We start from the raw sequence: 288,358 nt of genomic DNA, 5'->3' as shown, positions 1-288,358 counted from the left end.
TTGTTTAAGGAATGTGACAACATTAGGGAGTGGATTAGGCTTGGGTTTAGGATTAGATTAGAGATGTTAGAGATGTGCAAGTGGATGGCATTAATGAGGTTGGGTGAGTTAGTGGCTAATCTTGGTTAGTATGGGTGGATGGGGTGGATTAGGCTAAATGGAGGATTAGGGGGATAAGTTAGGGGTTTTTAGATTTGAGGATTTTATTTATCAAATGGATTTATTTAATAAATGGGGATTTTTGGAATTAGATAGAAGAATAGGATTTAATTGATAAATAATAGGTTATTTGATTTATCAATTAGGACTATAGATGATTAATTAAATTAATCAACTAGGGGATAGCAAAGGATTAATTAAATAAGAATTTAATTAATGATGCCTTTAGAGATAACTAAATAGGATTACCAAAGTAGTGTAATCAAATTTAGGTGTCTACATTTTGCCCCTCTTTGACATAGTGTTGAGACAACACTATTTCAAAGAAGTTTGAATGAAGACGACACGAGGAAGATGTTTTTGGCAACAAGGTTGCCCCAGTCTCGGATAAGAAGAAGAGAGACTAGACTTAGATGATGCCCCCTTAAGAAGGCGGCAAAGAGAGAAATGAGGCTTGACGACTTCTTGAAAAGTACAAAAAATCGAGATGAGCAGAGACACAGATTGGCGAAGGGGTTGAATTAGCTCAAACTCTCACTGCGGGAGAATGATCAAAGGCACAATAGTAAAGCAAGCTAAAGACTTTCCAGGATTGGGGGGAGGATGGAGGAGCGGAGCACCATAAAAGGAATCCATGGTAGGGAGATGGATGATGGAATGATAAAGCTGATGCAACAGGATTTCAAGGAGTCAAATTGGCGAAAGATGGGTTTCGGAGATCCCTAGGACTAGGATTGTGGATCTCGAAAGATGAGGCTTGGTGGATTGATTTGGATTGGTGGATCCCTAAGACTAGGATTGTGGATCCCTAAAGCTAAAGGTGATGGTTGATTCTGAGAGATATGGTTGCACAAGCTGGGGTAGGAGAGATGGATGCTGGATATGGATCGGGGATAATGGAGATGAAGGGAATCCATTGAAGTTTTTTGAGCAAGGGGGATACTTCAAAGAGAAGTACCACCATGTAGTTGAGCACTAGATTTGCTATAGGACTGTTGGTTAATTTCCAAGTTTACCAAGAACATCAAGGTCGTGTCACCAACCGTCCAAAGGACTGACAAACTGACTCGAAACAAACATGCAAGGATTGCCCTAGTATCACACATGAATCCCAAAGGAAGCAACGTGGAAACGACACTAGGTAACCCACAAGCAGAAAAAGAAAACAAGCGAAAGACATGATTAAGACCTCACGCTCTGATTGCCCCATTCGCAACATACCATGATATGGAAGATCGTGGCAACCTTGAGGAGGGAACAAGGAGATTGCTTGGAAAAGATATTTCAAGACCCAAAAGGGAAGATCCCAAATCAAAAGAAAGCGAAAATCCAAAAGAGAACCGTTTGCCAACGAGATGGGTAGGATGAGGTACTAAGGGACCAAGATCAGACATGAGGAAAGCTATATCCTACAAGGACCTATCGGAGAGCACCTAAGCTGATGGATCTGGATGAGCGATGTGTCTAGCAAGCTGAACTAAGAAGGATAACACTTTGGTGACAGGAAATCTAGCTAAAGGATGTATTGGAATAGCTAACCAAGGTGTGCAATGTGTGCAAGATGTTGACCAAGGATGAACTGCTATACAATGGTACTAAGCTAAAGAGGATGTACAAGCTGATGGACCAAGATACGTTACAAATGTACAAGTTTGTTCATGTTTTTGGTTTTTGTGAGATGGAAATGTTTGTGAAGGGTGGGATGTCTATAATAGTTGATAGGTGGATAGGTAGATGATTTGCGAAAAGCTTAAGTGAAAATGGGGTTCTTTGTGTGCATGTGATAGGATACAAGCTAGGATACAAGATTATTTACAAGCTAGAATATGGTACAAGCTTTGGACAAGATTCAGATATATACAAGGTATGGTACAAGATTTACAAGGTATAATACAAGCTTTGGTACAAGATTTACAAGCTGAGGTTCAAGATTTGCAAGCTGTACAGGAGGTATTTACAAGCTCCATCAGATTTTGGATATTTGGTTGGAACACCAAGGGAACAAGCAGGTGTTTTATGGGATGGTAGGTGGATGGAGGAGGGATAGGATAGTGATAGATAATGGATTAGTCTTTAGTACACAAGGTGCCTGAATTACCAGATTTTCGCCAAGGTACCTATCCAAGGCGCCTGAATTGCCAAGTTTTCACCATTGGATGCTTATTTCTCTTTACTGTTTTTTTTTTTTTTTTTAAATTTCAAAAGCTGGGTATACCAAGGATCTTCAAGCATAGAACTTCTTGAGATGAATAATGTTAGTAGGATCATTCAAGAGTTCTCCTTCCGGTGTAGATAGCTGATAGGCTCCGGAGCCAAAGGAAGCAGTGACAACATAAGGACCAAGCCATGTAGGTTCAAACTTGCCTTTCTTTTCTCGATCTGCTTGGACTTTCATGTTTTCTTTGAGGACCATGTCACCTGGCTGAAAGTGTCATGGAAGCACCTTCTTGTTGAAATTCCTTTTGAGACGAGTTTGATAGACTATGAGATGATCATAGGCTTGTTGTCGCTTCTCGTCTAAGAGATCTAGCTGGGTGAGTCGAGCTACTCTGTATTCTTCATCTGATATTTTCCCTCGCAAAGATATGCGTAGTGAGGGAAGTTCAACTTCTATAGGTAATACCGCTTCGGCACCATAGACTAGGGAGTATGGAGTTGTGCCTGTGGATGTATGGAAGGAAGTTCGATAGGCCCATAGAGCCGAATTTATTTGTAGGTGCCAATCGCGGCCAGAATCATTGACAACTTTCTTTAAGATTTTGAGGAGGGTTTTGTTAGTTGCCTCTGCCTGGCCGTTACCTTGTGGGAAATATGGGCTAGAAAAGCGGTGATGGATGCGGAGGGAAGTGCATAATTCTTCCATGTTGAGATTTTCAAAGTTACCTCCGTGGTCAGTGAAGATGGTGGATGGGATGCTGAAGTGGAAAACGATGTGGTACAAGATGAACTTGGAGACCTGAACTCCTGTAGCTGAGACTAGGGGGATTGCTTCCACCCATTTAGTGAAATAGTCTGTAGCTGTTGTTATCCATTTATGTCCATCAGATGAGAGAGGTGTGATAGTTCCAACTAGATCAAGGTCCCAACAAGTGAAAGGCCAAGGTGGTGCAATAGGCTGGAGATCCTGTGCTGGAGCGTGCACAAGATTTGCGTGTTGCTGACATGGCAGACACTTTCTGACAAAGTCACAGGAGTCTTCTTCAATGGTAGGCCAATAGTAGCCTTCTCTAAGGATTTGTCACACTAGGACAATACCACTCGTGTGGGCACCGCAAAGTCTGGAGTGTACTTATTTTAACGCCATTGCGGCCTCGTTTTCATCTAAACATCAAGAGAGAGTATCGTGATAACCTCGACGATATAGGGTATTGGCTATGATAACATAGCAGGATGATTTTCAGATGAGGTTCTGGCGTTGGGTACGTGTGAGGTGAGGGGATATGATACCATCGTTAAGGTAAGCATGAATTTCATGGTACCAAGGGGATTGGGGACCAACCAAGATACAAACACGATTTGAATCCTCATTCGCATAGGTAGGTGTGAGGAGCTGCTCAACTAAAAACTCATACTGCGTAGCTTCTTGGGGAATTTTCAAGAGCGAGCCGATAGTGGCCATGGCATCTGCTGCCTTATTCTGCATTCATGGCACTTGTGTAAACTAAAGTTTTGTAAAATGTTGGGTCAGCTAATCAACTAGCTCTTTGTAGGGTAATAGCTTTTCATCTTTGGTTTGATATTCATTTAGGACTTGCTTGATGATGAGTTGAGAATCACCAAAGACTTGTAACTCAGTGATATTCCATTCTACAGCTATCTTTAATCCTGCTACAAGAGCTTCATATTCTGCTATATTGTTGGTGCTAGGGAATTGTAGCTTGAAGGCTTTTGGAATGTAATCTCCTTGAGGTGTAACCAACAATATTCCTGCCCCTGATCCATGAGAGGTCTATGAGCCATCAAAATAAAGTTTCCATGGGGACTGTTCTTCAATTAGACAGATATGCTCATCTGGAAATTCTGTGATCAAAGGACATGCATCTATTAGAGGTGCATCAGCTAGGTGATCTGCTATAGCTTGCCCTTTGATTGCCTTTCTGTCCACATACTGGATGTCAAACTCACTTAGTAGCATAACCCACTTTGCTAGCCGACCTGTGAGTGTTGTTCTAGAGAGCATATACTTGAGAGGATCAATTTTGGAGACTAGTTGGATGGTATGACTTAGCATGTAGTGGCGAAGCTTTTGAGTTGAGAAAACAACTGCCAAACAAGCTTTTTCCATAGGAGTATAATTGAGTTCATAACCAACTAGGGTTCTACTAATATAGTAGATGGCTCTTTCTCTACCGTAGTCATCATGTTGTGCTAGAAGTGCCCCTAGAGCAGTAGGTGTTGCTGATATGTACAAAATCAAGGGACGACTAGGAACTGGTGGAACCAAGATAGGGGGATTAGCTAGATACTGCTTGAGCTGATCAAAGTTGCGTTGACATAAAGGATCCAACTTGAAGTTCTCATTCTTCTTTAGCAAATGTGAAAATGGTGTACACTTATCTGCAAGCTAGGAGATGAAGCGTCCGACAGATTGAAGCTTTCCCTGAAGAGAGTGAAGTTGTCATAGTGTCTGGGGAGGAGGCATGTCTAAGATAGCCTTGACCTTTTTGGGGTCGATCTCTATACCTCGTTTAGAAACTATGAAGTCTAGAAGCTTGCCAGATGTGACCCCAAAGACACACTTCTTGGGATTCAGCATGAGATGATATTGGGCTAACCTATCAAAGACTTTCTCCAGGTCAGCGAGATGATCCATGAAGGTGTGAGATTTGACTAGGATATCATCCACATAATCTTCCAAAATGCTATGGATAAGATCATGGAAAATGGTTGTCATTGCTCTTTGATAGGTAGCCCCAGCATTCTTTAGGCCAAAAGGCATCATGGTGTAGCAAAAGGTTCCCCAGGGGGTAGTGAATGTTGTCTTGTGCTGATCCTCTTCTGCAATCTTGATCTGATTATACTCGGAAAATCCATCCATAAGGGACATAATTTCATGTCTAGCTGTAAGATCTACAATCATATCTTTGTTGGGCAAGGGAAAATCATCCTTTGGACAAGCTTTGTTAAGATCTCTGAAATCAGTGCAGATTCTGATGTCACCGGAAGGCTTAGTAACAAGTACCATGTTGGAGATCCATTCTGAGTAGTCGATAGGTTGGATAACCTTAGCAGCTAACATTCTTTCTAATTCAGCTTTGACCAGTAATGTCACCTTAGGGTGCATTTTTCTAAGCTTTTGTTTGACGGGCTTGATCTTTGGGTCAACCGCAAGATGGTGAACTACAAGCTTTGGATCCAATCTCGGCATGTCCTGATATGACCATGCAAATCGGCCAATATTCTCTCTTAAGACCTCAAAGAGGAGGTCAGCTTGGTCTTGTGATAGGGATGCAGCAATCTGAACAAGTCTAGGGATCTCTAAAGAACTGATGTTGACTTCTCTAGTATCCTCTATTAGAATAGATGAAACCTCTGGTTGATTATCTTGAGGAGGCAATACTAAATCCTCATGTTCTGCTTGTGGCTCTAGATTTTCTTGCTGAGGGGCTTTCTTCGTTGCATTAGCTAGTCCTGGTTTCACCTTAGTTCCAGTTTTGGGTGCATCGGAACTAGGTTGGGGATTTTCTCCAAAATACCCCTTGGGATCTAGCTTATAGATATTGGCAGAATTTGGCTTTGTCTTCTTGTGAGGTGTTTCATCTCCCATGAATCTTAGAAGTGCTTCCTTTGATGCGAATTCATCAATGTGTATGACGCTTGGTTGGTCCCAATCTATGAGTTGTGGATGAGCGAGTGGTAGGTCAATGAGATGGATGGATAGTTCTCAGAGAACAAAGTCTCCTAGGAAGATTTGGTCTGGGATATCATCGTAGGCTCTCTTTTCAACTTCCTCAGGAATGTCTTTGATTTCGACAAGCTCGCAATGGATGTTCAAAAAAGCGTGACCATTCTCGTTGGTTCCCCCAGTTGTGGGTATGCCAAAGCCAAGACCTGACTTCGTTTCCCATTTATGTGCTTCAATGGGACATTGCATGCCCCTTTCTTCTGGTCTTAGTCCACCTCCTTGATAGTTCCATTTTTCAGTGATGAGCTTATGTTCTTGGGGATACTTCTGGCTGAAGTGGTCAAGGCGTTCTTGATTTCTTGGAGGTGCATCCTTATGTAACCAATTGTTGATATCTGGAGTGAGCTCCTCATGAAGAGAGGTCTTTGAGGATACAAAGGTGGTTGGGCCAAAATGTTTGTATCGAGGAGGTGGAATCTCCCTAGCTTTGTGATATGTCGTTCGTCCATGGGTATGTGGATCAAGTGGGATTGCTCCGACAGCAAATGCATCTGATAGACTATATTCTCCACAACCTTTGTTGTTGATCTTTACGGTAGACAGGGTGGAGGCGAGGATGGTTTTTGTGTCATTACAAGTGTGGGATGAGCTGGCGATGGCTGTGCCGATGTCTATTCCAGGGCAATGATTTGTATATGAGGCTTCAACCGCATTGCAGTAAGAAAAGGGTTCTGGATCGGCATGGATGGTCACCTCAGTGCCCTGATGTGGAAATTTGATGCACTGATGGTAGGTGGATGGAACGGCCTTCATAGTGTGAATCCATGGGCGACCGAGGAGGATGTTAAATGGTAGGTTTAGATCAACAACATGGCAAACTGTCTCTTGGATGACCAGCCCAACCTTGATTGGTAGCAAAATAGTCCCTTCTGTGGTCCTTTCCAAGTTGTCATAAGCTTTGATGGTGATAACTTCACTGATCATATCTGCCTTGGTATACCCAGCTTGTTTCATGAATTTTAGGCTGCAAATGTTCAAGGCTGATCCATTATCTATCATTACTCTTTTCACGGCAAAATTGGATACCATGATGGCTATGCGAAGCGGAAGGGTGTGATCTGGCTCGACCGCGGGTATGTCAGTGGGTTTGAATGATAGGGCACATGAGGAGGATAGGTGTCCGACGAGATTACGAAAGTCAGTAGCGTTGATATCAGAAGGGACACAGGATTCTATGAGAGCACTGTCAAGGATGTCTTTCTACACAGGACTAGTGCGGAGAAGGTCTAAAATGGAGATTTGGGCTGGCATGTTTCCAAGGTGTTCCAAGATATTGTACTGGTTTTTTGATGGAGCTGATGGTGTTGGTGAAACTGGTGGGCCTGCGATGTTAAATCGCGCTCTTCGAGTGGTGACTACACACTCATTGTCTGGTCCTCGGATATTGATAACATTGACAGAAGGCTCTTTCTCGGATATACAACCTATAAGGCTACCATAGTCTATATAGGATGAAGTGTGGTCATTGTTCTTCCCATGTTGTTGGTTTGGCTGGCAGTTGTTGGTGTTGTTTTGGATAGGTGCTTTTCCAAGATTTTGGTTGTTGTGTGGAGGAAAAGCATTTTGATAAATTTATAAGCCTTTATTGGGAGAGGTTTGGGCACCAACAGTGATTTCTTTCCGATCAATGAGGTCCTGCACATAATCTTTCAGTTTCATGCATTTGAGGGTGGTGTGACCATTTACCCTATGGAACGTGCAATATTCATTGTCCTTCTACCATGCAGCTTTGGATTGGCTTGGATCAATTTCCTGGGTAGGAGGAAATTTGATGAGGTTTTCCTTAGCCAATTTCTCAAAAATAACATCCAATGGCTCACCAAGGGGTGCATAGTTTCTAGGTGCAGGTTGGAATCTGGGCTTTTGCCCTGCAGCTACATTGATGGCATTAGCTTGATTGTTAGACCCTTGAAAGTTGGGTCTTGTATTGTGGTTTTGATAGCTTTGGTTATTCCGTTGTTGGTAGTTGATAGCTTGTTGATTGTTTGTTTGATATGGTGGGTTAGACTAGTTTTGAGAAGGACCAACAATATTCACATGTCTGGTGTCAGTAACCCCATTTGTTGCAACATGCTTGTTTTTGTTCCAACACCTAGACTTGTCATTGGAATGTGATTGATTTTGGTTTGCCTCTTTGTAAATCTTGACCACACCATCTTTGATGAGTCCTTGCTTAAGGATCATTCCTTTCTCTTTGATATCCTTATAGGTCTGCAAACAGTTCATGGTCATGTGGTGAGCCAAGCTGGGATGTGCATTATCAATAAACATTTTCACCACATGGCGTTCTGGCAAGGTGCAGGATATGCAGGTGGTAAGGGTTTGCCATCTTTGCAGGTATTCGGCAAGGCTTTCTCCACCTTTTTGCTTGGTGTCGACAAGATCAACTATTGATAGCTCGGTTTCAACAAGATGGGCATATTGGGCTACAAATGCCTCAGATAATTCAGCAAAGTTTTTAATTGTGCCATAGGGGATTCTGTAAAACCATTCAAGAGCTGGTCCAGCCAAGCTTTTGGGAAAAAGGCACAAGAGGAAGACATCATTGTATGCCACGTCTTGGCAGTGCATGTAAAATTCTTTGATATGTGTGACAGGGTCTCCTTTTCCTCTGAATTTGTCAAATTTGGGTACCTCAAAGTGTTTGGGAAATGGTGTCATGGTAATGGCTCTGTCAAATGTGTAAGGACACACATTCTCAAACTTGAATGTCTTTGGATCATTCCCTTCTTGGATGGCTTTCAGGGCTGTCTTCATTTGCTCCCATTTTGAATTGATAGGTGATGGCTGGGGTGCCCCCAATGTAGGAGTACCTTGAGGTAGGTATGCGCTAGATGGGGCCACTGAATATGGATGGCTGTGAGGGATTTGTTGATAGGGATTGTACATTGTTTGGGCAGCTGCATGGTGGATGACGGGTTGCTGAGGGGGAGGTGGCGCATATTGTTGCATGTGCTGCGAGGCTTGCTGTTGATGTGGGATTTGAGGTTGGGATTGAGGAACATAAGCTGGCTGTGGGATAAATGGATTGCTTTGTGGAGGTAAGGTATAAGATGGTTGTGAGGTTTGGGGAAAAGATCGGGGGGCTTGTGGGGTTTGACCAATATGTGTGGGTTGTACCCCCATTTGGGATGGTATCTACAAATAATTGGTAGTTGGCTGGGGTGGTGGATTACCTCCTAGAAGTGGCATTGAAAAGTAGTTGGTAATAGGAGGTAATGGATTAGTTGGTGGTGGAGGTGGTGGGAATTGAAAGCTTGGGAATGGAACTGATGGAGTTTGATAGCTTGGTGGCTGGATTTGGAAGCTTGGTAGAGTGGTGGCAGGAGCTGGGGTCACTTGGGAGCTTGGTAGAAGATTGGCAGTAGCTTGTGGGATTTGATAGCTTTGTGGAGTGAAGGTAGTAGCTTGTGGATTTGTGGATGATGCTATTAAGCTCCCAAGACCTAATGGAAATGATGGGATTGTGCTTTAGGCTATGGTGAACAAGCTGGGGGTGATGAAAGGTTGATTACTGAGCCCCATGGGTGGAATCCCTGTTGTATATTGCTGAGGTTGGCCAAAGATGCTAACACTGATTTGGGAAATGGGTGGATTTGGAAGGCTGGGTTGGGGAGCAGCAGCAGTAATAGTGAAGGGGGTAAATGGCGAGGTGTTTTGGGTAAAGGGGGTTTGGAGTGGAGAGGTATGAACCAAGGATGCAGTGGTGGCGGCTGGGTTGGCTTGTGGCAAGGAGATTTCAACTTGGGTGGATGATGGTATGTTTGGGTCTGTTGGATCATATGGATTGGTTGGAGGCTCTTCTTTTGGCATATATTGAGGATAATTTGGATCATAAGAACCTATGAGTGGTGGCAGCTGCCCAAACAATGGGTGAGATGGATCTGATAATGGAGGGGGTCTTCCAAAGTCAAAGGTTCCTACATTGTCCCTTCGAAAATTAGCCATGATTGTCTCTTTGTTCTTGTCTATAATGGCATTTACCAATACTGCATTTCCTGGTTGGTTCATGAAAGCTTCAATGTCAGTAGATGATGGCATAGCTTTCTCTGGGCTGAAGGATGGCTGAGTGCTCAAGGGGGGTGATGTTGTTCAATCCAAATGATAGGGCTCCATTGTTTCTTTCTTCTTGGCTAAGCGAGTGACGGGTGGCATGAAAAATGCTCCTAGGGATGAGATGCAACAAATGCTGGTGGATGCAAAAGGGGGGAAGGCTTTTCTATGCAAATGATTTTCTAGTATGAGGCAAAGCTATATGACAAAACCTAAGGAGGATTGGGTTGGGGATTCTAATTTCAAAGATATGTTGCCAAATCACAAAAGGTCTGCTTTCCTATGTGCAAGCTTGGTGGTGATTGTGTCAACTTAAGGATAGACTGATGATCCTTTAGGAAGAACATGAGATTGACCACTTATGGATCCCAACCTTTAGCTCAAGGTGATGAGGGATAACAAGTGACAAAGCCAAATTACCCTAGACAAAGCTCTGTCAAAGGGATAACCTTGGTGAGATTGGTGGATTTGGAAGATTTTAGGAATGGCAAATTTTTAGCAAGGTGACAACAATTTTGAAGGCTTGGATGCAAATGTTTTTGGATTGCTAGCTAGATGGTTTGATTCTAAATGAGATGGATGAGCTAATAATGCTTAAGGGGATAACCTAAGATGGCTGGATTTTCTAAAAAGATGACTCTAAAGTGAAGCTTATCCAAGAAGATGTGGAGAAACAAGAGTGTCTAATCATAGAAATCATGCCTAGTGGGTAAGGCATAAGCAGGATTGACTCCTGGATGTTGGCTAAATTTGATGGTGCGCTCTAACCAGGCCTCTTGAAGTGCTTCGTCGACAGCTTTGTCCTCTGCTTTGTGGAGTTTGGCAACTCGCGGGCTTGGTGTTATTTCTTTTCTCTTGGCTGAAAGTTCTTGGTATGCTAGAGATGGCTTGAGTTTGACCTTGTGAAACTTCTGTTTGGGTTTGGGTTGTTCTGACATAAATTCCTGAATTTGCTTGGCTTTGAGAGATCTCAGTTGTTTTGCTTCAATTTGTTCAACTTCTAAAATAGGTAGTGACTACGCTAAGTGTGTCCTAAGCTAGGATTGACCAAGTTTGGCAAACATTCATTCAACAAGTAAAATAAAATCAAGCAATAGATAGGAACACCAGATAGAAGTTTGTGGTTCTCAGAATGTGATACTTGTGCCGAGGAGTGTGTATGTTCTACAAATGTTTTGATCGGTCACTCCAAACACATTAACACCCTAAATGGTTTTCTGCAAGGCTAACAGTTGGTTTAGCTAGGGAGTCCTCGATATACGCAAGGTACGTGAGGCCCAAATCCGTAGATGAGACCAAAAAGATGTCACACAGTCGAGACGAGCGGTAACCCACTTCTCCTCTTTCACTTCTCAAGGGTATAAAGTTCCTTGAGGCTTAGCCCGAGTGACAAAATCTTGATCCCAAGAGAGGTGTCTTTCGATTCACCTCCCGATTCTTATACTTCGTCAGAATGCTGGAGTTGAGGTCGTCCAAGGGGTGATGAAATCCCCAAGCAGGCCTCCTAAAAAGAAACAAGGTTTTGGATCCTAATCTTATGCACCCAAGATGGCCTCGAAAGACGACAAGGGGAGAGAAGACTTGGATGACCTTGGGCTAAAAAACACGCTTGTTCTTTTACCAACTGACTCTTATGTGTGCTAATCTAGACTTTGCAAGCACTCATGTTTAAGAGACAATGTTCAATTCCAACTTGAAGCGCCAACAAAAGTAAATCGATCGAAGAATGCAAACAATAAGAAGAGTTAGGGTCAACAAAAGCAAACTCGCGTGCCCGGAGGCCCTCCACGTCAAGTATTGATTAATTTTCTTTAAGGCATTCAAGATTGAGTGTGAGTTTGTTTTAAGCCCAAAATAGAAGTGTGTAAGATTCGATTTCAAGTGAGCACTCGGAGGCTCTCCACGTTAGTTGTTATTCAATTTTAGTGCTCAAACTTGAAGTGTGATCAATTTAATCTAGAGTTTTGGTCATTTAAGAATTTTGATAAAGTTAAAGCAAACGTTCAAATACCAAGTGAGTTAGTTAGATTGTGGAACATTTAACACCTTTTTCAAGTAGACCCATCCCCATAAATGGCACTGAGATTGCAACCAATGGTTGAATTGATGGGTGATTAGAAAAGAGGTGAGTCCAAAAAACTACTCAAATTGATTTTTTTGCAAATTTGCATTTAACTTAACAAAGTTTCTTAATTGTCCAAAAATCAAACTTTGCCCAAATTGCATGCAAAAGAAAAATTTGTTTGTTCTTTTTAATGCACCAAATGAAGTGTTTGATATTGCAATGGTTAATTGATCCTTGGCATTCAAGATTGGATTTTTTTGTTTTAAGCATGCATTCCAAGAAAAATTGATTTTAATCCATGGCATTCAAGAGTGTGTTTTGAGCAACATTCATTCAATGGAAAATGTGTTTAACCATTCAAGTTCATTTTTTAGCAACATGCATTCAAAGACAAATGGTTAAATATTCAAGTTCATTTTTTAGCAACATGAAAACCTGCAAGAAACATGGTTAGTGGTTCCATATGTGCTCCAACTTGCAATGAGACAAAAAAAAGCAATTTAGTTAGTTAGTCAAAATCTTCAAAAATGAGAGCTTAACTATGGGAAATTTTTTTTTAACGTTTTTTGTTGTTTTTCCTATGTGTAAAAATGCTTAAAATGGTCTAAATCCTATGGAACCACTAAAAGTCAAATTTTGATTTATACTTTTTTTTTTTTAGTGATTTTTGGTGTTTTTAAACATACAGGTTCATTTGTTAGAGTTTTGAAAGCATGCAAAGACAATGACTTAGACAAGACAGTCAAAAACTAAGTGACAAATCCTAGAAAACAATACAACAGGCAGAGACGCCAATCTGTGCAGACGCCAATCTGCGCAGACGCTGATCTGCATAGACGCTGATCTGCGCAGACGACAGTTTGATGAAGAAGGTAGCTGGCGGCGTGGGAGACGACAGTTGGCAGATTACGGTGGTAGAGACGACAGTTTGATAAGCGGAGATGCCAAAATTCGTAGACGACAGTCTGGGCTTTCGGAGACGGCGGTTGAGCTCGCGCAGACGACGGTTGTGCAGGCATAGATGACGGTTGAGCTTGCGGAGACGACGGTTGGGTATGCGCAGACAACGGTTGAGATGGCAGAGAGGACGATTGAGTTTGCGCAGACGACATTTTGCGGAGACGACAGGCGAAGACGCTAAATTGCGAAGACGACAGGCAGAGACGACACTGCGCGAAGTGAACCGACGGACGTGAGTTTTTTTTAGAATTTTTTGTTTTCTTGGTTATTTTTGAATTTTTGAGGGTATGTCTTCTTCTCTAGTGCGTCCTTCCACCTGCAAAAACAAGAAAATACACCTTGCAACAACTCAAACAACATAAACCATTAGATTGTTAGTTTGTAAAAGCAAAATATGGATTGAAAAATATTAAGGAATGACCCATAGCGGGGTCCCACCGAGCGTGCCAAAATGTAGAACAAGATTTTAGTGTGCAAGGAACAATAACAATAAGAGAAACATTCACAAACTAAAACTAAATTCACATATAAGCTTAGAAAAAGAAAGCAAACAAGAAATGCAAACCTCAAAAGAGAAAACATTCCATGCTTCCTTGATTTTGTAGATGTGTCCTTTGATGTGGATGTATGCTCAAATGCTCAAAGTTGCTTCAATGGTGGAGATGGATGATAGAAAATTGATAGCTTTGTGAGCTCTCAATTTGGCATTATAAGGGTAAGATTGATGGCTTTGGTTCTCAAAATAGCATGGTAACTTTAGCTCAAAGATTGTTGATGAAATGACTTGGGATGGGATTCAATTTATAGGCCAAGGGGTAGAGGGATGGAGGGCTTAGATGCAAGGATGGGGAGATGGTTAAGGAGGGCTAAGATGCATTCCTTGGCATTCAAGATTGGATTTTTTTGTTTTAAGCATGCATTCCAAGAAAAATTGATTTTAATCCATAGCATTCAAGAGTGTGTTTTGAGCAACATTCATTCAATGGAAAATGTGTTTAACCATTCAAGTTCATTTTTTAGCAACATGCATTCAAAGACAAATGGTTAAACATTCAAGTTCATTTTTTAGCAACATGAAAATCTGCAAGAAACATGGTTAGTGGTTCCATATGTGCTCCAACTTGCAATGAGACAAAAAAAAGCAATTTAGTTAGTTAGTCAAAATCTTCAAAAATTAGAGCTTAACTATGGGAAAAAAAAATTTAACATTTTTTGTTGTTTTTCCTATGTGTAAAAATGCTTAAAATGGTCTATATCTTATGAAACCACTAAAAGTCAAATTTTGATTTATACTCTTTTTTTTTTTAGTGATTTTTGGTGTTTTTAAACATACAGGTTCATTTGTTAGAGTTTTGAAAGCATGCAAAGACAATGACTTAGACAAGATAGTCAAAAACTAGGTGACAAATCCTAGAAAACAATACAACAGGCAGAGACGCCAATCTGCGCAGATGCTGATCTGCATAGACACTGATCTGCGCAGGCGACAGTCTGATGAAGAAGGTAGCTGGCGGCGTCGGAGATGACAGTTGGCAGATTACGGTGGCAGAGACGACAGTTTGATAAGCAGAGACGCCAAAATTCGCAAACGACAGTCTGGGCTTTCGGAGACGGCGGTTGAGCTCGCGCAGACGACAGTTGTGCAGGCGTAGACGACGGTTGAGCTTGCGGAGACGACGGTTGGGTTTGCGTAGACGACGGTTGAGATGGCGGAGATGACGATTGAGTTTGCGCAGACGACATTTTGCGGAGACGACAGGCGGAGACGCTAAATTGCGGAGACGACAGGCAGAGATGACACTGCGCGAAGTGAACCGACGGGCGCGAGTTTTTTTTAGAATTTTTTGTTTTCTTGGTTATTTTTGAATTTTTGAGGGTATGTCTTCTTCTCTAGTGCGTCCTTCCACCTGCAAAAACAAGAAAATACACCTTGCAACAACTCAAACAACATAAACCATTAGATTGTTAGTTTGTAAAAGCAAAATATGGATTGAAAAATATTAAGGAATGACCCATAGCGGGGTCCCACCGGGCGTGCCAAAATGTAGAACAAGATTTTAGTGTGCAAGGAACAATAACAATAAGAGAAACATTCACAAACTAAAACTAAATTCACATATAAGCTTAGACAAAGAAAGCAAACAAGAAATGCAAACCTCAAAAGAGAAAACATTCCATGCTTCCTTGATTTTGTAGATGTGTCCTTTGATGTGGATGTATGCTCAAATGCTCAAAGTTGCTTCAATGGTGGAGATGGATGATAGAAAATTGATAGCTTTGTGAACTCTCAATTTGGCATTATAAGGGTAAGATTGATGGCTTTGGTTCTCAAAATAGCATGGTAACTTTAGCTCAAAGATTGTTGATGAAATGACTTGGGATGGGATTCAATTTATAGGCCAAGGGGTAGAGGGATGGAGGGCTTAGATGCAAGGATGGGGAGATGGTTAAGGAGGGCTAAGATGCACTCAAAGGGGAGCACATGGATTGTGCTTGTTTAGCACCAATGGGAAGGTGACACTTGTCACAAGGAGGATGAGTGCGAGAGGGTAGGGTAAAGGGTTGGTTAAAGGCATGATGAGTGGGGTTGAGTATGTAAGAGAGATGTAAGAGGAATGAGTGTGGAAGAGGGAAGAGTGTGGAAGATGGATGTAAGAGTCATGAGTGGGCTTGTAAGAGTCTTTTATGGTTTGTAAGAGCACTCATGGCTTGGTGGTTGGGATTTTTGAGGGGAGACTTTGGTTTGGATTAGGAAAGTCTTAAACTTGTTTAAGGAATGTGACAACATTAGGGAGTGGATTAGGCTTGGGTTTAGGATTATATTAGAGATATTAGAGATGTGCAAGTGGATGGCATTAATGAGGTTGGGTGAGTTAGTGGCTAAGCTTGGTTAGTATGGGTGAATGGGGTGGATTAGGCTAAATGGAGGATTAGGGATAAGTTAGGGGTTTTTAGATTTGAGGATTTTATTTATCAAATGGATTTATTTAATAAATGGGAATTTTTGGAATTAGATAGAAGAATAGGATTTAATTGATAAATAATAGGTCATTTGATTTATCAATTAGGACTATAGATGATTAATTAAATTAATCAACTAGGTGATGGCAAATGATTAATTAAATAAGAATTTAATTAATGATGCCTTTAGAGATAAATAAATAGGATTACCAAAGTAGTGTAATCAAATTTAGGTGTCTACAGATATAGTAGTTATTTATTAAGTTGCCATATTTTTCATATAGGTAAGGTTTTAAACTATATTGAAACCATAAGATATATATATAACCCAAACAATGTTGTCTCCAAGCTCAAATATGTAAAGAAGACACAAATTTAGATATTGTTAAAGGAATAAATATTGTACGACTCTAAAGTGTTGTATGGTTCATGTAATGTATCTAGGTTTTGAATATTAGAGTGTGGTTATATATTTATGTTTTCCCAATCAAACGACTTATAATATATTGTTCATACTATTATTTTTTAGTTTATTCTTTTGTTATTGACATCTCTTTTATTTATTCTTTTTATATTATATAACAATAAATACATGTTATTTTAATAATAAATAATTTACAATTTATGTCATTAAACAATTTACAAAAGCATTCCTTAATTGAACCTTAATCATATCATTAAAAACATAATTATTATAAAAGAAATATATTAAATTAAAACAATAATCTAATATCCTTTTATAATATATCCAATTTAATTGAAGGCATTAGAACTAGGTTTCAAATTAGTTAGCCGTCAAATTTAAACCTAGTGAAAGTGAACTCAACATATTAATTAAATTGGTTTGGTATTTTTTTAAACGCCCCTTTATAAAATTGAAAACAATACGGCGGTGATTCCCGCACGAAAGCAACATAATATTGTATCGAACTGTGAATAGATTTTTGAATGCGCCCTTTTCTTCAATTATTAATCTAGTTTATTTATTTTATTGTGGGTACCAATTTTTTAAAATTGTGATTGACTTGAGATTTAAGTTTTTTATTATAACCGGTCGAAATGGATAAAATTATTGAAGCATTAAACGCCAAATTTAAGTCCAATCACAAAATTGTTCCCAAGCATTAAACAAGATAATGCTTTGAAGAGGAGGCATTGAAAGTCAAAATTAGAGAGAGAGAGAGAGAGAGATGAGCATCCTGGGTTGCCTTGTAATCCTACTATCATTTTTATTCATTCTAGCAATTTTCACTGAGTTACTGTGTTAACTTGTAGTGTTAAGTGAATTGAAGTGTTAGCCTCACACTTGCAATGTTGACCAAGTTAAGGTGTTAACTTGCAGTATTAACCAAGTTTAGTGTTAACCAACAATGTTAACCAATATGCTAAGTGAACTTGATAGTTATTGATACTCGGAAGTGGTTTTCTAATGCTCAGTCATGTCTTGGTTCCATCTTTGCCCAAGTTGTCTAGGTTCAATTTCTAGTGTGAGGTGACCTTGCCATTTAATTTGGTTGTATATAATTTTTTTTGTAAGTTGACTTGTGGATTAAATGTGCATTTAATGCAAGGGTTTGCTTAATTTGTAACATAGTAGGTTGACTTGTAGTTTAGTTGGGTATAAGTAAAGGGGGTCTTGTAGAGTCTTAATTCATTCACTCAAGAAGTGAGTCATTATAATCCAACTTGGAGAAGAGGATGTGGCAGAGGAGTGAACTTTGAAGAGTTAGTAGTGGAGGCTTGGGAAAAAAGGAGATTGCTTGGTGGGCTTGTGAGCACACGTTTAGATCTTCCTTGGAGGTTTCTACTAGAGTGTGGATTTGGAATGGCTAGTGTTTGGGTTGGATCTCGAGGGATCTTGCAAAAATTTTATTATATTTGGCCATAACCAAGAAGGCCTTAGAGCCTGACATATTGCATGCAATCAATTATCTTATAAGTAAAAAATTCTGTTTGGTATCAGATCTTGTATCTTGTATTGTGATTTTTCTATGTGGTTATTTTTTGGGGGCTAGGACATCTCCTTTGGGGATTCTCCTACCTTGCATTGTGTTAGAGAGAGAGAGAGAGAGAGAGAGAGAGAGAGAGATGAAGTGATGAAGAGATAGAGAGAGGGAGATAGGAGAGAGATTAAGGGATAGGATAGAGAGAGTAAGAGGGGATTGGAAATGGACAAAGAGAGTGAGAAATATGGAGAGAATGAGATAGGATGGAGAGAGAGAGAGAGGGGGGGTGGTGTGTGTGTGTGTGTGTGTGAGAGAGAGAGAGAGAGAGAGAGAGAGAGAGAGAGAGAGAGGTTGAGAGAGAGAGAGAGAGAGAGAGAGAGAGAGAGAGAGAGAGAGAGTGATGAAGAGATAGAGAGAGGGAGATAGGAGAGAGATTAAGGGATAGGATAGAGAGAGTAAGAGGGGATTGGAAATGGACAAAGAGAGTGAGAAATATGGAGAGAATGAGATAGGATGGAGAGAGAGAGAGAGGGGGGGTGGTGTGTGTGTGTGTGTGTGTGTGTGTGTGTGTGTGAGAGAGAGAGAGAGAGAGAGAGAGAGAGAGGTTAAGAGTTAGTTAAAGAATGTGAGAGATTAGGAGTTAATATGAGAGATATCTTAGGTTATTTAGTTAGTGAGTGAGTGTGTGTATGTGTGTTTGAGAGAGAAAGTAATTAAAAAATTGTTAGCATTCATGTTTACCTTATATTGATTACACATTTGGAAAATAATGACTACCTATTTTAGACTATGCTTAATTCAAATCGATGGAAAATACAAATTTGATGATGTAGGATTGATTTATCCACATCATGTTGTAGATCTCTTCAATAGCTTTCCAATGCATTTAGAATGGAATCAATCAGACTTCGGATGTGAAAGTTAAAGCCTATTTTTATTTCTTCAAGAGTAAAGCCTATTTTTATTTCTTCAAAACCTAATTAGGTTTTGAATAACCCGATCAGGTTTTGAAGAGGTTTTTCATCCTTGAAACCTAATTGGGATTTGTTATTAATGTATTTTGGCTAGGCTTGGTAACCAAGCCTAACCGCTTTTTGAAATTTCAAACACCTGATTGGGTTATTCATAACCCAATCGGGTTATTAACATTTTTGGTTTTCTTTTAATGTGGTGCCCACTAAATTGTACAACGTCTTAGTGCACACACCCAATGGATTCCCAATAAATGAAATACAATGTACATGTACCTAAATATATAAGCAATGGATGATAACTAGGAGTGATACAAGTGATAAGCTATCAACTAAACTAGGTGTAACCACATGTCTACCAAAGGTGGATCCTCCTCCATTGTGTGACAAAGTATGTGCAACAATGAAAGGATGATAATGTGATAAGAACACATAGGTGGAGCTCACAAATAGTGGGTTATGAGACAACAACTAAGTGCAAGTGGATTTCTCCTACACCATATGCTAAAATAGAATGCGAACTCCTATATGTCTACATGAGAACTAATATGCAAATGCATTATCCTAAGTAAACTTAAGTAAAAGGTAATTAGTAATTATTAATATTTTACTACACCAACTTTAATTTTTGTAAAATTCAAAATGAAGGAATAGCCTCCAAAAAGACAGTAACGCTACAAGGATGTATGCAACCACTTGATTTCAATCAATAATAAACTATAGAAAGGTTTGTAATTCTTTTGGGAAAAATCAAAGCCCATGTTGTTTTTTGATATTTAAAACCCCCTTTTTGTCAAGCACTCATTCTTGGGTTGTGTTTCATGATGGATTTTGTGATCAATCTTTATTCTTACTACACTCAAATTCAACAATTATCAATGCAAAGTGTGGTACTTATTTAGGCTAACTTTTGTACCTTCCAAATTCATATTTATGTGTAGATATATCAAAATCATGTAGGCCATGATTAGGGTTGTCTCCCCTATAAAGGCACTTTTATACCATTGTAAATTCACATTAATGTGACGAGTGTCCCACCTTATCCTTTCACATGTCTAGCTATGTCTTTCCCCACCATTCATTGAACCTAGATGCCTATCTAAAATCCAACCTAAATTTATACCCTACCTATGTATCTAAGCTTAAACCTCTTAATCTTAGACATTCCTATAAGGATGTTTCCTAACCTCGTCCTTGGTTGTAAATGACATAACTATAGATTTGAGCCTTGCCTTATTTATTAATCAATTTTATCCTTCCATAACCTCTAGCCCTCTGTTATTGACATCTCTTTTATTTATTCTTTTTATATTATATAAAAATAAATGCATGTTATTTTAATAATAAATAATTAACAATTTACAAAAGCATTCCTTAATTGAACCTTAATCATATCATTAAAAACATAATTATTATAAAAGAAATATATTAAATTAAAACAATAATCTAATATCCTTTTATAATATATCCAATTTAATTGAAGGCATTAGATGCTACAACTAGGTTTCAAATTAGTTAGCCGTCAAATTTAAACCTGGGTGAAAGTGAACTCAACATATTAATTAAATTGGTTTGGTATTTTTTTTAAACGCCCCTTTATAAAATTGAAAACAATACGGCGGTGATTCCCGCACGAAAGCAACATAATATTGTGTTGAACTGTGAATAGATTTTTGAATGCGCCCTTTTCTTCAATTATTAATCTAGTTTATTTATTTTATTGTGGGTACCAATTTTTTTAAATTGCGATTGACTTAAGATTTAAGTTTTTTATTATAACCGGCCGAAATGGATAAAATTATTGAAGCATTAAACGCCAAATTTAATCCAATCACAAAATTGTTCCCAAGCATTAAACAAGAAAATGATTTAAGGAGGAGGCATTGGAAGTCACAATCAAGGTTACGATGGGGAACATAATTTTTATTTATTTTGGTGCATCTTTAAAAGATTTTGTAATTAAGGTACGCTCCATTAGGAAACATTTATATAGTGGGGTAGGTATCAATCGCAATTGCACTTATGTGTGGATATGTAAATCTTGTTTAGTGGATTTGAAAGTTACTTTTAAAATTGTTTTAAAGTTATGGTACGTCTAATTTTTATTATTTTATAATAGATATGTTAATAGTGATTTATTGTTTATTGTGACATAAGATGTTGAAATATATGCATAATTTTTAAGTAGATTTTATTATAATATAATTAGAAGATTTTTTTTAAAAAAATTATTTACATTTGAGAAATAAAGTGATAATGGTTTTATTGGAATATATAATTATTTCTAATGAATATTACATATAATTGATTCTATGTTTTGTTTTCTGAATATCACATATGCACATAAATAGTTATTTCTAATATATTTTGCATATAAGTGATTCTATTTTTTGTTTTATACTTATCACATACATAAGTCCTTTCATGTGTGCATTTAGTTTGTAGGTGAAGTTGGGGGAAATGTGAAGATCAAGAAGACACTGATGAATGTGAGGCCTTCAAGATCAATATTCTTAATGTCTATATATCATTGACTCTTATAGTTTATGGATTGTCAAGGTTAGTTGATCCATGTGTATGTAATTCCCACAACTTGTGCTTCTACACATTAACTAAAGATTTAGACATCTCATGTTGTGATATTCCTTTAAATGCAACATTCAAACCAAGATATAGTACATAAGCATGAAGACTTTGGTAGAATGACATCGTGCACATATATGGAAGTGTCAATCCCAACAATAATGTGCAATTAAACACAAGATGCTTGTGGCATGTTCTTTAATCACATCAAACAACTTTGAGGGTCTAGATACTAGTGTCAACATAAGCCTTTGCAAATGATATAACTTTTTACAATGGGTGCAACCTATACATAGGCACACATGCTTTTTCTCAACACAACCAACTCAATAACATATTCATCAAACATGTGTCAACTATAATCATGTGAATGTGATACTTATCACTAAAACATTAACATGCAAAGTGTACCATACACACTAATACATATTTCAACATTAAGCTTGTTGTCTTTGCTAGCAATTTATATATAAATTTCATATTGTACATTGTATTAGTCAATGTACAATTTTTAGATAAGTATAGTTACTCACTAAGACAACTTTAAATTCTATCGAGCTAAAGCTTATTTGGTAGATCAAATGAATGTTTCTTCTTATCTCATTACAAGAGTTTTCTCTTTTTCTATATTCTCTACAACTTGTATAATTTACACCATTAATTGATAAAGGAAAATATTATGTGATCTAGAGAATGATTATTTTTAACATTTCATGCCCCTTTATAGTCCATTAGTAATATCTGATCTAAGAAGTCTTACATGGGACATCTCACATGCATTGTGCTTTTGGTTGTGGCTTCATATTCCTTTTACTTTAATCAATTACTTAAATCCAAGAATCTCATAACTTTGGCTAAACATGAAGGTCATTTGAAGTTTCTATTTTGTAAAAGGCTTGAATTGACACTTCCAGTTTGATTTTGAGAAAATTAGCCTAAAAATGACAAAGCTATGGTTTTGCAATTTTTCCATATTCTACTACATATGTGGAGGTTTTGGTCAGTGTAGACATATCCATCCAAAGGACAAAGCCTCATAAGATGATGTTTTATGGGATTTTCAAGCCTTATTACTTATTGTGAAATATAAATCAAGGTACCAAAAATATCAATTTCTCATTTTTCAAGACCCACTTGCTAATTGTTTTCTGACATATCCACATCTAGGTGAAAGTTTTGTAGATCAACATTAGGGTAAATTTTTTTACATTGCATTATTTCTTTCATTGCGTGATCCCTGAACATTGACATCATCAATTCTTTAATGATGTCAGCCTAACATCATCCATTTTTCACCTCCCTCTTGATGTCATGTTGACATCACACTGCATTCATCCCTCTAATGATGTCATTATGACACAATTGACCCTTTTTGTGTCGAGTTGATGTCATCATCTAATCTTTCTTTGTAAAGTTTTCTATGTTGAACATTTTAAACTTTTGGTGGGTTGTTTTCTTTTATCCCTTTATCCCCTTTAGAACACTTTCATTTCAATGCAAGAGCACCCGTGGTTAAAGGGTAATTTTTGCCCAAGTTGTCTAGGTTCAATTTCTAGTGTGAGACAACCTTTATATTTAATTTGGTTGTACTTAATTTCTGTTATAAGTTGACTTGTGGCTTAAAAGTGTATTTAATGCAAGGGTTTGTTTAATTTGTAACATACTAGGTTGACTTGCGGCTTAGTTGGGTATAAGTAAAGGGGGTCTTGTGGAGTCTTAATTCATTCATTCAGGGAGTGAGTCAATATCATCCATCTTGGAGAAGAGTATGTGGTAGAGGAGTGAACTTTGAAGAGCTAGTAGCCAAGGCTTGGGAAACAAGGAGATTGCTTGGTGGGCTTGTGAGCACAAGTTTAGATCTTCCTTGGAGGTTTCTACTAGAGTGTGGATCTGGATTGACTAGTGTTTGGGTTGGATCTCGAGGGATCTTGCAAAAATTGTATTGTAATTGCTATTGTATTTGGCCATAACCAGGAAGGCCTTAGAGCCTGACATATTGCAGGTAATCAATTATCTTATGAATAAATTGTTGTGTTTGGTATCAAATCTTGTATCTTGTATTGTGATTTTGCTATGTGTTTATTTTTTGGGGGCTAGGACATCTCCTTTGGGGATTCTCCTACCTTGCATTATGTCAAAGAGAGAGAGAGAGAGAGAGAGAGAGAGAGAGAGAGAGAGAGAGAGAGAGAGAGAGAGAGAGATTTTAGGGATAAGTGAGAGAGAGGGGGCTTAGGGATTACTCAGAGAGAGACACCGCTTAAGGGTAACAAGTTAGAGAGAGAGAGAGAGAGAGAGAGAGAGAGAGAGAGAGAGAGAGAGAGAGAGAGAGAGAGAGAGAGAGAGAGAGAGAGGGGTTAAGAGTTAGTTAAAGAATGCGAGAGGTTAGGAGTTAACATGAGAGATATCTTAGGAGTTATTTAGTTAGTGAGTGAGTGTGTGTATGTGTGTTTGAGAGAGAGAGAATTAAAAAATTGTTAGCATTCATGTTTACCTTATATTGATTACACATTTGGAAAACAATAACTACCTATTTTAGACTATGCTTAATTCAAATTAATGGAAAATAAAAATTCAATGACATAGGATTGATTTATCTACATCATGTTGTAGATCTCTTCAATAGCTTTCCAATACATTTCAAACAGAACCAATCAGACTCCGGATGTGAAAGTTATGGCTTCTAGAGTAAAGCCTATTTTTATTTTTTCAAAACCTAATCGGGTTTTGAATAACTTGGTCAAGTTTTGAAGAGGTTTTTGTCCTTGAAACCTGATTGGGATTTTTTATTAATGTATTTTGACCAGGCTTGGTAACCAAGCCTGGCCGTTTTTTGAAATTTCAAACAACTCGATTGGGTTATTAACATTTTTTATTTTTTTTGTGTGGTGCCCACTAAATTGTACACCATCGTAGTGCACACACCCAATGGATTCCCAATAAATGAAATACAATGTAGATGTACCTAAATATATAGGCAATGCATGATAAATAGGAGTGATACAAGTGATAAGCTATCAACTAGACTAGGTGTAACCACGTGTCTGCCAAAGGTGGATCCTCCTCCATTGTGTGACAAAGTATGTGCAATAATGACAGGATGATAATGTGATAAGAACACAAAGGTGGAGCTCACAAATAGTGGGTTGTGAGACAACTAAGTGCAAGTGGATTTCTCCTACACCATATGCTAAAGTGGAATGCAAACTCCTATATGTCTACATGAAAACTAATATGCAAATGCATTATCCTAAGTAAACTTAAGTAAAGTGTAATTAGTAATTAGTAATATTTAATTACACCAACTTTGATTTTTGTAAAAGTCAAAATGAAGGAATAACTCCCAAAAAGACAGTAATGCTACAAGGATGTATGCAACCACTTGGTTTCAATCAATAAGAAACTCTAGAAAGGTTTGTAATTCTTGTTGGGAAAAATCAAAGCCCAAGTTGTATTTTGATATTTAAAACCCCCTTTTTGTCAAGCACTCATTCTTGGGTTGTGTTTCATGATGGATTTTGTGATCAATCTTTATTCTTACTATGCTCAAATTCAACAATTATCAATGCAAAGTGTGGTACTTATTCAGGCTAATTTTTGTACCTCCCAAATTAATATTTATGTGTAGATTTATCAAAATCACGTAGGCCATGATTAGGGTTGTCTCCCCTATAAAGGCACTTTTGTACCATTGTAAATTCACATTAATGTGATGAGTGTCCCACCTTAGTGTCCCACCTTATCCTTTCACTTGTCTAGATATGTCTTTCCCTATCATTCATTGAACCTAGATGCTTATCTAAAATCCAACCTAAATTTATACCGTACCCATGTATCTAAGCTTAAACCTCTTAATCTTAGACATTCCTATAAGGATGTTTCCTAGCCTCGTCCTTTGTTGTAAATGACATAACTATAGATTTGAGCCTTACCTTATTTTTAAATCAATTTTATCCTTCTATAACCTATAGCCCTCTATTATTTGTCATAGTTCGTGGTGAAACATATATAAACCCCATTTTTTCTTTGTAAACCCATCTAGATCCCTTTTGTTATTCTAAATAGTATTTCACCAAGGGTGGAATTGAACATGTCACATAAGACAAGACTCCAAGGTATGAGGTTGATGCAACAAAGGGGCTAACAACTAGGTAATTGATATCATATTTCACAAAAAAGGGTTCACTCCTTCCTCAAGACTCAAAAAGACTATATTAGAATTTTTTCTCCTTTAAAGACAAACCCTTGACATTTTAAGACTTCAAATGGATATGAACTAATCTTAGTTTGAGTTTTAACCAACACTCCACTCTCACCCTTCACAAATTTAAGAGTTTGAGTTTTAACCAACACTCCACTCTCACCCTTTACAAATTTAAGATTCTTCCAAAATGGATTAATGCTCCTATAAGGCCTCAAGACTTTACTAATGCTTTGGTACCTCAATAATTTCATTCACAACTTGGGACACCTTAGATCATGTGGAAATTCAATATACAAACCAACAATGACTCCCAAGACTCGTATTTTTCCAACCTATTTGGCATTTCTCACAAACAAACTTGATTTCCTTGTAGTCTTCCTAGATAACATTTCTTGACATAAATTTTGATGCAGATATAATAGCCACTAATTGATCACAGATTCAAATATCTCTTTGTGCATTCCACAACATATCTAAAGCTTGGGTAAGGTTCTTATGGAGTTGTCATTCATCAATTGACTAGTTATTTGCACATATAGGCCTAATTAGACCACTTTTACAAAACAAGCTTTGGCTTTCTCCACCTAAACTCACAAACTTCACTTGAGGGGTTTGAACAAGTTTTTTATAATCTAAATCAATCATTTACATCAACTAGAAACCTCATTCACTTTCCCATTTATTAAACCCTCAGTCTACATATGTGCAACAAGACCAAAACATGAAGAATTCAAGCTAGGATATCACCATTTTGGCCTCTACCACTCATCACTACCCCTGTACCCTTTTGAAACATAAAATACACACAAGTGCCTTCATTACACTAATTTGTAAATTTTTCCATCTGTGTCCAATGTCTTGCGATTCATGATTTTAACCCCCAAAACCTCACATGGGGCTTTTAGACTAGGTTCTAGTAAAAAGGCTATAGAATACACAAAACTTAATGAAAATATAATATAAAACCAACACTAATAGAAAGGTGATTTAGCCTTCCATCCAACATAATCACTTTCAATGCAAGTTTTGTACACTATCATACAACTAACCTATATAGCCACAAAAATAGCTAAACACAAGAATCAATGTTTTGTTTATTGTTATTATTTTTCAAAAATTACATGTCGACCTCTTGGTTGGTGCCACAAGGTATATTCATGGTTGGCTAACATTTTCCAATGATTACCAACCAACATTTGAAGTATAACTACCACCACAACCAATTTGGCTTGTTAAAGCAACTTTTGCAAGAAAAGTTGCTTGACAACATCTCTTGCATCTTTTACAATTTGTTCAAACACTTACACATTTGACTTTATATGATCTAAAACCTGACAAGTCTTAGTAGACCTTATTCCAACCTTTAACAAACTCAACATAGACCCTAACCCCAATTACATCAATTTGACAATGTGAACAATTTTGTCAATTTTGCACATCATTGAATTCCAATAACTAAATGAGTCAACCTAGATTCCCACTAAGAATAAATGGTCTAATAAGCCCTTCTTAAATCAAATATGACTCAAAACACAAACAAATAAAAAAACAACTCACTCAACATTGGACCATATTTACTAAATGAAGCAAGGTGCCCACAAGTTTACAAGCGAACTCCCGTTATTTTGCAAGGCTTAATTGACGTGCGCCATATCATAAAAATCAGACATGACCAAAAGCTAGGTCTACTAGTATGCTATAGTATGTCTTACACAATAAGAGAAATCTTAGTAAACCATAGATGATCTTACACATTATTTATGGTATAAGTTTAATATAATAATAATAATAATACTAGTAGATAAATGGGCAATTACTGCTCAATCATCAAGCCAATCCAGATTAAAGTTTTCTTCCACCACTTTAATTTTAAGATTTGGGATGGCAAAATTCTTGATGTATATCCATTCTTTTTCAAGCTTGTCATCACATATGACATGCTGTAAAGTTTTCAGACGTTGGAAAGATTTGGGTAGCTTCTTCAAATGAGAACACTCTCTCATGTCCATCTCCTTCAAGTTCCATAAATTCCCCATACATTCTGGAAGTTGTGCCAAACACTCGCACAACGAAATATCAAGATATTCTAGTTTCTTAAGTCTACAGATAGATGCCGGAAGCTCTATCAAACTTGGACATGCAGATAACCTCAACATTCTCAAAGAGCTGAACTTCCCAAAATTATCTGGTAACTTAAGGACAAGATGGCAGTTAGTGATTGAACACTTTTGAATAGCGTCCATGTTGAAATAATCAAGGGGCAGCTCCTCTAAATCACTACAGTGATCCAGGTTAACATCTTGCATTATAGGAAGATTTATGGTAGGCTTAACATTGAACATGGTTAAGTTTCCCAGCCCTTCACATAAACTCAAAGATAACTTCTTCAAGTTTGATGATGTGGCTTTACTGAGCTCTTGAAATGGGGGCAAAATCAACCTCTCCAAGCGTATACTCTTGAGCTTAATGGGCGAAGACAACACAGCTACACCATTTACTGTTGCCCTGTTTGAATTACAATTGATTATCAAGAGAACTTTCAGTTTTCTCATAGTACTCAAAAAACTGGGCAGAAAGTATTTGCTTGCATCAAAGATTAAAACCAACGCTTCTACTTCAGGGAAGTTCATCTTGCCCCACTGGCATTCCTCCATACTACCTGCACACATAAACCACAACAGAGATTACATCTATCAGATTTCTACAATCTATATTCAATCTATTTGTTTTTTCTTCTGGGATTGATTGAGTAACAGTTTTTAGCATTAACATTTCGGATCACCGTATGATCCGTCATCAGAACGCAGTTTTTAGCATCAACATTTCCTATCATATTGCATGATCTATCATCAGGAAGCACCCTGATGATAGATCATACAGTGTGATCCGATATGTGCTAAAAACTGTTACACAATCAATTCCAGGAAAGAAGATAATATGCACAACAAAGATAGCAATAAAATTATTATATTTGTTTTTGAAGGTACTTTGAAATGATTATGCATTATCCTTTGGACCAAGATAAGGGCAGCTACCAAATTGTTGGGAAGATTCTCGTCACTAGACACGCAAGTGATTTTTCACAAGCAGACCCCGAACATTGATGTGGCATACCTGTGTTAATGGATACAATTCGTGCCTTGGATGTTTGATTGCTTAGCTCTTCCCATTTTCCAGGTAAATTATTCTCTCTCCTTGGCATAAACAACCTCTTGCAATTAACAAGACTGTTTTGGCAAGCCAAATAAAGAGCCAAGTCTCGCATTACATCATGCTGAAAGAAGTATAGCTCTGAGGCACTTCCATAAGATATGGCTTGGCTCCTAGAGAAACTCGCCCATGTTAGATCAGAATAGGAAATAGTGACAAATGAAAATCATCTTGAGAACAAGTACAAGAATAGGCACCTACCCGAGATTGCTTGTCAAATTTAAGAGGCTTTTACTAGCAAACTCCAATAAGATGACAAAGGCATCCTGCCACTCCAGCTTTCTCACATAAACCCAAATGTCCAACAATGCATCTGCACATACTTTTTTGCCCTTAGGAAATGCCCCCAGGTCTAGAAAGCATTCCCTTGCTTCTTCATCCAAGAATTCAATGCTAGTTTCCAAACATCTGAGAACTCCATCTTTATGATAATCTGATATTGGTTCTGCTTTAGCTAGCTTGTTCTTTGCTCTTTCCCAAATTGGTTGGGGTTCACCATGCAAAGAGCTCCCAATCACCTTCAAAGCAAGTGGCAGGCCCCTACATTCTGCTTGCACCTGTGATTCATTGGTCAGCAGAAATATGGGAAGAAACTTTGCTATAGTTCCAATCATAGATGTCATGTTAGAAATGCATGACAAGATAAAATACTTATTCACAAAGTTTTGATATTATTTATGAAGACGAATTACTTGTTTTTTTTTTGGTGATCCTATAAAATTACTGTTCCAAGCATATCTAGAATATCTTTTATATTATTGAACTAGTGGTTGTAGAGTTTGTGCATCAATATTTTAAATCACATTCTATGAGAAAACTTAAAAGTAAGGCTTTGTTTTTTTTGATGATAGATGCAAGAAGTGTAATCTAAAATATTGACACAATAATTCTCTGCTAACTCTTATCTTTTATATTCCAGTGAAAAATTAAATGGCATTATACAACATCCAATGATGACCAAACTAAGGGAATAGGACTGCAAAGTGCTAACATGTAAAAACCCTGTTTATAGAAATTTACCTGCTTTACTAAATTTTCATCTCCAGTATGCGGAATTGACGTCTGCCCAAAAGCCCAGAAGCAGAAAAGAGATAGGGCATCACTCTGCTCTAGCAATGGCAATCGATAAAGTCGAGTAGATAATGTTTTTGGAACTATGGAGTAATTCCTGGTTGTCAGAAGGGTTTTGTATCCTTCTGCTTCAAATAGCAATTTGTCCAGCTCTGATCTAGACCAGACATCATCCAACACCACTAGAGTTGACTTACATTGCCTCGAAAGCTGCTGCTTCAGCTGTATATGAGCATCTTCAGCATTCTGAAATTCAGGTTTCCTAGTTTGGATAATTTTATCCCACATTGTCTCTAAAACGCTCTTCAAATTGGGTGATTGTGAAACCGTGATGAAGACCACATTGTTTCCGAAAAACCCTATATTCATAAACAACAAGAGCTCAAATCAGTCTTTCCAGAACATGGAAGGGGGCTTGAAAATCTGGATCCAAAATATTTGACTTAAAAAAATCGTAAAGATCAATTTAAACGATAAGTTTGAGAACAAGAACATAACAAAGCTCTGAAGAAAATGCTTTGGGAAGGCACTGAAAGAGTATTGTAGAAAAAATATATGGCTTCAGAAAATAAATTCTCTTTCCAAAATATAACCCAATATGAACTAAAGATTAACTTTCTTATAAGGGAGAAACTGTTAGCGAAATCAGATATTCCACAATACAATCACCTTTGATATCAGAATCTTCACAAAGAGCCAAGGACAGAGTTGTCTTTCCACCGCCTCCCATGCAGTGCACGCCAACTAGTGACACCTCCTTGTCGAACAGAATTTGCTTCAAATTCCATATCGATTTCTCTAGTCCTACTAAAACTTTAGGATTTTCTGGGCTGCTCTTACAGCTTGGATTACAATTAGCAGTGTAATCAGCATATCCTTGAGACCAATTAAGCATCAGAGTATTCTCATGTGGGTCATTGGTGAGCTTGGATACCTGCTTGAAAATTGCATCATTCATCACCAATCTCAGATCTGTTGCTGATTCCACCAGCTTACTGTGTGCATCCCACGTATCTTTTAGGTTTGCTGCAAGCTTCTTCATATCCAGCAACATAGCTGCCGGAATATAGCTGCTCAAGTAGCCATTAATGTCCTTCTCCAGCTGAAGCATCTGAGAAGCATATCTCCACCTCAGAAAGACATTCAAGGGACTCGCATCCTCACATATTTTCACCAATTCGGCAGCTCTTTTAAGGTCGCCTAAGAACTTTTGGAATGTGGGATCCTTTTGCTGTTTGGGTGCTTCCGCATCAAGCACACAAATCTGCTTAACTACAGGATTGAGATCCTTGACAAGGGCATCCAATCTGTTGCACAAGTCTTTGCAAAATAAACTATCCATCATACTCTCCATGGGTTTCTAAGCTTCTTTGTGTGTCGAGTTTAAAGTTTATACGCACTTATAAAGGCCACAAAAAGATTCAAAATTCAAATGTATAAATGATTTGCTACTTCTCCGCAACTGCAACGAAGATGAGTCTGCCTATCGTTATTGACATATCGTCTGGTACATGCTAGAGCGATGTGATATAATTTAAAGAAAGTTCACAGCGGGAAAATAGAACCGTACATTCACACTTCTTTCCTTGTTCATGTTCCGCTTCCTGGTAGTTTCTACAGTAGAAAAGTACATATTACACAATTTCATGTGATCTGCCCTGTAACTTGCTTGACAACAGAAATTGAATTAATTTTCAGATCACCCATTAATTTCAAAGTAAATTACCCACCTAGAGTTTGTTGGGGGCACTGACCTTTCTCCTGCAATTAAAAACAAACTTCATAGAAATCAGGCGTTACAAATATGACTGCCACAGCTTCTGGGCTGCTTCTTCTGAATACCAAATGTGATAAACAATCAAGAAATGTCAAATATTGCAGCTGGACTTGGCTTGGAGTGGCACAACTTTCCTTTCTCGTGCCTTGTAAACCGCACAAAGTTAAGGCGGTGATGTGACAACTCATAATGGATTCCTGTCGCCACAAGTCAGGAAATGCGGCTAAAGAGGGAAGACATGATTCTTGTTTTTGGTTGGACATGAAAAGATGCATTGTGAGGAAAGCTTTCCGAAATATAATTGCGGGACGGTCACATGCGAAAGAAAGGAGGAAGAAGTTGCTCTCTGGTTGTTTTGGGAATGAATTTGAAGGTCGTATGAACTTATTTGTAATTTCTGTAAAATAGTACAAAAATAGTACTCTTTTTGTATCTTCAAAATATTTCGCCGTTTTTCATCTCAAAGGTACCTAGTGTAATTTGTATTAGTTGAAACGTCCAAGAAAACCACTCATCCAATCATGGGGCGCCTATGCACAAGTTGACCATTTAAAGACTTTCCTCCTCCATTTGGTGGCAGCTCTGCGACCGTAATTACGTAGGAAAGAGGTGAGTGTGAGATAGTTCTCTCCCATCAACTAATACAACTATCTTCTTGTGTGTTGGTTCAACATCTCACATCTCATATGGCTAGAAGACCAACAATATAGTCTCGTTAGTCTCGTTGTCACATATGAGTAGCATAGACCTTGAAAGGAAGATCATTCGAAACTTGTTGAGAGTTATGGTCCACTTGGCAACGGAAATACAAGCGGAATAGGCATATGTAAATTCTTAAAATTTTGAATTATTCATTTAAATGCACCAAATCAGAATTGGAATATGAAGTAAAATAGGAATACATATTCTAATTTTGGCCAAAAAATGGGGTTTTGCAATTCCATCCAAATAGGTGTTATTGGAATACGTATATTCCTATTTCACTTTTATTTATTTTAGAAAACATAAATTTTGGGGTCCGCGAATTCCACATCAAATATTGGCTGAGCCAAACAAAGAACAGGAATATGTAACCCCATTTTCTATTCCAGAATAAGTGTTCCATAATAGCTATTCCTATTCCCCTATTCCTATTCCCCCAGCCAAATGGGCCCTTAGAGAATAAAAGGGTGATTGGGTTAGGAAAGTAGCCACAAAAATGGCAACAAGGTCAAGATGGATTAAGAGTTATGATAATGAAAGACAATATAAAATCGTCTTCCTTGAAAAGCCTTCCTAGTAGTTAGACCAAGTAAACCAATGAGGCATTTGTAGATCCTTTTTACCCAACAACAAATCATGCACACTCAAAGCATTGCGAGCAAGAGTCAAGCATCAAATTCCAATTGAGACAAGTGGTTAGGGTTATCCCAACTAGTACCAAATATGCATTAGGGATTTAGGTTATTTATGAAGGTAAAGGTGCACAAATTTGTGCTCATCTCCAATGGATCAAGGATGGAGACTGAGGCTCCAAAATTATTTTCCAATACTAAAAATGTAAACATAAAAAAATAACATTTTTTTGTTATCAAATCTGTTGATGGAACCCTGCTCACCTGCAAATCAAACATCACACAATTTTTTTAAATTACTATAAACATTTTGTATAGATGAAACAGCGAGTCATCAATTAATTATCATTGTTGAGGAAAGCATGGTAGGTTGTATTCCTTGCAATATTGATGAATAATATTGTAACTTTCTTGATAGACCTCCTTCTATGGAAGAAATTAATGAAGCCCTTTACAGTATGGTTGTTGACAAGAGCCCCAGAATTGATGGACTTCATGTGGAATTCTATTGTGCTTTGTGGACCTACATTTGTGGAGACTTTTACTATGCATATCTTAAAGGATTTGAAACTAGTACTTTAGGACAAGTCATTAATCAAGGCTTAATTAACTCATTCCCAAAGGAAAAGAAGAGGATTTAGTGGTTGGTCAGAGACCCATTACCTTGCTTAACACCTCTTACAAAATTATAGCCAAAGCTTTGGCTTGAAGAATTAAACCCATTACCCTAATGATAGTTCAACCAAAGAAAACGTGGTTTCTAGACATAAGATTTATCAATCTTGTGTTGGCTTGGGAAACTATTGAGTGGGCCCAACAAATGACTCAAGATCCTCTTATTGTTAAGCTAGATTTTGATAGAGCTTAAGGTCGCATGCGATAGCCTTTCATTGTCAATGCATGATGCAACCATTGGGATTTGACCCTAAATTTTGTGCTCATATCAGAATGTTTTCCATGGATGCCAATGTTATATTAGCCAAATGGTTCCCTTTCTCCTCAATTCCCTTTTCAAAGATCTATCTACCAAGGTTTCCCTCTCACTCCATTCCTGCATGTCATGGTTGCAGATGTCCTTGGTTATTTGCTCCTTTTTGTTAAGGCTAATCAACTTATCCATGACATCTCTTTGCCTAATAATGTCATTGCCCTTAACTCCAAATTCACTAATGATAACATGTTTTTTATTCAAAATTCAACTAATGAGGTGGGTAATACTTCAAATACCTTGGATGTATTCTATACCATTTTTTGGATCCAAATTAGCTCTGCATAAGACATAATTTATTATGTCTCTTCCTAACTCCCATCCAACTTGGATTCCTAAGAAATTAAATATGGCATAGTCACCTGACATCTCATTATCCCCTTTGGAGTTGTTAATTCTTTCAAATATATGTGGAATTATTTTTTCAATAAAACCAAAGGTAAACTTCTGGATTGGACAAGCAAATTTCTATCTATGGTTGGTCACATCCAAGTGGAAAACAAGCTGTTGTTCACTAGTCATGTCTATATATCTTCTTTTTTGTTGTCTTCTAATAGTTGCTAGATCACCAGTTTACCCATCTCATATAAAATTTCTTATCGACTAAATGTGGAAACAAAATTGAGTGCCTAGAACTTGGCATCATTGCATTCAACCTAAGGATAAATGAGGGTTAGGAATAATTGATTCACACACACAAGGTATTTGTCTACCTTCTATGTAGATACTCATAGATTTGGAGGATGATGCTCCTTGGAAGGAGTTAATTAGATTTTGCATTCAAACAACATGTGTTGGTAGTTTTTGGGGGACTTTAGTTGGAAAGAAAAGATTCTCTTAGCTCCATTTTTTAAAGTTCAAGGATTTGTACCCTTCAACTCCATATGGAAAACTTGGAATATCACTTATATAAAATTAATCTGGTTTGATCAATCTCTTAGCCATGGGCTAAGTTTCCCTTTTTTCCTATATGGTGGAATAGGTTGGCTTAAGAAGATGGAAAATCGTTAGGCACCATTCAGAGGTTCAAAGAAAAATGACTCTTTTATAAAGGTATTCAAGTTTTCAAGATTAATGAGACCCTTCCACCTTTAATTGGAAACAATGGCCTCTCCTTAATTCTCACTTCCACCTCTCAAAATCTAATAAAAACCTAATTCTTGATATCTAACAACTCACGAAGTCCTCATGAACTTTATAGCTTGTTATCTTTTGATAAAATGCAAACTTTTTGAATGACTAGAGATGGCCTAATGCCCGTGACATTTTCGTCTTCCCCCTTGTAACCATTTACAAACATATCCTTCCCCCTATCATTGCCTTATCCCATCTTAATTGCAAGTGGAAGTGTTCTTTTCTCTTGTCCAAATGGACTAAACTCAACCTCTAAATCTGATGTGTAGTCTCAACTCTTACCATGGAAAGTCATTTATGTTAAGCTTCCTATTGACAACCAACTTAAAATTTTGTATCCTCTTCACACTTGTCCTTCTTGTGTTGAATCAAAAACCATAAAGCATGATTTTTGGTAGTACAATCATGATCACAAGTTATGGAACTCTTTGTTTGTTGCTTTGCTTGCACTATTTCCTTGACCTTGGTCTTGGAAAACAACTGTTCTTGGTGTTGCTTCATCCTTTAACCATGTATTCCACACTTGTAGACAAGTTATTATTAAATAATTTTGGAAATTTTGTTGCAAATGTTGTCTTTGCTAATACCATTCTTCTATTGTAGATAGAAATCCAAATGATACATGAAAGTTTATCTCTCCATTTGGAGAATCTACATACAATTTGGCCTAACATTTTACAAGAAGGTAAAATTCATGTTCTCCTTTAATGGTTGCATGCAATCATTGAAAGAAATGGATATCCAAGCAAATAATATTCATTCTTACAGAGAATGCCAAACATGGAGCATGTTGTTTGCATTGGCCTTAAGGAGTTGCTTGATTGTTTCTTATAATTGTTGCACTAGTTTCCATGTATCTTATTTCACTTGTCTCATGTGTTTCATCTATTGGAAGTTGCATCCTTTATATGCTATCAAATACATATAATTATTGTAGTTTGTCTTGGAAAATTCAAGTACTGTACATTCACGTCTTGGAACATTTTGTGAATATGTTATTTTGGTTTAGGAGTACATTTTGGTTTAGGAGTACATTTTGTGAATATGTTATTTTGTGAACATTCAAGTACTGTACATTCACGTTTTGGAACATTCAAGTACTGTACATTCACGTCTTGGAACCTTTCTATAGTAGCATTCTTCTCTAGTTGAAAACATGGAGAGGCCAATTGTAACATAACATCAGAGTAGAATTGTACCATTTCAACTTCCGGATGCATAATGTGAATAGAAAACATAGGTAAACATCCACTTTTCTGAAAATGTAACAATATGGTTTATAGTAATGAATCAACAATCATTTTTTAATGTAAATCAATACCCAAAAAAACTTATTTTTAGCACAAAACATGACCAAAAATAAAAGGAAACCAATTAAATATTGTCATCTATTTCATTTTATCCCCAAAACAACCCCATAAATTACATTTTATGTAATCAATTTGTTGACACAAAGGGTACTTAATTAATTCAACCTTTAAATAGTCAATTTGTCCCCAGTAGATAGTTTAAAATGTGTGATCTTCCATGTCAGGATTTGAGCATTAACCTTAGCTCTCAACCTCCATATTTCCATTCTTTGACACCCCATTTCTTTTCTTTAAATTCTTAGTCCAATTTGATGCTGGTACTGGTATTTAACTTCATTCTAGGCAAAAGTTTTAAATAAATTTTGTTCAAGGGAATGCTAAAAATGGAGTTTTCTTAAGCCAAGTTTAATCTTTGAACACACTACATTGAAGAGGGGTGCATAACTTCATAAGAAGATACGTAGAACCAATGACTTTATAAAGATACATAAACCTTTTGTAGTCTTATTTAGACTAAAATAGTGGAACTCCAATGAGTTGAAGTCCTATGCATCACTAAATTAATGCACTACTTTCCTAACAAAGTAGTGATATTTCTTGGAAAAGATGACTGGAAGAGGATGTGTTGGAAATGTTTTAGAATAACTGGTGGGGTGAATTAGTTATTCAAGGTCCAAATGTCCTATTCAAACTTTTCACTAAGTATAGTGAACCCATTCAATCATTCATTCATCCAAGCTTTAACTTTTCTAACTAGCAAGTTACTATAAATCAACATGCAAGCATAACACATAAGAAATCAACACATAATGTAGCGATTTATGTGGAAACCCAATTTGGGAAAAACCACTAGTAACATGCTACCCAATTCTCACTCTTCTGAAGTGATGCCCTGTGAAAGGCCTGCCCTATTAAAGGGTTACAACACATTGTTAAATGTGACCTTGTTAGAGGATTTAACCACCCTATTAGAAGTGGGCCTAGTTAGAGGACTTTAGAACATTCACTTGGAATGTCACCCTGTTAAAGGATTTACAAATGGCTATTAAACCAACCTAAGTCCATAGGATTTTCATATCTAATACAATTGCAAGAGAGTATTAGAAAATCTTTGACTTGACTACAGCATACAACTTAACTTGCAGATCTCAGATCACTTCTCAACTCATATCATTGCCTAGCCTTCAATCTCTACAACTCTGATAGCTTGGCCTCCTTTCAAGCTTAGTCTCCTTGAGTCTCCATTCTCAATGTACCAGTGCAGTCATCTCTTCTTGACCACTTATAGAAACAGAGCCTTTGTGCTCTTCCTTCTCCTAGATGTCTTCTCCTTGACACCCTTCTAACTATAGACACCTAAACACCTTTAGAAAATAAAGTATTTTTATTTTCTGAAAAATTCCTGATGACATCATCATTTATTAATTATTTAATTAATTAATTTACTTTTATGCCATTAAATCCCTTTATCTTAATTAAAAATATTTAATTAAGGAATCCCTCCCAAAAATGTTTAAATCTTATTTAAACATTATTTCCTTATTTATTAATCATTTAATTAATAAATTGACCAAAAAATTCAAAATAAATAAAAAATTTATTTTTTGCCCAAAACTTGGCCAATTTCCTTAAGACCACTAACCTCTTCCAAAATCTTCTAATCATTCTTTAATTTTGATTAAAGGCTAATCCCATCATTTCCTACCCCTAATCCCAACTCAAAATATTTAATTATGTTTATTAAAAAAGTTTTAATAAATATCTCCTCAACCCAAACCCTTGAAATAAATAAAACTTTATTTATTTCCTAAAAATCTAATTTATCCTCATCCTAAGAAGTTCTAAACTCTTCTAGAAAGTCTTCATCCTCATCCTAGGAAGTTCTAGACTCTTCTAGAAAGTCTTTATCCTCATCCAAAGTCTAGACTCTTCTAGAAGATGTCTTTAAACCTAATCCTAATCCCCTCCTAACCTTGTCACATTCTCTAAACATGGGTTAAGACTTACTAACCCAAGCCAAAGTTAACAAATATCTCCTCCTTCACCCACCCTCATTAAATGTCATCCACTTGCCTATCCCTAAGCTAATCCTAAACCATCCTAATCCATCCTCTAATCATTTGCACAATCCTAAGCAAGCTTAAAACCTTCCTAATTAAGCCCAAGTCGAAATTTCTCTCATCTCCCTCAAAAATATCCCAACCATAAAACTTTATGAAGCCCACTAGGCCATAAATGACTCTTCCAAATCCCTTTCATTGCTCTTACAAGCCATTATGAGGGTCTTTATGAAGATTTTATCCCTTGAGCCTCCTTTGTTGACTCATCCTTCCCCTTTCCTCCATCCTCTCACCCTGTGACATGTGTCACTCCTTGATTGGCTGTAAACAAGCACAATCCATGTGCTCCCCTTTGAGTGCATCCTAGCCCTCCTTAAGCTTTCATCTCTCCTTGCATCCTAGCCCTCCATCCCTCAAGCCCTTTGCCTATAAATTGAATCCCCTCCCAAGCCATTTCATCACAATTCATTTAGTAAAGTTATCATGCTAGTTTGAGAAACAAAAGCCATCAACCATACCCTCATAATGCCAAATTGAGAGCTCACAAGGCTACCAATTTGCTATTATCCAACTCCATTTGAAGCCCTTTTTGAAGCATAAGCTTGAGCATACATCCTATCTATTTAGACAAAGCCACTCAACAAGAGAGCTTCTCATTGAGAGAGCCCATTAATGACTCATATTCTCAATTGAGAGCTCATCTTAGTCTATCTTGAAGTTTATGAATTTTGTTTAGTTTTTAGAAGCTTTATTTAAATTTGGTTTCTATTAGCATACTAACATTTCTCATATACACTAACTACTTCACAATTTGGCTCTTTGGTAGCAGTAGCATTAGTAGCATTTGCTTCTTGGTCTATGACTCCTTAAATATAAGTATTGGAGTTCTTTTCCCACTTGATTCTTCCTTCCTTTTGATTTCAATTCATATGGATTAGGTAGGATTCATTGTATCTAACTCATATTTTGTTTCCTCTAGAAACTTCTTGAATAATCCTCTTGAGTTTGCCCCAAAAATGGTTTACATAGAATTTTGTTCCACCAACTCATCATCCTTATCCTCCAACTAGTTCACAAAATTCAAGACAACAACTTTGTTGGCTCAGATTTGGAAAATCTTTGTCATTTGAAATAATGCAGTAGCTTGGCACTATTGAAATATTGGTGCTCGGCACATACTATGTTACTCGGCATCAACTGTATTTTTCTTGATGCTCGACACCTGATGATCACTCGAGACCAACTAGGATTTTTTGATGCTCGACACCTAAACTTCACTCAACACATTAAGATCACTCGACACACACTAGAATTTCTTGTTACTTGGCTCCAACTGAGAATTTTCTTGGCTTCAACTAACTTGCTTGGCACCTACTAATGATCCTAGTTTAAGCTTTGCAGTCAACTTTGTTACAAATTCTTCCTCCAATGTTTCTAAGTGTGAACTACCTCTGTATCTTTGAGTATGTTATGAATACATCATTTAAACATTGTCTTAACTGATCCTTACACTTCATTACATCATAACTCAACCTTTCCCTTAGGTGCTCTTGTTACATCTTGTTGATCAAATCCTCTTCATCAATCAACTAAGTGATAGTACTTGGATCTTATAAGAAAATGTCATTCCTACAAATAGCAGGTTTGACATCAATGACAAAACAATGATTGAAAATAACAATCTTCCTTCTTTGCAACAATCTCCCTCTTTGATCTTCAACAATGAGCTTTTCAACCAGATTTCCAACAATCTCCCTCTTTGGCATTGATGGCAAACCAAACTGATCAACCATCAGACTAAATTATTTAACCAAATGCTAACTAGGTTAGAACAGTAAGTCAGATGCCAAAAAGTAATTGTATTACCATCAGTTTTCACATCTCCCTCTACTATCTTGCTTCATTTATGTTTCTCCCTCTTAGTTGTTGTATCCTTGTTCTTTATTTTTCTCCCTCTGTATTGCTCATCTTCTTTTTTTATCAACTTTTGATTATTTCTGTGAACTTCTCCCTCTATCTTCATTTTATCAGATTTTGCATTTTCTTGTGATTTTTCCCTCATACTTTTGATCACCAGATCATCAGCATTTGATCAGTTTCTCACAATTTCTCCCTCTTTGACAACAATGCCAAAAACATATTAGTATCTTAATATGCAAGTGTAGCCATTGTAGGTTCATTTGATTTCTCTCTTTATCAACTTGCTTGTGACTAATTTGGGACTTCAACACTTCTACTACTTTAGGCATGAATCCTAAAGTAAACATCCTCTATATCAATGTGTAAAATCTTCAACAATCAACTCATTTGATGCAGGGCATTCTTGTTTTTGCTTCAAGTAGCCTTGGCTAGGGTTATCACCCCTAACTTACCTCTAAGATATTCAAAAGCATCTTTAGGTAGTGCTTTTGTGAAGATGTCAGCAATCTATTCCTTTGAGCTAATATATTCCATTTTCACTTGTTTGTCTTCCACCAACTTTCTTACATAGTGATACTTGATTGTAATGTGCTTGGTTTTAGCATGCATTACAGGGTTCTTTGATATGTTGATAGCACTTGTATTATCACAATAAAGTATCATAGGCTCATTTACCTCTTCCTTCATACCTTGCAGCAAATGTTTGATCCATACAATATTGGTGCAATTTATAGCAACTACAACATATTCAACTTCAGCAGTGGACTGTGAGGTACAACTTTTCTTTTTGATGGTCCATGTAATCAACCTTTTTCCTAAGAAAAGTGCTCCTCCACTAGTGCTTTTTCTATCATCAATGTTACCTCCCCAATATTCATTGGTGTAGGCTCTCAGTTCAAACTTTTCACTTCCTTGTAGTACAGACCAAAGTCATCAGTTCCTTTTAGGTACCTCAGTATTCTCTTTACTACCATTAAGTGATTTTCTCTTGGATTTGTAGAAAATTTTGCCACTATTCCAACAGCTAATGTAATGTTTAGTCTACTATGTGCAACATATTGCAACTTTCCCATCATTGATCTATACAATGTCTGATTCACTTCAGCTGATTCATCATTCTTGGATGGCTTATGTCTTATTGCCATTAGTCTGCTAACTAGTTTTGACTCTTCTAATCCAGATGTTTTGAGTATCTCCTTGATGTATTTGGATCGGGTCACAAATATTCCATGTTTCAATTGATGTACTTGTAGTCCAACAAAGAATTTGATTTCTCCAAACATTGACATCTCAAATTCATGCTTTATTTGATTAGCAAAATCTTTGCATAGAAAATCTTTTCCTCCAAATATTATATCATCAACAAAGATTTCTGATATCAAAATGTCTTTACCTTTTTCAGCTTTGATGTACAAGTTGTTGTTGTCATCCGTTCTCTCAAATCCTATCTCCACAAGATATTTGTGTAGTCTCTCATACCATGCTCTAGGTGCTTGCTTCAATCCATAAAGTGCCTTGTGTAGTTTTTAGACCATGTTCTTGTTCTTGTCATCTACAAATCCCTCTGGTTGTTCTATGTAGACTTCCTCTTCTATTATACCATTCAGAAAAGTAGACTTCACATCCATTTGGTAGACTTTGAAACCTTTGTATGCAGTATATGCAAGTAATGTTCTTACTCCTTCCATTCTTGCAACAGGGGCAAATGTTTCCCCATAATCCAGTCCTTCTTCTTGTGCATAGCCTTTGCAAACTAATTTGGCATTATTTCTTGTTATCTCACCATTCTCATCAAGTTTGTTTCTAAACACCCATTTGGTACCAATCACATTCTTATCAGCTAGTCTAGGAACTAGGGTCTAGGTTTTGTTCTTCTCCATCTGATCTATCTCTTTTTCCATGGCTTTATACCAGTCATCATCTTGTAGTGCATCTTTCACTGTTTTAGGTTCAACCTTGCTTAACAGACATGATTCATTCCTCAATCTATTCCTTGTCATTGGTTTGGCATCCTTGTCACTAATGATTTGATCAGTAGGATGGTGTCTTCTTACATACTTGGCTAACCTGGGTTCTGTCCTTCTTTCCATGTTTGATCCTTCAGCTTCAGAGTCATTTTGTTCTTCTTCATCTGGTACTTCATCATTTCTCTCATGTGTACTATTTTTAGAATTAGAATGTGCATTTTCTACATTCTGTAGCTTGACTTCTGAATGCAGCTTGACATTCACTGGCTGTGACTCGATTGATACTAAAGTTTTTTGCTAACTCCCAACTTGATTGGCAGTATTGTTTTCAAAAGTCATTCCTTCGTAGAAGTATACAAAGGATCTACAATCCTCTGATATCTTAATTTCATCAACCTGAACTTCTACATGCTCATCAAAATTTACATTTGCACTCTCCACAATCTTGTTAGTGTTAGTATATAAACACTTATATGCCTTACTTCTAGTGGAGTATCCAAGGAATATGCCTTCATCACTTTTTGTGTCAAACTTTCCATTTCTAGTATCTTTAAGAATATAGTATTTACATCCAAAGACTTTGAAATGTTTAACATTAGGTGAGTGATCATACCATAATTCAAAAGGTGTTGTATTTGTACCTTTCTTGACTTGAACTCTATTCAGTGTGTAGACTGTAGTGCTTATAGCTTCTCTCCAGTACTTTAGTGCAACATTTTTCTCCATCATCAAGGTTCTAGCACAGTCAATCACTAACCTATTCCTTCTTTCAACAATACCATTATGTGGTGGAGTTCGTGGTGTTGATGTTTGCCTTTTGATACCTTTGTCATTGTAGAATATTTCAAACTCTTTTGATGTGAGCTCACCTCCTCTATCTGACCTTAGGCATTTCAGGTTCTTTCCTATTTCCTTCTCAACTCTATGTTAGGAATAAGGTGTCTCAACCTTGGATAATTCCTATTCTTATTATTTGTTTTGTAAAATGTATTTCTTGCAAATAATGTTGATGTGTCGGCATCTTGAATTGTGTATAAGGAGATCATGCTGAAAAGGTTATGACAGATTCCTATGACACATAAGAGCTATGTTAGGAAGATTCAATGATAGGTGAGAACATGTGGCAACTGATAAATTTGAGTACTGTATACTCTACCCCAATACAGTTACCTTTGGGAGTAGCCCTAAAGTGAAGCACATGATATAAGCATTTTTAGGGTTGCGAAGAGGAGGTATGCGAAAAAGTGTATTGTTGGTACTGTGAGTTGCTATTGGAGTCTTCTGTTGTCACTGTTGAACTTGCATTGCAAGTGTATTGTAACCTTGTGTTGAAGATAATACATTGTGCAGGTTCTGGAGGGGTGGGGTTGTTTTACCGAAAGGTTTTTCCGCACTGGAAAATCTTTGTGTTATGTATTTCTTTCTCTGTCTCTTTTCTTTATGCTTGCTTGGCCAAAATATTGTTGTTTACATGATATTGAATATGTAAGTGAAAAGATTTTAATAGGATTTGCACCATACTTATCTTAAGAGATTAGTGTAGGAAGCTATTTCCGCACCTGAGTTTCCTTACACTCTAGCCAAATACCACTTAAACATTTGAAATGCATTATATTTTTGCTTAAAAACATAGTAGTCATCATCCTTGAATAGTCATCTACAAGTAACATTATGTATTTGTCTCCTAGGTAGCTTTGCACTTCTATTGGACCACATAAGTCTGTATGGACTAACTCTAGTACTTCTTTGAAAGTGTATGTTTTGCTTTTGAAGCTAGACTTAGTCATCTTCCCTAGTTGACATTGTTTGCACATCGTGTTTTCAAGTTTCTTTAATTTGGGCAACCCTATGACCTTCTTCTTCTTGCTAATGCTAATCAGATTATCAAAGTTAACATGACACAACCTTTTATGCCACAACCACGCATCATCAAGTCTAACAACAAGACAATTTGCATCTTCCATATCTAGATAAAATAGATTACTCCTAGTTTGTTCACCTTTTCCTATCAAATTTCCATCAGTGTCATAGATCTTGGCAATTTTGTTTCCAAATTCAACTTTGCAACCTACATTGCCTAATTGTGATACACTCAACAAGTTGTAGTTCAATCCTTCAACATAGTATGCATTAGCACATGAAATTTTCTCTGTGAGTTTAATAGAGCCTTTTCCTTTGATTTGACATGGGGCATCATTACCAAATCTAACACTATTTCCATCATATTGAGTGAAAGTAATAACTTACTTTTATCTCCTGTCATGTGATGTGAGCATCCGCTGTCTATGATCTACTTGTCATTCATGTTGACACAGGTAACCAATGTTGTTGATTCATCTTCATCTTTATCTAATTCATCCTTCATGGCCACATAGACTGCTTCATCATCATTCTCATCAGAATCTTCTTCAACAATGTAGCATCTTTTGCCTTTCTCCTTGTAGTCTTTCTTATCATCTTTTCTTTTGTTCCTATACTTGTTTTCTTCTTTATAGTTTTTCTTCTGTGTACATCTTGCAGCAATATGACCTACTTCATTGTAATTTAAACATATGATAGGGAGCTTACCTTTGAATTTACCTTTGCCTCTATGGAATCTCCTAGGTAGTAGTGCTTCTAACTGTTCCACATCTTCCTCATCTGCATTGCTATCACTGGATGCATGTTTTCCCTTTCTTCTCTTCTTGACTAATGACTCCTCCTTAGTGTCTTTTATTGTCATCTTGGCCTTGAAAGAAGATTCAAGGTTCTTAGGTCTATAGTTATCAAAATTGGACAATTCGAATGCAGTAAGTCTTTCCACTATTCCTTCAAAGGTTAGTGTGTTTCCTTGTACACACCTTAGCTCTTGAATGGCTCAGACTCTAATAGCATAGATAGGGAGTAGAGTTCTTAAGTATTTGCTGATAATAGTTTCTTCTTCTGATTGACCACCGAGACTTCTTATTGCACTTACCACTTCTTTTATTCTTGTAGCATATTGAGCAACATTTTCAACTTCCTCCATTTTCATGTCATCAAACTTTTCTCTTAGACTTTTTTCATGTCCCCTTTTCAAATAATTAAAAATAATAATCTTTTCTAAGGCAAGCAGGCCCAAAAAGGTGAAGTTTCGGAAAAAGGGGATAATATTTGGAAGCTAATGGACTAATAAATGAAAATTATTATTAAAATATGTTTTATTAACCCCTCTTAGACGTGAGTTAGGGTTATGCCCTCTTTTAAGGAGTTTGGAGGCATTTTGGGCTGATTCCAGAACTTGATTTTTGTGCATTGCTTTGTTGTTCTTCAGAGGCTGCCAAACCTGTGGAGAAGGAGACCCAAGAATGAGAGTTTGCAGGTTTCTAGGAAGGCTAAGGATGGGAGTTTGAATCCATTCCATGTGCATGCTCATGCAGAGTTTGCCTTTGTGCTGAACAGTGCAGATTTGTGGATTTTCGGGTGTTTTTTTTTGTAAGAGTTTGGTGTTTCCGGTTGAATATTTCATATCAGTTTGGGTTGCTGCTATATTTCAAACTTTTAGATGTTAAAATAGAGCTGAATATATGTATTTGATCATGATTATACTTCTATGATAGATTATTAGTGTTTTTGTGGTGTTTCCGGGCTATTCTGTGTTGTTTTCAGGAGCCTGATGAGCATTGTTTTTATCCTTCGTTTGGGAGCTGTTGTGTAAATGTTCTAAAAATTTGGAAATGTCATTTTGTAGGCTGTCATGTTACTGAAATTTCTATAAAAATGTCCACTTTCATATTTATTAATAATATGTGAAGCTGTGAAGTTTTTGGCACTATTTCGAGCATACCCGATTTGGGGTTTATTGAGAAATTCGTAGATCTTTGAAATATTGGTTGTTTGATCTTAAAGATCTGATTAGAGGTTTGAAATATCATACAAAATCTGAAAAGGGACATTTCAGTGGTATCAGAGCTATGATCTGGCTAGACTGAGGGTTTGTAGAAGTTTGCATGTCAGTTTTGAGAACTACCTAAATCTTGCATGTCATAATTTATGGTTGCATGTTGCTTCTAATCAGCTGCATGTCAAAATTTATGGTTGCATGCTACTTCTAATCATTTGCATGTTAGTTCTTGGTGAATTTGGTGGTTGCATGTTGCTTCTAATTAGTTGCATGTCAAAATCTATGGTTGCATGCTACTTCTAATCATTTGCATGTTAGTTCTTGGTGAATTTGGTGGTTGCATGTTGCTTCTAATCAGCTGCATGCCAAAATCTATGGTTGCATGCTACTTCTAATCATTTGCATGTTAGTTCTTGGTGTTTGAAGAAGTTATAACCTATCGGGGTTACACTCTACTTTATCCAGAATGGACAGGTATAGTACAGAGTCTCAGAGGACACGATCTTGGACAATTGATATCCAGAGTCATAATAGTAAGAAGGATGGTTATTTAGACATTCGAGATAAACTTAGGAAAATAAGCCATGACATGTATGAACAGTTGGTTGAGCACCACTGTATGATGAATGACATGTTGTCTGACCCAGCTAAGGTGGATAAGTTGACCAAATTTTTATTTGGCAGATTTTCTCACAAGGCAGGTGACACAATTACCAAGAACTTGCATGAGGAGTTTGAGAAACTAACTTATAGCTAAGTAGAGGTCTCAGATTCTACTCCACCACAGGAGGTAGTGAGAAAGGATACTATGCAGATTGACAGTAATGGTCAACTTGATACTCAAATTGAGACAATTGTATACATGTCATTAAAGGGTGATATCACAGGTATTCAGGATGGTATAGATACAACAGATAGTGACTACAACGTAGTGGGTTCAAATGATGATTATGAGGATGTTGTTGTGCATGATGGTGAGATACCTGGTAGAGATGAGAAAACATTGAGAATTCATGACTTTGCTGAGAAAGAGTACCAAGCACAGTTAGATGGTTTGTCACATGAGGTTGAGGTTGGTAGTACTTCACACGATTTGTCCAGCCAGCTGAAAGTGAACAAAGACAGTATTGTGACTTCATTATCTCATCATGACAGGTATGTGAAGTTAGTTGGTATTGGTCATATTACTCAAGTGAGGATTTTGCTTGAGTTACCAGCTGATTCTAGTTTACAGATATGGACTCGAGATTGTTATATTGGCATTTTGGATTTAGTTGACTGGAGATCTTTAACACTTTTTGGTAGCAGTGTTTTTTTGGGTGCTATCATGGATTTGATTAGCAGATTGCATAGTGTTGTCTTTTCTTGTGCTAGCAGCTTGTCCGATGTTGGTATTAGTTTTTATACATCGATGTTGGGCTTTGTTCATATATCCAGTCGACCATACTTGTTGGAATGTGTTGATGATCTTTCATATTTGGCAGTGTGTACAGATGAGTCCCAAGATCATATTGGCATTGATGACATCCAAGAGGATGCAGCGGGCAGTTTTGAAGACTTAGTTTCCTTGGGTACAAAGGAGTTGGACAGTAGTGCTACAGTTTTTGATACTCCATATGTTGATATGAGCTTTAGAGTTGATTCACAAGATATGGATGGTAATACTCTAGAGACTAGTAACTTTGAGGATACTCCTTTAAACAGTGCATCAGAGAAGGTTTGTAGGAGACAGTCAAGCCAGTGCCATCATGTGTCTAATCAATTGAGAGTTAGTGAGCGAGACATTGCTATCGCTTGCCAACATTTCGATGCTGCTCATCAATTGTTAGCAGTTTATGGATGGGGTTCTCCTACTAGTGATGAGCAGGGAGGCAGTTATCTTTCCTTGATAGAGTTCCACTCTTTATGGGAGGCTATCCAAATTCTAAGATAGGATTATATGTAGTTGGTAGCCGACAGAGATTATCTTATGGAGTGGGGCAGTACAACATATGATGCATTGTTGGCCAAGGAAGATGAGGTGAGTGAGCTTACTGAGCAGCTTGAGGTGACTTCTGAGATTCTTGAGAGTACACAGTTGGCTTTCAAGGAGTCACAGTTTCATTTGGCTAAGGTGACCATGGAGTTAGAGCAACTACAGTCTTTACTAGATTCTGTACAGTCACAAGCTGTGTGTCTGATGATCTGAGGATGTCCATGGTTGAGATTGTCAAAGATAGTGGAGATGGGAATGCATCCATCCTTGATACTAACATTGGCATATCGGGTTCATTCCCACTAGAGTTAGGTTTAGTTGAGTTGGGTGCTATAGCAGATTGTTATGGTATGCCTGACATGGTGGTGACCTCTAGCACTAATGGCATGAAGACTAGAGATGTTGTATCAAAGACCATGTGTGATGTTGGTGAGCCGATAGTTGGCATGGTTCCTGCTAGTAATACTACTCCCTTGGCGATGTCTTTAGAGGTAGTAGTCAGTTCCAACTTGGTTAGTGATCGATTGCGGTTAGTTACATCTGGATTGCAATCTGAGCCATTGATTGAGATTGGCGCATTCTATCAGCATTACATTGTGAGGTATGCTCATCAATTTACCTTTGATGACCATGTGGATGAGATGATGATACATAGATGTACTTTGATTCTTAGTGCTTATCATCAATTATGGGATAGTTTGATAACTCAGGATGAGAGTTGTGATGGGCATGGCATGGCGATAGGTTCTACAGTTGACATCTTGATAATACGTGACTTAGAGCAGGAGTTTCGAAGTGATGCTTCAGCGAGTGTTGTTATTGATTCTACTCCTTTAGCTATGACATCTCCTGACTTAGCTGGTGATCAGTCACAGTGGGTTGTATCACTTGTTCATGGTGAGCTGTTGACTGAGGTTGGTTTTTTTTATCAACATTATATTGCAGGGTATGTACATCAGTTAGCATTTGATCCTTGTGTTGAGGAGTTGATGGCAGGCAAATTTGGTTTGGGTTCCATTTCTTGTTGTTTATCTTGTGATGGCTTTTCACCATCAGGGGTGCATGGGAGTTATGGTTATGAGATAGTGGCCGGTGATCTGCAGAGTTGTGTTGACTACAAGAGTTGTATAGTGTGTGGATTCTCCATACTTGGTACAATTTCATTCAGGAGCATTCACCATTGTTGCAGAGTTGGATTGTATATTCCGTATAGGCTAGTGGGATGCGTTGATGGTATTTACTGTGTTGGTAGTTTGATCTACCACTGTACTTGGGTTTTGATGTTCTAAGAGTTTGTGTCTCGTGGGTTTCTGATTGTGGAAGTTGTGAATTTGGAGTTTGGTTGAGTAGTAATTGTCAGTTTGATTATGGATTCCTCTTGGTTATATTTCAGAGGATATTGCAGAAGCCTATGTTAATTGACAATAGTATAGTTCATGACTACATTTGGGATCCAGGTGGATTGATTGGTTTATTGTTCAGCCATTGCTTGAGGACAAGCAATATTTAGGAGGGGAGGACTTGTCATGTCCCCTTTTCAAATAATTAAAAATAATAATATTTTCTAAGGCAAGCAGGCCCAAAAAGGTGAAGTTTCAGAAAAAGGGGATAATATTTGGAAGCTAATGGACTAATAAATGAAAATTATTATTAAAATATGTTTTATTAACCCCTCTTGGACGTGAGTTAGGGTTATGCCCTCTTTTAAGGAGTTTGGAGGCATTTTGGGCTGATTCCAGAACTTGATTTTTGTGCATTGCTTTGTTGTTCTTCAAAGGCTGCCAAACCTGTGGAGAAGGAGACCCAAGAATGGGAGTTTGTAGGTTTTTAGGAAGGCTAAGGATGGGAGTTTGAAGCCATTCCATGTGCATGCTCATGCAGAGTTTTCCTTTGTGCTGAACAGTGCAGATTTGTGGATTTTTAGGTGTGTTTTTTTTGTAAGAGTTTGGTGTTTCCGGTTGAATATTTCATATCAGTTTGGGTTGCTGCTGTATTTTAAACTTTTAGATGTTAAAATAGATCTGAATATATGTATTTGATCATGATTATACTTCTGTGATAGATTATTAGTGTTTTTGTGGTGTTTCCGGGCTATTCTGTGTTGTTTTCAGGAGCTTGACGAGCATTGTTTTTATCCTTCGTTTGGGAGCTGTTGTGTAAATATTATACAGATTTGGAAATGTCATTTTGTAGGCTTTCATTCTGCTGAAATTTCTATAAAAATTTCCACTTTTAGATTTATTAATAATATGTGAAGCTGTGAAGTTTTTGGCACTATTTCGGGCATACCCGATTTGGGGTTTATTGAGAAATTGGTAGATCTTTGAAATATTGGTTGTTTGATCTTAAAGATCTGATTAGAGGTTTGAAATATCATACAAAATCAGAAAAGGGACATTTCAACTTTCTCTCTTTTCTCTCTAGACATTCTGATCTCCTCCATAGATATCTATTAGGGCTTTCCACATTTTGAATGCAGTGTCACAATCTTTCATATCATCATATTCTGCATAACTGAGTGTAGAGGAAATTTCCAAGATTGCTTGATTGTTCTCCTTCCTCTTGTTCAAATCATCCACAGTAAGAGGTCCAACTAGATTTACATGTTCTATTCCAATTGAGGTTTGTGCATAGTCACCTATTGATCCAAGGTGCAATTTCATCAGACTCTACCATGCAACAAAGTTATCTTTGTTGAGCTTGGGAACTTCTCTCTTGGACATCTTGATCTTCCTACTTCTAGTACCTTGAAACTAAATCAATAGATGGCTCTGATACCAATTGTTAGAAATGTTTTAGAATAATTGAGAGCGGGGGGGTGGTGAATCAGTTATTCAAGGTCCAAATGTCCTATTCAAACTTTTCAGTAAGTATAGTGAGCCCATTCAATCATTCATTCATCCAAGCTTTAACTTTTCTAACCAGCAAGTTACTGTAAATCAACATGCAAACATAACACATAAAAAATCAACAAATAACACATTGATTTACATGGAAACCCAATTTGAGAAAACCCACCAGTAACATGCTACCCAATTCTCACTTTTCTGAAGTGATGCCCTATGAAAGGCCCGCCTTGTTAAATGCTTACAACACACTGTTAAATGTTACCTTGTTAGAGGATTTAACCACCCTATTAGAAGTGGGCCTAGTTAGAGGACTTTAGAACATTCACTTGGAATGTCACCCTATTAAAGGATTTACAAATGGCTATTAAACCAACCTAAGTCCATAGGATTTTCATATCTAATATAATTGCTAGAGAATATTAGAAAATCTTTGACTTGACTACAACATACAACTTAACTTGTAGATCTCAGATCACTTCTCAGCTCATATCGTTGTCTGGCCTTCAATCTTTGCAACTCTGACAGCTTGGCCTCCTTTCAAGCTTAGTCTACTTGAGTCTCCATGCTCAATGTAGTAGTGCAATCATCTCTTCTTGACCACTTGTAGAAACAAAGCCTCTGTGCTCTTCCTTCTCCTAGATGTCTTCTCCTTGACACCCTTCTAACTACTTCACAATTTGGCTCTTTGGTAGCAGCAATATCAATAGCATTTGCTTCTTGGTCTATGTCTCCTTAAATAGAAGTCTTGGAGTTCTTTTCTCACTCGATTCTTCCTTCCTTTTGATTTCAATTCGTATGGATTAGGTAGGATTCATTGTATCTAACCCATATTCTGTTTCCTCTAGAAACTTCTTGAATAATCCTCTTGAATTCGGCCCAAAAATGGTTTACATAGAATTTTGTGCCACCAACTCATCATCTTTATCCTCCAACTAGTTCACAAAATTCAAGACAACAAGTTTGTTGTCTTAGATTTGGAAAATCTTCGTTATTTAAAATAATGCAGCAGCTTGGCACTATTGAAATACTGGTGCTCGACACATACTGTGTTACTTGGCATCAATTGTGTTTTTCTTGATGCTCGACACCTGAAGATCACTCGGCACCAACTAGGATTTTCTGATGCTTGGCATTTGAACTTCACTCGGCACCTTAAGATCACTTAGCACACACTAGAATTTCCTGTTACTCGGCTCCAACTAAGAATTTGTTCGGCTTCAACTAAATTGCTTGGCACCTACTAATGATCTTAATTTAAGCTTTGCAGTCAACTTTGTTACAACTTCTTCCTCCAATGTTTCTAAGTGTGACCAACCTCTGTATCTTGGAGTATGTTACCAATACATCATTTGACCATTATCTTAACTAATCCCTGCACTTCATTACAACACCATAACTCAACCTTTCCCTTAGGTGCTCTTGTTATATCTTGTTGATCAAATCCTCTTCATCAATCAACTAAGTGATAGTACTTGGATCTTATAAGAAAATGTCATTCCTACGAATAATAGGTTTGACATCAATGACAAAACAATGATTGAAAACAACAATCTTCCTTCTTTGCAACAATCTCCCTCTTTGATCTTCAACAATGAGCTTTTCAATCAGATTTCCAATAGGATGCCCATGTTGTTGAGCTTGTTTGTTCCTAAACACACAAATTTGTTAATTATTTTATAAGATGTATTCAACAAAGTCATTGGATGCCATCTAGAGTTAGAATCCTCATTATTTCCTTTGGGAATAAGCTTAGCTAAGTCTTTGTTAAGATTGGGCCTTAAAGAACCTTCTCTCAAGGCTTTCTTGTTGAAATTCAGAGATTGTTGCAAATGTAATTGCATTTCCTGTAAGGTATATGTTTTCCAAAGGTATCTTTCTCTCTTATATTTTTGTAATGAATATAGTTACAAATAGACATGTCGTTGCAATATGTCTATTTGTTAATTAGATAATTAATAACAATAAATTATATATATATATATATATATATATATATATATATATATATATATATATATAAACTTATATCTCATATTTTATCTCATATATAATTATGTCTCATGTATAATTATATGCTAAAGCTATAAACTATCAACACTCCCTCTTAGCTAGGGAGAATAAAAACATGTATTACCTCAATTAAATATCAAGTTAGCAAGATTAAGGATATCTTTGATCACAAGATATCCATCATTTTGATATTACATTTGATATCAAGAGTATTGTTCTGCTAGAATATCAACATATGATATTCACCAAATAGTTAATAAGGTATGATATCACATTTGATATCATGAGTATTGGCCTCCTAGAATATCAATGATATTCACTAAGTACTCAAAATAAGGTTTGATAACACATCCGATATCAAGAGTATTGGCCTCTAATAATATCAATGATATTCACCAAATACTCTTTGAGTAATGACCTTCCAAAATGTTGAGATGCAAGACATTCACCATATGCTTGTTTTGATTGATCTCATAATACAAGTTATTGTAAGCTCATCACCTTAGAGTAACTTCTACAAATACAAGTGATATCATTTGGAAATAAGTTCCTCTCTTGAAAGAATGGATTGAATGCATAGTCATTTCTATTAAAGATGAACTTATGAAATGTTATATGCCATAAATGAGATGTATGCTTGTGCTACTAACTTTGGATTGCAGGACCAAGTCAATCAAGCTCAAGGACAACCAACACCATGGAGATTTCTAGACCTATTCCATAACCTCCAAGAAGAGTGGGGAACTAACTATTATAAATAAGTAAAGTTTAATCATTACTTGTTATGAATATGTCAATAAAGGACTATTATGGTGGAGAGTAAATCTAGTTGTTGAAGACCTATATTTTCTACCATGTATTCAATGAAGAAGACTTATTCTTTCAGTTGAAGAATTATCACAACATAATTCTAATGGAACCAATTTTTGTAACTTATCTAGCTATGGATGTCTATTAGTTTAGGAGCTAGTTAAAAGTTTTGATTATAAATAAGTTGCTAAAAACTTCTCCTAGTAATAGTGAAATAGATAGAAGTCAATATATTATGATTTTCTAGCAACAAAGTTGTGTAGTTTTTAGTTTAATATGTATGATATGAGTTTTAGTTATGAATAAAAAAGATATATTTGAACTCTAGTAGCTTGCATGGTTTATTCTAGTTTTTTTTACTCAAGGGGGTCCACTTGGTGAGAAAATATTCTTATTCCTATCTTTTGTAGAAGTTATTTAGTCCTCTATTGTTCCTACAACCACTAGGTAAGAGAACCTGTGACTGTTCTTGCAACCAAGGTGGGTAGAGTAGATCTCTATCTGAATGTTGAATTATGTTTGGGTAACTTAGAATAGTTTAGGCTTTGACTTCCTAAAGAAGTATGGTTACTTTCTAGTACTTTCTTCTGAAGATTTATTTCTTTACTTTCAATAGAATAGTAATGACAACCATCGTAACTTAGTGCATATACTTTGTTGCACCATTTCAAGACTTCATCCCTACATTGGATATAAAATGAACCCTGAAGTCTAATGAATGACTACTTAAGTATGGGAGAAATCATCCTAGTTATTAGTTTGATTAAGTAGGCAAGCACACATAACAAAAAGCTACTAGGTTTATCATGGATAAAGGAAAAAATCCAAACACAATAGTTGGAAGGATCCTCTCCTTTATCAACAACAAACCGACAGTTCCAAGGAGTCAAACCAATAACACCAATAACATCCTCTCCCTTTTCTTCTCGACAAGATTTATGAAGAAATACAACATTTTCTAGATGTAAGATGAGGAAGAACAAAATTGGGCCCATTTAATTTTTCTTCTTTACTAAAGACAATGCCAAGTTTCAATTTGACAATAACCTCATTAACCTAATTATATGTAATAAAAAGGAAAGATCCTTCTCGCATCCCAAGAAATAAATTTATTTTTCATGACTGAGCAAATTAGAGGCATCTTCATCTTGTGGTAGAATATCAAAATGATTAGTAATTGAAATAGCTTATTCACATGCATCTAACTATGTAGTAGAAGGAGATCATGATCTTTATCTTATAGAAGATGAGGTTCTTTGACTGGTTGCTCAAGAAGGAGACCTTTATCACACATGAGGTGATTAGGACATAGAATTTTGGTTTCTTGGAACCAAGTGCATTAAAGAAGTGGGGCTCTTCTTAATAGATATATGGTTATTATGAGAAATGAAGGACCTTGAAGGTTATTTCCTTTTTTGGGCCATTCTCTAGCCCTTAGACATAATGACATCATCGTAAGAGGACACTTGGTTAATATGCAAGTTTCCATTTGAAGTAACATGTTTCACTTGATATCTTGTAAGCTTAACATCGGTTGAGTATTATTTTGTACATACGATGAACTGGTAAATATATATTTCTCCTTGTAGGTCAATCTCTATTTAGATGGGCTTCTTGTTGACAAAAATATATATGCATAGTCTTGCTTAAGTAAGCATTACAAGTAAAGTCTAAGGAGAAGAGATAAAAACTATTAGAATTCCTTAGTTTCAAGGTTGAATGATCAAAGGAATATAATTATCAACCTATTAGAGTCAACTAAATATTTATTCAAAATGCTAAGGACAATTTTACAAAAACTTAATTCTCTTAAAACCATTCCTTTATATACATAATAAATATAGACAAGCATGTATGTGTTCTTTTTATATGTATACATATTTTTAATGAACATACACACACAAATATAAATACCTTTGAAAAATCATTTATATTATTTTCTACCAAATATAAAAAATAGGTTTACAAACTTTAAATTTGTAATATATAATCAAATGTTTATTAATAAAACCTCTTTAATTAAACTCCATATTATCCCTCTAAAAAGCCATTAGAAGAAATTTCTTTTATAATATATTCGTTTTATGGAAGTAATAATGATATCCAATATCTTCATTTCTAATGAAGACATTAGAGTAATCCAAAAGGTTCAAAATTAACAAAATTTAAAAACCTTTTTAAAAACAGCCGTCACATTTAAGGTCAATTGTATCGCATATTTTAAAACTATAAATTATTATATAAAATCTATAAATTATTATATTAAAGCGGGTTTGTAAAATACAGTAAGAAGTGATCTAAAGGCAACATATTCTATTATTTAAAAAATAATTACCGTGCAGGGCGGAATTTCCCGCATGAAAACATGAAACCGCCAAATAATATTTTATTAAATTTTGGAGTCATTTTATTTAAAAAATCTTTTTCTTTATAAAAATTCTGATTTTCTGATTGGTACAAAGCATTTTTGCTGGGGTTTAAAGGATTTAAAAAATAAAATAAAAAAACAAACGACAAAAATCAATAACTACGAATTTAATGCTCATTTGTAGTGTAGTCAGTGCTCATTTGGAGGTATTGTTAGAGAAATTAACTAGCTATATATACCTCTATATATATTACGCCGAGTGTAATCGTTCTCGAGGCGCCTATTTTTATTTAATCCCAAAGTTATTTTAATTGAAGTTGGGATTAATGAAAATAAAAATAGGCGCCTCGAGAACGATTACACTCGGCGTAATATATATAGAGGTATATATAGCTAGTGGCAGTCGCGGCGCAATAGGAAAAATATTTACTTTTTATTTTTTATTTTGATAAGGTTACTATAAAATTGTTAATTAATTTTTAATTAGAGTTGTATGAAGTTAGTATAAAATTATGCTTCAAAATATTTTTAAAAATTTAATATAAGGAGTTTAATATAGATTAAAAATATATTTTTTATTTTTGGGATATTGTAATGTAAAATGTTATAGTCATACATAGATATATGGTTAGGGACAAAGTTACCATTATAGTTAATGTTAACCTTAGGGATAGAATTAGGGTTAGGGTTAGCATTAGACTTAGGGTTGGAGTTAGGGTTAGGGTTTGAGCTATGGTTAAGGTTAGGGATAGAGTTATGGTTATGGTTATTGTTAGAGTTATAATTATGGTTTAGATTAGAGTTATGTTTATGGTTAAGGTTAGGGTTAATGTTATGGTCATGGTTAAGGTTAGGGTTAGAGGTATGGTTATGGTTATGATTAGGGTTAGTGTTAGGGTTATAGTAAGGCTAATGTTAGAGTTATGCTCATGGTTAAGGCTAGGGTTAGAGTTATGCTTATAGTTAGGGTTAGGGATAGGATTAGAGTCCAATTATGGTAGAGTTAGAATTAGGGTTAGAGTTAGGTGTAGAGTTATGTTTATGGTTAAGGTTAGGGTTAGAGTAATGCTCATGGTTAAGGTTAGGGTTACGGTTAAGGTTTGAGTCAAATATTATTTTAAATTTAATATAAGGAGTTTAATTTAGATAAAAATATATATTTTATTTTTGGGATATTGTAATGTAAAATGTTATAGTCATACGTAGATATATGGTTAGGGACAAAGTTAGGGTAAGGGTTTGAGCTAGGGTTAAGGTTAGGGTTAGGGTTAGATTCTAATTATGGTAGAGTTAGATTTATGGTTAGAGTTAGGGGTAGGGTTAAGGTTAGTGTTAGGATTAGAATTAGGGTTAAGATTAGGATTAGAGTTAGGGTTAGGATTAGGGTTATAGATAGGGTTAGGGTTAGGGTTAGGGTAAGGTTCTAGGTTAGGGTTAGGGCTAGGGTTAGGTTTAGGGTTAGAGTATGAGTTAGGGTTAGAGTTTGAGTTAGGGTTAGGGTTATAGTTTGAGTTAGGGGTAGACAGAGCATTATAATTTGGGTTAGGATTAGGGTTAGGTTTAGGGTTTGAGTTTGAGTTATGGTTAGAGTTAGGGTTAGAGCTAGAGCTAGAGTTAGAGTTAGGGTTAGAATTAGGGTTAGTTTTAGGGTTTGAGTTACCAATAGAGTTAATTTTACAGTTGGGTTAATGTTAGAGTTAGGGTTAGGGTTAGAGTTTTGAGTCAAGGTTAGGGTTAGAGTTAGGGTTAGGGTAAAAATTAAAATCCCATTATGGTAGAGTTAGATTTACAGTTAGAGTTATGGGTAGGGGTAGGGTTACACTTACAGTTAGGGTTAGAGTTAGATTTAGGGTTAGGGTTAGGGTTAGGGTTAGGTTTATATTTAGAGTTAGGGTTATATATAGAGAGAGTTATATCAATGTTAAGGTTAGGGTAAGGGGATTGAGTCAGGGTTAAGGTTAGAGTTAGGGTTAGGGTTAGGGTTAGAGTCTAATTATGGTAGAGTTAGATTTACAGAAAGAGTTAGATTTAGGGTTAGAGTTAGGGGTAGGGTTAGGGTTAGGGTTAGGGTTAGAGATAGGGGTAGAAAAAAGGGTTAGGCTTAGGCTTAAGGTTAGGGTTAGGGTTAGGTTTAGGGTTAGAATATGAGTTATGGTTAGAGTTTGAGGTATAGTTAGGGCTATAGTTTGAGTTAGGGGTAGACAGAGTATTAGAATCCTAGCTACAATTAGGGTTAGGTTTTGGGTTACGGTTATGGTTACGGTTAAGGTTAGAGTTAGGTTTAGGGTTATAGTTATAGTTAGGGTTAAAGTCCAATTATGGTAGAGTTAGATTTAGGGTTACAGTTAGTGGTAGGGATAGGGTTACAATTATAGTTAGGGTTAGGGTTAGGGTTAGAGTTAGAGGAAGGGTTATATTTAGAAGTTTTCTTATGGTCACAGTTATAGTTAGGAGGGGAGTAACAGTTGGGATTTTAGATTATATTTATTATTATATAAGGTGCCCTATATAATAATATGTATATTCCCATGCTCATGGATAAGGTTAGGGAAAGAAGTAGGACTGTGGTTATTAGTGTTACATTTAGAATTTCATTTAGGAGGGCATTGTGTGCTATTTTTTCCCCTTATTCAACCCATCACTGATGTCTGATCTGAGAGACCTTAAATGGGATAGGTTCTTTGGAGAGGGTTAACATCACTAAAGTTGGCGGCTAACATTTTGTGTTGGCTCGGTTTCTTCATTGACCACACTGGATCATTTTTTCTTGGTCGGGTTGATTCATGCTGCGAGATTCGATAACTCTTATTTCTTCACGAGCTATCTTCCCATCTTCCCAAAAGTGCAAGATGTTGCCATGCATTCCCATTCTAACGTTTCTTTATATGCTAGTGTCTTCGAAACACTCTAAAGCCTAGAATTGCACAAGATGCTGCCATGCATCTCCATTCTGATGCAGCGTCATGCTACATTGTTTCTTCAATTCTCTGAAGCCCAAAATTGCATCATGCTACCACGCATTGCCTTTCCAACATTTCCTCACTCCACAATGCTTTCATGAGTCTTTAAGACCCAAAATTGTGCCACATGGAGGGGGTTCACACCTTTTGTGCTATCTGCTTCGTTTGTTGGGAGGAATCTCTTCACTACATCTTAGTCATCCATTGGAAATAAAGCCAATCTTGATCAACGAATGTGACTTAATCCTTCATTGGGAGGAGTTTCCTCGTTGCATCTCAGTCATCCTTTTTGAGGGGAGAATCTACATCGACGGTTGCGACTTAATCCTTCATTAGTGAGGATTCACGATGCATCTATGCCGTCTATTTCGAGAGGAAGACCTTCATCGATGACCATCATTCATTTTTGGGGAAACCAAATTCCCCCTTGGGATCAACCTTGCATTTTTTGTGGGAGGTTAAGACATCATGTTATCTCTTTTCATAGTTTTTTGCCAGCGACATGAATGTCTTTCCTCTTCTTTCCATGAGTCTCCATTCTAGCGCCTCCTTAAGCTGCATTGTTTCTGCAATGCTGTAAAGCCCAAAATTGCATCATGCTACTACATGTCACCTTTATGACATTTCCTCACTCTGTAGTGCTTTCGCAAGGCTCCAAGACCCAGAATTGTGCCATGTAGCGGGGGTCGCCACCTTTCATGCTATGGTTACAATTTAGATTTTAGTGTTATGGTTAGAATCAAGGTCAATTCTAGAGTTTATAGAATATTTAGAGTTAAGATTAGGGATTAAATATACATGAGGGTTAGCATTGGGTTGTATGATAATTACAGTTAGGATTATAGTTAGATATATCATTTAGATTAGGTTTTAGTCAGGGTTTAATTAGACTTAAGATTAGGGTGAGGATCAAGGTGAAGTCTATATTAGGGTTCATATCATGGTAGGATTGAAACTAATGTTAGGGTTAACGTTGAAATTATGATTAGGGGTAAGGTGAAGATTTATATTTGGTCATGATTGTGGTTTGTGCTAGGATTAGGGTCTAAGCTATGATTAATTTTATGATTGTACCTTTAGGGTTAGGGTTTTGTTTAAGTTTATGATTATGGTTACAACTATGGTTTATGGTTCAAGTTTAAAGTTGGGAATGTGATTAGGATCAGGGATTAGTAAATTTTTCAAGAGTTCGGTTATAGGTCTACACCATGGTTAGGACCTTGGGATTGGATTTAGAGTTTAATATCATGGTTATCCATATAGGTAGGTTTAGGATTTTGATCAATATTTTGGAGTTTTTTTTTACATTATGGTTAAGGGTTAGATTTTAGGGTTAGGACTATAACCAATATTAGTGTGTAGGTTTTTGGTTTAGATTATGGTTTGGACTGAGATTTTTGTTATATCAATAGGGATATGTTTTAGTGCTATAATTATAGTTTAATGTTGGATTATAGTTATATTGTACATCATTGTTGGGGCTAGGGCTAAGGTAGGGGTTGTTGTTAGGGTTAACTAAGGATGACAATTAGGATGGTTTATCTTTTCAAGTAGAAAAAAAAAACTCATATTGATTCAAAAACAAAGAAATTATACTTCGAAAATATTTTTCTATGTCATAATAGATTCATTTATTTTAATTATTGTATTAGTTAATTAGTTGTTTGATGTTTCAAAGTAAACATGGCTTATTTTATTTAAATTTAAATAATATTATTGTTTTGAATTGAATTTAGTTTAATTGTTAATGATCATATTTATATTTCTAATATTAACTCCAATTTGATCAAAGACCAAATATATTTTTGGTATTTTTGTAAACGAACTTGCTTAACACTTCCCTATTTCAAAGTTAATAAAATATCATTTCTATTGTCTTAGATTTGAGAGTAAGTATATTAAATAAGTAATAATAAATGAACATTATGATTAATATATTTCTAAAATAAAAATATATTACTTAAAAACTTGTTTACTTTAAATGAATAAAGTACTCATTTACTTGTAAATTTCAAAAATAGAAATTAATCTACATATATATAAAATATTTATTCTTTTTCCTATTTGCATACAAATTAATTAAAATCTAAACTTTAAACTACATAAATATTTTAAAAAAATATATCCATCAATAAATAGTTTAGAATAAAGTAAAATCTAAAAATTAGACACATATAGAATCTTTTTAATTTTTATATACATGTTTTTCTAATTTATTTCTACAAACATGCAACTGATATTTCTATTATCCATTTTTTTCCATTCTAAAAAAATCTAGATGTAAATAGAATTTTTTTAGATGCATGCAATCTTTCTAATTTTTTCTACATACATATATTAACATTTCTATTTTATATTTTGTTTTTACATTATGGTTATTTCAATCAAAATATGTAGATGTAAATAGAATTCTTTTCAAAAAAAATTATTTAAATTTAAATAACATTATTGTTTTGAACTGAATTTAGCTTAATTGCTAATGATCATATTTATATTTCTAATATTAACTCCAATTTGATCAAAGACCAAATATATTTTTGGTATTTTTGTAAACGAACTTGCTTAACACTTCCCTATTTCAAAGTTAATAAAATATCATTTCTATTGTCTTAGATTTGAGAGTAAGTATATTAAATAAGTAATAATAAATGAACATTATGATTAATATATTTCTAAAATAAAAATATATTACTTAAAAACTTGTTTACTTTAAATGAATAAAGTACTCATTTACTTGTAAATTTTAAAAATAGAAATTAATCTACATATATATAAAATATTTATTCTTTTTCCTATTTGCATACAAATTAATTAAAATCTAAACTTTAAACTACATAAATATTTTTAAAATATATATCCATCAATAATTAGTTTAGAATAAAGTAAAATCTAAAAATTAGACACATATAGAATCTTTTTAATTTCTAGATACATGTTTTTCTAATTTATTTCTACAAACACGCAACTGATATTTCTATTATCCATTTTTTTCCATTCTAAAAAAATCTAGATGTAAATAGAATTTTTTTAGATGCATGCAATCTTTCTAATTTTTTCTACATACATATATTAACATTTCTATTTATATTTTATTTTTACATTATGGTTATTTCAATCAAAATATCTAGATGTAAATAGAATTCTTTTCAATAAATCTAGATGTATATAGAATTCTTTTAATTTTTTACATACATAAAATCTTTCTAATTTTTTTCTACATACATAAAAGAATAATTTCTATTTTCTATTTTTAAAAAAAAGCTATCATAAAGATTGATAAAAAAATTGATTGCATATGCATTCTTTAGTTTGTGCACTAAATGCACAAAATAAATTGTATAGATTAAAACTTCCCGTGCTGGGCACGGGAATATACAATAGAAATATTAGTTACCAAGAATAGTCGGCCATAAGCAATCAAATCTTAAACTCTGCAAAATTTCTTGCAAGCAATCTTTGTTCTGTCTTCGGCTGAAAAGGAAAAAAAGAATTTCAGATCTGAGATTGTTTAGATTGCCCTATTCGATTCAAAAAGCCATGGAAGTCACCGCAATTACATCTCCAAGAGGCCTAATGTGCCTTGATTCAGTACCCACATGCTTATCTCCACGAAAAACTCTGCACAGGTCCTCCAGTGGCCTCAATTTCGGTCATATGAACAGAATTCTAAATCTAAATGAATTAATTAAAATTGAAATATAAATCAAAGTAGAATATTATAACTAATTTTTAATTTCAATTTACTTCTACATCTAAATCTAAATGAAAATGTAAATAAAAAATAGAAATCTCACCTGCAAAAATGTTACTCCAAAACTTCAATTTACTCCTATTCAAAAACTCCAATCTAATCCTCCAATAACCTCCACCTCTTCCTTCCTGCAAAAACATAAAATGAAAATGAAATGAGGAGCCTTGGTTTTATAACTTCTGAGAGGCTCCTCATATCCCCCAACAGACATCTCTTCACATTCCACGAATTTGTTTCAAATTTCCCCACTCCCTGCAAAAAAAAAAGCATGAATGTGCATGCAAAATTATATTTAACAAAAAAAAAAATCATATTGAAATTATTTCGCCCCTATTTTTTCGGGCCCTATTTTTTCAGGTCCTACTTTTTCGGGCCCTACTTTTTCGAGCCTATTATTTCGGCCTCCATTTGGCTTCCTATTATTTCGGCCAGCTATTATTTTGGGAATTCTTTTTTAATATTTAATTTGGAAGTTTGTAACTGCTCCCAATTCTTTTTTATTGACAAGAATCTTGGCATATTCTCGTGCTGGGCATTTGTGCTGCCATTGTATAGAACGCCTCTCGGCGTAATTACATGAAAGTCTGATTGTCGGTCGAAATTATAGAAATATGTAGGAACATGTTTTATTGTCATTTTCACACTTGCAAATAAAAAATTATGTAATGTCAATAACTATTGAATTTTTAGGCCATCGGCTAGACATGGCTCTATTTTTTAATGCACTAAATCTGTCCATGTAACTTTTATAATAGTTCATGTAACTTTTATTAGTATTTAATTTATACAAAAGTTTGTATTAATTTTAGTTATTTGTTTGCTTTTCTTCCAATCAATGGATACGATCGAAGGAGCAACAACATTTATATAATCACTTTAAAAATAATTTTAAAAATAACTTTTAATTTTGATAGTAAAATAGTTTAATATTTTTAGTTATAATTTTAACTTTTTTTAATATGTTTTTTAAAACTATTTTTCATATATAATATATTAAAATGATATTAAACAATTCTTAAATTATAATAAATGGTACACAAATTTTAAATATATCTATATTTCATGTTTAGCATTATTAATTGCATTTAATAACACATTAATTTGAGATTTACAAAAGATTTTTTTAAAAATAAACTAAATATTAGAACAATGAAGATGTTTGGCAATTTAAAAGTATTTTACTATTTTAATAGATTTCACTTTATTTGTAAATTCTAAAGTTTTTTTTTTTTTCTATTAGATATAAGAGTTTCAGAACAAAAAGAGCAACCAAAGTACCACCACAAAAATCAACAAGGAGGCCAAGCCTCACTAAGGAAGAACAGATTCAGCTGTACAGCATAACAAAAAGAGGAGAAATACTAGCTAACTAAGAACATCATAATAATTGACCACCCAGGCAGTCCAACCTAAGGGACCCTCCATCCAAACGACGCTTTTACATTCTTGAATTTGCATCAGCCTGAATAAATCATCCTTTCTAGCATTCACTTTCTTACGGATTTCTCTATTTAGCCCAATGCAAGCTTGCTCAAAAGCTTGCAGATCATCCAAGGTTCTACGCCATTGGTATCCATGCTTAAAAGTAACATGCCCATCATGAAGGAACCGTCTCATCTTGTCTCGCTCGATCAACATAGTAGCTTGCACCTGCAAAGAAATTTTAAAATAAGTGAGCTTTCGAAAAAATTCAGTAAGGTCCCTTGGCTTACCTTGGTATCTTTCCTTGTTCCTGCATTTCCAGATCTGCCAGAGAATGTTAGATGACAATATATTCCAAAATAAATTGGTATCTTTAGGAAGACCATTAATATGACCAGTGATAATATCAAGAATATTAACATCAATAGGATAAACAATGCCAAACATTCTCCATATTTCTTTAGCAAAAGTACAATCTAAAAGAATATGTCTACCAGTTTCAGGAACTCTGCATAAATTACAAAAATCAGAATTAGATAAATCTCTCTTAATAGGTAGCTTGTCCAACATGACTAACCATCTGAAGCATCTAATTTTAGGTTCAACAGAATTCTTCCACAAGATATCAAAGTATTTTTTCCGAACATCAGCATCATAAGAAGAGTACCAAACAACATTGACATGATCAATAATATTAGTATTACAATCTAGGATTATGTATATATTCTTGGCCTTAAGCAGATTCGTGACCACTCCACCAGGCCATTTACACTTTAGGTGCCTTTGAGAATCAACATGGAATATAGTGGGAAGACCATTAACAACTTTCACAATCATGTTATAAGTTCTTTTATGGTAATCAGGGATATCATATTTATCTTTAAGCTCATCCCAAGGAGTGATTTGGTTCTGCTCAAAGAGATCTATGAACTGTTTAATACCTTTCTTAGCCCACAATCTGGCAGAACACCCTTGGGTAAGGGCCAAAGGTTTACCATTTAGGTGAAGATTCCACCAAATTGATCTTTCACCATGGAGTTGATCATTACAATGAAAATCCTTGTTAGTGATGAATTTCCGAACATGGTCCCAAGCCTTCCAAATAGATCTAAAAACTATGGAACCTTGGACCATGATAGGAAAGTTACCAATAATGAGGTCGCAAAAGGGGAGATTAGTCCAAGATTTGGCTTTCTTAGGCACACCCCTTTCAATGTTATTTCTAACTAACACTTTCCAAGGACAGTCACCCTCCATGGATTGAAAAATCCATTTGGCAGATAGGGCAATACCTTGAATTCTTAAGTCCTTCAGCCCAAGACCCCCAAGGGCCTTGTCAGTGTGGCACCAAGCCCACCTAACAGAATGAATTTTATTATTACCCTTTCCATCAGACCAAAGAAATTGTCTGATGGACTTCTGAATTTCAGCAATATGATAATTGTTAAAAAACCATGCAGAGGAATAGTAAATGGTGTAGGAGGACAACATCTTCTGGCAAACTTGAATTATGCCTGCCAGAGATAATGCCCTATTATGCCATTTGTTAAGTTTCTTATCAATCTTCTCTTTAACCCATGACCACATGTCCTTGAGGGCAGGATCCACTGAGAAAGGGATACCAAGATATCTAGTGATCTTATTGGGGCCTCCCCAAAGAAAATTGTATTGAGGAAACCAATCCGGGGGTTGCACATCCCACCCCAAACAAACTGATTTGGCTTGAGATATTTTAGCCCCAGATATAGAACAAAAGAAACTAAGTTTATATTGAAAAGCCTTAAAATTGCTTTCTGAAAGCTCAAAGAACAACATGGTATCATCCGCAAACTGGCAATTGATGAGCTCTTCATCATTAGGCAAATATATACCTCTAACATCAGGAGATAAAGAATTATCTCTGAGAATATAGAAGAGAGCCTCCGAAGCAATCACAAAAAGAGATGGTGCCAGAGGGCACCCTTGTCTAATGGATCTCCCTAGAGAAAAAGGAGCAGAAAGAACACCATTAACTTCAACTTGAGCACAAGCATCACTAAGAAGCACCTGCACAGTATTACAAAAGGAGGGAGGGAAAACGAAGGCCTCTAACATCATAAGAATAAACCTCCATTCAACCCTATCATAAGCCTTTTCAAAATCCAAAAGAAGCATGGCCGAGTTTTGGTGTGAGCATTTAGACCACTCCATGGCTTCCCAACTAGTTATGAGATTCTCGAGAATATATCTACCCTTGATGAAACCAGTTTGGGTAGACTTAACAAATTTAGGAAGAATATTGACTAACCTAAGAGCCATAATTTTAGCTAAAATCTTATATGACACATTAAGAAGGGTAATCGGCCTCCAATTCCTAATGAGGGTCTTATCTCCATCCTTGGGGAGGAGCTTAATGATCCCTCTATTAACATCCTATCCCAAGGAGCCAATAGACAAAGCTTCAGAGTATAAGTCATGGATATCCTTACAGATCCAACTGATATTGGATTTATAGAACTCAACAGGAAAACCATCAGGGCCTGGGGCCTTATCATTATTGAGAGCCTTGATAGCTCCCTCAATCTCCTCAATAGAGATATCTTTAGCAAGCACAACAATATCCTCCGAGTCCAACTTTTTAGGAATAAGCATTTTGCATTTATTTCTTGAAGACTCAGCCTCAGAGGGGTCCTCTGAAGTAAAAAGAGTCTTGTAATAATCAGCAAAAGCCTGAATAATAATCTCAGGGTCTGAAATGTCTTGATTATCAATCGAGAGTCTATCAATGGACTCTTTAATATGTTTATGCTTAAGAAGATTGAAGACAAATTTTGAACCCCTGTCCCCATGTTGGAGCCAGTGGGCTCTAGATCTGATCCTGGCTCCACGAATCCTAACTTGTTGATGCTTCCTAAGAGCATCTTTGGCAGCCATAACATGGGAGAGAAGATCCAAATTGGAGGAATCCCTTTGGATGTTGTTCTCAGTTATTTGTAATTGAGAAGATAATTGTTTTTCAACAAACCTGTAATCCTTAGCCTTTTTTTGAACAATGGTTTGAAGAAAAATCCTCCATGAAGAAAGGTTAGTTTTCCATCTATCAAGATGGGAAAGGTGCTGAAGGTTAATTTTATTGATACCTCTAATAATCTGCACAACAGCAAGAACATCCTCATCCATGAGGAGACTAGTGTTTAAGATGAATTTACTACTTCTAGACTTGTGTTGAAGCGGACTACTATTAAAGTTAACCTTAGACAAAATAGGGTGATGATCAGACAAAGTGGTGGCAATAACCCAAACAATATTTCCAGAGATGTCTGGAGGAAAAGAGAAAAAATACTTATTGGCATAAAACCTGTCAAGCCTGGAATAAATCCTAGCATTTCCCTGTTGAAAGTTGCACCAAGTGTGCCATAATCTAGGGTTGGTTTTCAAGTTACCAACAATAGGATCAAAAAGATAGTTAGAATTTAAAAATCTATTCCAATAGAATTTTTCATTATCCTTCCAATGAAAGGGAATGCCCCCCGACTTGTCATCCTAAGATTCAGTCATGTTGAAATCTCCACTGAAAAGCCAAGGCATATCTGGGAGGTCTATAAGCCATTTCCAGAGCTCAATTCTTTCCTTAGGGTCATTTAAATTCTAAAGTTTAGGTTTACATATGACTTTATTTTTAAAATTTCACTCTATTAGATTGAATTATTGTAACCATTATTAATAATTGAGCTTGATTATTGAAAATTTTTATTTTAGTTTTTACATTATATAATTAAAAATTTAACTTAAAATATATCGATAAATATGTAATTATTATACTTAATAATTAAAACATATAAAAAATAATTTATAAATATTTAATCAAATGTATTCGGATTCGAATTCTAATTAATGCATTACCTTGGATACAAGTGCTAAGCATAGAATATCTTCTTATCTACAAAATATAAATATATATTTCATTTCCCACAAAAGGCAGGGCCTCTAGCTCCTCAAGAGCTCTTGTTTAATTTTGAATTAATTTTAGGTAGATGGCACAAAAAAATGTTTCGTTTTCCTCTTCTATTAATAATATTTTTGTTTATTTAGTGGGGGTCCCGACTGTATTTGTCAATATAAATTATTTGAGATTTTATTATTTTGAGGCATTAAAATATACATTTAAATCACATCCATATGTTTGTCCCAACATGCAACAAAGTAATGATTTTTAAAAAGCATTAGAAGTCCCAATCTAGGTAAGTACGTGGAATATAAAATAAATTTACATTTTAAAAAGTTTTTCTCATAAAGGTTTGCTCGATAATGATTCTTTCCTACTCCTAGTGGATTGAAATTGATAGGAAAGTCATTTGTTTTAAAAATTATATTTCATTTCCCACAAAAGGCAGGGACTCTAGCTCCTCAAGAGCTCTTGTTTAATTTTGAATTAATTTTAGGTAGATGGCACAAAAAAATGTTTCGTTTTCCTCTTCTATTAATAATATTTTTGTTTATTTAGTGGGGGTCCCGACTATATTTGTCAATATAAATTATTTGAGATTTTATTATTTTGAGGCATTAAAATATACATTTAAATCACATCCATATGTTTGTCCCAACATGCAACAAAGTAATGATTTTTTAAATGCATTAGAAGTCCCAATCTAGGTAAGTATGTGGAATATAAAATAAATTTACATCTTTTAAAGTTTTTCCCATAAAGGTCTGCTCGATAATGATTCTTTCCTACTCCTAGTGGATTGAAATTGATAGGAAAGTCATTTGTTTTAAAAATTACGGGGTAGGTATTACTCATGATATAAATTTTATGTGTCAACAGTATATTCATGGTAATATGTATATTCAAGGACATTAAGTTTCACAATCCTTTAACATCAATGCAATTGATAGGTTTTATGTAAATTATTTACAAAATACTTTTTATTTAAAAAAAAAGTTGAGTTGATTTTATTAAAAGACAATGACAAGTTTTTTTTAATATTATAAATTAAAAATAGAAAATTTTTTAAAGAGTTTGTTAGAGATCAAATCTTTCTAAGTTCAAGGCTCCAATGTTATAAGGGATGGGGTTAGAATTGTGTCTCGGGCAAATTTGGCAATATGAATACCCCTCAATCCTCAACTCTTATTAGAAAAGACTCAATCTAAGGCTCATGCTCCCATATTAAGTAGCTAAAGTGACTTTGTCAATGAAAAATCCTCCATTAAAATAAATTTATTTTGGTTATATATGTATAATACATATATGTATTATCCTTTATGCGTGCACATGTTTTATGATATATTGTTGAGTCTTTGGACCTATGGATTGCCAAGGCCCTAGCTGTCTCATATGTAGATTCTTGCAACTTGTGTTCCTACTCATCAACTCAACATATATGCATATCATATTGTGACATTGCATACACTATTTGCAATAAGATTTATAATAAAATTATGTAGACTTCGATAGAATGGATTCATGCATTATTATGCAAGCATGGATTCATGCACTTCTGTGCAAGAACAAATTCTAAGAGTTCTATGAAAGTCAATTTATGATGTTTGTGGGCACAATCTTTAGTCACGTCACAAACATTAAGAGTCTAAATATTAGTGTCAACAATATGCTTGCCAACTCCTATTTTTTTCAATGTGTGCAACCTACACATGGCTGCACAGGCATGTGCTCAAAATAACCAATTCAAGAAAAATGCATCTAACACATGTCAACTAGGATCATATAAGTATGATATTTCTCACTCAAAATCTCATATGTTAAGTACACAACATCATCAACATTCTACATTTTATCCTTGTTAACATTTTTCAGATACATATTGTGTTGTACATTGTATAAGAAAAAAATACACAATGTACGAAGCATAGTTACTCTCTAAGCTACTTTTAGGTTTTAACTCTTGGGCTTCTTTAGGAGATTAAATGGATGGCTCTACCTATCTATTAGAAGAGCATACATGTTTTTGTTGAATTCCCTATAATCAGTGAAATTTAGAACATTAATCAATGAAGAAAAATATTAGTTGTTCCTTGAAAAAATGCATGGCCTAGAATTTTGATTGTAATGTCCCATCATAAAATAATTATTAATCAAACCTTTATTAATGGGCTGATTGATTTAGTATATCTCCGACCCATTTTTATTTAATTATTTTCATAGGTATGGTCGTCGACTATCTTTGTAAAGTGTCAAGAAGTTTCTCCAAAGGGTATTTTGAGCATGGCATGTAGGTAGTAGTAGGCATGCAATTTGGATTATTTCTTTATACTACGAAGTCCTATTTGAGTTCTGTATTGTTTTCCATTTCAGAAGTGAAAGATCTTCCCTACTTGGCTAGTGTGGTTTCGGTGGGATTCATCCCTAACCCTATTCTGTCTATTACTTGGCTTAGTTCTAGCAAATCAGAGCACCCCTCTTATGTGCATATATTATTGTTTTTGGAATACATCTATCTTTATTCATGTTCCGTGTGTGGAAGTGTGCGATATGTGTTCTATTAATTCAACCTTTAACAACCATCATTCTGTACACATTTCCTTGTCACCATAAAAACTTGCAATAGCTACTGTAAAGATCACCCTATAGATTGCATAATTAATTGCACACCTTGCTACATCGTATGACTGCACTCATTGACCAGATAACCCCTCCCCTTCTTGTTGCACTCTACAACTACACCCTTTGACTGTACAACCCTCTCTCCTTCCTACATTGTATGACCATGTCTTTTTCTCACAGTACAACCTACCTTGTTTAACCTTATGACCTCCACTCCTCCCTCACCTTATGGATATTGGGACTAACGGAATTTTATTTTGATAGTGCTTTTTTGCATAGGTAAAAGATGCCTTGGGTCATTTCTGGAAAGGAACATTATAGTGGTATCAAAGCCAGTGATTCTGCTAGCATGTGGAAGTGAATGCAAGTTTATACCCAAAACAGAAGGTGAAATAATTTTTTTGGTAGAATGGTAGATCCTCACGATCCTATGACAAAACTCATGAATCTTTTAAGAGAGCTCAGTAGAAACCAAATGCAAATTAATGAAGCCCAAAGGCTTATGCAGGAAACACTACAAAAATTGGCTAAGGGAAAGACAACAGGAGAAAAAAATGGGTATAATGATGACTCAATTACGGGAAGGAAAAACTCTCAACTCTCTCACTCTTGACCCTCGATACCCATCTTCCTTCCAAGGATGGAAGCACCACACAAAGAGAGAGAGCCCACTTTTCAAGAAATGCAAGAATTTTTTTGGGAAGATTGGAGGAATGTGAATATGGATAGTGATATATCTTATAGAGATTATGTTGATCTAAGAATGAGATATTCAGGTGGAGAAAATCATGGTTATTTTAATGACGATCTTAGGAGAAAGATCAAAAAAGTAAACTTATCACCATTTGATGGATCTGGAACCACCATTGCACAAGCATGGGTTCTAAAAGTGACACCTATTTCCAACTCAACCCGATGCTTGAAGAGGAAGCAATCAAGTTCGCAACACTCCATCTAGAAGTAGTGGTGCAAGAGTGGTGGCACCATGGATTGATCACTCTTGGCCACAACCAAGTAACCTCTTATGTCGAGTTTATTGAGAGACTCATTGGCCATTTCAATGGGAAGGATCCTGAGCTGAACTTAAAAGATCTAGCTCAACTAAAGAAAATAGGTATGGTAGATAATTACATCACTAAATTCCAAAGGTTGTCAATACTAGTCACAGACATCTTTGAAAGACGTCAAATCTTGTAATTTATGAATGAACTAAGAGATCCTTTAAGAGGCTGGATCAAAGGGTTCAACCTGTGCACACTCAATGAAGCTATTAAGAAGGCGCATGACATGGATGCACCTTTCAAAACTCACTTTAGCTACACCAACACTGTTCCCACAAGAAGACAAAGAAAAGGAGCCAATTTAGAAAAAAACTCCATCAGATGAAGACTCTTGACAAGCGTTCCAAAGGAAAAAGTTTTGTTCCACATGCAAGGAACCATGGGGACCAGGTCATCACTACCTAGGGAAGGGAAATATTCATTACATTGAGGTATTCCCTGATGGTGATGAAGGACAAGTATCTATAATGACTGATCAAAAAGTTAACCTATAGGAGAGAATAATTGCCCTGGCACAAAAAGGAGGTTCCATTGCTACCCTCACTACAATGGCTGGAAGTAGTATCTTCAGGGTTTGTGGCACACTTTACTAGAAATGAGTCACATTCATGATTGATAGTAGTGCCACACTCAATTTCATCAATTCATCTTTGATCAGTAGTATGCGCTTGCATGCAATAGAGCATAAAGGATTTGAGGCTAAGGTTGTTGGAGGAACCTTGTTACCCTACACTCATGTAATACCGCAGCTAAAAATTTCCATGAAAAAATATACCTTGACAGATGATTTATTTGTCATAGATTTGGTTGATACTAATATCATATTGGGCTTTCAATGGATGGAGACCGTTAATCAGCACACCCAAAGTTTCAAGAGGATGGACTTTTCATTCAAGACAGATGGCAAGAAGGTGTTGCTAAGATGAATTCCAAATAAAGGATCAAGGAAGTCACAATCAAGAAGATGAAGGCTATTTTAAAACATGATATGATCTTAGATGCTACAAGTAAAAATAGGATAGTCAACAGTTTAACCAATTCATTGGATAATTGGTGGGCCCATCTATTGGTCGAGTACTCCAAGAACACTTTTGCATGTCAATTGATGGATGGCTATATACATGATGAAATATACCAAGTTATTGATGATATCATTTACTATGGCAATAAGATCTACTTGATACTTGACTCAAAACTAAAGAAGTTTATTACAAAAGGTTTCCAAGAATCAGATTTCCCTTTGGTTGAGGACAAGCAAAATTTGGGGAGGAAGGACTATAATGTTCTTGTTATAAAAAAATTATTAATCAAACCTTTGTTAATGGGTTTATTGTTTAACTTATATCTTCGACCCATTTTTATTTAATTATTTCCATAGGTATGGCTGTCGGCTATCTTTGTAAACTATTGGGAAGTTTCTCTAAAGGGTATTTAAGAACGACATGTAGGTAGTAGTAGGTATGCAATTTGGATTATTTCTTTATGCTATGAATTCCTATTGGAGTTATATGTTGTTCCCCATTTCGGAAGTGAAAGATCTTCCCTACTTGGGTAGTGCATTTTTGGTGGGATTCATCCCTTACCCTATTTCGTCTATTACTTGGCTCAATTGTAGCAAATTAGAGCATCTCTCTTATGTGTACATATTATTGTTTATGGAATACATCTATCTTTATTCATGTTTCATGTGTGGCAATGTGAGATCTGTGTTCTATGGATTCCTTCATCGACAATTGTATTCTTTTGTACGTATACCCCTATCAACCTTCAACAACCATCATTCTATACACATTTCCCTATCACCATTCAAATTTGTAGCAACTATCATATGGATCACCCTACGAACTACATCATTGACTGTACACCTTGCTACACCGTACAACTGCACTCATTGACCATACAACCCCTCCCCTCCTTGCTACACCATATAACTACATTCCTTGACCATACGAACCTCCCTCCTTGCTACACCATACAACCATGTCTTGTTCTCACTAAACAACTTGCCTTGTTTAACCATACGGTCTCTACTACTCCCTCACACACGGACATTGGGACTGACATAAGTTGATTTTGTCAGTGCATTTTTGCACAGGGGAAAGACACCCTTGGTCATTTCTAGAAAAGAACATTACATTGACATTAGAAAATGTTCCCATTTTAGTGCTCATTCACATACTACGTTTTAAGGATTCCTGTGAGTCCATGCTTAGTCTTAAAGTAGACATAATAGTTATTTTAAATTTAGCTCTTTTTAGACTAAAACACAACTATACATGCATTCCATGCAATTGGAATTTTGTCTTCTCACAATACAGTCATGCAAGCACCATCCCAAACTATGACAAAATTGTGCTAAGCTTTATTTATTGTGATTTCATGCTATTTCAATTTGTATTTTCTTTGATTAATATGATTTCCCTTTCATGTAAATATTACCATGAACATTTAGATTGTTAGGATAGTCCAGCTAGAACATTAAAGATAACATAAATTTTATTTCATAATTTAAATAATTTAATTAATATACATTTTATTTTGTAAATCTAGCATAATTTTCATATAGACTGTCTCCTTGTTGGATCTTAAACTACATCTCTTCTTAATTTACAAGTTTTAGTACACAATTAGATTTGTCTATCCATTTTCATTATAGTTTTTTCCTAACTTATTATAAGTTGCAGGACATATTATTCATTAGATTATGACCTTTCACTTAAAACCTTTGATCCTTCAATTGAGACCAATTCTTGAGAATCACATGCACAAGTAATTTTATGTATCGACCCCTTATGTGTATATCCTATGCTCATTTATAGTGGGGATTTATTTCATCAATTAAGGCTTGGATTTTTAAGGGGAAAATTTTCTCTTTATCTGTTGTCATATTTTGTAAGATTAGAAACAAAATCAAATAAAATTCGCTCTCTATTTAATTCTTTCAAAACAAATCTTAGAACCAAATACAATCTTGAACTACCATTAACATGGTCTTTGTTCTTCAAGGGATTTGTTGGGACAAAGAAATGCAAGAGAATTTTTGAGTGCCATATTTGGAAAATTTTACAAATTACCCCCTATAAATACTTTTTTGTGCATATGTGTCGGGCTGTCATTTTGAGGCATATGATGAGTTGAGGTGTTTATTGTCTATTTTTTGATGTATTCATGCACCTCAAGTCATTAATTTGAAGTTTTGATTCATTTCATGAGGTGTCATTTTGAGCACTTGTCATATTTGCATTTTTGCATTAAGTGTTAAACAATGTTCAGAAGGCTAATTTGCGTTTGGATATCTTGCATCCAGTAAAGTTTCACTACTCTCCACTTTGGGAATGATTAAAGTGCATATCAAAAAAACTATGTTTAAGACTTAAAGTTATTTTCATAAGTTTTGATATAGTTTTGAATTTCCCAAAGTTGGTTGTTAATCTTTGTCATGCTGATGCACTTTGCACATTAATCTGGGAAGCCCTATTTGACAATGAATATTTTGTGACCCATGGAGTATTTTGAAGAAATGGTCATACCATTGTATTGTAATCATAAATGACATCCCATGTTCGCAATTTGAATCCCTGATGAATCCATCTGATATGTTTTCCAAGCTAGTTCCATTTGGAAAAAAACCTAAAACTGTCCAGTTGCCAATTGTGACAGTTACCTAGTAGCCTACTTTGATTAAGCATAACTTTTACCTACTTGACCAAAATGTGAAATTTCCTTTTCTATTGCATTTTAGGGGTCAAAGAAATTTTATGTTTCAAATTTGAGCTCTTGATGAATTTATTTGACTAGTTTTCAAATGTGATCCAATTTGCAATTTCTGAAGTTTTACTAGTAATCAAATTGTTAGAATTATTGGAAGGCATGTTCAGGATGTTATAACTATTGAAAAAGGCTATTACAAGTATGAATATGTGTTTCAATCATTGTTTTTTCACTGATACCAAACCTACTACTTGCTGGTAAGATAATTGCTTATATGGTTTGAGTACTATCATTTGTTTGATTGATGAAGAGGATTTGATCAAATGAGGTAACAATAGCACTAGAGGAAATGTTGAGTTATGCTATGGAAAAGGAGTACAAGGATCAATTAAGATAGTGATATTATAGTGCATTGATAATCTACTTAAGGTTACATTGATTAAGTTCAGAAGAACAAGTTAAACACAATATGTCTGCCAAGCTTAACAATCTGCATAGTAGGTGCCAAGAAAAGTTAGTATAAGTCTAGACGAAAATCATTTGGAGCCAAGTAAAGTCAAAATTTAGTGTATATCAAGTGATAGAGTGTAAGCCAAGTAAAGTCTAGTTGATGTCAAGCACTAGTAAACTTTAGTTCATGTTGAGTGATTTGATAGTAGATGTCAAGAAAAAGCAATTTGTGTTGAGCATCAAAAGCTAGTTAATGCCAAGTGTCTGCATTTTGAGAAAGATTGAGAATTTGATGAATCTAAGTTGATAATTTTGTTTTCTTGGATTGTGCAAATTGTGTGGAAGCTAAGCTTAATGAGCTGGTGGTATAGAATTCAAGATACATTATTTTGAGGCGAATTTAAAGAGGATTGAAGGAGAAGTTTCTAGAAAGGAATGAAATGAAATGAGGGGTAGATTCATTGAATCCTACCTAATCTTACCTAACCCTAACATGGACAATGGAGGATGAATGGAAAAAAGATCTTAATTCTCTATTTATAGAGATGGTTGGTTAGAAGAAAAGGTTGTCATGTGTGAGAACCTAGGGAAGACAAGGATTCTAGGGTATTGCTTCATTCAGTGACCTAAGAGAAGAGACTGCATTAGCAAGCAAAGCAAGAAGGTTTAAGGATATGGATGCTTGAAGGGTGAATAAGCTGTTAGAGCTGAAGTGTGTGAAAGCCAAGAAGAATAGAGGATTGAAACAAAGATTTGTAATTTTCAAGTGTGTTTAAGTTGATATTAGATCAAGCCTTACTATTACTCTTTAATCATTATATCAACCTAGGTTAAATCCTTTGGATTAAAGTTGACCTAACAGTCATTTGTAAATCCTTTAACTAGGTGACATTCCAAGTGAATGATCTAAAGTCCTCTAACAAGGCTCACTCTTAATAGGGTGATTGAAATACTTTAACCAAGTCACATTTAATAGTGTGCATTGTAACCTTTAATAGGGTTGTCCTTTCACAGGGCATCACTTTAGAAGACTAAGAATGAGTAGCATGTTACTGGTGCATTTTCCCAAATTGAGTTTCCATGTTAAATCATTGTGTCAAATGTGTTATTGAATCTATTATGTTTCATATTTACATTTTTGCAAAGTTGATTTGATAGCAACCTACAAGTTTAAGTATATGTATGATCTAATGGATGCATGCATGATAAAAATGTTTTATGAATATGGGTTCACTAAGTTGTGAAAAGTTTTAATTATACATCTAGACCTTAGATAATTGATTCAACCCGCACCCCGTCCCCCCACCCCCCCCTCTTAGTTATTTTAAAGAATTCCAAAAATAACTTTGAATCTGTGATAGATATATCCAAACCAATTACATCACTATGTTCTACACTGAAAATACTCCAAACATGTTAGTTTTCAAGTCTTGATGAATCCATATGTAGACTTTTCTAAAGCCATTCCATATGTAAAACCATTGTTTTTCCATTATACTCACTTTTGCAATTTCTGAAAGCCAACTTTGTGGGCCTGCCAAATGCACCCAATTATTCATTGTGAGCCCACAACCTAGAATTATACTCTCCATATAGGGAAGAACAAGTATTCTAGATTTCAAGTCTGTAAGTGGTCGTTTGGCTAGTTTTCAAAGTCAAATTCAAATGTATTTTTCTACTTTTGACATGTTCTTTGTAGGACAATTTTCAAAGATGTTAGTTTTCAAGTCTTGATGAATCCATATGTAGACTTTTCTAAAGCCATTCCATATGCAAAACCATTGTTTTGCCATTATACTCACTTTTGCGATTTCTGAAAGACAACTTTGTGGGTCTTCCAAATGCACCCAATTATTCATCATGAGCCCACAACCTAGAATTATACTCTCCATATAGGGAAGAACAAGTATTCTAGATTTCAAGTCTATAAGTGGTCATTTGGCTAGTTTTCAAAGTCAAATCCAAATGTATTTTTCTACTTTTGACATGTTCTTTGTAGGACAATTTTCAAAGGGGAATTTCAGAGGTCAATATCTTTTGACTACAATATTGTCATGAGGCAAGATTTTGTAGATAAGATCTCTATGGACCAAAGAATATGTGTGCTAAATGACAGGGTCAAATCAGGTGATTTTATCAGTTTTAAAGTTGATTTTGAGGCCTCTTGACAAAAAAGTGACACTTTGCAAAAGGGGTGAAAAATATCTTTTGATGATAAATCAATGATCAATTTTGGATCTGATCAATATGATGCTATCATTGGATTAGTTTGAGATGTTAGTTGTCTAAATTTGATTTTTTTTTAAAGCTAGGTCCACTTAGGAGCCGACTTGGTGATCAACTTTTGAGATTTAAAAATGTGTGCCCATTTTATGCTCAAGATGCCTATTTGTGTATTCAAAATTATAAATGCCATTTTGTGGTTAATTGAAGTTATCAAAATTTTAAGGCTGATCTAGTTAGTAGTCCAATCAAATGGAAAATGTTTTGTGAAGTAATTATTGGGGAAAATTAAATAATCTGTTAAGGATCAAATGATTTCAACTTGAGCAAAGATACTATTTAGATCATAATCATAATCAAGGGTTGTTTGTGTTATGTTAGTTGGATTTCTAAATTTCAAAAGTTTAAGGGGGTGGCCAACGTATTCATGAGAGTGTTGAACATGCTCAAATTTGCAAATAGGGAAGCTATGTTTTCCAAGAAGCCCACAAATGATTAAGTGTTGAATGGAGTTAGGGGGAATCAATTAAAACATATAAAATACCTAAATCTTTTTCAAGAGGGACACTATAAAATAAAGTGTTGTCTTGATTGTACACCTACCTCATATAACTGTGCCAAACTTAAGAGCTTCCTTCTCTGAATTCTCTAACCAATCGAGTGGCAAAAACTTTGGAAAGCAAATGAATTATTTTACTGCCCCCTATGTTAGGCTAATGAAGCTTTGTGCAAGTGCCAAAATTGCCTCCTTAGCATATGCAAGATGTGGCATGTGAGTTGTTCATGAAGTAACGGCTTAAACATCACACACAAAATTTAATTCCTAAACCAAAAGTATTAAATAGTCAAAGTTGACTTTTTTTTCTCAGGCTTAATTCTACCCTTAGTATGTGATGTTAAAGGGTAGCCATTAATGAATTAGGATGCATCAAATTGAAAGGTCACCGATATTTTACGATATGGGATGTGTGGAGCTACACCAATAAAAAATGAATTCGTACCAGATCTTCCTCATGTGTGGATTCTATGTTAGGATCACTGTTGTCTAAATCCTTTCACATGAGATAATGCACTGAAAGCTATTCATCAGTGGGTGAAAAATTGAATTTAATAGGTAATTGTTCGTCATTTTTATCATGGCAACCATTAGAATCAGTGGAGCATTCCAATGATTTTTGACTTGAGCATCGGTTTGTTGGAGACACATAAATAAAAAATGAATCCTTTTGTAAGTCTGAAATGGATTCCATCAGGCTCGTCACTGCATACATGTGTAAGAAAAGGCATCACCATAGACATGCATTAATCACCGATTTTACCGTGTGATGGATGTGTAAGTTGCAGGCTAGTTTTGGCCAATTAACTGGAACCCTTTAAAACCATGGGGGCTCATTGGTTTTAGTAGGTAAAATGAAAGCCTGGTTTGTGCGATACTAATAGCATTGCATTCTTTGGATATACCGATCTAAGAGTTTAAATAGAGAAATCGATATGGGGCCAATCAATACCCAAAATGACCAAATTGAAAGGGAAGGGCCCCGGAACATTGGGTAATGCATGTGCAAAGTGAAGCTTTGTGTTAACACCAAGCAGAGGATTCCTTGAATACAATGTTGATCTGGGGGCACAACAGTGTGCTAGAGCTTTATGCTTTTTGTCCAAAGTGCAATGTAGATGCTTCCTTCAAACGAGCTTGCACCAAGATTTGAAAGTGCTTCAATGGAACCTGTCCATAAAAAATCATAGTGGCACGATTCTTGCAAAGAAATGCAATATGTGTTTGAAACCCACTCCACAGAGCTCACTGTCAGATTGAGAGGCGATGACAGATGATGAAGGAAATACAGACCTTTAATCCCACATTCGTTTGTTACGGGTTTTTATAATTTTATAATTAAAAGCGTTCAAAAGCATGGGAATTGTTTGACTTATGACAAACGTGTAATTTTTTGTGTGGGGTCAAAACGAATTTTAGTGGTATCTGGACGAATCTTATGAGTCGGGTCTCATGTCTAACCAGAGCTACATTGGCAGAGACAAGAGACCAAAGGTTTGTTACGAGGAACGACATTGGCAGAAATGAGACGAGACCAAACGGCTAGATGGGGCCACTTGGGTTTGACTGAGTTGGAGGGAGAATAAGCAACATTGGCAATGTTGCTGACAGGGATTCGGGGTTGTGATGATGCAGATCTGAGGACCAAACAGCTATATGGGGCCACTTGGGTTTGACCGAGTTGGAGGGAGAATAAGCAACATTGGCAATGTTGCTGACAGGAATTCAAGATTGTGATGATGCAGATCTGAGGACCAAATGACTATGGCTATAGTGGATATGGGGCAACATATATGCACCCCTCCCAAGTGTTAAATAGTCGAAGTTTTTTATACTTCCATTGAATAATAGTGCATATATGTTACCTCATAGACAACGCCATGACTATGTGGGGCCACTGGATGCTGCCATGTGGTGGCTAGTGGATATGGGGCAACATATATGCACCCCTCCCAAGTGTTAAATAGTGGAAGTCTTTTATACTTCCATTGAATAATGGTGCATATATGTTGCCTCATAGACAGCGTCATGACTATGTGGGGCCATCGGATGCTGCCATGTGGTGCCACTTTCTTGGTCGTCAACCCACATTTGACTGAGCCTGGAGGGAGAAGGTAATTTTGGAGTTTCAATTAAGTGGTAAGATGTCTCATCCAAGAGTTCACCAATGAAATAAGGCATGGAAATCTATTTTTATTATATAGTTGAACTATATGATAAAATGAATTAAATTTAAGTGCCTTTAAATAGTTTGTTCATTAATGACTTAAATTTACATGTTTTTAAAGAGTTTGTTCATTCCTCAAATTGCAAATATGGCACCGCCTTGTTGGCAATCAACCTAAGTTTGATTGAGCTTGTAGGGAGAAGGTAATTTTGGAGTTTCAATTAAGTGATAAGATGTCTCATCCAAGAGTTCACCAATGAAATAAGGCATGGAAATATAAAAGTATCATATGCCGTTGGAAAGGTCTCAAAAGGAAGAATCTGATTTTGCAAACTAAATGTGTGGAGGTCATAGTAGATAAAAGATATTCTTGGTTTTGTAAAACATGGACATTCTCAACATATTTTTCTTCTTTCTTTATGGAGCTTCATTTTCAATTTCTAGGCAAACCATCAAGTGGGTTTGTCTCAAATTTGGCAAAGATGTTCGTGTTAGTTTTATTTTTCCATGGAAACCATTTACTGAGCTTTTGGACAATATTTATAGTAGCAATTTTGGATCCTTTCAGACAGTTAGCTTCTTTATCATTTGGGGATATTTTGATGAGTTTGTTAAATCAAATGACGGGGATCTGATTTTTAGTTGAAGAAGGAGAGATGAAAGAAACTTTGCAACAACATTAGATGGAAACTGAATATTAAATTTCACACTAATAGATTAGGTCCAATCCTCTTCATTTTCCTATATCTTCTCTCTTTCTCATTGGACAGGGTTGGTTCCTAGCTGTTTGAGCAAGTTTTGAACTTGGTTTTTCACCATTCTTCAACATTTCTCTTGTTTTGAACATCAGATGTATTTTTTGAGAAAATAATGAAACAATACTTAGAATACTAATATATTTTGTGTTTCTTTTGAGTTAATAATATGCATCCTGAAGTATTTGGTTTCAAAGAAATGAATACAAAGAAACAATTAGAATATTTTCATTATGAATTTTTTCTTCTGTCTTTGAGTTGTGCAATTTTTGGAATTATGTAAGCAAAGAACACATATCTTAGTTACAACTTGTTTTGAGTTGCATGCCATAGTAAGTTTTGTTATTAATTCAAAAAATTATGTAAATGCTTAACATACTTTGACAAAATTGTAGATCTCATGGAAGGATTTTGGTGAATAGAGGATTCATAGTGAAAGCTGATGTCTCATTTATAAAGTAAATGGACAGATCATAAGTATTATAGTGTATTTTTTGGCTTATACAACAATCAGTGGACCACTGATCATAGTTGCAAGATCTACATATTTCTTGTTGTTTGATTCATTGTGTTTGTTGAAATCTTTCAAATATAAAAAATCCATTTCCCTTTTCTATTTGTAGAGTTGAAAGGAACACCCCCACTTAACTTGTGAATTCATAGGTTTTGTAACCAGTTATAAATGCATACCTATATCATTGCATGGGTAAAGAAGAACCAATAGTTATATTGGCTTTGTTTAGATTCAGATATGTGTTTGTGCACTGGTAATATGGATGAATCTAAGGTGTCTACCTACTTAGGTTTTGTAGAGTCTGAAGTGTAGAAGGAATTGTTGCCTTGTTAGTTGGACCAAGTTCCATTCAATTGCATCCTTCATATGAATTAGCTACCCTAAGATGTATTTTGTTTCAACTTCTAAGTTATTTAAACACTATTAAATTAAAAGCCAACATGATTCCAAAAAAATTGTTGCCTATAATTTTTCATAATATATGTATTATTTCTGCATTACCAATAACCCACCCATCATATTGTCACGATCTAACTAATAAGATGTGACATGCATCCTTTCGAATAATCACATAATATTTCATCCTTATAGTTACCAATCTAAAAATTTATCAAATAATGATCTCTTACTCGCCATTGGCACTCCTACAACCATGAAACCTTGTATAAAATGGGGTGTTTAGATCACTTCAACTTCAAATTCCTTACCATCTCTTCAAATGTAATATTATCCATACACGACTATCCAAAATCATTTACAACATCTCCGCCATACTCATATCTAATTCAAAAAAAATTTCTCCTCAAAACTTCTTTAGATTCTATCTTCTCTATATTTAACGAAGTCCATTTGAACATTAAGAATTCTCCATCCCCCATATCCTCTCCCTATCTTGAAGTTTTTGAAACTTAATCCTCTTCTTGGTCCATACAAAAAGTTTCCTCATTTCTATCACCTCCACCCTCCTATATTTGTAGACATTCATAGGCTCTATGTTCAATTTCTCCAAATTAATGGCATGTATGATTGAATTCTCTATCTATTCTTCTTCTAATATTTTTACATCCTCTGAAGGACTCTCCTCTTCCTCTAAAATTCCATCTACCTCTCATTTCTTGAGAGTATGAACTCACCAAAGAGGTATTAGCTTCAACTTATTTGGTAGAATTTCCTCTTTCACCACTATTTTGAATTTTGCCACACATATTTCTATGTCTTCCTCTCTTATTATTTTGATATTTTCACTTAAACTTCTCTTTAGCTTTCAAATCATGTTGACATGCCTCTTCAATACTATGCAACCTTAGCAAACTTAATCTTTTATTGACATTTGTAGATTATTCAAACACCTATAAACTTGCTCAACATCATCTTCAACATAACATGCTCAATATGTACAATTGGTATAATTCTTTTGTGTGTTACTTGACACTTTTTTCTCTTTGTTTCAAATTATGCAAACTTTGAAACTAATTTATATGCGCATCTCCTAGAAAACATTTTTCCTTTAATTTTGTTACCACTCTATCCCATGGTTTTATTGTATCTTTTCCTCTTTGATGTCTATCATTTTAAAAATTATCATACTGTGGGGATGCATGACCTTTCAACTTCACAAATGCATGTACTTCAGCTTTGTAGATTCATCTATACTTTTAGTTTTAAAGCATTTCTTCATTTTAGAGGCCTAGTTCAGTAATCAACATTATAGTTTGGAGGGGCAAAACACAATGTAGGAGCACCTATTCAATTTGATGTCTCATGAAATTTTTTTTTGTAATATTTTTGTGTTGGTTTATTTTCAAGGTTGAATAAAGTCCCAAGGAAAATTTTTAATCAATCAAATAATTTTGTAGGATAGTTGAAGCTATTAAACTCATGTAGCCCTATAAGCTCTTGATAGGGTCAAACTTGGTCAAAATATTAGTAATATACCAGAAAAAAGAAAAAATGGTGTAATTAGGATCATAAAGTCCATTCCAACATGCATTAGGAGTTGACATAAACTTTTCATTCCATTTGATAAGTGTAACAAAAAATTGCATGACAACATTTGCAGCTTTCAAGAACAAAAAATGTAATATTCTAATCCTAATGGCTACCCATTAAAATTTAAGTAGGGGCCATTGAGAAAAGTCTCCATGATGTTCAAAAAGCCTCTTTAGATTTTATAAACAAGTTTTGTTGAATTTGGAGCATTTGGAAACAATAAAATAACTAGTTTCTAGTTCATTTTTTTGATTTTTTTCTCTATAAGATCACTTTGTGTAGTTTTGCAAACTGTTCGACCCATCTATGTAATGCATGGTTGATGAAAGAAGAGTCTTCTTTAATTTGGTGAAGGTTAGAGATATTTTTATTCAATTTGGAGGTAGATCTATGTATTTTTTTTTTCAAAAACATCTATAAACCCTCACCACTTAAGGCTTGTACACTAAAATGTGAAAAGTCAAGATTCCATTGTGGAAAAAATCCCAAACTAGGTGGAATGTTAGGTTTCATTGTAACTCTTTTATATGGTGGTGGCAGCAGAAAATGAAGTCATGTTATTTGAGATAAATTTGATGCACTAGGTTTGGCATCGACTATGTGATAGACTAAAACTAGTGATTATGAATGCAAATCTTGGGTTTAAGAATTTGAAAAGTTTAGGTTTTCCAATTCATGCATCCTTATTTTAAGCACACTGAGAAGAAAATATACCACTCACATGATGGAGAAACACAATTTCAATTTGTACCAAAGGGGGTATTCCAAAGTGTGAATTCATATATACAACATGTTTCTTATGAACTTGGTAAAATTCTCATGATGAGTAGGAATCTACTCAAGGCACACCTACTGCCAAAAAATGCCCCAAAGAAAGGCTCTATGTTGGAGCTTTAGTAAGTCACATGAAAAGCTATGTAAGGTGATTGTAGACTTTGGATCAACTTATAATTTATTATCTTTGGAATTGATTGAGCAATTGAGATTTAAAAGAATCCCTCATCCCACACCCTATAAGGTGTCATGGTTGAGTAAAGGCATATTTTTGTGGTGAATAAGAAGTTGTGGGTGTAGTTTAGCATATGGGATATAATGACAATATTCTATATGACACTATCCATATGGATGCTTGTGGTTTGCTCCTAGGAAGGCCCTAATAGTATTATAAAAGGTCCAAGCATGATGGCACAAGAATGCATATGTATTAGAGAAGAATGATACATCTTTTAGTCTAACACCTCTATAAGATGAAGAGAAAGATAGGTAGATTGGGTCAAGTGTCTTGATGGTAGGAGAGAAATAATTTATAAATACTTTTAAGGAGGATGAGTGTAAGGATTTTTCTTGATTGTTAGACCAACATACATATCATATTTGTATTCTAGTACTTGATAGACACTACATCTAGGGAAATGCAAGCTTTGTTTTAGAAATTAAAGGGTATTTAGTTAATGTGACATAGAATTGATCCATGGTGCCATATTAACTAATAATGATGCTTCATAATGTGTCACCAACCCAAAATAAAGAAATAACCAAAAAAATACAAGATATTTTGGAGAAAGGCTTAGTTAGGGAAATCCTATGCTCTTGTATGTGTTGAAAAGAGATTGTTTTGAAGTGAAGAACCTATAATGGAATAGTCATTATTTTGCCAATGATGTCAAACCTACTACCTATTGGTGAGACAATTAATTTTTGGTCTGAAAGCTATCATTTAGTTGATTGATGAAGAGGAATTGAAAAGAGGAGATAACAAGAGTACCTAGAGAAAGGTTGAGTTATTTAGTGTATAAAAGGAGCACTAAGACCAAGTAAGACATTGATACTGCAATGTATTTTTTATCTACTTAAAGTTTGAAATGAAAGATTACTCAAGCTAAGATTGGAAGAAGATCAAGTAAGAAAAGTGTCTGCCAAGCCTTGCCAAGCAATTAGTGCAAGACGAGTAGAAAATAGTAGAAGCCAAGTTAAAATCAATATGTACCAATCAAACAAGAAAAAAACTGCAAGCCAAGTGAAAGCTAGTATATGCCAAGTAAAGTTTAGTTGTTGTCGAGCATTAGTAAACTTTAGTGTTTTCTAAGTGAACTAGTGTTGGCTGAGTGACATAATAGTATAGATGTTGTGTGGCAACAAACAATGTTAAATCAAAGATTTGACAAATCTAAACCAACTAATTTGATTTCTTGAATTATGTGAAGTGTGTGGAAGATGACTATGATGAGTTGATGCCACAGAATTTGAGGTAAACCATTTTGAGGAAAATTCAAGGAAGATTGTAGACGAAGTTTCTAGAGGAACCAAATGGAAAAGTGGGTAGATTCATTGAATCCTACCTAACCCTAAAATGGAGGATTGTGGTTAAGTGGAAAAATATCTAAATTCTCTATTTATAGAGATAGCTGGTCAAAAGAAAAGGTTATCATGTGCAAGAACCTAAGGAAGATAAAGAGCCTAGGGTATTGCTTCATCTACTGGTCAAACATAAGAGACTATTGTTGGCATATAAATCAAGAAGGCTTAAGAAGATGAATGTTTCAAGGGTGAACAAGTTATCAGAGCTAAAAAATATGAATGCCAAGAAGAATGGAGGACTGAAATAGATATCTGTAATCTACATGTGAGTTGTAAACTTTTATCATATCAAGTTCTACTATTAGTTTCTAATAACTCTACCCATGTGGTTAAAATCCTTTGGATTAAGATTGACGTAACATTCATTTGTAAATCCTTTAATTTGGTGACATTCTAATGGAATGGTCTAAAGTCCTCTAACAAGGCTCACTCCTAATAAGGTAACTAAAATCCTTTAACCAAGTCACATTTAACTATGTGTATTATAGCTTTTAATAGGGTTGGCGTTTCATAGGGAATCACTTTAGAAGAATGAGAAGTAGCAGCATGTTACTGGTTTTTTTTTTTCCCAAATTGGGTTTCCACGTAAAATCCTTGTGTCAAATTGTGTGAATTTTCTTATGGTATTTCATGCTTACATTTTTACAAAGTTATTTCTACCTAGGATAGTAACCTACAAAGTTTAGGTATTGTATGATCTAATGGATGTGTGCATGTTAAGGTTTTATGGATGTGGATCTGATTAGCATTGAAAATTTTTATTTGCACATCTAGACTTTGGATAAATGATTCACCCCCTCTCAGTTATTCTAAAGAATTACAACAATTGGTATCAGAGTCGTAGTGCTTGAGAGGAAATAGTTTGAAGGTACTAAGAGCTAAATATCAAGATGTATAAAAAGAAGGTGCCTAAACTAAACAAGGAAAACTTTGCTGCAAGGAAAATTTTGATGAAGCTACACCTAGGAGGCCTTGACGACCATGCACAATCTACCATCACTACTGAGCATGTTGATCTTGTTGGAGCCCTAACTGTCGATGATCTAAAAAAGAAGAAATAACACGATTAGGAAATGTTGGAGATTGCCTCTGCCTTAAGTTACTCTGAGTTTGATGACATCTCAGATTGTAACACTACGAAGAATATGTGGGATGCTATACAAAAAATTTATGGAGGAGATACAAATGTTTTGAGAGCCAAATTTGAAAGTCTAAGAGGGAAGTTCGATGACATGAGAATGCAAGAATGTGAGAACATTGTTCAATATTGCACTATAGTAAAAGATGTTGTTTGTGCTATTAGAGGAGCTAATGGTATCATTGATGATGAGACTGTAATTAAAAAAATACTAAGAAAAGTTTTGCCTATCTCTGCTATTAGAGTTTCTTCCATACAAAAACTAAGATTTATACTTGGTAGTAATCTAAGACTTGAAGGATTGATGGGTAGGCTCATTGCCTTTGAACTCTGTTATTTTGATAATTTTAAAACTGAAAAATGTTGAATCTTATTCAAAAGCTAAACTATCATTAAAAGAACCTATAGAGAAAAAGAAAAAGGTAAAATATGTTTCTAGCCACAATGATATAGATGAGGAGGATGTAGAATAGCTAGAACCATTGATGGCAAGGAGATTTCATAGAGGCAAAGAGAAATTCAAAGGTAAGCTACCTATCATGTGCACTAATTGTAATGAGGTTGGTCATATTGTTGCTAAATTTCTAGAGAAGAAGAATAATAGAAGTGGAGACAAAAACATAAGTAAGAGAGATGAGAACAAAAATTATTATAAAGATAAAGGAAAGAAGTCTTGATACATTGCTAAGGAGGAAAAAGAGATAAATTTGCTAACCATGATGATGAAGTGGTGTATGCTGCAATGAAGGATGATTTTGTTGAGGATGAGGCAACTACACTAGTATCTTATGCGAACAAGAGTGACAGATGGATCATTGATAGTGAGTGTTCACATCACATGACTAGAGATAAAAGTAAGTACATTACCCTTGATTATTACAATGGAAATAGTGTAAGATTTGGAAATGATGCACCCTATTTTATAAAAGGTAAAGGATCAATCAAATTGATAGAAAAGATCATTTGTGACAAAGCTTATTATGTAAAAGGACTTAACTATATCACTTGTTGAGTGTGTCACAACTGAATAGTCTAGGATGAAAATTTGAGTTTGAGAACAAGAAAGAAAAGATTTATGACAGTGATGAGAAACTAATTGGAAAAGGTGATTAGACTAGAGGTAATCTATTTTATCTTGACATGAATGATGCAACCTATTTTGTTGTAGAATTTGATGATGTGTGGCTATGAAACTATTGGTTAATAGTTTGTTCCCCTATTAGATTTGATAATCTTTACTCTTTGATACCAAATGTTTGGAGAAACAAAAGGATGTTTACCAATAAACGGGTCAGTATATATACTTTATCACTGCCCTCTAAATTTATTAAGTACAACTCCCTATGATTTGCAATCATACAAAAATAATATGTTTTTATGAGATCAAAAGTCTTGACATTATAAGCTCTTAACCTGAGAGCAGTAAAGGATAACCAAATTATTTGCAACCACAAACAATTCACACAAGATGGATATGAATAAACTATCACACTCAATGGAATTACAATGGTAGATTATCTTGATGTTTTATGACTTCTAATTTTATTCTAAATGTAGGCTACTCATATAAATGTAGAAGTAGGAAAGAAATGACTTTACATGTGAAGGCAAGCAGAATTGCTTTATCTATTAGACCTGACTAAAATAGAATTCAACAAGTATCAAATAGATTCAATACATCATTCTTTAATCCCCAATGAAATTATCCAACATGTATGAAACTATCAAGAGAAGAAACACAACTATATATGAAACAACAAATGGAATTACTGAGTTGCAAAAATAAAATAAAAACGGAATCCATCTAATTATTTACAGGATCATAGACAATTTTCTTTCATCTCTAAGTGTAAAACTACCTAATGCATGGACCACAAAACATGTAAAGAAAATACTAAAAATGAAATTATAGAACATTCACCCTTAAGTTTGTTGACCTTTGTAATGTCAAATAAGATTACATGTATAGTCTGCTATTATTTTTTTCTAATTCTGGAAGAGCAATAACCATAATATAAAAGAGAATAAATGTAAAAATATTCAGTCATATGAACACGTGGCATCTTCTTCATAAGTGATTATAGATCCATAGCACTTCTGAAACACTCGATGACCATTGGGCTTGCTGTAATATCATAAAATCATGTAGAAAATCATTGTTTCTTCATTTTCCACTATTTCATGCCAAACTCACACATTTCATATTCCAACAATCATCAGAACTTTGAATTCCAATAATTGATCTCAAATTGATGATCAAGATTAAAAGATTATAACTTTTCTTTATAACTTCCCAAGTGGATCCACCATTCCATGCATCGAATTATCACTTTCTCACATTGTCTAAACTTCATGCAACTTTAGAGAGCAAGAAAGTGTGCACCATAATCAAATAAGATCAGATAGTTAGAATAAAAGATCTTAACCTTTTGTTTTATTCTTCATTTTGGATCCAATTTCTAGCTATTCACACTGTGGCAATACTTTATTGCCTAGAGGATTTGACATTGAATTTTTTTTCTTTGTGGCACCTCATGACTAGATTTTGACTGCGCTTCATGAAAAGTGATGGCCCATTGGACATGTGTCTCATTGTTGCTTGCCCACATTTTTAATTTCTCAAGCACTTCTGGAAAGCAGGGAAGCATCATGCATTGATGCTTCAAGATCTAATGACTAGGAACATGCATGATCTTACATTAAAAAGGGGGCTCAATTGACATGTAAGACTTTAAATTTTCAACTGACCCATGAAATGTATTATTTCACTTGTTTGACTTGTCAATTTTAGTCTTTACCAACTTGGACCACATTCTTCGCCATTTTTGTGTTTCTGAAAATTCATTCTGTATTGATTTAAGCTAATCTTGATTTTTGGTTTGTTCTCATGATCTAAATATTGATCTTCACCTCCAGTGTTTAGTGTTCTCTTCCACATTTTCTCCATATATGTCCATGATCTCTTTAAAGGTTACCTTCTTTTAGATATAAACCTTTAGCCATGAAGTTAGAAACTTTCAGAGATGAAGAAATGCTTTCATAAAGAACTATTTCTCAACATGAATCTTGTATTTAACATGATTACAAACAAAGAATATCAATCATTAGAAACATTTAGACCTTCTTCTCATCAAAAAAATGCATAACAAACCCTTCCCAAAAGCTAATCACCTAGCCAAGAATTAGTGTATAGTCATATTATTCTTGCATCGGGTTATCTCAAAGAGAGGATGAGAAGAAAGGCCATCCTATGGGAAAAATATACTCAAGACTCAATACATTGACACTTGACTTAACTTCAAATCCTAAAGAAAAATGATATGATTGAAACTTGGGCAACAACTAGCTCTATCTGGGAATTTAAGCATGATAATACTTGAAAGAATCCAAGAAATCTATGGTTTTGCATAAAGGGTGACAACTTAGGAAATAAAAGAACAAGCTAAACTAAGAAAGAATCAAGGAACAATCTAAGAAATCAAGCAACTTAAACTACAAAAATTGCATGAAAAGGAAAACCTACCTATCCATCTACTACATAGGGGTTACCTATTTTCAATTTTGCATTTGATACAACTTCAAATCCTACCCATTATAAGAACATGGTAGGGTTTCTCCATTTGGATATTCCTATTTGAAAGAATTATTTTGATTCACCTATATGATCTGAAAAGTTCCTTTCCACAAAGACTGGAACTTTGAATGAATACCCCTTGGCTCATGCCTCTTATCCTATAGTAATACTAGATCACCTTCCATAAATTTCCTAGGCCTTGCTCTTCTATCAAACAACTTCTTTATCCTTCCTTGATGTTTAGTGATCTTATCCACCATCTCTTCTCTTTCTTCTTGCAACTTTGTGAGATATAAGATCCTCTTCTCTAATCCATCTTGGAAAACATCATCTTCAATTTTGGTTTTCAATTTACAAGAAACTAGTTCTAATGGTAGTGGAAAATTAACTTCTACTCCATATACCAATTGAAAAGGTGAGACCCCAAATATCCCTTTAGGTGTGGTCCCATCAACGCATAAAGCATCATGATTTTTCTTATGCCAACCTTTCTGATTGTCTGAGACCAATTTCTTCAAAATAATAATCATATTTTTTATTACTAGATTCAGTTTTCCCATTTCCTTGAGGGAAATAATTAGAAGAATGCCCAACTTGAGTACCATGATCATAAAAAAATTCAGTGATCTCTAAGGAGGAAAAGTAAGATGCATTATCCATTACTAGCTTCATATGGACTCTAAACCTAACTAGAATATGTTCTTTGATAGATTCACATACCACTTGTGAGGAAGTCTTCTTCATTGGCATTGCCTCTACCCATTTTCTGAAATAATTTGTGGAAGTGAGCATCTATGAATGTCCTTGACTAGAGGTAGGATTAATTGGGCCTACAAAATCTAAACCCCATTGATGGAAAGAAGCTTCAATTACTACTGACCTAAGAGGTAAGGCATCAAGCTGAGGTTTGCTAGTAAACATTTTGCATTTTTTCACAATTAGTAACCCATTTATATGCATCTTTAAACATACCAAGCCAGTAATAATATTGTCTCAAAAGTTTGAATGCAGTGACAATGCTAGAGAAATGTCCTCCACATGCAAAAGATGTCAAAAACTTTATCTACTTATCTTTATCTACACATCTTAGAAATGTTCCATCAATGGCTCTTTTATATATGACATAATCATGAATACCATATTTCAAGGATTTTGTTTTGAGATCCCTCTGTTTATCAGTCAGTCCCTTAGGGCAGTCACCATATGTGAAAAAATAGGAAATGTTTGAGAACTAGGGATCTTTAAGACTTACCATGAGAACCTTTGAAGTATCTTCTTCCTTGCATTTCTGATCCTCTACTAAGGCTTTACAAAGTGCATTCCCTCTTACAATTTTAGTTGGCTTAATTTCTATATCATATTCTTGGACCTTTTCTATTTGCAGTCCTCTATTATTACAAATAACTTCTTGTTGTGCCAGAATACTTTTTACTATAGGACCTGGCACATATATTACTAAATGAGAATGTAATACATAAAATCTAAATTTCTTAAGGGCTCTCACCATTGCATATGCATGTTGTTCCATTTGTGAATACCTCAATTCTTGATTCTTCAAGGGTATACTCATGAAAGCAATTGGGGCCTGCATTTTCTCTTTATTTTCTTCGATCAATATAGCTGACATAGTATGTTCTAAGGCATAATAGAAAATGATGAATTCTTTAGTATAGTCAAGATGGAGAAGCACAATTTCTTTCACAATGACATCCTTGATATGTTCAAAAGCCTTTTTTCCAACATCACTCCATTTGAAAGTTTTATTGCCTTTCATCATATCAAATATACATTTACCTATCTTAGAGAAATTAGGTACAAATCTTCTCAAGAAGTTTACTTGGATTTTGAAAGATTTCACTGCAATTTTTCTCAATGGAAAGCTTAATTGTTGAATAACTTTAACCTATCTAGGTCAATCTTTACTCCTTCTTGGGATACAATATGACCAAGTAGCTTGCCTTCTGTCACATAAAATATCGACTTCTCTGGATTTAGAGAAATACAATGCTCTTTGAATCTCTGTAACACCTTTCTAGATCTTTGATATGATCTTTTCTCTTTTTTGGAAAAAGTTGTCAGATCAACAAGATTTATGACAATAATTCTATCTTTCAAACATTCAAAAGCCAAATTCATTCCATGCTAAAAAGTCACTCCTACATTGATTAAGCCAAAAGGTATTGTATTGTATGCAAATGTACCCCATGGTGTGGTAAATGTAGTCTTGAATTGATCTACTTCATTTACCTAAATTTTATTATATCCTAAAAATCCATCTAACATGGACATCATTTCTGATCCTGCAATAGTTTGTAAAATATGGTCCATATTAGGGAGAGCAAAATTATATTTAAGTGAGTCTTGGTTTAGATATATGAAATCTACACAAATCCTTATTTCTCCATTCTTCTTCCTAACTAGCACAATATTAGCAACACAAATGAAATGGTGAATAGGGTATATAATCCTAGGCTATAGCATTTTGTCAATCTCCTTAAAGATTTCTCCTTCAACTATAGGATTATAGTTTCTTTGTTTCTTCCTGAATGACATTGCTTCTAGATTAGGAGGGATTTCATGCTTAAACTTACTACTCATGAAATTATTCAAGTCCTCATAAATACAAGAAAATACATATTGAAATTCAACAAGTAATTTCTTGATCTCTACTCTTTCCTCAGGTGTGCAACATTTTCCTACATTTATCATCTTTGGGCTAACCTTTGTTCCTATGTTAATTCCATCATATTCACCGTAGGTCTTTCCCTTCTTATCTCTTTCTTCCTTTATGTATGCATCATGCCTATCAAAAATTTTTTCTAGAGAGATTAAATGAGATGGAATCTTGTTACCTTTCAACTAAATCACATCAGATCTTGTCTTTCTTGTATCTCCTACCACTAAATCATCACCTTTTTCATTAGTTATTCCTTAAAAATACAAACATTCAAAATGATCTTACCCTCCAACGAATTTGACTATTTTTTTTATCATCCTCAAATACTTGCCATGAGTCTTCATTATCAGGTACATTAGGTCTAAAGAGAACTTCTACCTTATAATTTTGATCTTTGAAATCAAGTTGAGATAAAAGCAATGATGTAGAGACTGCTAAGGAATCAACTCTTTTATTGAAATCTCTGGGTACTAATGTAATTGAGAAGGCATCAAAACCCTCAATTTCATTCCTCACCTTATTATGGTAGTTGTTAAATCTTGAATTCTTAACTACATAGTGATCTCTAACTTGTCTTACTACCAACTCTGCATCTTTTGTGCTTTTCTATATTCCTTCAAACCTTTGTTTCTTGGTATTCCAATTTGTAATACATCCTATAGGTAGATCTTGAAACCAATCTACAATGTTGTTCACCAATGTGTCAATAAAATTTTTGATTGCTACATCCTCATGTTGAGGATTTACTACACCGCATGCCTTGTGGAAAGTGCTCAAGTTCTTTTCTACAAAAGTAGAGTCATCTCCATTGAATCTTGGAAAGTTCTTTCTTGATGCTCTTGGAAGATCATTATTAGCCCTAAGGGAAAGAAACCAATAGAATTTATCCATGTTTGTTCCATAACTGTTGGTACAATGATTTGATTTATTTCAAATTAACAAAGAGGGGAAGTGTTGCACTGATCAATAATGAAGCATCACAAGTAGAAGGAATGGAATTTCTCACAATAGAAGGAGCAAAAGATTGACTTCTCTTCATTCTATTTGGAGGAACAATTGCAAACAATAGAGTATCTTGAAGTTTTTTGGTTACAGATTCCATTACATGTGTTCTTCCTCTTCTACAAAGGTCTTCTAGGATAGGAAAGTTAGCCTTCTTAAGTTCTTTGTATATTGGGTTAATGTTTCCTTTTTCCTTGGCACTCCTAGTATATTTGGAATTGAGAGTGTATGAAATGTTCAAATAAATGGTGTTTTTTGAATTTTCCTCACTAATATTCAACTTTGAATTCGTCCCATTTCTTTGGTAGGTTGAGGCTGTAAATTGGTATCAAGTTCTTATGGAAAACACTTGAATACCACAAGTCCTTTCTTGCAACTCAAATATATATATATATATATATATATATATATATATATATATATAGAGAGAGAGAGAGAGAGAGAGAGAGAGAGAGAGAGAGAGAGAGAAATTGATTTTGAATGGAAATTCTTCAAAAATTTCATTTGAATTATCCCAAGTAGATTCATCAAAAGCTATTGGTTAACAGTTTGTTCCCCTATTAGATTTGGTAATCTTGACTCTTTGATGCCCAATCTTTGGAGAAACAAAAGGATATTTACCAACAAATGGGCTAGTGTATATTTCTCTCTAAATTTATTAGGTATGGCTCCTTATGATTTGCAATGATATGCAATGAATATGTTTTATTGAGATGAAAAATCTCCACATTATAATCTCTTAACCTGAGAGTAGTAAAGGATAACCAAATTATTTGTAGGCACAAACAATTTAGGCAAGATGGATATGAATAACTTATCACACTCAATGGAATGATTATGGTAGATTATCTTGATGTTTTTCAATTTTATTCTAAATGCATGCTACTCATATAAATGTAGAAGTAGGAAAGAAAGGAATTCACATGTGAAGGCAAGTTGAATTGCTTGATCTATTAGAGCTAACTGAAATTCAACAAGTAACAAATAGATTCACATACATTATTCTTTAATCCCCAATGAATTATCTAACATGTATGAAACTATCACAAGAAGAAATAAAACTATATATGGAACAACAAATGAAATTATTGAACTACAAATATCATAATGAAGTGGAATCCATCTAATTATTTATAGGATCATACACAATTGTCTTTCATCTCTAAGTGTAAAACTACCTAGTGCATGGACCATAAAACATGAAAATAAAATACTATAAGTAGAATTATAGAACCATTCACCCTGAAGTTTTCTAAGCTTTGTAATGTCAAATGAGATTACATTTATAGTTTTCTATTATCTTTTTCTAATTTTGGTAGAGAAACAATCATAATATAAAAGAGAATAAATGTGAAAATATTCAGTCATATGAACATGTGACATCTTCTCCATAAGTGATTCAGGATCCATAGTTCTTTTGAAATACTCAATGATCATTTGGCTTCTTACAATATTATAAAATCATGTAGAAAACCATTGTTTCTTTATTTTCTACTATTTCACACAAAACCCATGCATTTCATATTCCAAAAGTCATCATAAATTTGAATTCCAATCGTTGATCTCAAATCGACAATCAAGATTAAAAAATTATATCTTTCCTTTATAAATTCATTAGTGGGTCCACCATTCCACATGATGAATTGTCACTTTCCCGCATTGTCTAAAGTTTGCACAACTTCAAAAAGTGAGAAAAATGCACCGTAGATCAAACAAGATCAGATGATTAGAATAAAATATGTCAACCTTTTGTTTTATTTTGCATTGTGGGTCCAATTTTCAGCTTTACATATCATGACATACATGTGGCGGTACTTTATTACCTGAAGGATCTGTCATTGATTTTTCCTACTTAGTGATGCATCATGACTAGATTCTGACTATGTTTGGTGAAAAGTGATGGCCCACTACACACATGTCTCATTGTTGCTTTCTTGTATTGTTTATTTCTCGAGCACTTTGAGAAAGTGGGGAAGTGTGTATTGATCCTTCAAGATCTGATGTCTAGGAACATGCATGGTCTTACATTAAAAAAGGGGGCCCAACTAACATGTAAGACTTTAAATTTTCAACTGACCAATGAAATGTATTATTTCTCTTGTTAGACTTGTCAATTTTAGCCTTTCCCACTTTGATCGTATTCTTTTCCATTTCTGCATTTCTGAATGTTCATTCTATATTGAATTGAACTAATCTTTCTTTTTGGTTTCTTCCCATGATCTGTATATCAATCTTCACCTTCATTCTTTAGTGTTCTCTTCTACATTTTCTTTGTATATGTCTATGATCTCTTTAAATGTATCTTTATTTTAGATATAAACCTTTAGCCATAAAGTTAGAAACTTTCAGACATGAAGAAATGCTTTCATAAAGAACTATTTCTCAACATGAATCTTGCATTCGACATGACTAGGAACAAAGAATATGAATCATTAGAAACATTTAGACCTTCTTCTAATTAGGAAAACGCATAGCAAACCCTTCCCAAAACCTAATCACCTAGCCAAGAGTTAGTGTATAGTGTAATCACCTAAAAATGTTCATATAGACTATTAGCCCTTTCCTTAGCATTTTAGCTAATTTAATTAATATTTTACTTAGACCAAATTACTAATAATCAATTAATTTATTAGAACCTTTAGTTTTATTATGCTATCCTAAGTTCATTATATTATTAACAGATCATGTCCCCTTTTAATTAAATAAAATACCCCATTCTTATAACCCACTTAAAGTGCACACATAAAGTCATTTTTCTATTTTTGCAAATTAAAAGAAAAGGCTTTGAGACTTTTTTCTTATGTGGGAAGTTAACTTATATTATATTGGTTGACCTTTGTGTGCACATGGATCACTCATCTTTTCAAATTCAACCATTGATCATCCATCATCTTCATCTTGATCTCTACCATCCATATGACTTTAAAACAAAGAAATCTCTCTCTCTCTCTCTCTTAAAGGATCCATCATCATTTGAATATTGTTATTCTACATGTGTTTTGACAGGTTTCTTTGGAGCTTTGAGGAGAACTTCCACTTCTTGTCTTCATTCTCATTTCATCATATTTAGCTTATGATCATATGGCATGTTAGCATTAGTTGCATGATAGCTTAGCTTCATTTTCTATAATCTAGGTCACATAGCATAATAGTTAGGATTTGTAACACTTTCATATTGCTTAGCATAGTTACATTTTGCATTCTCATTCTAGCTTAGTCTTCTTACTTACATTGTATCCTTTAGGAACTCCTTGTGGAGATTTTCATTCTTGCATCTCATCTTTGGAACCTCCCATTGCATGATTTACTAGCAAGAAGATTATTGATAAGGCTCAGCTGAGAGCCCTTGTACTTGAAATGTACTCTCTTGCACTTAATGAATAGGGAGCTCTAAGCTGACATCCAAGCATTCTGAACTAATGGAATCACTTGGATAGAATGGTTTAGAGTGGGACACTTTCTTAGTGTACATTCTTGGTGTCTACCGTGGGGCAGAACATCTTAGTTTTTCTCCTCTCTTTGCTGCATTTTCAATTTTTGGCATTCTATCTACCAGTTTCTTTTTTCTTAGTTGTAGGTTTTGGGCAACATTTTTCTAGTTTCATATGAAAGTTCTCAAAACTGTTGGGCAATACTTTTTTTGGAAATAGTACACTGGTATGATACAAATTATCACCTCGGTATAGTAAGTTTTGTTGCTTGATTCAAGAAGAAATATCACACAAGAAAATTCAGTCCTACGAGTATACTAACAAGTATCAAACGATAGTCTTCCAGTGAAAACTGTTGCTTGATTGGAATTTTCTTGTTGTTTAAGGGGTTTTTGTCAGTTTTCCAATTTTTGCTTACTACTTACTGGTTTTTATAGTTCTTTAGCTGCTTACAGAGGTTCATTTACAGATTCTATATTGTTTTGAAGCTAACTTTTGGGGCTAATGGTTGTGATTGTAGGGTATTATCTTGAAACATAAATTGCCTTAAAAGAATGCATGTCAAAGCTTCAAATGCACAAGGGCTACTAACGTTTGTTTGCAGGGCTGCCCAATGCATAAAAACCCAAATTTTCTTGTCTTTTCTTTTATTTCATATGTGTTATCTATTGGTTGCTTTAATTTCATAGGCACATAAAACTTATAATTGAAATTCTTTGGTGATAGGAGAGTATGCTCTTCACCCTTGTGGTGAATTAGAAATCTTGACTTACCTTGGAATTTTGAAAGAAAGGAGATAATTGAAATTTCTTGGTTTGTTTGGGAGAAACTATTGGAATAGGAGAGTATACTCTTCACCCTTGTGGTGAATCATAAATCTTGACTTTCAAAAGTTGATCCACTTCTTGTTTAGTTAGATCCTTTAGAGGGCCTGCTCTCAGACAACTTGAGAGGAATGACCCAAGTGGGGAAAAGAAGAATACCTGGCTCTTCCAACCCAATATAAACTCAAGGCTATCAAGGATGCAAAACCTTAGTAGATGTGGTATTTGTCTTTGCCTAGTGTGATGGCTTCTGGGCTTGCGACCATGAGGAGATCACTAGGAAAGAACGCTTAAGGTGCTCTTATGGCCAAGAGGTCTATTTCCCATCACAAGGTGGGGTGTCCCTTAATTGGGTGCAAGAGGAACACTATGAATGAAAGCCCTTTCAAAACACCCTAAGTTAGTAACTACCCTATTTTTCTATTCATCTTCTTGGTGCAAGGATTGATCCTAGTGGACTAATCAGATCACCCCAAGATTTTACATTCACCATATGTGTTCTCTTGCTCATGCTTATGGCACTTCCATGACAAAGCCAATATCTCTAATGGGAAACCACTTGGTGTGAGGTGAAGGAGCATCAAGCATGGGTAAATTTTTTGAGTAATAAACCATGACTCTAAGGTAGATTGCTTGGCTATTGTTCTTGAATGTATTAACTAGTTTTGATGTTCTTACAAATCAAACATCTTAGTAACATTGGTAGTAAGGCTATTCTGATATCACGAATGCATGTTGGAAAGACATGTTAAAGTCCCTTACTGTTTGCAAACCTTTCTGCTACTCAACAAGAACTAAAATCTCACACTCATTAATCTAAAGAATTCCTAGTTGTTGAATTGGAACACAAACTTTTGAGTCAAAACTAGTCTTTTTGCACAAAAATTGGCACTTTATCACCTATTTTGGAGAAATATCACGAGACATTATTTTTCAAAAATTGTGTCCTACGTCTATTATTAGGTATAGCATCCCTGTATATTGAGATCTATCACCTCTCCTTGTGTGAACTGTCTCCCAAAAGAAAAGTATCACACATATGTTGTAAATGTTGGAGTTGAGGAAAGCCAACTCCGAAGACGCCCTAGATCACCTGCATGCAAAACCTGTCAAAGAGAAGCCAAGAAAGGGGAGGAGCATGGAGCAAGGGAAAACCCTAAACGGACATGAGAGACAATATGTGTAAACACAAGAAGAAATATATTTACAATAAGAAATGATGTGATATTGTTGTGAAAATACAATGAGAGAGAGCTCGAATATAAAGAGCTCATGGAAGCTTGTAGAACAAGCTGGAAGGTGGTAGAAGATAAGTGTGACAACTAGAAGGGAACAAACTCCCGTGTTGTCACCAACTAACCACAACATGCATTAAATATTAAATATCAAATAAATGCATGACCTAAGTAAGCTTAAGCAATAAAATAAATAATAAATAAATAATTATTTACTCTAACACCCCCCCTTAAGTGCAACTTAGGGAAATGCCTTAAGCTCACAAAGCTAAGATGAATGCATAATGGGTCCCGGCAACGAGGCCATGTTAGGTACCCATGTACAATGCAAGAAGAATGAAACCTCTGTAAGTGAGGAAAGAGAGAAAACCACGTGGGAAAAACCCTCCCCCAAAAAGAGGTAAGAACCTAGTGAAGAACAGAAGAAGTCTCCAACTAGGGAAATTGTCCCCTAAAATAGGAACAAGAAGTGATCATGTAGAAGCAGCATCACTGAAGCAGGAAGAAGCCACAAAATCTGCCAAACTACTAATCTGAAGAACCTCCATGGAAGAAGAAGGCACGAACTGAGCATGTCTATATGGTAGATGATCCATCTCACCGAAATGCATAGGTAGCCAGCCATTGCAATCGCCTTGTAAATAGGATCAACCACTGAATACATAGTTCACACTATCGAACCATCGAACCATGGATGCATTAGAACAACAACATAACCCCCCCTTAATGTAGACGGGGTGTGATGACAGGTAACTGAGAAAGTGGGCCAAAATCTCCTGCAAACGAACCAAGAACGAGGAGAGAGGGAAAGAGGTACAGACACCGATAAAGACACGATCTAACTGACTCTGCATGGGGCTAATTTCGTGGAAGGGACACTCACTTGACAAAGGGAGAATGCCTAAAACAGAAAACAAAGATCCCCCCCATGGTGCTTTATGAAATAGTGCAAGTACAACTGACTCAAAACAACATTCATGACTCCCATAATGCAAAAGTGACAGTTTATCTCAGTGCGAAATAGAAAGTGCTTCAAAATGATAGCTATAATGATCAGAACTGAAAAAGAGCTGAACCAAAAGAAAGTATAGCCGAAAAGAAAGCAAACCATGCCAGGAAAACGATCCTTGGGCCTAAAACACTCAAAATAACCACCATAGAGCAAAAAAGCCAAAACTATGATAGAAAGAGAAGAGGCCAAAAAAAAAGAAAAAGGACTACTTTTCTGAAAAGTACACAGAACCAGCTTTCCCGAAATATAAAGTTTTCAAAAAATAGACATGGGATGCAAAAGATATTCATGCCGGAGTCAAAAATAGGACTTTGGACTTCAACAGAAAAAATGGGCAATAAAAATGAATCAAAACCAAAAAATACTTGCACCAATGTCTCCGTCTTAGAACCAGCTTTCCGACACTTCTTTCGGATCAGAAAAATACCTCCGTATGCAAAAGTTATGGCCAAAAAACCGAAGGTAGGTCCAAAATGACCCTAAGAGAGGTGCAAGCAAGGATGCTGATGTAGAGATGACATCATGCTGACGTCAGAAAAATCAGGGTTCAAATTTGACGGCCACTGGCCCGTCGCAGCAAAAAAGATGGCCACGTGGCAGAGGATGATGTGGCGGGTGACGTTGCAGGGTCCACGTGGCAAAGTGCCACATGGCACCCAGGCCACGTGTCACCCCCACAGCTGCTGACGCGACCTGTGACGTTGTCCTAACAAGCTGACACGGCGCTGACGCGGGTTGCTGATGGGGACACAAGTGGAGGATGGGCAGAGCGGCCGGAATCGGAGGCGGCGGATGAAAAAACCACCGGCGGAGGTGGCTGTAGTGGCCCTCGGGCGGCGCCAAGCCGCAGCGGCTCAGCGGCGGCGCTGGCGGTGGCAGCGATCGACGAGCTGCGTGGCGGCAGCCGTTGGGTGGTGCGGCGGTGGCCGCCCGGTGGAGCATGCCGAAAACCTTTTTTTTATAAATTTTTCGCTCAGAAATCCGTACGATCCGTACGGGAATGACCTGCAACAAAATTTTTTTGCCTCCCTGAGCTCTGTCTCCAAAATTGAAAAGTTTTATATGAATCCTGACTGCAAACGGCCTTCCGAATCCAATGGTGATGTCTGTTTTGGCCTAAAGTGCTCCAAAAATTTGCTGATCCCCCAATTTGAAGAAAAATTGCATAAACATCTAGGGTTTGTGACTCCAAATCATGACTTCAAAATTTCTTCAATGAAGCTACAGTAGGAAGGCTCTGATACCTGTCAAAGAGAAGCCAAGAAAGGGGAGGAGCATGGAGCAAGGGAAAACCCTAAATGGACATGAGAGACAATATGTGCAAACACAAGAAGAAATATATTTACAATAAGAAATGATGTGATATTGTTGTGAAAATACAATGAGAGAGAGCCCGAATATAAAGAGCTCATGGAAGCTTGTAGAACAAGCTGGAAGGTGGTAGAAGATAAGTGTGACAACTAGAAGGGAACAAACTCCCGTGTTGTCACCAACTAACCACAACATGCATTAAATATTAAATATTAAATAAATGCATGACCTAAGTAAGCTTAAGCAATAGAATAAATAATAAATAATTAATTATTTACTCTAATAGTAAACTATGTCATACAAAATATTATCCTATCCTACTATCACCTAGTTTTCGAGAAAGTAAGATATGAGATTATCTACTATCAAAATAGGGCTTGTTTTCTAATTTTTTTGATCTAGGGTCTTGATACTTAAAGTCCTTCTTGTTCCTAGTCATGCATACGTATGTTAGGTGTTGTCTAAAGTTGAAAAGATGGGTTTAGTCTATTAGATGTCATTGATGAATCACTTGTCAAAATACCATTCTATACTAGCTAATTTCTACTGTGCTTCTTACTTGCTTTATTAGTGTTATAAGTTCTTGAGCACTGTTTGAGAAGCCATCTATTATACTTTGACAAGTGAATAATCTTAATTTTAAGAGCTTCAAATCTGACATATTTTTCTTGTCCTATTAAGAAAAGATTAATCCTTACATGCCAATCAGTGCTAGACATCAAGCTAGTAATGATAATTATACCCATTTTGTTTTCAAGCAATTGGAGACACCACCTAGGCACCCTAGAAAACAACCTTGTGTAGAAGAGCCTAAATCTACCCAAACACAAATAGCCAACATTCGACATGAACTTCTTTACAGATTTGAAAGCCCATTTGGTACACCCTTTGAGACACCCAAGAGAGAAAAAAATTTGATTATTATGGTGCACCCTGATGAGGTTCGATGCTGATTAGAAGAACAAGCGCATGAAAATAAAAAGATATTGGAAACAATATATGCTATGGAGAAATAAAATCAATGAGTTGAAACTAAGAATCATGCATGCCAGGAAGGGCATAGATGAACCAGTTCTCAAAATCCTTTTGATGGAAATTATGGAAAAAACATGCCTCGAAGGACTCTAGAGTTACCACAGGCACATGCCCTTCACCACATAGACAATCCCATCATGAAAGGGATGAAGAAGTAACTAGTGAAGATGTTATAAAATTCCAACAAGATGAGTTTTCTCAAAAAATGATGCTTAGAGCCTTAGAGGAAAATGAAGACCAATACTTCCAATACATGGCAGCAAGGGGATGGGAACTCCCTCAAGGTTTTGATGTTGAACACATAAGCCACAAACAAGAGCCCACCAAGGATGAAATCTTAAGGGAACAATTACAAGAACTAAGGGAACAATTTGCACAATTGCAAAATTCAAAAGAGCCACCTAAAACTTCATTTTTTGAATCAATATGTGCTCTTCCATTTGATAGGAGTCCATACATGCTACCATTTCCTAAGGATATAGAGGTTCCTAAGTATGAAAAATACTATGGAAATGGTGACCCTCATGATCATGTGAGGCATTTTTATGCTATTAGCATGGATTTTATGTATGAAGATAGCTTTCTTATGCACTTGTTTCCTAGAAGTCTAAGAGGGAAAGCCATGGAATGGTTCACAAAATTGAGTCCCCCTCTTAAAACATTTGATGAGTTTTTACAATTCTTTATCTAGCAATATTCCTACAATATTCAACACCTTATGATTGTGCTAGACTTATGCAACATCAAACAAAAACTAGGAGAAATTTTTTCAACATACCTTCAACAATGTTATACTCTTTGTATCCTTGACAAGTTCTTGAGGCTGAAAATTTTGAAATTTTCATTAATATGCTTGTACTTGAGTTATACTTTGATCTAAGAAAATAGTTATTCACATCCTTAAATGCCATGGTTGAAAGTGCATATCACATTGAGGATGTTTCTATCAAAAAGGATGGTAGTGTTATAAACAAAGACAAAAATAATAATGGAAATGGTAAAGACAAAGGAAAACCTTGGAATAACAAGTATGTCATCAATGACAAAGTACTAGACACTCCTAAGACCAAGGAACCTACATTTGACCTTTCTAATGTTGTCTATGCTGTGTTTATACACCAATGGTTGAGCCTTATAAAGTAGTCTCAAAAACCTTAATTGCAAACAAGCTCGTTACTTAACCAGATAATTCCTAAGCTTATGACCCACCCATTAAACCTTCTTGGTGGAGAGAGGATTACATTTGTAGTTATCATAGAAGTAAGGGTCACAACATTGAAAACTATTTCAAGCTCAAAGACGTAATTCAAGACATCATTAAGGTTGGTAAAGTTGTCATAGATGGCCTCATCAAAAATGTCAACAATAAATATTGTAAACAACCCTTACTAGAATACCAAAAAGGTGAAGCCTCCAAAGCTACTAAAAAGAATCATGATGCCAAGATCAGCTATGCTTATGCTAAGACAAACAATGTTATAGGCATGCTTGAGCCTGTTGAGTATTTATGCATGGAAAGCTCTAATGATGACAACCAACCTGAGACTAAAAGACCCAAAGTTGTCCTAAAAAGTCACAATGTTCCTCAACATCAAAATGATAGTAGACCTAAGGTGTTACTCTAAGTGGTAGGATCTTCCTCTTCCTAGAGTGAACCACTTAACACCGTCACTAGGGGGCAATCTAAGGTTGTCCTAAAAATTGCTCATGATCCTAAGAATACTTCATCTTCTAAACAACCAACTACTTCTAGGATCTCCAACTATGACCTTGTTAGTCAACTACAATGTACACCAGCTCAAATTTCCATTTTTGAGTTATTAGAGTCATCCCCTTTTCACAAGGATATCCTTGAAAAGGCTCTACATTCTGCTAATATTCCCACTGATATTGATGTGGAAATATTGCAAGCTATGGTGAACTATATTTCTTCACCTTACTACCTCACTTTTTCCAAAGAGGATTACCGAGCTCCCAGTCATCCCCACAACCTTGCTCTTCATGTTGAAGTCCAAATCTTCCATGCTCACATTCTCTGAGTCTTGATAAAAAATGGTGGAGGGTTGAACATTATTTCATTTATTGTGATCCAATAGTTGGACATGTTAGAATTTTCCATCAACCCTAGGTGCAAAATTATTGTAAAAGCCTATGATGAGGTTGAAAGACCTTCCAAAGTTCTAATCCCACTTCCAATCAAAGTTGGTTTAGTTGAGAAGGATGTCATTTTCCAACTCCTAGATATACCAATTACGTACAATTTGTTATTGGGATGACCATGGATTCATCACATGCAAGAAGTAACCTCTATGTAGCATTAGTGCATCAAGTTCCCCTTCAATGGTACTAAGATAGTTGTCCCCAATGACAACTCCATGTCTATCAATACATTATCTACTACCAAAAGACTAGTTCCACATAATTACTCTTCTCATGAGCCAACAAAATCCTTTGCAGAGTGTGAAAATAAATTGAAAATGATGAGCCTTGGAATGGGTGAGTACACTCTAGACTTTATTGCTACTCTATCGGTTTCTCCTCAGTCTTATGGGAAATCATCTACCAAAAAGAAGCCTTTTTCTTCTGCCATGACTCTTTTTGGCACTTTTGTGCTATCCTCCATTCCATTGGAAGAAAAGAAAGAAGAAAAAGCAATTATAGAGTGGATCTATAAGGAAGAGGAAGTTGAAGAGGAAATCATAGTGACTACTTCCATTTCTCCTAAATGATATGGAAAAAGCTATAAATTTCTTGCAAACATGGGCTATCACTGCCATGGGTCCTTACCTAGTAAAAAAGCTCTAGTTGAACCTTTGTGTCATATTCAATGTCATGATACTCGAGACATGATTGGCCTAGGTTTTGGGCTAGAAAATGATATGCCAACATTTGATCGAAGAGCACCCATATCTAGTGAATCAAAGGATGATGATCTTGTTGGAAATAATCAAGACCTACTAAGTTACTAACAGGGAGGAGGTGAATTAGTAACTTCAATTTTTTTTCATAAATTTAGCTTTTAACAATATAAGTCATTCACCATTAATTGATCTACTTTACTGCATGCATAAGTAACTAAAAGATAAACATTCATAAACACATGAACACAGAATTTGGTAACCCAAAAACCTTCCAAATAGAAATTAAAACTGGGGTGTGGATGAGACCCACAAAACTTCACTACTATAGCATAAAGTTGGCTAGTTAAGGCTTACATTGACCACTTCTAGTTGTATGCCCTATTAGGAGAAAATAGGACTACTAGGTCCACCTTGTTAGAGGATTTACAAACATACAATGAAATATGCACTCTATTAGGAGATTTAAGAAAAGACTATTAAGTCTACCCTATTAAAGGATTTAAGACTGATTCACTTGTTAGGATGAAATAGATGATCTAAGTTACAACTTTATTTTTTGATTAGATCCTTGAAGTACTGATCACCTCATGTGAAAGATAAGACTCTTCTGCTCTTGAATTGACCTTGTTGAATTCCTTACTCTGCTGCTGATACTTATTTGTGTTCATTAAACATCTTCTTAGCATTATGCATTCTTACATTCATTCTTTGATTGATACCTTAATACATTGGTATGATACAATACATCACATATATATACCATTCCAATTCTTACAATTACAAGGTTGGTTAAAATACAAGTAAACAAAATATTACTAAGTCAGCCCAATAGTAGACAACTCAGATTCTAAAGGCTGACTTAGTGGACTTTTGATATTCAGTGTCCACTGCATTACTCGACACCATCATTCACTTGGTAGAAGTAGAGGCACGATTCATACTATTCACACAATGTAGCTTCAAACTCGATGACCATTGGAGACTCAGGAGACATAGTGTCACTCGTTAGATACTAAATACTATATTTACCTTGCTGCACTCAGTAAACACTACTGATCCATCACTCAGTTTACACTGGCTTCTCATCACACAAATTGATGACTCAATGAAAATTGCAAAGCTTGGTAATAAATGAACTACTTGATGATAATTGCTGGACTTCACACTGCCTATTTTCACTCGATGACCTCTAAAATGCTCAGTGTGAACTGTGAAACCTGGTTATGTTGGGTGATGCGATGCCCTACAGGTTATCACTAGATTGCTCAGCAAACACTGGTGACTGAATGATGAGCTCAGTAACCATATAGAATTGAATAAGTGTTGTCACTAATGAAAAACATATCTTAATGCCAACAATCTCCCCCTTTGGATTAGTGGCAAAAACACTTATAAGCCAAGACTCATGTACACTGACATACTAATTTTTTATTTTTCAAAATTTATCTTTGAAATTCTATTGTATATACATTTGCACATATCTCCCCCATACAATATACATGACATAATATATATATAGAGTCTATAAATAATTATACACATAGTCTCTCTACCTTTTATTGTGTCCTGGACCAATGATTTTGAATATGCAATATGCTTTGCATTGTGTCCATGATTGGAAGGATCATATTTTGGATGTCTATCAATATGGATCTGATCCTTACTTCCTCTCTCAATAGTTCAACCTGCATATCTGATAGACATCTCACCTTAATGTGATGTGTTAAGCTTGAGATGGGGTCAAGCTGCAACCTTTGAGCACTGGCCTTCATATAATCATCTATCTTATTCAATTTCTCTTTTACCTCCTTACTGAATCCAGTAACATTACATAGCTTGGAAAAAAGTGATGCTACATTAGTAAAAGAATTTTTAATATTTGCCAAAATAGATGATAATTCTACCTAATTCATTGTAATGTGCTGAGCAATGTGCTCAAACACTTTATTGTCAAACTTTTTCTCTACCTTTTCAATCAACTTTTCTTGTCTAGTAGAATCCTCATTAAAATTATGCACTGCCTCCTCTAGCTATAACAAAATGTGTTGGGATGAATCCACATCAACACCTGTAGCCTCTATTATGATGTTCTTAGCACTTTCTATTATCCTGAATTCCCTATTCCTTTCTTCTCTTAGCTGCATTTTCCTTGCCTTTTGTTCCAAGAGCTGGCTGACCAGTCTCATTTCATCAACTGTAGCAGTATTGAAATATATCTTAGGAATCTCAATTTCCTTGTCCAAGTCTATGTCCTCATCAATTTCTTTCCTAGTAGTCAAATGTTTAGGTGGTGGCTTAGGTTCCACTTCTGATATTACTGCCTTGGACTTAGGAATAGAAGCAATTGTAGAGATAGTAGGCCTAACTAAGAAAACTTGAATTGGACAACCTAAATAGATACTAGTAGGAGTGCTAAAAGAATCCAAAACTGAAGTGCTTCCCAAAATTGAAGTAATTATTAGTGGAATACTTATTGAAGTACTTACTAGAACAAAAATTGGAGGAAGCAAAGCTACAGTAGAAAAAATTGTAGTACTTGATGTTGTATTTGCTGCACATGCTAATGAAGTTGTCCCTGACTCAATAGTTAAAGAAAAGGGCTACATCTTAGTAGATGAAGTGGCTGACACTTCCATTGGTGATACTTGAAACTAAGAGGTAGCAAAGGGTGAATGAGTAGATGATGTGCATGTTGTGATCATAATCACACTTTCTGAAGCTGTCTCCATTGATGATACTATAGATTTTGGTGGAGAGTGAGGAAGGGAAGCAATAACTTGTGCTGCAATCCTCATTGGATCACTTTCTTCATCTTCTTCTTCCTAATTATCTTCCTCCTTAGCTTCTTCCTCTCTCTCTTCTTTTCCATCCTTCATCAAATCTTGATATTCTTCATTAGTTACAGTGGCACAAGGCGTGTTATCTTCTTCATCATCCTCATCCTTGTCACTGTCATCATCTTTTATTTACATTAGGTCCTCACTAGGCTTAGATGATAGTATACATCTCTCCATACATCAGTGGCACTCTTTACAATAGATTCAAGATTTTTCATCAAAATAAGACAAGTGTTAAACTTTAGAATCATTTTATTCTCATTGTCTTTTAATACTTTTTGCACTTCTGCCTCTACCAAGTTGAACACCAACTATTTTAAGGTTTGAGAAAATATGTCCTTAATAGTTTGAATGGTTTTTCTCCATCTAACCTTGATTTTTTCTAATAAGACTGGTGGTACTTGTGAAGCAAATTGGTCAAGAGAGAATTTCCATGTGCCTAACTTCTCCGTGATTAGATCTTCAGTCTCCTTTTTCTCTATAGGAGTCCTTGTTTCATACTTCAGAGCCTTGAAGTTTTTTATAATGGCACCTAATTTTAGCTACTTCAATCTCTCTTCATATGTAGGAGGAGGTCAGTAAAACTCAACTTCACTCTCATCTTTACCTCCTTTCTTCTTGGATCTTCTAGTGAATACTGTTGTAAAGGGTTTGGGAGGCTTGGTGATAATCACCTTACCTTTCTTTCTCACTAGTTCTTCCTCTTTTTTTGGTTCTTTCTCTTCATGCTCTAGCTCCTCCTCATCTTTCCTTTGCCCTTAGTAAGCATAAGAGGGCCTTCTATAGTCTTCAATTTGGTTACCCTCTTCTTTCCTCTGCTAAGAGACTGAGGAATCTTGATACCAAGCTCTATTCTACTCTTTGCTTCATCATAGGTTCCAAAGATAGGTAGCTTTGGATCTACTAGCTCATTGACTAGGGCTTCAATAATGTCTCTTATTTCATCAATGTTAACCTCATATGGAAGAGGTTTCACCCATGTAATTCTAGGCCTAACTACTTGTATATAAACTTTATCATGATCAACCATGAAGCATACATCATCTTTATAATCTTCAACCAACTTGGGGGGAATCTAGAACCTATTGTTCATCTTTTCAGTAAACATTTCAAAATAATTGTCCATAATACTTTCAAAAATTTCACCCATTTCTGCAATGAATTCATTAATTTGATACAAAATGGGAGTATCTTTCCTCTGTACAACTGAACCTTTTGATGGGAAAAACTTTGAACATAGAAGAAAAGACAAGTGAACAAAGAGCCAAATTTATAAGGGTTGTTCTTAGATGTCCTGATGCTTTCCATGTTCTTATTTAACTATTTCAACAATAAATCTGATAGATCAAACTCTAAGCTTTTCTTCACAACCTTGTATGCTAGATCAACAGCTTCACACGATACACTGTTCAATCAACTGGAGCTATAATCTTGTATGCAATGATGTGAATACCAAACCTAAGTTCCATGTCAAATACATTATTAATATTCATACCTCTTCTGTCCCACTTAGCTAGGGTTTTCTTCTGAAGCTCTTCCTGACCTAGGGTTATGGTTATTTAACCTTGTTTAGCATAGGGAGACCCATGATCTTGTGAATCATCTTCTTTTTGATTAGGAAAGGTTGTTCCAACCACAACTAACCATTATGCACATGACTCAAAATATAGCTAATCCACTTTACTTCGAAATTCCTTGGCAAATGGGGGATATGAGTTAAACCTTTGACCTCTAAATGTTTATGCTTAGGCTTCAAAGACCCATCAAAAAATAGTTCTCCTAGGGCACTATCCATCTCTAGGGTTCCAATTTCTTTCAAAATACATTTAAAATGAATGCAAATATTGTTAATGAGGAGTACCTTTGGAGGATTTTGTGATTGAGCTCCATGAAGGTCGAGTGACTCCACAACTGCTGGTACTGTCTTGAAATTTGGTGCCTTCAATTCGACACATTTTAGCAACATTTTTGAACCTCGTTTTGCCTTGTTGTTACTACTTACAAATGCCATGGATGCTTGGTAAATGAGAAAATTCTTCGAAGATCTTTGCTGCAAATTTTCTTGAGATTGCTTGGATGCACTAAAAATCGCTCTGCTCTGTGTATACTGAAATCGTGGTAAAAAATGAAGTCAAATTCTTCCCTTTTGATGAAAATTTTCCATTAATGCTCAGTGCCATAATGACATAGTGCGTGACAGACTGTCATCCACTCACTATGATCAATAGAAGCTTGTAACTCAGTGATCAAACAAAACTTTATTACTCCCGACCTCGCTTGGTAGAGTCTATGACCAACCTTGCTCGGTATGACTTGATCTTGCTTAGTGAATGTTGATTTCTTGTGATCCCTCTGTATCTAAAATATTGATTGCATCTTTCTCTTCCTTTCATTGGAACTGCTTATGATATGCCTTTGTGAATACAATTCCAATTCTTCTTTAAGAACTTAATTTGAAGTAATGGAGTCACCCACTTCTTGAGTGACTACACTACCATGATTTGAACTTGTTTCCCTGGAAGATTTAGGAATCCACTACTGTCTTATCTATTTTATGATGTTTTCTACTCTTGCTTTCTTGTCATCTTCAACTTTACCTATATTCATGCAATTTTTATCCATATGACCAAGTTCAGTACATGTATAACATCTTATTGTGGTATCCTTCTTTCTCAAGTGATGCCTTGCACAATTTATGCTACTGTGTCCATATTCTCCACAATAATGACATCTACACCAAGTATTGTAGTCCCAACCAAATATTTCCTTTACAAATTGTTCAGCTGGATTGATTGGTTTAGATCTACATTCAAATGGCTTGTGACCTTGCTTCTTACATTTGTGACATTTACCTTCAAATTTTGGTTTCTCCTTGCATTCATTAGCCTTATGACGATGCTGATTGTAATTGTAGCACTTTTCATTGAATTTTGCCTTTCCATTGCTCCAACATTTCTTTGATGTGTGACCTATCTTCCCACAATAATTACAAGAAGGTCTTTGATTCCTTTTAGCACCTTTCTTGGAAGATTCACCTTCATCTTTGTATCCAAGTCATACTTTACCTTTTTGCGTATGAAGATTTTGCTCATTTTGCTAATTCAATTGGTTCATGTCTGCTTGGGATTTCATCATTCTCTCATTGACTTGATTTTCATTTTTTAGGTCATTTTTCAATCTTTCATTGATTTTCTTTTCAAATCTCAGCTCATTCCTTATTCTTTCATTGATTTGTCTTTCAAAACTCAGATCATTTCTTATTCTTTCATTTTCTTCTCTAAGAGTCATGATTTCTTCATTTTCATTGGAGATTTGATCAATAAGGTCTTCATGCTAAAGTGATTAATTTTGATTTTCATTGTTTCTTGCCTCCAAGTCTTCTTTTGCCTTATTTCTTTGTTCCAAAATTTCACATAGTCTTACTGATTGAATTTCTTGTTCTTTTTTGAGTTTCAGCCTCCCTTTATTGCTGCCACTTCACAAGATGAGGACTTTATCTCTCTTCCCTCGTTTGGGGAGAAGAAACACCAACTACAAATAATGATATTGACACTTGCACCTCTCAAGAACTGGATAAGAGGAATCTTCCCTTGAAGATATGAATAGAGGATGGATTAGACAAAACATTGCTCATCTAATTGCTAGAGATTAGAGTACAAACTCTCACAAGTATGAATGGAAAGCCTTTTGGATGCATATTGTGAGATAGGAGTGGATGTAATTCATGCCTATGCAGCCCAACCAAATGTAGTTGAAGAGTCTATTATAGTGTCAAAAGAGTTTGGCTCATAAAATGTTTTAGTGGATCACACTGGTCCCTCTAGGCCTATTTCTGATCTGGACTCCTTTGAAATATTTACTATAGGCTTGACTTTGCAAGTCACCAGAGATGACTCTTTTAGTGTTAACCACCTTGAAGCTTACATCTCACTCTCATTGATTCATCCTAATCTCATAGATTGGTTGGTCCAAAATCAAAGCCCTGAAATACCATCTTTTCAAAATGACTATGAGATTGCTTGTTACCTAAATGCCATTGAACCCATCACTTCTTCCACTAGTGAACCCATGGTCAACATGATAGAATTAGATATCAAGTACCTTAGTCATAAAATCAAAAGAAAAAAACAAGCGGTCAAATGGAAAAAACCACACTGTAGCAGTATCTGATCCTCTAAAAAGTAAAAATAAAGATGTATCTAATGGTGAAAACCTTCCTGAGTAACATATAGATGAGGTACTTGGTAGTCTTCCCAACTATTTTCAGGATAGATCTTCAATTCCTATAGAACCTACATAGCCTATCAACTTGGGGACAAAAGAATCTCCTAAAATTATCCATGTGGGTTAATCACTATCAACTAAGAAAAAGGAGAATTTTACAAAATTCTTTTAAGATAAGAAAATCAATTTTGCATAGACATACTTAGATATGTTAGGGCTTGACACAAAACTTATCATGCATCATTTATCAATAGCTCAGAAAGATGCATTCACATGTAGCCTTGTTAGTCAAAGAAGAGTTGAAAAAACTATTAAGTGCAAAATTTATCAGAGTCTATACTGATTTCAGAGATGTAAACAAAGCATGCCCCAAGGATGATTTTCTACTACCAAACATCAATATGATAGTGGACATGATTGCAAGTTATGAAATGTACTCCCTTATGGATGGCTTTCCTGGGTATAACCAAATTAATATTGCTCCATCTGATCAAGAGAAGACAACTTTTACATGTTCTTGGGGTACTTTCTATTGGAAAGTCATGCCCTTTGGTCTCAAAAATGCTGGTGCTACCTACCAAAGAGATATAGCCACCATCTTCCATTATATGATGCATTAAAATATGAAGGACTAAGTTGATGACAAGTTGGCTAAATCTAGAAAATGATAAACACATCTTGTAGACCTTAGTCTAATATTGGACCATATGGAATAATTTCAACTTAGTTTGAATCCAAAAAAGTGTGCCTTTGGTGTCACATCTGGAAAATTGCTAGGCTACATTATCTTAGAAAAAGGCATTGAGGTTGATCCTGAAAAAGTCCAAGCTATCATGGAAATGCATCCTCCAAGAACTAGCAGTCAACTTAGAAGTCTACAAGGATGTTTGCAATCCACAAGAAGATATATTTCTTAGTTGGCTGATAAAGCTCAACCTTTCTACAAGAATTTTCATAAAGGCTCTACTCATATTTGGAATGATGAATGTCAACAAAGTCAAGACCAAATAAAAAGGTAGATTGCTAAACCTCTAGTTTTGATGCCACCCATTCTAGGAAAACCTTTGATCTTTTATATTTCAGCCACAACTTCTTCTCTAGGAGCACTATTGGCCCAAAGTGATGAGACTAGTAAAGAACGAGCTATATATTACATCAATCAAACTTTGCTAGCTTATGAAATGAATTATTCCAGTATCAAGAAAGCATGTCTTATTGTGGTCTTTTCTTCTAAAAAAAATTTGACATTACATGTTGGCACATACAACTTACCTGATTGCTAAAATTGATCCTTTGAAATATTTTTTGAGCAAAGCTACACTTACTAGCCATCTAACTAAATGGATGATGATTCTTTTGTAATTTGACATTTAGTATGCCAAACATAAAGCCATCAAAGAACAGGCCATAGTTGACCAATTGGCTCATTTTCTACTAGAAGACACAACACCCATGCAAATTGAGTTTCTAGATGCCTCAATTATGTACATCACATAGAGAACTTAGAGAATGTTCTCTGATAGTTCTCATACAAAGAATGGAGCTAGAATAGGTGTCTAGTTTATTTTTTCTCATGGTTATAGGATTCCAAAATCCTACAAACTCTTATTCTTTCACACAAATAAAATTGCAGAATATGAGGCATTAACAAATGGAATCAAAATGGATCTTGAATGGAGAATCATTGAATTTCACATCTATGGACATTCTTAACTTGTTGTAAACCAAGTGAACAATAACTATCAAACAAAAGATGACAAGTTGATCCCTTACAAGAAGTTGATAGATTCTCTAAGGAACTATTTCACTTTTGTGACATTCTAGCAAATTCCTAGAGTATAAAACAAGGTTGCTGATGCTATGGCCACTTTAGCATCTATCCTCCAACTACAAGAACATGAATCATGATTGGAGTTCCTGTTGGAAGAACTATGTCATCTTGCGTATGATTCCCTAGATAACCAAGTGATATGCACTATTGTGGGTCATGATTCCTCTTGCTATGTAGCTATATTCTCTTACCTACATGATTAGGTTATTCCTAAAACCCTCATGCACAACCAAAAATGTCAACTTCTTCACAATGCTTCATGTTACAATTTGGTCTCTAGTGACTTCTATAGGAAAAGTCTAGACAAAACATTGTTTAGGTGTTTAAAGCTATAAGATTATGAAAAGACACTCATTGAAGTCCACGATGGAATTTTTGGGGCACATTTTAATTGCCTTAATGGCCTTTCCCTTGCTCAAAAACTTCTTAGGATGGATTATAACTGGCCAACCATAAAAGATGATGCCATTCATTAAGCTAAGTCTTATCAAAAATGTCAACTTCATGGCAACTTAATTCATGCTCTTGGACATGAGCTAATTCCCTTTATGACATATAAGCCATTTCAGCAATGGGCCTTTGACTTAGTTAGAAAAATTCACCCAAGTTCATCTAGTGGTCACAAGTTCATCATCACAATGATTGAGTATTTTACCAAATGGGTTGAAGCTATGCTACTATCTACTACTACAGGAAAATATGTTGCCCTATTTATACTAAAACACATCATTTTTCGTTATGGTGTTCCTTCCTACATTGTTACTAATAATAGACGCTAGTTCAAGAATAAAAACCTCAGATAACTATGCAATTTTATTTAATCAAACAACATTGGTCTTCTATCTACTACCCTCAAGGGAATGTCCAAGATGAAGCCTTTAGCAATGTAATCCTACACTGAATGGTTCAGAAGTCTGCGAAAGATTGACACCTATAGATAAATTTGACACTTTGGGCTTATAGAACTACCATTCATACTCCTATAAGGGCTACACCCTTTTCTCTATTTTATGGCTCTGAGGTTGTCCTCCTATTAGAATTTGACATACCCTCCTTGTGCCTCTCCTTACATGGGTTGATAACTGATGAAGACCATAGAGATATGTGAGTATAGGAATTAGAGACTTGTGATGAACACCATAAGGCTACTTTTGATCACATGAGGGCTTATCAAAAGTGCATGTCTACTCAGTATAACAAGAAAGTTCACCTGCATGAGTTTCAAGTCCGTGAACTTGTGCTTAGAGAGAATCCAAAAAATTAGCAGCATAGAGAGCGGAAGGGAAAGTTTGAACCTAATTTGTTAGGCCCATACATTATCACAACAAAATTTGGGTCTGGTGCTTATCAACTTTCTACTCCCAAAGGGGAAAAACTTGTAAAGCCTATCAATGTCCTACATCTAAAGAAGTTTTATGCTTAGAGGCTTGCAACTTAGCTATCTTGTATATACTTATTGATCTTGAAAAAAACCTAAAAATAAGAAAATGTCCTAAAAAATGATCATCTTAATGACACCTACAAAATAAGCACTTTGATGTATCACCAAAATAAATCAGAAAATTCAAAAAAATTGAAAAACATCCTGAAAAAAAACCTACCATGTAGTGAAAACATGGAAACAAGCATTACTTGAGACCCTTGAACCTATGTCTATCAGTCTCACTCTCTTCGCACCACATTTCCTATCTTGTGATTACTTTTTGTCCTCATATCAGGAGCACAACTACTTAGCGTATTGAGGTGTCCTTGTGCATTAGGGTTTCTTTAGCAACTCACACAACAATTTTTCTCAACACTACCCCCAACTTGACATCAAGTGTTTCTCAAAACTCCTGAGATAGTTTACCTACAAGATCTAGTGTCATGATATGTCTCACTATCAGAATCAATTCTTGAAGAAATAGCCAAGTGACTTGCTCATATGCACACACACTTAAACATTTGAATGATTGAGCTATGGTGAACTTTATCTATGTCATGTGCTATCTATGATAATTTCTTTATTGTTTTCTCTCCCTAATAGTCTTTTGAGGATGTCATTAACTAGAAGACTGGGGGCATGGGGCATGTTTTCTTGCTTTCTGCTTGTGGGTATACCTTGTTTGTCTATAGTTTTTGAAGCATTCTTGCTTGTTCTATTTTACACTTTGACTTACAAACATGTCATCCTTAGCTATTTTTGGAATACCACACTCGGGGGTTATCCTAGTGCTTATGCCTTGATATAGGTGTAATCTTGCTAAATCAAACTTAGGGAATCTAATTGCATAGTTATCTTGACTTACATTTCTCTAATGCTTAGATTGGATTTCTACATACCTATCTGCTATCGATCATATTCATATCTTCATAGTTATAATAGTGATGATTGTATGATCTCATGATGTCCCTAATAAATGGTGAATGATGAAATAAGAGTCTAAAGGTTATGTGTTTCTTTCTGGTAAACCACTTTGCATATTAGCTTGCATTTTAGTTTCATTTTCTAACTTAGTCTTGCATTCTTGCATATGGGGAGAGCTCTCTCTTCATCTTTTTACAAAAATATTGGCTAACTATTTTCATCTCTTTCTTTACATTCTTCTTTATCATGTCGTTTCATCTTCTTGATATTTCACTTCATTTTTTGCTATCATATCATCACAAGGGGTTAATCTAACCATCACATTTGATCTATTGAATTGTCACATATTTCAAATACATAAGTCTATACCATACACATGAGAGATAAAACATCATAGATGAGAGAGATACATGAGTATATACACATAAGTATCTAGGAAATGCATACATGAGCAAGAAACAAAAACTAAAACATCACATAAAAAATGAAATGCTAAGACATCCATTCAAATGAGACAAGTACACAAATTTTTTGATCAAATGTAGTATCTCATATATATCAATGTGTTACAATATATATACAAGTGTGAGATCTAAAATTTGGATATCCATGTCAAAAATACATAGAGTACAATCACAACTATCATAAATAGCCTATGACTAACTCCCACCCTCTACAATTGGTGGTGGCCTTGGTGGTAGAACCTATCTCCTATAGCTATACGACACCCTCTAATTTGAATGCCTACTCTAATTAGTTGAGAAGTCCCTACCCTAGTGGCATCACACCACTATAGGTGACATAATAGTATGCAATGCATGCTCCATGATGTGACACCTCTCACCTAGTAGCATCTTTCTCCCAACAGAGCTCATCTCCTCATGCCCGCTCATCCATGAGGTGATGATCCCATATAAATGATGATTTATGATGCCTCTAACTCTACCTCTAAAGTATGGATCCTAGCATCATGGTCATCCTCTCCCTTGGTCAGTTTCTTTGCTCTCCACCTACACTACTCTTTGCTACCTTAGTGGCACCTCCTCCACCACCTCCTCCTCCTTCCACCTCCAGAACCCTCTCCAACCTCCATCTATACCATAGCTTCACCTCTACCTCCACCTCTGCCTCCACCTCCTCCATGTCCCCCTACTATAGGTAGCACATCTAGCTCTATAAACTGTGGAAATGGATGTCTCTACATCTCATATAGATATGCTAAATCTATCCCTACATCCACTATATTTGGGTGATAATCCCAAGAAGCCCATACTAAAGATGCTATCTCTCAGATAGCTATCTAGTAATCCAACATCGATAACCATCCTCTTGCCTCATTAGAGTGGAAGTGAGCATAAGTGGTGGTATCCATTAAAATCACCTTTTGCTCTACAAACTGCCACCATACTCAGCTGATCATGAACCTCTCCACAATCTTTGAGTGCCTACCTACTAATGGTCTATTGTATCTCATATAATCTAGCTCTGAGGCATCTAACCATCTATGGAAATCTTAGTAGGGCCACCATGAAAATGATTTTAGCTCATCAAATATTTAACGGTAATATGTAACATCCCCACTATGAGTTTGTGGGACAAATCCTGCATACCCAAAAATATAGGTTTGACTCCAGTCCCATGTCTCTCATGGTCAGATAATAGCAATGTGCTCCCACACCTAGATCTATGCTAACACTACTCCATATGCCTAGGAATGGCCCTCATGATAAACTACCTCATGTAGCTCATGGTACATATTTGCCAGAATAGCTAGCCCCTATGCCATCCTACAAGGTTGCATAATCAGGTCTGCCACTAGTCCGCCCCAATCTAGTGGGAAAGACCTTCTGACCCCTTTTAGTCACCAAGGGCTGAGAAAATAGTGAACATAATAAGCTTGGTAGGGGGTAATTAGCCCCATACTCATTGATCAATCACTCCCAGCTCAGATGTTGGTCCAAGATAGTAACATTCTGAAACAACTATTGCATCATGGCTCACCCCTTTGTTGGGGTCTGGTCATAGTACACTTGTGACATATAACCAAACTTGGCTTCAGTATACCTCACATCAATATCAGAACTTGCAAAAACATGACAAATCAATCATGCATACAACTCACTAGATCACGTAACAAGGTACTCGAAGGATCTAATATACATCTTCTAAAGTGATAGAGGCCTCTTTGGTTGGTAGATGGAAGGTATTATGCTCTCTATGCTACTACTCAACCAATGCAATCAAAAATCCATGGGTTGCCTATATATGGGGCATCTATATGACCCACTTCAAGCCCATGCTAGATATCATAGCCCTCTCATCATCGATCAAATGCTCAACAACATGCAACCCTACCACTTTGGGGGCTTTGATGAGAAGGGCCAGAAATACTGACTGTAACACAAAACATGTAAACATCAATACACAATAAAAAAAATGATCAAAATGAAAAATATCATGACAAAAGCTTACAAAACAAATTGCACAACATTTCCTACTATACGTAGGTGATAAAAATTTCTTATGATAATATGGCATGTTAGAATTAGTTGCATGATAGCTTAGTTTCATTTTCTATAATCTAGCTCACATAGCATAATAGTTAGGATTTGTAACACTTTCATATTGCTTAGCATAGTTACATTTTGCATTCTCATTCTAGCTTAGTCTTCATACTTGCATTGCATCCTTGAGGAACTCCTTGTGGAAATTTTCATTCTTGCATCTCATCTTTGGAACCTCCCATTGCATGGTTTACTAGCAAGAAGAGTATTCTGAAGGCTTAGCTGAGAGCCCTTGTACTTGAAATATACTCTCTTTCACTCCATGGATAGGAAGCTCTAAGCTAGCATCCAAGCATTTTGAACTAATGGAATCACTTGGATAGAATGGGACACTTTCTTAGTGTACATATATATGATATGATTCCACCACCAGGTTATCTCAAAAAGAGGATGAGAAGAAAGGCCATTGTATGAGAAATCTATACTCAAACTCAATACATTGACACTTAACTTCAAACCCTAAAGCAAAATGGTATGACTGAAACTTGCGAAATAGGCACATGAGTTTATGTCATGTTAAATTTGATAACTTAGTTAGTATCAGTAATATGAAAAGATTCAAAGTTTTTCCTAAACTAAAGAAACTTGACAATGTGTTTTACAAGAAATGTCAATTAAGAAAGATGAAAAAATATAATTTTAAAAGTAAGATTCACACCTCTAAAGAAATTCTAGAATTAGTTCATTCTAACTTGTATTAACCAATTGATGTGCAAAGCTATAAAGGTGACAAGTTCATTATCCTATTTGTTGATGATTATTCTAGGATGATGACAGGTATGTTTCTAAAACAAAAATCTGATGGTTTCCAAATGTTTAAGTGGTACTTAACAAGAGTTGAAAAGGAGACATGCAAAAGATTGAAATGTGTAGGATGTAACAAAGGTGGAGAATTCACATCAAATGAGTTTGAGATTTTCTCTAATGATAGAGGAATTAAGAGACAAAATTTTTCATCTAGGACCCCTCCACAAAATGGGATTGTTGAAAGGAGGAACAAATCTATAATGGACTGTGGTAGAACATTGGAGAAGAATGTTGCTTTGGAATACTAGAGATAAGTAGTAACTACAAATGTCTATACCCTAAACCGAGGACAAGTCAAGAAAGGTAGTCATTCAACACCTTTTGAACTATGTTATGGATACTCACCCAATGTAAAATTAAGCTATTTGGAAGAAAGTACTATATTCTTAAGGGTTTCAAGAATGGTGAATTGGATGCTAAAAGTGGAGAAGGTATATTCCTCAACTATTCCACAAGAAGTAAAGCTCATAAGTGTTTAAATACTAACACTTACAAAGTTTCGGAAAGTACAAATGTGAAGTTTGATAAATATATAGAGGTACAAGAAGTTGAACCTATGAAGGAACTTGAAGAGTATAAATGCTTTATATAGTTTTATGAAGGTATTCCTATTAATGAAGGTCTTGTAAACCAAGTTATAACTCAAAAACAAGCTTTAGTTACTACCATGTCATATACAATGAATGCTAAGTCGCATTTAGGAACCAATTCACATTCACGAACCGAGTTGTAGATAGAAGTTAAGGTACATTCTAATTCTGAGATAAGTGTACATGGAAGGAATGTTGATCTACCTGATATAGAAGTAAATACTAGTTCTAAAGTTGACAAACCCATTGAAGAAAGAAGAGAAGAACCGAGATTGTCAAAGTATGTCAAAAGACATCACCTTGCTGAACAAATTATTGAAGATAAATAAGCTAGAACAATTATGAAAAGGAATAGGTTGAGAAGTGATACATGTTTGTTGAGCATGCATGAGCCTAAGTTAATAAAAGATTCCTTAGAGAATGTAGACTAGAGAAAAGCTATGAAAGAAGAGATCAATTAGATTGAAAAGAACAAAACATGGACTCTAGTAACCAGACCAAAAGACAAGAATGTGATTGGAACTAAGTGGGTGTATAGAAATAAGTTAGATGATAATAGTGAAGTCACAAGGAATAAGTCAAGATTAGTTTGCAAGGTGTATGCACAAGAATAATGAATTGATTATGAGGAAACATTTCCCTAGTTGCAAGATTGGAAGGAGTAAGAACTCTACTTTCTTACTTTACATACAAAGGTTTCAAAGATTATCAAATGGATGTGAAGTCAAAATTTCTAAATGGTATACTAGAAGAAGAATTTTGTATATTTTGGTTAATAGTTTTTTCTTCTATTAGGGTTTGTACCTGGACTCTTTTTAATGCCCAATGTTTAAAGAAACCAAAGGATGTCACCAACAAATGGTTCAGTGTATGTGTTATATCACTGGTCTCTGAATTTCAAGGTACAACTCCCTTTAGTTTGCAAAAATGATATACAATGAATTGATTCCTTTATTTGATCATGATTTTAAAAGATAAGCTCTTGACCCAAGAGCAGAAGAGGCTACTAATCAAATTTCTTGTAGACATAAATAATTTAGGAAAAATGGATTTGGATAACTCACAACCCCCAATAAATTTTTTGTTATAATTTATCTTAAAGTTCTAGCATCTAACTTCTAATTAGAAACTATTCAAACTTCTACAACCATGACTACTGATTCTAATTATGTAGATACAATAGGAAGGTGAATAAAAAGAACCACACATGGAAGGTAAATAGAATTACATATACTACAATCACCACACATGGAAGGTAAATAGAATTACATATACTACAATCACCATAATGGAATGGAATCCAAGAGAAAATCACAATAGAAAATGTAATTATCTTTTAGCCCTCAATGAAAACCTAATCTAACCTATGATTGGAACAATAAATGTGAAAGCCAAATCTGGGTTAATGGAATTACCAACTATCCACTATCAAGTTTACCAACCTTTTCATTATTAGAAGAAATCATATTTAGAGATTTTTGCCATTTCTCAATTTTGGTAGTGCAACAATCACACGATAGAAAGAAAATATGAATAAAATATGAAAACATCTAATCTACAACATGGTATGGATGTGTGGTATCTTTCCCACCAATGATACTGATCCCATGGCACCTCTAAGAACACCTAGCAACCATTTATCTCCATGTGGCTTTAGAAACCTTATGAAAATCTTAAGTACCAGAAATGATGCAATCTTTAGCTTTTATTGCTTCATTTCCTTAACTCATGGATAACTTTAATTGCTTGTGATGATTCAATAGCCTTAATATTAACTATCATGTGCTCTTTTTAGTGTCACAACTTAGAATATTTTCTTATGGCTTAACTGTGCAATGGCATGATCTATTAGCTGTTACAAATTTTCCTCTTTATTGTCGTTTCACAACTTCAAATGTCTTGAATAATTTACTATCTATGATGATATAATTACCTATGAAATTGACTACAACCATCCATTGAAACCTCACAAACTTGACCTCAAGTCAAGTTTAACCACATGTGATGATGCAATGAAGAAATTTGATGGTCCTATTCATTTTTTCATCCTTGCAACTTGAAAAGACTTATCTATTTTTCCACCCACGATGTTGCGGTAACCATTTTGAGTTTAATTGTCACATTGTGTGCAACTTCTCAACTTAAGATTTTAATTGTGCAATGTTACGATGACTGCACACTTAACTACCCATGTCACTTTCTATAGCTTCACAACTTATATTTCATCATATGGAATATAAGTTGCAATCTTGCGTGTTTAGTAGATTGCTTCTAATGGTGTGAAAACCTCTGATATGATCCTCATCTGATGGTTAGGAATCCATCTCCAAGGGAAATTGACCTTTTAACCTACGATGAAGAGATTTTGATGCATTTTATGCCATTGATTTGATTTTCATCTTCATTCTTTCCATATTTGACCAGGGTGTTCACCATTGTGTAATAAATCAAGTATACTTGAAGGATTTTGCTACTTCCTTTGCAAATTATTTGAATGATCTTCCTTCTAACTTGTTTCCATGATCTACATCATATCCTCTAGCCTTGATCTTGAAATTTTGTACTACCTTTTGCTCTAGATATAAGTGTGATCTTCTTTTTGAATACATCCCATCTTCACCACAAATTCTTGATCAAAGCATTAGGGTTCCAGAAAAACTTCCCTCCCATCTAGGAAATACATAGACTTACCCTCCCTTTCCTAATCACCTAATATGAATGAATGCATTAGATTTCTTTTGCATTCCCACCTAGGTGTACACTAAGGGATATATGAGAGGATAATTTCCTTAAGGGCAATCTAGACACAACCATGACATCACATTGACTCAACCCTAATCTTTGAAGTTTGAAAATATAGCGAAACTAAAATTATGATAGACTACACAAATTTTTATATGGTTTAAAGCAAACCCCAAGAGCATGGTGTGAAAGGATTCACAATTATCTTGTGAAGATTATTTTTGAGAAGGCTAATGATAATAATAATCTATACTTGAAGACAAAAGGAGATAAAGGTAATTTGCTACCTGAAATTTTTGTTGATGATATCATAGTTGGAGGTCAAAATGCATTATGTAAGTCATTTGAAAATCAAATGAAGAAAGAATTTGAGATGTCTATGTTTGGAGAGATCAAGTTCTTTGTTGGTTTGTAAGTATATAAGATGAAATATGGTATATACATCACTTAGTCTAAGTATGTGAAGGAAATATTGAGAACTTTTGGTTTAGAGGATTCAAAACTAGTTAGCACACCTATGGTAATAAGACATAAACTTTCAAAGAATGATGATTCTGCTAAAGTGAATCAAACATTGTATAGGTCTTTGATTGGTAAGTTGTAATATGTAGTACATAGAAAACTTGATATTACGTTAGCTATTCAGATTGTTACAAGCTTTTCTGCAAATCCTAAGGAGAATCATTTGATGTCTGTGAAGAGAATTATAAGATATCTAGAAGGAACAAAAGATTATGGTCTATACTACAAGAAAAATGAAAAATTTGAGTTAAGAGACTATACATATGCTGATTGGGCTGGAAACATTGATGATAAAAAGAGTACAAGTGGTGAATTTTTTTCCTTAGAAAAGAGATGAGTCACTTGGACCAATAAGAAACAAAACTATATATCTCAATCTATTGCTAAAGCTAAATATGTGGCTACTGTAGTAAATTGTACAAATGTGGTATTGATCAAATAACTACTCAAATGTATGAAGGGGGAAATCAATGAACCCATGGTACTTTATTTTCATAATACAAGTGCTATAAACATATCAAAGAACCATGTGATACACACAAAGACTAAGCACATTGCATTCAAGTATCATTACTTGAGAGAGTTGGTTCAAGACAAAGAACTGATGATGTAATATGTGATTACCAAAGAACAAATATGAATGCCTTAGAGGTAAACTAAGGTTGATTCCCCTATCCAAAGCTACTTAAGAATCATGAGTAGTGCCCTACATTGATTGAGCTGAATGTTGTATCTTACAACTTGATGTAGTGGATCTTACTTTAGGAGCTGCCTAAAGTAACGAAGGAGTTGAATTGGAAGATTTACAATAACATGCAAGGTGATAGAGGGAGAAATTGAATTGATTATATCTGCATGCAAAGATGACAATTCTTTGGCATTATTGTCAAAGAGGGAAATATCACAAAGAGAGAGAGAAAACCTAAGATAGATATAAGAAAGAGGGAGATAGAGAAAGAAAAATAAACTACAGAGGGAGATGCAAGACATATACATTGAAGGAGATTGACAAAGCTCATATTAACCTATAGAGAGGAAGAACATATACTGATAGACATATAAATTTTAAGATATTATATTCTTTTTGGTATTGTTGTTGGTATTGGCTCTCCATCAATGTCAAAGAGGGAGATTTTTGAAAAGAGATTGTTTTGAAGTGAAAAACTTGTAATGTAACAATTATTATTTTGTCAATCATGTAAAACTTGCTACTTATTGGTGAGACAATTACTTTTTGGTCTAAAAGCTATCATTTAGTTGATTGATGAAGAGGATTTAAAAAGAGGAGATAACAAGAGCACCTAGAGAAGGTTGAGTTATTTGGTGTACAAAAGGAGCACTAAGACCAAGCAAGATATTGATAATATAGTGTATTATTTATCTACTTAAAGTCTAAAATGAAAGATTACTCAAGTTAAGACTAGAATAAGATCAATTAAGAAAAGTTTCTACTAGGCCTTACCAAAAATTAGTGCAATCCGAGTAGAAAATAGTAGAAGTTGAGTGAAAATCAATAGGTGTTGAGAAAAGAAGAAAAATAGTACAAGACGATTGAAAGATAGTATATTCTTAGTAGAGTTTACTTGGTGTTGAGCATCAATAAACTTTAGCATTTTTTGAGTGAAATAGTGTTGGTTGAGTAACAAAATAATAAAGATGTCGAGTGGAAAAAAAAGGGTTAAATCAAAGATTTGACAAATATGAGTTGACTAATTTGACTTCTTGAATTATGTAAAGCATGTGGAAGATGACTACAATGAGTTGGTGGCACTAAATTCAAGGTGAACCATTTTAAGGTGAATTTAAGGAAGAGAGGAAGTTTCTAGAGGAACCAAATGGAAAAGTGGGTAGATTCATTGAATCCTACCTAACCCTAAAATGGACGATTATGGTTAAGTATAAAAAAATCTAAATTAACTATTTATAGAGATAGATGGTCAAAAGAAAAGGTTTTCATGCGTGAGAACCTAAGGAAGACAAAGAGTCTAGGGTATTGCTTCATCTAGTGACCGAATAGAAGAGACTACACTTGGCATACAAAGCAAGAAGGCTTAAGAAGATGAATTCTTGAAGTGTGAACAAGATATTAGAGCTTAAAAGTATGAATGCCAACTAGAATGGATGACTGAAATAAAGATCTATAATCTGTAAGTGAGTTGTAAGTTTTTATCAGATCAAGTCCTACTGTTACTTTCTAATAATTGTACTAGTGGATAGAATCCTTTGGATCCAGGTTAACCAAACAATCATTTTTAAATAATTTAACTGGGTGACATTCTATTGGAATGGTCTAAAGTACTCTAACAAGGCTCACTCCTAACACAATAGTTGAAATCCTTTTTAACCAAGTCACATTTAACAATGTATATTATAACCTTTAATAGGGTTGGCCTTTCACAGGGAATCACTTTAGAAGAGTGAGAATTAGTAGCATGTTACTTGTGGTTTTTCCCAAATTGGTTGTCCACATAAAATCCCTATGTCAAATTGTGTGAATGTTCTTATGGTATTTCATGTTTACATTTATACAAAGTTATCTTGACCTAGGACAATAACCTATAAATTTTAAGTATTGTATGATCTAATGGATGCATGTATGTTAAGGTTTTATGGATGTAGATTTGATTGGCTTTGAATTTTTTTATTTTGTACATTTGGACCTTGGATAACTAATTCACCCACCTCTTAGTTATTCTAAAAAATTCCAATAGTATGGTCCGTACCATGTTAATCGCTCATAAGGATGGTAGATGAAGATTATGCACTAAATTGAGAGCCATAAATAAGATAACCATAAGATAAGTTTCCTATAACATGAATGGAAAATATAATGGATTGTTTAGGGGAGATTTTTATTTTTTTCAAAAATTGACTTGAAGAGTGGGTACCCTCAAATTCAAACTAGAGAAGAGGATGAATATAAGATCAATTTCAAGACTACTAAAGGCCTTTATGAGTAGATGGTGATTCCCTTTGGAATATCCAATGCACTTAACACCTTTAGGAGATTGATGAGAGAGGTACTAAATCCATAATTGAAAAAATGTTGTCATTTATCTAGATGCCATTCTTGTTTTTAGCATTTCTAAAGAGCAGCACTTGGAAAATATTGACAAGGTCCTAAGGAGGATATATGAGAAAAAATCATGATTAATTTGTAAACATGTGAGTTTATGAAATAAGAGTTGTTCTATCTTAGGTTTGTCACAAAAAGATTTAGTTTGAAAAAGGATCCATCTAAGGTTGATGCCATTCTTAGTTGTGCAACTCATAAATCATTAGGGGATGTGAGTAGTTTCCATGGCCTTGCAAGCTTTTACCAATAGTTCATAAGAATTTTCAATCACATTTGTGCACTAATCATTGATGCAATCAAGGGAGACAAAAGAGGTAAGTTCTTATGGATCGATATAACTAACGAAGGGTTTCAACATCCAAAAAGGAGTGTATCTCAAAAATCCATTCTTACATTGCCTAATTTTAGCAAGGAATTTATAAAAAAAAATTATTCTAGTGGTCAAAAAATAGGTGCAGTCCTAAGCCAAGAAGGGTGGTCACTTGGATTTTTTAGTGAGAAAATAAATGAGACTAAGATAAAATATTATGTCTATGAATTAAAACTAAGACCTCAAGAAGTGGAGGCATTACTTATTAAAAAAGGAGATTATTTTTATTTATTGATAACCATGCACTTATATACTTGAATGGGGAGGATAATTTGACTCACTAGCATATGAAATGGGTTGAGTGATTGCAGACATACACCTTCTTCATAAAGAACATGAAAGGAACATAAAATTGAGTTTTAGACGACCTTAGTAGAGTATTTATCATGGTACAATAAATATAACTACAAAGTGTGGGTATAGAGACAATATATAATAAGGATGAAAAACTCAAGGATGCATTTGATGCTTATACTTGATCTTTTAGATGTTTTTCATAGTGAATATGTCCTTTATGTATTGGAAGACAATGTGATGTTCAAATTTTCTTAATTGTGAATAAAGAAATTATCTATGATGAAAAATTTAATAAAAATGAAAACATTTTGGGAGTCTTGGAGGTCATTTTGGGGTTAATAAAACACCAGAGCAAGTAAGAAGATTATATTTTTGGCCTAGGATGCATTTTGATGTCAAAAAGTTTTTGGAAACTTGTACTATTTTATGAAAGGACACAAGTCCTTCTTCTAATGTAGGCTTGTATCAATCCCTGCCAATCTGAAATAGGCCTTGGGAGAGTTTAAGCATAGATTCTATACTAGGAAAGAACACAAAGATAATACTATATATGATAGTATTTTTGTGTTAGCAGATAGGTTCAATAAAGTGATTCAATTCATACATTGTAAATGCACAAATTATTTCTTGCACATTACATGCATATTCTTTAGAGAAATATTAAGGATACAAGGTCTTCCAATCACTATTTTTTAGATAGAGACCCCAAATCATAAGCCATTTTTGGAGAACTTTAGAGAAACTATTTTGTACAAATATGACTTTTTATCATTCCCTATCATCCACAAATGGATGGGAAGACTAAGGGTTTCATACGTATCTTGGGGAAATTGTAAGATGTCTATCAAAGGAGAATGGGAACCAACATGACCAAATTATTCCTTAGGTAGAGTATGCATACATTAATTTAATCAAAAGAATTATAGGAGAAAGCTCTTTTGAATTTGTATATCGAATGAAACCAAGAGGGATCTTTAAACTTAGAGACTTGACAGGGGTAGAAAATATAAGTTTTGAAGGATATTATTTTTAGTCTATTAAGGAAATCCATCATCAAGTTAAGACTACAAAAAAGGGTGGAGAGATATAATATGCAAGCTAACAATAAGAGAAGAGAGTTGAAATTCAAATTTGGGTACTAGGTTCTTTCCCACTTGAAGAAGGAAATATTGCAACTGGAAGGGCACCAAAGTGATCATGAATAAAATTGGGCCTTATAGGGTGCTTCACAAATATGGAAACAATGACTATGGGATAGAACTCCCACCAAGGTTTTCTATCTCACCTATCTTTAGTGCCAAATTTATATCCCTTTAAAAGTATTATGGTTGGAGATATGTATCATGTTGATGTAGACCTAATGAAGAATGAGTGAAATACTTTCCACCACTTTAACCTCTTAGAATTAAAAGTATTTTAAACACAAGAGAGTTGAAAATAACTAGAAGAAGATTTGTAATGAATATGTAGAGATTTAGCAGGGTATCCCACATGAAGATATTGTTTGGATGATTTAGATAGATGTTGTCTATATAATTTTTATAAATCCTCTTTGGCGTTGAGAGACAAGTGGTACTAAACTTGGAGCATTTGGAGATAGTAAAATAATTGATTTCTTGTTCATTTTTTTTCTTTATGGACTCACTTTGTACAATTTTGTACAATGTAAAACCCATACGTGCTTGACATGGTTGATAAGAGGAGAGAATATTCTTTCATTTAGTAAAGGTCAGAGATATTTTCATTCAAATTGGAGGGACATTTACATATTAATTTTAAAAAAATTTGTAAATCCTCATCATTTAGGTCTTGTACTCTACAATGTAAATAACTCAATAGTCCACCATGGAAAAAAACCTAAACTAGGTGAAATATTAGGATTTATCATAACTCTTTAGATGGTAGTAGTGGTAGAGAAGGAAGTCATGTCAGTTGAGATAAACATAATTCCCTAGGCCTGACATTGTTAGTATGACATGCCAAAAATAGTGACTATGAATGAATATCTTGATTCTGAGATAAATTTGAGAGGTTTGGGTGTCCAAAGTTGTTAAAAAGGGTGTATTGGAGTTGAATTCAACCTATTGGTGGTTTTTTAAAAGTATTTTGTAAGAAATATCACACACTTTCTTTGTAAAATAAGGGTATTTGTGCCTTGAAAAACATGAAACAATATAATTTTAATCTTGTTCAAAAGTAATCATTGACACAAAAATGTGCAGCCATGCCCAATGTGTTATCCCTGAGAGACCTCATGTAACATGGAAACAACCTCCAAGTGTAAGATTTACACTTTGAAGTTGAATATCTAGAGAAGGATGACTTCCTTACAATTAGGGTGCACTTAAACTAAAACTTTTAAGAAAAAGGAATAATGAATGCATGAAAGTAAATTTTGAAAGGGAAAGGGGGTGATGCACTAGATTGAACTATAGTTACTACCTCTACCTATTGTTTTACTAAATATCACTAAGGGATGCAGTGTGTCAGAGTTCCTTCCTATTGTATAATTAGTTTAAAGGAGTTAGAAAGATGAAGATAAAGATGAAGATTTCCAAATGAAGGTAGGTAGAGAGAGATATGTAAATAATACGATGTACATATTTGGGATAGATTCAAGAAGAAAAATATAGGAATATAGATTGAAGGGGAAAAAATATTCATGTAGATATTTTGGAAAAGGGTCATTTATTGGTAGATTGGAGTCATTCTTGGAGATGAAATGGAGAAAAACTATGATATTGGCTTTAACATCCTACCTAGTTTTTATTTACTTTGTCTTTTTCTCATGTATTAACAAAAATGTCATAGACAAATTGATAAATAGTTGAATAAAATACATTTTATTTTATTTTATTTTTGAATTTGAATATTAGTAAAGTAAAATCATCCCTAATATTAAAATCCTACCCATAAAATTATTTTAGTTAAGAGTTTTAAAGAAAACAAACAAACTTATGATATGTGATCCTTTCTATTTCTAGTTATTTTGTTCATTTCTCAATTGACTTTTTCTCTACTCCAAAGCTATCAATCAAGCATACACTTAAATCTATTTCTAGAAATTAAAAAAGTATACAATCTAAAATAAAAATTAGGGAGCTTCTTTATCCTTTTCAATTGTTAAGACATGTTTTATGATAGTATGTTGACCATATAATTGTTGAATTTCATCATGATTGACTTGAAACATACTATAGGTTGCAACATGCCAAGTGAAATGATCCCTCATTTCAAGTAAAATGTAAGTGATGGGATGAAGGCTAGTTGGAAATATAACTAAATTGTGTCATTTTGGAAACCACTTGATGTGCCTTATTATTCTTTAACTTTTCTATTAAATGGCCACATTGGAGTGAGCAACATGTAATATGAATAATATGAAAAAAATAGCCCATGTTTTATGACATGATTGATGTACATATTAATATTATAGTTGATTAATGTAATGACCCTATTTTTTTTAGCATTTATGATTATAATTACTTGCCTCATTTTTGTTCATATTTTTCCATGAATATTATTCTAAGAATTGAACTTAGATTGGTATTTTTAAAGCATTGAAACTTTACACTAAATTTAATTTTGATGAACTTTTCAATTCAAAAATTATCATGTGTATAATTGTACCAACCTAATGGTAGACATTTATATGGTGATGGTACTTTTGACTTAGGCCAATCTAAAAAAAATACAATAATTTTATTTATAGGTAGTGACCCTGCTATCCATTATCTATGTTTTTAAGTTCTTCCAGTAGATCTCAAGCTTAGCCTTTTGTAAGATTAACATTTTTAATTCAGAAGCTTGTCACACAAAATGCATTTATAAGTCCTTATTATGTTTTTAGTCATTATAATTGAGTATGGAAGAACCTTTTTGGAAAATATTTTTGGGAATAATAGTATGTACACATCATAAAGAGGAGAAATGGAATTTATATGGTCATCAAAGCATAGTTTGTTAAGGATTTGATGTGGTAAAGCACATAATTGCAATCACTTTTTTTTGGGTTTCAATCTTAGAGGGCATAGAAAAAAAGAGGACATACAAAGAAAATGAGATCACGTGCTATGCAGAATTTGTCAATACACAACCACTTGAAGAGTAAGGTCATTTCTAAGATGACCTATAGAAGTAGGGAACATCTATTGTATTAGAGATGGGTCAGAGCTGCCACAATGACCCCTAAAACAATGACAAAAATTTGAAAACACCTAGTTGGCCCTTGTTATAGGAAAATGAATAAAATCAAGTTGGAATGTAAAGCGGTCAGGGGTCTTCTTAGACCATAATAGGATTTATAGTGTGGGAATATGATAATATTCCATCTTGAAGCAAGCACATGACCACTTTCGAGGTCAGTGTTGATGGAAATTTCATTCTATTTGATCACTAGGTTGGCATTGACTTGGACTAGCAATACTAGCAATATGAGTCTTTTGGGTGCTTGTTCCCATGACATATCTTCTAGCCTTTGCTCATAGTTGTGGTTTGTAATACCATTAGTAATAATATCATCACCTACCTTAGATGAGAATGAAAAAATAATATTCTCAAAATTCACTATAAGATTGCTGAGATTTCAACAAATCTTTTCCTTGCAATAAAAAATGCAATCTTTTGTGTGAAATATCTAGAATTCATTGACGAAGCATCAAGGATTTGTTACACAATTTTATAAAACCTTTGTAAATAAATTTCCATAATCATTGAACATGATGTTTTAATTTTTTATAGTTATGTTCATAAATTTGTATTTTTTTCACCAAAATGTATTTTTTATCCTTGCTGCAATCAACTACAACCAATCACAAATCAATAAAAATAGATTTATAGTTTATTAAAAATAAGAAATAACCATTAACTTTAATATTAGAGTCTAATTAAATTTAATAATTTGTGATCATTGGTTGGTTGACTAGTCAAAATAGGAAAAAGAATGCATCTTAGCGGATGCATAAGAATCTTGCCTGTAGAAGGAACTAATAAAAAATCCAAATACACAGATCTTGACTCCAATATACTCTTCCAAATTTCATATGATGGCTAAAACTAATTAAATACTGAAAAGAAATAAGTTCACAATACAACAATCAAGAGTAGGTTAAACATGACACACAAACTTGAAAGAAGAGGAAAGAAATTACCCATACAAAGCAAGAGATTGCACATTATATCATACTAGTAAGATAACGTAAAAACTAAGATTTTTTGATTCATGAATGCAAAAGGAATACAATTGTAGCACACACTAATATTGCAAAATACAAATAGAGAACAACTCAAAAATTATGTACAAACTTTTCATTTAAGGAGTTCAAGCATAACTCATATTTTTACATGAAGCTCAAACCCAACCAAACTAGAGTTAGAGTATAAAGGTGAGCAATTAAGATATATAATAAAGAAATCTGATCTTGTATGCAACTTCCTCATGTAAGTAATAGGAAAATATCAAAAGAATGTATCCAACACATAAAAAGATAAATCTAATAGATTTGATCCTATCAAACAATAAAGAGGCATGAGAATACATTGATGTACTGCTACAAGGTCCAAAAAGTCAACCAACATAAAAGAAATAGATTTGGTAAGGTATTGTAGGTGCAAATAATTAGATCATGCTACTATCATAAAATACTAGAAGGAATAACAATTTTTTAACCTACTTGTAGATACTTGTAAAGGTGACTTGTGTGGAAAAATATCTGATATGTCACAAAAAGAGATGACTATTGATGAAGATCATTCATTTTGAAACGGGTGACCTAGATCCAAGAAAAGATCTCCCAAAAAATGATTAAAACATTAACATTGATGAAGAAACTCTTAAAATATGGTAGTTGACACAATTTCAAATAAATGGTTGAAGAACCAACAAAAGATTTCACCATTTCACAAGTTTGCAGAATGAATTCCCATGAAATAGAAAAAATGGGTTAATATGTATGTTGTGGAAAACCCTATTGTTCTAACAAAGGGAGAACACATAGAAAATTCAAACCAAATTGGTGTCATTATTTTGCAAAGGGTCAAGAATTATTCCTACCAAATAGAGAAACATGATTAACATGGAAGGTTTCACTATTTCATAAAGGCAAAAAAGTGACCCCTAAGAAACAAAGATATGTGGAAAACATGAAGGTTATTCATATTTTTTAATATGTTTACCCACTATGAAAGAATATATCCTATTAAATATTTTCTCATATCAGTTATCTATGATGGGTTGAAATGGGGAAAAACAACCAACATTTATAGTGACTCAAAGGGGAGGTTTTCCTTCTAAGCATAAGATCAATGGCCTTAAGAAATTCATTGGGCATGGAGTCGCCAACAGAGAATGACCCATTAGCCCACCTATAACTTCAAAAAAAATTCAGCCTCTATAACCAGACAAACTTACAAAACTGAGTATCTCTAGGTGGGAAGAGTTGGAAAGCTGGCAACACCTACTCTAATATATACAAGAATTTGTAATTTTTTTTAATAAAAAAAATTGGTTAACTATCTTATTGAATTAATTTCCTTTTCTTACAATTTTTTTTTTTTTTTATGCATGTGGAAAACTAGACATATCAACAAGCATGAAAGATATGTTACTGCACTTTGAAACACCTTCCCAATGCTGAGAAATAGGAAACTCTCCAACACTGGTACATGTTGATGTTTTTGAGGAAGACACACTTGCTCCTCCTTTTCAAACTCATTCTCATTCTCAAAATTAAGCATGGCTGATACTAAATTGTTGATTTTTTGTAGAGCTTGATGCCTTTTTGGGCATCCTCTTGATGGTAATGGGCCTAAGCAATCAACCTTGACTATTCTATTATTCTCTACAATGATGGTATTTAGCTGGCCTAAAAGTGACTCACCTTTTTCTTGTGAAGAAATGATCTACACCTTGCCTTCATGTTGTTCATGAAACACCTCTCTAAAAGCTAATAGTGTGGGGTCAATCTCTATTTGTTACTACTATGACTCATGATCTTTTGATGAAGGAGAAAGTTTTTTGATGTCCATGGATGAGAGAAAAATTCTGTCTCATCCCAAAAATTCTCTTCATCAGATTCTTCTTTCTCTCCTAAAGTAATATGCATTGGTTGAAAGGAAACCTCATGCATATCAACATGTTCTTCCTAAAGGATAGAGATATCCTTGGAGTCCTTTTTCTCATCCTCCCTATCATGGAGGACTTCCTACTACATAAAATAATTTTCTTCTTCTTTCTCTTGCAGTAAATCCTCTAATTTTATAAAGGCTCAAAAGCTTATATTTGTTCCTCAAGAGAAGGAATAACCTTGTTTTCTTCTTCTTCTTCATGAAAAAAATTGGGAAGATCTCCAAATAAGAGGACCACATCCTCTTCCTTTTATTCCATCTCCACATATTTGTCCTCTTCAATCAGCTGCAACTTCTCCTATGGTATCTTTTTTTGGCTTTGTTTTACTCTCCCAAAATGACATGTTACAACCATCAAGAGTCCATACAAATGGTCCACCTTCAAAGAGTGAAATGAAAATAGGTATAGAAGGTTGATAGAGCCATATTTTTGGCATAGGAAGTGGAGAAGTTATAGTATAAGGCTCTTGTAATGGATGAGACTTCTTGAAGCTTTGAATGATTTGTTTTGGAGAAGGGGCTACCTCTATTTCTTTGGTTTGAAAATGAGATAGCTTGAGCCTCATTTCCTTTTCTATTTCTTATTCTATTATTATGCATGTTTTAGTAGTGACATCCCTATTACGATAGTACTGACGATTTGGTTGGTGGCTTGGGATGTTACGCGCAGGGGATGGCTAGGACCCACGATGGTCTTATGATGCTATTGACGGTTGGGAGGAACCGCGTACTTAGTTTGGTTTTTTTGTTCCTGAGATGTATTTATGTACATTGCGATGTTGCTTTTGTTCTTTGCGATGTTTTTATTCAATGTGTTCTATGCTGTTGTAGTTTAGATGGTTGATGTTCTCCATTTTGTGTTGTTCTTGCACTCGAGTGTTCATTCCTCGAGCCTTTGTGGATTCGGTACTCCCTGGTTTGGAGGTTCTTTGCTCTATTTTGGTCCTTTTTGCTTCTGGGAGTGTTTTCGTGTTTCTATGGGCGACATTTGTTCAGCATGGTGCGGCACTTTAAAAAGTATCGCACGCCCATGCAAACTATGTCGTACGACACTGTAAAGTATCGCATGGCTTCTTGACAAATGTCATACGACACTGGAAGAGTGTCGCATGCCTTCTTGAGAAATGTTGTACGATGCTGAAAAGTGTCGCATGCCTTCTTGAGAAATGTCGTATGACACTGGAAGAGTGTCGCACGCCTTAAGGGGAAGTATCGCCCTCCCATAGTAAAAAGTGTCGCACGATTTTTGTGAAAAACCTGTGCGTGCCATCAGCGGGCACTTTTCTTTGTGATTCGATCTTTTTGAGAGTGGTTTTGGATACCCTTTTGGGCATTCTTCAACCCTATGTTGTTGTATTTTGAATTCTGTCGGTTTCTCTTGAAATCGAGTTTTCGTGTTTCTGTTTTAGTCTCTTAGGGTTTAAAATATATCGTTTAAGTATAAGTTGACGTATATTTACGTCAACTTATACTTAAGATATATTTTAATATATGCGAAAAATTATTTGAGATAGGTTTCAGACCTCTTAGAGATAAGTTATGGATTCTAGGAAATTTCAGGGCTTCAGAAATCCAGACTTAGCCAATTTTTAGGGCTTCAGGATTTCAGGCTTAGCCAAATTTCAAGATTCTGCATATTACCCCAGCTTGGTGTTTTGTTGATGAGTGGTTGTTTCTTGTGCCCTCATCATGTGTGTTGTCCTTGTTGGCGTTGGTTGTGTGTGTCAGTTTGGTAGTGGCGTTTGGAGATTCGTTGGTTGCCGAGATTGTGTTGAAGTCTTCCGTTGCGATCTTTGTGATCCCTGTATGATGTTGTCTTGTGCATTCATACTTGTAAAAAAAAATATCTTGGCTTGATTTGAATCCTTGATTCCAAGGATCTCCGGGCGGGGCATTACATCTGGTATCAGAGCCCATGTTCAAACATTGGGATCTCTGTGTTATGTTGCCCTTGTAGTTGTTGCTGCGTTGGTTGAGTGCGAGTGTCTTGGTGAGAACTCGTGATCTTGTTGCTTTGGTATCTACTTGTGATGGAATTGCTTGTCCAGTAGAGGCAACTAGAGTAGTGTGTGGAGAAGGAAGTGAGTCTTCCTGGCCTTGTAGGTGGGATCGATGTGCCTTGGTTGGTTGGTTGCTTGTGTGACCCTTTTTGGATGGAACCACTGATTGGTGTCCATGTGTTGGCTTTGAGTGCTGCTTTTGTTTCTCCTTGTGGGGTTAGGTGCATTGTTTCCTTGTTTTCTCCTGATTGTAAGTTGATGAATGAATCTTATTTGTGATTCTTTATTTTGTTGTTATAATGATGAAATGGTTCCTTTCATTGAAAATGAGTGTTTATTGTGAATCATTGCAAAGTTGTAGTTTTGCATTATATATTTGGGTTAATGACTTCGGTCCCCAATCTGATTTCTTCTTAAGCTTATGTAAAACTGTATTAATTTGATGGATATTTAAATGTTGCATTACATGGAAATTATTGCTTTTTGCATATGCATGAGATTACTGATGGTATACTGCTTGATGTGTGTGAGTGTGTTCTCTAACATTGCTAGGAGGATGTATTCCTTAGCATTGCGTGGTGATTTATCCCTCTTGTGTGACTGTACTCAGTCATCACCTGTAATGTGATTTGTTTGATGCCTTATTTTATTTGGCTGGAGGTATTTTCCTCATGTTGTTGGGCTAGCATTGGTTTTTAGTATTTTCCTCTCTTGGAGTAGTCATCAAATTGTATCTATCGCTCTCTTTGTGACAGTTGTCACATTTGACTTATTGTTGAAATGAGCTCTTTTTGGTACTTACTATTGGAATTGAAAATTCCCCCACTTGGGCTTTTTGATTATGTTTCATGATGACTATTCTGGATGTGTTTTACTGCTGCCCAGTTGTGTGTTGTGACTCTATCATGTTCATCTCGAACCTCTGGTAGTACGTTCAAGGGATAATATCATGGAGAACATGCTAGTGTGTCTTTGTTAGATATAAAGTTGTTATTGTATTTGAATGGTTTAAATGGTGATTAAACTTAATGTTATTTTTGAAATAAATTGAAAGGTATGTACTTGTTCTATGGTGACTCTTGGACCCTTGCTTGAAATCTTTCAGTTCATTATGCATTAGTGCTTATGTTATGCTTAATTAATGAGTTTATGAAAGAAAAGTAATGATGGTTTCAATGTATGATTTACCTTTCATTCCATGCCTTATGTTGTTTTGGGCATGTGTGCTCTTGTGTGGATTTGGACATTTCGTCCGTTGCTTATCTTGGTGACCAAGGCTGTTGGTTTTGTCTTTGTTGTTTTGATTTGAGTGGTGGCTCAGAGCATAGGTCTTGGTCTCTCTTAGCTTCTTCTTGTTGTAGTCCTTGTCAATATCTTTTCGACGCTTTTCAAATGGATTCAATCCGAGTCCGGCTGTGAGGCTTTGGCTTGTGGAGTTGTTGATCGATGTTCTGAGTACCTTTTCGAGTAGAGGCCAATTCAATCATGGCATATCGTATTTATGGCCATTGGAGAAGTTTAACTCCTCATGTTATTCATAACGGAAGAGTTATCTTGTCTTCATAATCTACTAGGTACTTGTTGGAGTTCGTGCTTGGGATTTTGTGTTTCCTATTGCACTAACCCACCCTTGTGAGGTGTAGTGTGGTTTGTGAGCATTCCTTGCTCAGGGTTGATGTTGCCTTGTTTTTTGGGAGTGACTCAGTTCTTTGATGAGTCTACATTCTCCTTTCTAGATCATGACCTTGGCACATCTCCATATTCTTTCTCTCTTGAGAGAGTAGGCTAGTGTGGTTATGCCACTAGCTCAGTTAGTGTTCTCTTGTGAGTATGTTGATGGTTGGGGGAATTGTGAGTTTCCTAACACATCATGGACTGGTTGGTGTAGAGGTTGAGAGAGAGACTCCCTCTCACTCCTAATACTCTGTAGTATCCTTCTCCCTAAGCTTATATCTTCATGTGGATTGTCTCAGTCAAGCCTTCTCTTTAACTGTTGACTTGAGGCTAGAGATTGAGTTTAGCGGTAGATTGGGTGTAGTTTTCCTAGCATGGTGCTAGAGGGACATGGTATCGTTGGACACATGTTACCATCTCGTGAGTTGGTATGCAGACATTTCATGATTGTGTCCATTGACAAAATTCTGTGCAACCTTGTGGAAAGGTGATATCTTGTCTGGTTGGGTTGTGTTACCCTAGTTTCCAGTGGTAGTTGAGCTTTTGTGCCTTGGAGAGGTGTTATGCTCCTATGCTTGGTGGTGAGTAGTCCTTTGGAGTGTGTCCTTTTGTTAGTAAACTTTCATCCTCTTTGTTCTAAGGGTGAGTTTACGTGGATTCCAGAATGATCATGTGTGACATGATAGTATTCTTGGAAAGTTTGGGATGGTTATTCCCCATGATTCCAACTTTTTTTGGAAGTGCTTAGTGTTTTGACCTAGTTTTGTGGTCATGTGTTTGGTGCATGTTGTAGATGGGCACCTGTTGACGAGGTAGAGAGGGATTTTCCTTACCTTGTATTGTTGACTCTATGGCTAGTTGGGTTCTTCCTAGCGCATAGAAGGTTCCTTGTTGGAGGACCTTGTGTCTGTGTGACACCCATTCTCTCGTGGTTAACCTATTTGGGGGTTAACATGATGGTTTGAGAATGTTGGAGTGATTTGGGTTTGACTTGTAGAGAGTTTCTTGAGTCATTCCTATTGCTCCCTTTTGATTTTGGTTCTTGTGTGTTTTGGTTTCTATTCTTGGATTGCAAGCTTCCAGGAGTAAGCCTAGTCTTTGGGGGGGATGATGTAGTGCCTCTCCCATTTGACTTTTGTAAGTCGTCCTGATGGATGCAACCTTGCTGATCTTTTGTTGTGATGGATCATGATTGTGACCCTGAGTGGTCTACACAATTGAGGTGTTTGGATTTATGTTTTTTGTATCAGATGCCTTATTTATGCTTTTGACTGATCTTTGAGATTATGATGTGATTTTTGGTTCACTGAGGTTTGTGCCAGTGGTTACTAGGATCGATGTGGTATCATGAGGTTGTTCTATGATTACCCTGAGATGTGTGCAGAGATTGCACTGTGTACTATTACCATGCTACACTGGACTGGGTTCCTGTAGCAATGGTTAGTCATGTTTATGACTGTGTTTGCTTATGTGTTTTAAATGCCTTTTTAATGCAAAGTAATCAATCATTATTAAATACTTAAGTAATTAGAATGGATTGTTCTTGTTGGATTATTTGGTTATTTGTTGTAGGCATTTACCTTGTTATATTTCTGATTAGAGAGATATTTGTTACTCATGTGATGTTTACATTTGAGAGGACCCGAGGGTCAAATGTTACCCTTTGATTCTAGTATCATAGATTTTAGACTACTATGCTGTTCAGTTGATCATATTGCATGATGATGCCATTTTGAGATGACAGTGTGTTTTATGATGTTATCTGGTTATTTGGTATTTGGACATACCTTTGATTTTGTTATGTGATGGATTTAATGCTATGGTTATTTACTTCATTCCTGTGTTGTTATGCTTTATGCGAACGTGAGTGATGTAAATAGATTATTTTAATATAATTAAATAAATGGTTAAATTAGGTGATTTAATGCATTTATTGCTTTGGCTATATTATTATATGCAATTGCACTTGATTGTGTTGTTTAGTGTGCAGGATTTATATCCCTGGCAGTGGCACATGGAGTTAGTGATTCAGCCGTTCATATTTTACCAATGTCGCCCTTATATGGTCGACATATCCTTAATTAAATTTTTAATTTAAACCTTTCGGTGATTATTAAATCCGAACTCATTTGCATTATGTGATTAGACCAGTAAGCGTGTCTGTGCATTTAAAGGTTCGCATTGTCACGAAAAGTTATTAAGGAGGTTTATGTGTTTTTGGATTTTCGGGCTTTTTAAATTGATTTATTTTAATTTCTGGCAGCTTTGCCATAGATGAATTCCTATTTATAGGAATAGCCTGTTTTCGTTTGGGTCGATTCAGGATTTAACTAGGTTGGCTAGTTATTTGCCCTAATCGATTATTCACCCGAAAAGTGAATAAGTATCCAAAGAGGAATTTAATTCCTCACTTCTCACTTTTGAATTGGAAAGTTGGAGAGTAAAACCCAAAATCCTCTTCATGAGGATTTATTGTTTTGTTCGTTGTGGGAGCTACGAGCATGGGATTGTCGCGAGGTTGGGCTCGTTGGATCCAGCTCAGGGAAACCTTGGATTGCCGCAATTTTTAGCTACTTCTGCGAGATATTTATTTTATGGTTCAGATTCCCATTTTGCCCTTTTGGCAGTGAGGTAGGGCTTTCCCGTTTTATTGTTTCTGCTCCGTTTCAGATTCTGTTTTTGGTAGCCATTTGTTTAGAGGCTGAGAGCTAGTGTTCCCCTCCATTTCTGTATGTTAGTTCTACCCGGTTGGGCGGGTATGAACATTTCCCTATTTTTTGGGATGAGGGTTTGGGATTTTGCACCGTTATGCTGGTCGTTTTTGCATACGGTGTCCGATTCCATTTATATTTGGATTTTTGGGGTTTTTGAACCCAAAGGCCAAATGGGTTTTAATTTTGAAGTTTTTCAATTTTTTTGGGGTTTTTACCTCATTTTGCGTGCTGCCCTGTTTTCTCAGGTTTTCTTGGCACAATGTGGGTCGTGGACCTTGATGATCCATTTGGATATCAGTCAGACCACTTTAGCATTTTTATGTTGCATTGGGATGCGTGTTGCATCCGTACTTCTGACGTTGAGTTCAGTTGAGTGATTTTATATTTGTTATGTTTTTGTTGGACCTTTGCTTTTGTTTCGTGAATGCTAGGATTCGTGTAGAATCCATACTCTCGAATTGAGGTTGATTGAGTGAGTTCATGATGTTTGGTCTTGTTACATCATTGGGATTCGTGTAGAATCCATACTCTCGGATTGAGGCTGGTTGAGTGAGTGAGTTCATGATGTTTGGTCTTGTTATATCATTGGGATTCGTGTAGAATCCATACTCTCGGATTGAGGTCGGTTGAGTGAGTTCATGATGTTTGGTCTTGTTACATCATTGGGATTCGTGTAGAATCCATACTCTCGGATTGAGGCCGGTTGAGTGATTTCATGATGTATGGTTTTATTGGCTTTAGGATTCGTGTAGAATCCGTCCTCTTGAGTTGCTTTCCGTTGGGTGTTTTGTTTTGCATTGTGTTCTCATTCCTGTCCTTGTGTTATGATCTTCGTGTTGGTGGTGTGCCACACATGAGTACGTATGCGTACATTTGTCCGGTGACTTGCGAGGCTCGATCTTTCATGGATTTGCCAGAAGCTATGATCATTGGGGTTGGGATGGGAGTATGCATGCCCACGGGCACTTGTTGTAGGATGAGCATGGGTAGGGTAGGGTAGCATATGGAGGGGGCTTCTACCTCGCAGCCTGGTGATCATTGTGCCCAGAGGGTTGGCGAAAGAAGCTTTAATTAAGTGAAAATTAAATATAATTTGTGATTGGTAATAAAACTTAAGATAATAAAAAGGTCTGGGGTGCAAGAGCCTTTCCGTTGAGGGATGTTGAATCTGCGCAAGTCCTAGCTTGGGATTTTTGATGCCAAGCGACTCTCAATGATGTTAGTCCCTACATAGTAGCCTATTGAGTGTCTGACCAGGACCTGTACTCCTTGCATTGTCTTAGGTTCTTGGTTCAACCATCATACTGTCTGGTGTGAGTGTTAGCCATGGATGTTGTGTTTTATGTGTGTTTGTGGTTGGATCATTATCTCCATCAGCATGGCGGGTGTGGACCTATGGGTGCCACGTGGTTGGGAGGCATAGCTACCTTCACCACTGCTAGGGATCGGTGTACAGAGATGATCTTTTGTCCTAGTGCGACCGTTGCTGGATGTCTTCGCTTGGTACTTCAGGTTTTGGAGTATGCTTTCTTGTGATTTATGCTTTCATTGGGATGCTTGTATATCATGTTTAGATGATGTTAGTTTACTTGACTCATTCCCTTATCATGATGTTTAGCATATGATTATATGACGTTATTTGATTTAGTAGTATATCTGTTGCTTACTGCTGTTTAGCATGTGATAGGTGATGTTATCTATTGTAGGATTATCTTTATGCTTTACTACTAGCATGTTAGATTTTCTTATGCTATTATTATGCATGTTTTAGTAGTGAGGTCCTTATTATGACAGTACTGACGATTTGGTCGGTGGCTTGGGATGTTACGCGCGGGGGATGGCTAGGACCAGCAATGGTCTTATGATGCTATTGACGGTTGGGAGGAACCGCGTACTTAGTTTGGTTGTTTTATTCCTGAGATGTATTTATGTACATTGCGATGTTTTTATTCAGTGTGTTCTATGCTGTTGTAGTTTAGATGGTTGATGTTCTCCATTTTGTGTTGTTCTTGCACTCGAGTGTTCATTCCTCGAGCCTTTGTGGATCCGGTACTCCCTGGTGTAAAGGTTCTTTGCTCTATTTTGGTCCCTTTTGCTTCTGGGAGTGTTTTCGTGTTTCTATGGGTGACATTTGTTCAGCATGGTGCGACACTTTAAAAAGTATCGCACGCCCATGCAAACTATGTCGTACGACACTGTAAAGTATCGCACGGCTTCTTGAGAAATGTCGTATGACACTGGAAGAGTGTTGCACGCCTTCTTCAAAAATGTCATACGATGCTGAAAAGTGTCGCATGCCTTCTTGAGAAATGTCGTACGACACTGGAAGAGTGTCGCACACCTTAAGGGGAAGTATCGCCCTCCCATAGTAAAAAGTGTCGCACGATTTTTGTGAAAAACCTGCACGTGCCATCAGCGGGCACTTTTCTTCATGATTCGATCTTTTTGAGAGTGGTTTTGGATACCCTTTTGGGCGTTCTTCGACCCTATGTTGTTGCATTTTGAATTCTATCGGTTTCTCTTGAAATCGAGTTTTCGTGTTTTTGTTTTAGTCTCTTAGGGTTTAAAATATATCGTTTATGTATAAGTTGACATATATTTACGTCAACTTATACTTAAGATATATTTTAATATATGCGACAAATCATTTGAGATAGGTTTCAGACCTCTCAGAGATAAGTTATGGATTCTAGGAAATTTCAGGGCTTCAGAAATCCAGACTTAGCCAATTTTCAGGGCTTCAGGATTTCAGGCTTAGCCAAATTTCGAGATTCTGCATATTACCCCAGCTTGGTGTTTTGTTGATGAGTGGTTGTTTCTTATGCCCTCATCATGTGTGTTTTCCTTGTTGGCTTTGGTTGTGTGTGTCAATTTGGTAGTGGCGTTTGGAGATTCGTTGGTTCCCGGGATTGTGTTGAAGTCTTCCGTTGCGATCTTTGTGATCCCTGTATGATGTTGTCTTGTGCATTCATACTTGTAAAAAAAAAATATCTTGGCTTGATTTTAATCCTTGATTCCAAGGATCTCCGGGTGGGGCATTACACCCTTACATTCAAGATGCACCTAAACTAAAACTTTTAAGGAAAAAGGAGGAGTGGATGAATGTAAATGCTTAAAGAGAAAGGGAGCGATGCACCAAATTGAATTGTAGTTACTACCTCTAGCTATAGCCATACTAAAAATTAGTAAAACACCAAAATACACAAATCTTAACTCCATTTTACTCTTTCAAAACTCATATGATGGGTAAAACTCATGAAACATTGTTAGGAAATAAGTTCACAATACAACATTCAACAATAGGTTAAACATGGCATAAAAACTCAAAAGAACAAAAAATAAATAATCCATACAAGACAAGAGACTATAAAATATATCATACTATCAAGATAAGCTAAAAAAAAAGATTTTTTTTAGTTCATCAAGGCAAAAGGAATACAATTGTGGAGCATACTGCTACTGCAAAATTTAAACATAGAAGAACCCAAAAATTATGTACAAACTTTTCTTTTAAGGAGTTCAAGTATAACTCTAATTTTTAGATAAAGTTCAAACCGCAACCAAACTAGAGTTAGATTATAAAGGTGAGAAACCAAGAAATATAAAAAAGAAATCTGATCTTGTATGTAACTTGCTCACTGAAGGGATTGGAAAATTCCAAAAGAATGTATCTAGCACTTAAAAAGATAAATCTAATAGATTGGGTCCTTGCAAGAAATAAAGTGGCATGAGAATATGTTGGTATCATGCTACAAGGCCCAAAAAGTCACCCAACATTGAAGAACTAACTTGGGTAACATTTTGTACCTATAAGTCATCAAATCAAGTCACTATCATAAAATGTGAGAAGGGATAACACATAGTGTTCACCCACCTAAGTGCACATGTAGAGAAGACCCACGTTGAAAAAAGAACTGATCTTTTAGAAAAAATAGAGTCAATGAAAATCTTTCATTTTGAAATGGATGGCTTAGATGTAGCAAAAAATCTCCCAAAAAATGATTAAAATATAATTATTGATGAAGAAACCCTTAAAATTTTGGCACAGTTCCCAAAAAATAGTGCAAGAAATAGAAAAATATTTTTCCATTTTGTAGGCTACCAAAATAACTTTTGACAAAATAAAGAAATATGTTAACACAAAGGTTAATCCACCACCACATGACACAACTTGTCGATCCAATAGAAAGACAACAAATGGAACATTTAAACTGAACTGGTGTTGCTTTTTTGCAAAGGGTCAAGATGAACTCTTGCAAAATAGAGAAACAAATTTAACATGGAAGCTTTTTCTATTCTATAAAATAAGAAAAGTGACACCAACAAAATAGTGAAATGCGAACAACATGACAGTTAGCTATGGTTTTTGACATGTTAACCTATTGTGAAAGAATCCATCCCATTGAATATTTCTTTGATCTTTTATCTGTAATGGGATGAATGGGGTAAAAAATAGGAAACTTATAGGGGATTATTTCCTTCTAAGAATAAGATGAATGTGTTGGCCTAGTTTTTTGCTCTTGCCATATGTTATACCTTATAGTAAAAAACTAGGGTCATTTAAAAAAAATTGGTAATTCTTAGTCAAAACCATATTTTGATTTTTTTCTGAAAGATCAAGTAAAACCCTCATTTTGTGCTCTAGTTCCCAAAGAGGTTTTTATTTTCAAAATAGCATGGGACATTTTTTTACCCTAAGTTTTCTTTTCCTAAAGATCACTTTATTTTCTACATTGAGACCTTTTAATTTCTGAGCATACCTGAATTATGCTCATGTTTTCTAAGCATTAATGTGAAACTTTTTAAGCTTGGAGAAGTGATTCTTGTCAACCATTAATCTGAGTAAGATTGATGGATAGCACTTACCCACAAGATGGAGTTGCAATCCTTTTAGATAAAGGAGGGAAGCACTATGCTAACACCTGTCTAGAATGATGACAAGAGAAATGTCATGCATAGATCTCAACTATGTTTCTTATCCACCATTGATCTTTGGTAGATCTATTGCTCGCACTTACCCACATTATCAAGATGTGAGAATTTTAAACAAAGCGGGCAAGTACCTTGTGGACACGTGTCCATGATAATGTCGGCATCACATTCTATGAAAGGAGATTACTACTATCAAAAGTTGTTTGATACTAGTATAGTAGGTTTCATATATTCATTGGTCAAAGTTTTTAATTTAGTACCCTACGATGTATTTTTTCTCCACTGTTGATCTTTGGTAAATCAACAAATAATGCTTTCCCACTTGATGAAATTGCATGATCTTTACATAATGTGGGCAAGTGCCTTAACAACACCTATCAATGCTGACTTAATGACTGGTGTTTCAAGCTACCTAAAAGGTGTAGGCTATTCCATTGTTGATCTTTGGAAGATCAATGATTGGTGCTTACCTACTTTGAGAAAGTGATCAATATTTAGACAAAGTGGGGAAGCACCAACATGACACATAGCCAATGATGACATCATGGACCCACCCTTTTCAAAGGTAATAATGAAGTTTGTATCATGTCACTTGTTAGAACATGTTGGTTTAAAAGGAAATTTTCTATTGTTCAAATTAGCTAATTGATATTATAAAAATAATTTTTTTTGTGATCATCGATTTGTGCAAAATCAAAGGTTAGTGCTTACCTAAATTATGAAGTTGCATGACATTTAAATAATGTAGGGAAGCACCAATATGAGACATGGCAAGGTGGGACCAATTATGATGGAAATGTGCTAACTTGTGCTAGGGTGGAATAGGTGCTGAAGTGTATTGCCAGTTGGATCTCAATATTAAAGGATTTATTTCAAAGATGCTTGAATCTTCATGACCATAGATCTAAAGGGGATAAATGATTGGTACTTACCCACATTGTCAAGATGCAAGAACTTTAAATAATGCAGGGAAGTGCCTATTTGACACATGGCTAAGATTTCTAAAGGTTTAAAGTAGTTTTACTTTTTTAAAACAAAGTCATCTGATGCTGTGAGATTGATGGATGAAATTCAATCTTGGATCATGACATGGAGTTAATGGATAAAGGAAATTAATATAGCTCAAAACTCCTTCGCATGGTCTTAATGCCTTGGTATAATTCACAAGTTCCCCTTTATTGAACCACATAATCACAAAGAATTATTAGAGTGCAAGGGTTTTTAGAGTTAGGGCACAAAATTCTGCTAAGTCTTCAATGAAATTGTAGCAAATTTTATAGAGAAGGAAGGATAATTCAGTGGGTAAGTAATCTATAACTATTGAAAAACCAAGAAATTAGATTTGTGTGAAGTTAAATTTCTCAAAAGATGCCTCCACGAAAGGAATTCTCAGGTCATACTGAGTATCATAAAAGGTCTATTCATGATGATTTTCTTGAACAATTTCCACCATCTATAAATAAAACAATAGCAGGTAGGGAGTTTATTCCTAAAAACCCTAGGTTGGTTGTGGCTGAGGGTTTTTATAATAAAGCCAATTGGTTGAGAGATGCCTAGGTTTTCGTAGGAGGGTTAGAATTGTTTAAAAATAGTTTTCTGAATGCAACCTAAATACCCCTCTAAGTAATGTTTGGGAATTTAATATTGGTAAATTAGTGGTTCCTGGTGTTTTCTTTGATAGTGATTTATTGAAGGATATAGCCAAAAAATATGATCATATTACTAGGATTGTGAAGAATTATGTTGGAGATAATCTTTTTAGGGTTTCACTTGAATTGATTAGTGAGGTGTTTAAGCCCAACCCTAACCATACCATTCATGAGCCTATTGATATGGATGATCTTCAAGCAAGGTACGATGCTTAGAGAGTATATTTGAGTATTGGGCCATTGCAACAACATATTCCTAGGATTGGGTCACTACCTTGGTCACACCAAGCACCTTAGAGCCATTGATGAAGAAATAATTTAATCCTAGAGCCCAAGCTTTGTATTTCACTCTCTAACAGATTTTTGGGATGGATGAGGAAGAATAAATCCAGGGTTTTATTGTTCTTATTATGGCTTAGACATTGCAGTTTGGAATGAGCACCATTCTTGATTTTGCCACTTTCCTTGTAGAAGAAATTCATAATGGTTTGGTGGGAATGTATCAAGGTAAGGTAAACAAACCTTTCTAATAGTATTCCACGTTGATACACATATGTCTCTATAAGGGAGTTACCTTTTTCTCTAAGGGAAGGGAGTTACATATGTCGAATTTGATAAATATTTTTCATCAAGGCTTAGATTGCTCTTGAGAGGGGATAGCCCAAGAATTCCACAACCTCTAATAGAATTAATCAGACCTAAGGACCATGCAAAGGGAATTCTAGTCAATCATTACAATGTCTCTACTATGATTAGAGTTTACGATTTTTTAGGAAAACCTCATGTTCTACCTTTCCATGTACCTTTGAAAATAGGAATTGCAAAATTGCTATGGAAAATTGGAATTATTGAGGAAAGGGATATGATCGACAAAGATAAAGGCACTTTCTTTCCTGTTGTCACTCTAGCTCATGAATTTGTCTTTGTAAGAAAAGGATGGAAAAATCTGAGCTTATTTTTGAATAGATATCACATGGTAGAATCCCATGCAAGGTATATTGATCCAGAAGGATTCTATGACCTTCTAAGGGAGAGGAAAAAAGCTAAGAATATTACACAACATGTGTACTTCCCTAAAGATGTTACTAGAAATATCTTTTCATTATAGGAACAAGAAGTTATGAAAGAAAAATGGATAGGATTTAGTAAAGTTTTGGAATTCATTAATGCTTTTGACCCTGATTATAGTCCATTGAAAGATAAGAAATATTGGGGGGCCATGTATTAATGAATAATTTTGTTGTGATTATGCAAAATATGAATGAGAAGAAGGTTGCATATGTTAAACCATATCCTGATAAAGTAGCAGATGTGGAGAGAAGAATAAATACTAGGATGATAGTTGCTCTAGGCCAATATACAATACAAGGAGATGGTAGGATATGCTGTGGTTCAAAATATACAACATGTTCTCTCTCATAGAAGGCCAAGACCAGAGAGTCCACCTACCACCAATGCACCAAAAAGACAAAAACTAGAACATGGATCCTCTTCTCGTGTGGAAGAGTATTCACCAACTCAAACCCCAATCTGAATAGAAGATGAAGCATCTCTAAGAGAACAATTAAGACAAATGGGTGGGGAAGGAGATATAGTTGTTTCTTCTACAGATATAGAAAGAAGAGTTCCTTAGGAGCCTCCTATGCCCTCCTTAGACCTCACTATTGGTGATTACAAAGATAACGAGATAGATCCTATTATTTATCAAGCCTTACAAAAGTTCATAGATGATGAGAATTTTGTTAAATTTAATGATTTTGAACAATTTTTGTGGAGAAAGAATATAGGAAATTTTGAGGAGAGATGTAAGAGGATAAAAGTAGAGCAACCAAATAAACCAAACTCTAACATTGAGGAAGAGGTAAAGTATAAATTATTGGATGATTTTTCCTAGTTAACACCTGAGGCTAGGAGGCAGTTGGTAAGGGAGTCAGGAGTCTTAATTTTTCTTGAGTGGGACATAGCTAATGCTATGATTTTTGATTCAATTAGAAAAGAAAAAGATGTGTAGTATAAAACAGATGAAGAGATATTATAAACACACAGGAGAATAAAGTTTAGTAATGATCATCAAGCCTTGGTCATATGGCCAATTAAAAAAAGAAATAAGACCAGAATGCAAGAAATTTCTAGTTTAGAACATACGGGTACTCTTATAGTATATAGGGCTAAAGAAGTGGGTAGTCAATAGGTTACAAGAATAGCTAAGGTAATGCTAGAGTTTGGGGATGTAGTGGCTAGAAAAGAACAAAGTAGGTTCTTAGAACTCAATGCCAAGCTTGAAGAAGTACTAAGGCATATGAGGAAAGAGGAAAAAAGATAAAATTATTGGAAAATCAAATATCCCAAATGGATAAACAACTTGAGAAGAGGAAGATAAGAGAATCTAATAAGCCAAGAATTGTATATCCTCAGCCACCAATTGAGCCATTTAAATCCACTCCCATCATTGAAATACTAGACACCCCATAGAGGCCTGAATTCCATACTGCAAAATAATTTGAAGAGGAGAAAAATAAATTGTGGGAAATGTATGTAGAATTGAAAAATCAGTATGAAGAACCAATTTTGTACTTAGTACATAAAATTGAGTGGCCAACATTTTATGACCAGTTAGAAAGAATTGTAGATATATGGGATGAAATAAAAGGAGATGAAGATAAATTGAGGTCCACTATGCAAAAATGGAGTGAAAGAAATAATGGTATTATTGTTATGTGCATATTTGTCATCCAATTACCATGTCATCAAATAGACATTATTTTTGATGTACTTTGCAAGCTGGAGGACTTTGATGAGAAACGGGTTTCTATTTAGAAAATAATAACAATTTTTCTTTCCAAGTACATAGCTATAAAATTTTACCTTTTTCCCAATGCCCTTAGAAAAGTTGATAAGATATAAGAGAAATAAGAATGGAAAAAGGAATTAGATGAACTATTATGGTAGAAAATGAATAATATTGTAAATTTAAAGGGGCATATACTATGGGCAATGACCAATGAAGAGATAGTCAAAGTGCAATTATTTTACAATGTTATCAGAAAGGATCTTGTTGAAATAGAAATAGTTGGAAACTTTGTAATAAAAGTGCAGAGGGAAATCCTAAATTTTGATTGGCCTGATGACATTGTTTTCAACAAGTGGAAAGAGGAATTTGTGTCTTTGGAATAGATGGCAGAAGATGATGGGGTAGATGAGGACACATAAATAACTATTACCTTAATAGTTTATGATGAAGACAGTGAGAACCAAAGTTGAGGTTAACTTGCAGGTACCAAAATAGGACACACCACTAGCAAGCTTGATAGCCACATACTCTGACGAATCAGAATAACAAAAGAACAAATAATGAATTTCATAGTTTTGGAAGTGCAACAGAAAAGTGACCCACCTAAAAGAATATTTTGATGTAAAAAAATTTTTTTACACATATTTTTATCTTTTTGTGATAGCTACAAAATGTAAATATCTTTTGTCAAAAGGATAGCTGTCAATTCTCTATGCCTAAAGCTTGTTACATCTCACACTATATGATTGAGATTCTAGAGCTAGAGAAAGGGTCCAAATTATTATTTCTTTTAGTTTTGATTAAGTTTGTTTGGTCTAGGGTTCTTGATGTATACTTTATGATATGTTTTCTTTGCAAATTTTATGAGCATACATCAATTTGGCAGGTTTTAGATGTCTTATCTTGAGTCATTATGAGTCTTATCCAATTGTATATAGATTTTCAAAGGAAATTAATGAAAAGCATGAACTGTCCCCATTTATGTTCTTGCTGAATTTTGTCTCCAATTCTATTATTTGGCTATTTTGAAGTTGTAGAAGAAAAAGCTTTTCTAATTAAATGCAATTAAATCAAATTGTATGTCAATTCTTTATTTCTTTTAGTTCAATGAATTAAGTAAATTCTTTAGTGATGTTAATAGGGTTGCCATGATAGTAGGAAGAATGCTAGCAAGTATGAGAATTCCATGAAAACTATTGATAGTGTAGGTTGTAATGCAATCAATCAAATCTAGGAATTGAATAGACTTTGAATCCCAATGGATGAGGTATTGATCTAATTATTTCAATTTGAAGATAGAAATGTCATAGATAAGCATCATGATTGAATTTAAAATCAAGTTTATTTTACTTTTTGAAGATCCCCAATGCTGGTTAGCACTCATTTGCATTTGATCTCCAAGTCTTAGTTAGCTACTATTGTCAAAAATATTTGCAAACCTTAGGAGAATTGTGACCAAGTCTACTATTAAGGGATGTGTGATGTTGTGTCATGGAATAAGAATTTTTTTATATGATATACTATATTGAAAATTATTCCATCCCTTAGGCATACCCACCTTGGTTCTATAGAGCCTAAAGAGTAGAAAACCAATCTTGGTTTTGTTGAAGTTGGATCCAGATAAGAAGCATACATAATTTTTTTATGGGAATTAGATGATCCTTAGATTTTGTAAGTGTCATTATCTTGGTATTGAGATTTTTTGTTGCTCAGTAGTTGAAAAACACCAATAGAATGGACTTAGCAAATACATTGGGCATGGAACGACCGATGGATTATGAAGCATTAGCCTACCTATAACTTGATAAAAAAATTGTACTATGTCTAACCAAAAAAACATATAAAACTTGCTATGTATCTCTAGGAGGAAATAGTTATGATTCACCCGCTTCTTTTAGATGTTGATTTCATGCATTCTTCTCCCTTTCTACTCAAAGTTTTAGTTTAGGTGCATCTTGATTTTAATGAAGTTGACTTTCTATTAATGTGACTTTTTTTCGTGTCCTACCATTAGGGTAACAATTATCACCAAGCTATAATGTTTGCTCAATATTGCCTGAAAGAATGTAAAGAAAAAAAATTTCCACTTGAGCTTGACATGTCCTTATAACTCTATATGGTCTTTCTTTTCTCATCATGGTGATGGTCTTTGGTTTCTTGGCATGATTTGGGGACTCAGCATGGTCATTGGTTGCTCGACATGGTCTATGGAGCTTGGCCTTGCTTAGGAATTTAGTGCCTATTGCAAGCTATTTATATCATTTTCTACATTAATTTGGAGGATAAAAATTCCAAGGATTGAAGAGGGCCTAGAGTAATAACCATATTTTGAAGTGTGAGTTCTAACTCAATGAGAGCTATGAGATATCACAATTTTACTCAGATATCAATTTTGGGCATTTAATTGTTTTTGTAGGCTGACTTGTGGCATTTAATTTATATATTTGTATTTAATTTTTTTTCTGGGCCCACTTGTGGTTTAGATTGGTATAAGGGTTGTGGGGAAGTCTTTAGTCATTATTCACCCATTATGGAGAAGAGGAGGAGCTAGAAGAGTGAAATTTGGAAAAGAGCTAGTAGCTGAGGCTTCTAAAACAAGGATATTGCTTGGAGGCTTGCAAGCACAAGTTGAGATCTTAGAAGTTTCTACCAAAGCATGGATATGGAATAGCTAGGGTTTGATTTGGATTTTGAGGGATTTTGCAAAACTATTAATTGCTTTGTATTTGGCCATAACCTAGAAGGCCTTATGACATGACACATGTAGGTAACAGTTATTTTATAAATAAACAGTTGTGATTTGGCTTCAACCCTTGCATTTTTTTGTGTGTTTCTAATGTGTATTTATTTATTGGGGGCTAGGAAATATACTTTGGGGATTCTCCTACCTTGCACTACATTAGATGGGATTAGAGTGAAGATTATTCTTGAGTGTGTCGAAAGATCACTGAAGCTAAGGTAGTTTGCACCAAGACTTGGGTTGGAGAAGTAGATCTAAAGACTTGCAAGATGGATTGATGGATGCAAAGATGGAAGACTAATCTTATTGAGGAACGATTGTAGAGAGTTGCAAATTGCAGATTTGTGGTCTTGGACTTGTGATGTGGTTCCTGATTGTTTGTGTGAGGTGGCAAGTTGTGATCTGACTTGCAAACAATTTTGGTTTGTCACAAGGAGTAGGAGAAGGATTTTTTGTAGAGAGTTTACAAAGATCTTGGGAGATGGCTCCAAGAGGATTGGACCCTGAGAAGACTACGAATCTTTGTGATGTACTAAAGAGGAATTTTTCTGAGATGTTTACTCAGGTTGAAGCTAGTTTTGATGATCAAGCTAAGGATGTGGTTGCTCATTTTGAAAATAGTTTAGATGATCGAGATAAGGAAAGGATGAGGAAGTCATTCCCTAGATGTTTGTGGAGCTGGGGTCTATCGATTTGGAAGAGAGTTGTTTGGCCAGTTAAGAGACTTGTTCATGAGAGAAAATGGCATAGCAAGGTCAAGGTGGAAGAGGTTGGTTTTGTTGATAAGTTTGTGGAGTCTATTACAAAACCTGTGGAGCAGCTGGAGGTTGTTGCTGAAGATATTCCTCACCTTGTTGATGTTGGGACAACAATTGATTTTCATGATCAATTGGCTGAGTCTAACATGGAAATTGTAGAGCACTTGGTCATGGATGATCTGATTGCTATAGGTGATGAGCTGCATGTTGCACACCATCTTGTTGTAAGCAATGAGATTGATAGTATTGTGAGTTTGGCATATAGAGATCTACATATTGGTACTGATGTGGAGTTTGTTGATGTCGGTATGGATTCACTAGTTGCTGATGTGGATGAGGATTTGATGATGAAATATTATGTTTAGTTTGTTCTTGAGAATGAGCATGTTGATTGGATGGTTGAGATTCGAATGTTTGACAAAATGATGGAGATGCAGATGACTTGCATGTTGATTTTCTTGTCCCTGTTGGAGTGGAAGTCTTTAGTAAAGATGAAATTGGTTGTTGATATTTCTTTGGGCATCAAAGTATGGGACACACTTTTCTATTTACCTAGGGAGTTTGATGCAGGAGCATCTTGGGTTTTCTTGGTGAATACTTTGGAGGGTGTGTGGACTGGTGCTTAGCATGGTTTGTGTTAGATTCAAAATGGTTTTGACATTTGAGTGCCAACAAATTTAACCATTTTCTACATGAGAGCAGAGAACACTATATATGTTGAGCCACAATATGTGCCGAGTCAGAAAAACCAACAGGTGCCAAGTGATCTTCAGGTGCCGAGTAGCCTTCAAGTGCTAAGTGAAGATCGAGTACCGAGTGAGAATCAAGTGCCGAATGACTTTAGGTACTGAGCATGATACAAGTACTAAGTAATATTTGAGTACCGAGTCACAGACAATGCTGAGGAATACATAAATGTAACAGGAGTTGAGTAAGCTAGTTTGTTATAAGTGTCGAGCATCAAGAATAAGTAAGTGTTGAGTAACACAGAATGTAAATATGAGTTTCTAACTTTACTACTTTAGATGTAAACCATTTTCATGGCTGACATATGACGAATCTTGAAGAATTAAAATGTTAAGATCAAATCTTTTGTATTTCCTATGCAATCTACATGCAGCCAATAAAAAAAATGGAGAAACCATGCAACCAATAATACAAGTGCAAGGAATGAGCGGGAAACAGAGATTCAATATGGATCGTAGATCCACATCTAACCCTAAGTCTTCAAATGTCTTTATAAGGAAGACTAAAATTCATTGTATGTGTAAAAAAAAAGACAAGGGTGTGTAAAGGAAACTATTTCAAAGTGAAGAGTATCAGATATCAGAGGATCAAGATCAAAGAAAGCAGATCAAGTGTCTATTCAGCAATCAAAGGATTGTAAGCTTTTAGGTTTATTATACCTAATACTCTCTAGCAACTGTAATAGAAAGGAAATCCTATGGTGATAGGTTAGCTTAACAAATATTTTGTAGATCCTTTAAATAGGTGATTAAATCCTTTAACAGGGTAACACTTCATGTAAAGTGTTTGTAAACCCTCTAACAAGGTCACATTTTAAAATGTGTTGTATCCTTTAACAGGGCAAGTCATTAGAAGTGGTCAAACATTATTGCTGCAGTAATTTTGTGGGTATCATCCCCACCCTAGTTTTACCTTCTTATTCCTGGAGGGTTTCTGGGTTACCAAAATTTCTAGTGTTATGTAGTGATGCACATGTGTTTTTCATAATTACTTAATGTTAATATGCATGCATGTACATTTCAATATTATGTTATTAAGGATTTGACAAAAATAGGTTAAAAGCTAGTACTTCTAATTCACCCCCCCTTCTTAGAAGCATTCTTTCCATTAAAATAATTCAACAATTGATATCAGAGTAGCAAGGTTCTCATAAGGAGAAGTCTAACAGCTTGGAGAAAAAGGTCTAAATATGGAAGTCTTCAAACTTGGATATATTATTGAGAATCAAGTGATTGATGTGCAACTAGCTCTACACAAAGTAGAGGAAGCAAGGGAGGAACTGAGAAAATCCTTGAAAAGAAGGAAGGATATAGCTTTAGCTAAAAATGTTAGAAACTACAAAGAGATTGACACTGCAAAACTATTGGCCAATGGAGACACTAAAGAGTTTGATGCAGCAATAGTAGAACTGATGGAGAAAAACAAAGTTCAAGCAGATGAGATAAGATCTCTCAAGATGGAACATGAATCATAGGCCATAATGTTATGTGAAATCACTGAAAAAAAGAAAAGAGTAGTTGAGGATAGAGTCATGATGGAAGATGTCAAAAGAAATCTTGCAAACAGACTTGAAGAAAAATATACTCAATTAACAAGGATTTCAAACATGCAAATGGATACACTTGCCCAAATAATGAACCTTCATCATGAACTCAATATGAAAGATATTGAGATCTCTACTTTGAAGATGTAGAATGAGAAACTACAGAATGATTTGAATAGAGAAAAAGAGGTAGCAGAGAATCTCAACAAGTCAAGTGAAGCCATCAAGTACGTTGAACAGTTGATGAAATTTCCAAGATCCGCCCATGATACATCAGGACTTGGATACAACAACATAGAAGTAGGAGAATCATCAAAGAGTGTTGAGAAAAGAAGTGACAAAGGTTAGGATTCTAAACCTACTTGTCATTACTATAATAAAAGGGGGCATACTGCTAATGTTTGCAGGAGTAGAAGAATCAATCAGCCAAACACACCCAAAAACAAGAATTACTATCACAAGTGCAACATGAAAGGACATATGACACAAGATTGCAGATCCAAAGTTACAAGGACACAAAGATTTTATGGATATTGTCATAATTGTAAGAAGTATGGACATAGAGCATTTGAATGTAGATCAAAGCCTATGTGGACATCAAATCAACCAGAAAAAAAAAAGGAAATGAAAGTCACTACCATTAGGATTACAACACTAGGTATAGCTGTCATTATTGTCAGGAATATGGACATATACCCCAGAACTGCATAAGAACACATTTCAAAGGGAACTATAAAAGATGGTTAAACCAAACCACATGTTTCAATTGCTTGAAAACTGGTCATATCAGTAGAAACTATCCTACAAGGTCAAAGGCACCAAAGATTGAAGTAAACAAGGGCAAAGAAAAGATTGATGGGGAACACATAAGAATAGACATGAAAAAAACATGGTAGAAAAAGAATGAATCAAGTTCATCCAATGAAAGGGTCACTTCACCCACAAGGTCAAGTGATCATTTCTCATTTAGTTAAACACAAGAAAGATCCTACAGGGCTGATACATATAAGGAAGTATCATACATCAGCCCTAAACCATGAAGGAACAATGCAAAGTATAAATCTGCATGAAACAAGATGCCAAGACAAAATTTCAAATGATGATGTTGAGCTATCTTTCGATGCTGATTAAAACTCCAATACATGTCGAGTTTCTAATAGCGACCGAGTTGATAACTGATGCCGAGTTCAGTAACTCCTATGGAAGCCGAGTAAAGTGGAGATGTAGTTCAATCATTTTTCCTCATCGTGATCAAGAAGCAAAGAAGATAAAAAGAGAAGAGTGAATTCATAGCAGATAATCCAGAATTCCAAGCATATTGCAACCTCTTACAATGTGTTTTCATCAATCTTGAGGTATTTTCATTTGTGTCGAGCTACGCAATTTCATATTTTTGTGTAAAGGAAACCCTAGTTTGCATAAATGGCTTCGAGTTCTAACAAAACCCAAGACAAAGAATCATTTGAAGTCCAACTAGTATCCAATGAGGTTACGCAACCTAATTTTCATCCCATCCCTAAAGTTGCATATAAGAACAATCCTGCTGGAGCCCTTTCTTGCATACCCCCAAATGTTGTTATGGTTCACGATGTAAGGAGATGCTATAATTGCAAAATAGGAGCCATAGGAGACATGGAAATAAGAGAAGCCTATGCGAAGCTGTGTATCAATGGAGTCTTGAAAGATGAATAAAAAATTGCTGAAAAGAAGGGTTTAACATGAGTTTTGAGTTTTCCTACCGTATTTAAAAAAGAATGGATCAGACTTGTGTTGAGTAGGATTCATGATGGTAGTCTGTGGTTAGAAGATGTCCCTGTCAAAATCACAAAAAGAATCATTCATAGGGTAACTGGATATCCTACCCTAGATTGGCACAAGACCTTGAGAAGTGAATCCAAGGAGGTTATTGAAAATAACACTAGTGCTCAGTGGAACAAAAGAGGAATGACAATTCACACCATTCAGGATCCTCTAGTTGAGTTTGTTGTTAGAGTTATTGCACACAAATTCTATCAATGCAGTAGACTCAATAGTGTGCCATGTATTGCAGTAGATGTAGGCTACAAACTAGTGAAAAAGGATCATACTTATGATCTTGAAGAACTATAACTACAACAGATTAATGAAAACCTAGCTGCTATAAGAAGGACAAAGGGTGCACAATGCAAATTTGAAGTAATTCTGGTTCGTGTATTCTTTTATGTTCAGAATGAATTTCCCTCTTTTGGAAAAGTTACATGGAGAAATGATAGAACTATCATATCTCAAATTAATGAATATATAGAACAAATGGGAGACAATTTTGATACCCTAATGACAAGCTATTTTGAGGATTTCAAGAAATCCATGAAGCAAAGGGTCAGAATACTAGTTTCCTTAGTGGAAAAACATATTAATGATATATGATTCTTAGTTGATATTGACTTCACCTATATCCAAGCAGTAGCTCCAAGGGTGAGATGGCTAAGGCCATTCGGTTATGACATTAACATAGATGAAGCATCTGCAGCCATAATTGCATTATTGGTAGAAGAGACAGATAAGAGTGCCTAACACTTTGGTACTTATGATGTGGTAAGGTCAAAGATAAATATGGAATTAAAGACTACCTCCACATTGAAGAAGAAAGATAAATTGATGAAGAAAATTAAGAAGAAATTTTGTGAAGGAATAGAGGCTGAAGCAGAAGAAGAAGAAGATGATGATGACAATGATGATGATGAGGATGAATAGCAGCAAGGCCAAATGGAATTAACTCAAGGCCTAGGTGAAGACAAGGAGGAAGGTGCTGAGGAAGAAGAAGCCAAGGATGCACCAACCATAGCCAAGCCAAAGAAGAGAAAGGCAACTTAACAGCCTCCAGCTCAGTCCAAACCAAAGAAAACTGCCATGCCATCACCACAAAAGCTAACAAATAGAGCTGCAATGAGGGCCTCCACACAAAAAGCTAAAGAAGATGCTACAAAGAAGAACAAAATCAAGGATACATAGGAAGAGCCAAGGAAAAGAAGAAAATATGTGGCTCAACTTGATACTGATGAAGAAGATCAATCTAAAAAGGTAAGCCATTTTTCAGTTGATACATTATGTAAAAAGATTGAAAATGGAGACTTAAGCAATATAAATAAAGTTGATTTCAATAAGTTCACTAAAGATGAACAAAATAGAATAGAACAATCAGTTTATGGAATGATGGCACAGTTCAAGTATATTCCTCTTGAACTAGATGGACAATTGCCAAATGAACTATCTAAAATTGTAGAAGATAGATGGCATTTTTGTTTGAAAATGGAGAAAGAGATGAGAGAATCAACCCTAGAAAGCATACTGCTTGATTTGACTAAGGAGAAAATAGAGAAAGTAGTCAAAAGGAATAATGCTAGGTTTACACCTAAGTATAGGGCATTCTTCATTCTCCAAAATAAAATGGAAGAAATTGTACAAAGAACAACAAAATCATGGAAGAACTTGTACAAAAAGATTGAAGATTTTCTTGAAGAAGAATACAAGGAAGAAGCTACTGCCCCACCAGAAGAAAGAAGGAAAAGGAGAGAAGAGAAGAAATAAGTAGAGCAAGGTAGATAAGAAAAGAAGGAAGAAGAAAAGAAACAAGAAGAAGAAAAGAAACAAGAAGAAGAAAAGAAGCAAGAAGAAGAGAAAGAAATAGAGAAGGAGGAGACACAAAAGCAAGATGAAACGACAATAGTTGAGCAAGAGTAGCAACAAGATTAGAGTCTGCAAGACACACAATTGCCACCTACTAGCCCTCCTCATGTAACCATCATACCTACAAAAATTGTAATAGTACAAGATGTTTCTAAAACTTCTGCTCAGAACATCAATCCATTAACTGCAGAGGATCTCAAAAGAATCCTTGACCAATCCACGCAACAAGCAAGATTATGTGCAGATCCAGTATTGGTCAGTATGGATGAATTACAAAAACTAGTAGAAAACACAATTAGAGATAAGGTGAATCCACAAGAACCACCTTCCTTCATCTCTACAGCTACTAGTGGTCAACTTTAAAATCCAACAGTTGTTTCATTAGGCATAGTTGACACAACAATACAAAATTCGAGTGCAGTAGTAGACAAAGAAAAAAAACAAATAGGACAAACTATTACATCTAATCCTACAACAAAAATAGAAGGTGAACTTCCTAAAATTACTATAATTGATCAAGGTAGACAATAGGAGGAGAAAACAGAGGAAACCCCTAAAGAGCAGGAGGTAATACAAACATTGTTAAATTTTCCTACCTCAGGGACTCCTTCACAATAGCCACTACAAATATCTACACCAGGATCAAGTTCCACAAGAGTTGCAAGGGCACTTCACTATGGAGACCCTAAATTAGATGAGGAGATAGTCATACCCAATTATGACTCAAAAAAAAAAAGCATTGATCAAATCAATGAAGTGCAGGAAGCCTTAAATAGAAGAAAAAGGCAAGAGATACTCAGGAAGGAGTATAAACAAAAATAAACACTGCATGAGATTAAAGACATCTTTATGGATGCCTTTAGAATTCAGTCACCAGATGAATCCAAGCATATAATGGAACAATTGACAGATATTGTTGACCAGGTGACAAATGTAGACCAAGAGACAAATGCAAAACTCATGGAATGGTCTGAAAGAAAATTTCAAGGGAAAGTTAATGAGAAAATATCTAGTGAAATAGCACTTTCACAGATTGAATTGGAAAAGGTAATAGAAAAAGTGAAAAAGGTACTTGAGAATATATTCTCATTGTACACAAAGTTGTGTGACTTTTTATACTTCACACAGGAAACTAGCCAAAAGATAATGAGCCTGGAGAGGAATTTGAATCTTTCAAGCATGCAGCTACCCAAAGATCTAGCTGAAAGTGAGAAGCATTTTTCTCAAACACTTAACACTCAAAAATAAATAGCTATTTTAACAGCAGAAGAGGCCACCATCAAGGAAAAACTAATACATCTCCAATCCTCCATTACCCCACATTTAGAAGTACTCCATAAAGAGCAGGTCTATGCTGAAGCTGTTCTCAAGAAAGACCCTAATCTTTCTACTTCAGAAGGACTTATTCACCTTGCTATAGAGACTACCATCCAACACAAGTCATTGGAAATTTCTTTGCATAATTGGGATATAGCTCTTAGGATGATTATGGAGGTAAATAGCACATTTTTGGCGAAATATGGTCTTAACCCTTAAAATCCTTTAACATAAGTGTCAAAAAGGGGGAGACAAGATGAATGAGGGAGTTACACAAGTTAAAGAGGGGGAGATAAGATAAAAGGGGAGCATGATATACAACATCAATTTTGGTTATCAAAATGGCACAATCAACTCAGGGGGAGTTACCAAGTAGATTAGTGAATGTACTCAGAAGGTCAGTTAAGTGTTTTTGTCACTCATGTCAAAGGGGGAGATTGTTAGTCTAAAAATGGTTTTGACATTTGATTGCCAACACACTTAACCATTTTCTACATTAGATCTGAGCACACTATGTATGTTGAGCCACAATATGTGCCAAGTTAGAAAAACCAACAGGTGCCGAGTAGCCTTCAGGTGCCGAGTGAAGATCAAGTGCTGAGTGAGAATCAAGTGACGAATGACTTTAGGTGTTGAGCATGATACAAGTACCGAGTGATATTTGAGTGCTGAGTCACAAACAATGCTGAGAAACATAGAAATGCAATAGGAGCTGAGTAAGCTAGTTTGTTATAAGTGTTGAGCATCAGCAATCAGTAAGTGTCAAGTAACACAGAATGTACATAGGAGTTTTTAACTTTACTAATTCAGATGTAAACCATTTTCATGGCTGACATATGACGAATCTTGAAGAATTAAAATGTTAAGATCCTATGCAATCTACATGCAACCAATAAGAAAAATGGGGAAGGCATGCAATCAATAATATAAGTGCAAGGAATGAGCGAGAAATAGAGATTCAATATGGATCGTAGATTCACATCTAACCCTAAGTCTTCGAATGTCTTTATAAGGAAGACGAAAATTCATTGTATGTGTAAAAAAAAAGACAAGGGTGTGTAAAGGAAACTATTTCAGAGTGAAGAGTATTAGATCTCAGAGGATCAAGATCAAAGAAAGCAGATCAAGTGCCTATATTCAGAAATCAAAGGATTGTAAGCTTTCAGGTTTATTATACCTAATACTCTCTAGCAACTGTATTAGAAAGGAAATCCTATGGTGATAGGTTAGCTTAACAACTATTTTGTAGATCCTTTAAATAGGTGATTAAATCCTTTAACAGGGTAACACTTCATGTAAAGTGTTTGTAAATCCTCTAACAAGGTTACATTTAAAAATGTGTTGTAGCCTTTAACAGGGTAGATCATCAGAAGTGGTCAAACATTATTGCTGCAGTAATTTTGTGGGTATCATCCCCACCCTAGTTTTACCTTCTTATTCTTGGAAGGTTTCTGGGTTACCAAAATTTCTAGTGTTATGTAGTGATGCACATGTGTTTTTCATAATTAATTAATGTTGATATGCAGACATGTACATTTCAATATTATGTTATTAAGGATTTGACAAAAATAGGTTAGAAGCTAGTACTTCTGATTCACCCCCCCCCCCCCCTCCCCTTCTCAGAAGCATTCTTTCCATTAAGATATTTTCAATAGTTTGGGAGCTCAGCATGGTCTATGGAGCTCAACCTAGTCTTGGAACTTTGTATGATCTTTGGTTGCTCGGCATGGTTTGGGAACTTGGCATGGTCTTTGGTTGCTTGGGATGGTCTAGGGACTTGGCATGGTCTATGGAGCTTGGCCTTACTTAGGAATTTAGTACCTTTTGTGGGCCATGTATCTAATATTATACAATTTATTAGAGGATGTAAATTTTAGGGATTGAAGAGGTCCTATAGTACTAACTATAGTTTAAAGTGCAAGTTCTAATTCAATTAGAGCTAGGAGATATTGTGATTTTATTCAGATATCAATTTTGGGTATTTAATTATTGTTGCAGGCTGATTGTGGCATTTAATTTATGTATTTGTATTTAATTTGTGTTATGGGATGAATTGTGGCTTATACTAGTACAAGAAAGGGTTTTGGAGAAGTCTTGAGTCATTATTCATCCATGATGGAGAAGAGGAGGAGCTAGAAGAGAGAAATTTGGAAGAGAGCTAGTAGTTGAGGCTTGTGAAACAAGGAGATTGCTTGGAGGCTTGCGAGAAAAAGTTGAGATCTTCACGGTTTCTAGTAGAGTGTGGATCTAGAAAAGAAAGGGTTTTATTTGGATCATGAGGGATCTTGCAGAACTATTAATATCTTTATATTTAGCCATAACTAGGAAGGCCTTATAGCCTGACACATTGCATGTAACCGTTATTTTATAAATAAAGAGTTGTGATTTGGCTTCAAACCTTGCATTGTTGTTTGTGTTTCCACTACATAGTTATTTGTTGGGGGCTAGGAAATCTCCTTTGGGGATTCTCCTGCCTTGCACTACATCATTTTTTATAAAAGGGAATTTAAACTTTCCCATACAAAGGGCAGACAACATATTTTCTCTAAGGAGAATTTTTTTTCTTGAAGTTCCTTTTTTTCTAAGTGTTAAATTTTCCATTTTATTTAGTTAGCCAAAGAGGATTTTTTTTTTCTAAGTTGGAATAAATATAAAGTTTAATGTTTTATTTATTCATCCACGTAGGATTATTATTTGTTTCAACAATTATGAAAATACAAGATGAAGTACCATTCATGTAATTTAAATTTTCTTAACATAATTTGAAATCAAATTGCATAAAATTATATATAACATCATTTGGTCTAATTATCATTTAAACATATGAATACAAATTTGAATTATAAAAATGCCACAGGAAAGGTAAAATGTCATTTCATCCATTATTTTGATAAACATATGCATATAAACTAAATTATAAGAAATATTATATGCAAGAATAATACTCAATTTTTTTAACATACGTAGGCTAGCAACTTCTTACTCATTTTATTCAATCATATGTTTTAAGGACTCCCTTGGGAAAGAACTAGAGAAGAAAATTTCAGATCATAATCATTTCAAAAATAAGTTTAACAATAACTTTGAGTTCCTTCTTGGATCCATAACAAGGTAGCCACTACAAAATCTACAATTTTATCTAGGTAACAATGGAGAAAATGAAACTAACTAGAAGACAAATATACTTAACACAAAGAAATATTCAACCCATTCACTCCCAACCAAAGTTTACACAATAGGTTCATTATTGAACCAAACCAGGGAGAAGGTGGATTTAGATATCAGTAGTTGGTCACAACACTGTAATAGATGCCCTTTTGAGGCTAATATTGCAAGAACTTTTGTTCTTTCATAGAGGCCCTTTCGAGGATAATATCACAAGAACTTTTGTTCTTTCAGTTCTCAATTTTCCACAACACAAATATGGTTTGTACTGATGAGTAGGGGCCCATAACACCCTACTTTCTTCCCTCCCCATCATGAGCAGACACTTTGCACTACCCGAAGTTCAACTGATGCCCTTCTCCTATACATGGCCACTTTTTCTCTATCCGAGGGTGAGTAATGCCAATAGAATCTTTATAATTTCCCTAAAAAAAAAATGTAAAACACAAATAAAAATATTTAAAGAAACCCATCATAATCCCATCCCTAACATGTTCATCATATATATGAATACACACACATGCAACAAACTACTTTAAGAAAAGAAACACAACATGAAGACACAAACTTGAAGGATTCCTACCTTCACAAATAGTTATAGAAATCTAATAGTTGAGAAGATCTATCCTTCTTCTTCCTTCAATCCTAACTTTACCCTTTAAATCTAGAGGTTCAGTGAACACTTTTCCACCCTCAAATCTGCCAGTAAATAGGTTCCCAACTTAACCACCTACAAATTGCAATAACTCCCCACTTGACTAAGGGCTTCTAAACTCTTCTGACTTAACTTTATTTTTAAGGAAAACTTAATGGTGGAGTAAAAATTTGTCCCAACTCATGGTGAAGTTTTAATTTTCATACTAAAGAAAAAATGGGATATTTGTGTGGTAACAAAAGTCAATGAAAGGGGCTAGAAGGGGTGGAAAATGCTCCCAACCCATCCATATACCCCCTAGCCACTTAGTTTTCACAATTTTTGGCCTCTAGAACTATTTAATGACCCATTAATTTTCTTGGAATTTTTGGAATTTTTAAAAATCTCAAGAATACAAACTTACCAATAAACTCTTATTAGGGTAATTAATCATGATCGCTAACTAATTAGTATTAGGTCACTAACCTAGTCCAACTCTGATTATTAGGTTACTCAACTAACCATAATTATCATGTTGAAATGCATATACGAATCACAAGTTTCAAGTGACACTAGGCACTTATTTCTAGGTTTTCACCAAGATACATTTTTCATTTTTTTATTCATCTTTTTTTTCTATTTTGCTTTTTCCTTTTTTCTAATTTTTTGAATATTTAGAAAGAGCTCAAAAATTGTTTGAATTTAGATAGTGCTCCTATAGGAAGGATAAGTCTTGATAAGCCGAGACCATAGATAAGTATACTCAAAGATGCTAATAGGGTGATGGAAAGGAGATGGCAGATAATGTATATAGAGGACATGGTTTTATGCATTGGAAAGCTAGAGGAATATGGATAGTAGGTAACTATAGGCTTGAAAATATTGCATAAGGGTATGTGATAAAGTAGGAAAGATCAACATTGAGACACAACTTGAAGGATTCTAAAATGATGGAGTAATCATGGAGGAAATAGCTTGAGGTTTATATGTATGAGGAAGTAAGAGTATTTTGGAAGGAGATGGAATGGAAGCCTTTGGAAGTTTCTTAGGAAGATTTTTGGAAGAAGATGGACTTGAAGCCTTTAGAAGATTGAATGCCAAATTTAAAGTATTTTCAATATTCTAGTCCTTCAAAAGAGACTTAGGGATCCATATAGCTTTAGATTTTTCTTTTCCTGTTAATGCTTTATAATGCTTTCCTTTAATGATGGATTTAGAAACCCATATTTTCTTTGATTTAGCTCTTTTCGTAGTAGACCTTTATGGTCTGTTGAATAATTTTTCTTTCTCTTCATTCATATGTGGATTAGATGAGACATAGTGATATTCATTTTTCAATGACTTCTTATGTTTTTTCTTAAATTGATCATCCAAATTGCTTCCAAAAGACTTGGGATTTGTGGATGAATAAGGATTATATGACTAGTTCATATGGATAGATGAATAAGAATTCATCAAGGATGAGTGTCTTTGTTGATCTCAAGGTATGATAGGAGAGCTAGGAGATGAGATAGGAGTGATAGTAGGAGATGGAGGAACATAATATCCCAATATAGATGGAAGGTTTGAAGGCTCCAGCTTTGATGGATAAGGACCAAGGATAGATTTAGCAGATGAAAAGGAATAGTGAACAGGGATATTAGTATCTTTAGAGTGAGCAATATGACAAAGGCCATCAATAAAATCATGAGTATATTTAATAGAGGCAATACCTTTGCTAGGAGTATTTGAAGCTTGAGTGTAGTTTTGAAGTGAATATGTAGAAGTAGAACAAGAAAGTATTCTTTGATCTTCACAAGTTTCTTTTCGACAGAATAGGCATAGAACTTTGTTCACAAATTTCAATAAGCTCAAGGGAAATACTGGAAGTAGTGTCTTCATCATACTTAGGAGGTGAATAAGACATAGGATATGGAGAGGTGACATCTTGAAGGAGATTAAGGGATGCTTGATCTTGATCTTTCTTGAAATATTTATTTTTAGTCTTTTGACAGTCCTGTTCACATGGAGCCACTTCTAAGGACAATAGAGTATATGAGGTTTGCATTATAGGATCTTGAAAGGGGTAAAAAAGGACTAGTTGAAGTGGGCATAGTAGTCACAGTACCGCATGAAGGTTGAGGATCTTTAGTCTTAGAAGAATGAAAAGGGTTTCCAGCCAAGTGTAGATTAGCTTGAGTTTCTTAAAGAGGTAGCCCTTGAGGATAACTATAGGGAAATGCATAAGAATTAGGACCTTTTTTTAATGGAATAATATTGGATAGCTTTGACATTTTGGGAGATGCATAAGTATTGGAAGAAATGGAGGTATCAAGGAAATCATGCCTAGGCATAGGTTCATCAACATGATCTTTCTCAAGAGAAGCATCTTCATTACATAAGTATTTAGAAATTTCAACATCAATGATTTTGTCATCTATAAGATCTTGAATTATACATTTAAATGCAATACAATATTTATTTTTATGACCTTTGTTTCTATGGTAGCCACAATAGTGATCATCACTCCACCATGAAGGTTTTAACTTACATTCATAAGGTGTAGAAAATGTGTATGCTAAAGTAATGATCCTATTTGTAACTAAGGTCTCAATTACCATATCATATGCATCCCAAAGGAGTAAAATTTCTCTCAAAATTATGTCTAGGACTATTCTTGTCATTCTCATTTCGGTCAAAGATAGGCCCATCATGAAATATTGGCATATTCTCAAAGGAATTATTACTCGCTTTCTCTCTCAAAAGGTATTTGGATCTAGAACATGAAGAAAATTGATATCTTGGAGTAGAATATGTAGACCTTAAAGAAGGTGACTCACATTTATGTGAAGGTCTTAAGGAAGATTCATGTAATGATGCAATCTTTTACTCTAGCACTTTCTTCATTTCTATCATTTATCTAGGTAGACTAGCACATAAGTCTTAATACTTTTTAATAACATAGGAGAACTCATGATCATCTATCATGTGTCCAAGGAGACTAGTAGGTAAGTCTAGATGTTTTTTAATGATAAAGTAAAGCTCATGATCATCTAGTCTTGACTGAGGTTTGGTATCATAGAATGTGAAGCCAATAGTGGTCTTGAAAGCATATAAAAGGAAAGAATCCTTAAGGCTCAATTTGATGGATTTTTCCCCTTTTGAATGAAGTGGGGAAGGTTTTAAACATTCAAGCACATCAAACACACTAACAACCTATTCAGATTTCTATAAGGATGCATAAGCTAAACTAGGAGATGTCCTCATTATATAAAAGGTACATGAGGCCCAAATTCGTAAATGAAAGAGAATACTACCAAACAGAAGGAAGGAAATGGTAACCCAAGCTCCACCTTCACTTCCAAAAGGTATAGAGTTCTTTGGGGCTTAACCAAGATTGAAAATATTACTACTTCCAAGAGGCCTATCTTTGGTTTCAAGCCACATTATTTATCAAGATCACTAGAGTGATCACTTCTTTAGATAGGAACCCTAAATAAAAAAATCAAGATCCCTTATTTAGTTTCCTCTCAAAATTCTTAACAAGGATGCGAGAAGAAAATATCAATAAGAAAATCTTGGGGATTAAAATACAAAAGGGGTTTTATCATTATTTTAAGCTCAAATCCAAATGTGAATGATTCATTTTAAGCCATTTTTTCAATGTCAGGAAGACATACCAAAAAAATTGAAAAAAGAAAGAAAAATATTTTACAATGAAAAAGAACATAATGATCACTTTTTTATAATTCAAATGAGAAGGTGTGGAATTTATGCACCCTGATTTCATGCTTTCCAATTTTTTCCATTTTTTTCTTTTTAGACCTACAAGTTACCTTCACAAACTTCAATCAAGTGCATGAAATTATGAAGAAAGAGGAAAACTTACATGAAAATATATTGAGCCATTTTATTCCATGAAAAATGAAAATTCATATCATGCATTGAACCATGTGAAAATTAAATGCAAGTTGATCATTAAATGGCCTTTTTTTTTTTGACATAGTCAACAAGATTAGACCTATATGCCATGAATTTGGACCTAAAACCCTAAACATAAAAAAGAGGCCCTTATTTAAAAATAGGAAATTTTCTAAAAATGTCAAAATTTTAGAAAAATATTATCATTTGTGCCCTAGGGACCCATCTTTTGAAAACAGACCAATTTTTTTAAATCAAATGTTTGAGTCCTCATATGATCTCTACACTCAAAACACAAAGAAACAAACCTATTTATAATTTAAAGAACTTTCCAAAACTATAGAATTTTCTTTAAAAAATTCTAATTTGAACTCAAAAATGATTTTTCATTAGAAATAAAGAAAACATTAAAACAAACATGAATTACCTCAGAAAAATATGAGATTTTAACTGAAGCTTCTCTGATTTGCTCCCAACATAAGAAAATATAATCAAACCAAAACACCAAGCTATTTTGGAGGTATGATCAAATCTTTAAGATCTAGGATTTTTCATCTCCAAACAAATCTACACAATGGGGTTAGCTCCAAAAGTAGCCAAAACCAACAAGTAAAGGTGGGTTGCCACATGGAAGATACCAAAAATGTGTACTAAAATGTTGACACACCTCTATGAATCATTATATCCAATATTAGTCAAGAATGAGGTCTCAAATGGTGACTCATAGCTCTTTATTCATGGAATGCAAGGGTTTGAAAGTGAGGCCCTTAGTTTGACCTAGTTTGTGCCCATGCAAGTACACCATGAAATGAGAGATTCAAACAGGAAAAAATGAGTGCTAGTCTCTATGATCATCAAATATGTATGTAAATGAATATGCAAGCGATTCTAAATGATAACAATGCAAAGAAATTCAAGAAAGGAAATCTAATATATGAAAGAAAATAACAATGCAATATTAATTTATGAAAAAAAATATGACTCTAAAATAATATGAAAATGCAAGGATGAAACCTGATGATGGAAGCCATGGATGCAATAGAGCATAAGAGAAGTGGAGAGAAGTTAAAATGAAGCTCCACTATCCAAACCCTAAGGTTCAAAACCCTAATGCTCAAACTCCTTCCACAAATTCCCTCTCCAAACTTGTAGCAAAACAAAAAAATGTTCCTCTATATTTCTCTGTATCTTTATCTATATCTTCCTCTTGCTGGTCTCAGATTGGTTTTGACGATTGAGTGTCAACACACTTAACCAAATTCTCTAAATTGATGCCAAGTATAATACAAGTGTTGAGCTACAATATTTTTTGAGTCAAAAATCCAAAAGTTGTCGAGCTATTTAGATGCTAAGTAAATAGAAAATGCTGAGTGACTACAGGTGTTGAGTGAACTATATGTGCTGAGCCGCAAATAATGTTGAGCTAGTATGGATGTTAAGTACTATAGAGGTGCCGAGAAAGAAAAAATATAGTACATGTCAAGCACCAATAAATAGTACATGTCGAGCACCAATAAATAGTATGTGCCGAGCATTAGGAAATAGTGAGTGTTGAGTGACACTATTTTTACAGATCATATTGCATGCCAGCTAAGAGATAGATTTCATGTTCTAGAAGAAAAGATCAAATCTATTACATTCCCTATGTAATCAACATGTAGTTAATAAGAAAAATGTAAAGAATTGAGCAGGAAAGATGGATGAATCTTGATCAAAAATTCATACCTAACCCTAAGTCTTTGAAATCTTTATAAGGAGGTCAAAACCCCATAATTCAATATATAGAGTGAAAATTGTATATAATGCATGAGAGAATGAAAGAAAATTTAAAAGGGGTGTAAATAATTACAAGAGAAATAACCTTGCAAAATTTAGTTGGTTAGAATAGAGCATCAACACTTTGCATAGAGATTTATCAAATCAGGAAGGATTAGAATAGTTTGAACAGAACAAGGATCTGGAATCAATAATTGAAGATTGTAAGTCATTAGATCGATACATTCTACTATACTTTCTAGCCATTGTATTAGGAGAACGAAAATCTTATACAAATAGGTAGGCTTAACAATTATTTTGTAGAACCTTTAACAAGGTGTTAAATCCTTTAATAGGGAGACATTCCAAGTGAATTTTTGTAAATACTTTAGACAAGTCACTTTTAACAAGGTGTAAGACATTTAAAAGGGCAGGCCTCTCATAGGGTAGACCATTGATGATGGTCAAACTTTGTAACCTCAACCAGTTACATATTTTTGCAGTGATAAGTTGTAGGTGTTATTCCCATCCCAATTTTACCTTCTCATTTTGGAGGGTTTTTGGGTGACCAAAATCTTGCGTTATGTGTTTTCATGCATTTCTTTATTTTCATATTTGTTAGATGTGTTACATGCATATGATTAATTTAAAATAAAATTTTTAGAGGTTTAAGTGTACTACTTTTGATTCACCCCCCTTCTCAGAAATAATCTTCCTACTTGTAAATTCCAACAATTGGTATCAGAGCCAAGTTTTCACAAGGTCAAGCCTTACAGCTTGGAGAAAAATATCTAGAGATGGAAGTCTACAAACTTGGGAAGATCATAGAGAACCAAGAGATTGAGATAAATATCATTTTGTATTCTCTTGAAGAAGCTAGGGAAGAGTTGAGGAAATCCCTAAAGAGAAGAAGAGAAATTGCCATAGCCAAGAGTGACACACAGTATAAGGAAATTGACACCTCAAAAGTGTTTTCCAATGGAGATACCAATGAGTTTGATGCAGCAATAAAAAAATTGATGGAGAAGAATAGAGCACAAGTAGAAGAGATTAGATCTCTCAAGATTGAGCAAGAATCACAAGCCATGATTATTTGTGAAGTAGCTAAATAGAAGAAGAGATCCATTCAAGAAAAGGCTATGATAGAAGAAGACAAGAGAAACCTTGACAACATATTGGAAGAGAATTCAATAGAGCTTGCAAGAGTTTTCAACATGTAGCTAGACACCCTAAGCCAAATGATAAATGCAAATCATAAGTTGATTGTCAAGGACATTGAGATCTCCACACTAAGGATGCAAAATGAACAAATGAAAAATGACTTGACAAGAGAGAAAGAGATTGCATAGAGATTCAAAAAATCTAATCAAGCCATCAAGAACTTTGAACAACTACTAAAATCACAAGATCCTACAATGACACTTTAGGACTAGGTTACACCAATACTAAAGAAGGAGAGTCATCAAAGACTGCAGAGGAAGGAAGTGACAAAGGTAAGAATACTAAACCCACTTGTCATTTTTGTGGTAAAAAGGGACATAATTGTAATGTATGTAGGAGCAAGAATGCTAATCAGTATGAAAATCATAAGAACATGGGTCACTATCAAAAATGCAATGAGAAAGGACACCAGGCACAAGATTGTAGGACTAGAACCCTAAGGAGACCAATATTTGAATGTCATTGCTAAAATTGCAAGAAGTATGGACATAAAGCCTTTGAATGTAGATCAAAGCCTATGTAGACACCAAATCAACCAGTAAAGGCAAAAAGCCATGGACATCACACAAAGAAACATTCAACCCATTCACTCCCAACCCAAGTTTACACAATAGGTTCATAATGAACCAAACAAGGGAGAAGGTTTATTTTTTTTCAGATAGGAGAAGTTGGTCACAATGCCATAATAGATGCCCTTTTGAGGCTCATATTGCAAGAACTTTCATTCTTTTATAGAGGCCCTTTCGAGGATAATATCACAAGAACTTTTGTTCTTTCACTTCTCAATTTTCCAAAATAAAAATATGGTTTGTACTGATGAGTAGGGGGCCATAACACCCTACTCTCTCCCTCTCCTCATCATGAGTAGAGACTTTACACTACCCAAAGTTTGATTGATGCCCTCTTCATATACATGGCCAATTCTGCCCTATCTGAGGGTAAGTAATGCCAACAGAACCCTTATAATTTCCCTCAAAAATAAAATGTAAAACACAAAGAAAAATATTTAAAGATAATCCATCATAATCCCATCCCTAACATGTTCATCATATATATGAATACACACACATGCAACAACCTACTTTAAGAAAAGAAACACAATATGAAGACACAAACTTGAAGGATTCTTACCTTCACAAATAGTTATGGCAAACTAATACTTGAGAAGATCTATCCTTCCTCTTCCTTCAATCCCAACTTTACCCTCTAAATATAGAGGTTGGCTGAACACTCTTCCACCCTCAAATCTACCACTAAATAAGCTCCCAACTCAACCACCTACAAATTGCAATGACTCCCCACTTGACTAAGGGCTTCTAAACTCTTCTAACTTAACTTTATTTTTAAGGAACACTTAATGGTGGAGTAAAAACTGTAGGATTTGAGCAAATAAGCCAATCAAATCCACAAAGCCTTCGAATCCCTGCATGCAAAAACCTGTCACAGAAGAAAAAGACGAGAAGAGGCAAGGGTTTGCTAAAAAATGGAGATAGAAGAAAAGTTGCTCTCAAATGAAAAATGCATAAGAGATAATGAAATAAGTACAAGTCTCAACCTTATAAAGGTGAGATAGAAACCCTAAACAAAAAAGATAGGTTGCACATTATTAATTAATAATTAATTAATAATGCACCTACAAGATAGCTTAAGCAAAATAGAGTAATAGGCAACTTAATTAATTAAATCAAAGTGATTTAATTAATAAGTGCAAACAAATAATTACTCTAACAAAAACTTGTCCCAATTGATGGTGAAGTTTCAATTTTTGCACTAAAGCAAAAATGGGATATTTGTGTGGTCAAAAAAGTCAATGAAAGGGACTAGAAGGGGTGGAAAATGGTCCCAACCCATCCATTTTCCCCCGTAACCACTTAGTTTTCACAATTTTTGGCCTCTAGAACTATTTAATGACCCATTAATTTTCTTGGAAAAATTGGAATTTAAAAAAACCCCAGGAATGAAAACTTACCACTAAACCTTGATTAGGGTAATTAATCTTAATTACTAACTAATTAATATTAGGTCACTAACCTAGTCCAACTTTGATTATTGGGTTACTCAGCTAACCCTAATTATCATGTTCAAATGCATATACGAATCACGAGTGTCAAGTGACACTAGGCACCTATTTCTAGGTTTTCACCAAGACACATTTTTCATTTTTTTATTCATCTTTTTTCCTTTTTTTCCTTTTTCTTTTTTTTATGATTTTTTGAATGTTTAGAAAGAGCTCAAAAATTCTTCCAATCTAGATAGTGCTCCTATAGGAAGGATAAGTCATGATTAGCCAAGACCATAGATAAGTATACTCAAATATGCTAATAGGGTGATGGAAAGGAGATGGCAGATAATGTATATAGAGTACATGGTTTTATGCTTTGGAAAGCTAGAGGAATATGGATAGAAGGTAACTATAGGCTTGAAAATATTTCATAAGGGTAGGTGATAAAGTAGGAAAGAACAACATTGACACAAAACTTGAAGGGTTGTAAAATGATGGAGTAATCATGGAGGAAATATCTTGAGGTTTATATCTATGAGGAAGTAAGAGAATTTTCGAAGGAGGTGGAGTGGAAGCCTTTGGAAGTTTCTTAGGAAGATTTTTGGAAGAAATGGAGTTGAATCCTTTGGAGGATTGAATGCCAACTTTAAAGTATTTTCAATATTCAAATCCTTCAAAAGAGACTTAGGGATCCATATAGCTTCAGATTTTTCTTTTCCTTTCAATTCTTTATAATGCTTTCCTTCAATGATGGAGTTAGAAACCCATATTTTCTTTGATTTAGCTCTTTGGGTAGTAGACCTTTGTGGTCTCTTGAATAATTGTTCTTTCTTTTCATTCACATGTTGATTAGATGAGACATAGTGATATTCATTTTTCAATAATTCTTATGTTTGTTCTTAAATTGATCATCCAAATTGCTTCCAAAAGACTTGGGATTTGTGGATGAATAAGGATTATATGACTAGTTCTATGGATAGATGAATAAGAATTCATCAAATATGAGAGTCTTTTTTGATCTCAAGGTATGAATGGAGAGCTAGGAGATGAGATGGGAGTGAAAGTAGGAGATGGAGGAACATAAGGTCCCAATATAGATGGAAGGTTGAAGGCTCCAGCTTTGATAGATGAGGACCAAGGATAGATTTAGCAAATGCAAAGGGATAGTGAATAGGGATATTAGCATCTTTAGAGTGAGAAATACGACCAAGGCCATCAATAGAATCATGAGTATATTTAATAGGAGCAACACCTTTGATAGGAGTATTTGAAGATTGAGTGTAGTTTTGAAGTGAATATGTAGAAGTAGAACAAGAAAAGATTCTTTGATCTTCACAAGTTTATTTGGACAAAATAGGCATAGAACTTTGTTCACAATTTTCAATAATCTCAAGGGAAATAGTGAAAGTAGTGTCTTCATCATACTTAGGAGTTGAATAAGACATAGGATATGGAGATGTGACATCTTGAAGGAGATTAAGGGATGCTTGATCTTGATCTTTCTTTAAATTTTTATTTTTAGCCTTTTGAGAGTCCACTTCTAAGGACAATAGAGATTATGAGGTTTACATTATAGGATCTTGAAAGGTGTGATGAAGGACTAGCTGAAGTGAGCATAGTAGACACAGTGCCACATGAAAGTTGAGGATCTTTAGTCTTAGAAGCATGGAAAGGCTTTTGAGCCAAGTGTAGATTAGCTTGAATTTCTTAAAGAGGTAGCCCTTGAGGATAACTATAGGGAACTAAGTGAAAATTATTGGGACCTTTGTTTAATGGAATAATGTTGGATAGCTTTGAAATTTTGGGAGATGCATAAGTATTGGAAGAAATGGAGGTATCAAGGAAATCATCACTAGGCATAGGTTCATCAACATGATCTTTATCACAAGAAGCATCTTCATTACATAATTATTTACAAATTTCAACATCAATGATTTTTTCATCTATAAGATCTTGAATTATACATTTAAATTCAATAAAATCTTTAGTTTTTTGACCTTTGTTTCTATGGTAGCTACAATAGTGATCGTCACTCCACCATGAAGGTTTTAACTTACGTTCATAAGGTGTAGAAAATTTGTATGGTAAAGTAATGATCCTATTTTTAACTAAGGTCTAAAGTACCATATCATATGAATCCCAAAGGAGTAAAATTTCTCTCAAAACTATGTCTAGGACTATTTTTGTCATTCTCATTTCGGTCAAAGATAGGACCATCATGAAATATTGGCATATTCTCAAATGAATTATTACTCACTTTCTCTCTCAAAAGTTCTTTGGATCTAGAACATGAATAAATTTGATATTTTGGAGTAGAATATGTAGACCTTAAAGAAGATGATTCACATTTATATAAAGATTCTAAGGAAAATTCATGTAATGATGCAATCTTTTACTCTAGCACATTCTTCATTTCTATCATTTAGCTAGGTAGACTAGCACATAAGTCTTAATACTTTTTAATGACATAGGAGAACTCATGATCATCTATCATGTGTCTAGGGAGACTAGTAGGTAAGTGTAGATGCTTTTTAATGATAAAGTAAAGCTCATGATCATCTAGACTTAACTGAGGTTTGGTATCATAGAATGTGAAGCCCATAGTGGTCTTGAAAGCATATAAAAGGAAAGAATCCTTAATGCTCAATTTGATGGATGTGTCCCCTTTTGTTCAAAGTGGGGAAGGTTTTAAACATTCAAGAACATCAAACACACTAACAAACTATTCATGTTTCTATAAGGATGCATAAGTTAAACTAGGAGATGTCCTCGATATACAAAAGGTACATGAGGCCAAAATTTGTAAGTGAAATAGAATACTACCAAATAGAAGGGAGGAAATGGTAACCCAATCTCCACCTTCACTTCCCAAAGGTATAAAGTTCCTTGGGGCTTATCCAAGATTGAAAATATTACTACTTCCAACAGGCCTATCTTTAGATTCAATCCACACTATTTATCAAGATCACTATAGTGATCGCTTCTCTAGACAGGATCCCTAAATAAATAAATAAATCAAGATCCCTTATTTAGGTTCCTCTCAAACTTCTTAACAAGGATGCAAGAAGAAAACATCAATAAGAAAATCTTGGGGATTAAAATACAAAAGGGGTTTTATTATTATTTTAAGCTCAAATCCAAATGTGAATGATTCATTTTAAGCCATTTTTTCAATGTTGGGAAGACATACCAAAAATTTTCAAAAAAGAAAGAAAATTATTTTACAATGAAAAAGAACACAATAATCACTTTTTTATAATTCAAATGAGAAGGTGTGGAATGTATGCACCTTGATTTCATGCTTTCCAATTTTTTCCATTTTTGTCTCTTTAGACCTACAAGTTACCTTCACAAACTTCAATCAAGTGCATGAAATCATGAAGAAAGAGTAAAAATTACATGAAAATATATTGAACCATTTGATTCCATGAAAAATGAAAACTCTTATCATGCATTGAACCATGTGAAAATTAAATGCAAGTTAATCATTAAATGGCCTTTTTTTTTGACATAGTCAACAAGATTAGACCTATATGCCATGAATTCGGACCTAAAACCCTAAACATAAAAAAGAGGCCCCTATTAAAAAATAGGAAATTTTTTTAAAATGTCAAAATTTTAGAAAAATATTATCATTTGTCTCCTAGGGACCCATCTTTTGAAAACAAACCAATTTTTTTAAATTGAATGTTTGGGTCCTCATATGATCTCTAAACTCAAAACACAAAGAAACAAACCTATTTATAATTTAGAGACCTTTCCAAAACTATAGAAGTTTCTTAAAAAAATTATAATTTGAACCCAAGAATAATTTTTCATTAAAAAAAAAGAAAACAGTAAAACACACATGAATTACCTCAGAAAAATATGAGATTTTAACTGAAGCTTCTCTGATTTGTTGCCAACATAAGAAAATATATTCAGATGAAAACACCAAGCTATGTTGGAAGTATGATCAAATCTTTAAGATCTAGGATTTTTCATCTCCAAACAAATCTACACAATGGTGTTAGCTCCAAAAGTATCCAAAACCAACAAGTAAAGGTGGGTTATCGCATGGAAGGTACGAAAAATGTGTGCTAAAATGTTGAAACACTTCTATGAATCATTATATCCAAGATTAGTCAAGAATGACGTCTGAAATGGTGACTCATAGCTCTTTGTTCATGGAATGCAAGGGTTTATAAGGGAGGCCCTTAGTTTGACCTAGTTTGTGCCCATAAAAGTATACCATGAAATGAGAGATTCAAGGAGGAAAAAAAGAGTGCTTGTCTCTATGATCATAAAATATGTATGTAAATGAAGATGCAAGCTAATCTAAATGATAGCAATGCAAAGAAATTCAAGAAAGGAAATATAATATATGAAAGAAAATAACAATGAAATATTAATCTATGAAAACAAATATGACTCTAAAATAATATGAAAATGCAAGGATGAAACCTGATGATGGAAGCCATGGATGCAATAGAGCATAAGAAAAGTGGAGAGAAGGTACAATTAAGCTCCAATGTCCAAACCCTAAGGTTCAAAACCCTAATGCTTAAACTCCTACAAATTCCCTATCCAAACTTGTAGCATAACAATAAATGTTGAGCCTGTCATGTCTCGCTCGGGAACCCAAGAGAAATAAACCTAACATGTGACAATGTTTACTGAACTTATTTTTTTTTTTAAAAGTTTAAACAACATCATGATAACATTAATGCAGAAGCAATAAGTACATACACATCAAATACACATTTGCAAATATAGATACAGTTTCAATTCCTCAAGGGTTCCTTTACGTTGAGTCACATTTAATAGTTTTAAATTAATTAGTTTAAGTTCCAAGTACAATGTCTCAAGATCATAAAGAAATAACAAATACATAATTGCATAAGAAAAGCATAAGTATAACTAATACAATGAAAGTACATCCACTGCACATGTCGTAGGGTATGTGAGAATAGATACAATACATCATAATACATGATAACATATATACATCATCTAAAAAGAAGTCTTTGAGATAAGAAATAAGAATGATAAAGGAACATCTTCTGCAACGAACATCCAACAGCTAGCAATGTGAAGGGGGACCCAAATGGTAAGGAGACACTACCTCCCGACCGCGTGGTTATCTAGTTAGGCTTCCACTCCCACCATGCAGGGAAGATAATGAACGATCCTCATATGGCTAATCAAACATAAAACATTCCTAAGCAAGGTAACCCTAATAGCCAAAACTACCTCAAAGGTAACACATGCTACTCAAGAAGATAAAATAATCCAAAAGTAAGAACTCTCAATCCAATATCGACACCACATAACCAAACAACATACAAGAACCAAGTATAAACCAATGCCAAGATCATAAGATAAGGTCAACGAAAGATAATCACTCAAGTCAAGAACCACATGTGAAAAGTACATCATCCATGAATCACCAATCATTATCAGTGAAAGTAATAACCACAATAAACACATCCAACAATAAGTACACCACTAGAGGTACACAAAATCTACAGAGGAGACTCAGGCTACATACTAGGGAGTGTCATCACATGGCTGCTTGAGTTACCCTGGACTAATCTCTTAATAGACCTCAGACCCTCAAGCATTGAGTTACCCTGGATTGGTTACTATGAACCCCGAACCCTCAATATCACACGTGGAAATCAGAAAGCCCTCTTAAGAAGACGAGGCACTCATCACATTCCATCCTTAGTCTATACAAGCACTCAAGGCATGGTTGGGTCAAATAACTCTAACTTGTCTTTTTTAGTGTGTTTTCCCCCCACAAGTTTTAATTACTAGATTATCACTTATTACATAACTTGCATTAGGTTACCCTGGCACTGACCACTTTGGGTCTTGGACCCCTATTGCAAGCCACTCCTGAATTAATGTACCTAGACAACCTCTCCTAAGCACATAAATCCACAGTTGTGTCCCATACCACAACATTCATAAAGGTCAAACTCAGTTCCTTAACAGGCAACCTGATAATAAGATGGTTCTCCCATCCAAGAACACATAAATGCTCCCCAAGTAAATCTAATAAATATAATCTCAATTTGAATCACAAGACATATCATGACATCCAACCACAAAATAGTATCAAAGAAATTCCATAAAACCTCTAGTGTACGTCCTAAACTGATCAACACCTAATCCACTCAAAAATCCCAAAGCATAAACCATACAAGCAAAACAACACAGTTTCATAGTCTGGGTTTGGTTTGAGAATACACAATTTGATTACAAGTAAAGTTTCACTTTACGTTTTAATGTACATTTTAAGTATAGAAGATTCTCAATTTATTCTACAAGTCAACTCATTAATCAATTTGGACAAACTATAAAGTTACCCCCATCTATATAATATCAATTAATTATTAAAATAATAATGATTGTTCTTCCAATAAAAATAATTTCAATTTCATTAAAGTCAATATCATTAATATTAAAATAATTCTGAATTCCACTAAATATTCTCTTATATTAATTAATTTTAATTAAATCAAATTTTAATTAAACTAATTAATATTTTTCTTAAAAATCTATATTATATTTATAAACAATTTATGTAATTATAAAATTATTAATATATGGTAATATCAATTCAATATAATTAAAAGTTTATTAATAAAAAATTTAATAATCTAAAATTTTAATATAATATATTAAAACTAAATTATAATTATAATTTAAAATTTTTTAAAAAAAAAACGTATATAAAAAAAAGGTTTATAGCCTGTTGGCTAATTAAATTGGTCGCAGCCTTTAAACTGTGGCAGCTCTGCCGCAGCAGGCTGCTGTCGCAGCAACAATACATAGTACTGTTGCTGTTGCAGCAGTCACTACTGCGGCAATAGCTAACTGCCGATCATAGAGGTAAGGGGGTTGGGATTGGTTTAACCGCCCCTCCCCAATTAATCATAATTTTTAAAATTTTTTTTTTTTAATACTATAATATTTGTAAAACATTTTTGTTTTCTTTCAATAGTAATTTATTTTATATTAATTCCATAATTAATAAAAATAAACAACCCCAATGTTTTATAATATTTTTGTCAAATAATAAATTTTTTATTTTTTATTTTTTAAATAAACAATTGTCATGTTAACCTGATATGATGATTATGGGCAATGATCAAATTTTGCTATATTATAATTTTCTTTTCTTTCAAACCCCACGGGATTTAAATTAATTTTCTATATGATTTTCTTCTGTAAATATAAATGATGAGAGACTAATTTCAATCAATCAGATCTAGAAAAACAATCAAGATGACAAATAGAATTTCAACCACCCAAACAAACACGGAGCAAATAGATATTTTCCAATTGAAATGCATTCACGGGATTTCAAATCCTACCTCGTTCCAATCGCAGGCAAAATCCTACCTCGTTCCAATTGCAGGCTAAATACAAGTTCCAATCGCAAGCAAAATCCTTCAAGCCACGAAAAATTCCTTTCTTTTCTAACCCTTCCAAGTTGCTCTCCCAAAACCTATGTGTGCAATAGTGACCTGAAAACCCCTAATATAGAACTAATTACCTTTTAGGATTTCTATCCCCACAACTTTAAAATTATAATTAATTAATTTAATTAATTCTTTCATGCACACTTAATTTCCTTTTTATTTAAGACAAATGAATTATTAAATTACTTTATTTAAATTTCCACTTGACTTCGCTTTAAATTAATTTATTAACTTTTTAAATCTAATGTACACATTATTAAAAAAAAAAATCTTTATTCAAGTTCACATGTTTTCTTATCTTTTTAATTAATTTATATTTTAATCTCATACACGCATCATGCAAACTTAAATCTTTTAACTTCTTAATTTATTTTTTAATATTTAATTTGATAAATATTTATTAACTTACGTAACAATAATATTTTGCATTTACTTAAAAATGAACTCTAAATATATATTATTATTAAATTAAATTAATATCATCATGTTCTAAATTTATTCTTATAACTTTTATCTTCAAATTCAATTCTTTTTATTTAATTAATTTCTCAATTAATTAAATATAATTAAATATTCAAAATATCATAATAATTTTCCATTAAATTAAATCATTAATTTAATCTTTTAATTAGACTTAATTAATAGAAATTCATCAAAAACTCATAAAAAAACATACGCACAAAACACTCACGGGTTTAAAAAGGGTAGACAGTCTGTTACGAATCCTCCTTGTAGGACAAGTATTATAGGCTATGGCTAGGATTGGACCTGATCATTATCTTCCCATTCTCACCATTTGAGTATTTGTAATAGGGCACACTCATGGCAATTTAGGGAAGTCGATGCCTGGTACCTGCATCCTGCATAAAAGATGAGCATGTACATGTATATAATATATCTAAACTAAATAGGCAATGGCAGGGAGTGGTTCATCATGTAGATCCCGACTAGCAGGTGACTACGACTCCCCCCTTAACCACATCAAACACGTCAGACAGAAAGATAAAATAAACACGTGCACCATACACATGCAAGTATGGGGTAAGTATCATAAAAATCACAAGTATAATATCAAATGAGTATATATAATAATGTATCTCTATCAAAAAAACATAATCATCATTAAAGACATCACGTTAACATTGTTATAAAAGAAATTACATTTACTAATTAGGAATCATCAAGACATCATTAACAACACGTGAAATGAAAACAACTAAGCAATTATAACTGATAAATTTGTAATTCAAGACATGAAATAATATCATAATATCGTAAATCCAATATCTCTAAAACTAATTAATGCATAAAATCAGCTTAAAAGAATTTGACAATGATAGCAAAAATGAAAACTAGGGTAGGCACTACAAAGCCAGTATAGATGTTGAGTGCTATAGAGGTGCCGAGTAAGACAAAAATATAGTATGTGTTGAGCACCAGTAAATAGTATGTGCCGAGCATCAAGAAACTGTGAGTGTTGAGTGACATTGTTTTAACATATGAGTTAGTGCTTTCACAAACTCAGTTGCAGATCATGTTGCATGCTAGCTAAGAGATAGATTTCATGTTCTAGAAGATAAGATCAAATCTATTACATTCCCTATGTAATCAACATGTAGCCAATAAGAAAAATGTATAGAATTGAGTAGGAAAGATGGACAAGTCTTGATTAAAAATTCATACCTAACCCTAAGTCTTCGAAATCATTATAAGGAGGTCAAAACCCCATAATTCAATATATAGAGAGAAAATTTTATAGAATGCATGAGAGAATGAAAGAAAATTTCAAAGGGTTGTAAAGACTTATGAGAGGAACAATATTGTAGAATTCATTTGGTTAGAATAGAGCATCAACACTTCGCATAAAGATTTATTAGATCAAGAAGGATCGGAATAGTTTGAACAGAACAAGGATTTGGAATCAATAATTGAAGATTGTAAGTCATCAGATTGATACATTCTACTATACTTTCTAGCCATTGTATTAGGAGAATGCAAATATTATACAAATAGCTTGGCTTAACAACTATTTTGTAGAACCTTTAACAAGGTGTTAAATCCTTTAATAGGGTGACATTCCAAGTGAATGTTTGTAAGTTCTTTAGAGGTCACTTTTAATAGGGTGTAAAGCCTTTAACAGGGCAAGCCTCTCATAGGGTAGACCATTTCTAATTGTCAAACTTTGTAACCTCAACCAATTAAATATTGCTGTAGTGATAAGTTGTAGGTGTCATCCCCACCCCAGTTTTACCTTCTCATTTTGGAGGGTTTTTGGGTGACAAAAATCTTGCGTTATATGTTTTCATTCATGTCTTTATTTTCACATTTGTTAGATGTGTTACATGCATATGATTAATTTCAACTAAAAATTTTATAGTCTTAAGTGTATTACTTATGATTCACCCCGCTTCTCAAAAGTAATCTTCCTACTTGTAAATTCCAACAATTGGTATTAGACACAAGTTCTCACAAGGTCAAGCCTTATAGCTTGGAGAAAAATATCCAGAAATGGAAGTCTAAAAAATTGAGAAGATCATAGAGAACCAGGAGATTGAGATATATCTCATTTTGCATTCTCTTGAAGAAGCTAGGGAAGAGTTGAGGAAATCCCTAAAGAGAAGAAGAGAGATTGCCATAGAGAATGACACATAATATAAGGAGATTGAAACCTCAAAAGTGTTTGCCAATGGAGATACCAAAGAGTTTGATGCAGCAATAGTAGACTTGATGGAGAAGAATAGAGCACAAGTAGAAGAGATCAGATCTCTCAAGATTGAGCAAGAATCACAAGCCATGATGCTTTGTGAAGTAACTAAATAGAAGAAGAGAGCCATTGAAGAAAATGCTATGATAGAAGATGACAAGAGAAACCTTGCCAATAGATTGTAAGAGGATTCAATAGAGCTTGCAAGAGTTTCCAACATGTAGCTAGACACCCTAAGCCAAATGATAAATGTAAATCATAAGTTGATTGTCAAGGACATTGAGATCTCCACACTAAGGATGCAAATGAAAAAATGAAAAATGAATTGAAAAGAGAGAAGGATATTGCATAGAGATTCAAAAAATATAGTGAAGCCATCAAGCACTTTGAACAGCTACTAAAATCACCAAGATCCTGTAATGACACTTCAGGACTAGGCTACACCAACATTGAAGAAGGAGAGTCATTAAAGACTACACAGGAAATAAGTGACAAAGGTAAGAATACTAAACCCACTTGTCATTGCTATGGTAAAAATGGACATAATAATAATGTATGTAGGAGAAAGAATGCTAATTAGCATGAAAAACCTAAGAACATGGGTCACTATCACAATGCAATAAGCAAGGACACCAGGCACAAGACTGCAGGACTAGAACCCTAAGGAGACCAATATTTGAAGGTCACTACTATAATTGCAAGAAGTATGGACATAAAGCCTTTGAATGTAGATCAAAGCCTATGTGGAGACCAAATCAACTAGCAAAGACAAAAAGCCATAGACATTACTACAATTGGGACTACAATAGTAGGCATAGTTATCACTACTATTAGGAGTATGGACACATTCCTGAGAACTCAATTGCATAAGGATACACTTTAGTCGCAACTATAATAAGTGGTTGATTCAAACCACATGCTTCAATTGTCTAACAATAGGACACATAAGAAAGTATTGCCCAATCAAGTCAAAGGTACCCAACTTAGAGTTCAATAAAGGAAAAGAAAAAGTTGATGTTGAACACATCAAAGGAGAGATGAATATGACATGGAAGAGAAGAGATGGAGGCAACACATCCAATGGAGGGATCACTTCACCCAAAATTTCAAGTGGTCACTCTTCATCCAACTAAGTAAAAGAGGGTGTATGGGATTGATATTTAATACTTTATCATACATCAGTTCCCAAAATAAGTGAGCACTAAAAAGGATAGATTAGCATGAATGAAGATGCAAAGTTAAAGTCTTGACAGTGTTTCCAAGTTACCTTTAGATACCAAGTAAGTTTCCTTCATATGCCTAGTTGATTTGAAAAGTCAGTGTGAGATGAGTTGGTAATGGAAGCTGAGTGAAAGGAAAATTTTTATTGAAGCTGAGTAATAGAGAAATGCTTTGGAAGCTGAGTGGATAGCTATAAATGCATTAAGCATTAAATGCTATGAAATAGGGTATATGATTGCATTTTGAACCATTTTTCATTATTGCAACCAAAGAGAAAGAATGAAGAAGAACACAAAATAAATTCAAAGTAGAGATTTGAGTAGTTGCAATAGATTTCAACATAGTTTCTACATGTTTTCATCGACTTAAGATATTCTACTAGTATCGAGCTATGCAGTTTCATTGTTTTCTTGTGTTGAAACCCTAGATTGTGGAAATGGTCTTGACTTCTAGAAAAATCCAAGAGAAAGAGCCTTTTGAAGTTCAACTAGTATCTAATGAGGTCAAACAACCCAATTTATGGCCAATCCTAGAAGTTGCCTACAAAAACAATCCAACCAAAGCCCTATCTATTATCCCTCCTAAGGTAGTCATGGTACAAGATGTTAGGAGATGTTACAACTACAAGGTAGGACCCGTAGGAGATATGGAAATCAGAGAGGCATATGAGATATTATGTGAAAATGGGGTATTAAAGGAAGAATATAAAATAGTTGAGACTAAGGGCTTAATCTATGCCCTAGATTTCCCCATTGTGTTCAAGACCAAGTGGATTAGAATTTTTTTGAGTAGAATACTTGATGGGAGTTTGTGGTTGGAGGATGGACCAGTGAAAATTTCAAAAAGGATCGTTTATAAGGTAACAATGTATCCAACCCTAGAATGGCCCAAGACATTGAGAAGTGATTCCAAGGAGGCGATTAAGAAGAACATAGGTGCCAAATGGAACAAAAGAGGGATGACAATTTATACTATCAAAGACCCTTTTGTTGATTTTGCTATTAGGGTCATTTCACATAAGTTCTACTAGTCCAATAGACTCAATAGTGTGCCATTAATAGCAATAGATGTTGGCTACAAGATTGTAAAAAGGACCACACTTATGACTTAGCTAAGCCACATCTACAATAAATAATGGAAAACCTTGGTGCAATAAGGAGATCCAAAAGTGTACAATGCAAGTTTGGATCCATTTTGATCTATTTATTCTTTTACATGCAAAATGAGTTTCCTTCCTTTGGAAAAGTAAGTTGGAAAACTAATAGGTCAGTGGTTGTCCAAGTAAATGAGTACACAAAACAAATGGGAGCCAGTTTTGAGAATATAATGACCAGCCATTTTGAGGATTTCAAGAAATCTATGAAGCAAACTCTGAGGATATCAGTTTCTCTTGTTGAATAGCATGTAAATGATATCTATTTTCTTTTTGAAATTGAATATACCTACATTCAAATTGTGATACCAAGGGTTAGATGGCTCAGACCTCTTGGCTATGAGATCAACATAGATGAGGCATCTATAGCCATAACATCACTATTAGGAAAGGAGATTGACAAAATTGCTAAGCCATTTGAGACACATGATGTTGTTAAATCTAAAGTAGAGATGGAGTTAAAAACAACCTCCACAATAAAGAATAAAGATAGACTGGTGAAAAAGCTAAAAGCCAAATTTGGAGAAGGGGCAACAAAGGTAGAGGAAGAAGAGCATGATGAAGAAGAAGAAGAATAGGGACAAGGGCCTTTAGCACTTACTCAAGGCATGGGTGAGGATGCCAAGGAAATAGAAGAAGCTGAGGAGAAAGATGAAGATAAAGCTCCCAAGGATGAGGCAAAGAAAAGAAAAGCACAAAAGCCACCTACTACATAGCCCAAAGGAAAGAAGAAGGCAAAGTTGAGCCCTGCCAAGCCTACAATAAGAGCAAACACCAGAGCCACATCAAAGGTGGTCAAGGAATAGGAGAAGAGGAAGGAAATAGAGCAAGTAGGTCTAGCACAGAGAAAACTAAGGAGGAAGTATGTCACACCTCCATAATCAAATGAAGAGAGGAAGAGTCTGAAGATAACAGTCAATTTAGAGTGGTAAGCTACACATCTAAATCTGACATGGAAAATATATGTGACAATGTAAGGGATAATGCAAATCTATCAGATTTAAAAGGCATTGAATTTAATAAGTTGTCAAGGGAAGAATAGAATATGGTAGAAGAGTCCATCTATACCATGATGGCTAAGTTCAAGAACACTCCTCTTAAACTAGACAACACAATGCCCAAAGATCTATACTCCATAGTTGAAAATAAATGGCACTATTGCCTAAACATGGAGAAGGAGATTAGAGAGTCAACTTTGGCTTGTGTGATACTTGAATTGATAGAAGGTCAAATCACTAAGGCTAACAAGAAGCACGGGAGCAAGTTTGCACCCAAATATAGCACCTTCAACATTCTTCAAAATAACATTGGAGATGTAGTGAAGAAGTGAAATCTTATGTGGAAAGTCATCTATGGCCTCCAAAGAGTGAAAGAAGGTCAAGAAGATCCCTTGGAGGGAAGAAATGATGATGAAAAGGAAGATGAAAAAGAGGAATAAGGAGAGAAAGAGAAAGAAAAGGAAAATTCTACTGTGGAGAAGGATGTACACGAGGATGACAAGGGAAGTGTTGAACAGTAGCAACAAGATCAAAGTGTGCAAGACACACAAATCTTACCTCTTAGCCCTCCGCATGTAACACCCACACCTATAGACTTAGTAGTAGTTCAAGATGTTCCTAAAACCTTTGGTCAAAATATAAACCCACTGAGTGTAGAGGATCTCAAGAAGATCCTTCACCAAACCTCACTACAAGCATAGTTATGCACAAATCTAGTTTTGGTGAGTGTGGAGGAACTCCAAAAAGTAGTAGCTGAGATAATCAAGGAAAAGGTGAATTCAAAAGAACCACCTTCACATCCTCCAACTGCTACAAGTGGAAAATCAAGAGAGCAAGCAGTACAAGACACAATTGCTAATGTTGATTCCACAATGCTAGACACTTCAACTGCCAAGGAGCAAGTAAAGGAGAAAACAAAATAGAAGGATGCCTCTATCACTATAGCACAAGGTCAAGGTGCACCTCATCTAATCACTATAATTGATCAAGCCAAAACTAAAGATAATAAGGAGGAAAGCCCTAAAGAAAAAGAGAAAGAGGCAATCCAGACACTGATCAATTTTCCTACTACAAGGACCCCCACAAGCACACAACAATAGTCAAGCACTGAAGCAGTACCACTATAGATATTAGCACTAGGCTCAAGCTCCACCAAGGTAGCAGGGGTACTTCACTATGAAGACCCTACACTTGATAAAGAGATAGTCATCCCAAGCTATGACTTTAAGACAATGAACATTGATCAGATCAATAAAGTACAATAGGCACTTGAGAAGAAAAAGCAACAAGAAATACTTAGAAGTGAGTATAAATAAAAGCAAGCTCTGATTGAAATAAAAGACATCTTTTTAGATGCATTCATCTTGCAGGTACCTGATGAGATAAGGCCCATCATGAAGCAACTGTCCAACATAGTGGACCAAGTACAAAGTGAAGACCTAGATACTAGTGCTAAATTATTAGAATGGTCTAAAAGAAAGTTTCAAATGAAAGTGAATGAGAAGATATCAAGTGAGATAGCACTTTCAAAAGTAGAATTGGCTATGAAAATTGAGAAGGTTGAAGCAGTACTTGAGAACATTTTCTCACTATACTCCAAACTGTGTGATTCATTATTGTTTACACAAGAGACTAGCCAAAGAATATTGATCCTGGAGAGGAACTTGAAGGTATCAAGTATACAATTACCCAAGGATCCAACTCAAAGTGAGAAGCATTTTGCCACAATGCTTCATACACAAAGGGACTTAGCTATCCTTACAGTAGATGAGACAAATTTCAAGGCCAAATTGATACAAATTCAATTAGTAATAACCCCCCATATGGAGGTACTGCACAAGGAACTGGCCTATGCAGAGAATGTTCTAAAGAAATACCGCAATCTTTCAACACTTTAAGGCCTTGTACATCGTGTAGAAGAGACAACCATCTAGCTCAAAGAATTGGAGATTTCTCTAGATAATTAGGATGCTGCTCTCAAAATAATTATGGAGGTAAATGAAACCCTTTTGGCAAAGTATTCTATTACCCCATAGGAACCCTTTGACATAAGTGTCAAAAAAGGGGGAGATTATATTTTTTTAGGGGGAGAATAAATCTAAGGGGGAGATAAGGGAGATAATATATTTTTGAGGGAGAATAAAACCAAAGGGGGAGACATAATAAAAGGTAGAGACTAAATAAATTAAGGAGTCAGTGTAGAACAGGTAAAACAAAGCAAAAATAGAACAGACAGAACAGGTCAGATGAGGCATAGCAGACAAGGTAGAGATAAAGAGTATCAACATGAGATAGATCCATCATAAAGTGTATAATTTTTGGTTATAGTAAGGCACATTAGCTCAGTGGGAGTTTCAAATTTTCAAGGTACAAGTTCCTTACAAAATTTTGAATAGTTTTGAAATTTTGTAAATTTTCCAAATAGATGTGTATTATACTCAAAGAGATCAGATTCACAATGCATAGTTAAGTGTTTTTAACACTCATGTCAAAGGGAGAGATTATTGGTCTCAAATTGGTTTTGACAATTGAGTGTCAACACACTTAACAAATTCATTAAGTTGACACTGAGTATAATACAAGTTCCAATCTACAGTATGTCCCAAGCTAGAAATCCAACAAGTGTTGAGCTATTTAGATGTCGAGTAGATAGATAGTGCTGAGTGACTATAGGTGTTGAGTGAACTATATGTGTTGAGTCACAATTGATGTCAAGCTAGTATAGATGTTGAGTGATATAGAGGTGCCGAGAAAGACAAAAATATAGTATGTTTTGAGCACTAGTAAACAGTATGTGCCAAGCATCAGGAAATAGCGAGTGTCGAGTGACACTATTTAACATATAAGTTTGTGCCTTGACAACATCAGTTATAGATCATGTTGCATGCCATATAAGAGATATATTTCAAGTTATAGAAGATAAGATCAAATCTATTACATTCCCTATGTAATCAGCATGTAGCCAATAAGAAAAATGTAAATAATTGAGTAGGAAAGACGAATGAATCTCAATAAAAAATTCATACCTAACCTTAATTCATCAAAATCTTTATAAGGAGGTTGAAACCCCATAATTCAATATATAGGGAGAGAATTGTATTGAATGCATGAGAGAATGCTAGCAAAGTTCAAATAGGTGTAAAGACATAGAGGAGGAACATCATTGCAGAATTTAGTTGGTTAGAACAGAGCATCAACACTTCACACATAGATTTATCAAATCAGGAAGGATCGGAATAGTTTGAGCAAAACAAGGATCTAGAATCAGACATTGAAGATTTTAAGTCATTAGATCAGTACATTCTACTATAATTTCTAGCCATTCTATTAGGAGAATGAAAATCCTATGCAAATAGGTTGGCTTAACAGTTATTTTGTAGAACCTTTAACAAGGTGTTAAATCCTTTAATAGGGTGATATTCCAAGTAAATGTTTGTAAATCCTTTAGACAGGACACTTTTAACAGGGTGTAAAGCCTTTAACAAGGCAGGCCTCTCATAGACCAGACCACTGATGATGGTCAAATTTACCAGTTACATATTGTTGTAGTGATAAGTTGTCGATGTCATTCCCACCCCAGTTTTACCTTCTCATTTTAGAGGGTTTCTGGGTGACCAAAATCTTTTTTTATGTGTTTTCATGCATGTCTTTATTTTCATGTTTGTTAGGTGTGTTACATGCATATGATTGATTTCAGCTAAAAAATTTAGAGGTTTAAGTGTACTACTTATGATTCACTTCCCCCGCTCACCAAAGTAATCTTCCTACTTGTAAATTCCAACACATCTCTATATTTCTCTCTATGAAAATAAGGAGAGGGCTCCTCATAAAGGAAAGTGCAGAGGTGGGAGGCTTATCACAACCAATATGGGATTATAGAATTTGATCCATGTGAGACTGTGTTGCATAAAAATGTAACTAAGGAAAACACATTAAGCAACTAATGCACATTCCTACATTATCATGCAAAACCTCAAAATATGAAAGAAAACAATATAAAATAAAGATAACATGAACATCAAAATAGTACTATGCAAACTTCATCAAATCATCAAGTGTAGATGATTTCATTGTTGTGGGATGTGGTTGCTCACAAATCCAGCAGCATAACAATGAGGTAGATAGTAGATTGTTGAAAATGAGGAGAGGGCTCTCCTTTTATAGGAAAATGGATGCAATGGTCGGCTAAGATCGAATGAAAGATGGAGGGCTAAGATCTCTCAAGATCAATGAGGTGTCAATGAGGTGGAGGCCAAGTAGACTCCATGTGGATTAGGGTTTTGACCATTCAAAGGGGGCAATATGCTCACACATGTGTGAGCAACCTCTGATGGTGACATGATCAATGAGGTGTAAGAAGCATGGCTTCTCACACATGTGTGAGACAACTTGATTCTCATGCAAGAGGACAAGTGTGCAAGAGGTGTGAGAAGGATGGCTTATCACACATGTGTGAGACAACTTGACTCTCATGCAAGAGGACAAGTGTGCAAGAGACATGCAAGACATGAGGGATAAGGAAAGTGTGAACATCTCTCACACATGTGTGAGGATTCCTCACACATGTGTGAGAACACACTTAGGATTAAGAGGAGACTTAGCTAAGGATTATTATGTAAAGCAAGCATGATTAAGGAAGTGGGTAGGTTTAGCAAGATGGGTTAGGTAGGATAGTGAGGTTAGGTGAGGGTTAAAAGTAGGAGCCATGTGCTCAAATAGGATTAAATGCAATATTTAATTCCTAGTGGGATTAGGAGGGAATTAATTAAGTAAATGACATAATTAAAGTGAAAGGGGTTAAATGCAAGTGGGAATAGGTTATGATTTAAATAAACCTTAGTTTATTTAAATCGGTAAGGAAAACATAATTAAATAAATGTAAAATTTATTTAATTAAGGTAGGGAATTAAATAATAAATATTTATTTAATTGGTCACAAAATAGATTTTGGACAAATTTAGGTGTCTACAGAGACAAAATTCCACCAATGAGGAAAGATTACTATTTGAGTAGAAAGTGGAAAGTGGAAATTAAGGAATCCCACTTAGAGATAAGTGCATTTAATGTAGAGAAAAAAATATTTATTTACTTATTTTTATTTAATTTATTTCATTTTTTAATCACAAGGAGATATTTAAGTGGGGATTTTATTTAATTAAAAGGGACCAAGTTCTTTTAATTAAATAGGAATTATTTAATTTAATTAAAAGAGTAGTTTTCTCTTAATTAAATAAGATTTAGAATAAGATGATCAAACCTTAGGAGATATTTAAATAATTAAATTAATTGCAATTTGATCAAGGAAAATGATTTGAATTGGTTCAATAAAATATTGCAATGCATTGATTCAAGAAATTGATAAATTGAAGAATGGGGTCCCCTAGCCTAGGTGACCATTTTAGAGTGTATACACCAGTAAATATGCTAAATTGAAGATTTGACGAATCTGAGATGACTATTTCATTTTTGTGAATTGTGTCGAGCATGTGGAAGAAAACTATGATGAGCTGGTGGCATAGAATTCAAGGTAAACTATTTTGACGCAAATTCATCTAGAGAAACCAAATAGAAAAGTGGGTAGATTCATTATATCCAACCTGACACTAAAATGAACAATTGTGGTTAAGTGGAAAAAGATAATAATTGTCTATTTATAGAGAAAGTTGGTTAGAAGCAAAGGTTTTTATGTGCAAGAACCTAAGGTAGACAAGGAGTATAGGGTATTGTTTCATTTAGTGGCTGAATAGAAGTAACTGCAATTGGCATACAAAGCAAGAAGGCTTAAGAGTATGAATTTTTGAAGGGTGAACAAGATATAAGAGCTCAAATGTGTGAATACCAAGCGAATGGAGAAATAAAGTAAAGATCTATAATCTGTAAGTGAGTTGTAATTTTTTATCAAATCAAGCCTTACTATTACTTTCTAATCATTGTATCAGTCTAGGGTAAATACTTTGGATTAAGGTTGACCTAACAATCATTTGTAAATCCCTTAACCAAGTGACATTCTAATGAATTCTCTAAATGGATTAAGGTTGACCTAATAGTCATTTTATATCTTTTAACTAGGTGACATTCTAATGGAATGGTCTAAATTCCTCTAACAAGGCACACTCCTAATAGGGTGATTGAAATCCTTTAATTAGGTCACATTTAATAGTTTGTATTGTAACCTTTAACATGGTTGGACTTTCACAAGGAATCACTTCAAAAAAATGAGAATTAATAGCATGTTACTATTGGTTTTTTTAAAAATTGAGTTTCCATGTAAAATCCTTTGGATAATTGATTCTCCCCCCCCCCCCTCTCAATTATTCTAAACAATTCGGATGCTTGGATCCAGATTGTGCATGTCCACTAGCAAATGCACCCATAAAACTGCCATGTCCTAAAATGATACTTTTATTGACTAGAATAGCTCGACAAATTGCATCCCTAATGGTCTTAGGCTAGAAAACCTTCATACCCCAATGAAATAGTTTTTCAAACCCTAAATGAGGTGTTGTACCATCATTGGTGAACTGTTATTGATCCCTATATAAGGCATGATCTCATAGATCATTTTCTCATCCTCCACCATGATCATGGTATACTACCTTAGATTATGAAACTCATTAGCCTTTTGTTGCTTCCACTAATCCGATAATAAATAATCAGAAAAGTTTTCAAGAAATAACTCCCAGGTAACAATATTTATATCCACACCTAGTTTCTTTTCCTCAATATTCCACTAGGTGGCTGCAAAAACTTCCAAATGTGTGATGTCATATCTTTCTTTGACATTGGATTCAAATTCTTGCATCGTAAAACATATGTCCAAGGTGATCAACCACTTCTTGATATCATAACTAGTACCTTTCATGATGAAGAGTTTGATCTTGGCCCATTGTAGATCTCTCATTTGCGTGGCCTTGTTCAATCTCTCCCGATCACCATGAGGATCTCCTCAAGGACTCCTGGATCTCTACCTTTCATCATTTCCATCACAATGTGATTCCTGCTAATTATCACCATTTGGAGGAGTTAGGTTATCTATAATAATCCTCATTATCTACATCATATTAGCAACATGTTCTTCTCTATGGCTCTCCTCCCTATTCTCTTCTTGAAAAAGACTCTCTCTATGAGTCAAAAGATGACTATCATGTAAACCTCTTCCATGACCTCTACCTTAGCTTGCACCACAACCTTTAATAATTGATCTAGTTTCAGACACCATTCTCCCTCAACACCCAAGAAAGAACAATAAAAATGCTCACAAGTTGACAAGGCGTACTACTATAAAGAATAATCATAAGAAACATGTTTTGAAATTAAATCAAGATATATTCTAGTTTTTTTTTTTTCTAGGTTTAAGTATTCAAGTCTAAAGTTCAATTTGGAATGTGTACAAATATTTTCTTAAGTTTGGTTGTCATCTAGTAGTGTTCTAGTATACTTAGATCTCCCAATTTAGAAACACGGGCTCTAATACCAGATGTAACACCCTACCAGGGAACACAAAAGAATTAACCTATTATATAACTAAGTTTTCCAATTTCTATTTTAAAGATTAAAAAATAAGAGATAACATAGTAGAAGTAATAAATCACATACGTACAAAATAATACATTAATAGTTACATCTCTTAAGGGTTTCATGAATTTGAATCAAATACAAAGTTTTATTAAGATTAAATCAAAGACATATCAAAATCCACATCATAGAATAACCATAAGTACGAATCAAATGAAATAGTGTACAAATACATAAGATGCCACATGACATAACCTAAAGCCATAATCATCCTTTGTACAAGTCACAAGGTATGAAATGCTAAAAGAATATACATCATGAATAGATACAACATCTAATAAGATCTCCAATAATAAAAGTATAGTACATTAGAGTATAACCAAAAAACATAATCACAAGATCAAGAGAATAGAACAACTAGACAAGTACATCCATCAATGATATTGAGCTGTCAGAATCTCAATGGTATAATAAATACTAGCACCTGACCTCATGGAACCTAAATGGTACACTCCTACTATGTTGTGGAGATAATCTCAAGTCACATATGGATAACAACCCAAAAGTCAAAGAAGAATCTAGGTTAAGGAATCTTGATAGAAATCTATATCAAAGGTACAAAGTGCACAAGTAACATCTAATCCCAAAGGAAACAAAGACATGTAGGAAACCTAATATGCATGTGGCCAAGTGTCATCACATAAGTCAACTCTAAGGTTACCCTAGTAGTCTCTCTAGAATTTGGACCACTAGTGACTCTATGCAGCATTAGTATCCTTGCTTATAGGAAAGACATACTAACAAGGGAACCTCACAAACAAGCATCCTCTCTACTCCCATCCTAGTTTGTACTAGCACTCAAGGCATGGGCGAGGTCAAACATTTAATCTTGTTAATTCATTTTAACCCATTTATTAAAATGTTATCAATTATTAATACAACTTACAATGGGCTTAACCCAAACAACCTCTTTAGGGCCCCAACCTCCATTGCAAGCCAATTCCTAGCATATACATAGATATCCTTCCCTAAGTTCATAAAAAGCATAACTTATAAAATCATAAAATTCACCCTAGTCCTATACAAGAAACTAGAAAGTAACAAAAATATAACTAATTTAAACCTCATAGGTTGCACCAAAAAAATCATATCATTCATCTTATTCATATACAATTAATTGGAAAACACTAAAAGATGATTGGAAACCTCATTACAGAAATACGTAAATACATCATAATGGTCAAAACCTAACTGGTCAAAAACCAAGTTTACCTAAAAAAAATCACAAGATAAAACATAACATCCCATCAAGTAGTTATGCAAGTGTAGTTACATACTTTGTTTGGTTTGTCAATAATAATATCATAAAAATTTATTCATAGTATAGGTTCAAGTTTTCATTTTTGAAAAATAATCATAATTGATAAAGTTTTTCCAAACTACAAGTCCCAAGTTCATACCTTAATCAACTATGTTTTCCAAATAGATATATGTTTATATTATTCAAATGATAACCTTTATAGGAAAAATATTACATCATCAAAACCCTATCCATAAAATCCCATTTACTAATATTTTACAAGTTCCTAGCTATGAATAAATGATCATTTATTAAATCAATATTATATTTAAAAAGAAATCAAATATAGTGTTTGGACTAAAACTAAAATTCAATTTCTAAATATTATAATTTAATAGTACTAAATTAACCTTTAATTTTAACTATTTTCATTATACTTAAATATAACTTTTTAAAATAAAATCTAAATTAAATAACATACTAATAATAATAAATTTACATATAATATTATTTTATTTATTTATATAAATATTATTATTATTATTTAAATAAAAAATTATATTATAAAACTTTAATAATTTTTATTGTAAAAAATTTAATAGCCCTAATGAAAGGTTGGTTGCCTACAATAGCCAAGAAATGATCTACAGCAACCTTGAGTTTTCTATAATAGCTCATATATATCCCAAATAATATATTTTAAAAAAACCAAAAAATTACCACTTTATTAATTAATATATAATTAAAAATAAATTTCTAGCTCATAGATATGATAGGAAAGTAATTGCAACAATCAAATTCATGCAATTCAAATCTAGTTTTCTGTAATAGACATTTCAATGAAAAAAAACAATAATAATTTCGAACAAGGTTTCAACAAAAAATGATCTTTGAAACAAGACCCACAACAAGCATGAAGAAGACATGAAAATTTTGAAGGAAACTACAGTGATAATCTCAAACAAAATTCCTACCTTGATCTCATGCTTACTAGATGAACACTTGGAGATTACAAGAATTCCAATCTCTCAAAACCCTATCTGAAATTCGCTCCTCCAAACATGTGTGTGGAGAAATGAATTCTAATATCCAAATAAAGAATTTCTCAACCTAAGGTTTCGGTTTTAAAAACATGCAAAAGGATTTTCTTTAATTAATTTATTTATTTTAATTTCATGTGCAAACTTTCTGCAATTTTAATTAAAATAAATTATATTTAATTTATTTAATTTATGTTTCTAAATACGTCCTTAGTATTTAATAAAAGAAAGTGAGAATACTTTTTGCATTTTTAATTAAAATAAATTATATTTAATTTATGGACAATTCATGGAAGTCGATGCCCGATACCTACAATCTACATAAAAGTTGAACATGTATATATGCATACAACTCTAAACTAAATAAGCAATGGTGGGCAGTGGTACATCATGTAGATCCTGACTAGTAGGTGACTGCGAATCCCTCCTTTGACCACATTAGAAATATTAAACATAAAGTAAAACATACATGTACACCATACACATGCAAGTATTAGGTAAGTAAGCATGAAAACCATAAATAAATCATCCATCTAACTATCATCATGAAATCAACTAAAATTATTAAGCGGAGAGGCTTTCTATAATTGCAGCAATCTTCAATGTCAACATTTTTCATTTTGAAAAAAAATTGATGTTCATTTACATGTCAGAAAAATAAAATAGAAATAGACTAAATATATAATTAAATTCATGAAAATCACAGAGAGGAAATGAGAGTAAAAATGAAGAAGATCAAGAGTCTCAAATAATTTCCTCACACCTCTTAGACTCACATAAATATGCCATGGTGAAAATTATGGAATTATGAAAATAGGCTCCTCCAAAAGGATATCTCTCGACTTATTACACACACACACACACACACACACACACACACACAAAGCATGATCATCGAAAGAATAATTATGGACACATGAAATAATTGAGTATCAATTAGCTTATCAATATATAAACAAAGTATGAAATAACATCCAATCAAATTAGATAACCAAGTACCACTAAATCATAACATAAATCATAAAAGATGGCCTAAATGAATTCATTACTATAATGTGAAAAATAAACTAGGGGTAGGCACTACACAATCTGTTGGGAAATTTCTATGGTATTTCGTCTACTATTAGATTTTTTTTATAAGTTGTGAGTTACAAAATTAAATTACCCACCTAAAATTTGTTGGATAATTTATGTGATATTTGTTTTTCCATTTAAAACTTATCTTGATTTTGGTTATTACATAAATGACTGCCTCTTGTTCTGTGTTGCTTCTCTTGAATTAGTTCTACAATATTTCTTTTGTTTCAAAAAAATTTTATGTTCCTTAAAATTGGGTGTTAAAGTCCTAAATCATTATTTTATCCTTACAAGTGGATCAATTTGCAAAATCGGACAAATTTTAAGTGGTCATGGGACAATCCATTCAAATTGAAATAAACTCAATAAAAGACAAGGGAAAAATATTTTCAATAGCTTTAAGGTCGAAGACAAATTTTGGTAAGGAATCTTTTTATACATCCTTTTAGTGGATTTTAGTTTGAAAAATTCATTTATTTTCTCAATATTAGAAATTGTCACAATCATACCTACAATTTGATGGTCACTACTATCTATTATAACTATACCTATGTTTTTTCAATGACAGTATGGCATTTTAATGTTTCTATTTTATAATTTGTAAAATAATATCAATTGATAAAAGAGATAATTGAAAATCATTTATACAATTTTGATTTTTTTCCTATTCAGTTATAATATATATGATAAATAAAATTAAAAATTATTTGAACTAAAAAATAAAATTAGAAAATTTTATAAATTAGTTTTATATGGGAATTTTTTCAAATTAATTAAATGATTTCAAAGTTCATATTCTTTATGATCACCTCAATTTAAATTTATGAATGGTAATATTATGATCACCTCATATTAAGTTTATGTTGCATCATGACTGTTGGAAATGGAAAGGAGTATCTAAGAGGGGAAGGGTGAATCAGTTACTAAAAAAAAAAATCCAAAGTTCCTTTTTAAGATGAAAACACAATATAAAACTAAATCCTATTGTATCTTGGTCAACACTAAATATTCTATGTTGATCAAATAGTATTGACAAATGAGTGTCAACACACTTAACCATTTTCATATAGTTGATGAGTACACAATACATGCCGAGTCAGAATTTAGTTAGTGTCGAGTCATAGACAGTGGTGAGTAACAGTTAGTGCTGAGCAGATCACAATGTAGTATATGTTGAGCAACAAGAATTATTCATATGTTGAGTAATAGGAAACAACATATGCCGAGCAATTTAGAAGTAACAAGTGTCGAGTAATATAAGATGTAATAGGTGCTGAGTGAAGCAAGAAACATTGTTGATGCCGAGCAATCCAGAAATAGTATTTGACGAGCATTAGAAAGACTATATGTGCTGAGCAACATAAGATCAACATAAGAGTTTGTGCCATTACAACCAAGACATAAAATAGTTATGCATGACTCATAAAAAGATAAGGAGATGAAATCAAATCCTTCCATCCACCTACTCAATCAACATGCAGCCAATCAAAAAATCGGAGTGAACATGTAGCCAATAGGTAAATTCAAATGGTTTGAGCGGAACCTTTTTAATCACCAATGCATAACTAACCACTAATCTTTTTAAGGAAGTCACGGCACCATAGAATGATTGGATGAATGAAGAAGAAGAAGCAAATCTGAGTACTAAGATTGTTGTAGAACATAGGTGTTAAGGATTAAGTGGAAAGGACAACATTTACATATCAAGTTGATCAGAACAAAATAGGGAACATAATAAGCAGATCAGATCTAGCAGAGATCAGTGAAGGAAGAACAGATCAAGTGCCTAAGACATGCAATTAGAGATTGCATTTAATTGGTGTATTTTTCTAATACTCTCTCATAATTGTATTAGAAAGTTGAAATCCTATAGGTTATCTTAATAGCTAGGTTGGAAATCCTTTGGAGAAGGATTGGAGAGCGTTTGGAGAAGACCAAGAAAGTCCTATTAAGTTAAGTGGGTTTAACAACCTATATGTAAATCCTTTAATAGGGTGACACTTCATGTAAAGTGTTTGTAAATCCTTTCAACAGGTCACATTTGACAGTGTGTAACACCTTTAATAGGGTAGGCCTTTAACAGGGCAAACCATCAGAAGTGGTTGAACTCATTGCTATAGTATTATTTGTGGGTGTCATCCCCACCCTAGTTTTACCTTCTTATTCCTGGAGGGTTTCTGGGTCACCAAAATCTCATGTGTTATGTGCTATTGCATATTTACTTTTCATTGATATTTAAATGTTTATATGCATGCATGGTTAATTTTAGTTACATGTCATTGAGGTTTTGAAAAGGATAAAAAGTTGATATTTCTGATTCACCCCCCCCCCCCCCCCCCCGCTCTCAGAAATATTCTTCCCATTTAGACTAAAATTCTATTATAACTCGGTTAACATTGAATATATTAATGTCACTCAGTCAACAAAGAGATAATTAGATCTTAAGATATTAATGTGATTAACCTTTATAAACTTAGTTGTAGAAACATAAAGCAAATAACATGAAAAAAAAGAGACACCAAGATTTAATGTGGAAACCCAATTTAGAAAAACCACCAAAATCAACCAGCTATTTTTTTTCACTCTTCTAAAGTGGGCCCTATTAGGATCCAACCCTATTAAAGGTTACAAAACACACTATTAAGTATGACCCTATTAGAGGATTTGATTCACCCTATTACGAGTGGCCTTGTTAGAGGTCTTCAAACACTTCAATCTAGAAATGCCACTTTCTTAGAGGATTTTTTGAATAGTTGTTAGGATAATTCTATTAAGAGATTTGATTTACTACTACAATTATTAGAGAGTAACAATGACTTGACTTGATTAGTGATGCAACTGACTTTGTTGATTTAGATCTTAGTTCTAGCTTGATTACTTGATCCTCCTTGATCAAAATATTCTTTACAACTTAGTCAGCTTAGATGTTCTTCCCTTTACATTTAACCTTCAAATTTACTTCCTTAATTCATCTTCTTTAATTCCACACTACAATTATCAACTTGATCTTTCATATATATGATTTACATTGTCAAGTCATCTTGCATACTCTTTTAGTCAAACAATTTTCATTCCTTAAGTCAACTTTTATTAACCAATAAATTTATCAAACTTAATATGCTAATAGTCAGCTAATAAGAAATTTTTTACTTGGTCAACACATATGATCCCTCAATTAACCAACTCAACTTAGTTAGAATAGGAGTTATAATGTTAACTAACCCAACTTAGTAAATATTGACTTCATGTTGTCTCCCCTTTTGTTAATAGATTGAACAAAGTCAATACTGTCTTTGAACTTGGCTATAAATGAATAGTCAACATACATAGGAAACTACCTTTGACGCTTACGTGAGCTCAGTTATCACTAACTTCTTAGTAAAGGCTTGACATTTTGTGTAACATCAAACACAACATATGATTGAATAATTTTTTTTGACAATCTCCCTCTTTCAAATTGATGGCAACACAACATGTCATAATATAAAGAAATTTTAGAGAAACATAGAAGTAAGGATAATATCCTTAGTTTCATTCTAATTTTCATCCATGAGAACTCCCTCTATCAATAAGAACTCCCTCCAACATTAATCTCTCCTTCTGTAATGATTCTTTATGGCTGAAATCTCTCCCTCTAATTTACTAATCTCTTCTTATGCAAATTTCACTTATGAAATTTCTCTGATATGGCATCAAACTCTCCCTATTTGACATCTCACAAAAAAGACAACAATCAATATATTTTCCATGTACCTGATGTAGTGATTCCTATGCAATCTTCTCTAGTGATACTACATTAACTTGACTAATCTTTAAAATTCTTGATTGATGCATCACTAAACATTTTTTAGTGATATTTAGATAGCATATGACCCATAGCTTACCTCTTAGATTAAAAATGCATCTTTAGGTAATCACTTCATGAATATGTCTAGAAATTGTTCCTTTGTATTCAAAAATTCTAATCTGACCTCTTTGTCTTGTAGTAATTATCTTAGAAAATGATACTTTAATGCAATGTGATTTGTCTTGGTAAGCATCACTAGATTCTTGGATATGCTAATTGCACTTATGGTATCACAAAAGATAACTACAAGTATCCTTGATTTCTTCTTCATTACCTAACAACAGTTGTTTGAACCAAATAATGTTGGAATAATTAACTATTATGGAAACATATTATGCTTCTACTATAGACTAAGAGATCTTGAAATTTTGATTCTTGCTTTTCCAAGACACTGTCTTCTTTCCAAGAAAGAATGCTCCACCACTAGTTCTTTTCCTGACATTAATACTTCTTACCCAATCAACATCAATGATGGATTTCAATTCAAAGTTGCCTCCTTTCTTATACCACAAACTATAATCTTTAGTACTTTTTTGATACCTCATAATTCTTTTTATTGTTGTCATATAATTTTCCTTTGAATTAGTAGAACACACCCAAAAGCAGGGGGTATTGTCATAAGTGCAACATGCAAGGACATATGACACAAGATTGCACGTCTAAAGTTGTAAGGACTCAAAGATTTGATGGTCACTGTTACAATTTCAAGAAGTATAGACATAGAGCCTTTGAGTGCAAACCAAAGCCTATGTGGACACCAAATCAGCATGCAAAGAGAAATAACTATGCACACTACTACAGTTGGGACTACAATAAAAGAAAAAGTTGTCACTATTGTCAAGAATATGGACATATACCTCATAACTACATTAGAACACACTTTAAGGGGAACTACAACAAATGGTTGAACAAGACTATTTGTTTCAGTTGCTTGAAGATTGGACATGTCAACAGGAATTGTCCAACAAAGGTCAAAGCACCCAAGATTGAAATCAACAAAGGCAAAGAAAAGGTTGATGAAGAACATGTCAAGGCAGATATGAAGAAGACATGGTAGAGAAGAGATGGATCAAGTACATCCAATGGAAGGGTCACTTCACCCATGAGGTCAAGTGATCGCATCTTATCCAACTAAGCATAAGATGAGCCTATAGGGCTGATACATATAAAGAACTATCATAAATCAGTCCTAAAGAATATTGAAGCACAAAAAAGCTGAAATTTGAAAGAGTTAAGATGTCAAGATAAAACTTGGAAGATGATGTTGAGTTACCTTTAGTTTCCGAGTAAGACTCCAATGTGAGCCGAGCTGAACAGTTTGGTTACTGTTGAATGATTGACAAAGTTAATACATAATGCTAAATTTCTAGATTAGACTATGTAGAGATTTTTCATCAATGTTTCAAATCACACTACATGATCCATCATCAGGATGAGAGAGCAAGAGGTGTCAAACAATGTAAGATGCAGATTTGGCACAGGGTCACTTAATAAAGGAGACCAGGAAGAGAGGGACTGCACATGCTCCAATGCAAGACAAAAAACAAACAAACATGGGGGAGAGACTAAACTAACCAAGACACAAAGTGAAAGCACCAAGAAAGATAACAAAATTAATAATGCCAAGACAATAAAAATGTATGTATGTGGTATGTGTTTGTATGTATATAAACAAGTGTGTGTGTGTATATATATATATATATATATATATATATATATATATATATACTTATATGTGTGTAATATATATAATAGGTATATACATGCAAAACTAATACAAATGCATATCAACAAATAAAATATATACAAACATATAAATGTGTTTGTGTGTGTGTGTGTGTGTGTAAGTATATATTCTATATCCTATATACTAAAAAATATACACTACCATTTTATAAGTACACATTATAAGTGACTATATATAAAATGTGCACTTATACACAACTAGATGAATATAAACCCCCAAAAGCATCTAACGTTTATATATATATATATATATATATATATATATATATGAAACAAAAAGCATGAGAATGCTAAAAAATATATATGAAATAAACTTTCATATATATATATATAAGAAACAAAAAACAAGAAAATGCTAAAAATATATATGATATATACTATCATATATGTAACAAGTATATATTGTATATATGTACGAGTATATTCATTATAGTGAATCTCAAGATGGAACATCTGAACAAAATATATATATATATGAAAAAGAAGAAAATGCAAATAGGTAGGCACACAAAAATAGCCACAAGTAAGCAAAAAAGAATATGAATATGCATAGGAGCACAAATATAACCATAAGTGTGTTTTTGTGTGTGTGTGTGTGTGTGTGTAGAGAGAGAGAGAGGGAGAGTAAATAAATAAATAAGCAAATAAAGAGGCAAACAAAACTAGGAAAGAAACAAAAAGCAAGGAAGAACTCCAACAAAAGGATGACGGATGAAAGAGCAGCACAAAAGGCAGGGAAGTAAGGAGGAGGGTGCAATTTACCCAACTACGAAGACCCAAATGCCAGAGGAGGAGAAGAGCAGCAAAAAGGACCTAAAGAAGACCAGAGAAAAGGGGAAGAGAATCAAACCACCCACAAAGAGACAAAAACAAATAAGACAAGAAAGAATGAGGAGGAGAGAGGAAGAATCATCAAAAATGAAAAAGAAGTGGCCAACCTAGGGGAAGGGGGTGGGGCATCTGAGTGTAAGGAAACTTGGCAACAAAGAATATAACTGTTTCCACATAACCCATAATAGATCTAAAATAAATACGGAATTAAAATCCACATGCAAGAGAATAGAAAACATACCCACAAAATTGTGACACAAGATATAACTTGGGAAACCCTCATTGAGGGAAAAAACCCAGCCTCCAAAAGCATCCATCACCATGTATTATTCAACAAAATAACCATTGCCATACAACCATGGAAGCCTTCATGGCCATAGCCACAACCGAGCAAACTATGTGAACAAGCATGAATCCACACATCCCATGCCATGCTTTCAACCTTCACAAATGCTCCCTTGGCTAACCTATCAAGCCTTGTCCCGCTCGACTCTTGCCTTTTGTCTTCTCCTTGTCACTCTCTCTCACTCTTTTTCACAACAACTACCCTTGTGGCTGCTTATATAGTAGAAAGTCCCACAAAACCACCAAGTGGTATTACATAAACCATGTGCTAAAACCATGTGCTACCTAACCCACTGACCCCACATTTAATATTGGGCATTTAATACTTTTCCCCAATATTAAATAATTACATAAAATATTTTTACAATGTTACAATACAACTCATCAAGAATATTCCATGGGAATCTTTACATGTTGCACGTCCATCTAGGCATGACATTACATAAAAAAATAAAATATAACAATATTATGCAATGTGTGCAACACCCATTATCTCAACACTGAGGAGAGGAGAGGAGGAGAGAGGACAAGAACTGAGGAGAGGGGGAGCAACCTAACAAGAAGGTATGGATAGAGGAAGGGATTAACCAACACAATGAGGGTGTTTCTCTTTAGAAGTCAACATGGGAAGCCACAAGGGATTGAGAAGCCATCCATCATCATGATTGAGGTTGATGGGGTGGTTATTAAGTTCAACAGCTTCTTTAAGCTTCCTCTTGAAATAGTTTTCCTCGTAGGAGATGATTTGTGTGTCCTCCAAACATATGTGATGTTTGGTCAAGAAAGAATGTTCAACAAGTGTGAATTTGTAAACCCTATCATGCCTAATGTCCGCCACATGCTCCTTGATATGAGTGTGGAAGGAGTAGCCTGTCTCACCAATATAGGGTGTGCTACAAGAGCAGATCACTTTGTAGACCCTTGAGTTGGAATACGAATCTGTGGGGTCTTTGATTGGTGGGACACAATTCTTGAGCTTGAAGAGGGGCTTGAAAGCAACACGCAAACCATTTTTAGAGTAAAATGGAAAGGATGTTGAGTTGGAAAATTTTGAAGAAGCCAAGTGATAGCTGGATGCACAATCACATTTAATGCTAGGTTTTTAACCTAATAAAAGTGAAAACATTCTTTTTTTTTATCATTCGAATGAAGAGTGATTAAGAGCAGAACAAACAAGTGATTTCCCAGTGGTCAAAAGGTGATTTGCAGAAATATAATAGCTACCCAAGTCAACTATAGTGATTTTCCAAGTATCTCATTCAAGTGTCAAGCTACGTAGTCAATTAAGTTTGTTGATACAGTAAACCCTAGTTTGGTAAGTTATGGCAATGACGTTAAGCAACTTGAGTTTAAGCCAAACCTAGAACTAGCTTATAAGAATGATCTTGCTGGTGCCCTATCTGCCATCCCTGATAAAGTTGTCATGGTTCAGGATGTGCATAAGTGTTATAATTGCAAAGTAGGGGCAATAGGTGATTTGGATGTTGCCAATGCTTATGATAAGTTATGTGTAGATGGGAAGCTGAAAGATGAGTTTTCCATACTGGAGAAGAAGACTTTAACCAAAGCCCTAGCATTCCAAACCATGTTCAAGATTGAATGGATTAGAATTGTCTTGAGTAGGATACATGATGGAGCTTTCTAGTTGGAGACTGGGCCAATAAAATTCACGAAGAAAATTGTCAATAGGGTCATTGGATTCCAAACCTTCGATTGGTCTAAGACCCTAAGAAGTGATAAGAGGGAGGTGATTGAAAAGAGTACTAGAGCCAAATGGAACAATAGGGGAACGACAATTGATACTATAAAAGACCCCTTAATTAACTTTGTAGTGAGGGTAATATCTCACAAGTTTTACCAATCAAGAAGAATGAATAGTGTACCCTACATAACAGTGGATGTGGCCTATAAACTTGTAAAGAAGGACCACACTTATGATCTTTCTGAGCTAATGATCTAGTAGATCAATGAAAACCTTGGAGCAATAAGAAAATCAAAAGGTGCTCAATGTAAATTCGGAGCAATGTTAGTTTGTATGTTTTTCTATGTGATGAAGGAATTTCCATCAGTAGCAAAGGTCAGTTGGGAACAAGATAAAACCATAGTTGAGCAGATAAATGATTTTATTGCACAAATGAGTGAGAACTTTGATGCCCAAATGACAAGTTATTTTGAGGACTTCAAGAAATCCATGAAGCAAAGAATGAGGATCCCTATCTCATTAGTAGAAAAAAATGTCAATGATATTTTTCTTTTGGTTGACATTGACTATACTTATGTCCAAGAAATCATCCCAAGAGTAAGATGGCTTAGACCACTAGGATATGAACTTGATGTGGACCAAGCTTCACCGGCCATCACAATATTTCTTGCAGAGGAAATTGATAAAATTACAAAGCATTTTGGAACATATGATGTTGTGAAATCTAAGGTGGTAATGAACCTCAAGACAACAAGTGTAGTCAAGAGGAAAGATAAGTTGGTCAAGAAGCTTAAAAAGAAATTTGGGGTAGATTTAGGAGAAGCAAGGACAATAGAGGAAGCTGAGGAGATCAATGATGATGATGAAGATGATGACAAAGGTGAAGATGAGCTAGAGCAAGGGCCACTTAAGTTAACACAAGTCCAAGGAGAAGATAAAAATGAGAGTGCAGAGGAAGAGAAAGTTGAGGAAGCACCCATCAAGGCCAAGGTCATCAAGAAAAAAGCTAAGGCACCTCTTGCTCCTTAGCCAAAGTCAAAGAAAGTGGTACAGCCTATACCCAAGAAGTTGACCACCAGAGCTACCACTAGAGCCACCACTCAAAAGGCCAAAGAAGAAGCTACTAAGATGAAGAAGACCAGAAAAATGACTAAAGAAGAGCCAAGCAAAAGAAGAAAATATGTCGTTCAACCTGATTCTAATGAAGAGAAGACTCAATCAGATGACAAGAGTCAATTCAAAGTTGTAAGTCATCCTCCTAAGTCTTTAGTTGATAAATTATGTGGAAAGATTAGGAATGGAGACTTAAGTACTTTAGAGAATTTAGATTTTAATAAGCTCACCAAGGATGAGTAGAATAAAGTAGAGGGATCTATCTACAATATGATGGCAAAATACAAATTTACACCTCTAGAGTTAGATGGTGGATTTCCAAAAGAGCTATATAAAATTATAGAGGATAAGTGGCATTCTTGTCTCAAAATAGAGAAGGAAATAAGGGATTCCTCATTTGGTAGGTTGTTTTTTGACTTAACTAAGAGTCAAATTGAAGATGCAGTGAAGAGGCACAACAATGGGTTCACTCCCAAATATAGAGCATTCTCTATATTCTAGAATAAGATTGATGAGGTTGTGAATAAATCAACTAGATTGTGGAAAGTTTTCTATAAGAGGATTGATGATGTTTTTGATGAGCAATACAAGGAAGAGGCTAGTGCAAAGCCAAAAGAGGCTAGAGAAGAGAGAAGAAAGAGAGTGGAGGAGAAGAAGGTAGTCGAGAAGATGAATGAAGAAAAGGAAGATGAAATGAATAAAGGAGATGAGCAAGAACAGAGTGTGCAAGACACACAACTACCACCTCCTAGCCCTCCTCACTCTATCATTGCACCTGCAGAGACAATAAAGATTAAGGATGTTGTTGACACCTCTTGTCAAAACATCAATCCATTATCTGTAGAAGATCCCTCCAAGATCCTTGACCAATCAACACAACAAGCCCAATTATGCTGAAGTCCTATATTGGTCAATGTTGATGAGCTTCAAAAGTCAGTAGATAGACTCAAGGAAGTCAAGGTGCCACCACAAGAACCACCCAAGACTACACAAACTATTGGACTTTTATTCCTTCCACCTCCATCTCCACCAAAGTTAGTAATACAAGAACTTTAGGAGCCGAGTGCAGTAGTAGGGATAGATACAGGTATATCAATATAGACAATAGGTACACCCCCGACCATGGATAAAGAAGAAGAAAAACAAGAGGAAGAATAGGAAGAGACATAGGATAAGGAGGAATTTGTGATTCAAACATTGGTTGAATTACACAAAATAGGTACTCCTACCAAACCTCTTTAGTAGCCGAGCACTGACATGTTGGCCTTACAAGTTAGGACACCAAGCTCAAGCTCTACTAGGGTAGCCAAGACCATTCATTATGGTATTCCTGAGCTTGATGAAGAAATTAAAATAGGTACTATGATTCAAGCACTTTGACAGAAAAGAAGATGAATGAAATACAAAGTGCATTGGACAAAAGGAGGAGACAAGAGGCAATGAGAAAAGAATATAAATACAGGCAGGCAATGAATGAGATCAAAGATGTATTTATGGATGCATTCAACCAACAGCCTCTAGACACAATAAGGCTAATTCTAGAGAAACTATTAGATATAGTTGACCAAGTAAATAATGAGGACCAAGATACAATGCAAAATTAATGGAATGGTCAGAAAATAAGTTCCAAGGAAAGGTCAATCAAAAGATCTCTAATGAAATTATTTTGGAACAAGTTGACCTGGCTAAGAAATTAGACAGAGTCAAGGTTGTATTAGGGAACATCTTCTCCCTTTACACCAAGTTGTGTGATTTTTCCAATTTCACACAAGAGATAAGTCAGAGGATACTGAGCTTGGAGAGAAATCTTAAGATTTCTAGCATGCAATTGCTGACCAATCCAGCTCATAGTGAGAAGCATTTTTCTCAAACACTTCACACTTAGAGAGAGTTAGTTGTACTAATAGTAGAGGAGGAAAATATTAAGGCTAAATTGATGTAAACTTAGTCCTCCATAACACCCCACTTAGAAGTACTTCACAAGGAGAAAATGTTTGTAGAGACAGTCTTGAAGAAAGATCCCAATCTTTCTACACATGAAGGATTTGTAGATCTTGTAGCAGAGCTTGCAATCCAACATAAGTCATTGGATATTGCATTAGACAACTGGGATGCATCTTTGAAGATACACCTTGAAGTAAATTAAAAAAATTTGGCGCATTACCCCATAGGACCCTTTGACATCAATGTCAAAAAGGGGGAGATAAGATAAGCAAGGGAGATGATGTGGGGAGATATAGTATAATGGTAGAATGATAAAATTGATTTTGAAGGTTGTGACGCGAAAAAATATTTCCAAATGGCCTTTTTGCAGTGTTCCACCTATGTTCATGTCAAATCCTTAATAAACTAATGTTTCACACAAAATGTATGTTGAATCCATGACTTCCTACATTGAGAAATAATCATAACATTGGGATTCTTATCTATAGTATGTTGAAATAGATTGATACAAGTATGATAAATGTCTTTCGATCATTATTTTGTCACTAATGTCAAACCTACTATTTATTGGTAAGACAACTACTTATATGATTTAAGTACCATCACTTGTTTGATTGATGAAGAGGATTTGATCAAAATGATGAAACAATAGCACCTAGAGGAAAGATTGAGGTATGACATGAAAAGGAGTACAAGAATCAACAAAGACAATGATATGATTGTGCATTAATAATTTACTTTAGGTTACAAAGGTTAGTTACAATAATTAAGTTTAGAAGAACAAGTTGAATGGAGTTTGTCTACCAAACTTGAGTGAGTGGATAGTAGGTGTTGAGCAAAGTTAGTGCAAGCTAAGTAGAAAATCAGTTGGAGCCAAGAAAATTCAATTTTTATGTAAGTTGAGTGAAACAGTTGATGCCAAATAAAGTTTAGTTGATGTTGAGCACCAATAAAATTTAGTTTGTACCAAGTGATTTTATAGTGGATGCTAAGAAAAATAGTATGTGTTGAGCATCAAAAGCCAATTAATGTTGAGTGTCAGCATTATGAGAAAGATCGAGAATTTGATGAATTTGAATTGACAAGTTTTATCTCTTGGATTATGTGAACCGTGTGGAAGATAAGATTGATAAGCTAGTGATACAAAATTGGTAAACCATTTTAGGAAAATTCAAAGAGGATTGAAGAAAAATTTTCTAGAAGGGAATGAAATTAAATAAGGGGTAGATTCATTAAATCCTACCTAATATGTCCTAACACTAAATTGGGCGATGGAGCATGAATTGTAAAATATCTTAATTCTCTATTTATAGAGATGGTTGGTTAGAAGTAAGGTTGATTATATGCGAGAACCTATTGAAGACAAGGAGTCTAGGATATTACTTCATTTAGTGACCTAAGAGAAGAGTATGCATTGGCAAGCAAAGCAAGAAGGCTTAAGGGTATTGATGCTTGAAGGGTGAACAAGTTATCAGAGCTGAAGTGTGTAAAATCCAAGCATAATGGAGGACTAAAATAGAGATCTGTAATCTACAAATGGAGTTGTAAGTTGTTATCAGATCAAGCCTTACAATCACTCTTAATTGTACTAGTCTAGGGTAAATCCTTTGGATTAAGGATGACCTAATAGTCATATGTAAATCATTTAACTGGGTGACATTCCAAGTGGATGATCTAAAGTCCTATGACAAGGCTCACTCCTAACAAGGTGCTTGAAATCCTTTAACTAGGTCACATTTAACAGTGTGCATTGTAACCTTTAATAGAGTTGGTCTTTTACAGGGCATCACTTTGGAAGAGTGACAATGAGTAGCATGTTACTAGCAGTTTTTCCCAAATTGAGATTTCATGTTAAATCATTGTGTTAAATTTTCTATTGAATCTATTACGTTTCATGTTTATATTTTTGCAAATTGATTTGATAGTAACCAACAAGCCAAGTGATTGCATAATCTAATGGATGCATGCGTGATGAAATTTTTTATGGATATGGGTTCATTAAGCTGTGAAAAGTTTTATTTATACATCTAGACCTTGGATAGCTAATTCACACCTGCGCCCCCCCGCCCCCCCCCCCCCCCCCCCCCCCCCCCCCACAATTATTCTAAAACAATTCCACCATAGTAATATGAAAAAGGAAATGAAAATGCAACACTATCTATGAAATGCTTGAGCAGAAGTAGTATCAATCAAACAACTTCGAAGAATGTCAAACACAATCTTCATGAGAGGGGCCAAAGAGGAAAATGCATGACCAATGCTAAACATTATACATATTTGATCAACATAGTAAAATGTATTTCTAATAAAGAAGACAATTTTTTTTCTTCATCATTATCTTTATAAAACATGAGGTGTAAGTCTGAACAACATACTAAAATGTATAGGACACTTACTAGTTTTTTTCATCATTCTCTTTATAAAATATATGTTTTAATTGGTTTCTTATCCATGGCTGTATCCTAGAGATTTGAGTGAAATATTTGTAGTGTGACATGTTCTTCAAATGTTTTCCTTGTGGTATCATTCAATATTTGTGATATCTCATGTCTTGACACATGATGAGATATTGTGTTGTACTTAATTATCTACACATCTCCCAAGGGATTTACCACACCTTTTTATTTCTTAACATTGCTTTTATAAGGTCCTTTCAATGTGGTGTAGCTTCATTCTTGTAGCATAAATTTCCTCCTCCTGAAGCACACTCTATTTTCTCTCCTACAAGTCTACCTAATATTGTAAATGTCCTCAATTATACAAGGTCTACTTGAAATATTTTCTTCTAAATATATCCAACGTACTAAATGTACTAACATATTGTGAGTATGATCTTAACATCATCCTTAATAACTCACAACATTATGTACAAGATCACGTGATTTAAGAACCAGTTGTGATGGTTCTAGTTGCTTTTGTCACAGTTCAAGTTCCTCTTGTTGTTGTTGATGGTATCACCAAAGCTCCTTTCCTTAGTCCTTATGATGTGGTGTCCACTCTACCTATTGGTGTTTTAATGAGAGATATTTTTTTCTTTTTTTATCTCTTTCTTGGAGGTTCCTCTTTGTCATATGGTTTTGGTTGCAACTTCTGTTGGTATAGTTGTCCCTATAGTTGCTAAGATTTGAACTCTGGAAGCATGTATATTCCATATTTGAATTAGTATGTTGTGACAAGGCTCATCAAATAGAGCATAGATCAAACTAATATTCAATGAGGTTAATTGCAATCATATCACACAAAAAAATCAGAATGTAGTGCTCTTATTTTAGTACTTAGCCAATGGAGAAAGTGGTATCCCAAGGACTGAAAATGTCTAAATTATCATGTGTGCATCTCTTCTTCAATCTTATGCATATATGTTGTACTGAAGTTAAATATTTTCTAAAAATCAATCATCTATTATAAGATATTAAAAAAGACATATTAATTATATAACACATAACTAAAGCTTCCTTACATATCATATTGTAGTTATTAATTTTAATTAAAAAATCCATGGAAGACACTATGATACCAAGAATTTATAGTTTCTTAAGTAAAAATTTTTGACTTCTATGCTTACCATAATCTATATGAAAACTCAGTCCAAATCCTTTAAAAAGACTACAAAAGTAAACAAATTTAATCTATAGAGAGAAGACATAAAGACAACCGCCTACCTACAAAGTATTTATCAGATGTAGACCTTCCAATGGTCATGTTCTTTCATGCCCCTATATACAAAAATGGATGTCAACATGATAGTTATTTTTATATATATTTAATAATGTTCATATATACAAGAATGGATATTGATATGATAGTTTTGTGTGTGTGTGTGTGTGTGTGTGTGTGTGTGTGTGTGTGTGTGTGTGTGTGTGTGTGTGTGTGTGTGTGTGTGTGTGTGTGTGTGTGTGTAGTTAGATAGATAGAGATTAATTTTAACATAATAGTTGTTTATATGTATAAATATGTTTGTTGACAAAACCTTGAAAAGGAAATTTCATTGCATTGAGTTTGATGTTCAAAATAAGTAGCAATAATTTGAGAATAACAATCATAGAAGTTTGTTTAGCAATTTCATCAACCAAATTAAGAATTTGAAAGGTTGTATGGTGGTTGTTCTAGATTATGCAGATAGAAATTATGGGTAGTGATTGAGCAATGTTATTTATCAATTAGATTGTGTATTGTTTAGTTTGCATGAATTATCAGATTGCATTTAGTAATTCAACATTGTGATAAGAATATTATTGATTTTTTCATGAATTGAAGTGTAACAACAATCTTTATATACCCAAGAAGAAGATTTTTGTAATGGACCCAATGGATTTATCATTGCAATTATCCCCATTGAGAGTACAAGAAGAATCAAGTTCAAGAAATGAGAATTATGTTGTGCAAAAGAAAGAGCCTTATAAGGATGGATGGAGAATTATGCCCTTTTATTATGGGTAAGAAACTAGATTCTAACTTTTCCTAATGGGTTGTTCTTTTGATTGTATTCAAATTGAAAAGATGTAAAATAAATTTCAAAACCCAAATTAGATCTATTTTTTTCCTCAAAACATAACCTACGCATTTATAATTGAAGAGTGGTCATTGTGGTGTTGTTATTTGGTAGGAAATGAGAGTTGTGTAAACCTTTCAACAACCTACAAATTCACCAGTGAAAAAGAATGAAATATCATTAAATATTAAAATGAAAAGGTGAACTTGGCATTTGGAAATAGTAATTAAAATAAAAATGTTACCTGCTTTCTCCATTAAGTGTTTCATGTCATATAGAACACGTAGTGTGAGTCCATTTTAAAGGGACTAGTGTTTACCACTATCAAAAAATGAAACATAGATTCAAGTACATGACGTATTGTGGTGGCCTCCTTTGCCAATTTGGCCATCTTTTGAAGACAAATCTTTGACCAGACTTTAGGATCCTCTACTTCCTCCCTGTAATATTATTCAACATATCACCACACTCAAAATAAATAATGAGAATGGTTCATGAATCAATGTATACTTTAAAATGATCTAATATCATTTTTTTCCACAATTCAAATTCTTCTTCATGTCTCACAATTTACAATAAAAGTTATCAAATGCAATCAAACATGATTGCAGATAAATAGAAACAATAGAGAACCTTAGAGAGGAATAATTTGAGGCAATCCCATAGAAATTAATTCTTTCAAATACTTCATACACTACAACTAAATTTCATAAATAAACGAGTTTGACTATGGCATCCTTCTGCATTGCTCAAAACCAAGAGATTCACACAATTAGTTGTTATGCAATCATATGTTAATGTTGAACTTCACTTGGTTTCAAGAATATTTTAATATTCTCTACTAATCAGGGCCAACCACATGAATGTGGAAAATCATTTGGCCCCACCCACACCTACCAACATCTACATTCCCCATTAACATCTAAAATTCATTCATTTTATTAATAAAATGTAACATGCATGAATTATCACATGATAACATTCATTAACACATTAGTTTGATTAAAATGGTCACATTAACATTAAAACATAAGATTCATTAGAACATTTACATGATCATTCAATAGAACATAAATAAAACATCTATACATAAACATTTTTCATTATCAAATAAGTTACATGTATAAGTTCGTATGAATCATTTATTTTTGTTTTATTTTTTTTGTCCTTTCCTATATTGTTGCAGAGGCATATCCATGTTGTCATTGATATTTCTTCTCACCCATCGACATGCACTCACTATCCTTTACAAAGGTTGGTCCTCTACAATAACAAATAAAAGGGTTAAATTAAAAAAAAATTGAGACTTTAAAGATTTTAAACAACATTGTAGCACTCTTTGTTAGGGTTAACCTTAGACAGAAATAATAGTTGCATGCAAATATAACCAATCTCTGAAAATAATAGATCACACATAAGAGAACACAAGACACCAGGATTTAACATGGTTCACCCAATCCTTGGGCTACGTCCACCAATAACAAGTCCAATATTATAATGATCTAGTGATGAAAACTTGATTACAATTTGTAATCCCTTATAGATCAATGCTATCACAAGATCCAATTTTTGTATCACACGCTATGAAAATCCATAACCCTAAGCCTTTTTACACAAATTTTTTTGTTGCTTACAAAATTATGGCTAGAATAATAGAAAATTAGTAGCCAACACCTTTTAGAATATGAGGTCATTTTTGGCTTTGAGGGCAGCACACCTATGGCATTTCCCCAAGACCCTGCAAGGGCACTGCCCCTTGACCTTGTCTTGGGGGCACTACCCCCAAACCCCCATAGAAATAATACGGGCAAAAAAATTCACCGAATAAACCTCATAGTCTAAGTAGGCTCCACATCACAACAGTCTCCCACTTGGAGACTAATTAGACTCCATAATAATAGCCTCCCACTTGGAGACTGATCATAGCATTACTAAACATTTAGCTCCCATTGGAATATCAAACTACCTAGGACTCTACTATTCTTTTATTTTTTTAGTCTAGAATACCAACCAAAGATAAAGAGGATTTTAGCTTCTCCCTTATTACTACCTTGGTAAACATATCTACTCAATTATCATTTGTATGTACCTTCTCTAGCTTTAATTGTCCATCATCCAAAATTAAATGAATGAAATGGTACCACAACTATATGTGTTTTATCTTTTAATGTAGAGCTGAATTCTTTACAAGATGAATGGCACTCTAGCTATCTATAAACAAATAATTATCCCATTGTGATAAAGGTGTACTAATAGCTTTAGCATTCTCCATAGAGAAACATTGCAACACTTTTTCATATAATCAGCCTCAGATAAAGTCAATTTCTTGTTCTTCCTATCTTTGCAAATATTCATACCAAAGATTTATTTTTTCTGCCCCCAAATCCTCCATAGAAAATGCATGTTCTAACTAGTGTTTCAGCCCCTTAATGTGATCCATGTTAGACCTAGCTACAAGCATATCATCAACATATAAATATAAAATAATGTAGATGTCATCATCGAACCTCTTAAAGTAAACACAATGATCTAAATGAAACCTACTATATCCATGCTTATGCATAAAATTGTCAAATTTTAGACACCATTGTCGAGGTGCTTGCTTCATGCCATATACACTTTTCTTCAATTTGCACATTAAGTTCTCCTTACCTTTGAATGGTTGAGCTATATATAACTATATATACACACACACACACACACACACAAATCACCATGAAGGAAGGTTGTTTTAACATTAAGTTGCTCCAAATGCAAATTTTTAGTAGCCACAATACTTAAAATAGTGCGAATAGAAGTCATTTTAACAATAGGAGAAAATATCTCATCAAAATCAATGCCTTTTTTCTATGAAAATCCTTTTACCACTAACCAAGATTTAAATCGTTTATTACCTCCATCATCTTCTTTTAACCTATAAACCCATTTATTTTATAAAGAATTTTTACTTGTAGGAAACTTGCACAAATCTCATGTCTTATTTTTCAGCAAAGAGTCCATTTCTTCTTTCATTGTAGACTCCCACTGAATCTTAGTATCCACCTGCACGACTTCATCATAAAATTTAGGTTCACCAACATCAGTAAGTTAAATAGAATAAAAGGAAAAAGAAAATCTTTTTGAAGGTCTACTTAGCCTTTTTTATTGTCTAACATTCACTCAAATTTGTGGTATTTGTTGTTGGGGTTGTTGTAGATCATGAGGAACTATTGAAACATTAGCATTTGGAGTATCATCCAATACTACATAATTAGGTTATTTCTTCTCATGTTGTTGCAATAGATCTTTGTATGACACTTTCTCATTAAATATGACATCCCTACTTCTTATAATTTCATGATTTTCAAAATCCCAAAGCCTATAACCAAATTCATAAATGTCATATCCAACAACTACACATTTCTTTGACTTATCTTCCAACTTGGTTATTTTTTCAGAATCTATATGAGCAAATGCTTCACAAATGAAGGTTTTGAGAAAAGAATAACTCACCTTCTTACCAGTCCATGCTTTCTCTAGAATACCATAGCCCAAAGGAGTAGAGGGACCTCTATTAATCAAACATACATTAGTATTGACTTCCTCCACCCACATGTTTAAGGGAAACCCAACATGCAACTCATGCTTCTTGCATGCTCTTTTATAGTTGTGTTCATGCGTTTAGCCACTCCATTTTCCTATGGAGTCCTTGAAATAGTTTTATGTCTACGAATACCATTAGCAGAGCAATAATATTCAAATTCATGATTGCAATACTCACCACTATTATCAAATATAAGACATTTTAATTTCTTTCTAGTCTCATTTTCAACCAAGCATTTCCATTTTTTTAAAGTTTGAAAGACATAAAGTTTCTATCTAAGGAAATAAACCCATACTTTTCTAGTTGTATCATCAATAAATGTAAAATAATAATGAAAGCCACCAATGGAAGATACCTGAGCTAGTCTCCATACATCTATATGCACAAGTTCTAATTTCTCACTTTTATTTTCCTTCCCAGTCTTCACTCTCTTTTGTTTTCCATACACACAACTTTCATAGAGATCCATATTGACACATTTTAGACTTGGTAAAACTTTCTTTGAATGAAGTACTTTCATACCTTTCTCACTCATATGTCTAAGTCTATTGTACTACAACACTGTATCAGAATCTATAGCAACTATTTGTTCTCCCTACTCAACTGTAGTAATTGCTCCTGAACATTCATTTTTCTCTGAAATAATCAAAGTAGAAGGAACAATATAACCTATACAAAGATATAAGATGCCTACTTTCACACCTTTTTCTACTACAAGAAGACCTTTTGAAACCTTCCAATTTTTATCATTGAAAGTAACTACATAACCCTCATCAACTAGTTGTCCTGCTGAAATTAAATTCCTACTCAACCTTGGAATATGTCTTACCTTTTGTAGTAGCCAATGATTCCCATTTTGTAACTAAATCTTAACTTTTCCCTTTCCAACAATCTGATAAGGTTCATTATCCCCCAAATGAACAAGCCCAAAATTCCCTTGGACATAATCAATGAAATAACCTCTATGAGGTGTAGCATGAAGTGAAGCACCAGAATCTAAAACCCATGAATCAACACTTTCTAAAGATAGAAGCAAAGCATCCTCTTTGGATTTGTTACTTACCACATTTTCCTCCTTGTTCCCTTCTAGTTTATCTCCTTCATTGTTCTTTCAAGTCTAGCAATATTTCTTCTTATGCCCTATTTTACGATAGTACCAACAATCTCTTGGTTTTTTGGATTGAGGCCTCTTCCCCTTTAACTTTCCTCTTGATTTTCCATGATTTCCAAAATTATTTCCTCTCTTAATCATTCTGCCTCTGCTTTATGCATTCAAAGCACTTATTGATGTAGATCCACCTAAAGTCTTCCTACAAGTTTCCTCACTCAAAATAACACTGATCACATCATCATATTTTACGATATTAGATCCAGAAATAAAATTACTCTTAACCATTCTAGCTTTCAGGCAAAGAACGCAAAATTAAGAGAGCCCTAATTTCTTCATAAAAATTAATACCCACACAAGATAACTGACTAGTAATAGTATTAAACTCATTTAAATAATCCATAATAGATCCACCTTATGTCATATTCATATTAAATAAACACTTCATGAGAAATACCTTGTTTGAAGCAGAGGGCTTTTCATAAAATTTTGCTAGGGTTTCCATCAACTCTTCTGTCGTCTTTGCTTTTGTTATGTTAAATACTACTTATGATACCAAGCATAAATGAACGCTTCCAAGTGCCTTTCTATCTAAAATCTCACATTCCTCATTTGTTAGAGTTCCCTGGTTTTTAGTTTTTCCTTACAACAGCTTCCATAAATCCTTCTGATAGAGATAGTCCTTTATTTGTATCTTCCATAATTGAAAGTTCTACCCATTAAACTTGTCAACCTTCATCTTACCCTCATCTTCCATCATTCCCACTCAACCATGAGACTCCTACTCAACTGTGAGACCTTCTTGTAGAGGATCGCTAAAAAAATGATGACAATATGGCTAAAAAAAATGACAATAGTCTGGCTCTAATACCACTTGTTAGGGTTAACCTCAAATAGAAATAATAGTCACATGCAAATATAACCAATTTTAAAAAATAATAGATAGTACATAAGAGAGCACAAGACACCAAGATTTAATGTGGTTCACCCAATCCCTACGCTATATCCACCAACAGCAAGTCCAATGTTATTATGATTCAATGATTATGACCTGATTACAATTTGTAATTGATTACATCTCAATACCATCACAAGAACAAATTTTCACATCACACAGTATGAAAACATCTAACTCTAAGACATTTTATACAATTCTTTTCTACTTACAAAATTAGAGCCAGAATAATAGAAAAATAGTAGCCGATGCCTTTTATAATATAAGGTCATTTTTGTCTTTGGGGGTAGTGCACCTGGGGTGCTGGCCCCAAACCCCCCTAGAAACAATATGGGAAGAAAAATACATTGAATAAATCTCTAAGTTTGATTAGGCTCCACATCACAACACTCTTTACCTTGTTGAACCACATCATCTTTCCTATTGGTTTGGACCTCAACATGCTCATTAGGAACAACCTCTACATCCCCTGCAATTGCAATACAAGATGTTTTCTTAATCCCAACACATATTATAGTTAAATTTGTATTACTACACCAAATTCAATTTAAAATGTTTACTTGTATTAATAATTCAGAAATAAAAAATTGAATAGAAAATGTTTACTTTTATATACATTGATATTATTCTTCATCCATCTCATCATCAGGATCATCTTCATCATTGACATTGTCTCCACCTCTATACTAGTCATCATCATCATCATCATGATTAGTACAAACATCATTTGTATAAGAAGCATTATCGACTAACTCTCGATCATGATCCACATCTTCCTCTTCCTCAGTATCTTCTTATTCCATCACATTATACTTTATCAAAGTTCCCCTTGGATCATTTCTAACAAAAAATGACCAACCCTATTTATGTGGAACCTTTGAGTAAAATGCCTACTCACATTGGCTTGGAAGAACATAAGGCTCATCCCCAAATGGCTCAAATCCATTCGCATGATCAATAATAGTTCTATCTATTAGAATTCTTTACAATAATTGAGAGGGGGGTGGGTGAATCAGTTATTCAAGGTCTAGATGTATCAATAAAACTTTTATTGAGCTCAGTGTACACATTAAACATTCATGCATCCAAGCTAATCACTCAAACTTGCAAGTTACTGATAAATAAACAGGAAACAATAAAACATGAAACATCAACACACATAACATAGTGATTTAATGTGGAAACTCAATTTGGGAAAAACCACTAGTAGCATGCTACACCTTTTTCACTCTTCTAAAGTGATGCTCTATGAAAATCCAACCCTATTAAAGGTTACAACATACACTGTTAAATGTGACCTAGTTAAGGGATTTCAATCACTCTATTAGAAGTGAGCCTGGTTAAAGGACTTTAGGCCATTCACTTGGAATGCCACCCTGTTAAAAGATTTTCTAATGACTATTAAGTCAACCTTAGTCCAAAGGATTTTACCCTAATTGATACAATTGTTAGAGAGTACAGTAGAGTATTTGATCTGATACAACTTACAACTTATCTTACAAATCTCATATCACAATTCAATTCTCAATTCTTCTTGGCTTTTAAACTCTACAGTTCTGATAGCTTGTTCACTCTTCAAGTTTTTTTCTCCTTAAGCCTTCTTACTTGTTGTGCCAATATAGTCACTTTTGTGTTCACTTTATGAAGCAAAGTCTCTATCTCTATTCTTTATTGGTCTTCTTTGACCTTCTCAATGCCTTCTCCTTGACACTACACTTCTCCATCTCTTTGCTTCATGACTAGACATTCCTTAAATAGGAAATTAGAATATTTTTCCTACTTTGTTTTCCATCATCCAAATTAGGGGTTGGATGGATTAGGTAGGATACAATGTATCTACCCCTTATCTTTTCTCTTCTAGAAACTTCTTCTAGAATTCATTTGAAATCACCTAAAAATGGCAAAACTCAAAATTTGTACCACCAGCTCATCATTCTTATCTTCCACCTAGTTCACAAAATTCAAGATAACAGACTTATTAGGTCAAATTTGGTGAATCTTTGACTTTTCTAATAATACAGTAGCTCAACATTATTGAACTTCTGATGCTCAACACATACTTCATTGCTCAACATCTATTATGAGTTCACTCAATATCAACTAGGATTTACTGATGCTCAACACCTATTGCATTTTTCTCCCCACCAATTGTGTTACTCGACACACATTAGAATTTGGTCATACTTAGCACCAACTGATTTTTTGCTTGGCATGGACTAACTTTTCTTGACACCTACTATCAACTTTGGTCAAGCTTTGCAAACAGTCTTAGTGTTACCTGTTCTTCTAAAGTTTCTAAGTATAACCAACCTTTGTATCTTCAAGTATATTATCAGTACATTATTTCACCATTTCTTAATGGATCCTTGTACGTAATTTACATAATCATAACTCAACCTTTCCTCTAGGTGTTGTTATTACATCTTATTGATTAAATCCTCTTCATTAATCAACTAAGTGATAGTACTAGGATTTTATAAGCAATTGTCTTACCAAAAAAAGTAAGTTTGACATAAGTGAAAAAATAATGATTGAAACATATGTTCTTCTTCAACAATCTTCATTTTTCAACAATGATCTTTTCAATTAGATTTCAACACTATCAGCATCATTTTGATTGAGTCATAGTTTGTATCATTTAATAACAAAGAGGACTAATTTAAAAGAATTAAATTCACAGTCAAGTATATCTACCAAAATTCCATAGTACAAATTTTTAGATTGTTGAGGATGTAAGTCATTTCTAGATGAAATATTGGTGACCTAGAAGACCACACTTATCCCATAAACAGAGGTTCTCTTCGTGTCATCTAAATCTTTGATGTGAAATTTATAGCCATTATAGAACATGGTCTTGTGGTGTTTCACCTACAATAATGTTAAAAATGTATAAATTATTCCATTATGAGTTCAAAAAAATAGGGTTGATCAACAAATTTATAAGTTCCTGGAGATCTCTTAAACCATATGCTAAATCTATTTCCTTTTGTGTAACATTGGGATCTCCATTAAAATGAGCTAGTTTAACCAATGAATATACAGATTCCAATTTTAATCCATGACCATAATGTTGACATCTTTCAATCCATATCATCATCCAATCTTTGATTATTTTCAATAAATAAATATATTACATTTCACTCTTTAGCAGTTGTACAAAAGTAAATAAATGATTTAGAACAGATTTATTTTGAAGATTAGGAATTAATTAACTACAATAAAATCTCATAATTTATTACTTTTCACTTTCCAAAATCTACCTTTCCCCACCAAGTACTCCCCTTCAATTTTTTTAATCTAGTCAAGATCCCAAATGCAATCTATATTAGACTTTGTTGCAAGATCAGGAAGATATTGAGCAATGTACAGCATCATCTGGTATGTCGTATATCCCCCAATCATAGAACCCTTAGGATGTGCTCTTTTTTGAACCAAACCCTTCAAAAATTTTAAGTGTCTCTCAACCATCCACATGGACCTAGGCTGTACAGGTCCACACAATTCAATCTCCTCAACTTGGTGTATGAGGTAGTCTTCTTGTGTATTGAAAAAAGTTGAAGATAAACATTTGTGCATTTCACACATTAGTAGAGAAATTATTTTCTTCCAATATTTTATATCTTCTTTATGGATTTCTTTAGATGACAACCACGTATAAGGGATTCAAGACACAAAAACATATAAATAGGAGACTTTACAAGATATTACTTGTTTGATATATTGAACAAATATCACTACTTACCTCATATATTTTCCAAGATCATATATCACTTGTTTGATAGTATTGTCAAAGTTGTTTGAGAGTGATAGGGGTAGCACATACTGCAATAATTGTCAACTAATCATTTCATTCTTTTTTAATGTAATACAATTAAAATTGAATTTAGTTTCATAAATATATTATAAATATAGAAGATCGTGACTTAATTGATGAAGGTATGCCAATCATGCATTTTCAACCCTAGGCTAAATTCACTTTTCTTTGATACATGATTGCTTATATTCGCAACAAATCCTATAGGAAATCAAATTTTTTGTATGATTTTTTTTACGACATTACTTTTTTGCTCCATTAATAACCAAGGAAGTGCACTTGCATTAATCCAGTATCTATTGCTATTTGATTCAATGATATTTTTCATTACATGGTTGGAATCATGAATTTCACTATAAATTTTGGCAAGTTTTTTTGTGTCATGCCTTCCATCCAATATTTTCCATAATGTCTCTGTTACATTCTTTCCAAAATGCATGGTGTCAAACAAATGCACAATTTGTAGCTACTCGCAGTAGGGAAGCCTACTAAATTCTCTAGGATAAAATTTTACTCCCTTTGGAAGGTGGTCAGTACTAATGCCTTGATGACCTCAAATTCTATTATATTCCAACTACCATAGGTGAGGTGTCATTCTTTGTGGATTTGATGTAGTCTCTTCTTTCCCATTGAAAAGATATTTTTTGACACTTTAATAGTTATGTTTTTTTTGTGGAGGAAGTACCTATTCTCATCAAACACCTATTTTCCTAAACTTTTGCAATGACGAGATTTCATCTTTGGACCACACATTGCACATTAAAATTTTCTCTTTGTTTGAAGACCTGCAAGATTATGATACAATTTCATTAAATTTGTTCATTTTTGGAATTAGTACTATCGTGTACAACTATATTACATGTAGGTAACAATAAAATAATAAAATACCTAGAACAATCATTGCCTACATAATATGCTCCTTGTTTAATGACATCTATGGAGAGAGGTTATTGTTGATAAAAAAAATAGGCCAGTTCGAGTAAATGAATCCCATCTCTCCACATGGATTGACACTGTCAGTTGCCAGAGAAAGCTTGAGATTTCAAGGTTCCTCTTTAAAGTGTGGTCACTTTTCCTCTATGTCCTTAAATGTTGAACCATCCACAAACATTCAAATAATTTCATCTCAACTTCTATTGTGAGTGGTAATCAATAAATTGTGCCAAGCTACTATACTTGAATGATTGTTTAAGACACAAAATAATGGGGATGTAACGAAGAACCTTGCAAGGTAACTTTTTTGTCACTTGATCATCTTGATATCTTCTCATATGGAATTGGCAGAATTTTGTTGCATTTTCATGTTCTTTATGATAAACTACATCATCTTAAGGACAATCATTTATTGATTGATACCCCATTCTAATATGTTTCATAGTGGCACATAATTCTCAGCATGAGTGAGGGAGAAAATTTGATGGTGGTAACAAATAGTCACCTATCAATCTATAGCAAGAAATTTTAGTCATTAGTATAAACAATCTTAATGGTATATATTTCACCTTTTATAGACTTATATCACAAACCTTAGCATACCTGACATTATTATGTTGGATAAACTATTCATAACCTTCAAATTCACCAACAATAATACAATAGAGAGTGAGTTGATTGGGATCCTTCGTAAAGGGTTGTGTTTTCCTTCTCAAGTAGAGGTATATCATGGATGAAATCAATTTAATCCTCCTCCTCCTCATCATCATCATCAACAGTAGCATCAACATCAGTACCAAATGTGTTATGGATCAATGCATTTATACCATCATCTTCAAATGTGCTTTTTGGTGCATAATCATCATCTTCCATGGTATCATGATCTTCTCCTTCAATACTCACAACTCCATGTTCCTCTAAGATGTGTTGGTCCATATCACATAGTACCCTAGGGAGATTGGCTTATATAAAAATGATGATAATCAAACCCCCATTCTGTGGTTCATATGTATATTAATTGTGAAAAATAATATAGAAAACAACTTACCAATGGATAATAATCAAACCCCTCTTTAGTGTCACCATTCTCCCTACAATGTCTCTTAGTTGTTTTGATTTTAATTCTTCTTGTCTTTAAGTTGTTACAACGCTTGCAAGGATAATAACATTTGTCATCGACTACTCTTTGAAAGTTAGACAACAATCTAGTGATTGTCTCCCTATTCTGACCAAACTCCCTTGTATTATCTAACATGATCCTCCTTCATAGGAATAACTTATTCGTGTACCCTTATTGAGTTGATTGTACTTAATGTTTATATCTGGACAAATGGTTTTGAAAGAAACATTTGGTGTAATTAATGTCTATATCTATAAAAATGTTGGACATGTTGTACATAATGTTTATATCTACATATATAGTTTTGAAAGAAACATTTGGTGTAATCAATGTGTATATTTGCAAAAATATTGGACATGTTGCACTTAATGTTTACATTTTCACATGTGGTTTTGAAAGAAAAATTTGGTGTAATTAATGTGTATATCTAAAAATATATTGGACGTGTTGTAGTTAATGTTTATATCTACACATATGGTTTTGAAAGAAACATTTGGTGTAATTAATGTGTATATCTGCAAAAATATTGGACATGTTGTACCTAATGTATATATTTGCACATATGGTTTTGAAAGTAACATTTGGTGTAATCAATGTGTATATCTACAAAAATATTGGAATGTTGTACTTAATGTTTATATATCAACATATGGTTTTGAATGAAAAAACTGGTGTATTTATGCCTCTTCATTTTGATTTTTTCAAGGGAAGCCCTCCAGTGGTAATAGAAAATAAGAAAGCATTTTCTAAGAGTTTACAATAGTTCAACAAAATTAATGTTTTACAAAAAAATGGACCTGAAGAACTATTAGCTTAGAAGCAAGAACATGGTGTTGATATTAGATCTACCTTACTAACTCCTAATGGTTTGGGCTATTATTATTAGGGAGGTGATCTCATTCACTTTGATAGCCATGTTAGGGAGGTGATCTCCCCTAGTTCATCCTCATGACTTTGAAGTCCTTAATCACGATATTGGGAGGTCAAATTAATGTTCAAGACATTTGCACCTTAGGGCCCTATTTGATGATCATTTGAATGGGCATCAATGTCAACCACAAAATGTCTCTCAATATGTATAGAGGTTAAGAGGTAATGTCATTGTGGAAGAGGCTTTTGCAAGGGAATGAATATTGTGATTATGGCATTTACACAAAATCAAAACTTGCTTCTTTAACTCCTTTCACTAAACTCTTCACTGAAGGAATACTCCAACATCCTTGGCTTTCATTGTTGGGCCAACGTATCTTAGAAATTGAAGCCATGTGGTTTCAACCATATATAGGGAATATGTTATAAATAGAAAATTAATCATATTACTATCCAAAACCCTTATCTTAGAATACAATATTGTATACAAGAAAAAATTGCAGATGTAAGGAGAGCCATCTGATGAAAATCAAGAGTTTATATAGAAATAAGTCTTTATTAATCCTAGGTATTTGATGCCTGATGTGGACATTAGCTCTTTATTAACCCCAGGTTTCTGATGTAGGATCATCTTGGGTCTTTGAGCAATCTTGTATCAACCAAAAATATTTTTAGTTTTATGTACCAATTTTTTGTTTCTGATGTAGTCATTTGCTATTGTTGGTTTCATGTTGTGCGTGGTTATCATGATGATGGGGACCTATCCTTGATCCTCCTCCTAAGAGTGCAATCCTTGATTGTTTGTATTTCTTGAGTAATGAACCATTCTTTGTGGTCTTTGTTCTTGCATTTTCCTTCTAACACAGAGTGTTCTTTCTTTCAGTGCAATTTCTTATGTTAACATGACATGTTACAAAGTTAGGATCCAACTTATATGACACATGTGGATCTTCCTATGAGTGCTCAATTCTTTATGTTTCATCTAGCATTGGTTTTGGTTTACTCTTCCTAGGCGGGACCTATAATATAATTAAATGCTTGATTAGTTGAGTTGTGGCTTAGCTGGCTACATAAGAAGCTTAGTTAGAGATAAAAAGTAGTAGATGGTGATATAAAAAATATGGAGAAGAAGGATAAGATACGAATTTGGATTCTAACTTTATGAATTCCTTTCATATGGCTGAAACTCAAAAGTCCCCACAATCGAGAATGTTGATAAACTTCTTTTAATTATTACATCAATGTGGCTACCAATTGCCTAGTGTTATATGGATCTTGTTTCTATTGTTTCATGTGATATTTATACTTCTTCAATGTGTAACTCTGAGTAGGGTTTATTTTATGTTTAAGTTCAAGTTTTTAGTTTCAATATATATCACCCTTGCATCATTTTCTAAATTGACTAAATACACATTCTAAAAAATTATCAAGCATTAATATTTTATGATGTATTTTTTGTCTCCCACCATATAGACCATTGCAATGAACATTGATGAAATTTCAAAGGGAACTCTTTATTTGTCAAGATAAAAAAAAATGAACTCCTTTCCTAGGTTTTGAAAAACTACTCTAAGGACCAAAAAATGTGTAGACAACAACATTCCTTGATTATGATTTCTACTATACGCCCATCAAATACTATTTCATACATAGATGATTTCCATACTTGGACCTAATATAAATTGATCCTATATTATACTAATATATCAATTTTACATTATACAGATATCTTGTCCAAAATGGGAAAAAAATGTGAAGCAAAACTCAAAGAATTGAAAGGTTAAAAGTGACTAAGGACTACTTTGTTTGAAGTATATAAGATTGTCCAAACTAACTTCGAAATAAAGTAAAATCATTTCCTAGAAATATGGATGGTTGTCCAAGAATCTTAATACATACAATACCTGCAATTCTAACATAGGGCATAATGATAAATAATCTCTATAAGAGAAGTATATTGAAGGACAAGAAGCATTCCCTTTCTAGTGTATACCAAGGGTTTTCACCCTCATGATAGACCAAAAAAGGGGAAGGTTTCCAATCTAGGATGCATAAATCCTCGTGTACTATCCAAATTAATCTATTATGAATGTTGATATTTTTATCATTTGGTTAATATGGTCCATGGTGAAGAAAGGAAAAAAATTAAAGAATATACTTTATATGATTATTATTATAATAGAAAACTATCATCTAACTCCAAAAAAAAAACCAGACATCAAAGAGACTAAACTTAAAATCTATAACAAAAGATAAGCCACAAATATAGAAAAATTGACTCTAAGTGAGAGATAATACATTGAGATATAATGAGAAATATCCAAGGGTTGTGATTTATGGGGAGATAGTTATGTTTGGGAGTACTAGTCTCAAACATACTATATCACTAAAAATAATTACCCCTAACTATAATGCACAAGATTATGTTTTTTCTTCTAAATGTAGGAAAGAGATTAATGCTTATCTTAGAAACCGAATCCATGTGGTTTCAACCATATGTAGTGAATATGCTATAAATAGAAAATTAATCATATTGCTATCCAAATCTTTTATCTTATAAAATGATATTATATACAGAAAAATTTGCAAATGTGAGGAGAGGTATCCAATGAAAATCAACAGTTTCTATAGGAACAAGTCATGAAGATAAGATTATGAATCTAATATGAAATTTTATTTGTCAATAATAGTATTAATCCTTTGAATTGAGAGTTTCAAGTTAGAAATAATTATTTTCCAACCTGAATTGGAATAGAACCTACCAAAAATTAGATTATGTGTTAGAAAGCTATAATATACATGATCTTAATTATGTCCTTTATTCTTCATTTTATTGTACCTAATCTAATGATAGTTCTACAGGAATTTGTAATCAACCTAGCTAATCAGCAACTAGACCAATTTAACTAGTTGGCTTGTTTCTTTCTAAAAATATTTTCTATGATATGTTTTTTTAAAATTTCTTGCAAACTCTACCCATTTTTCATAGTCTACATTATTTTTATGCAGGATCTTGAGGTAAGTCACTTAACATGGGTTGAGTGAGTTTTATTATTTTATTATTTAGATTATGGAATATGTATGCAGCTAGATCATTTTTGGTAAAGTTGATTATTCATTTTATTGTACCTAATCTAATGACAGTTCTACAAGAATTTGTAATAAACCCAGCTAATCAACAACTAGACCAATTTAACTGGGTTATGGCTTGTCTCGTTCTAAAAATATCTGCTATGATATGTTTTTGTAAAATATCTTGTGAAGTCTACCCATTTTTCGTGGTCAACATTATTTTTGTGCAGGATCTTGAGGTAAGTCACTTAGCATGGGTTAAGTGAGTTTTATTGTGTTATTATTTGGATTTTGGAATATGTATGCAACTAGATCATTTATTCTATTGTGAGATGATATGTAATAAGCACCATAAAAAAGATATCTCTTGACTATATAAATAGATACATGTTTAGAAGGAAATGTAAAGACATACATGTTTACAAAGAAAAGAAAAAAACATTTACATACGTACCTCTTCTCACTCTTGAAGAAAATTGTAGAGAAAGGGCATGTAGATCACAAGGGCATTACATCATAATGAAATCGCAGAGCAAGGGCATAGAATGATAATGAAATCATAGAGCAACGACACGGCATGACAATAAAATTGCAGAGCAAGGGCATGGTAACAAAATATAGAGATCATGAAGGCACAACAATCAAATGCACAAATCACAAGGGCACAATGATATTATGAACTCTGGACCCTTGTTTGGAGCTCTCCACTTCATTTGGGCACAGTTCTCCACAATCATAAAAAATTAAAAATGATTTATGTCATGTTTTCTTCTTCTTTTTTATTTATGCTCATGGGGGCATCGTAATTATGACTCAAACATTAGTATTGTGACAACATTGGGGATAATTACAAACAAAAACATGGAAAACACCAAAAAATACACCACTGTCACAAATTGTCATTGTAATTTGAGCCCAAATATTATAGTGTTCAACATCTATTTCATGCACATCACTTGATTGCAATTATTATCTAATGTAACATACTTTGCCTGAGTTGTACTCTAAAAAATGCAATCTTTTTTCTTGCTTAGCCAAGAAACCAATCTTCATCTGAGAAAAAGTACTCCAAGATTGATTTTTTTTTTCTATCATCCATACTACCTACCCAATATGCATTAATATATGCACATAGAGTAAAATCACTTGATCTATCATACTAGATTCTATAGTCATGTGTTCCTTTCAAATATCTAAATATCCTCTTTACTATTTCATAATGATATTCTTTAGGTTTGGCTTGAAATTTATCGATAATACCAACTACATCTTCTATATTTGGTTTGGTGTGAGTCATATATTGCAAAACTCCAATCATGGATCTGTACTTCTTCTAGTCAATTGTAGGTGTCTCATCCTTGCTAGATAATTTGTGGCCAGTTATCATAGGTGTGCCAATAGGCTTACAACTTTCCAATCCAAATATCTTCAACAAATCTTTCAAGTACTTAACTTGTGAAATGAAAATTTCATCACTATTCTGCACAATATGTGATCCTAGGAAAAACTTCATTTCTCCTATCATGCTCATTTCAAACTCATTCTTCATTTCTTCAGAAAACTTGTCACTAGGTTCATCATTTCCTCCAAATATGATGTCATCAAAAAATATTACTATTATCAACAAACTATTCTCAGTTTCATTCAAATAAAAGTTACTATCTGTCGTAACTTTAGCAAATCTAAGCTTTTCCAAGTAGTTGTCCAACCTTGCATATCAAGTTTTAGGTTCTTGCTTCATACCATATAGACATTTATTTAGTCTGCATACCATATCTTTGCCTTTTTTCAAAGGAAAACATTTAGGCTATAGGTGCATATGTCTCCTCATAGTCTATGCCTTCTTGTTGTGAATATTCCTTGCATACAAGTTAAGCCTTGTTCCTTACAAATTTTCCTTGCTCATTCATCTTGTTTTTGAATATGCATTTGGTTCCTATCACATTCTTATATTTAGGTCTAGGAACTAACTCCCATGTTTCATTCTTCATAATTTGACCTATTTCTTCCTTCATTGCTTGAATCCAATGATAATCTTTACATGTTTCATTTGCACTCTTAGGTTCAACTTAAGAAATCAAACATATTTTTTCATTAACTATGTTTCTTGTTATCACATCTTTGTCTTTGCTTCCAACTATTTTCTCTAGAGGGTGATTCTTTGTCAAATTCCTATTAGGGGTAGGAGTTGAAATCTCAGCTCTTATCACATTTCTAGGTTCAGATCTCTACTCTCCTCTTTGCTCAATAGTTAATACATCATTCTACAGATCATTGTTATCCTCAAAGAAAACTTCTACATTTTGTCTAAAAATTCTAGAAATATCTTCTTCAATAATAGTTACTAGAGCTAGCTTTTCTTTTTCTTTCTCTTTCTTAACCATTACAGGTTTCATGACTTCATTAGAAAGTGAACTCTTTCTAGATTTTCTCTCTTATAGGACATCTTGATGAAAAGTTACCAAGCTCTTTATATGTCCAAAAAATGAAAATTTTCACACCTCTTGGTTCCCTTTTCATAAGAAGATCAATACCTTCCTTGATCTTCTTGTCTTCTTCGCATATGGATATATCTTTGCTTCTATTCTTTTATATACAACAAAAATATTTCAGATCAAGAAATTCAATGCTCATATCTTTATGTTAGAAATAATAGTCCACCAATATAACTAAGAGGGGAGGTGAATCAGTTATGCAAAAATCTCAAACATTTATCCTCTTAAAAAATCTTAACCTTTTAACAGAAGTAAGCAACAACCATAAAGAGACGCACATACACAATTACACCAGATATGTTGACTAGGAAAAACCCCAATGGGAATGATGGCCACAAAATGATGTACTAATATGAATATTCCTTGTTACAAGATGGACCATGTTAGGAGTGTATTACAACACTTAGTACAAAGAGTCCCTATTAGGAGACTTTGAATCCCTATTAGGAGATTCCAACCCTATTAGGAATTGTGCGAACCCTGTTAGGAGTTGTGGAAGGTAGTTGAACCCACTATCTAATAGCTTCAGGATGACGTCAATGAAACATCTATCCAATTGATCTTGGTACTATTCTTTTTTAGAATAATAAATGTGTAATAATATTTACTTCTTCCTCTATTTGGTAAGTTGGACTTCTTCACCTTCAGATCATGCAATCAGATCTGGAACTATGTATTCAATAATAGTAACCCTTAAGGTCACTTACACACATTAGTAATTAACTCTACTTCAAGCTTAGTAATTCACAAGTCTTCTCTTCTCATCAATTTCAATCCTCATGTCTAAAACATGAAAAAAATCCTTCCTTTATACAACACTCAATATTAAATCCTTGAGTTGGATTCACACTTTATCATCATAATTTAATTAAATGAAATACACATTTAATTAATGTTTTTGACTCATAGTTATACATAAACTTTCACACATGCAACTTTTGTACATGCACACTATCTAACATCATCAATGGTTAGTATACTACCTCCAGCTAATAGCACAACCCTTCATCTCAAATGCAATGAGTTGTATCAATCATACAAAAAAACTACTTTCCTAATACTTTGTTTCCATGTGGTTCTCTATATATCAACCATATCTTTCATACACTATCAATTTAGGTTTTGCACACTTAGCCAGGTGACAAATACATATTTTAGTATGTGTTGGTAACTGCACATAGGTAGATAAGTATTATAATATCCTCAATACAAAAATCATAGTTTTTTGTCCTATCAGTCTTTTACAAATTTATTATTATGTTGTCATCAATGACAAACACAATTATAAATACATCATAACAATGTTCTGCAATGCTCCCCCATAGTATCAATATTCATGCTAACAATCTCCCCCTTTGGCATTGATGGCAACATAGATGAAAAAGATCTAGTTCCAAGAATACCAACAAATATCATCATCAATCAAATCTTGCTTCATGCAAATATTTATTGCAACACTTCTCCCCCATAGTATAGTACACTTCTATTGGATAATGTTGTCCTTGATGTCACACAAATGTCATATCAGTCATTAGTCTCAAGTTCACCGAGCTCAAACAGTCTACAATGCAATCTACAATGCCAACTGAGCTCACTCAGTCATTGAAGGAAATGTGGAAGATAGTGTTAACCAAGCTAACTCAGTCAACAAAGGAAAGGTAAAAGACAGTGTTCACCGAGCTCACTCAGTCAACAAAGGAAATGTGGAAGTCAGTGTTAATCGATCTTCACTCGATCTCCAAAGGGTAGTTTCCACCGAGCTCACTCAGTCATCAAAGGAATCATGGAGAAGTTAGTGTTAACCGAGCTTCACTCGATCTCCAAAGCGTAGTTTCCACCAAGCTCACTCGGTTATCTCAGGAAACTCAGTTCTTACCAAGTTCTCCCAACAATTGAAGGATTGTCACGAAGTTTGTTGTATTAACCGAGCTCAGTCGGTTAACATAGGAATTATTTTCTAAAACAAAGTTCATCGTGCAGGGTCGCCTAGTATAGAGATTTGCTAATTAATTACTTCTAGCCGACTATTGTAATTGTTTGTTTAGTTAGTGATTTGAGCAGACTGAGATAATCTGAAAGGTATATATGGTCATTCAAGTTATGAATTAAAGAGTGTGTGTGATTGTGAAAAAGAAGTTATGAATGCGAATTATAGTGTGAAATGAAAAGGCAAATGTTGAGCAAAGTCTGATGAAGGATCAGATGTGTTGAAGGAGCTGTAAAGTTGTATTTGATCAGTAAGGATCCAGTCAAGCATAACAGAGATCTATAATCAGCAAAGATAAGTTGTACATTATATCAGGTCACTTCATTGTTGCTTTCTAACCATTGTAACAATGAATTAAAAATCTCTTAATAGAGTTGGTTTAACAGCCATTCAATAAATCCTCTAACAAGGTGACAGTTCAGTTGAATTGTTCTAAAGACCTCTAGCAAGGCCACTCCTAACAGGGTGATTAAATCCTTTAATAGGGTCACACCTAACAGTGTGTTTTTGTAACCTTTAACAGGGTTGGCTCCTAACAGGGCTCACTCCAGAAGAGTGAAAAACAGTATCTAGTTACATTGGTAGTTTTTCCCATATTGGGTTTCCACGTTAAAACTATTGTCTCTTGTGTTCTTTATTGCTGAATTGCTTTGTGCATGATAACATATCAGTTCTTAATATTTATCATTTGCTGCATTATCAAGTTTCAGCATTTTATATTAATCAGATCAAGGGTATATTCATACATCTTAGGGACTATGGAAATTTTTGTAATAACTGATTCACCCCCTCCCCCTCTTAGTTACTCTATTCTCATTTCCAACAATTGTTATCAGAGCTTTTGGTGGTTGCAAGAAAAGATTTCAAGGATCTAAGCCAAAGATCAAGATGTCTTACAAAAGAGAAATTCCAAAACTCAACAAAGATAACTTCTTCGAATGGTAAGGATTGATGAGACTTCATCTGGCTACTGTTGGTGATACTGGACTGAAATACCTTGAAGAAAAATATGAAGAACCTTCTAGCACATTATCTATCAATGGCATTGCTGAAAAGAAGACTCACAACAATATGATGATAGACATAGCATCCACTCTTAGTTATGAAGAATTTGATTACATTAAGGATTGTAAAACTGCCTTTGAGATGTGGACCAAGCTAAAAGAGATCTATGGAGGAGATGATAATGTGAGAAGAGCAAAAGAAAAAAGTCTAAGAGGACAATTTGATCAAATGAGGATGAGAGAGGATGAAAACATTGCAAAGTATGTTGAAAGAGTTAAAGCATGTGTGAGTGCAATCAGAGCATTTGGAGGTGATATCAAAGGAGAAACAGTTATAAGCAAAGTTCTCAAAACCTTGCTTCTTGTTTAGGCAATCAAAGTTTCTGCAATTCAAGAAAGAAGGTGTGAAGCAAATCATCAGATAAATCTTGAGGCTATAGTTGGAAGACTAACTGCATTTGAACTAGATAACTTTGACAACTATGTTCCAGCCTCCAAGAACATTGAATCAGAATTTCAAGCCAAGCTCTCACTAAAGGAGAAAAACAAAAAGGAGAAGTAATCTCATTTAGAAAGTGAAAATGAATCAAGCCAAAGTTCAGTCAGTGACCTCGAAGTGATTGAAGCTCTACTAGCAAAGAAATATTCTAGAGGCAGAGGAAAATACAAAGGTAAAGTTCCTCTAATCTATTTTTCTTGTGAAGAAATTGGTCATATTGCAGCAAGGTGTCCAAACAAGCAAAACAATGATGAAAAGAAAGATTACAAATGGAATGGCAAGAAAGACTTCAAATCATCCAAAAACAAAGGTAAGAGATCATGCTTCATGGCTGAAAATTCTAAAGATTCTGATAATAGTGAGGATGAAATTGTTTATATTGTCGTTAAAGATGATTCTGATAGTGATGAGGAAGATAAAATGGCACTTGTTTCTCATATAAGTAAGAATGATACATGGATTATAGAAAGTGGTTGCTTACATCATATGATTGGTGATAAAACTAAGTTTGATCAATTTGAAGACTATGATGGTGGCATTGTAAGGTTTGGTAATAATGAACCTCGTTTCATAAAAGGAAGAGAAAGAATTTGTCTAACCAAAGAACTTGTATGTAATAATGCCTATTGGGTTGAAGGTCTTAAACATAATTTGCTAAGTTTGGCACAGTTACTCAATACTAGATTCAAGGTGGAATTCATGCATGGAAAGGCAAGACTGTTGAATGAGCAAGGAAAGCTGATAGGATCTGGCACCCAAACTAAAGTTAACTTGTTTTATCTAGAACTTGGTGAATGCTCATGTTTTATTGCTCAAATTGAAGAAAGTTGGTTATGGCATAAAAGGTTGTGTCATGTCAATTTTGATAATCTAGTAAAAATAAGAAAATTCAAGAAAGTGAGAGGCATTCCTAACATTAAGAAACCTGAGATTGGTCTATGCAAGAATTGTCAGATTGGTAAAATGGGAAAGACTAGTTTTAAAAGTAAGAACTATCAGTCTGAAGATATATTAGAAATTGTGCATACTGATTTATGTGGACCCATTGGAATAGAAAGCTATACTAGAGAAAAGTTTTTCATTCTTTTTGTTGATGACTACTCAAGAATGATGACTTTCATGTATCTAAGGAATAAATCAGAAGCATTTGAGAAATTCAAATGGTATTTGGAAAGAGTAGAAAAAGAAACAGGAAAAAGACTAAAATGCTTAAGGTTAGATAGAGGTGGTGAATTCATCTCACATGAATTCAACAACTTCTGCATTGAAAAAGGTATTAAAATACAGGTCTTAGCACCAGGAACTCCTGAACAAAATGGAATAGCTGAAAGAAGAAACAGATCCATCATGGATTGTGCAAGAACCCTGATGATAGAAAAGAACATTGCTATCAAATATTGGAAGGAAGCCATCAGCACTACAGTTCATACCTTAAACCAAGTATAGTTGAAGAAGGACTCATTCAAAACTCCCTATGAATTATGGTATGGCTACAAACCCAATGTAAGTTATTTGAAAGTATTTGGAAGCAAATGTTATATTTTGAAAGAATCTAGAAAAGGAAAATTTGATGTAAAAGGTGATGAAAGAATATTTTTAGGATATTCTTGCAAAAGCAAAGCATATAGATGTTTAAATCTATCCACTCACAAAGTCATAGAAAGTGCACATGTGAAAGTTGATGAGTTTGCAGACAAATCTGAAGAAGAAAGCAGAAAGGTACTTGAAGATTATAGAAGATTTGTTTACATTGAACTAGATACTATACCAAGCATACCGTTCACTCAAGAATCCTCAACTCCTGAGTCATCAGTAATCGAGTTGCAAAAAGTTCAAACCGTGTCACAGAAACATATAGACATTACAAAGTAAGTGTCTATCGAGTCTGAAGCGCCTGAGCCAATTCTTATCGAGCCAAAATAGCCTGAACATGAAATTGAAGCACAAGGAGATAGCAATGAAACTCATTCAAGAGGCAAAGAACCCATATTAGCTAAATATGTCAAAAGACACCATGCACCGGATCAGATCATTGGAGACAAGTCTGAAGGAACCTTGACAAGAAGAAAGCTAAAAAATACTTGTTTACTTGCTGATTTTGAACCTAGAAGCATTAAAGATGCATTGGCAAATGATAGTTGGATTGAGGCAATGAACGAGGAAATAGAACATATAGAGAAGAACAAGACATGGACTCTTGTACCCAGGCCTAAAAATAAGAATGTAATTGGAACCAAGTGGGTATTCAAAAACAAGTTGACTGAAGATGGTAAAGTATCCAGAAACAAAGCCAGATTGGTATGCAAAGGATACTCTCAAGAAGAAGGCATAGATTATGGAGAAACCTTTGCTCATGTTGCAAGATTGGAAGGAATCAAAACCTTACTTGCATATGCTGCTCACAAAGGATTCAAAGTTTATCAGATGGATGTCTAGTCAGCATTCCTCAATGGAATACTGGATGAAGAGGTTTACATTGAACACCTAAAGGTTTTGTTGATCCAGATAAAAAGAACATGGTCTACAAATTACACAAGGCACTGTATGGTCTGAAACAAGCCCCTAGAGCATGGTATGAAAGATTGCACAACTATCTTATTCAGATTGGTTTTCAAAGAACTAATGATAATAGTAGCTTGTATATAAAGGAAGGACTAGATAATAAGATTGTCTTGGCAGAAATATTTGTAGATGATACTGTTTTCATAGGGCATGATGATCTTTGCAAAGAATTTTTAGAACAAATGAACAAGGAATTTGAAATGTCTATGTTTGGTGAAATAAAATTCTTTTTTGGTCTTCAAATTCAACAAAATAAGAATGGCATGTACATCACTCAATCAAAATACATCAAGGAGATATTGAAAAAGTTTGGTATGGAGGACTGTAAACCTGTTGGAACTCCTATGTGTACTGGATTGAAACTTAACAAAGATGATGAATCCAAAGAGGTAGATCAAACATTGTATAGATCTATGATTGGAAAATTGCAATACGTAGTTCATACCAGGCCAGAATTGCTTTTGCAGTTGGTATTGTTGCAAGATTTTTAGAAAAGCCAAGAGAAACTCACCTGATGGCAATCAAAATAATAATGAGATATTTGAAAGGAATTGAAGATTATGGCTTATGGTACAAATTTGGAGGTAATTTGGATTTGAAAGTGTTTACTGATGTTGATTGGGCAGGAAACCTTGATGACAGAAAAAGCACAAGTGGAGGAGCATTCTTTCTTGGAAAAAGATTGGTGTCTTGGACAAGCAAAAAGCAGAATTGTACATCCCAATCTACAGCAGAGGTAGAGTATGTTGCTGTAGCAGTAAATTGTTCAAATATTGTTTGGTTTAAGTAGTTATTGCAAGGAATGAAGATAGAAATCAAAGAACTAGTTGTCATGTTTTGTGACAATACTAGTGCAATCAACATATCTAAGAATCCAGTGATGCATTCCAAGACCAAGCATATTGCAATAAAATATCATTTTGTCAGAGAATTGGTGCAAGACAAGGAGATCAGATTGGAATATGTCCATACAAAGGAACAAATTGCTGATGTATTCACAAAGCCTTTACCTAAGGATGCATTTTTGTATCTCAGAGGTAAGTTAGGGGTCATTCCCCTATCTGAAGTCCACTAAAAATAAGTTCTAGTGATGCATCAATGCATACAAGATTGAAAATCTATCTGTTGATGCAGTTTAATCAAAAATCATTGCATATGAATCAGTACTAAAGGTACATTACAATTCACTTAACTTCTGTTGTCTTTGGCATGTGTTGTCAAAGAGGGAGAGATTTAATGTCATATCTTTCTAAAATTTGTGAGATTTGAAAAGTTTTCCATGAAGTCCCTTAACAGAGGGAGGTTATTGAAGGAGGGAGAAGTTTGTTATCTTGTTGGACTTGTTTTCAAATTCTCATTCTGTTATGACATGTTGTGTTGCCATCAATGCCAAAGAGGGAGATTGTTGGATAATGTTGTCCTTAATGTCACACAAATGTCATATCAGTCATTAGTCTCAAGTTCATCAAGCTCAGACAATCTGCAATGCAATCTATAGTGCCAACCGAGCTCACTCGATCATCGAAGGAAATGTGAAAGACAGTGTTAACCGAGCTAACTCGATCAACAAAGGAAAGGTAAAAGACAATGTTCATCGAGCTCACTCGGTCAATGAAGGAAATGTGGAAGTCAGTGTTAACCGAGCTTCACTCGATCTCCAAAGGGTTGTTTCCATCGAGCTCACTCGGTCATCAAAGGAATCATGGAGAAGTCAATGTTAATCGAGCTTCACTCGGTCTCCAAAGCGTAGTTTCCACCGAGCTCACTCGGTTATCTCAGGAAACTCAATTCTTACCAAGTTCTCTCGGTGATTGAAGGATTGTCACGAAGTTTGCTGTATTAATCGAGCTCAATCAGTTAACGCAGGAATTATTTTTTGAAACAAAGTTCACCGTGCAGGGTCGGCCAGTATAGGGATTTGCTAATTAATTACTTCTAGCTGACTGTTGTAATTGTTTGTTTAGTCAGAGATTTGAGCCGACTGAGATAATCTGAAAGGTATATATGGTCATTCAAGTTATGAATTAAAGTGTGTGTGTGATTGTGAAAAAGAAGTTATGAATGTGAATTATAGTGTGAAATGAAAAGGCAAATGTTGAGCAAAGTCTGATGAAGGATTAGATGTGTTGAAGGAGCTGTAAAGTTGTATTTGATCAGTAAGGATCCAGTCAAGCATAATAGAGATCTGTAATCAGCAAAGATAAGTTGTACATTATATCAAGTCACTTCATTGTTGCTTGCTAACCATTGTAATAGTGAATTCAAAATCTCTTAAAAGAGTTGGTTTAACAGCCATTCAATAAATCCTCTAACAAGGTGACAGTTCAGTTGAATTTTTCTAAAGACCTCTAGAAAGGCCACTCCTAACAGGGTGATTAAATCCTTTAACAGGGTCACACCTAACAGTGTGTTTTTGTAACCTTTAACAGGGCTGGCTCCTAATAGGGCTCACTTTAGAAGAGTGAAAAATAGTATCTAGTTACATTGGTGGTTTTTCCCATATTGGGTTTCCACGTTAAAATTGGTGTCTCTTGTGTTCTTAATTGCTGAATTGCTTTGTGCATGATAACATATCAGTTCTTAATATTTATCATTTGCTGCATTATCAAGTTTCAACATTTTATATTAATCAGATCAAGGGTATATTCAAACATCTTAGGGACTGTGGAAAGTTTTGTAGTAACTGATTCACCCCCTCCCCCTCTCAGTTACTCTATTCTCATTTCCAACAACTTCTCCCCCATAATACAATGTTTTTCATGCCATACATCTCCCATATTGACATCAATGTCAAAGATAGTACACAAATGGTTCAATTTTCTTGAACATCTAATTAGCATGACCACAAGTTGGTATGTTGCTTTACAATTTTTGCATATAACTCTATAAATAGCTCAAGTGTCTAACACTATTGTATACCAATTACCAATTACCAAGAGTCATTTGTTGACTCTGTTCACTACACACTCTTTCTCATTGAGGAAGCATCAAGATTCAGTCCAGTCTAACAATGATGTTATGTACCCTGGACAGATGCACTTTTGCATCTTTTATCTTGAAATAGGCAAGGACATAACCCCAAGCATACCTCTTAGGTACTCAAACATATTATTTGGTAAGGCCTTTGTGAAAATGTCTATAATCTGTTCCTTAGTGTTGATGTACTCTAGTCTAATTTCTTTCTCTACAACTTTCTCTTTCAACACATGATACTTTTTAGAGATATGCTTAGTCTTAGAATGCAAAATAGGATTCTTAGACATGTTAATTGTACTTGTATTATCACAGTAAATGATAACAATTTCTTCAAATGTAATTCCAGTATACTTCATTTTTTGCTTCATCCATATGACTTGATTATAATTGTTTGCTACTGCAACATATTCTACCTCTACAGTGCTTTGTGAGGTGCAATCGTGCTTCTTGCTGAGCCAAGAAACCATTCTTCCACCAAGAAAGAACCCTCCTCCACTCGTGCTTTTTCTATCATCCCTATCTCTAGCCAAATCACCAGTAGTATAAGTGCAAAGAGTAAAGTCATTACTTATGTCATACCAAATGCCATAATCAGATGTCCTTTTTAGATATCTAAATATCCTTTTTAATGTTGCATAGTGATATTCTTTGGGATCAGCCTGAAATCTTGCCACAATTCCAACTACATTAGCTATATCTAGTCTACTATGAGTCAGATATTGCAATCCTCCAATCATAGATCTGTACTTCTTTTTTTCAATAGTAGGTGTCTCATCCTTGCTTGATAACTTTTGACCAGTTACCATAGAAGGTCCAATAGGTTTACAGTTTTCTAGACCAAATCTTTTTAGCAAATCTTTCAAATACTTTGTTTGAGAAATAAAGCTTCCTTCTTTATTTTGAAAAATTTGCAATCCTAAGAAAAATTTCATTTCCCCTATCATGCTCATGTCAAACTCATTCTTCATATCTTCTAAGAATTTTTTACTAGCTTCATTATTTCCTCCAAAAATGATATCATCAACAAATACAATAATTATCAACAAACCATCTTGTATTTCTTTCAAGTGCAAGTTATTATCCATGTTTCCTTTAGCAAATCCAAGCTTTGCTAAATATTTATCCAACCTTGCATACCAAGTTCCAGGTGCTTGCTTTAATCCATACAAGGCTTTCTTTAATCTACAAACCATATCCTTCTCTTTTGTCAAAGGAAAACCCTCTAGTTGCTCAATATAAACTTCTTTTCCAAGTTCTCCATTCAAGAATGTTGATTTAACATCCATCTAATATACCTTGAAATTTTTATTTTTTACATATGCCAAGAACATTCTCACTACTTCCATTCTTGCGGTGCACATGTTTCCTCATAGTAAATTCCTTCTTGTTGAGAGTATCCTTTGCATACAAGTCTTGCTTTGTTTCTTATTACTTCTCCTTGTTTATTCATTTTGTTTCTGAATACCCACTTTGTGCCAATCACATTCTTGCCTTAGGTCTAGGGACTAGTTCCCATGTGTCATTCTTTATTATCTGTTTGAGTTCTTCCTTCATTGCTTTCATTCAATGATCATCCTTGATTGCTTCATCTGTGCTCTTTTCTTCTACTTGAGATATTAGACATAGTTCTTCGTTGATTCTAGTTCTTGTCATTACTCCTTTTTCTTTACTTCCTATTATCTAATCTGCAAGATGATTTCTCATCATATTTTTATTTGGGGTAGGAGTTGTTGCTTCAACTCTTATTTCAAGTACTGCGCTATGTTATTCTCTTATTTCCTCAATTTGTACATTATTTTGCAAGTCATTATTAGTCTTGAGAAATAATTCATTGCACCTATTTGTCATCTCGATTAATACTCTTTCTTGCTAGAATTTCCTTTGATGCCTGAGTGAGCTCAATAGACATAGTCTTCGTAGAGTAATCTCCAGGAATGCTTGGTAGACAATAAAAACTATCTTGCTGACCAAGTAAGCCTGATAAGCACTAACTGAAAACTAATATAACATTTGTGTAACATCAAAGACAACACACAATTAGACAATTGTATCCAAAAATCTCCCTCTTTGGCATTGATGGCAACAGAACATGTCATAGCACAATGAAATTTGAGAACAAGACTTTCTCTATCAGAAAGTTTCTCCCTTTTTGATTTTATACCAAAAGCTTCTCTTATATGTAGTAATCTCCTTTGTGAAGGAATTGCATAGCCTATTTCTTCAAACAAATTTCATAAAGATATGACAGTAAACTCTCCCTCTTTGACAACACATGGCAAAGACAACACATACCAAATGAGTATCAATGTACCTTGAGTTTTGATTCATATGAAATATTCTCTTAATTATACTACAACAACTAATAGATCTTGAACTAGGTTCATGTTGATGCATCATTAAAACTTTATTTAGTGAGCTTTAGATAGGGGAATGACCCCTAACTTACCTCTTAGATACAAGAATGCATCCTTAGGTAATGGCTTGGTAAATATGTTTGCAAGTTGTTCTTTTATATGGACATATTCCAATATGATTTCCTTGTTGATATTTTATAGGAATATGCTTGGTTTTGGAATGCATTACTGGATTCTTTGATATGTTGATTGTGCTTGTATTATCAGAAAACATGATAACTAGTTCCTTAATTTCAACCTTCATACCTTGCAACAATTATTTAAACCAAACAATATTAGAATAATTTACTACTACTGCAACATATTTTTCTTCTGTTGTAGATTGGGACATGCAATTTTTCTTTTTGCTTGTCCAAGATACCAACCTTTTGCCAAGAAAGAATGCTCCACCACTTGTGCTCTTTCTGTTATCAAGATTGCTTGCCCAATCAGCATCAATAAACACTTTTAGGTCTAGATTTCCATCAATTTTATACCATAAACCATAGTCTTTAGTGCCTTTCAAATATCTCAAGATATTTTTGATTGTCATCATATGATTTTCTCTAGGTTTTGTGAAGAATCTTGCCACTATACCAACTGCTAAAGCAATATCAGGCCTTGTATAAACTACATACTATAATTTTTCAATCATTGATCTATATAAGGTTTGATCTACCTCTTTAGAATCATCATATTTGGTAAGCTTTAGTTTGGTACACATGGGGGTTCCAACAGGTTTAGAATCTTTCATTCCAAATTTTTTGAGTATCTCTTTTATATACTTAGACTGAGTGATGTAGATACCATTCCTACTTTGTTGTGTTTGCAATCCAACAAAGAACTTAATCTCACCAAATATAGACATTTCAAATTATTTGTTTATATGCTCTGAAAATCCTTTGCATAGATCATCATTTCCTATAAATAAAGTGTTATCCACAAATATTTTTGCCAATACAATTTTGTCATCTGGTCCTTCCTTAATGTACAAACTATTATTATCATTAGTTCTCTAGAAACCAATCTGTATGGGATAGTTGTGCAACCTCTCATACCATGCTCGAGGAGCTTGTTTTAGACCATATAAAGCTTTGTGTAGCTTGCAAACCATGTCTCTTTTATTTGGATCAACAAAACCTTATGGTTATTCAATGTAGACTTCTTCATTAAGAATACCATTGAGAAATGCAAATTTAACATCCATTTGATATACCTTAAATCCTTTATGTGTTGCATATGCAAGTAAGGTCCTAACACCTTCTAATCTTGCAATAGGAGAAAATTTTTTACCATAATCAATTCCTTCTTCTCTAGAATATCCTTTACACACCAGTCTTTCTTTGTTTCTTGATACTTTTTCATCTTCATTTAACTTATTTATGAATACCCATTTTGTTCCAATCACATTTTTATCTTTGGGCCTAGGTACAAGAGTGGTTTTGTTCTTTTCTATCTGTTCTATTTCTTTATTCATAGCCTCAATACAACTTTCATTTTCTAATGCATCTTTAAGACTTCCAAGTTCAAAATCAACAAGTAAACATGTACCTTTTAGCTTATTTCTTGTCATAGTACCTTCTGATTTATCTCCAATAATCTAATCAGGTGCACAATGCCTTTCAACATACCTGGCCAATACAAGTTCTTTGCCTTTTGACTGAATTCCATTGTCTTCATTTTGAATTTAACTTTTGGCTCTGGTTGCTTAGACTTGGTAGGCATTTGCCTGGTAGCTTCAGAATGTAACTCAGGTCCTTGTGACTCTGTTTGAACTTCTTGCAACTCGATAATTGTACTAGGCTCAGTGGATGAAGTCTCCTTATTGACAAATGTATCTAGCAATGTATTAGGTTTGATGTAAACAAATCTCCTATAATATTTTGGTTCCTTTTTACTTTCTTCTTTAGTCTTTTTTGCAAATTCATCAATTCTCACATGTGCACTTTCTATGATTTAATGAGTATACAGATTTAAACATCTATATGCCTTACTTTTGCAAGAATATCCTAAGAATATACCTTCATCACCTTTTACATCCATCTTGCTTTTTCTAGATTCTTTCAAGATATAACATTTACTTTCAAATAATTTTAGGTAACTTACATTGGGTCTGTAGCCATATCACAATTCATAGGGAGTCTTGTCTAAATTTTTCTTCAACTGAACTCGATTCAAAGTATGAACTATAGTGCTAATAGCTTCCTTCTAGTATTTGATAGCAATGTTCTTTTGAATCATTAGAGTCCTTGCACAATCCATGATGGATCTTTTTCTCCTTTCAGCTATTCCATTCTGCTTGGGAGTTCTAGGGGATGATACCTATCTTTTGATTCCTCTTTCAATACAAAAGTTGTTAAATTCATTGGAGATGAATTCACCACCTCTATCTGATCTTAAGTATTTTTGTCTTTTCCTTGTTTCTTTCCCTACTCTTTCCAAATACCATTTGAATTTCTCAAATGTTTCTGACTTCTCTCTTAAATACATGACAATCATCATCTTAGAGTAGTCATCAGCAAAAAGAATAACTTTTTTTTCTCCATTATAGCTTTCTACTCCAATAGGTCCACAAAAATCAGTATGCATAATTTACAAAATATCTTCAAATTGATACTAGTCTTTCCCATTTTGCCAATTTGACAATTCTTGCATAAACCAACATCTGATTTCTTCCAACTAGGAATACCTCTTACTTTCCTAAACTTGCTTACCTTTACCATGTTATAAAAATTTACATGACATAACCTTCTATGCCATAACCAACTTTCTTCAACTTGATTAATAAAACATGAGCAATTACCAAGATCAAGATAAAATAGGCTACCTTTTGTTTGTTTGCTTGATCCAATCGATTTTCCTTTGTCATCTAGCAATCTTGTCTTGCCATGCATAAATTCTACCTTGAATCCAATGTTGACTAGTTGTGCCACACTCAGAAGATTATACTTTAGTCCTTCAACACAATAGGCATTGCCACATACAAGTTCTTTGGTTAATAAGATTCTGCCTCTCCCTTGTATGCAACAAGGTTCATTGTTTCCAAATCTTACACTGTCACCATCATAGTCTTCAAAGTATTCAAAAATTTTCTTGTCTCCAGTCATATGATGTGAACATCCACTTATTGGCATTATGATTATTTTTTCATTAGTGACAACACTTACTCAATTCTGTATGCTTACCCATCATCAAGTTGTTACCTTGTAAACTTAGCAATTCAACAATTTACACAAGCACATAGTGGCTACTGAGAAAATTCAGACAATGTGAAGTCTAGCAGTGTCTACCAAGCTTCTCAGTATCTACCATGCTTCACAGTGTCTACCAAGAAGATAATTTGTGTCATGAAGATTCAGAGCAAACTGAGTGATGAAAGATTTTGTGTTTACCGAGTGAAGAAAGGTAAACTCAATGTACAGTATCTACCGAGTGACACTACATCTACCAAGTCACCAGCTGTTATCAAGTTCAGAACTACATCGAGTGATTAGTATAGACTGAGCCTTCACTTCTACCAAGTGCATGACAATTTTGAGTAATGCAGTGGATGTCGAGTATCAAAAGGTCATCGAGTCAATTCAGTGAACCTGAGTTATTTACTATTGGGCCAACTTTGTAATGTATTTGTTTACTTGTATTTTGGTCGACCTTGTAATTTTGTAAGATTGAAAGGTATGTATTGTAAGATATCATGTGTGAATGAATGTATGATGCATGGAAAGAGAAGGAATTGTGAACTAATGTGAAGTATATGCAAAAGATCATCAGCAGCAATTCAAGGTACACAACAAGGTCAAGTTAGAGACTGAAAAGTTATATCCATCACATGAAGTGATTAGTGCATAAGGAGTCTTATCAACAATTAGTTGCAAGCAGATACACTGCTTCATCCTAACAGGTGAATCAAATTTTCAAATCCTCTAACAAGGTAGAATTAATAGTCTTTGTACAAATCTCCTAACAAAGTACATACTTCATTGTATGTTTGTAAATCCTCTAACAAGGTGGACCTAACAGTCCTTTGTTATCCTAACAGGAAAGATCACCAAAAGTGGTCAATGTAAGCCTTAACTGGCCAAGTTTATACTACAATATTGAATTTTTGTGGGTATCATCCCCACCCTAGTTTTACTTTCTATTTGGAAGGTTTCTGGGTCACCAAAATATTATGTTTTCTTGTAATGATCATTTTATGTTTCAGAACTAATGCATGTAGTAGCATAGATGAATGTGTGATAAATTAATAAAAAGTTTTAAGGTTACTAATTCACCCCTCCCCTCTTAGTAACCTATCATATCCTAAATATTTCCAACAATTGGTATCAGAGCTTTGTGGTTCTCAGGATAAAAGTTTAGCAGCTTGAGCAAAGATCTAAGGACAAATGGAGATATTCATACTTGACAAGGCAATCAAAAATGAAAGGCTAGATCTGGAAATGGCCATGGCTCAACTCAGAGAAGCAAAGGAGCATCTTTTCAAATCCCAAAAAAGAAGGAAGGAACTTGCAAGACAAATGAATGACCATTAGTATGTTGAAGAAAAGATTGAAGACCTTTTACTATCTAGCAGCTCAGATGAAGCTAATGAGGCAATCAAGGAACTCCTAGAAAAGAATGGCTCTCTGCAGGAAGAAGTAAAAAATCTTAAAAGAGAACAAGAAATCCAATCAATCAGGCTATGTAAAATTTTGGAACAAAGAAACAAGGAAAATGAAGACTTGGAGGCAAGAAATAATCAATCCAATCAGCATGAATACCTCATGGATCAAATCTCTAGAGCAAATGAAGAAATTAGGACTCTCAAAGCATAGAATGAAAGAATAAGAAGTGATCTATATATTGAAAGGGAAATTAATGAAAGAATACTAAGACAACTGAGATGTGAAAAGAAATTTTTTGAGAAATCAAAGAGTGGCCTAAATACTGAAAAGCAAATCAATGAAAGAATGATGAAGTCACAAGAAGACATGAATCAATTGATATAGCAAAATGAGCAGAATCTTCATAATAAAAATGATAAAGCAGGACTTGGATACAATGAAGAACAAGGTGAATCTTCCAAGCAAGGTGCAAAAAGGAATCTAAAACCCTCATGCAATAATTGTGGAAAAATTGGTCACACATCAAACAAATGCTAGAGCAATGGAAAAGGAAAATTCAATGGAAAGTGCTATAACTGCAATCAGCATGGTCACAAAGCCAATGACTGCAAGGAGAAACCAAAATTTGAAGGTAACTATCACAAATGCAAAAAGCATGGTCACAAGGCATCTCAATGCAGATCCAAAACATTCAATCCAACTGAACAACTTGTAAAGGCAATATTTCGATGGGACTACAATACCTGGTGCAGATGTCATTATTGTGGAGAATATGGACATAGTGGTATAATTTATGCAAGGCATCACCTAAGGAAGTAGGACACTACTATAAGGTGTTATACATGCACTAAACTCAATCATACATCTAAAAACTACATGAATATAGGTAAAATTGAAGATGAAAAGAAAGCAAGGGTTGACAACATAAGGAAAAAGACGAAGCAATAATGGATTCCTAAATCCACTGAAGATGCAAGCTCAAATCATGGAAGTGAAGTCACTCAAGAAATGTGTGACTCCATCCCCTCAAACTAAACTCCTAAGAATGAGTTGGAGCTATACTCACCAAGGAAATCATAAGTAGTTTCAAGAAATGTAAGGAAAGAAAAATGATCTGATCAGTAGTGCAGATACATCGAGATCACTAAAAAGTTATCTTTCACTGAGTGCATCAGAGTCTATCGAGCATAGTAGTTGAAGATCTTATCGAGCGAGGTTAGGAGTAAAGAGAATTTTGTTTGTTTATCGAGTTGATACTTATGTCGAGTTAGGTTAGTGGATGACAATTTGTCATGCACTATGAAATCATGGTACCTAGCATTAATGGCAAACTTTTAATCAAAATTGGCAAAATTCAACTTCATTTTCATCATATTCTTAGAGCTAAAATATTTCCAAGTATATTCAAGTGATTTCAAATTGATTTTGAGTGAATTTGCAGATAAAGAAGTTTGTTCAAAGATTTCCATCACTTATCAAGCAATAATGGCTTCTACAAGCACAAGCACTAGCAAGGTGAAACATGGATTAGAAAAGTAGGTCAAGGGCACATAATGGAAAGCACCAAACTTCAAGTTGGTTCACCTAGTTATAGAGGCACTAGACCCTAATGGTGCACAATCACAGATACCACCAAAGGTACTTTTAATCAATGATATCTAGACTCATTTCAAATGTTCTATCCAAGAAATAGGAATCCTAGAAAAGGATAGTGTGTTAGAAGAAATGTGTGTTAGTGTCTCTCTGAAACCCAAACATAAACATCTAGAGACAAAAGAGTTGACAAAAATCTCCCATATGCCAAGAAGCTTCTAAATAAAATGGATTAGATATATCCTTAGCCATGTTCACAATGGTCAGCTATAGCTGGAGCAACCTGTACTAATCACTAAGAAGATGATTCATAAGATTGCTGGCCTTCCCATACTCAGCAAAGCCAAATCTACAAAAACCCTAGGTCAGGATGAACTTCAAAAGAAAACCCTAGCTTAGTGGGATGGCAGAGGCTTAAAGGTTAGCATAGTTACTAACAATGAACTTAGATATGGAATTCATGTGATAGCTCACAAGATCTATAGTTCAAGCTGATTGAACAGTGTGTCGTGTGAGGCTATAGACCTAGTGTTTAAGGTTGTAAAGAAGAACTTGGAGTATGACTTGTCTAACTGAATGTTAAGAAAATTGAACAAAAACATGGACAATATCAGATCATCCAAGAATAACCCCTATAAATTCGGATCATTGTTGACATGTTTATTCTTCTATGCACAAAAATTCTTTCCCTCCAAAGGTTCTGTCGTATGGAGAAAGAATGTCCCCATTCTTTATCAAATTAATGAGTTTATAGCAGAAATGGGTGTCAATTTTGACAGTATAATGTACAACTATTTTTAGGACTTCAAGGAGAAAATGAACAATAGGTTCAAAATTCCTCCTAAACTTGTTGAAGATTACAAAGATGATGTTTGTTTTATGGTTGACTACGACAGAGTATATATTCAGGCAGTCAGGTCCCAAGTTGCATGGGTAAAACCTCTACCTTATGAGGTAAACATTGATGAAACTAGGGATATTATTGAAGCACTGGTAAATGAACTAGTAGATTCCAAGCAACCAATTTTTGAAACCTATGATGAGGCTAAAGCCATAATAGAATTGGAAATCAAACTTCCCCAAGCAATTAGTAAAGGTAAAAGAAAGGTTGCCAAGTTGAAAACTACTACCAAGCCTTTAATGATTACCAAGGGAAAAGGAGAGGATGAAGAAGAGGAGCATGAACTAGAAGATAAAGAGGAAGAATCAGAGAAGGAGGTAGAGCCAGCCAAGAAGAAAGGTAGGGTTATCATCACAAAACCCCCAAAGGCTTCCACAATTGTCTTCACAAGAAGAGGTAAAGGTAAGAATAAGGATGAAGTAGTACTTAGCAAGAGGGAGCTAGCATCACAAATTTCAAAGCATTGAAATTTGAAACAAGGACTGATGTAGAAAAGATGTAGATTGAGGAACTGGTACTTAATAAGATGGAAAAATGGAAATACTCCCCATACTAGATTGCCCCTCAAATCTCCAAAGAGCTATTGGTAATATTACAACCAAGGTGGAAGTCTACTACCCAAATAGCCAAGGACATATATGAGCAATCCTTGAAGAATCTTCTACCGAGTTTTATTGAGGAAGAAATAAAGGAAACTATGAAGAACAATGAAGGTAAAATGATGATCAGATTTCACACATGTTTGATTTTAATCAAGGACATTGAGCATGTTGTCAAAGATGCAAAAAACATGTGGAAGAACATCTATCATCTGCATAAGCCTAGTAATGATCTAGTGGTAATCAAGGATAATGATGGCACTAGAAGTGATGAAGGAGATGATAGTGCTCCAAGAGCTAGTGATGATCAGGCACTAAGGTCTAATGATGAAGAAAAAGGGGAAGAAGCTAAAGAGGAAGACAAGGAGGAAGAGGATGAAGAAGATGATCCAATGAAGATTGCAACACAATTCATTGCTTCCCTTCCTCACTCTCCACCCAAGACTACAACATCGTCAGGGTTAGAGACAGCTTCAACAGGATTGACCACATCAAAAACATCAACTACTCTCGCTTCCCCACAACTCTGAGCATCATCTATGGAAGTAACCATTACTTCATCTATTGAGCTATAGCCTTCTCCATCAGCATCCAAGCAATCAGCTATGTCTACCTCCTCTGTTACATGTATAGTAAGTTCTATAGTTCTTTCTACAATTTTGTCTACTCCAATTGTGAATATTCTAGCCTATACACTACCTATTTGTACATCATTTTTGGGAAGCACACCAATTTTGGATTCAGCCGATACTTCTCTTAGCTTTTCTCTAGTTGCATCAATTCAAGTATTTTCTGCTAGTCCATCTATGTCAATTATTGTCTTTTATTCCAAATCCAAGGAAGTTAGCACAGAAGTAAAACCAAATACTCGTCTAAAACTTATGCTTACTGGAAAACAAATTGATGAAGACATAGACTTGGATAAAGAAATTGTTATTCCCAAGATAGACTTGGACAATACCTTAGCCAGTGAGATGAGAATGATTAGTCAGCTTGTAGAGCAAAAGGCAAGGTAGAAGCAACTCAGAGAAGAAAGAGATAGAGAATATACTATAATAGAAAATGCTAAAAAAATAATTATTGAAGCTATTGGTGTTGATTTTGATTCATCTCAACACATTTTGTTGCAATTAGAAGAGGTTGTAGATAATTTAAATGAGGACACCTTCTAGAGAAGAGAAACTCATTGAAAAGGCAGAAAAGAAATTTGATAATAAAGTGCTTGAGTACATTGCTCAGCACATTGCAATAAAACACATTGAATTAACCTCAATTTTGAACAATATTGAGAAAGCATTCACAAATGTAACATCACTTTTTGGCAAGCTCTGTGATGTTACCAAGTTCACTAAGGAAGTCAAAGAAAAATTGAATAAATTAGATGTGGAAATGAAGGACGATGCTCAAAAGTTGCAGCTTGACCATAGTTCAAGCTCATCCCATCACACAAAGGTGAAATTTTTGTCCAAAATGCAGGTAGAGTTACTCAAAGAAGAAGACAAAATTTGGTCTATAGTAATCAACATTCAAAATATGATTCTTCCAGTCATGGATCAAATGCAAAAACACATTGCCTACTCGAAAACATTGATTCATGACAACAATTTTTCAATAGCAGATCATATGATTGATCTTTTAGCAAAAGTTCAAGTGGCTCTCTCCACCTACAAAATTTTGCAAGACAATTGGGATAATACATTGTCTCTTATTCTCAAGGTACACTCAAATTTTCTCTCACATTTTGGTGTCTCAATTTAAATTCATTGTATATACATTCTTTGGCATTATAGTCAAAAAGGGGGAGATGAGATTGTTGGTAGGGGGAGATAAGATTGTTGACATTGGGAATATGAGATGAATAAGGAATAAGAGAGACATTGTACAGATAAAAGCTATGCATGCCATACGGGGAGATATGTGAGACATGTAAGATATGTATATAGTGGATTTACAAAGATCAATTTTGGCTAAGTTTTGATTCATAAGTGTTTTTTCACTATGATTATTTTTTCATTAGTGACAACAATTACTCAATTCTATATGCTTATCAAGCATCAAGTGGTTACCTTGTAAACTTAGTAGTTCAGCAGTTTACACTGAGAAAACAGTGGCTACCGAGAAAATTCAGACAATGTGAAGTCCAGCAATGTCTACCGAGCTTCTTAGTATCTACCATGCTTAAAAGTGTCTATCGAGCAGATAATTTATGTCATGAAGATTCAAAGAAAACTAAGCGATGAAATATTTAGTGTTTACTGAGTGAAGCAAGGTAAACTCAGTGTACAGTATCTACCGAGTGACACTACATTTACCGAGTCACCAGTGGTTACCGAGTTTAGAACTACATTGAGTGATTAGTATGGACCGAGCCTTCACTTCTACCAAGTGCATAATGATGCCAAGTAATGTAGTGTACACCGAATATCAGAAGGTCGCCGACTCAGTTTAGTGAACTTGAGTTATTTACTATTGGGCCAACTCTGTAATGTATTCGTTTACTTGTATTTTGGCCAACCTTGTAATTTTGTAAGATTGAAAGGTATATATGTAAGATGTATTGTAAGATATCATGTGTGAATGAATCTATAATGCATGGAATGAGAAGGAATTATGAAGTAATTTGAAGTATATGTGAAAGATCATCAGCAACAGTTCAAGGTACACAACAAGGTCAAGTTAGAGACTGAAAAGTTATATCCATCACATGAGGTGATCAATGCATAAGGGATCTTATCAGCAATTAGTTGCAAGAAGATCCACTACTTCATCCTAATAGGTGAATCAAATTTTTGAATCCTCTAAAAAGGTAGACTTAACGGTCTTTGTACAAATCTCCTAACAGAGTGCATACTTCATTGTATGTTTGCAAATCCTCTAACAAGGTGGACCTAGCAGTCCTTTGTGCTCCTAACAGGGAAGATCACTAGAAGTGGTCAATGTAAGCCTTAACTGGCCAACTTTATACTGCAGTATTGAATTTTTGTGGGTATCATCCCCACCCTAGTTTTACTTTCTATTTGGAAGGTTTCTGGGTCACCAAAATATTGTTTTTTCTTGTAATGATTGTTTTATGTTTCAGAACTAATCCATGCAGTAGCATAGATGAATGTGTGATAAATTAATAAAAAAATTTAAGGTTACTGATTCACCTCTCCCCTCTTAGTAACCTATCATATCCCAAATATTTCCAACACCACTATCTATGATCCATGTATCATTTTTGCTCACATGAGAGATAAATGCCATCTTATCTCCTTCATCATTAGATTCCTCTTTTACAACAATGTAAACTATTTCATATTCACTATTATCAAAATCCTTAGCCATTAAATAGGTTTTCTTACATTCATCCTTGAATGATTTGTGATTTTTGAAATCCTTCTTACCATTGTACTTGTGACTTTTCTTCTCATCCTTGCTTTCTTTGTTTGGGCACCTAGTAGAAATATGACCAATTTCTTCACATGAAAAATAGATTAGGGAAATCTACCTTTGTATTTTCCTCTACCTCTAGAATATTTCCTTTCTTCAACAACTTTAGGATCACTATCAGAACTTTCCTCTAATTCTTCTTCACTTTTTGACTGAATGTCCTTTATTTTCTTGCCTTTCTCCTTATATGAAAGTTTGGCCTCAAATACAGATACAATATTCTTGGAAGTTGGAACATAATTGTCATAGTTGTCTAGCTCAAAAGTTGTCAATCTTCCCACTGTGGCATCCAAAGTTATCTTATGATTTTCTTCACACCTTCTTTCTTGAATAGTAGATACTCTAATTTCATAAATAGGAAGTAATGTTCTAAGAACTTTACTTACAAAAGAGTCATCCTTGATGTCTCCTCCAGAAGCTCTGATTGCACTGACACTAGCTTTGACTCTTTTCACATATTTGGCAATATTTTCATCTTCTTCCATTCTCGTCTGATCAAATTGTCCTCTAAGGCTTTCTGCTTTGGCTCTCCTTACATTTTCATCACCACCATAGATGTCCTTTAGCCTATTCCACATTTCAAAAGCATTTTTGTAGTCGTTGATCTCATCAATTATTCATAGCTAAGAGTTGATGCAATGTCTATCATCATGGTGTTATGGCTCTTTTTCTCAACAATATCTCCAATAGATAATATACCAGTAGGAGCTATGTATTCATCATCAAGATATTTGCATCCTGAATCACCAATGGAAGCTAGATTAAGTCTCATAAGTCCCTGCCATGCTGAAAAGTTGTCTTTCTTAAGCTTTGGAATTTCTCTTTTGTAAGACATCTTGATCTTTAGGTTAGGTCCTTGGAACCTTTCTTACAAGCATCAAAAGTTCTAATACCAATTTTTGGAAATATAGATGGAGTAACTGGGGGGGATGAATCAGTTACGACAAAAAATTATACACTGATCCCTTAGATGTCTAATAAAATTGATCACTGTTGTCACTTAGTGAACATACAGAGAATGTTGTAACTCGATAAATGTAGAGTATGTCTAACTTTAGCAGTTCTAACATCAATAGTAATAACTTGCAAACATGAGAGAAAAGAAATGAACATAAGAGAGACCAGATTTAACGTGGAAACCCGATATGGGAAAAACCACCAATGTAACTAGTTACTATTTTTCACTCTTCTAAAGTGAACCCTATTAGGAGCCAACCTAGTTAAAGGTTACAAAATACACTGTTAGGTGTGACCTTGTTAGAGCATTTAATCACCTTGTAAGGAGTGGCCTTGTAAGAAGAAGAAGAATATTTATGCCTAAAGTAACCTCTTCCAAATATAATATTAATCTGGTCCCAAAGAAAATACCAAGTATGCAATGAAGCGATAATTAGACTTGCCTTTATAAACTTGAAGCCACCACTTTTAAATTTTAAAAGAAATATTCCCTTTGAAAATTCAATGATGACATGGCAAACAAGTAACAAGCATCCAGCTTAAACAGATAGTGGACACCCAACCAAATCGAGAAAACAACTAAGCAACTCAAGCATGTAGCCAAGTAGCTCAATCCAACAGACAACCAGCTCAAGCAACCAAATAGCTCAACCACGCAACTGAGTAGCTCAAGAAAACAACCAGGTAGGTCATTCCAATTCTCTATTACTTAGAATAATCCTCCAAAATTTATAGGACCTTGATCTTCAACCTTTAATAGCAATGGCAACATATTTATCCTAGTAGTTCACCTAGTAGTTCCTTCATGTGCCTAGTAGTCCTTCATGTGCCTAGCAATTCCTTCATGTGCCTAGCAATCCTTCATGTGCCTAGCCCTAGAAATTCCTTCATGTGCCTAGTAGTTCTTCATGTTCCTAGCAATTCCTTCATGTGCCTAGGAGTCCTTCATGTGCCTAGCAATTTCTTCATGTGCCTAGTAGTTCTTCATGTGCTGAGTTACTGTAGCAATTCTTTCATGTGCCGAGTTACTGTAGTATTCCTTCATGTGTCAAGTTACCCAATGTATGCCGAGTGTTTCTTCATGTGCCAAGTTACTCAGTGCATGCCGAGTGTTTCTTCATGTGCCGAGTTACCCAGTATATTTTGAGTGATTCTTCAGGTGCTGAGTTACCCAATGTATGCCGAGTGATTCTTCAGGTGCCGAGTTACTCAGTGTATGTTGAGTGTTTCTTCATGGGCCGAGTTACTCAATGCATGCCAAGTGTTTCTTCATGTGCCGAGTTACCCAGTGTATGCCGAGTGCCAATTTTGGAAAGCTTTCTTTTGCCAAGTAATCTGTGTCTGGTTCCTATTTGGGCCAACTTTGCTTGCATTTAATTTTGGTATAGGTAGTTATATTTGTTGAGAGCCGACTTGTGGCTTCTCTATGTTCTAGAATGTTATGTAAGCCATTTTGGCAATTATATATAGAATACTTAGGCTTAGATTTAGGCAAGTTTTAGAGAAGAATTTTTTAGAGGAGAAGTTTTGAGAAGAAGTTTTAGAGAGAAAAGAGAAGAGAGCATAACTAAAGGTGTGAATTTGCTATTGGATATTTGTAACTAAATGTATTGTAATTGGCTATAACCTAGAAGGCCTTATAGCTAGGCATGTATGAAGATATCTTGATGAATCAATAAAAGTAATTCACTCTTCTTCCTCCTCTGGTTGTTGTCCACTTGTGTTTTCTTCCGTTGTGTTAACTCTTGCAAGGTGGTTTGGATAGCTGGGTGACCCTAATTATTCTCCCCTCTTGCCTGTGTCAGTTGGTATCAAAGCCTGAGGTTTCCTTGTGGAGATTGGATTATGTAGAACCCTGATTTGGATTTGGTTGTAGTGTGGCAGATCTGTGGATTTGACCTATAACTTGAAGAGGATTACGATCTTGCAGGAACTTGATTTGTGAAGATGGTTTGTGGTAGAGGAAATAATGTTTATAATGCTATATTGGATTAGTTGAGACAAATTGCAGCTAGATTAGATGCTATGAAGATAGCCCAAAGGAGAGGAGCACATCTCGATGATGTAAGTGATGATGAAGTAGTAGCACCAAACCATAATCCAAAACCTAAAGAAGATCAAGATGAGGAAAGATTGTTGAGAGTATTTGCTAGAGTGAATTCAAAACTTGCTATAGAATTTGTTCCTTATGATAGAAAATTGGACACTGATGCTTTGTTGGATTGGATCTCTGATATGGAGAAGTTCTTTGAGTATGAAAACACTCCTGATAATAGAAAGGTGAAGATTGTAGTCACTAGGCTAAAAGGTGTAAGGAAACTTGGCAACAAAGAATATAACCGTTTCCACATAACCCATAATAGATCCAAAATAAACACAGAATTAAAATCCACATGCAAGAGAATAGAAAACATACCCACAAAATTGTGACACAAGATATACCCTGGGAAACCCTCATTGAGGGAAAAAACCCAGCCTCCAAAAGCATCCATCATCATGTATTATTCAGCAAAAAAACCATTTCCATACAACCATGGAAGCCTTCATGGCCATAGCCACAACCGAGCAAACTATGTGAACAAGCATGAATCCACACATCCCATGCCATGCTTTCAACCTTCACAAATGCTCCCTTGGCTAACCTGTCAAGCCTTGTCCCACTTGACTCTTGCCTTTTGTCTTCTCCTTGTCACTCACTCTCTATCTACAACAACTACCCTTGTGGCTGCTTATATAGTAGCAAGTCCCACAAAACCACCAAGTGGTATTACATAAACCATGTGCTAAAACCATGTGCTACCTAACTCGCTGACCCCACATTTAATATTGGGAATTTAATTCTTTTCTCCAATATTAAATAATTACATAAAATATTTTTACAATGTTACAATACAACTCATCAAGAATATTCCATGAGAATCTTTACATGTTGCACGTCCATCTAGGCACAACATTACATAATAAAATGAAATCATAAAATAACAATATTATGCAATGTGTGCAACACCCATTATCTCAACAAAAGGCCATGCATCATTATGGTGGGAGCACTTGCAAATTGATAGGAAAAGGAGAGGAAAGGAGAAGATTAGAACTTGGCCAAAGATGGTGAACATGGTAAAGAACAAATTCCTTCCCACTGATTACCAAATTGGCTTGTTGAGAAAGATGCAAAATTTGAAGCAAAAAGACATGACTGTGAAAGAGTATACTAAGGAATTCTATAGACTAGACATCAGATCTGGACATGTAGATGATGATGTTGAGAAAATTGCCAGGTACATTAATGGATTTACTGAGGATATCTTGACAAAGAAGCATGAACAAAGACAGAGAGGTAGAGGTGGTAGATTCCAGAGAGGCAGAGGTAGATCTGATGGAGAAAGTGGCAGATCTGATAGTTCTATGAAGGATAAAGGAAAATATCAATGGAAGAATGATGACAAAGGCAAGACTAAATGGAAAAGTGGTAATTATTACTGAGGAGGCACTAATTCTTACCGAGGAAGTGGTAATTCTTATTCTAGAGGTGGATTTCATGGTAATTGTTTTAGATGTGGTAAAGAGGGACTTACAATCTAGAAATTCAAGAATTTAAGATCTGTCTACTCTGTATTACGTTGTGCCAAAATCTAGAATAAATTACATACTTTATGCTAAATTCACTGGAACAAGTGGTGTCTTAATTCACCATTAATGTGTCCAATAGTTGAATTGTGCATGTAGTATAATAGAATTTGAAAACTGGCCATTGATCTAAAAAGAATATGATAGTTGTGATTCAAATTTGAACTGAGTCATCTTTTCATGTAGTGGGACACGTGGCAATTGCTTGCTTTGGTTAAAACTTGTGCATCTTGAAATAGCGAGATAGCAAACCATTGATAGTGGGCCCACTAAGAATATGTATCACTCTATCGCTTTATTGCTTTGGTTAATCACCCTCCATGTTTCTTTTGTGATCATGCGACATCCATTGATCTGTTGGATATTGAATGGTCAAGATTTTCTATTTGTTAAAATACCATAATGCTAGCTAATAGGGACATGCAGTGATTTCTCACCTTGTTGCAAGTCTTAAAATTTGAGCATTTCTTCATAGTGACAAAGCGATGCTCGTCGATCACTTTTTGATCTGATAGTTGGGAATAACATCTTAATATTGTATAAGGCAAACTAAGAGCGAATTAGTACATGCCACCTGGTGTTTTATGATGATATTATTTCTTTTGAAGCTTGCAAGACACTTGGTCCCACCCTAGACATATGGCATCCAGTCATTTTGTCACTGTGGTTAAAAATCGTGCACCTTGAAATCGCAACAATACGAGAATCATTGATTTCACCTCTGATCAATGGTTGGAGATTTTGCCTATTTTACCATCCCTTTGGGACCCATAGGAACACATGGCAGCTTCTCACTTTGTCACAAGTCTTAAAACTTGGATATCTTTTCATGGAAAGAACACATCTGTAGATGCTCATCTTGATCAACAATCAAGAAGTCATCCTTAAGAAATTGCTTGGCCTAAGTCATAAACCAATCACTTGTGACTGCTATCTTGTGATGACGTGACATCCTTAAAGGTTTTCAATGGGTCCACCATATCCACATGTCAACATGTCACCATGTCACTATTGTTAAAATACTCATAAGTTTCCTTAACAAAAAAGCAACAAGCTTTGATCCTTTTAGCATCTGAGGGCTAAGATTAATCGTGAGGATTACTGCATTTCTTTGGTCCCATCGGACAAGTGTCAAAAGCTCGCATTGTCACATAAAATAAAGAGACAACACCTTTACAAAATGATAAAACGAGAACAATAGATCTAAGGTAGATTGGCAGTCATTGAAAATAGCTCATCACTTGGGTTAACCAAACATATTTAACTAGGACGTGAACTAACTAGGATGCAACCATGGGCAGAGTAAAACCAAGAAATTAAAATAATTAACCCCATTCTTCAAAAAATAAACCTAGTAAAGAAAACAACCCTATCAAAGGATTCAAAATAATATGAGGTTTTTTCAAAACACTTATATTATATTTAGGGTTTATTTTAAACTTCCCACCCTAGACAAAAGATACGACCGTTGAATATCAAAATTACTCCAAAAACACTTTGAAACAATGGGGCTCAAAAAGGGACTAACACATACTCTTAGTATATAATCGTACTCATACAAGTCTTAATAACATTGTGTTAGAAGTGTAGTTGCCACAACCAAAGCTAGTTTTTCGAGGGTGAAAATCTATGTATTCAGTTACTACCATAGCTTTCATTTCCTTTTAAGGGTCTTTTGATATGAATTTAAGTAGTAAAGCTTATTAAAATTTGTGTTCTTAATTTTTACAAGCATAGAGTTAAGAAATTATGAATCACTTTTAGTGTGCAAGTTCAGTCTTCCCAAGCATCAAATGTGTCATGTGCAATGTGATATTTGTGTTGAACCAAACTTGTCCATCTCTTCTTACCTATAGTCTTAAATGGACTCTAGGCTCTGGAAGTGAGGAATGGTTTCCGATATGAAGGATCAGGTTGCTTTCCAAGGATGCTTTTGGGTTAGGCATGTGGTTTTTCTTTGGTAGACAAATGCATTTACTTACAAAGCATAGAGTGAATAATCTTACCTTTCACCTTCACTAGCATGACTCTTGCAGCCATTTGCTAGTTCCTGACATTCCATTCTAAAGTAACTGGATGATACTTATTGTAGTAGGACTTCTTTGCTCATTTATTTTCTATTTTTAAGCTAGCAATGGAGATGTCACAAATTTATGTATGCTGATATTGGATGATCCTATGGTAATCTAACATTTTATTTCCCATTGTTTTTTGTAGCAATTGCATCGGAATGGACCTTTTAATATGCTCATTACATATTCTAGATGCATTCTTTTAAATTATGGTCGTTTGTTTCTCGCTTTTCAATCAATCACCCACAGCCCTCTTTAGCTAAAATTATATCAATTGCTATCATGATGCAATATATATTGTTTTGCTAGCATTAAAATATGAGCTTATATCTTTCATTTTATTTACTATAGGCCTATTTAGTTGAGTGCTCAATCCAGAGTTCATCCTTGCACAATTTTGTCTATGATTTATGATTGAAAGCTTGCACACAACTTATAACCTCTTTCTCCCCTTTAAAGTACTCTTCCTTCCAGCTAATTTACTAAAAGTGGTCTTTCATGCCTAATCCTATGAGTAGCTAAAGCATTTGAAAATCACTCATGTTTTTTAATACTTGATATTTGGGATTGGATTTATGTCTTACATTATGGTTGTTTGGACACAGAGGATATAAAACAGGAAATTGAAGCAAAATTTAATGAGCTTTGTGAGAGATGTAAAAGTGGTGAAGTAGGGCTTGAGGCAACTAATGCATTATACAAAGAATTTGAAGAGAAAATGGTGGAAAAATATGCCAAAAGAAGCAATGTAAACAATGATGACTTCAAGAAATATCCTTCTGGTAAGGGGCCAATTTTGAGATGGGAGACTCATGTTGTTTTAGCGCCTGGGGGAAATGCATTTCACCAAAAAAATAGGAGAGTCAAAGTTTATGTCTCTGTAAAGGAGCTTGGCCTTTCCAAATATGCAGCTAGGCGACTAAGGGCTATGGTAGGAAAATGGTATAATATTGGGAAAGATGAACTTACTATTGTGGGTCGAAGGTATGATTGAAAATTTTTCTTTTAAAAATTCACATATGATATAGATGCCTTTCTCCTTGTAGATAACATTTTCCTGTCAAGGTATATTTGAATCCCAAAAGATAATATTGCATTGCTGCTGCTCTTTCTGCAGATTGTGTTGTATATGAAAGCAATGTTAGGAAGCATTATCAATTAAGTTGATAATTACTAATCTTACATTTTTTTTCTCTAACCATCCTGAGCATTTCAACTTCAGATTCGAAAACCGTGAGGAGAATCACAAAGATGTTTTGACGATATTATATGCTCTTATTGAAGAAGCCCAAAAAGCCGATGTATATGTTTGTGAGGCACATACTGCAGTTATGAAGGATCATTTGAAAAAAAATCCAAAATTCCAGAATAGATTAAGGTTTCAAAATGCCATGTTAAGAGGGTCTAAAGGACCAAGTTTTGTGTAAAAATGTTGCATCCATTAGTATACTTTTTTTTCACTATCTTCAATCTGATGCTATGTCTGTATCTCCAATTATCAGTATAAAACTTCTAAGGCATAACATTCATGTTTTGCCAAGTATAGAAATTAGAGTCGTGCTTATGGTTAGTCTTAGATATGATCAAATCTTCTAATGCCAGAAAAATGTTTGAAATTCTTAATTGAATGAGTCTTTACATAGATAACAGTACTCAACATTTTCCTTAATCTTCTTTATTGCTTCTCGTCATGGTCAATAATTTTAATTAAATGGTTTGTCTTTGAAATAATTGATAAAGTGTTTTACATGGACGGATAGTATAATGAGAATGCATATATTTGGTTTAGAGTTCTATCATTGATTAGGTAACACAGGAGTATTCTTGGCATTGGACAATGATACATTACCCAAAGAGTTTCATTTGTTGTGTTTTAATTTGATATATGACTTGTGTCTTTTTATGTGAAGTTCTTTTTTTGTATGTTTGGGAGAATAAGTAATCTATAACTTTAGTGGAAAGGCCATTAGGTGTGACAACGATGCTACATGGGCTTATATGCTATAGAGACAAAATGAATGCTCATGGAACCACACAAAGCAGTGTGTCACCCTTTATGTTATTGATAAGCTTAATGAAGCCATATATGCATTGGAGGTCAAATATGTTGAGGAACCATTGTTTGTATGGTGACTAAAACTGACAAACACCCTGTAATGTCCCTAGAGGGGATCTTCTTCTATTTGTTCTAGAATTTCCAATTGTGATTTTATTTGTAATATCCTTCTAAATTTTCTAATGTTTTCCTTTCTTCCCTATGATTTTTACTGTGATGAGTTCTATCTTATTTCAATTCTCTCAAAAGATTTATATATGTGTACACACTCCATCTCTTTAAAATATAATATCTCTTTTTATGAAACTAAAGATGATCTCTGCTCCATGTATATCTATACGTACCTCAGCCCTTGATAGTAAGTATCTTCATTCTTACTTTGACTCATTCACTTACTCCTTCCTTTCTGAACAAGAATTCAGATCGATTGCTGACTGATAAGGTTTATTCTTAATGTTTTCTAACATCCATCAATGCTTTCTCTCTTTACTACAATGCATAAGACCTTCTATCTGATTCAAAGGAAATTTGTCTTTGTTTCCCATGGTAGAACTGATCCTCCCAGTTTGTTTTGTGTAATCATGATATTCTATCCTTATATATATATAGACATATCTCTACAGATAATATAGAGCTGACAAAGGCCACACCAATAATCCTTCAATAATTATTATCTATTTTATATGCTTTTAATCTTTGGATGATCACCAAAAATCTATGCTGAAGTATTTATGCTTCTGTATTTCTCCTTTTCCATCATTTATGAATGCTTAGTTGATCTACCAGTTTACTGTTATTGTTTAAAGGGCTGAGTCAAATGTCAAATTATATGGGAGAAGTTGACTGGATTTTTTGCCAGCCAAATGTGTTATGTTAGATCCCATGATAGTGTTGTGTAGTTCTTTGATATTAAATCAATTTAATTCTCATGAATAGTTACCTTTAGGATTTCTTGCTTCTTCATATTCGAATTATATCCCATTCCTATGATCTATGATTTTCCCCTCATATGTGTTGGTCTATGATCACCCTTCTACATATCTTTATCCACCTAGGCTTAAAACATTCATCTTCTCTAATTCAATGTACGAAATGATATTAGGAATGCATCAATGACATATGCTAGTCTCGTCAATGTTGGATATTGACCAATGTAATCCTTTCCATGGAAAAATACGTTGGCATATACTCTTTGACTAGATGCTTGCTAGTACTTAGCTTCTCATGGCTTAAGTAATCCCATATTGTTAATATACTTCTTTCTTGTATTTTATATGATTAGCACTACCCAACATTGCTGCTATACGATATCCTGCTGCCTCTGCTTATGTGGTTTTTTTTTATTGAATCCTCCCAATTTATATTTCTTGTTGACTCCCTTCTATTATAGACTTAATTCTCTTTTCCTGATGTTCCCCGTACCCTTGGTGTTTGATATTTGGTCTCTTATATATCTTATTGAATGATCATGCCTTCCAACAAGAGATGCAATGCGTCAAAGTTCCTGCCAATAATTAGAAAAGAAAGAGAATAAAGACTTATATATAGAAAGGAAGGACATGAAAAGAGAGCTAAAAGAGAGAATTATATGTTATAAGGACAAGTAGAGGTAGAATAATAGAGAGAGTTGAATGAAATTTTAAAAATATTAATAATTATATTATTTTAAGAAATATATAAGTTGAAATGTTTAATTAAAATAAATAAATTGTTGATTACTTAATTCAAACTACTAAAATATCTTGTAAGTTTGAGAAGTAGTATTAGGTTTACAATTTGTAAAATGGTATAAAAAAATTAGAGCAAGATTTTATGTGTACTCTTGTGAGTTGTCATGTTGACAACACATGAATTAACACTCTAATTATGCATGTGGTGTCTACAACATAGGAGTAAGCACTTTATTTGAGCACATGGTGTCTACAACATCTACACATGTGAGACACCTCACCATGCTTATTCTCTTATTGTAGAGGATATGTGCTTAGTTGTCATGCTTATCTCCTAGTTCTTTTTAGACATATTCTAGATGCATCTTAGAGGCTTTTATATACAGACACTCCTAGTGTGTATGTACATCCTTGAAATAATTTATTCTCATATTGATCATACTTTCTTGGTCTATTATTGTGTTTGAGCTTGAGTTCCTTGATCTTGGGTGAATTCTTCACTAAGGAAAATTATTACATGGTATTAGAGCTATACCAAATTCTTACATGGTATCAGAGCTATACCAAATTCTTACATTGTATCAGAGCTTGGGGAGATTCTCTTTAGATAGCCATTCGAGATCATTGTTGCCTCAACACCTCAATCCAAATCCAGAGAATCCATAGAAATTGGTAGCATCTAAAGTCAAAACAAACCTAGCCATTGCATCCAAAATGTCGATTCGATGAAAATCGGCTATAAATTCGCCTATGTTGGGCAATAGTCAAAATTGAGGCAAATTTTTTTTGCAAACCGGCAACCCAAAGGCCCAATTTGAAAAATTGGTATGATCATTTCAGATTTGTACATTTAATTTCCATATTTGTATTTTTCATTTGCATCTCCTTTCAAGTCTGCAATTTTTTTCGGATTTGCATTATTTTTTTGGGAAAATTGGCCATCAAGCCTATAGGAGAGATATTTTGTAGGTTCAAAGATTGAAGCTTACTGGTGCAAATTAGATATTTGCATCACATTCAAAAGGTCAAAAAAACCCCAGATTGGATTTTGTTTCATCAAAATCAGACATCTAAGGTGAAATCTAAAGTCATTTGATTTTTGGAGGTGCGAAGATGGCAATTCAGGATAAATATTTACAACAACAATTTTCAAACAATGATATCTCCCTCATACAAACTCTTTTTTGTGAACATTTTATTTTATTCTGGGGTAGAATTTTGTGATCTACACATTGGTGTAGGTGGTTTGAGATCTTTGTTTCCTAAATTTTTCTACAACTCACAAATCCCAATTTTTGCCACTTCAAATGCTTAGTACGAGCTCATCTGGACACATAATTAGGTTCCATTTTTTTTGAAAGTGCATTTTTTTTGTTTGCTTTCCAGATCTGCAATCAAATTATAGGTTCTATTGACATAAATACGACTTTCAAAAATAGGTCCTAAATTGGTTATTATAATCGCACTAAGTGCTCAAATCATACAGCAGGGGGGTTGATTGATCTTTTTTACATTTTCGGGGGTGTATACATATATTGATTTCATGGAGTCTTATTACATCTGTTAGTGTGGTTTAAGATAGAAGTTGACACTGAGAAACTATCAGAAATGGAGTGCTTTGATGCTTGATCATCTAAGAGAACGTTAGGAAGTGATTCCTTATCTCTGCTTGAAGATACTGCCACCTAATCTAGATTGGGCATATTATCTTCTTCTTTTTCTTCACTTTATGTATACCAGTATGAGTAAGGAATCTTTTTCTCCTCTTCTTATGGCAAGTTTTTCTCACAATGTTTGGATGGCTCTTTGGGAAGCATATGGAGATCCACAGGTTCCTCCATTTCTAGGAGACATTATATATCTTTAGTAGCTTCAATAATGGTTTTTTCAACTCCAGATGAGATCACACCTCTTGAGACTCTTATTGATTCTACTGATCCAATTCCAGCCATAGGTTCTTTGGATTCAATGCAACAGAAACCTTCATGTCTTCCTATTTTATCTCCGTGCGATGACTTCCTTCCAGACATTGCACAACTGTTTGTGGAGTCTCACATTGAAGATGTGGGAGACACTATCAATGATATTCTTCTCTTTTAGGTGAATTCTTCATCTATTGACATAGTGAATAATTCATGCTCTTCAACACAATAGGGCACACTTTCTCTTCCAGTTTCATCCTCAGGTGATGACTTCTTGACAGATATTTCAGGTTTGTTCATGGAGTCACACACAACAGATTTGGAGGACTTGTTTGACGATATACATCTTCTCTTTGTTGAAGATGATCCTTCTACAATTTTTGCCAGGGCTCACTCTGACCCTCATGTCCATTCTCTACATGATCAATCTTTGCAGGTTTATATGATTGTGGATCCTTAAATAGAACAGTTTTAAGAGGTCTCTTTATCATTTGAGAAGATTTTTGGTTATTTGAAATAGGTTCTATATCAATCCTTGCTAGATCTATACTTCTTCTCATTAGTATTGAAAGGATCCATCATCAGTATTGACATAGAGACCATTGAGTAGGTTTCAGAGACACCTTTCTTCATCGAGATTTTTTCTACACATAGGGAAAACATCTTACCTGTACATTTGCCATTGTTTCTTTCAAAGGGGAGGAACATTATTCAATGCTCATGGATCAAACTTCTATATTGGAGAACCTATCACTGATCCATGCATCTTTTTTTTTATCTCTCTTTTTGGAGGAGGGTTTTTCCCATGAGGTTTTCCCTCTTTCTCTGCTTTATGAGAGATTGCATTTCATTATGTACATGGGTACCTAACATGGCTTAGTAGTGGGCACCCATCCTGCAATTCAATCATAGATTATGTAAGCTTAAGTACATTCCCTTAAGTTGCAATTAAGGGGGGTTTTGGTATAAATAATTATTTACTATTTACACTTTACTTAAGTTTACTTAGATTGATGCATTTTTTATTATTTATTTATTAGTCACCTAGGAGTACGCATACTCTTGTGAGTTGTCATATTGACAACATAGGAGTTAGCACTCTAATTATGCACACAGTGTCTACAACATAGGAGTAAGCACTTTATTTGAGCACATGATGTCTACAAGTTACACATTTAACTCTATATTTGAACTTGGTAAAGTTGTGTGAGGTGGAAGATAAATTAATTTTTTTTAAAAAAATAAATCTAATCAACTTGTCACAAGTGTGGAAAAGATAAAGTTGTAATTAATGCATTCATTAATGCATCATAGAGTTAGAAAATATTTGTATTTTTTTGAAGAAAATTGAATTTTCTCCCTACCAAAAATAGTATGGTCCAATAGAATGAATAAAAAATGTGATTTATAAAATAATGAAAATATAGAAAAAGATATAAACATTTGAAGTTTGTTTTAATCTTTTAAATTCTATAATTTGATAATCAATTGAACTGAATCATTTATTTAATTCAATAAATGTGATTATCATATATTATTTTATTTTATTGGTATTAGTTATTAGATAAGTTTAAATCTTCAATTTAAACTTGTCTAATTGTGAAATTATATTATATTTCATCATTTACTAATTATTACTATTGATCATTTATATAATTACTACTACTTGATATTTAATTTATAGTTTGATAGTGTTGTGGTGTCCAAAACACACGGCCCATTCCTCACTAGGAATGGGAACTTCCTACTCTTTTTGAGTCCCGGACTCATAGTTTAAGAGTCAGGAGAAGAAAATTTGGTTAAAAGTTAGAGTCCTAGAGTCAAAAATTCAAAAAAACACAAAAAATTGAAAAATTGAAAAATCACAACAACAAAAAATTTTCTCACCCTCACACGAGCACACCTATGTGCAGTGCACATTTTGCTTGGTGCACACGAGGAGGGAGGGGCTATAAAACCCCTTTTCCCCTCTCTCCCTCATTTTTAAAAAAGTTCTTCAAGAGGAGGAGCAAGGTGAGCTCCCCCCCACCCCACCCCACGCCCTTTCATTTTCTACCATGGTGCTACATGTGTTGGTGTCGCACGCTGGTCATGCCCGTGCTGGCCGTGCGCTTGTTGCACACGCTAGCCACACCCACGCTTGCACGCTACCCCACGTGCCCTAGCCTTGGCACCACCATGTGCCTCGGCATGCGAGCCTGTGGCACCATGTGTTGTGCATGCATTTTATCTCCCATCTCATTTGTTTTTTGCAATTATTTTTTTTAAACAAAAAAAATTAAAAAATTTTAAAAATAAAAAATTAAATATAGAATTTAAAAAAAAAATTCAAAAAAATAAAAGGGAATATTTTTTTTCAAATTTGAAATAAATAAATCCCCAAAGGGGGACAGTTTTTTTTTTTGCCTTTATGCTATCTTGGACTAATAACATCTTATTTTCTCCCAATGTGCAAGCAACATGATCAGATGGCATCCACATCTGAAGCAACACCCAAACCCGTAGCTTTGAAGTTCCAAGATGTAACCCAAAAGTCAAGGTTACATGATGATTATGCTAAGATCAAAGATACTAACCTCGAACATACGGACCTGGGTGAATTTGTGAAAGTTTGCAACAATCCAACAGAGAGGTCAACCATGATGTCTGCATTGATCCAATCCAAATTAGTGAATGCAATGTCACATCCAGGCACTGTACAGTCAACTAAATTGATCATGACCCTATCTTGGCACTTTGTTCCTGATGAAAGGGTAGTTAAGAGTGTCTCCGGAGAAGTGGTCTTAGATCTACGACTTGATAACATTGAGAGGGTCTTCCATCTTCCTAGAGCCAATCAATTCATCCAACTTTCCTATGAAGTAGTTGAAAGATGATAAAAAGAGCATCATAAAGAGGCCATGGATATTATACATTTTGCGTACCTCATCAAGAAGCCCCCTTGGGGAAAGATAATTAGAAAAGTAGATATGAGTCAAGGATACATGAAAGATGACATCAAATACTTTGTCATTCTCCTAAGCAGAGTCATGGGCTTACCTGTAGTAGGTCATCTCACTCCATTCATGGTCAACTTCATTGAGACCATCAGATGGGCAAAGATACCACCAGATTGGGCAACCACACTAAGTGAAAACTTGTGTGAACAATTGAGGATGGTGAAGGAGAAGAAGTTCTTTATGACTTCTTATATGGTGCACGTAATTGTAGCAAGGGCAACGAACTATCCCAGGTTGTACAGGAAAGGTAGTATGTAGGACCCCAATGCCTGGTCATATATAGTCTATTCTTAGTTGGTGAAGAAGAAGCTCTCAGTGCAGAGCAAGGAATACAGAATCATAAATGATGCTTTCATCTTTGCGATCATTTGATTCATTGAGGGAGACTACGGGAAGAGGTTATCCAATGAAGCCAAAGCACAGATCACAGCTCTCGAATCTTACTTCATTCAGTTCAGGTCATTAATGTATCTTTGGGTAGGTGGTGCATCTATCAATCCTAAGAAGCTCCCAAGATATCCAATTGACAAGTTGGTCCTATTGGAGATTTCCCAGTAGATTGAGTTAGCCTATGAGAGGATCAAGAGACAACAGATCCCTTGTTGGAATTGGCCATTGGTCATAGGAGCATATTAGGTGAAGAGGAAATAGGATATTTCAACATTCGAGTGGGAATGGGAGAACTATCCGCTTGAAGAGTACAACTCTCCTCGGCCATATTTTAAAAATTTTGGTAAAGTGGAAAACCTAGCAGGAAAGGACTTCTATCATGAGGATTTCCTTGAGGATCATTGGATGAATTCCATAAATGAGTATGATGCCTACATCAGAGACTATTGTAGGATGACTTTGTATCTAGTAGAAAAGGCTCTCCATTTGAACATCCTAGATGAGATAAAACAACAAGAATCTAAGGAGTTACTGGATCCCCTATTTAATGCAGACAAAGTTGGTGAAAGACCCATTCTAAATGTAGAGGTTGACAGAGAGGAAGGAGATGACATCAATCATTGAGTGAGACATGCCATTAGAATGACAAAGAGTTGGATTAAGAAACCTTTTCCACTTGATCCGGTTTCAAATACAGTGATCTTCCATGCACATGCTCACCCAAAAAGGGGTAAAGGAAGGAAAGTCACAATTCCTACCTTTGCACTTCAATCTCCCATCAGGCCAGAGAAACTTTATCAGCTTGATTTCCTAGTGGGATATTATCACCCACTAGAAAGAAAGGGAAAAAGAAAGAGGACCTCTCCTCAGAGGAGTTAGATTGAACATGTTGTAGAATAGGTATCTTCTCAGTAGTAGGAACCAAGTCAACAAGAGCCCCAAGATAATGGAACTATTCAAATCCAAGATGAACCTCAATTGCCTCCTATTGTGTCAAGCCAACCAAAAGAGGGAGAAATTCCAAAAGCCTTCATTCCTTCTGTATACAAATAGCTTGGTTCTCCTTCTATCCCAAAGAAACATAAGAGGATTAAGATTAAGACGAATAAAAGGCAAAAGAACAGCAGAAGATTAGTGCCTAATCCATCTATTCCCAAAACTATTTCAAAGGAAGAAGATGATGACGAGGATATAGAAACAGAGGAGGAGGAAGAACAAGTACCCCTATAGACAAGAACTTGGCTAGCAAAATCAACAGAGATGGAAAGAAGAAAAGGTGCCACGAGTACCCCACCACCCACCCGAGTAGAACCTTTAGAGCTCTCTTCTTTGGAAGATGAAGTGCAGCAATGGGTGAATGAGAAAAGAGAGCAAGGTGAGGATGTTCTCTCCATAACTGATTTCATGCCTATGGGTACTGAGTTGGTGGGAGATAAGATTAGAGATGCCCCTATAGGTGAACTCCAAAAGGAAGACTGGACATAGATGCTGCTAGATACACAAGGTCCTGATCTCACTTCTCCCTCTACACCCTAGATTACAGTGGTAGATAAAGGTTCAATCACTCCCCCACCTCCAAGTTCAAAAGAGGAATAGGTTCAAAAGGATCAACCATCACAGGATCAACTAGAGCCAAGGGCTATTGATGAAGCATCAAAAGAGTGATAGATAGTAGAATATCCACAACAACCTTCCCAAGATGTTGAGGAACAAGCTACAAGATCTATAGAAATTGAAGTTACAAAAGAAGAGTCCTCACAACAGGGAACGACTCAAAGCAAGAGTGATAGAGGGAAGGAGGTAGTTGAACATACCCCTTCATCATCAAGAGAAAAGGTTGTTGATAAACACATCTCGAGATGGTTCCAAAAGGAGATAATGAGGAGTGCTAAGCATCAATTCTGTGCTTTAGACAATGACATATGTGATATTGTAGAGATCTTGAATAAACCTGAGTCTCCATTATGTGATGCAACATCATTCATGTTCATCACTACCATACGGAACTAGGATTTATTTGCACAAGTGGCTCTCCCTCTTGAAGGTAAAAATGCAAAAGTTGTTAGTCTTGAGGATTATGACGTAATGGATGTTATGTTAGGAAAGCCTACAAGGGATTCAGCCCAACAGATGATGACTATGGGAGTCAAGGAAGTTCTCAAGCACATGGAACAAGATGAGATAGAACTTTGAACACTTTGAAGGCAAGTTGAGATCCTAAAGGGATATCTAGCTGAAGTAGTTGGTCCTCTTGATCCTGAGTGCCCTAAGTAGACTCTGAATACTATTCTTAGAGAAGGGGAAGGTGTACGGCTCAATCCATTTTTGAAAGATTGTCAGGAGTGGCAAGATAGCCTTGAGAATAGAGGTGTCACTATAATCACAGGAAGCTTGAGGTTGCTACATGTTACATAGGAGAACGTGAACAAGGCTATAGCAATTTTGAGGTAGGACTTCAATAACATGGATGAGGTACAGGCCTAGAGCAAGGATTTGCAAACTCTACAAGCCATAAAGGGCCAAAGGTATGGCATCCTAATTGATGTATATACCGGAGAAGAGTTAGACATGATAGATGATTGGATAGAGAAGATAGCAGATGGCAATAAAGTGATAGAAACATTGCATGATGAGATACATTGGCTCAAGGACCAAGCCTGAGAGTGGATTTTGGAAGTAGAAAAGTTGTATAGTGATGCATGCTTGGATATTTTTGAAGATAAAGAATGAGAGAATCTATTGCTAGTTGAGGTAGTAGTGGAAAATTTCAAAAAGACTTTGTAAGGAAACTTGGCAATAAAGAATATAACCGTTTCCACATAACCCATAATAGATTAAAAAAAACACAGAATTAAAATCCACATGCAAGAGAATAGACAACGTACCCACAAAATGTGACACAAGATATACCCTGGGAAACCCTCATTGAGGGAAAAACCCAGCCTCCAAAAGCATCCATCATCACGTATTATTCAGCAAAAATACCATTGCCATACAACCATGGAAGCCTTCATGGCCATAGCCACAACTGAGCAAACTATGTGAACAAGCATGAATCCACACATCCCATGCCATGCTTTCAACCTTCACAAATGCTCCCTTGGCTAACCTGTCAAGCCTTGTCCCGCTTGACTCTTGCCTTTTTTCTCCTTGTCACTCTTTCTCTTCTCTCTATACAACAACTACGCTTGTGGCTGCTTATATAGTAGCAAGTCCCACAAAACCACCAAGTGGTATTACATAAACCATGTACTAAAACCATGTGCTACCTAACCCACTGAACCCACATTTAATATTGGGCATTTAATTCTTTTCCCCAATATTAAATAATTACATAAAATATTATCACAATGTTACAATACAACTCATCAAGAATATTCCATGGGAATATTTACATGTTGCACGTCCATCTAGGTACAACATTACATAATAAAAAATAAAATAATAAAATAACAATATTATGCAATGTGTGCAACACCCATTATCTCAACAATCTCCCACTTGTTGTATATATTGCATATGGTCAATCCGTAGCCACATAAATGAACAAGGGAACAATCCCTCCTAGCACATCCACCGTCATGGATCAAAATACACCAAGTGCTCCATCCTGGTACCCACAACAAAATCAAAGTATCCAGCATCTCAAACATGAATGATCTCACCTCCTATTATGTCACTCCCACTGGACATACATAGAAGCCATCCAAAGAGAAAGCCACCCAACCTGTTGCATTAGAAGATCATAAAATCTTGTACCAACTAAAATTTCAAGCACAAATAACCTGATCCAAAGGTAATCACATGTATCCATAGTTGTCAAAATATCCATAGCTGAAATAGCACCCACAGCAAAGTGTCAAACCCATCCAACTATCCATACCTCAAAGGTATAACAAGTGAATCTCATATCACCGACATATCCAATCTATAACCTGCAATCACAAGCCTCAAGAGCAATACCTGCCACATATATACCAAGAAGCTCCCACTATAAAAGATAATGTCAAATCTATAACCAATCCACTCACAACATCTCAAAGAAGTGAATCCATGTAGTATCAAGGACATAAACAATACATAAACCAATATTCTGCAAGAACAAGTCTCCAATAGTCTCCCAAATTCTCCACAACTAACAGAGGAAAGAGAAAGAAATAACCATGTCATCTCTCACATGACATACATGAGCACAAACCAGTGATCACAATCTCCAACCAATCTCAAATCCAATGTAGGAAAAACTGAACATCCAAGAAGATAACCAAGATTGGAGAAACCATGCAAATCATAACCTGTATCATGTCGTTCTACACACACCTCTAGATGTAAACTGTGCAAGTATGATCTCCTCCATAAAACCCCAACAAGAAGCATCAACAACACCCAAACCATACGATATAACTCATCATGGATGTAAGCCTCTCACAAGAAGATCAAACTCAATAAAACCATTCCTAAACCAAGGAATAACTATTCCTAATCCAAGGAATATGCCCAATATAAAACCATCTCCCAAACTCAACCAACATAACAACATATGCACATGGAGATAACCAATGCTAAACCATCTCTCAAATGAACCCTCCAGAACTAACTCATGTACCATAGCTCAAGATCCATATCCATGAAAGACAAGCATAAATATAATGCAACTGAGAGAAAACAATGGGCTATACCTCTCAAGTAGCAAACCGCTGAGTAGACCAAGAGTGGGGAATGAGAATGCTCATCAAGATACCCAAGTCTCCAACCAAGACTCATCTAAGAACAATCTCATCTCAAGTCCATATCAGGTGACTGCCCCTCGGACTTCCTGCTGAAACCATCAACCGTCCCAACAAATACTTCTCTAATCCAAGAGAAATCAGCATCACCACCGTCTCTAAGTATCCATGAGCACCTGTGACCAATCAATTCATGCCAACTCCAAATGCAACATAGCAATATCATGAGGTATCCAGCTTATGATCAGTGTACTCAATACCAAGAAACTAAACCAAGATCAATGTCAAAGTTCCAACCATGGCCTTAGGAACATGACAACATGATCTAACCATAACCATCTCAACTAAAGAGATAACATGCTTTACATGAACACACCATAACATGTCACAACTCTAAACGTGTATCAAGAGTATACCATGACATAATAATGAAACCATCCTCATACCAAGGATAACATGCCAAATAAAAGCATAAACCACACCTTTGCCAAGAACCCTGTGAGTCCTCAAGATGCAACCATCTCCACACACCATGAAGAAAACTATCTCCACATACCAGGAAGAACCATCTCCATACACCATGAAGATAACCAAGAAATCCATGAGTCCTCAAGATCTAAGACAAACTTCCAACATCTACAAACACTCAATAAATATATCAATGCCAACAACTCCCACTCAACCATGGTACCAAGTCACCTATGGCATCATAAAATCCATCCTCTATATGAAGATCCAAATCAAACTAGGAACTAATCCTGCACTGTCACCCCATCACTGTCACAAGCTCCCACTAAATCGTGTATCCAAGCTATCCATGACATAATGATGAAAAACCCATCCTCTAACCATAAGAATCAACCAAGGCATCAAACTATTAAAGAACTCAAAGTGCACATCATGAGCTCCTCAAAAGAAACCAAATAACCATGATCCTCAACCAAGAAGATATACCACCATAACTGAATCCAAGCTAATAAACATCAAGGATGTACCTGTATAACCAATCATGTCATGCCAAAATCCATGACACCATGATCACATCCATGAACCAAGCATCTGGATCTCAAAGTGTCCATCCTGTCAGCATAAAATAGTCAACCACAATCCTCCACCATGATTGTACCTAGTAACAACATCTCATCCCTTCTACATGAAGATAAAATCAGCAAATCATGTGACTTAGGGCATAGACAACCCAAATCCAAGCCACCAATCTGAATATGCATCAATAATGAAAGATCAATGGGCAAAGACAACCCATAACCAAGCTATAAATGCAACCTGTAAGTATAGATCGCTTACAACACTGCACAACTTGTAGACCCAACAAGCATCATGCATATCCAAACCAAACACTGATAACCATATCATCATGAGACCAAACTAAAATATGAACTGAGTATACAATGACATCAAAACTTAAATCTCCAATGCCATAAACTCACAATGTTACCATAGTCAAAATATACCTATAAACTATTCAGATCAATATATCAACAAATAAATCATGCCAAACCTACACCAAATCTGAACTAATGTGTAGAGCTCTCCAAGAGCTTTCTGTTGACTACTTGAAGTCCAAAATCCGACTCCGTATGCCCAAGTTATGCCCTAATCCGTGCTCAAAATAAAGAACATCTGACTTTAGGGCTCTTAAAACTTGACAAAATTTTAAAATCACAAAACCAAACCTACACCATGTTGTAGTGCTCTGAATTAGCTTTCCAACGCCTATAAGAACTCTGAAATCCGATATTTTGAGAGAAAGTTATGGCCATTTTACTAAGACAGTCTTTTTACCATTTTCAGTACGATTTTTTATTTTTTATTTTTTCAGTGACGAAAATTCCGAAGGGATTAAATTTGACGGCCATCATGGGCTGAAACTAAAAAACTCTTTCATTTCCTCTGAACATGGCCAAACTAGAGCATATTATATATCAAAATCTATGGAAATGTCAACCCGGATCCAATGGTGAGGTCTGTTTTTACCCAGGAGGTCATTTTTGCATGCTACCCCCCAAAACCCTCATTTTAAATGAAACATCCGAAAAATCTTTTTGTCCAACAATTTCATATGCCCAAATCTTTAAACATCCCATCATAACAGCAAATCCAAAACCCGTAGATCTGCAATAAATCATTCATATATCTTGCCCTTTCTTTTATCCTCTCATGCATTCCCATGGATTCAATCTAGGGTTACAATAATAAAACCATAGCTCTGATACCACTTGTAAGGAAACTTGGCAATAAAGAATATAACCGTTTCCACATAACCCATAATAGATTAAAATAAATACGAAATTAAAATCCACATGCAAGAGAATAGACAACATACCCACAAAATGTGACACAAGATATACCTTGGGAAACCCTCATTGAGGGAAAAACCCAGCCTCCAAAAGCATCCATCATCATGTATTATTCAACAAAAATACCATTGCCATACAACCATGGAAGCCTTCATGGCCATAGCCACAACTGAGCAAACTATGTGAACAAGCATGAATCCACACATCCCATGCCATGCTTTCAACCTTCACAAATGCTCCCTTGGCTAACCTGTCAAGCCTTGTCCCGCTTGACTCTTGCCTTTTTTCTCCTTGTCACTCTTTCTCTTCTCTCTATACAACAACTACCCTTGTGGCTGCTTATATAGTAGCAAGTCTCACAAAACCACCAAGTGGTATTACATAAACCATGTGCTAAAACCATGTGCTACCTAACCCACTGAACCCACATTTAATATTGGGCATTTAATTCTTTTCCCCAATATTAAATAATTACATAAAATATTATCACAATGTTACAATACAACTCATCAAGAATATTCCATGGGAATCTTTACATGTTGCATGTCCATCTAGGTACAACATTACATAATAAAAAATAAAATAATAAAATAACAATATTATGCAATGTGTGCAACACCCATTATCTCAACAGACTTTAGAGGAAGCATCTAGTGACAAAGATATTAGACAAGCCTTCAAAACAGAAGAAGCATTGTTGAATTGGATACCAAACTTGGAGACTTTACAGAGACTTGAATTGAGGTGGACAATTATAGACAAAAGGTGAAGGACAAATATGAGGCTTTAGATCTTCCTGATGTAGCTAAGATTACTGAGATGATATATAAATTCAAGGGAAAACATCCAAACATAGCTTTGGGATGAAGATGAACAAAACCCAGATGCCAGAATTTTAATTTTGACACTTAGTAAAAATTTGAGTTTTTGACCCGGTCGAGATCCACAACTCTGCATTTTCATGCAACTCTGTAGGTCCTCAACTCCACAATTCAGAGGTACACTGATAGTTAACTGTCAGTTCCAAAAATAACAGCTTCCATGAATCGAGAGTGCATTTTGACGAAAAATCAACTCCAACACACATCAAATGAAGGGCCAGTTTCCATTTTTTTTGCCTCCATGCACTTCCACTTTGACTAATGGCTTCCTCCTACTTTCTCTCTCATGCTTTCTTTGTTTTTGACATGTAAAGGGCTCATGCATCCAATTAATGAATAAAATATGGATGGAGATGGATTCCCTCTAAGCACCAGATTAGTTGATAGTCTATATATATTTAGTTTATTTTTATTGCTAAAAGCATTTTATTGCATGAAAGATATCTCTCACTCTCAACACAAATTGAGGAGACAATTTCTTATAAATACCCCATTGTAAAATGTTACAAAGGCTGTCATTATTATGCAATAAAATTATTCTTTCGGTGCTCGCATTTGGAGTGTAGTGATACTTGCCTGAATGTGTCATTGTTTTGTGAATTTTATTCATGAAATTTTGATTAAGCTAAAAGTTTTTTTGCATGGTTTCTGGGTGTGTGATCCTATAGTTCTAGTGTTTGCTACAAGTATATGAATTTTGCTAACATAACAAGCTTGAGAAGAGATCACTAAATTGTGTTTGCATAGCTTTCCGTCTCACATGAGCACACTTTTCGTGGCCTTGCGATTTGATGGAAGGTGAAACATCATTCAATCATTAAATTTTCTCACTGATGATTGCATCAGTGGATTCTAGGAAGCACTGCTCCTGTTTTCATTGGTTTCCCACCAATTTATTTGAAAGCTTAACTCGCAGCGTGTTGTGTTCTATAGCTTATGTCCATTTAGGTTTTCAATTCCAAGTTATTTCAATTTCATGTTATTTTCTTTTAGTTTCGTTATTTTCTTTGCTAACCCCCTTGTTATAATAGGAACACATTTTAGTTGCATTGGTATTTTGCATTCATTCAAAAACATAAAAATACAAAAATATTGTCCTTTTGGTGTGTGATTCTGAGATAGAAAGAAAATTTATTTCATTCCAAGATCATAATAGAACCAACAAAGGCCTCCTTGTGAAGGATCATATTTATCTTCAACTAAGTGGATTATAGTGCGTCGAAAGACAAATACGAAACCTTGGAGTTGATCCCTAAAAAGATTATCTTTTCAAGAGAGGAATTATGCAATGGATTCCTACCATCAGCCTCATGCAAAATGAGCCCCCCAACAAAAGTGGTGCTAGAAGGAGGTCAAACCATTTTACACTCCTTAAAAAGGAAGAAAAGTTGTCCAAGTTTCAAAATTCTACACTTTTGCAATAATCTGCGCTTTATACAAAGTTCAAAAAAAATTCTCAATTTCTCAAAAATTTAGGTGCCCAGCTCCATAGGTACATAGGTCCACAGCTCCACAGGTACACAAATCCAAAAGTCCGTAGATCTGCAAAATTCTGTGGTGTGCAAAATTTAGAAAGGAGAGAAAGTGTGCTTCTACAGAGGTGCACTTTCTTAGGAATTGATACAAACTAGAGGGTTCTGATCCAGAATCCCCATTTCAGCAAGAATCCCCATTTTAGCAAGCATTGCAATCTTCATCAAGTGCACATGTCTTTCTTGAGCTCGCCCACTTTCGTAAAACATGTAGTGACAAAGGAATTCCCCGAGCCCAATCACTTCCAGTCAACATTTCATCATCTTCTTCAACTCCTTCACCACTTCAACCACTGGGTGGACCTCTGCAAACTCCAGCCACTCAACCACCATTTCAACCACCCCTAGGTCCACCAAATCCTCCAATGGCCTTTTTTGCAAACGTTGTAGACTCACCTATCAATTTGCAAGGTCCACTTCATGATCTACCTAAGAATTCTGAATTTTTTTTCCCAAGGTTCATATATGGAGACACGCGAACTACTGAGGATCACAACAAAGTTTTTAAAGAAATTTGCAACTAAAAATAGATTGCTCATGAAGATGTGGTTCTTCATTTATTCCCCTACTCTTTGGGTGAAGTTGCCTACAATTAGTACATCAATTTGCCACCTGGATGCATTAGAGACTGGGATACATTCAAAAAGTTTTTTTTAGAACAATTTAAAACTTCTGTCAACTTGACTATGTTACATCAACAATTCTTGTCAATAAAAAAGGACCCGACTGAGACAGTTTTATGTTTCAATCATCATTTTCACATGGCTTATCACAGATTGGAACCACCATACACTATACCCCTTGAGGAAGCTATTCAGATTTATTTGAATGCTATGGATCCACTTACTACTATTTTTCTCAGAAGGCCTCCTACAACAGATATTGATACATTAGAAAAGGTCTTTGTAGAAGCAATCATGTTCATGAAACAAGCCAATCCTAATGGAGGAGGATTGATGCTTCTGACACAAGCTGTTACTACAATACCAACATATCCTATTGGAGCACCCCCGATGCCTAGTCAATTCATACCGATAAATCATGTTCCATTACAGCAGGCATCTGCTCCATAGAACACCACATTGACATATCCAAGGTATGAACTTCCAAAAATAGCTTTCTTTGAAAAGAAGATGATAGTCCTCGTGGAACAAGACAATAGCCTCATTTCAGAGGTTGATCAAATGAAAAAGACTATGTCATAAATGAGCAATGAGTTGACATGGATTAGGTTGTCACAAGGACAAAGTAGCAACTTTCAAAGAAATAATGTTCCTCCCTACAACACCAATTCTAGTCAGAATTACAATAGGAACTTCAATGGAAACATCAACAGCAATGTAGGAAACAATACTGGAGGGAGTAATTTCAACCCTCCTGACCATAATAGTAGCTTCCAAAGACAAAACTAGAAATGGAATTCTCATCTAAATAATGAAAGCATTCCTACAAATAACAACGACAACAACGTTCAATATGTAGATATCAATTAGTATGATGATAGCCAAAACATGCCTAACAATGATGGTTCATACTATAATGGCCATCAGGAAATAAATCAAAGTCCATAGGTTAGTGACAATACTTCCCCTATACAATTCAATGCCATGTTATTGGAGTCATATGATTCTATGAAAAATGTACAAGTGGGACAACCAACAAGTGAGGAATTTTCATTCCTATTTAGCCAAGAACCTAATATTCAACATGAAGAGATGTTCTCTTTCCACAATGACAATAGGAATACATACAATCTTAGAAGTGGAAAGAATCATATCAAAAATGGAATTCCTCTAGGACTACAATCAAATCCACCAGATCCTAAGGCGAGCAACAATCCCGCACCAATTAAACCACCACTTGCAGGACAACAAAGTTAGAATCAAGTGAATGTCCCAACCATATTGAAAAATCCTTCTTGGTCAACCAAAAAGTATAGTGTAGTGGAAGATTTGAAATGAACTAAGGCCAATATATCTATGTTTGATATGTTACAGAATTTCCCACAACAAAGGGAGGCACTCATGAAGACACTGGCTCAAAACGTCGTTTCACAACAAGTCAATGTTGTGAAGGCAATGCCCACTATGTTTAAAGACAACGTAGAGGTGCCCCCATTCTTACTCAGCATTAGGATTTATGGGAAGAATCTTCACAATTGTCTTATTGATTTAGGGGCTTCATGTAATGCTATGCCATTTTCCATAGCACAAAAGTTAGGAGTTAGTCCTCAACCTTCTAATCGAGTAGTGATACAATTGGATAAAATAGAGGTAAAAGTCATTGGCATATTGAAAGATGTGCAGATATAGTTAAATGTTGACCTTCAAATTTAGGCTATTATTGACATTCATGTGGTTGATATCCCTAAAACATATGGATTACTTCTCAGTAGGGAATGGACTAAGTCTCTTAGAGGATGGTTTTCAATGGACTTTACTCAGCTTTGGTTGCCATGGAAGGGTCTTAACAATCAAATCAAAATTGATGTTGAACCAAAGTTGAAGAAAATGATTACTGAGTAAAATGCTCCAAATGAGGTAGCCTTTCTACAAATAGAGTTGGGCTCCTATAAGGTAATGGCTCTTGACACAACTTCAACCACAAAACCAGGTGATCAAGATATGGACCCAGCGATTTCAGCTCTGAAAGAAGAAGTTGTGACACAATTCATAGATCATATGATGGCTAACTTGTGATGTCTAGGGGAAGAACCTGACCCTAATATTCTCCTCCTTGGATTTTTCTAATTACATAAAATGAGTCATTCAAAGTTTGAATGTTCATCATGCCAGGAAGTGATCGCTAAAGTATTAACACAAATGATGGGAGCGAAAAAGGGTGATGACCCACAACATGAATCTAAAGAAAACCAAAGTTGCACGGATGTGTCTACCACTCTTGAAGATATTGAAGAAGAAATAGAGGATTTAAATGCATCATATAGCAATACTTCTTCCAGTGGTGGGGGTTTATCTTCTCCTCCAACTAGAGTAATCAAAATTCAAAGACAAAGGTGATACATAAAAGGTCAAGGATGGACTTTAGTGGTCATACATCCTCTTCCCAAAGTTGAAGAAATTAAAGAGCTGATAGGGGAAATCCAAAACAAACAAGAAGAGCATGCGCTCCCCCTATCAAAGATTTAGAGTGGAGGGCCATCAAGTCCTCCATCAGGAAAGTACCAATGGGCTCCTAAAAGATAGTCATTCAAGGCCCAAGTGAAAGAAAAGTCAAGGAAAAATAAGCATAAAGTTAGAAGACCCAAAGGGGATCTGATTTGGCCACTTTTTTTTGATGGCTCTAGGTCCAAATTGGGAGCTGGGGATGGTATTGAATTGGTTAACCTGAAAGGTAGGTTGTTATATGCTACATATTGACTACAATTCTAATGCACTAATAATGTTGCAGAGTATGAGGCATTGATTCTAGGACCTTTATTTGCACTTGAGAAAGGAGCCAAGGCTATCATAATCGAAGGAGACTCTCAACTAGTTATATAACAAGTAAAATTAATATACTCCTACAATGATAAGATGTTACTTTCTTATAGAAAGAGGGTATGCGATATATTGGATGATTTTGAAGCTTTGAACATAAAGTCTATCCCAAGAAGAAAAAACATGGTAGTTGATGCTCTCGCCATTTTGGCAAGTGCATTACAACCTGTTGAAAGAACCAATTCGAAAAGATTCTTAGTAGAATTGGTCACCGTTCCATCTATCCTTGATAATATCACAAACTTTCAGGTCTTTTGGGATGATTAGCATATACTTGAGTTTATCTTGTGTAGTCACCATTTTAAGGGACAAGAAATTGATGATATACCAAATGACAAACTTGAAAATGATGGACTTGAAGACGAAGATGGTATTCTTAATCTAAAAACCAATACTATTCTAAAAGGGATGGTTGAGTTAGAATGCATATTTGATTGTGATGAATCAGCATTGAAAAGAAGAGTTACCCAAGAAAAGGGAATGGAGGAATATGACTCATACAACTTGGGTACTAATGAGGAACCGAGAATGGTACAAATAGGAAAAGCATGCAATCCACAAGAAAGGGAGGGTATGCTCAAATTACTCATTGAGTATAAGGATATTATTGCTTGGAGCTATGAAGAACTAAAGACTTATGACCCTAAAATTATTAAGCATAACATCCCACTAAAACCAAGGGTCAAACCATTCTGGCAAAGGCAAAGATCGATAAATCCTATCATTGAACTCTTGATAATGAAAGAAGTAAAGAAGCTACTTGATGCAAAGATTATTTACCCTATCTGTCATTCTACTTGGGTGGCTAATCTGGTTCCCGTATGAAAAAATACTAGGGAGATCCATCTCTGTGTTGATTTTTGTAACCTCAATTTGGCATCTCAAGAGGACAATTATCCTTTACCTTCACTAGATGAAGTGTTGTAGATTATGAATGGGTCAAAGATGATGTCATTTTTAGATGGATACTCTGGGTATAATCAAGTGAAGGTAGAAGAAGAAGACTGGCTAAAAATAGCTTTTACAACAAAATGGGGAACCTTTGCCTACATAAGAATGCCTTTTGGATTGATTAACGTTGGAGCTACATTTCAGCGAGAAATGGATGAAGCTTTCAAAGGATTGATAAACAAATGTATAGCCATTTACATGGATGACCTAACTATCTTTTCTAAAGATCAAAGTACCCACATTGCTAATCTAAGATAGGTATTTAATAGATGTCATAAGTACGACATATCGCTCAATTTCAAGAAGTGCTCATTTAGTGTTACCAAAAGAAAGTTGCTAGGGCATGTTATCTCTGAAGTAGGAATCTCTATTGATTCGAATAGAGTCAAATCTATTTTGAAGTTAGCACCTCCACACAGTCGGAAAGAATTGAAGTCTTTCTTTGGAAAGATAAAATTTATATGAAAATTTGTAAGTGGATTTGTAGAAATTGTTCATCCCCTCAATGATTTTCTCAAGAAAGGAGCTAAAACAGAATGGTCACCGAAAGTTAAGAAATCATTTGAAGATATCAAAGTGGCTATTTCCACCACCTCGGTGCTAGTTAGTCCTGATTACCAACTACCTTTCAAGATATATTCTTTTGCTTCAGAACATTCTTGCGTTGGTATTCTAACTTAGAAAAAGGAAGATGAGGATGAAAGGCCAATCTTGTTTATGAGTTGCCCTATAAAGAACGCTGAGTTGAAATATTCTAACCTGGATAAACATTCCTTTGCATTGATTAAAGTAGTGAAGAAATTTTGTCATTATGTCCTTAGAAGCAAGGTGTATGCCATTGTACCCAATCTAGTGGTAAAGACACTCTTGATGCAGAATGAGTTGGGTGAAAAACAAGGGAAGTGGATGGCTATACTCCAAGAGTTTGACCTTGAGATTCAACCTATGAAATTGGTTAGAGGCAAGGGTCTGTCAAAGATGATAGTTGAAAATCAAGATGGAGATGAGAACGAATTCACGTTTGACACTGAGACAAACAAAGATGATCAGAAAATGATTGTTGTATCACAAGTTGACATTAATTAGGGAGTGGTAACAGATGTTTGGTATCAAGACATCCTCTATTACCTCCTAAAGAACCGATGTCCCAATTGGATGAATAGTTCACAAAGTAGAGGACTTAAGATGAAATGCGAGTCTTACAAACTAATTGTCAACAAGTTATACAAAAGGAACTATGAATGGATTTATTTGAAATGCTTGGGGTGCGATGAAGCAAAGGAAGTCTTGGAGCATTTTCATGACAAGTACGAGATAGGACATGGCTTAGCTAAAGCAACGACTCACATGATTTTAAGATCAAGTTATTTTTGGCCCTCAATATTCAAAGACACTTTTGACCATGTGCATTCTTGCCATGTATGTCAAACCAGTGCTAATAGAGAGAGGCACCCAGCAATGCCATTACAACCGATGTATGAGGTACACCCCTTACCAAAGTGGGGGCTAGATTTTATTGGTCCTATCAATCTTCCATCATCAACTAGACACACATATATTCTTACAGCTATGGATTATTGCACATGATGGACGGAAGCTGAGACATTCAGAAATTGCATGACTAAAGTGTTGATTGGTTTTTGGAAGAGCACATTGTCACTAGGTTCAAGATGCCATTCACTAATCTATGTGATAATGGGCCTGCTTTCGCATCTGCATTCTTGACCCAGTGAGCCTTTGAAAACAAAGTTATTATCAAGTTCTCCTCAAATTACTAGCCACAAGGAAATGGGGTAGGAAAATATACAAACAAGAACTTGATCACAGTAATAAAATGATTGTTGAAGGAGAATCCTAGGGATTGGCATACACAACTAAAATACGCCTTATGGATGGATCGAGTGAGAGTCAAAAATGCCTTGGGGACTTCTCCATATTTTCTTGTTTACGGACAAGAACTAGTGTTTCCACTTAATCTCAAAATTCTTGTTTTGAAATTTATGAGTGGGTATGCTGAAGATGCTGACAGAGTACAAATTCAATTAATGAATCTTCTAGAGATGGATGAGAAATAGACACTTGTACTGGAACATATGGCCAAACATCAAGCTCTTGTCAAAAGATGGTTTGAAAAGAGAGTCATGATCAAATCATTTAGGATTTCTTACCTTGTTCTACTTTGGGATAAGGTGAAAGAAAAGCTAGG

General features: G+C 34.7%; 2 protein-coding genes across 3 annotated transcripts; one reads left to right on the top strand and one right to left on the bottom strand.

Moving 5' to 3' along the window:
- Positions 1-26,874: 26,874 nt before the first annotated feature.
- Positions 26,875-31,979, bottom strand: LOC149560764 (putative disease resistance protein At4g33300). 2 transcript variants are annotated; one of them, XM_089824788.1, is made up of 6 exons: positions 31,816-31,979; positions 30,755-31,699; positions 30,035-30,444; positions 29,216-29,571; positions 28,919-29,127; positions 26,875-28,463 (listed from the first exon to the last, which is right to left on the bottom strand). In XM_089824788.1, the coding sequence occupies exons 2-6, from the start codon at positions 31,437-31,439 to the stop codon at positions 27,625-27,627; spliced, it is 2,499 nt and encodes an 832-aa protein (XP_089680914.1). In that variant the 5' UTR covers positions 31,440-31,699; positions 31,816-31,979; the 3' UTR covers positions 26,875-27,624. The 2 variants fall into 2 exon arrangements, with proteins under 2 accessions (XP_089680914.1, XP_089680913.1); XM_089824787.1 differs by having other exon boundaries at positions 30,755-31,898.
- A 35,852-nt stretch (positions 31,980-67,831) lies between these two features.
- Positions 67,832-264,633, top strand: LOC149560763 (uncharacterized). The gene is made up of 4 exons (XM_089827680.1): positions 67,832-67,970; positions 102,518-102,736; positions 263,812-264,190; positions 264,429-264,633. The coding sequence occupies exons 1-4, from the start codon at positions 67,832-67,834 to the stop codon at positions 264,631-264,633; spliced, it is 942 nt and encodes a 313-aa protein (XP_089683806.1).
- The last annotated feature ends 23,725 nt before the right edge of the window (positions 264,634-288,358 follow it).

This window comes from Cupressus sempervirens, chromosome 4 (genome assembly GCF_028749045.1).
Source record: "Cupressus sempervirens isolate cs-2001-9-10 chromosome 4, ASM2874904v1, whole genome shotgun sequence".
Taxonomy (NCBI): domain Eukaryota; kingdom Viridiplantae; phylum Streptophyta; class Pinopsida; order Cupressales; family Cupressaceae; genus Cupressus; species Cupressus sempervirens.
The sequence above is the reverse complement of the archived record's forward strand: the minus strand, read 5'-3'. Positions and strand labels throughout refer to the sequence as shown.

Coding starts and splice junctions, on each gene's coding strand:
- LOC149560764 (XM_089824788.1), bottom strand. CDS start 31,439: ATGGAGAGTATGATGGATAGTTTATTTTGCAAAGACTTGTGCAACAGA. Junction 30,445..30,754: donor TGAAGATTCTGATATCAAAG/GTGATTGTATTG, acceptor TTATGAATATAG/GGTTTTTCGGAAACAATGTG. Junction 29,128..29,215: donor AATTTGACAAGCAATCTCGG/GTAGGTGCCTAT, acceptor GAGTTTCTCTAG/GAGCCAAGCCATATCTTATG.
- LOC149560763 (XM_089827680.1), top strand. CDS start 67,832: ATGATCAGACAAAGTGGTGGCAATAACCCAAACAATATTTCCAGAGAT. Junction 67,971..102,517: donor CCTGTTGAAAGTTGCACCAA/GTGTGCCATAAT, acceptor TGTCCTAACAAG/CTGACACGGCGCTGACGCGG. Junction 264,191..264,428: donor CTTACTATTGTGGGTCGAAG/GTATGATTGAAA, acceptor TTTCAACTTCAG/ATTCGAAAACCGTGAGGAGA.